We start from the raw sequence: 218,388 nt of genomic DNA on the forward strand, positions 1-218,388 counted from the left end.
CTTAGCTAGGTTAGCTATCTCAAATTCCCGGTGCCCCTCCGAAACTACCTCGACTGTTACATCAACTAATGGCCGACGTTCCTATTTCCACGATAGTCAGCAGATTGGCATAACTAAAGTTACAAAAAAAAATGAAATGTGTTACACAATTTCATCAAAATTAGATAAGATAATAATGTATATCATATAATTAGAACTACATTTACTCAAGTGCTGTAGGCTACTTATTATTATTAGGCCAGTAACCTTTGAAAGCTTTAACTTCGTCAACTGGACTGCTTTATGTTTTTGAAGACGTTTCTTATCTCAGGCAAGAGGCTTCTTCACTTCTACCAGACTAGTCCTTCTAGTCCTTCTACTTCACCACTTCTAGTCCTGGACCCACCCAGCCCTAAAGTGACCGGTACAGTTTTAGAATACTTTACTTTAGGGCCTACTATTTTCTGCTTCTTTAAAGGTTAGGGCAAAGTAAGATTTACAAGATACTCCGCAGTATAGCATGGCCTTTACCAGCTGCAACAACTAATAATGAATAATTAGCCTATAATCTTATTATATAATATACATTATTCTAAATTAGGCCATTCTGCATAATGAGGAACGACCTTAAGCAAACTATATGTTGATGGTACTTTTACTTCAGTGACATTTTAAATGCATGACTAGTTGTAACTGAGCTACACCGTGCTATTTCTAGTCATTCCTAAGCAACTATGAACATACCATTTCCATCGCTGGATAACAGCCATATTCATGATTTAACTATGAGAAAACATCTCAGATGGATCTTTTGTGGGTGCTATTTTATTCAAGGGTATTTGAATTTTTTTTCTGAGTTTACTCATAATTTAAACCAGACAGAACCAATCGCATTTAAAAGCAAAAAGGTAGGAGTATGTCGCCTTCAGATACTCATTCGCAAGGACATCATGCACATTCATTATGAGTCTACATATTTCTTTTCAGAGAGTAAAGCCAAAAGCTCTCTTAGGCTGTAGAGTGCCTATTTATGAACTGTTATTGGTTCTTATTAAATGGATAAGTTATCCAGGCTGGCCCAGAGCCTCGTGGTAGGGAGCTGGTTTCCTTAAAGCGACCCAAGCTATTTATTTAACGTTGTTTATCACATAAATAATTGTAAGCGTGTGGTGGGGTAGTAGAGCTTTCCAGGGGGAGTACTGTGCTGAGATTGTAGCTTGCTTCACAACCAGGAAACAGCGTAGACCATTCCTAAAGAATCTGAATGAGTCATAACAAGCCTGTTTATTCTGAGAGCTGCTGGTGAGCTATTTGAACCGGCTGATCTTTTCAACAATGATTCCTATTGGACTGTCACTTACACTTTTTGTCAGACATCCATGATCCTTTGACCCCAACCCCCACCCACCCCAAAAAAGGAAATCGACCTCTGCCAGGGCTCTTGAATTTATTTTTTTTCCCTTTTGCATTTATGTATTAACTTCCTTTTCCTTTTTCTTTCCTTGTCCCCCAATTATGTTTTCACTGCAGGAATCAAGTCAACTGACCAGGCAAGTAGTTCACAACCTGAGGCAGAGACCCACTTAACTTTTATGCTTCACAAAAGTCAATTATTTTTTTCAGATTTCCTAAAATCATGAATGATATCAAATCATGAAAATGTTTCCTTTTTTCTCATCATTTACTGGATACTTTTACATATTTCGGCTCCTGAAAATAGAGCAAGAAATCAAAACCTTTGGTCGATGCAACTAAAGACGAAGGGTTACAAGTACATTCCTTTGTTTTCAGAGGTCAAAAGTTCAAAAGGGTTGGTTGGTAGTGTGTGTTGGCAGATATAATTGTGGCCTTGTGCTGAAGTCTCAAACATTCAGATGCAAACAAATGTTTAATTGTGTGAAGGCATATCAAACACATTCAACAAACATTTTTTGTTGAACTAACAGTAAAAAGTTGTATATATACAAATGAAAGGCTGCAAACAGAGCGATAGACGACAAGGCATATAAAATATACATAGTTGGTTATTGTGCAGTCCCTCCTTCTTCGTAGTTATAAACACAAAATGCTAATGATTTAAAACATATACAAAACAACCCCTACTAAAACCTGAGTTTCACATTAAAGCAAGACGGGTTCAAGTGTCAACTTGTTACTACTACAGGAGAGCAACAGTGTAAAATGCAGCTACAACACACATGATTTGGTTTTGTAAATTGTTCTGAAATGTTCAGAAAATGAGTATTTCTGCAATTGAAAAAAACACAGACACAGCATTGTCCTCTAAGTAGTTATTTGATGGTGCACACAAAAACTATTTCAGGCAGAAACAAATGTGAGTACACTTGATGCTTGATACAGGTTGATACACTCTGTTACAGTACAAAATGATGTAAAAAACAAAACAAACCAACAACCTTTTGGCTGGACTTTATACAAAACAGTTTCCCATCATGTACACTCTAGCACTTTAACATTCTGTTCAGCACTCAAACTAGACAGTTAATGGCCTTATCTTTATTGTCAACACTTAGAGTATTCCAGTCCTTTTATATGTGTGTGTGTGTGAGATTTTGATTGATAGTGTGACTGTCAAAGCATAATACAATTATGTAACCATATCAAGGCTCAAATTGAAACTGTTCAGCTTGAATGTCTTCCAGCACAGGAAACAGACAAGTAAATAGAACAATATCCATCATTTAAGTGTGGCCCAATCTATTAATTGAATTCCTGATCTTTGTCATATAAAGTTAAGTGTTTGCGGACAGGAATCGTTCATGTAATGTTTGACTTAAGGGAACGAGATCATTTCTCCAACATCTTGGAATGAAACACTTCTCATTCATGTTACTGGGGCGCTCCTGTTTAATACCTGTTAGTAATAATGCTCATGACTTCAAACATCCACTTATTTGCATAAACTAAAATCGACAGCCTGTAACAGACAGCCATTCAGAAACTTTATTGCATTGTTGGAAATGATGCAGCAAGACGTTCACTGCCAGTACCTGAACTAACCTTCCCAATCTTGAGTGGAGAGCATCCTTTCTGAAATTCTGACCAGGGAAAAAACACGGCTGGATATGTGAAGACACAAAGCGTCAAAGCCTAAAGCCAATGTTAAGTAAAAGTTGGATACATTACGACCTCCAGTTGTCCATAATAAGGCATAAGATGCAAACATAAACAAATATTGAAATATCTGAACATGTCATATTTTATTACTGGTCTAAATGCTGTTTCAAAACCCACAGAAATCTGCTCAGAATAAAATACAATTGATCGATTTATTTGTTGGCCAAAAAGCTGTTCATAAAATGACCATGTGTCAGTTTGTATTTGTAAAACCCTGCAGGGTGCTAATTCACAAACAAATAAATAAATACAGAGCACTTGACCTCAGTGTCCTCAATGGTAGCCACGACCCTGACTTACACGGCAACATCCCTGTAGAATAATTATTCTAGACAAATACGAACAAATACTTTGTTCAACTGATAAAGTATTTGTTAGTTTGTGTGTGTTCGGTTGCCAGTGATAGAAGAGAGCGCCGTCGTCCTCTATTGTTTGGTCTGTTTCAGCCTCTCGATGTGATGACAGAGCTTGAGCGCCGGGCCCAGCTTCAGTCCCATGTACTTCATAATGACGTCACTGCGCAGCAGCATGAGAGCTTTGCCATCAATCTCCTGCAGAGAGAAGAGCATAATGTCATGACAAGCACTGCCGTCAAAACTGACGATGGCGTGATTAAGGCGCTGAATGGTGGAAATTCCAGTCTGATTTGCCTCGAGCGTGGAGACTATTAGCTCAGGGAGAGTTTGTTTCACCAACTGACTGCATGACTGTGAACGAAAACCAGTGTAGTGTGTGGACCTTTTAACAAGACAAAGAATACAGTTCATATAGATATAGAAATACTCACGTGTTTTCTGAACAGCTCGACGTGCGGGCCAAGAGTTTGTGGGTCGGCCTCTTGGACAAACCGCATGACCTCATCAACTGACCAGGACGAGGCGTTGATGCCTGAACCCTCCTTGTCCTGTTTTACATGGTCTGGGCCGGTTGTTGAGCTGGGTGCTGTAGAGTAGGAGTGCATGCAACACAAAATCAAAGTCACCTCTATTAAATATTACACCTTCTGCTTTTGATTTGATTTATCAGTATTGCGGTCAGATATTAATGAGGCTTTAGGTCAAAAATATCTTGTAAAAGAACAAAAAAGTGTTTTATAGTTAGTAAATACAATTTCAACAACAATTTAATATGCGTGTGGGTCTATCCATACCCTCCACTCGTCTAGGCGGACACATCTGGCCAAGTTCAGTCGGGTTGGAGGTGACGCGTCGTAGCGGTGGCGGTGTTTGTGTGTGTCCGGGATAATATTGCCGCTCCTTCTTTGTTGCTCTGTAGTCCGATGCGGGGTGAGGGGGGCGGGCGCCTGGAGTGGGATCCTTTGTGGCATCGTCATTGGTCAGGCCGTTCTCAGGGTGGGACAGCGGTTCTGTTTCAAGAAAGGGTGAGAGAGATGCTGTTAGTGCCATGTTAACACAAATAGGAAGCAGAAAGATGCTGAACTGACCTGAAGTATGCACACAGCCATTTAAGCAAGCAGACTCAGGAGTAAATGTTCTGAGAAGAAAGTAACTAACTTCTTATCTTAAAATATAATCTTACATCTTATCATCTTCTACAAAAAGTTGACTTTTTTTGTAAAAGAAAGCATCAGTATATCTCAATCTGCATCAAAATAAACCAGTACAAGAGAAAGAAAAAATCCCATCAAGCAATGTTAACCATTATTTTTAAATTCATGAATCCACAAATCAATCTAGATCCACACAAAAATGTGTCAACATAGAACTTTATTTGTTAGATGCTAAAAATACAGTTTTATTGTTTTTGCTTTTCAGATAGACTGATGAAAGAATATCACTGTGCAAATGTACTGTAGATATTTTGTTGCTTTAGATATAATTTAATGTATTTCATGATGTTATTACTCATCGTAAGTGAGCCCACAACTAACCTTAATTTTTTTTTTAGGTTTTTGCTCCCCATTTTCTTTTTACTCCAGTCACACATTTGCCCACCTGACTTGGTCCTCTTGTAGAAGCGTGTGTTGTTGCTGAAGGAGCTGAACGGCTGTGAGCTGAACAAGCTGTCACTCTCCAGATGTTGGCACATGTTCTCCAGGAACCGCAGCACAGACGACGTACTGGAGGCGGAGGGCAGCTTCACGTAGCGGATACCATGCTCTGACCGCACTGATGGTTAGAAAACAAACAGCTATTAGTCTGCGATGTGTTCTCATTCTCACACACGCAGACACTATGCATTCACAGTTAAAGAAAAACAGCAGATGGTTTAGGGTTACCACCCTCCCTTTATAAGCACAAACCAAGCTTTTTTACCCCATCCCGCACTGAACAACACCCCCCACCCAAGCCAAGCCTGCACAAAACCACAAATTAAAATCCCCCCCCTCACCCAGCCTCACCCACAGCCTTCTCAATCCGGCCCCCCAAGGGAGACCCAATCCCAGCATCCCAAACCAGGTTAGACGCACATGTCATTTATGATTACAGACACAGTGCTCACATCAGCGGCAGCCACAGGCACTGTCTTTTATTCCTCCTCTTTTTCTCCTATCACACACACACACACACACACACACACACACACACACACACACACACACACACACACACACACACACACACACACACACACACACACACACACACACACACACACACACACACACACACACACACACACACATATGCAACATGCATGACCCATGAGGTTGTGCTTGAATCAATTTCACCTGGCTGATTCCTATCCAGGCTTTATTGCACTACAAATCCAGTAGAATTTATCTAGAAGTGACTTTTAAGGGAATAGTTCATTATTGCCTTTCTTGACAGAAAATAGGATGAGAAGATCAACTCTTTTGTCTGTACGGCAAATATGGAGCTACAAGCAGCTGGTTAGCTTACCATTGCATTAAGACTGTAAACAGGTGCAAATAGCTAGCATGTTTAGCTCTGTCCAAAGGAAACACAATGCCTACCAGCACCTCTAATATATATTTAATTGGTTTAATCTGCACAAACCTGAAGTGTAATAGAAAAATCTTGACTATTTTTTGACCGGGACCAGTTGCCGGGCAACCAGCAGGCTTCAGGAAGGACTGCTCATGCCCACAAAGCCCACTGTAATATGGCAAATTGTAATTTCTTTAATTTGTGTACAGATTAAAGAGACGAGATATAGGGTGACTATATAGCCGAGTGGTAAAGGATGACGGTTGACATTTTTGACCGGATATGCATGTTCGTTTGCAGTTTAATTTACAGTCTACAGGTACATTTAACGTGGGATCCAAAAGGAAGCTTCAGTGCCCATGTTAACCAATTGAGATGTTCAAACAGGACAGGATCAAAATGTGGCAATAAACTTCAGCAAAGCCAAAATAAAATAAAATAATTTCAATTTTGTGAACATTCCTCCTTGTCTGCCAAGTTTCTTTAGTTCTTTAGAGTTTCACTGCGTTTACCTCTGATCACCTCTCCTCCTGTGTGGGACTGGCTCTGTAGGAACGACAGCATCACAGAGGGCTGGTATGTACAGTCCACGCAGGCCTGTACAGCCTGCTGAAGCACGGCGTTGACTGGAGCTGGACCGAAGTGGTCTGGAAGCTGCTGAACTAGTTTTCTGTCAAGATGTGGGCCATAGTCACCGTGCTTGTTTACATAGACACACACTGGAATTACACAAAGAGAGGGAAAAACATTGGTGACCCGAAACATCGCTGCATTATTTTTGTTGACTCTTAAATCAGGCTAAAAATCACTGAAAAAGTTATCATGAGTACACATTCAAGCAGCAGACTCAGTGGTATCTGTCATCCAGTTTACCTGTGCAAACTACATTTGAGCTGTTACTATGGTTGTTGTCTGCTGAGACGTGTCCGGAGCTCAGTCTGGTCTCTGGAGAAGGAACTGTAACTGCTGGTACCGCCAGGGATTGCACCACCCGAGGCTTCCTCTGGAGCAAAAAGCAAACAACCCCTTTCCCATTAACTCCTTGTAACCTACAAAGACTGTTAATGATTTATTAAAGGTGTATTTTAACTATTTCACTGCTACACCTGAATTGCACTCACGCAAGGTTGTTCTCCTCATTTATTGTGAATAAACATCCCCAGACTCCTCCCTCCCTTAAAAGGTCCACCTCTGACCTAGCTTCCTCTTCATCAAAATCATTTCTGCCATAATACATATAAACATGAAATGACAGGGTCACTGGACCACAGCATAACAGATTACAACTCTTGTGACATCTCACCTTGTTCCTCGGCTTGGGCCCTCTCTTCTTGTGTGGTCTGGGGGCCAGTTGGGCCTCGGAGCTTGTTCTGGCAGGGCTCTGTGATGCTCCATTTACTGCCGCTGCCGCCGCAGCCTCAGCCGCTGCCTTTAACAAAGCAATAGTCTGGGATTTGGGACGACGACCTCGGACACCCTTGCGCACAGGGAGGGGTGGCAAGGGGTTAGGCAGTCGGTATGAGGTCTGCATGGAGGAGGAGGAGTTGGAAGAGGAGCGACGTGCGGTGAGGGAGGCTGAGGTGGAAGAAACAGGAGCGAGGAGCGCACTAGGGAGGGTAACTGCAAAAATGAGATATGGGAGGGAGAGAGAGAGAGACAGAGAGAAAGTGAAAGATAAAAATATATTTGTATTCTTCTTGTATTCCACAGGTTAGATTGCATTGCACTAAAATGATCAGAGAGGCTCATATATGACAGTAATTTGGATGTACATACATTCTAAATCCCCAGGACAAATAATATCATCTTGCAAGCACACACAGGATTCAAACAAAGACGTTTGCAGAGGATCGACTTGGCTGTATGTCCTCGAGGCGAGGTATGGTCTGCAGTATTAGAAATGCCACATTTACACCCTAAATACCAGGGTCAGTTTTCCCAGTTTTTTGCAAAAAAAGAAGAAGTCATTTGGGCAGAAATACAAGACAAGAGGCAACATTGAATAACTGAGTGGTCCTGCAGAGACGATTTGTTTTGATTTTTCATAGTCCTCCGAGATTGGCAGGTCTTTTGTATTTAGCCCCTCCCTATGCTGAAATCAGAGTCAAAAGTCACGAACCCCCAGAGACCCGCCTGCTAGACGATTCCTGAAAGCTTCTGCTTCCAGCAACAAAAATAGTGATTATGGTGATAAGATTTTACCTCTTTTCCATATATAGCACTAGATATCGGATTGCGGCTGATATCAATTTGGATTTTACAAAACAATGTGATAACAATATAAGTATATATATATATATATATATATATATATATATATATATATATATATATATATATATATATATATATATATATACTTATATTGTATTGATCCTTTGCATTTGGTTATTGAAGAGTTATGAGTTAGATTATTTAAAATAACAATAGCAAGTATAACTGTAAACTATAAGAATATTTAATAATATTTAAGTTGAGAAACATAAGACTAAAATATATAAATATGCAGTCTATAAAGTCATAACTATGATTCACTGTATTGGGACATTAAATCAACTGCTAAGAGACTCTTTAAAGTACTATATTTATTAAATTCCTGGGGTTTTCTTGTGCAGATCAAGTAATCTTAATGCCCGAGGTTCAAGTCTAGCTTTGCACTGTCCAGATAAAAGAAAATAATGCCCCCAAAAATGCTGGTGACCTGCTTGAAGGCACTCTATGGATCACAGACCTACACCCAAAGAAATAGATATTATAACATGCCAATCAGCTTAGGTGTTGAAATAGACGGAAAGTGACAATAAAGAGAGAAAAACGGAAAATAGCTATTGTTAGAAAGAAGCAAAAAAGCAGCAGTAGCCCCACCCCCTTCGGTCTTCATTAGTTCTGAGCCCGACTCTGTGATGTGATCACATACTCATCACAGTGGAAGTGTGAAAGATAGAGATCACGAGAGAGCATGAGAGAGATAGAGAGATATATACATGTACATATATATAGAGAGAGAGAGATTGAGAGAGAGAGAGGAAGAAAGAGAGACCATCTTCTATTTCAATACAAACATATTTCTTGGTAAGACCCGGACCTGAGAGTGCATGTGGAGGCTCTCATGGGGCCGAGGCTTTCATTAGAGCCTCCTTGACTGACGCGATACGGAGAGACTATGGAAGGTTTACAGTATTCTCTGAGGGGCCAGCCGGGGCACCCTGAGAGCTGCTTAATTGGGAAATGAGTGAAAGTGGGCGTAGAATAGTGCAGTGTTTTGTTTCTGGGGGTGAGGTCTCACTCGCTCACCAGGAGTGGTCACACAAAGCGTGCCCACAGACGAACAGAAAAACGAACCTGCAGTGAACGCAGTGGCACACTTATTCACACCGAGCTAGACGCCATAAGCCCTACAAAGGCAGATCAAAATGCGTTTTTGCGGGGAACCACTCAGTATCAGCCGGTTTTAATTCACCACGGGAAATCTGAGTTGGGGGGCTTCTCTGATCTTTCCCCGTTGTAAAAGAAATCTAATCCATTCACATTATGTGACAGACACAGAAGCAACATGTGCTATTTCCACACCGGTGATTAATGTCACATCGTATATTAGTTTAACATCAAATTTATGTAAGAAAAAAAGTCTCCTCACCTCTGCATTTTTTTACGACATCTTTCAAAGAAAATCGGCTTATAAATGGATTTCATTCCACACTGGCTGACACTATCATCGAAGCAATGTGATACTCCAAAACCTGAGCTGCACCATTTCATCAAATGGATAATATTCTAAATGTCTTCTGCATCATTTTATACACTACCCACCCAAAAACAGCCAGACATATTTTGCAAATCGATGGAAAATGTCTCTACTTGAATTAAATAAAAATCCTGTAGGTTTGAGCAAAGTTTGGCTGCACAGGTTAAATGACTGGAAGGCTGCTTGTTTGAGCGTTAAAGCGTTAAATTATACATAACATAACCATTGGTTTCCATTCATTTATGTACTGTACGGAAATCAATAATAACCCATACCCAAAATATGCATTTAAATTCCTAAAACGCTGCAATATGGTTTGCACAATGGTCAAACTTTATGTAAAATGTGATTTGTAATAAACTGACTAAAATTTGCAAAACCATTTAAGGTAAACGTGTATGACATTGTACAAATCTAAGTCGGTAACATTCAGCTAAACTACAAAAAAGGAACAACAAAAGCATTAGTTCTCACAGAAAGTGAACTCTTTTTGAGCATGACATCCTTAGCATGGATGTGCTGCAACCAAACAGACATATGGTACTGATCATGACTATATAATTCCAACTCGACCCATTGACCCGTGTGGAAACGTGCAAGAGAGTGTGTGTGTGTGTGCGTGCACGCGTGAGAACAGGGTAGCTGAGAAGTGTGTCTGCTGTCTGGGGGGTGGGGGAAGGGGCTCCACAGAGTTGCCTCTCATCTAATTACAACCCCCCCCCCCCCCCAGCAAACAGTCCAGCCAGCCACATGCATGCAAAACACACACAGGCTGTTCTTTCAAGTGAATCTGAAACAGTGTGAAACTCATCAACCGCAGATTCAGGTGTGTGTGTGTGTGTGTGTGTGTGTGTGTGTGTGTGTGTGTGTGTGCGTGTGTGTGTGTGACTGCATGCTGACAGCAGAGAGAAGGAAATAACTTAAAAGGCTTGAGGGCACAAAGTATAAACACAACAATGTTTTCCTACACAAACTCTGAAGCATCGTACACCACTGAACTGATCGTAGAAGTTCACGTCATAAAAAGCCGAGTGCAGAAAATGAGTGTACTGAAAATATTTGCAATCCACTAATCCCTGCATGAGCCTTTTGCAAACTAATTCCTGATGCTTTACAGACACACACACAAAACATGATCAGAAACATATGGGAGCTCTGAACGTAATTACAGCCAGCCATACAGTTACATCTGCAGACTTTTGAATCTTTCTGACGAGCAAAAGTCACTAGTCTCAATTTGAGTGAGCATGCTAAACAAAGAAAACTGTGTCAAACTGCAGCTTTAATCATTAACACCAGGGTAGGACACTGTTACACATAATAACATGTGAAAAGCAGATTATGCTTTCACTTCCCCTTTATAGGTTTTACCAAGGCAATAACATAAAGGCAAGTTAATTCTCGTAATTACTCTTTTAGCTATTCTGGGATATAACTATCAAATCTAAACAAGCAATAATTTCCAAGACACAACTAGATACTTCTAACTGAATAGAGCAGATTATTCACTGAATTACTTTCCATGTGTGCAGTAATCGTTGATGCTGATTGGTTACATTTCGGTGAAGTTTCAGTGGAAATCTCTCATATTAAGAAACCCAAAGGAACATAGATAATTCCACAAAAAATATAGTCTCATAAAACATGTTATTGCTCCATTAATGTTCCTGCATTTCACTTTAACACACTGCATCTGGTAAACCAAGTCATAACACATCTTTTAAAACACAATCCAGCGGGAAATAAATAACTGTGACCCTTACAAGAAGTTTTGTTCTTTCATTCAGGAAAAAAAGAGCAAAAAGAAACGACTTGGTAAACATATCAAACTCACCAGGAAATCCCCAACAATGCAGACTTCACTACTACAGTTGCGGCTTCTGTAGCAGCAGGAGCAGCAGCAGTAGTAATGATAGTAGCGGTAGTGATAGTAGTAGTAATGTCCGTAACAATACTAGTCACTCACTACATTTGCTTCCTGGTTCTCTCTTAGAAGCAACTCTTTTTCTCTTTTTGCTGCTGTTCATGCGTTTCCTCTCTCTGACAAATGTTTTCCTCGACCTAACTTCCTCTAAAATACTCATCTACAATCCTCATCTGCACTTCATTTTCTATGTTCTGTCTCTCTATCAGCTGCTTTCTTAGTTATCTCCGCGTCTCTCCCCTCTCTTTTCTCCCGGCAGTAGTCCACAACAAAGCCCACGCTGCTGCTGTGGCTTCTGCTGCTGGTTGAAGCTGCTGCAAAGCTTCCCTACCAATGAATGAGCAGGAGGAAGAGGGGGGAGGGGGGGTGTTAGATTTGCATAGGGGCTGGGGAGGGGTAGAGTGAGGGTAGAAGAGTGGGTGGGTGTGGTGGGTGGCATGGGGGGGGCGGGGGGTTTGGGTTGAGCCCTTTATTCATGTTATCTGTACGCCATATCGACAGTCACCTGCTTCTCAGCAAGCCCCTGGGGGGAGGGGGAGAGGGAGGGGGAGAGGGGTTAACTGTGGGGCTCCAAGAGAAGATGGGGGATGGGGGGAGGTAAAAGGTTAAACTGGATCAGAAGAGTCCTGATTGAAATGGGGGCAAACTCCTGGAGTTGGTGCACACATAAGCAAGCTTTCCCTCAACATGCGTGCACACACACTCTCCCGGCCCAGAAGGAGGTGCCCCCCTCAGTGTAACCCTAGCCTATTCAGACATTCCCTGGTGAAAGATGGCCAGGTCCAGCGTCAGGAAACAGTTGCCCGGTCGGAAAACACCCGGACTCTGGAACAATGTGGAGCAGGGCAGTCAGAGGAAGCCTGAATGGGAAAAGTCCCTCCAGTCAAAGATATCTTAATCAGCTCCTGAACGGACAAACGGCAGTGCAGATTTAAACAGAAACTAATTTGAGTATCTTACAGCATGGTATTTCTTAATAAAATATGGCTTTTAGAGATACAATTATTGGTATCTCTTGCGTTCACAATGTAGGTGTACTCTTGTCAGGCCCCCCCATTGAGAATGTGTTTTCTTTAGTCTATGAAGGCCAAATCATACTGATAGTTGATGGTTTCAAAGTCAAAGAAAAGCTAGAAAGCTACACCAAAAGGACGTGTATCAAATACGCAAGATTTTCTTTTAAATAATGCACTGGTATAATATTTCGAATAACAATATCTGTGGAAAATTGTCGAAAAATGCCTTACAAACAACCTTATTTTTCTCTACATTAATCAAGTATTTAGAAAATGAAATGCACATCTACACGGTCATTTTTTTACCTAAATATAGAATACAAAAGGTGACAAAATGTAACTTACTTTGCCTTAAATAGAGAAAACACTATCATGTGTGTATATCTGCTAAAAAAAAAAAAAAAAAAAAGACAGACAGACATACTCTATTATTCTATGCATTATTGAAAAAGTACAATTCTGCATTCTGACCCAGTTTAATACCATCAAGCAATGGAAAAGTTGCACCACACATATTTTTAAAATGTGCATGTTGATGTAATGGACAAACAAGGGGAAATAAAGATAGACCCAATCTTGGCATCCTCTGTAATTTTTTACAAAATTTTGTAATTTAAATGTGCCAATAATTACAGTTTTCTCTCACATGTACGGCTAATAATCAGCTCAAAAACACCTCAACCAACCACCCCCACTTATTTACTCACTCCCATCCAAACATAGCTGTCTGGTGATTAACATTATCCTGTAATCAAACACAAAAAAGTGAAGCACAGAGCTTGGTGAGAGACTAAAAAACTCAAACTAAAAAAACATGACAGACTGATAAACCGCTCAGCTCCACTACTCCAGCAGAGAAATGTCATCTTCTGGAAGAACTTAACAGTTACAAGGAGGTGGGAACATTTAGGACGCAGCACTTCTGTTACTCATCAGTCAAACGTATGGGCATGTTTTCCTCTTTTTTTGTCATTAGTACCACTGGTCAGCAGGTGTCACTGATCATTACCATGAAATAATAGGTTTTGACTTGGAATAGGGTCGCTATTTTTTTTAATAAATTGTTCTTTTTATTTTTATAAAACTAATCTGAGAGCAAAATCAAAACACTGCAGACCGGTCTAAATAATCTATGTGAAACCCCTCGTGAGCTCTAGGTGGATATAAGGATGTCACATCATTACAGCTCCCTTTACACACAAGGATTAGTATTTTGCAGCCAGCCAGGCAGTCTTGTATGGAACTCCATCTGAAGTGGCCATTAACATCTCTCTGGTGTATCGATAAGTAAACAATGCATGGAGGCTGCTTACTTTACTGCCTTACTGCCCGAGGACTGAGAACATGTAACTGCTGCCATCCATCAACATAGCCGAGGAAACACAAACAATCACACACACACACATGAACACACACTTGCCATTAATCAGGAAGTTGGTCTGTGTTATTCAAAGCCACATGTTTCCTGACCAGAGGACACCAACCACAAGGTAAAGTGGAGGAGGAAGTTCCTGGATGGGAACTAATGTAACCTAACAACAAACATGAGGATGACTGATACACTGGCGATTAACATCATTTATGGATGACAAACGTCTAAGTAGCAGCTAAACAATGAACATTAAGCTTCAGCATTAGTGCAAATCACACGGCGATATACTCCTGTAACCACTGAGCATAATTACCATACAATTATCCTCATCCTCATTGATAACATCAATGAGGATCTAATTATATGGTAAAAGTTGATTTATTATCCACCAAAGCTCTAATTTTAACAAGACACAATTGCACATTTGATAAATCTCGAAATGGTTAGAGAAGCACTTTTAAACACTGGTTCATTTATTAAAGGCATATTTCACCGTTGAAAACAAGAATCTGTATTGAAAGTGGGTCATATATGTAGTCGAAATGTAAAATAAGTTTAGAATTTTGTGCCTTCTTGACCGAGAAAAGGCAGACGGTGACTTTTTCGCGCATTTGGATTGAAGACAACAACTCCCACAATGCACAGCTCCGCAGGCCACTCTCACCTCACCAGTCCACGCCGGTTTGTGCTCACACAGCACCGTCATCGGAGGCTCATTTTCAGAACAGAAATACGGAGATCTGCTGTCTCTGGGGGAAATGAGGGAATGATGCACGACCATTCAAAAATACTACCGGGTTTCTAACGATACAAAGCTTGAATGGGTGGGAAGTATTCCTTCAACTGTTTAACATTTAAACAGCTGATTTTATATGTCTCGCTAAATGTCAAGAATGAACTGTATGACAAATGCGGAAAACAACTACTTTCTATACAATTTCTATAAATTCTATACATTTCTAACAATACTTTCTCGTATCACAGACCAAACAAATACATTAAAATAAACAAGTCAAAATGCTAGAAATAGGTGTGGCATGCACACCTTTGGTCTGTGTCAGTGTGTTTTACAGTGTTTTAATGACCTTGTTTGGATATTTTACTCTAAGCTTTTGTATGTATCAGTGTTGTTATCCATTTTTAGTTTTGTTGTTATTGTTTAGTCTGCAACATTTTATCCTGCCGTCTTGGCTGGGTTTCCCTTGCAAAAGAGGTTTTCGGAACTAAATGTGATTTACCTGGTTAAACAAAGATAAATGAAAATAAAAAAAAGTATCCTGTTTCCGAAATGTCCTTTTCTCAAAATCATTATCAAAAAATAAATAACTGTTCTTATTTTTTGTAATGTTTCTTTGAAGTAGGCTTACATGGGTTATATAGACTCCTTAATGAGGACAATAACAAATAATGTTTTATTAACAATCACGGCAATTTTTCTAGAAGCCTTTAAGGTAAACAAATTATTTTAGTATTTAAAATGGTAATTAAATTAAAAATTTAGAAATTACTTAATTTTGGTATTTTTGTTGATATTTTTCCCTGTCCTTATCTAGACGGACTTCTTTCTCATCTACGATAAGCTACCCTTAAGGAGATATAAAATGCATGTTTCAATGAAATGAAAATCCCTTTATCTTTCTCAAAAACAACTACCTATCTAAACCACTTACGTCCCATACCTTAGTTCATCCAAAAAACACAATAACAGGACAGACATCTCTAAAAAAAGTTTCAGTTAAACTGGATGACGTTCAACCACAACACTGTAGTTTATGGGTAAACGTGACATAATCTGATTGTTGTTGTTGTTTTGCTCAAACTGTAAAGCCACTTTGCAACATATATCAAACAAGCGAAATGTAACCAAAACAGCCCAAACAATCACACGTTAAAAAGCAGCCCATGGTTAAGTAAAGGAGTAGATTTATAGTTAATATATATATAACTTGAATCTATTCATGCTGACTCGCTGAATCTTTAGGGAACTCCGTAGACTCATCAATGTGGAGGACAGAGATGCAGGTCACAACCCCAAAAAAAAAATCTGATTCAAACCACAGCACACAAAAGACAAACTGATTTTACGCCATGGTATTGTTTCTTTTACTTCAGCAAAAGACCGGAGCATTTCATCCACGACTGGTCACAGTTAAGCCACGTATTTAGTCAAAGCTAGCAGTGAAGCAAATTCACATTGATGTAAAGTATAAACCTCAACCCATGTTAGCGACAGACGCAAGAAGCTCTGAACAAGGCCTCTCTGTCTTGATAATGGCTGAGAAATACGACACCCAGGGTCAGGGATGATTAAGGGAGAGCACCAACTATCAATGGGTGGAGTACGTATGGGTACACCGGAGTACTGCAGAGGGGATGCAAGATTTTTTGCTGCAGATGTTAATTTAAAAAATGTTAATTTAAAATTCCTAAAACAATGATAAGTTCAATACAAAACGTACCGTGTATGTAAGTTTGATTAACCACATTTTATAATCAATATTCCCATTTTCTTTTTTTTTTGTGTTTTTAAGTGGTTTTTCTTGTTTTTGTCGTTATGGAGGAGAGAATACATCTGATAATAACATAAATGTACATGACTTTCCATTTTCATTTTAACATGTAGAACTCCGTTCTCAGCTCATAATGATGAAGCAGATGGGTTTGTGCTCTGCTGCCCTCTAGTGGTGAAAACTGCATAACGCAATTTAAAGATCTGAAATAAAACACCTGTCCATTAAAACAAGAAGAAGCAACTAAGTCAGTTCAATAAACTGGCTCACAATTATCCAAAATATAATCATATGATCTACTTTATAGTGGATACCTGTGGTATCAGTGCAAATGTCATCTTTTGCAAGTGAGGCACAAAATTGCACAACACATGAAATTCACATTTTTCAAATAGCACATTCTACACACTAGACAACAAGACTTAACAATTGAAACAGCACTCACAGAAATTCCCAGGCGGCTGTAAGCTGTGTTTTGTCAGGGCACACCAGCCGACGGGGAAGATGTCTCTGGAGTCGAAGGCACACCAGTAGTCGAAGGCGCCTCGCCAGCCGTCAAACATGACAAAAATCTCCTGACCTCTGACCTCTCCTACTGTGGCCGGACAAATCAGGTAGGGGTTCTTCCTGTCCACCGCCTCCAGCTTCATACCAGGCTGGAAATAGTTTTTAGCTGGGATGGGTGGTTCCTAAACACACACACACACACACACACACACACTTAAACATGCATATTAACGCTGTACAATCACAGAATCTGTTTGTATCTTGAAGTATTTAAAAATGAATTAATAAACACAATTTTAATCATGTTTTATTCAAACAAAATACTGCTTTCTCCACTTTGTGGCGTAATAAAAACTATGTATACTGGCATGCTGATAATGTCTGATCCAGTGTAAATGACATGAGTGGCTCCCCCTTGTGTCTGTGCTGATTACTGCAATAGAAACAGGAACATCTGAAACTAACATTACATATTTTAAAATCAAGATGTACAGTATAGTTCCCAAGCATAGAGGCAATAAACTTGTATTAATTTATTTGAATGTTGTATAATGTTCCTTTTTATGTTTTATTCATTTAATAGCTGGAGTGCTTAATGATGATGATGAAAAATAGTCCCAATTTAAGGTCAACAATGAACTGAAATTGAATTTTTTTTTTTTATTTGAATGCGGTACCAATCATTTTCGTAAAACTAAGACAAAACCGACATCAGATCAGTCAATTCATATTGGCAACTTCAAAGTCTGATCAGCTTCAGTACAGTAATACCAGCATTGGCCTTCAGTGGCTTCTTCCAGTAGTCATTACCTTTTTAAAAGCAGAGGCAGGGGCCATCTCCGCTCCACTCAGCGTCCGCAGGAGGAACATGGGCCATGAAGAAGCATTCATCCTGAAACCTAAATACAAGGTTCGATTTTTTTTTTAATGCAGATGACCAAATTTAGAGATGAGCAAAACATCTGAATGCTCACAAACTTCACGTCAGAATATGAAAATCACGGATGTTACTAATATCATTAACGATGGCTCTGTTCTAGTCAAATGTCCCAGTCAGCCATGACAGTGTGAGAGTGAGCCAGGATGCCAGGACTCTGAAACAGAGCATGTTTTTTAGCGCTGTTAAGGCGAAAATTATATCTTTAATTAGATGTATGCAAACTTTTAGTATGTGTTGTTCCGAGAGGAAATGTGTTTTAACATAGAATACATGTGTAATCTTCTGTGTCTTCAAATAAGGCTTTAATATATACACTAAATTGCCAAAAGTATTCACACATCCATCCAAATAATTGAAATCAGGTGTTCCAATCACTAAGCATGCAGACTGTTTCTACAAACGTTTGTGAAAGAATGGGTCGCTCTCAGGAGCTCAGCGTGGTACTGTGATAGGAAGGGTGCAAACTCAAGTCATGTAAAATAAATTAAAAAAAACACTTACCCAGCGGTGGCTGCAGCATGTCTCCGTTCCTCTCACAGGTTCCTATTGGTTGGATGTCTAACGAGTCGACCAGTCTCCAGAAGTCGTTGGTGTTGTCACTTCCGTCCAGACGCAGGCGTAGACGAGTACCCATCATGCCCATTACCGTCGCAATGCACACGGAGTTAGAGTTGCGAGGGTCCCGTGCTTCAAGTTTCATGCCTGCTTTAAAGTCATTGGCGGGGGGGACTCTGGACTGTAGAGGGAAACACAGTCGGTCACTGTCATGTACACTGAGGACACTTATGACAGGTGATGTATCAAAATGCAATCCAATATGATCAAATATGGAAGGAGATATTTAATTGAGATTTAATTTCAGGGGCTCAGCTTAAAACGCAGTAAGCACATTTCAATGGACTGGACTTGAAAGGTTAGATCCAACTAGATTAGCCACATTATTATTGCACACTGGGACTTTAAATACATTTACAGTGAATAAATAATAAAGCTGGAAATAGTCTTTCTATTTTGCTCCTACTGAAGAGGTAATGTGATCTTTAAAAATGGGTCATAAATATAAAGCTATATTTAAAAAAAACACACAAAATGATTTTCTTTAATAGCTGGGTGTTAGCAGGAATAAATAGAATATTTATATGGGACTATTTTCAGGTTTTACAGCATCAGTTAATTTTACTGTATATAAAAATAAACTTTCATGTTCATCACAATGAAGAAACATGTCATTCACTACAACAGCGTGGCTCATTGACTGTCCTCGACAAAAACTGCACAATGATATACATACATGTATGTGTGTGTATTTATATGTATTTTGTCTTTTTTTTATGACATGGGGACATTTAAAAGCACATTAATAAGGAGCTAGTTGATGTTACCTGTTTGAAAGAAGTGGGCGATGCCGCAGTAGAGGACGTTTCTCTCAGATACTCTTCCCAACTGAACGGTTCTACCAAAGACAACAGAAACAAACCAGTAATTAATGAACGATTAATCTCGGAAGGTTTAAGACAAAATATAATAACAATTTGAGATTTTTTACCAACTTAAACCTACAATAACTGTTGTGGCCACTTGAGGGCGGCGGAAACAAGCTGTAAACACAACGGCGACATGTCGTTGAGCTAGCGTCAGATTTGAAGTCGAATTTTCTAGCAAGCAGGTGCAGCGGTTAGCTAAGAGGCTAGTGACGGAGCAACGTTAGCATTTGTTCGGAGCGATGTTCTTGGCAGCCTGGTGAACGTAACGTACGTCACCCGCGCGTTTAACTCTGTTTTTGTGTTTCCGCTGTGGTCCTACTGGTGTAAATGTGTAGCTATGTAGCTGCTGGGCCTTCTTCCTCAGCTTGGCCAGTTGGTTGGACGACGGTTAGGCATCTCCCCTCTTCCCCTCCCCTCGCGCGCTCCACCTCCCCGCCCCTCGCGCTCTCCTCCCCCCCTCCCCTCGCGCTCTCGCTGGGGTTTCACTTAGGGATCATCAATAAATTACTCTTTTAATCACATTTACAACTACTCAGAAAATGTTTTGTTTTGTTTGTACTTGAGTAAAAATACTTAATTACATTTAACAACCGTTGGACACATAATACCCACCTCTTTATATCCCATTTTCACTGTCTTCTATTTTATAACAATATATCCATTATGTTTATTTCTGTAGCTTGTATGTAATGTGACACAGAAAGGAAAAAAATCTACCCTGACAAATACAAATACCTTAATTAACCCATAAATAATAATCTTTCTTTTTCTCAAAATCTCACTATTTCACTACACGTAGACATATTAAAGTAAATCATAAATATAGCAGACATACGTTATTTGTTGATTAATTAAATGTACAATGGATACAGCAGGCTACAGCAGCACGTTAACACATTTGCTTAATCTGCACAGTCCAGGAAGTATTAATGTTAAAAACTTCTGAAGTCACAGCTTAACATGGCATTTCTGAGTGCTTTTGTAAACCCACCCTATATGACTGACTAGATTTACTGCTTCACTGTTGTTTACCTCCCCCGTCAAGTTGAAGTTTACATCCATACGTATGCAAAACCCAGAAACAAAAATGCCTCCGGACACATTTCACAGGCTACTGTAAATGAAAGGATCAACAATGAAGAGAAAAAAACCAGAGATCAGAGTTGCCAACCATTAGATTTGTCGAGGGGAGATCCTGCTGTGATGCTGCTTCGTCCCTCTTTCTCCTCTTTTTGATCTGAAATCAAAAGATGATTGAACTGTTCATCAGAATGTGGGAGCTATGATATTCAGACTGTAATTACTGCGAGACTGAAGGCATAAAACGAATAGTTCAGAGAAAAAATAAACACCAAAAATTAAAATGACGTGTTACGAAGCATCAATGAGCATTTTGATCTTGTTTGTTTCAAGATGAAAGCAGCGTTGAAGCCAATTGGTGCATTTAAGAATCAGTACAACCGTGAGAACAGCACAGTGAGGGCCTACCTCTGTGTGGAGTTCGGCCCATGATGACCAACGGTTCACAAGCGGCTGCAGAGGAGCTGGAATCAGACAGGCTGTTACCTACACAGACACTGGAGAGGAGACAGACAAGCAAGTTATTTAAGGGGATTTCATGTCATATTTCACTGCATTACAACTATGGTACTCTCAGAATACTGCCGATCTGTATCGTGCAAATCCAACTCACGATTGGCAAACCCCCTGAAGATCTGCGAGGTGTGGTAAAACACACTTCATTCAAACTCAAAAGCAAGCTGTGATCCATGCAAGCAATCGCCTCTCAATTGTCGTATAAGAAACATCATACAATCTTGCCAAATCCGAATTAAACTCAACAAGTTGTCTGTATGCTGGGCAGCGGCTGAGTCGCGGCGATGTACTCAGCAGTTAGATCCATCGGCTGTTGGCCAAACACACCGTACGAAACAATAAAAGTGATTTGAAGATCTGCAAACTGTTATCGTCCCACTGAGGGCGAAGGGTATCGGCTGGTGGGTCAGCGATGCACTCGGCTGTGTTATAGCGGCTCAGAGGTAAAACGAGTTGTTCTCCGATTGGAAGGATCGGTGGTTCCAATCCTGGCTCCTCAAGTCCGTATGAAGCCGATACTGAACCCCAAATCCCCCCCACAGGCTGGGCCCTTAGATTAGATCCTGATGTGCAGGTGGAGCCTCTGCCATCAGTGTGAATGTGTGTAAATGGGTAAATGTGGACTGAATGTTGTGTAAAGTGCTTTGAGTAGTCAGACAAAAAAGACCAGAAAAGCACTATATAAACGCAGGTTCATTGGCAGTCAGTGGCAGTTAGCAGGCAATAGACGGTTCTTTGAAAAAGTGTGAGTCACCGCAACCACAAGAGATCCTTGAGCAAGCCATAACTGGCCACCCCAAATATTGTGCAGTTTTGCAGTTTTTGGACAGACACAGCGGTGCACATTACTCATGCACTCACGCACGCCAAGCACACGCGATAGATGGAGGAGGTTACGACCACAGGACCCTTAGGTTCAGTGCTTGAATACACATCCCCATTGAAATAAAGAGTTTGCGAATTTACATGCAAAATGGATTCCGTCATATACATTATTTTGAAATTACTACTATTGGTTTATAAAGCATGGTTTAGGGCTAAAATACAATCTTGATCTGCTGCTCTGCTATGAATCATCCAGACTCCTCGGATGGTCTGTCCCCACAGACTAAACTAGGGCTGCATTATTAATCTGAATTTTAACAAAATTGCAATATGAACTTGTTGTGTCACAATTAAAATTTGAGGTTTAAACAAACGGAATAATGACGTTAAAATGATTCCCTACAATATTGTTAATCATATCACGATTGCAATATTAGTCAAAAATAATGACAATTAGACATGTTTTCTAAAGCTCCTCAACTGTACACTTTTTTATTAATATAATAAAACTTTAGATCTACTCAAACTGAGTATAAATCAAGGCTTAAGACTTTACTGTAACTGCATTTTATTAAATATTTGGTATCATTTATTCCCAACTTGCATTGCACTGTAACTATCTGTGTTATTCTTCAGCTTATTTGTGTCATTTTTTTACTATTTGAACTCTTGCTAACAAACACACATGTAGTTTATTTCGGTTAAATTCCACATGACCCCTAAATAGGTATTCGTGTAGGTAACAGTGCCCAGCTATGAAAATTATTTACTTACTTTTATTTAAAAATGTACTTTTTATGCAAAGTGCAGCAAAGTCAGAAAGTATTGAGGGGAGGACGAACATGGGAATGGTTGAGAGGAAAAACAGTATAATCTCACAATCAAAGCCGATCTTCAACCTATAGCCTGTTGTGCTGCAGGTTTCATTCTGTAGTTGTTGCAGGTAATAGTTATTCATATTTTTCTGATGATATTACCATAAGATGATATATAATGTGTTACTCTTGGATATAAAAAATATATATTATAGAATAAGCTGAGACTGAGACAGTCACGGAGTATTCGTTGAATCCCAATAAAACCTTCTATAATTGTGCTTTATAAATATTACATTGCATAAAGACATCTAACATGCCTGTTGTGGGATTTGAGATGTTCTATAAAGTAGTAAGAAGTCCATGTTTTGAGCAGCTAGCTCACAACACATGCACTCCTGACACACTGTATAAATGTTTGATCAAATAAAATTGTTACCATACTGTTAGCGCTGAAAATCTGGCGCAAACATCCAGGTTTACAAGCTCTCCGAACATAGTTCCACTCCCTGCAAAGTCCATTCATTGTGATAACTCAAAAATGCACAAAAATAGTTCAAGGTGCCAGAGTATCAACAAAAAGCGATACACTCCAAATTAAATCCAGAAATTCAAAGGTTAAAATCCCTCCAGAAGCCAGTCAATGTCTGCTTTTCCCTGGTTTGAAAATCCAGCATCTGCAATGTATTGTGGGCCGACCCTCCCTCTGAAGACCCCTCTGTCTCTGCAACGAATCCCATTGAGTGAGAAGAAGCCATAAAGATTCCAAGCTGCCATAAAAAGCCATTAAGTCGTGTGGCCGCTGGATGTCTGCTGGCCGACATGAAAGGATTCCAGCTCTGCTCACCGCTCAGCTGCAGACTCAGTGTTTGCTCTGGTCTGCATGTCCCACTCAAGAGGGTCAGACAAAAAAAAAAAAAAGAAGAAAAACGCCCAGCAGACCAGGAAGCACTTAATTTTTTACAACCCCCATTGCCACTGTGGCAGCCATTATCTGGGATTAATGTAATGTTCACAAACCTGAAGAGTGAGAAGATCTGAAAACTGAGAGCAGGTTTCAGAGCAGAGGTTGTAACTTTCTCTTGTCAAAGTCTTACTGGAAGTAGTTTTTCTCATGTGTGGAAAAGAAAACCGTGCACTTTACTCGAATAAAAACAATAATGTAATTCATACTGTATATATTTATGAAGACATTTGACTTTTTGGATGCTAACACAAACAATGTTAGTGTAATTTTGTTACTTCACAAAGTCTAATTATAAATGTCACCTGGAGATTACATTTTGCAATCAACAAATAAGTTAATTAATCAAAAATGTCACGTTCCCACAGCCCAAAGTGAGCGCTTCAAATTCCATGTGTTTTACCAGCAACTGAGCAAAAATGGAAAAAGTTAAAAAAAAAAAGTATTTATATATACTGTATATATATATATATATATATATATATATATATATATATATATATATATATATATATATATATATATATATACACACACCAATCACAAATATTATGTATCAACAAGTTCAAAACCCACAAGACAAAGAAAATAAGCAAATCTGAAACAATCAGTTGATTAACCAAATAATGATCTAGAGAAAATTAATTTTGCTAATCGATTAATAAAAATCATCATCAAAATACCACACATCTGCTGGTTCTCTCCTCTCCTATTGTTAGTGTTGCATTTCTTCGTTTTGTGTTGCAGTAAACTGGACGTTTTGGGGTTTTGGGTAAATGTCAAGACATTTTATAGACAAAATATTGATTAATGAGAGAAAACAATGGCAGGTCGATTACAAGAGCCTGGAACTGACATTCGTGCTTTTAATTAGAGTTGCTTGATAGTTAACGTTGCTGATTGATTATAAATAAATCGTTTCAGCTGTACTTGATACAATTAATTTCAAGCATAAAGACGTAGTGGTTGACAACGTGAGTCGATGGGTTCACAGCCATAGAATATAAATAACCCTTTTTTCTTTTTTTTAATCTGACAACACCGAGCCCAAGCTCCAGATCCAGACTGAAAACCATCCTCATTACTGTCTTATTACCGAGGATAGGCTGCTCACTTACAACAATACAGTACAATAAACAAAAAAACTTTCATTATGGTATATTTTTCATCAAGACTATGTCTGACGTCGACATTTAGATTACATCACACCTCTGTGGCATCGGGTGGCACGTGCGTTTGACTGAGAATAATTAATTTCTTTCTTTCATTCGCAGGATTTGGGTCAAAGGGGGGGGGAGTTCAACACTGAATCAGCAAGGAGATGAAATTAAATGTGAAGGAAAAGTCTGTGACGCATTTTCATTTGCGTTATGGTCCCAGTTTGTGGGCGGGACGGCGGTTATTATCCGGGCGAAACAAACAGCGCTAACCGACGGGCGCGAGACGAGGGGGACCGTCAACGACTTGTTACAGCCGCGGTGTAAACCGTCTGCGGGAATCCGGTAAACAGAAAGCGAAGGGAGATCCGCAGAGTTGACCGTACAGCACCGAGCTGCACACACACACACACACGCACACACACGACCCCGCACAAACACGCTCCGCTGTCTGTCGCTGCGGGGACAAACAGCGGCGGCACGCGAGCGCTTTTCACCGCAAACGAGAGAGGAGACCCGCACGCGGCAGTAATAAGGAGACAGGAGACGTACCAAGCGTCGGGAGCGGGTGTTTTGATGGGAGATCCCTCCTCACTTTCCATCAGATGCAAGCCGCCATATTCGCTGCAGCACCGCGCATGTCCACCACGCAGTGCTGTAATTCATGTTTCTCCGCCGGAGGTTCACAGTCACACAGACCCGACGACGCAGGACGCGGACCGAGTTAATTAGCCGTCTTATTGACGGATATCGTTTCCTGTTGGGTTGCGATAATAAACTGCGTGTCGCGCGGAAACGAAAACATCAACACTGACTGCGTGGCTTCCTGTTTGTCGCGAGATGTAGCTGCAGACAGTGGAAGGTCAGCTTTATGATAATGGAGAGAGAAAAAAACACCCAATACCATTTATAAAACACATTAGTGGAGCAACTCTTTGTAAGGATGGACTTATTAATTTAAATGTTAATTTAATTAAAGTCCTTTTAAAAGTACTTACACTAGTGTACAATCACAAAAGTTCTGCATTACCTGTTCTACTTTAGTAAAAGTACACAAGTATCAAAAGTATTCATTATGCAGAATGATTATAGTAATGATTAGAGTATTAATCCTGAGATATTGATGACTAAGCAGCTGGTCGAGTTACTATATGTGTGCATATCATAGTAAAAATTACAGTAGGCTGTTTTTTTTTTTTTTTTACATCTTTCAACATCAGATGTCTTTGTCTCATTTGCATTTTTTCTCAGTTAATCAGTGAGCTTTCAAGTATCAATACTATCAAATAAAGCTAACTGGATCAGTAAAGGTGATCTTGTTTTATGTCTGATAATCTGTGGTAAACCGTAGTATTATAGGAGTAAAGAATGTTTCCCTCTAGTGTGAAGTAGCATAATAGAAATAATCAAGTATACCTCAAACATATCTTATTTAGGTAAATGTCTCAATTACTCCACTATTAGAAATGTAGCCATAGAACAGCCTAGAAACATTTCCACAGTTAAATCTATTCGTGCTCCAAACCGTGGAGGTTGAAGATGAACCACCTCTTCCAAACCTGCCTCACTGGTGAAACCGTCGCTGACAAAGTGGGAAATACTCTCTTTCGAATATCCAAAATCGTCAAATAACAAAATGTTGCACAAATGTATGTGAGAAAGTCTTTCTTTGGCGACGACTCTTACAAAATGTTCCACATTTTATGAGCTCTGGACTGTGGAGTTAATCGTCTCTGTGTATCAATGATGAGTCACTGTCCCATAGGCGAAAACTTGAGCACTATAATGAATGACTTAACTAAACTTATGGCTATGTTTTAGCTTACAAAATGATCTCTCAACTGGCCTTCAGCTATACGATTTTAGAACACAATAAATTACATTCATATAATAAACATAAAGTGGAATTTTTAGCTTAATCTCAGCCAGCATAAAGAAGATACATAATGCTGTCATGCATAATGAGAAGACTATTTTTCTATTTCTAATATTATGTTGACTTTATATTGATACAGAACCTGTAATCAAGTTAGAAATGGTCATCAGGGACAACAAAAAACAATAAGTAGGTCAGAGAATAAAACTGATCACATGATCAAATTGTTGCAGTGATAAAAAAAATGAGCCAAAAACAAAAAGGTTGGGGTGAAGGTCAAGCAGAGAAATGGTCTTTAATAAGAAAGGGGTGTTTTTGCAGCATTTAATGGTATATAACTGTAAGGGACAGACAGTGTCTGTGAATCCACTGAATTCACACTGATTTGGCCAATTAGTGCAGCAGGGGATGTGTAGGTGGGGGAGCGCGGACGAGCTGCGGGACGGTTTTTAATCAGTGGGCAGCAGCTGACAGGGTGGAATGTGTGTATTATCACAGGCGCATATTTAAGACTTGAACAAATCATGAAGTGGAAGTTTTTTTATTTGACCACAGCTCATGGATGTAGGACGACTGCTGGGACGCGCAGACGCCCGCGTTTCTATTGGCTGTCCGCCGCGTCGCTCACAGGGATGACGACGTTGCTGCTATAAGCAGCTGATGCCGAGGCTGCGAGCACGGAGCCCGTGAAGGACTGTTGACGGTACACGGATACCCCGTCATCGGCGCTATGCCTGCGGATTCGGTCTCGCCTCCATCCAGAGATTGAGTGAGTAGGATATTTTGACCGTGTCACGACGCACAGGCCCGGGCTCTCCCCCCCACCTCCTCCCCCCCCCTCCCTGTCTGTCGCTCCACATGTTGTTTCTTCGTCTTCCCACATCATCACCATCATCATCATCATCATCATCATTTTCACGGGCATGATGCTGTGTGCTTCACAGACCTGAGCCTCCTCACTTCACACAGCGCATCACATCTGCAGGTAAAAAAACAAACCGGGGGTTTAATGTTGGACGGACTGCGATTGATGATGGGGGTTTTTATTGGGGGGGTGTGCTTAAAATGATGTGTTATCGTGGTGTTTCTGGGTGAACGCTATTTGCGGGTCTTGTTGTGCAACACTCTTCGTGGACACGGTCCGTGGACTCCGCGGCGATGGACGCACTGGTTGCTGTGTAGGCTGAGAAACGCGTGGACAGCGACGGAATGGTGGTGCGCTCCGCAACGCAGCGACGGGAGAGACGCAGTTTCGATGCAGAGAGAGAGAGAGAGAGAGAGAGAGAGAGAGAGAGAGAGAGAGAGAGAGAGAGAGAGAGAGAGAGAGCAGCATTACTATTCCCTCTCTCTCTCACCTCATACACACGCGCATACATTCTCGTGCACGCGGACGCACGCACCAACCTAATAAAATCACGCTCCCAAAACTCGAGTAATTTGCGTCTTTGCATGCAACACACCAACAGGCGGGTTTGTTGCGAGGTTTCTGTCAGGCTGGACTTTCCCGACGTCCCTGCCCGCTGTTTGCCCGATGGCTGCAAGAAGGAGCAGCAGCTTATCAATAAACCCGATTCTCTGATTTTTTTTATTTTTTTATTTTGAGGAACATTTTTCCTCGAGTACAGGAAACCATGCATCCTATTGGCTGCTCCAGTTTCACGGTGCGTTCAGTCGAGATACAGTATGGATCCCTAATCACTCCCCTGTGACGGCACCATATCCTTAAATGACTAGCCACCGATGGCCTCGGCCACCTTATCGGTTCCCCTGGAAAGACTTCGCTGTGTAGAGTGTGCACTGCATAGGAAAACGCCCACACAGGCACATGAAGCCAAATCAACATTAAAGTGTCTTTGTGCTGCTGAATAGATCAAGTGTTAAAGAAATGAAGCTGGAGAAGCTTTGATGGTTTCAGTCCAACAGCATTCACATCACAAAAGAGGCATTTAATCACCGTGGTGAGCCTCTGGATGTGTTACAGGAGGAGATCTACACCTTTAGGTATCGTTATTCTGCTCTACTTTATCATTGAATGCGAACAGGCTCTTGGAATTGAGAGGGAAAGCAGAGTAGCCTAAAGAGGAAGAATAAGCGGCGAGGATGTTTGAATCATTGCAAACCCCATTCACATCAGCATCAGGGAGCTGTAGGTAATTACACACAAAGTGCAGCTGAGGCTGGATGGGGATGTCCTCAGGTCCGTAGGTATTTGGTCATAAATCAAAGTGCTGGGAGTGATTTTCACCTGCTGATGACATTAGAGTCAAAGTCAGGGGATCACCAAAGTTATTACAATTCCTCCTGAAGGGAACATGAATGTGTGTATGCATGGCAGTCCATCCAATAGTTGCCATGCTAGCAGGTCTGTGTGCACACACTGAACATGTGTATGTTAACATTGAATCTGAAGATGGCAGGTGCACTATTATGTAACATTTTTTTCAGTATATATTCCTCTTTTTTAAAAAAAAAGGCAGTTGTGTTTCTAAATAAGACTATAAACCATCAGCACACTAACTAGTTCACCTTCACAGCTGCTCCTTTATAGCCTAACATCAGCTTTTTACTTCTGGCGATTGCATGTTTGCTTTAAAAAAAATAATTTAGTGGGAATTTGGGAAAGATTATCTGAACAAAACATGTAAGTGTCATAAACTTGTGGTTGCCACAGAGCAAATCCCATTGAAAAATCCCATTGAAAAATCCCATTGGCTTTTTTGTCAAGGGAACCAGTGCGACGCTAACTTCCAGGTTGGCTTCCAAAAACACATCATCAGCTCTCTATTAGCACAAAAAAAACAAAGTACAGCTGAGCATGCTGGGAGTTGCATTCATTTCTGTACCAAATGTTATGGCAGTCCAACAAACCTCCAACAAAGTGAACAAGTCAGCGGATAATCAGTAGGATTCATCCTCTAGGAACCATGAATGTATGTAACGAACCCATGTTAGAGATATTGAGATGTTTTACTGAATTTGTGCTAACTTTGTTTGGCTGGTAGCACTAGAGGAAAAAAGTCCTTCTAGGATTCATCCTCCTATCACCATGGATACCTGTACCAAACTGTATGGCAGTCCAGCCAGAGTGGTGGTCTAACCGACCGGCAGTGGTAGACCTGTGAAAAACAAATGGCTTAATGGTGCTGCATTATACATCCACTCCAGACTGTCATGCTTGCAGCATCCTCCAGATTGAATGTGGGGCTGATGGGATATGGGAGTGTGTGGAAGTCATGCTTAAGTCATCCATGATTTAAATGTGTCCTCGAGGAAGGCTGCCTTTCTCTACATGCACATGCCCTAGTTAGCCACCATCTGTGCCAGGAATACCACCAGCATGCTACGGCCTGCGCAAGGCATGATGGGAAGTTGGACCTTGGAGTGACCCTTCCGACAGCATGGTTTAACACCTCGCTTCTCTCTTTTTTTTTTTGTGTCTCTGATCCTGCAGGTACGGCCGTGTGGACGTTTGGATATAAGCACGAGACGGACCGCCTCAAGACATGGAATAAAGGGAGGTCGGAGACGACTGTAACTACTCGAGTCAGATCCATAAATAAAAGAAAAACTGACTTGATAAAAAAAAACGCAGGAAGAGAGCGATAGAGTGAGGGGAGAGAAGGAGAAGAGGAAGATGGGGTGTGGTCACACAACGTTTCTCCTGGACTCTACAGTTCACTCCGTCAGTCGCCGGTCAAAGCAGGAGTCGCCTTGCTAAGACCCCCCCCCCCCCCCCCGAGCAGTTCATTTCACCTGCTGGAGGAGCCCCCACCCTCGGTGATGTGATGAATAAGTTTGAAGTCCTTGGCATTGTGGGAGAAGGTGGGTGTTTTTTTTTTTTAATTGCATATTTGTATAAAAATGAAACTCTGATCGTGGTGATCAGATGAGGTCACATCCACTGTGTGTCATAGTGCACTTTCATTGTACAGCTGAAGCCTGCACATCACAGTTGTCAGACCTTGTATTCTTTACACAATGCAGAGGGGTTTGAAAGGGATTTGTGAGGCTGAGAGCTTGCAGACATTTCTCATGTAGAGTATGTAATCCATCGAGACTCTCCTCGCAAGGAAAACAACAATATTAGTTTGTTTACCATATATTTTGGAATAATTTCAAGGGCCCTTATTTACCTCGACTGCAGGCCTTTATCTGAAACAGGCTTATATCAAACAGGTCTTTGGTCCTATATTTCCAAAACATTTTGCATGTTAAACTGTACGATTCCACAACACTGATTCCAGAAGTGCATTGTCATGTCGTACTCTTTCTATTCTCTGATTTCATTCGCTAATTAATTCCAGTAGTTTGCATTTAGATGTTTTTTTCCTCCCCAAGCATGGTTAAGTTGCCATCAGTGTAGTCATAGCCGAACCATTATCATGCTGCCATGGTGCTGCAGGAATGAGTCCATAAACCCAGGAATTAGTCAGCATCTCTTGCGGAGTCAATGGGTTTTTGAATGGATTTTTTTCGGTAGCCGTGATTTCTTTGAGTTCGTACTGTTTGGGTTTAAAGTGTAGCTTGACGCCCTGCAACCTATTGTAGGCGGTCTTCAAAGGTAGTGGAACATGATGTAATCGTTTAGTTTAGCTTGGAGGAATTGTTGGATGTGAAAAAATAAGAGATTTTCTTTTTTATTAGAAAACTTTTTTACGTTTTCAGAAAAACTATCTAAAATGCTGAGGTCGGTCATGGATGTAAGCCTTGACTGTATGCATCACTGTGCTTCTGTGTGTGACAACATTGATAGCTGGTCAGAAAATGCAATAAATGAGGCTACAATTTGAACACAGTTCCTTTTTACACATCAAACCAAGCAGGAGTGATTTCTTTCGGCCTGCATTTGTAGCTCATTTCAGTGAGTTGAACTGACACGTATCCCTGACTTCACTCTAATGTGAGAAGACAGAGTAACCCAGTGTTTATTGTTCTGTTGATAATTCTCACTAACTGTCTTCTACGTCGGTGCTTGTCAGGATGCATTAATCAAAGCGTTAGACACATGACAACTGCAATTAATGATGAGAGATCTAAAGCCACAGCAGTCTTTTTTCACCTTTAGTCACATTTGAATTGAGATTATCAACGTTCCTCAACTCACCTGATACAACACAGTCTCCTGGACCATTTAACCGTACCTCAAATGTTTGTTATCGCTGTTAGTTTTACTCATGTGGGATGATTTCTATTAAACATTTAAACCGGAATGGAAGATATCATGTTGCATGTGTGATTTAAACGGCAACCAAAGCAGTTTGTAAGGAGAATAATTAAATGAGTCCATAGCCTGAATGTAGATGTGTGTGTGTGTGTGTGTTTAGTTGAGACTGTAAACCTGCACCTATAGTGTTTCTCTGGTGTTTTACAATACTGTACTTATTCTTATGAACATATTTGTTTGATTTTTTTTCTTTTAAGACAAAACAGTTATTGTTATGTTGAAACATTATTAATGTTTTGTGTCTCTCTCTCTATTTCTCTGTCCAGGGGCGTATGGAGTGGTGCTTAAATGCAGGCACAAGGTAAGACAGCATTTATCCTTTCCGTTGATCTGATTTGTAAGAAAGTGTTCGTGGTTTACATCAGTGTGATTTGAAGTCTGCGTGTTTCAGTGCGTTATGAGATGTTGAAAATCAGATGAAGAAGAATAAAATGTCGACAATAAATCTCGAGCTGCAACCAAAAGTTGATAATTAAGTCAATGTTTATCAATATGTGTCAGCTCCAGCTTCTCATTCATGAGGATGTGCTGCTAACGTTAGCCACAATAAGTCGTACGGGTCATTAAAAAAAAAGTTTATAGCAATCTAACAAAAACTATTTTTAATGCAACATGTAGCCTAATCCGACAGAAGATTATATAATTCATTTGTTGTGGTACCTGCATGTTAACGCTCCTGTAAGGCAATGCAAACATCCTCTGGTGCTGAGAAATGAAACTTACACGGAAGTGCCAATAACTGCAGATCCTCAAATGGCCTCTTGAGGCTGGCATGCATTGATGACAACTCTATGTTTTTTTTCATAAATAGCTCACCTGATATTAAAATGATATTAAGGCATATAGGCATATTTAGGCATATTGGGGGCTGCTTGGAGTGTCAGGTGGGTGGTGTACCAGGCTGCTAGTCTTTCACCCGGGCTCATCTCAGCCCTGCTGACGATCCACCTCTTTGGCTGTCCACAGACAGACACACAAACACCTGGCAAAGTACTCAAACCTGCCTCTGTGGTGGTTCCCACTACAGTCAGTTTCTGCAGGAGCAACACACACACACACACACACACACACACACACACACACACACACACACACACACACACACACACACACACACACACTCAAGGGGTCAGCCAGACGATGTCGTGGCTGGAAGTCAAACCAGTACATCTGCTGGAACTTGTAGAATGTGTGAACACAACAGTGGGATTTGTTTGAGTGTCTACGCCGGTTATCCGTTCCTTGTTTCATTCAGGTTTTTGTATACAATAATAAAGAAAAAAGAGCCATTTTTACATCGTCTTAAGCATGCTGTCCATCTGGCGTGATGTTTTAAAGAGAGCAGCTGCAGGAACGTTATGTTTAGAATGCCACACAGTGTAAAATATTCAAGTATGTGAATAAATACACGGAGAGAACCTCCGAGGCTCAAAACATCTTTGAATCATTCATCATTATGAATTAAACACCAAAACGATAACCTGCTACTATTATTAACAGCTGCTTTCCAAGGCCTCATTAAAATAGTCACGTTGAGTTTAATGGGAAAAAAAGCAGTTACTGTAAAGGTCAACATCACCGTGACATTATCACATTACCACATGACACATTTTACAAGTTCATTGATCCACATTGTGGTTGATAAAGTAATGCTTTCTATTTTTAATGAAACATATTACATATACTACAGCACATAATTATTTCTGATAGAGATCATACAAAAAGGGTAAGTAATTAGGGGGCTTGTTGCCTCATACTCCCAGATAAATTTTGCAATTAAAGGTAATTTAAGTTACCTTCAGGAGCAGGAGCTATCAAAAGAAATTAACTCTTGTCTCATCAAGCCAGCAGAACTATTTTCTTAAAACAGACATCCTCGTTAGACATTTTGTTATGTTAACATTGTTGACCTTGACCTGCATTCATTTGGTAATTGTTACAAGCATTTATTTTGTTATAAGAAAGCAAACAAGAAAACATTTGAGAAGAGTTGGTGTTTGGGGAACCCTGCCTCTTAGAAATCATTTGTTTCACCAATTATGTGTTGAGGTGGAACGTAATTGCTTCCTGCATTCAGTTTTCACAGTGTGAACATTGTGAGGTGGTCTAGACTTCCTGTTTCATTTTTTAAATGCTTTGGACTTTATACACATATTACCAAGAACATCATTCCCTAACCTCGACCAAGTGTTTTGAATTGCATATTACATTTATTCTTTTAGAATTAAATGTAGTTTTGCTTAGTATAAGTGCATGATTTAGTATTTTTTAGTTGCTATCAAGGACTTAGGTTTAGGTTTCAGAAGTGAGGTTAACGAAATGACACTGAAGTTGTTTTCCAGAATAAAAATAGAAAGGCTTTAAACTCCTGAAACGTACTTGAATCAAGAGTATTCTTGATAGAGAAGTGTTTGCAACTTTACAAAATATCTATATAACTATACTACTGTTTTAGTGTCGTTTTATCGCTAAATTTAAATATAGATTCAATGCAATTAGCAGAATCTTTGCACCCTGAGTATTGTCTGCAGGTATGCCTCTCAGGCTACATACAGCTGACTTCCGAGCATAAAATGACCCATATCGCCTGGTGATCTTCTGCACCCGTGGGCCCAACAGTGGCATCAGCCGACCGACCCGGACGTGTGTTGTAATTCCACCGTTTGCATGCTGAGAGTATTAGCATCAAAGTCTGGCCTTGGAGACTCAAAAGCTAAACTCCTGCAATAAAGTTGGCCAGCTTGCCTGTTGCGTGAGAGGCAGAAAACATCCACGAAGCACCAGCTCGCACCAGTCACTGCTGCTCCTTTAGCTTACTGCTTTGAGCTCACAGTGATAATTGAAGGCAGCTCAGATCGTGCATCAACTCAGATGTTCGCTCACGTGGTTTTGTGGAGGCTGAACATCCAGAGAACGTATGTTCAGAGTACTCCTCATGACATGTTGTGTCCTCCAGATGCACCCGCACTTTATCTAAATAACAGACTTCATATACCTAAAATAGATTTTTCACTAGTGGAAATACTCTCACTCTTCTAAACAGAATCAAACTGAGCTGCATTAATCCAAACAATTCTGTAGTGAAAAGCTTTGACTGCACAGAAGTGAATTTTTTTTTAGTATCATTCCTTCTGTGAGCACATTTAAGAACATAACAGGTTTGTGAGAAACATACAAATCACAGCAGACTCAACCAGGAGAGGAGAAAAGCCCATTATTTTTAATGGTTAATGCTGCTATCCTAATGTGTTTCTCAACATTCAACATTAAGATAGAGTTCATGTTTGGTTATCCTCATTGTTTCCACTCAATTCCAAGTGAAAATGAAGTATATGAAGAATTAAGGTCAAAGACGTGCTCGATAGCGATGTAGGTTGTTGCTGCATTGTGTGATAGATGAAGGGGAATGAAAAGAAACGGGGGCTGATTCATTATGGAGTACTGGGAGTGCTTGGCGTTTGCCCTCTGGTCCCTTATGCCATTTGTGCATGTTTCTTTCATTTTAGGCCCGAAGAAAGAATCACGCAAGTGTTCTCGACGCTAGCCCTCATGAAAATTTTAAACGAGCCATAAATTATATACGTTGTGTGAACCGCTAAATATGCAAACGCTTGCATTCTGTCGACATGAACAAAATGACACAGTAAGGAGAACATGACTGGAAGCTGCAACCCTCGGCAGAGGCAAGTAAAAGATCAAATCCACATCATAAATTGACTAAATGTTGACTTGGGAGATGTGTCATTTTGTTCCATACTGCCTGGAAAAATGAAAGCAAGAGAGTCTGGGAGAAAGAACCAATGAGTAGGACTACTCATTAAAGAAATTACAATCTGTGTGTGTAAGTGTGTGTGTGTGTGTGTGTGTGTGTGTATTGGGGGGGCGAACCACGCCATGTTTCCATGAGATAAACCAAATCCAATAACAGGAATTCAGAATTTTGCCCTCTCAATCTCCTTGACTTTATTGGAATCCGTGAATTTGGTTCCCAGCGAATCTCCCCTTCATAAACCCTCAGACGGCAGCTGTCAAAGTGCGGGGACAGTTTTCCCACTTGTAAAAACAGTAGTAGGGGGATTCATTTCCACATGTAGGGACTCAGACCATGGCAATAAAAGCTTTTTATCTTTGCTGCAAGAGAGTGGTTATTTTTACTTTTCTCAGCTGGAAGCAGGGCAGAAGAGAAAAGGGTGTCAGGGGGGGGGAGAGACAGTGTGTGATGGTAAATGGGTCACCCTGTTAGGAGTCGACAGCAGACCTGTATATGGTTGAGGGAATCTTGGCACCGGACTGAAACCAGGTGACTCAGAAGAGACCGACTGTACTACCAGGCAATGAAATTCATTATGAATGTGTACAAATGATGCATCCTTTGCAGTACAGTATGCGTTTGATGGGACATTTAATTAGCCGAGCTAATGCGTGGTGGCGTTTGTGCAATGTTCTGCCACTTTGTGGAAGTGTTGTATTATGTGGGTGTGTGTGCGTATGTGGAGGCTCATGTGTTATCTTGAATATGTGCGTTGGGAGGACAATAGCTCAACCTACACGCCAGCCAGCGTTTCCTGGAGCCTATACATTACACCTTTGCTGTATTGTAGTGCGACGTTAATTAATTACTGAACAGGAAATAACCAACTCTCTGGTAATTCATTGTTTCAGCAGTTTTTATAAGTTAAAACGTGGGTTTTTTTTTTGTTTTAAATCCTTTTAAGCAGCATACTTTTGTGATTTTTGACAGTATTAAATATAACTTGAGCTCGATAAGTCATTTAATAAAAACACATTAAAGAGAAGGGGGTTTGAGGGGGAGACTGAGATGAATAAAATACGGGACCATGAGTATGTGAAGAGCAGGTTGTAAAGCGTTAATGTAGAGAAGCGCTATATAAGTGCAGTCCAATTACCAATCACAAAAAGAGTCATTCCTATTGTCTCCCTAATGGAGTCTTATTAAGTCCCACTTCCCCCATGCTGCATAATAATGACCTGGAACATGTATTCATATGAAAAAAGAAACAACAACATCACTTCTGTGGCATAGTCTAGCTGGGTTTGGATGTGTGTAAACAGTGAAAAAAAAATTCATCATCTCTTTTGTGCAAATCAGGAGCTGCTGACATCATCATCAGCAGAAAATGATCACGCCTGAGGCTATTTTTAGGTGTGCTGACTTAACATTGGCTCAAAGGTAAATCAATGGCGGTCACAAACGCCACGCGAGTAAAAGCATCATCGGCACATTGCGAGGGGGCCGTCCCAAAAGCTTGAAATGTCTATTTTTAATTTTGCCTGGTAAACACAAGCTATTCAGATGTCCTTCCCTCCACTGGAAAACCAATTTTAATATCTGATTTAAGTGCAAGTCAGAGCTGCAAATCCGTGTTTTATTTCATTGGCTTTGGGGAAATCTCAAACATTGAATCAGAGCGTGTTCAGTTAAACAATCGGCTTGTGTGAGCAGGAGTGCTGGCGGCGGCGTGCAGCTCCTCACCGCGCGGCCGACTCCCTGCCTGACCCTCGGTAAACAAAAGGACAATAGGGCAACATACATAGTAGCCGGGGACGGACACAGAGGGTGTTATTCTCTCTGCACCGCTGTCACCCACGTCCAGCCTCAGGGGTCAACCTGAAGACGGGTTTCCCATTTAATCGAGGAGGTGGGGAAATATATTCCCAGAGCTTTGAAATAAACACATAGTGCTGGAAAATAAAATATGCAAATGAACATGACTTCTGACAGCTTTAGCCCAAACTTGACGCCAGCTTGAAAAGGTCGCTATTATCATGTTGACGTTTGATGTACAGATGAGGAGAGAGCACGACTTAGTTAGTTAGTTGAAGCATTTTAGAGGTACGGTGTCCAGAAGGCAGGCAGGAAACAGGGAAACTTCGCAAAAACTCCCAAGAAACGATGCGGCATGAGAAGGAAACGGACCTGTGTATGTAGTGAGAGGTGAGCAGAGGTCTGGTGAGTTCACGGCTAACAAGGGACAGGTGAAAAAAAACAGGGAAGCGGTAACAGGAATGATACATTGCAGTAACTTTGGCACAGACTAAAGCAATGATCCAAACACAGTCCACGGTAATATTTTAGGCCTTTTTTTAAATCTTATTGTCAGTAATGAGGAGCTCATGGTAAAGCTTTTCCTCTGAAAGAAGAAAAACATGATAAAGAGCGTATGAAGACAAGTGCGATTGTATCCTTTTTGCAAAAAATAACATATCTGATATTTTTTTGGAAGCCCAAAGTCATCTTGACCTGTGAACAGCTACAACCTGCCGTTTTATTGTGTTCCAGTAAGACTGTACAATATATACTTGATGTCAAAAGCTGCAGCTACAGCCTTTGGAACCAAGCAATGGTAAATCTGTGAAACGGCAACCACACCGGCAAGGTCAATCATGCAACCTGCAAGAAGCTGAAGGAGACCAATGATGCATATTAACTACTCCAAGGATGTGCTGTTTGTGGCGTGTGTGTGTGTGTGTGTGTGTGTGTGTGTGTGTGTGTGTGTGTGTGTGTGTGTGTGTGTGTGTGTGTGTGTGTGTGTGTCAATGCCCTGCGGTAAAATAACTGAAATGAGAACACACAGCACAGCTCTTGTGTTGGCACTGCCAGCAACTTTGGGCACACATTTTTTTTCCCATGCATGTCAAGAGTGGGCAGGAAATGAATTTAACCATCACCATTTCTCTTATTTGTCTTTTCCCACTTTTTTTTTCTCTATTTCTTCCGTCAGATTTGAATGCTAATTGAATTGTTGATTCATCTATCTTGGAAAGTCGCTGAGGCCTGTGTTTAACTCCGTACGTTGTGTTCTTTCATCTTAACACAACTCACGCCCTCCTGTCTTTACAGGAAACCAATGAGCTGGTAGCCATTAAGAAGTTCAAAGACAGCGAAGGTGAGTGAGGGAGGGAGGGAGGGAAGGAGGGAGGGAACGGTTCAACAGCGGTAACATTTCTGTCTTCTTTCATTTCTGCACAGAAAATGAGGAAGTCAAGGAGACGACGCTTCGGGAGCTGAAGATGCTCCGGACACTGAAGCAGGACAACATCGTGGAGCTGAAGGAGGCTTTTCGCAGGCGGGGGAAACTCTACCTCGTCTTTGAATACGTGGAGAGGGTCAGCTCATCATTATTATTTCATGCTTTGCACACATGAAGTCTTACATTGCACATCTCCACTTTGCTGTATCCAGGCTCCACGTTTCAGGATGGAGAGACGGCTCTGTTGAGCACAGAAAAAAAAAAAAGAGAAAAAAAGCATCACCATGGCAACATATGAACTATGCTGTTGGTGAATCATGGTATTCCCCACTGTGTTGCCAGGGTATCCAGCCAAGTGTTTATTTCATGACAGGTTTTATTTTCATGCTGCTCTCCAGTCATTAGAGCACGGCGTCCCCTCTCCTCTGGTCGGGTTTGAAAAGGAAAAGCAAGACCAGGGGGGGGGGGATTATCTAAGACAACAAGGTTGATATTTTTAAAGCACACCGTTAACCCTGCAGCCACACGTCCCAGCTCTGTCTTGTGGTTTGCAGAACATGCTGGAGCTATTAGAGGAACTACCCAACGGCGCACCGCCCGATAAAGTCCGCAGCTACATCTACCAGCTCATCAAAGCCATCAACTGGTGTCACACCAATGAGATAGTGCACAGAGGTGAAGAGTTTATCTTTACTCGCTTATCTGCTGCGAGAGAAATCCACGTCTGTCTGGTAGAGTCTCAACATCGGCCTCCTTGTCTGTGTCTCTCTTCCAGACATCAAGCCGGAGAACCTGCTCATCAGCTCGGAGGACGTTCTCAAACTCTGTGACTTCGGTGAGTCGTCGGCCTTCTACCTCCTCTTCTTTACAGCAGCCAAACTGTCACGTTGACTCATGTGCACACAGTGTTGCTTTGTCAAATAAAGGCAATCGCTTGTAAAATTGAGGTATTTCGTTTCACGGACCGAATCCGTCTTTAACCGGCGAGTTATTGGATGTGTGCGTTCATCTGTACGCCGTCAAGTTAGAGCTATATCTGTGATTTTGTTTGGGCTCCGTCCGGTGTGAGAAATCCCACCTTTAATGTGTCACATTGTAAGTTGTTAGGATCAATTCTGCCACTGGGAAGCAGCCAACACGCGCTATAAAACCTCCTCCGGTGGTTGTAGTTAGCACAATAAATCTGCCAAAGTTATATTTCAAGAAAGTCAGGTTGACTACTCTAAAAACATACTGATATGTTGTATTAATACAGCATATAATTCTACATGTGCTTGGTGAAATCAGAAAGTCAGTTGGCTTTGCATGATTTTCTAATGCGTTCCTACTGAGTCAGCTGGGGTGAGATTTGCTTGTTATTCACTGTTGGAGCTGGCATTGTGTTTATTGTGAGTCTTCGTGCTTAAAATGGATCCTCTGTACACCAGTTATCTAAAGCAGCGTCTCGACTGCAGTGACATAACTAATTAGAGTCTGGTCACATGGGATGATGGCCATGTTGTTACTGTAGCTGTCCAAACCATTTGAGTGTCGATGGCACTTTATTCCCATGTTTATCACAAGAGAACTGGATGTCTAAAAACATGTGTTCACTTCTATCTTCTGGCTCAGGCTTCGCTCGTAACCTGTCGGAAGGAACAGATGCCAATTACACTGAGTATGTGGCTACAAGGTGGTACCGCTCGCCTGAGCTGCTGCTGGGGTGAGTCTGTGTGTGTGTTTGTGTGTTTTAGGACACTAAATCTTCCTTTTTTTTTACCAGTTTCTGTATAAAATTGGGAACCACTGATCCATCACTTTCTCATTTCAATACCCGAGTTCAAGATATCAATTGAGAACTGATCCGACGCCAGCTCTCTCATTCCCCCACTTCAAATCCGTCAAACTCACTGACGGCAAGGTATGCACGGTAATATGAGCGCCACAGAAAACCCTGAAAGTCAGTGACGGAGAAAGTGAGTTTTATAATGATACCAAAGAACGGAAACAGCTTGTTAAACACGGAAGTAGCGTCGACGCAGCGTTAGCGTTAGCAGCCGAGGATAGAAGCTATCAGGCAAGTGTTCTTTTAAATAAACTCCTGGTGTACTTTTCAAATGCGTTGTTTTGTGAGTACAGACCCTATGTGTACTACTGCAGAAGTTTGGTAAAAAGAACACGGAAGTAGCGTCGACGCAGCGCTAGCATTAGCAGCTGAGGATAGAAGCTATCAGGCAGGTGTTCTTTTAAATAAACTCCTGGTGTGCTTACAAACTTTAAAATGCCTTGTTTTGTGAGTACAGACCCTATGTGTACTACTGCAGAAGTTTGGTAACATTCCATGCATTATTAGTGGGGTAATTTACGAGATATACACACTGTACCATAGCGCCAGTCCTAAGCCATTCGGCTGATAGCCCTATCTTGACAAATGTTGACCATCGCTAAAAATGCCTCTGAGGGGGTATTTGGCTCTTTAATACTATATGTTTGTTATATGTATTATATTATATGTATTTATTTATCACTATTCAAGAGCTTATTCAATATTATTGTTTCTGTTTACTGGCACAAAAGTTCAGACCCATAAACTATTTTGTGTAATTTCCATGTTCACCTTTTCCATCATAAACTGGTGTTCCCTCAAACCGAGGCGATGATGATACCTGCTCACCCTGACGCCAAATTTCACTTTCTCGTGTTGTTTTTGCTGCTTTCTGCTGCATTAGCGTCCATTCTAGCTTGGAGACAGCTGAACGCCATGTAGCCTCTCTGCTGTAGCCGGATTTAGTAAATGCCCTGGAACATTTATTGAGACAGCGTTTGAATGCCGCCCACTCAAATACTCTCTCCCTCCAACACCACTGCTCCTCTGCTTCTCTGCTGCCAGATCTCTCGCCATTTCTCACCAGACTCCTCAGCTCCGTTCCCTCAGAAATGATCACCTTCTCTATGAGCCGTCTCCATCAGATTGTTTTCCATTGTTTTACTGCGCCACAACTAATTGCATCATCTATAAAATATGCTCTCTCTCCATCTCAGGGCTCCTTATGGAAAGGCAGTGGACATGTGGTCGGTGGGGTGTATCCTCGGGGAGCTGAGCGACGGACAGCCCTTGTTTCCAGGGGAAAGCGAGATAGATCAGGTAGGGTATATTAGACAAAAATCACATCAGACAAAATTAATGGTTCCTCTGTAGAGCCCGTTTAAAGTAGACCTTTTAAAGTGAGCTTCGACGGTGTTGTGAATCCGTTTGTGGACCCAACACCTGGTCCGGAAACTGATCTTTTTCACCATGTGAGCATCGGACAAAATAAGCATTTGGAAGAAGTATCATCAGTTTAGTTGTTTTCGGACAGGCAATGTTAGCCACTAGCTAAACCCAGCAGAGCATTCACTTTCTTTGGGAGTTGGTGGAGAGCAAAGCGGAGCTAAAAGGAGTGTGCATATTGGACTAGCATTAATCGAGTCGCCAACGGTTCAAATGAAAGCTAATGTTGCTCTGTAACCCCTGGACATAACAACAGCAAAAAATTATCAAAATATCTACGTCAAGCACCTAAATGTCCATGTTGGGGCTGAAAACTCTTGACCCTGAAAACACCTCTAAACCTCTTTGATGCTCAATACTCACACATTCACAAAACTGCCGGAGTCGTATTGGTCAACAAACGGAGTCTACTGTTTATTCACTGTGATGCTGTGATCCTTTTATTTTCCTCCAGCTCTTCACCATTCAGAAGGTTCTGGGTCCGCTTCCTGCAGAGCAGATGAAACTCTTCTACAACAACCCTCGCTTTCATGGAATCAGGGTACGAAACCTTTCTCCTCTTTCTATAGTCTTCTTTGCTTCTTCTTCTTCCTCCTCCTCCTCTTCCCTGTTACCTACTTCCTTTCTCTCTCCAGCCCTGTCTCCTCTCTCTCTCTCTCTCTCTCTCTCTCTCTCTCTCTCTCTCTCGGCAGTGTTCCCAGCACCATGACTGAGTGGATTGCTATGACTCATGAAATAGGTGGTTGGTGTTCAGTTTAGCAGCAAGAGAAAATGTCCCAGAAGGCCGAAAAGACTTCATGTGTGAGGGTGTGTGTGATTTGATAGTTGGTTTAGTGTGATCCGGTGATAGATTTCTGTGTGATTTCACCAGAGAATTTGTTTTTTAATATGCTACGTTAGAAATCCTAATAGCACACACACCATCCTCAAAGCACAAAAAAAGTTTAGTTTCGATGCAAATTTGATCCTGAGTGTTTGTGTGTGTGTGTGTGTGTGTGTGTGTGTGTGTGTGTGTGTGTGTGTGTGTGTGTGTGTGTGTGTGTGTGTGTGCCAGTTCCCTTCAGTTACTCATCCTCAGACTTTGGAGAGAAGGTACCAAGGCATCTTGAGTGGTTTGATGTTGGATCTGATGAAGGTACTCAAACGCATTATTATTCATATAATTATATTGGACATTGGATATTATGTGTCATCCGTGTTTAACCTATCTGCTAATATTCCTGCTAACCTGTGTCAATAATTTAGATTTGTACCGCTGAACATTTCCTCCTCAGAGCCTGTTGCTGCTGAACCCGACCGAGCGTTTTCTGACGGAGCAGAGTTTGAACCATCCAGCCTTCCAGCCTCTGAGGCAGGCGGAGAGAGAGAGGCCTCCTCCTGCCTCCCCCAACCCGACACACTCCTCCAAGAGGAAAACACACCATCATGGAGAGAACACCGTTCCGACAAGGTCTGACTCCTTTATTCTTCACTGCAGCTCTGAGAGTAGAAACGTGCATGAATACATGACATATTTTCTGTTTCACGCACTATAATACTATAGTGTCAACTTTTAAAAATATCATTTTGTACTGTATATTCAAAAAAGCACATTCTTTCAATATCCTGGCTCCTCAATCATCATCATCATCTTGATACCGGCTCAGAAGAAGCCGTTCACAGTTTTTTGTCCTGACTTTTTTCGTTGAGGATTCTTCTTTTTATTACACAGAAATGTTCTATTATGGCTGCAACCATTGCTTCCTGACACAAGCATTGTTTCCTGAGAGAAAAAGTCCCGTCCAAAAATAGCTTTTATTCCAATTTAAGAAAGTGTTGTGTGTTTTTTTCAAGCAATATGAGGATCAGTGCACTAAGAACAGAGGGAGACATCTTCAGTGCAGGTTTGTCACAAAGATTAGGATTTGAAGATGAAGCTATCTGTCCTCTCTGCCCCTCCAGGAGTCACACTAAGAGCACGAGCCGTCGCTCCAATAGCAAAGAATGTTCCAGCCTCCCTCGCCATGGAGACCTCCATCACCTCGGCAACAAGAGTTTCCTTAATGGCAACAAACCGGCTCCGTCCAGCTTAAGTCCGACGCTCCACCCTAAGGCCCAGTACATGTCCCAGACCCTCAATCGTTCTGCCTCATCCAACAAAGACCTGGCCAACAACAACCTGCCACACCTCCTCAGTCCCAAAGAAGTCAAAGGCAAGACAGAGTTTGATTTCAGTTTGGGACCCTCCCCGAAGCTGCCGGACCAGGGACACGGGGCGAAGTACGGCCATAGCAAACCCACCTCCTCTCGCTCTCAGCAGCAGCAGCAGCAGCAGCAACAACAGCAGCAGCAGCAGCAGCAGCAGCAGCAACAACAGGCAGGCCGCCACACCTTCCTGGAGGGCAAGACCAACACACTGCAGTGTGGAGCGGAGAAGCAACATGGACGACACTCCCACAGCATGGCCGACTCTGCCCACGGATCCATGTCCTCCTCTTCGAAGAGTTCGGCCTCTTATCTCAGCCTGTCCAAGAGCCACAGCGCGCTGAGTGACGCCAAATCTGTCGGGAACCTCAGCGACGGTCGACTCCACCTGGACGACCCGAACTCCAACACGACAACAGGGGTGGGAACCGGGGCCCGCTTCTTCCCGGCCAGCTGTTTAGACCTCAACGCCCCCTCTGGTCCCCAGGGGCCGCCGGGCAGCCCCTCCGCTCGACACAGCGATCGATCCGGGCACAGCCCCGCCTCTCGTAGCAGCGGCAATGTCCGCATGGAGAGCAGCACACTGGACTCCTCGTCCAGACACAAGTCCAGACATAAACCTCTAGCTCCAGGTAGGTTTGTCAAATCTGTATTCAGGAGTCGACTTCATTGTCCTGAATTAAGAATGGCTTCAGGCTTCAACCAGCCTTTAAAAGTATTTATATTTAGTGCATCAAACACGCCTCACCTCACAAAAACAGAAAATGACTCAAAAATAAAAGCCAGACAGCTTATGAACGTATCACATTTGACATTCATAATCCCCACAGAAGAAAGCGAGAGGCTGTAAGTCATTGTTCTGTCACGCTGATTTTAGATCCCATGACTTTATATAGACCTCTTAAAATGGTGACCACGTCTTATTGAACATTTCGTCAGACACGTTTCTATTTTCTCCAGCTAGAGCTGGTTTAAAAGCAGTGGTTTGTCTGGGAACCTCCACAACATCTCGTCACCGATCATTTATCTGTGATTGGTAAACTATTGGCTGACATGGAGCAAATGACAACTTTGGCATGTCGTGCTGAAATCGTTAGCCGGTTAATCAATGAGTCAATATGCAGAGAAATATTTGCCAAACTTTGATCGTTGAGTAATCATTTGCTGTTTCCAGCTTCTTAAACGTTTCTGTTTTATGTTTCTGCAAATTTGATTGAACAAAGGAAGATTTTTAATCAAACAAACAGAAACATCACCAATAAAAAAGTAATAGTGACTCTAATGATCCGTTCGCTCTTCCCCAGAGGAGGCTGGAGCTCCAGAGCTGTTAGACCCAGGAGGAGCAGGGATGCCCTCCACTCACACTCTGCCTTCCCCACATGAGTCTTATCATTACGGCCTGGGCTACACCTCCCCCTTCTCCTCTCAGCAACGGCCCCAACGCCACTCCATGTACGTGAGGAGGGAGCGCCACCGGCCACACGGCGTCGAGGGTGGGATGGCGGGCTTGCCTCCGCCGGGGCAGGCGATACCGACCCGTGCCAGTAGCCTGCAGCTCCTCTCCCCCCAGCTGCAGCACCGGACCACCCTCACCGGACACTCAGTGAGCTCTTCAAGAGAGGACTGCACTGATGACATGACGAGGGTTAGTGGCAGTCCGTCCCGTGGGTGTGGTGGTAGCTAAAGGAAACATTCACCCTAAAATAGCAACACTCTAAAAATACTCTCTCTACAAAAAGCCAAATGCATGAGTATCTAAGGGTGAATCTTTCAGCACATCTATTGAAAAAGTGTATGTGTGTGTGTGTGTGTGTCACATTGTCACTGCTTCATGCTGCGTTTCCAGTCTGCTTTGACCTGCGCCTGTCCGTCTTCTCAACAGAGCGAGCAGTCCCCTAAAGACATGAGCCACCCTTGTGCCCCCATCAAAGACTCCACGAGGGACAACACTGCTGCTTTTCATACACAGCGCTCTAAAAACGAGGTCCGACCCCCTTGACTTCCTCCAACCAGTAACCCGAACGCAGACAGTAGCTGGTTCCCATAGCTTTCTTTGTTTCTACTCGACAGCTTCACTGCACGTTGTCGCTGGTATAAATGTAATCTCACTCTAAGATTGTCCCAGTTGTCTTGTGATGTGAGCCCGCAGACACCGTGACCGCTAGATGATAAGATTTGCAGCGAGATTAAATGGCATTTAAAATCACTGAGGAACTTTGTATGGTCCATGTGTGTCCACGTGTGTACTCGTGTGTACTTGTGCGTTCCTTAGATTGGCATGTATCATGACCCCCATGTGGAGGATGGAGGTTCCTCCAAGGAGAACCGGATGATCTTCACTGAGTCCATGCCTCGGAGAGTAGGCAGCTTCTACCGAGGTAAGGAACGGGAAGTGCCTTAAAATTGCATTCTCCCTACTGACCATCAGGGGGCGTCTCCTGGTTGCAAAAAGGAGTCTGATTGCATGGAAGTCTATGAGAAAATGACCCTATTCTCACTTGATTTATTATCTCACAAAAGCACAAAGCGATTCAAAATGCTTTACATAATTTGACAAGATGTTTATTAAATACAAAGCAACATAATAAAATATTGCTTGCATTTCTGGGCTTATTTTTAATTTAGTTGTGTCATTTTCTATCTGGCCAACTTGCTACACTTGCCGTTTTGCATTGTGTGAAACAAGGAAGGAGATTTTGGGAAGAGTGAGTGCAGCAAAATAAAACGGATTGACACATGAAACATCACAGATTAATAACATCCCAGTCAGGTTGTCTTTTTGAAAGCAGAGATACATATATCCAGTAATGGTTTGTCCTCCTCGTGTCTCCTTAGTTCCCTCCCCAAGACCAGACAACTCGTCGTCTTTCCACGACGCCGTCGGCCAGGGTCGAGGGCCGGTAGTCAACGTACCCGGAGACCCCGTTGCCATGGTCAACCACTCCAAACGCCAGACGGCTTTTGACTGGTGATCATTTATTTTTTTAAATGGGTCTGGTGTTTTTCTTAACTTACTTCAAAGTTGTGTTGAAGAAACAGTTTGAAGCGTCCACATTATAGTGAAAATTGAAAATGAAAAGTGAAATTAATTAAATCATGTGTTCTGTTATCTTTAATTTCCTTTTTTTTTGAGTCAATAATGGATTGTTTTATTTTAAGACTAGTGTCTTTTCATACATTTCAAACTACTAGAAACATACAGTGTGAACAATATCTCCACATTTGTAGGACGGCTGCAGAAGCAATGGTCATGAATCCTCCGGAGCCGGCCAAAGAGAAGGAAAAACAAGGCTTCTTCAGAGCCATTAAAAAGAAAAAGAAGAAGACACAAATAGTAAGATCATTTAAGATATATTTCTATTGTGTTGTTTCCCTTGTCGATAAAGTTTATTTTAGTGTGTAGTAAATGTTTAAAACAAAGTTACTGTTAAAGGGTAATTATGATTTATTACAACATGGGTTTTCTGTTGGTAATAATAACATGTGATTCATTAAGTTAACTGATCTGGGATCTGGGAAAGAGGAAAATATGACAGAAGGAACAATACAATCTAATGTTTTCATTGCACTTTGTTGCATTTTCTTTTTATTGAAGCACCAACTTTCCAGTGTTTCGGCTCATAATTCTTTTATTTGTTTTATGCGCAAACTGAAAATGTGCAGAAAACTCTTTGATTATGTGTTGGAAACCCTTTTGGTTTGACCTCCAAACAAAGTAGTTTCGATAATCTGGCAAAATGTTGGCATTGACAGGGCAACATAGTAATGTTGGATGACAAAGTGATCTTATAACAAACATAAATGCATGACCAAATTACAAAAAGAGCAATAAAAAAGATATCCTGTCTAAACTTCCATCCTCTGTCTCTTCCCTGTTTATCTTAAGAATCAAATATTCCTGCTGTTATTGATGAGAATTGTTCTGTATTTCTTGTTAAGTGATATTTCTTTAGTTCAGGATTCGGTTTCTGTTCGATCTGTGTTGAGAGTTGTGGCTGTGCGTCTTCTCCTCTACAGACGGACATGGAGGACGGGAGGAACCCCAGCATCAAGAAAAGCCTTTTCCCCCTCTTTAGCTCTAAGAATAGCTTAAAGCACAACTCAGCTGTCAAAGTCCTCCCCGTAGTCGCCTCGCCTATGGTACAACACCAGCCTACCGCGCCCTACCCGGCCTCACCAGTAAACTAACCTCGACACTACGGCTGCATGTCAACTCACACTGCACTCACCACAAAGACCCGGTTTGAAATCCTCTCAAGCGCTCCATGATTTGATTGACTGAGAAACATTCCAAATCGAAGGGGATTTCAAATGCACTTTGAGTCTCAATGCTGCACGGTGCCTGTGCATCCATCATGTCTTTGCTATAATGTGTGTCACATGCAGTCACTCTGTCTGTACCCACATTGCATCGTGAGACACTTCTGCACGTCACATCCGTTTCAAATGAGACATTGTTGCATCATATGAGGTCCATGAACATGTTCAATGTATTTAGAAGCACATGACCCACACAGTAGACTCTGTACTGGTTACTGAGTTAGATGAGAAGGTCGACTCTCAGATCTGACCGTTAAACAAAGAGCTACAAACAGGCGGCACCTTCGATTCTGAAAAGTGAAGCCAAGTGCCTTTAACTTGCGTTTTCTCTGATGGCCATCAGGGGGCGACTCCTCTGGTTTCAAAAAGAAGTCTGATTGCATGGAAGTCTATGAGAAAATGACCCTATTTCACTTGATTTATTACCACAGTAAACATTGTAAACATGAGTTTATGGTCTCAATCTAGTTTCAAGTCGTTTTCAATACAGTATGATTTAGTAAAGGATGGTCCATTTAGAGTCAAATAGACATAAACAGGGTGTGCTTTAGGGCGTGGCTACCTTGTAGTTGACAGATCGTTACCACGGTCTTGCTACCGTCACTAGCATCAAGACCGCTAACGACAGCTACAAATGCAATTAGCTTACTTAAACACTTAGCTGTGAAGTTGACCTTGAATTATGAAGCTTACTTCGTTAACAGCATCACACCAGAAGCCAGATGGATCCAGATCCAGTAACGTTGCTGCTCTTGTGTTCGTTAGATCCACCTGATGTTCCTCCGCAGTCAAATATGGTCACTTCTGGCTCCAAACATTGCAAGATGGCGACGTCCAAAATGCTGAGGTTTCAAAAACGTAGTCCACAAACCAATGAGTGATGTCATGATGTCACTCCATCCATATTTTATATTCAGTGCATGGCTACAAACAAGCCGGTTAGCTTAGCTTAGCTTAGCACAAATACCGTGAACAGGTGGAACAGCTATAGCCAAAGTCAGCAAAAGCTCTTCTTGTCATCTAATTAATTGATATTTGAATAATTGTTAAGTCAATTATTACATATATAGGCCTAATAAATGATAATTTGTAGTTTTTATATTACTGTAAAATTAATCTCTTTTTGCTTTTGAACTGTTGATCTGACAAAACAGAACAAGAGATTTGAAGACTTTTTGTCACATTTTCTAATGTTTAATCAATTTAACAACAAATCTTTTGATATAAAAAATGTATAATGAAAATAACCATCAGAAAAGCGTGTGCATTTGAAAACGTGTGCATTTTTTCCCGTACAAGTACTCACTAATCACCATCACCACCTCCTTCTGTTTTGTCTGCCGCTGCCAGATGTGCATGAAGAACCTCAGCTGGATTTGAGTGAGGCGTGTGGTGTGATGGAGATGAGCGCGGTGACCTTCATCTGTGTTTCTGTTTCTGCAACGTCAAGGTTCCTGGTAACGGACAAGAACACCTGTCCCTGCAGCGGAGCTCCAAGTCATCCTCTCACCACGGCAGCCGGCGGAAAAACCGAGAGCGGTCCCGAGACAGAGAGCGGGAACGGGAGCAGAGCCGGGACCGGGACCGAGACCGAGACCGCGAGAGGGAACGGGAGAGAGAAAGAGAGAGAGAAAGGGAGAGAGAGAGAGAAAGAGGGAGGGAGAGAGAGAGAGTGAACGACTGGCCGCCAGACAAACCAGTGGACTCCCACTCTCAGGTATGTAATGGTACAAACTGGAGACTAGTTCTCTTGTTTGTAAGACTTTGTTCAGAGAGGGTTTTCAGAAATACCACTGGGAAGTGTTGCACAGAAAAAAACAGCTTCTATATGTACACATATGTGCACATCTTATATTTATTGCAAAGTAACAGATTTAAAAAATGTCAAAGAAATTGTTTTTAACCATCCAGGTCTTCATCAGTCCGATTCAACAGAGTAAAATGAAAGGGAACCAAATAAATAATAAAGAAGGGCAGACATAAAGGCTTGTCCATTACAGCTCCTTATAGTTCCCAACTGGAATTCAAAAGAGAGAATTGGCCTTGTAGAAACATCCAAGACAACATGTCAAATCAACAGTCTCGGCTTTAAAGCAGGCAGCAACGAGGTCAGCAACGCGAGGGTGACAAGGAACCCAGGGCCAAAGGTCACACAGAGGAGGGCTACGTGAGGAAAGACAGCTCCACATAAAGAACAGGGAAGTGGTGCGTGTAGATAAACTGGCTCACTGACTGGTGATGAGGTGCAGGTGTGGGAAACTGAACAATTGGAGGAAGTGAAGCTGGAGTCCTTGAACTGATTGAGTGAAAAACAAAATACGACAGGAAGTGAGGGCTTCAGTTCGAACAGGTCGTCACAAAAAAAGCATGTTTTTTTAAATTTTCGTCTTCAGGAGGAAAGAACTCAGAGTAGGAAGGTCGGAGCATTGAGAGATGGATCTGTGGAAGATATAGACGCCTTCCTGTGAGGTCATCAACTGTGTCTCTTCTCTCCCAACAGAGTCAACCACTCAAGTCACTCCGCAGGCTCCTTCACCTCTCTCCCTCTTCCTCAAATCAAGGGCAGCCTCCTCCTCCTCCTCCTCCAGACCTGCGCTTCCAAGCCCCCCTCCCCAACCCCCCTCAGCCCTCCTCCAAAGCGGGCTACTCCGAGGGCCGAGGGCACGCCGAGAGCCGGGGCCACGCCGGGGTGAGCAGCTCCGCCCAGGCTAAAAGCCGCAAGGCCAGCTACCCCCTCCCCGGACAGATTGAGTCCAGCTGGCACGTGTCGGCTCTGCAGCGGGCGGAGGGCGTTCAGTTCAATCCCGAACAGCTGGGCATCAAACCGGGGCAGAACGGACCCACCTTTACCCGAGCCTCCCGCACCAGGATGCCAAACCTCAACGATCTGAAGGAGACCGCGCTGTAAAACCCTCTCCCTCCTCCTCCTCCTCCTCCTCCTCCCCCAACCCCACCAAACCACACCACCTCCAATATGTCTCCATCCTGGAAGCATCAGCCGGACACCGACATCGTGGTACTGTAGTAAACGTTTACATGAAAGACGTGAACCAGAACACCAGTAACAGTGTTGTTTATGGAGTCAGAGACAGCAGAGGGCCGACTCGCTCGCAGGATGGCGGTACAGTACGTACGGTTTTATATGATACTCTCTCAAACATCAGAATAAGATGATGTTTCCTGTCAAGGAGATGCTGCCCACAAGGCCTATTTGCTGCCACCTCCTGGGTGTCACAGGACACTACAGCAAGGCAACACATCAGACAGCCAAAGTCACACCGGTGGCCGACAAACTCAAATGTTTTTCAAGCTCCGCTATTTGATAAGAACATCAACAACGACGACAACAAGAAAAAGATTTATATCAACATTATTTATGAAATATTTATTTGTTTTAAATTCAAGGATATAAGCTATAAATGACACAGTATGTAGGCTATATGGGAATATTATAAGGTAATATAGAATTAAATGTGTAATTGCAAGAGCTTTAGTTTCGACACAAAGAAATGCATAGATATTTATGTGTTGATAATACAATATGTCAAAAGGAATATTTAATAATGGTGAATGTCCTTTTTTTTTTGTTCAGTTTAATATGTTATTAACAGATTATCACGTTTCACTTCACTTCACGAAATGTAAAAAAAAAAAAAAAAAAGGAATACTAAATGATGATGAATGATGAAAACTTAACACCCGAAATGGAAGGAGAGAAAAAAAAGAATATCTTGGACATTACTTACAAATCTGCACATCGCCCTCATGACATCGGTTTTGTAGTTTCGTGTCATATCGGGCTATTTGTCACCAGGGTTCAGTAGCAGAACAGCCAGAGTGAGACTGTTAGGCTCTGTGTTTTACATTTAAATGTCCCACTCAGTGTCAACATTTTCAAACAAGCTCTCAGTTCAGTTTTCCAGCTTCCTGCTGCCATGTTGGTTTTGTCTACAGCCTTAACAGCAAGTAACGGACATTGGTGGTGAGAAGTTAAAAACAGCCTCTTGAAAACATCTGAGTGTGTGAGACAGTATTCAGCATTCAAAAAGGCATACATCACCCACAACCTTTAAGACCTGAAATGTTAAGTCTGGTGGAAGTTTCTTTCTCAGGTCTCATGAAAAGAACAAAAACCAACACTGAATGGTACTTATATTAAATAAATGTAACGTCAACACTGGATTTGTTCTATTTGTCTCACAACTGTAGATAGACAATAGATGATAAAAAAAAAGCATACTGTCTTCCGTAGCCCAGACGTCCTAGATCCTATTTCAAGTCTCAGCGGTAAACAATATAGCAGCAGCTTGTGTTGTTTTAAAGCAGGGCAGTTTGACCTTAAATACAGAGTTGGTTTAGTTTTTTTCATGGGATTTGTAAGAAATGAGAAATATAAGGAAAAACACCGGACTTATCCTTTAAAGTGTCTGTTTACATTTGTCTGTGTGCATTTTAAAAAGCTTGTGTTGTGTCAAAGTTTTTTTTGTAAATGCCTTTTGTAAATCTGAATTTGGTTTTCCTACTGTAATCTTTTAGTTTTTAATATTAATAATCATGATCAGGGATGATTTTACTTCACTGGGTTTTTCATCAAAGAATTTACTTATATAGACAATATATAGACACTATTAGTGGCCTAGGCAAAAAAATAAAATAAAATGACAGCATTTCTCCCCGTGTTTCCTTTATCCTTTGTTCCTTCCTCTTCTTCTGTGGTTTTAAAGTGAAGGAGAAACACTTTTGCATCACAGAAGGAGGGAACAAACGAAGGAAGGACAGATGGGCTCGTGCAAAATTCAAGAAATCTGTGGACTAAAGAGAGAATTATGGAGAGTTTCATGTTTTGTTTCTCGTCTGTGGAAAGGATTAAAAGACACAAAGCAAAACAAACAGCAAAGCAGAAGAAAAAACAATAACAGATGAACCAAATGAATCGAGTACACGGCTGATTGAAAGCAATAACATTCAGAAAGAGACGCAGATTGTTAAACTGGAGCCAAATATAGCACAGAGAAGGATTCCCATTGAGAAACTGTGATTAAAGCAAGAGAAGTGTCCACATATGATATCAAGACATCACTCTGCAATACATTTCTTTTTTTATTTCCAATTTGTCCTTGAACACAACCCTGGGGCGGGTCCAAACTGCCCCGTGTATCATTGAAAACCCTGATTGCTAATGATTGTAAATGACGTGGGTTCATCTGCACCACCAATGGGACAAAGTAACGACAAAGCTCGCCTTGCCAGTGACCCGAAGCCTTATATTAGCTTACCGACTCAACACTTCAGATGGAAATGGAGGCATCCACCCCCAGCAAGTCAAACACACTAATCACTGAGACGAGAAGATTTTCTGTTCACAAATATGAATGTGTTTCCTAAAACATCATTTCTTTTCTTTTTTCCATTAAGCTGTTTCCCACTTCTTACAGGGTGTAAATAGAAATAATAGAGTGTATCTATACTGACCATTCTACTTTAAAACGATAGGGTCTCATAATAAAAGCCAACTGTACATTTTTGAACGGCTCACGTTTGCTTTGTTAGCACAGACGGAACGTAACGCACAAGAACAGACACGAGTGTTCGTTTAATCAAGGAAATCAATTAAAGATACATTAAAGAACACGTCTTTGGGGGTTATTTCCCAAAGCACCATGGGAAACGGACATGAAACGGTACAGAAAGAAATCAGGAATCAACCACAATACAAAACCACATCAGAACATTTGTGACTTTACCGTCCCTTGACCTTTATGCAGCAGTGATATCTGTAATAATGTGAGGTAAAATTAAAATGAAAAAAAAAGATGTTTTTACAAACAAAAATGAGAAAACAGAAGGTGAAATCACAGGTGTATTTAAAGAAATAGTCTGGCATTATTCTGCATTTTTCTTTTTACCAACAAATCCCTTTGAAAGAGCAACATGAGCATCATCGTATGTCCTTTTCTCAGTAAGTTCTAGCTTTTTCTATCCTGTCTGTGGCCCTCAGACATTAAATGGTGAAAAAAGGGTCACAATTATATGTTTTTATATTTTTTAAAAGCAAAGTGATTTCCTGAATCAGCTGTAAATAGTGAATTTGTTGGGGACTACTTTCTGCTGCGGATTAATACACATTTGATACACATCGAGTATTAAGAGCAGCACTGTGCATTTAAGGGAAATGTTACATATATGCAACTATGTGGCTCATTGGTGTGTTTCTAAGTTTTGGGGGATATTAAAAATAAATAATTAATATTTTTATAAAAATATAAATAGAATAGAACAAACAATACTTGTTGGCAGGATGAATTCACTGTTGGTTTTGATCTTTTGATGGGATATGATGACAGTAAGAAATATGTAGAAAATCACCGGCCTTATCCTTTCAGGAAACTATTATTTTGACGTGCTTGTTGTGAAACAGGAGGACACAAAAGTTTTGGAAGAGCTTGTCTCAGACCATTGGATACAAACTCCATGGCAACGCAGCCTCTCCCTCTCCATGCCTAATTGATGCTTTGAATTTATACGTAATTATAACACAATAGAGAGCGGAATGACTGAAAGGAGCTCACTGAGCATATCGAGCAAACATTCAAATGAAATCTCATGAATCAAAGCGTCCTGTTTGCATTTTACAAACGGAATCTTTAACCGGTGGTTTTTATACACGTAGCTGGATGGGGGCCGAATCTGTGGAGACAATAAGAGACCACGCACTCTGACGACGGGGTGAATTAGGTAGAGGTGACGTTCTGGGAGGAGAGCCTTGGCGAGGGGGAATGTTTCAGGGGCATTTGTTCATGCAGAGCAGCAGCTCCAGACGCAGGGCGATGCGTGTGTGCCACCCGAGGGGGATGATGCGGATGTAGCGGGCCACGATGGGCGGCCGCAGGAGGTTCTGCACCGATGAGGAGCGGTCAGAGTTCCCGTAAAACACCTGAGAGAGAGAGAGAGAGGTGAAAGGTCAGGGCTTATTAGTGATTTGTCTGTTAAAGCTAGAACACATAAGGAGATGATAAACTAAATGAGAGCAGTGTTTCGTCACACGACCTCTATGGCGTTTGGACGAGCTTCAAACTGACCCTGTTGTTTCCTGTCTGGTCTTTGTAGTAGATCCAGTTGAGCTTCTCGTCCGTGCGATACTGAACGCTGTACTTGGTGATCCACTCCTCGGCGTCACAGCGGCCCTGAGTGAGGATCCCCGACACCACCATCACCTCCCTCAGGTCGATCTGCACCCACTGGTTGTTGTCCTGGAACTTGGACAGCCAGGCACACCTGCAGGAGAAGCACGACCTCTGGTTGTGATACAGCAGGTGGGTTGTGGCTCCCATTCAGACGCCCGGTAGAAAACACCCATAACCCTTTATGTTGACCATTTATAAATACATGGTGTTTGTGTTTTCTTTTGTTTTTCTCACCCAGAAGGTTTAAGTATTTCATAAGGCATGAAATTGAAGGAAATTTGACATAAACTTTATGTGCAGGCTTTAATTCTTACCATTATCTTTTCTTTTTTTGTACAGAAATATAAAGAGTTTCTTTTTCTGATGCACATCTTCATCATACGTTGTCTGAGGGAACTTCATTTTGGAAGATAGCTAATATGTGCTAACATCATAGCTATCATCATATGTCTTGAGGAGAAGCCATTCTTTTATTGGTTCTCCTCTCTAAAAGCTTGTGGATGTGTTATTTCTTTTTAAACAGTTCGTCGATGTAAAACCTCCAATGTTGCATAACAGCTCCTCACAGTCGTTCATTAAATGAAAGTGCGTGTTATTATTTATATCTTCATGATTTTAAGTAAGAGCATATTGGCATGTGAACCTTACGTCTTACATAATGGTGAGTTACATTACGGCGATTCTCCTAATCTGTTCCTCACAGATGGGAAGTGCCCAGGCTTTTATCAGGGTTAGGACAGTCAAACATCTCTGGCAAAAACATTTAGCAGTTAAAATTCAAACTAATAGAGCTTTTAGCAATCTCAGCATTCACTGAGAGAAGTTTAAAAATACATGCAGCGATATAATTGCAATTATTAGTACTGAACTTACCCGAAGCCCTGACTGTTGAGCCGGGCCTTGCCCGGGAGCCACGAGGAGAACCAGCCCGTGTACTGGTCCTGGTTGGAGCAGGTGATCTGGTCTGGATTCACTGATCCGGCCTCGAAGCCCAGAGGCTTGTGGTAGGGACACTCTGCAGAAAAATGTATAAAACAGACACCTGAGTTAATATAAGATCCCACGTTTACACAGATAGACAGAGAACAGCTAAGCAGCAAAACAACGATGTGATCATCGATTTAATCCCTTCTTGGTGCTTAATTCTCCATCTCTCCATACTTTCCCCTTTCCCCATCCTCACACCCTCCCTCCCCCACACCCAGGCCCAGTGTGACCCACATCCCATCCTAAAAGCCTGCAGTTTAATTCTCCACAGTGAGAGATCAGCGATGTCCATTAGGGCGGCAGGCGGACAGATGGCCATGTTCTCCCCTCCACAGCTTTAGCTCTGTGTCGCTCCCATGTTTTGATCTGTCTACGTGCCCGACCACTTCCACTAAAACCCACAAGTGTGAGCCCTCGACTAAGAAAACACACGTTAACTCGATGAGCGGGAGAGATGAGAGCGGCACGCGAGTGAGGTTTTTCCCCCTCTAAAGTTTCAGAAATAACATCAGCTGTGGATACGTGGAGCAGAAACCTGCTGCGCTTTTGTTTACTACTGGTTTAAGCCTATCTGGCACAGGGTCACATCCTGTCTAATCCCCAGTATTACAACACATACAGCAGCAGCAGCAGCAGCCCTATGTGAGTCAGGAGATAAGTGTTTACACAACAGTAATGCCAGTGACTCTAGAGTCTACCCTCATGTATTTCAGCAGTGCAATAAAACATATTCAGCAGCCTGCATTCACAGGGAAACTGAGAGATAAGAGGCAGGAAAGCCCGTCTCACTCATCATCCATCATCCCCAGGTCCATGTCGTCATAACGACTGGTTTTTGTTATTGTGCCCGGTCTATTATGAGCCCTGTGATCTGAGCATCATGATCTGAGATAATGAATATCTGCTGAACTTCTTCCTCCTCATCACCGGTTGCCAAGTGATTTGTGGCTCCGTTGACACACATTGATTAACTGAGGGAAACCTGTTCTCTGTACATCAGCTGCTCTTTTCTCCTCTCATCAAAGCCCGTCATGATTCAAGAGGGATTCTTTATATCTGGGGCCCGGTGAGGAGGCCATCAGTGCTGTGTGTGTGTGTGTGTGTGTGTGTGTGTGTGTGTGTGTGTGTGTGTGTGTGTGTGTGTGTGTGTGTGTGTGTGTGTGTGTGTTGCTTTGCGGGAGATCTCAAAAGCAGGTTGGCAGAAATTTAAAGCCCTGCAGGAAGAATGGAGATCTTTTCATCCGATGATGAATCTAATGTGAGCAAAACGTCCATTGAGAATTATTTTGTCTAATATTGTTTCTGACCCGAAGAATGAATGAAAAAAAACACAAAAAAAAACGATGTGCTCAATTTCTATTCTGGAAATACTAAATGACAGGCTGGTGCAGCCTTGGCGGAGGTATTTCTCCTGCCCTTCATGGCTCCATCTGCATCATCTTCTCGGAGGATGTCCAGTGGAGCATGTCGGCCCTGTGGCGTCAAATCTGGACTCTAATGCACTCATGCATGTACACATGTACATATAGAGATTCTCCTTCCGTCTCACACACACACATTAAAACTCTCCATCCATATCTGCATTGGAGAGCTGAAAAGATTTGACGTTTAATCAATTAGTCAATCGTCAGGAATTTTACCGGCATAATGTTGTGATGATAATTATTCATTTAAATCATTTTTCAAGCATTGTTTTTAGATGTATATTATAATTGACTTTCAGAAACAAAAACAGAAACATAATAAAAGACAATAAAAAAAAATAAGCGTCAGTTGCAGATTGTGTTGTACACCAGATTTCGAGCAGTTTAAACAGTCGGACACACAGCAAATGAATGCACTATCCATGTTCATCATCCCTCTAGCAAACCAAACCTTAGATAACACTAATCTAACACTGCCATCACATCCTTACAAGTGCTAATATTACTATAATTATTCAATTCTATCATCTTATCAACAAAAGACACTTAATTAGTCAAAGAGGGGCCTCATTAGAAATAAGAAAGTCTGTGCTTAGTGTGCTGTAAAGTTCACACGTTCATCATGAACGGACAAAACAAACAGATACTCAATTGACGTTCACAGTTACTGTGTCTTTCCTTCAGAGAGAGGACGCTGTCTGATGGTTCCTACCTGGCATGCAGTCCACTCCTCGCACCATGGAAGAGTCCGCCGCAACGGAGGAAAACTCGGTCGGGGACTCACAGTCACATTTGCAAGACTTGCTGGTCCACGCCTCAGACACTGCCGTCTTAAATACACAAACCACGTTCAGATAGTTTCATCCAAAACACCAAAAATAAATAAATACAGCTGGTTTAAAATAATGTAAAAAATATAAAATGTCATGGATAACTGGAAAGACAAAGATACAGCAAAGAGACTGAACCTTCTCAGCAGATTTCCAGTGATTTTTTTTTTTTCAATAAAATGTGTTGATATTGGTCAATGTTAACTGGACTGAGATTGCAAACTTGAAGCTGAAATGTCTCCAGTGTGACTTATCTAAAAAGTGTTTTTAATAACTGCATTTTATGCTGATTTGAATGCTCTCTAAAGGTTAAATCATGACATGTCTGAGGTTTTCTTCGTACCTCTTGAGCGTGAATGCTGATGAACACTGTTCAGGCAGATGGACAGAGAGAGAAGGAAAAAAAGATTGTTAGGACACAGTAGCCACCCACGCTAGCAAACAAAATATGTGCATTAATCTGTCAATTTAACCACATCGGGAATAGGTTAATAAACAGAGACGCAGACAATCAGGGATAATGTCACTAAGGGAAAAACCTGCGTGATAATCTAAAGCACGACTGAGGAAATGTGATATTCTTGTCAAAGTCTCAAAAAGGAATGAGTTTGACCTTTGACATCAATGTTTCTGCAGCATATTTTCCAGTTTGAGCAAACTCAAGTCCTTCAAAGGTTTCTGGTGTGACAATTCTAAACAACACAGATTATAAATTCACAACTCAACAGCGGCACAAAGTGAAAAGAGAGTAAAGAGTGAAATCCTACCGTTAGCTCCCAGAAGAAGCAGGGCCGGCAGGAAACCGTGCATGTAGAGAGCCATCGTCCAACCCGCTCCAAACCAGAGACGCCGAGCGTAGACTGAGCAACCGAGGCAGTAGTGATAGAGAGGCTGGCTTACAATAATCCACAGGACACTAATGGCTTTACCTAATGCCATCCTTATCTGACAAAGCCCCTCCTACAGCTGTTCACCCACCACCATAAACGACCACCACGCATTCTGGAAATCACTACGCAGCCACAGAGGCCAAGTCCAAAATCCTACTGAAAAAAACACAACAAAAGCCAGAGTGGTCAATGCTACAGATTTGTGTGTGTGTGTGTGTGTGTGTGTGTGTGTGTGTGTGTGTGCAGGGTGGTGATGCTGGGCTCTGTGATCCATATGATTTTTAGGTTGACTTTTGTGTGGCTGAATGTATCATCTGTTAGTTGCATTTTCCATTTGCATTATCGTGTTGATTTTAATATGGAAGGGAGAAAGAAAGAAAGAAAGAAAGAAAGAAAGAAAGAAAGAAAGAAAGAAAGAAAGAAAGAAAGAAAGAAAGAAGAAATACAAGATGGAAAGATAATATGCTTTTATTTGTATTATTATATTTTTATATTTTGAATTTTCTCATAATAATAATCAAAATTAAGGAGAAAAATGTTCAAAGTAGAGCCCAACTAGATATAAGCTTCCACATTATGTTGTATGTCGGTCAATACTGAAGACATTTCTGTCAAAGATACAGATTTACTGAGCAAATTTAGAAACATAGAAAACAATATTCTTCACCTGGAAAGTCTCACTCATTACATCTCTCCAAATCTCTCATAACCGAATGTAAAGGATTAAATGTAACGGTCACGTGGAAATTAGACACAAGTGCACCCTCAAGTAAATATACAAAAAAATGTAATATACTGTATTGTGAACAGTATGTTTTACTGACACAGAAGGAACCCAAACTGGGAATCAAACCCGAGACCCTCTCGCTGTGAGGTGACGGTGCTACAGACTACATTTACAATTTTGAGTTTATTTTCCTTGTCATAAAAATTGGGAAAATCCTAAATATGGTAATTTTTCACTTCAGACTAACAAACTAAATGTATTAACAAAGATGAAATCATGATTGTTCTATTAATAAAGGTGGTGAAGATAAAGATCATACACAGCATTAAAAGTTTAAAAAAAAAAAGCAGCAAACAATCTGAGGTTAAAAGGTTAAGAATGATGAGGACGTTTCTACTGTAGATCCTCAGGCCAAAGATGTCTGAACTCACGCTGAGGGATTCAAAGCCTGCTGGCTGTGTGTAATTAGGCCTAATTAAGCAAAGCTGTCTTCAATTTGTGTTCATTAAAACACCCTTTTCAGTCCTCACGCACTCTTTTCCCTCTCGATCCAGACGGCCTTTTGACAAAGCTGCTGAAAACCTCGTCAGTTTGAGGGTTTTTGACAAAACCGATCCAAACAAAATGAAGGCCGCGGTCCGATCAACACGCAGGATTCCTCAACCAACAAAGAAGAGGAGTCGAGCTCACGCAGCGCTCATCTACAGAGCTCGCAAAGAGGTCAGAACTGCAGAAAAAAGCATGAATGTGTGTTTAAAACTTGACCAAACGTTCTTGTTTTTCAATATTACAGAAGGTCAAACATAATTTCTTTAATGGTTAACGTGCTTTTGGGATTAAACCCATGAAAAGAATTCTCGACTTCACGTGTCCTGCAGGTCAGTCCGGCTGGGAGGACGAGTCCCGACTTCCTGGCCAGTCGGCTGAGTTTTCCCAAACCAGTCCTGCTCAGACTGGTGAGCTCGGAGGCGTCGCGGCTGTCGAAAAGCAACCGACTCAAAGTGATCACGCTGCAGGACATCGGTGCTGCTGTCACACTCGTACAACGGAGGATTCGTACAAGAGCTGCTGCATGAAGCCTGGGAAATGTCATTATTTTAGAAGTTTTATTATTAAAGAGTTTTAATTGATCTTTTGCCTCCTTTTTATGCAAGATAAGCCTGTTTTTTAGTTGTGTTTTTTTAATCACCCATATCTGGCTAACATGATTCCTTCAGTGGCAGAACTTTTAATATGGTGGTTTTCAATATTTTCAAGATTTCTGGCAGAAAGCCCCAAGGCAAACTTTTCTGCAACTAATGTAGGAGTGTCTTTTAATGACCAGCAGGGGGAGACTTTCTGGTTTGCAAAAAGTTGGCTAGTTGATTAGAAGTCTGAGGAAATGACACCATTTGATTTATCAACGTAAACGTGAGTTTATGGTCTCAATCAGCTTCCATGTCTTCTTCAATACAGCATGATGATCATTTAGTAAATTATGGAATCAAAGAGACCAATCCAAATTAATTTAAAGATATTAACTTGATGATATATATATATTATACTTAAATTCTGGCTATTCCAGTTTCAGATATTTGCAATGTCCCTCTGACTAGTGAAACCTTAACTCAAGACATCGAAAGGACAATTTACCTTCAATTATGGGGAATTAAAGATACCTTGAAGTGGAATTATGGTGAAGTTGTACATATCTGCAATTCACATTGTGGATATCTGCCACTGAATTAGAGGTATGTAATGAGAAACCCCAATACTCAAAAGTAATTTGAATCTTTCTAGTCAAAATATAATTAAAAATATAGATTTTTAACTGTAAAATCCTGCAAATATGAACCTGTAAATCTATATGGTGTGTGTCTGCATAACTCATTCGGTTGATATTACCTGGGGGATATTCCAGAGGAAGCTATTTTAAAGGAGGAGGAGGAGGAGGAGGAAGGGAGGAGGAGGAGGTGTCTGTATAATAAAGCCACCTGATGCCTCCGCCTCCTCTGTGCGCTCTCGTCTCCCGCAGCAGCAGCAGCAGCTTCCAGGAAACGTTTCCACCGGAACATCAGCCGACCTTTTTTCCAACCCAGACCTCTGAACCTGCATGTGGCGGACATGCTGCGCAACATTCTGTCTTCTTGCGCGTCACGTGTTTTGCGTGTCCCATTCATGGTTTCCGGATTGCGCAGATACAGTCTGTAAACTGCAGGTAGGAACACAAACAAACACCGCATCGGATGCGTAAACATCAGAAGCACGTGACGTATTTTGTTCTTCCGCGCAATAAGCAACGTTTGCCTTTCAGTTTGATGAGTTGTTACGTTCACGTGCTTCGTTATTGTGGGATATTTGTGTGTTGTTGTTTTTTAATTGGAGCCTCAACACATTCAGTTCTGACCCCTCAGCACAAACAGGGAGCCTGCTGCTGCGATGGGAGACTTAATGAAGGGTTTGTTTCCATCCAGGTGCCAACAACAAGCCAGATGTGACCCCACTTTGGAAAACCTGACGGATGTGACCCCTGGGACCTCGCTGCTGGTCATCATGGGATGTGGCACCTCCGTCGCCACGGTGACACAAGAGAAACAAGTGGAGACGGGTAAAGACGTGTGGCCCTTGTTGACTGACGTGTTCCTTCCCGTCAGCTGGAAAACGGTGATGTTTGGATGCGTTGCCCTCGGCATCAAATTGGAGCTGACACGTTAGTGCACCTGGTCTGAGAGCAGCTGCACTAATATTAGACCTGTCAGATGCTAATTGGCTTCCAAATGACTCAGGATGAATGGGAAAGTGTCCTCACAGACCTCCAGGCGAAGGTTTCACAAATCTGACGCCGTATAAAGCCTCAACTATTTCAGTGATTTGTCATTTCAGTCATTTTCTTGAAGCAAAATTCTCTGTTTTCAGCTTCTCTAATGAAAATAATCATTAGTTGCAGTACTTGGCTCGTTGATCTCGTCTGTGAAGCATTACAGAATTTCATTTGTGCTCTTTAAATAGCGTGTTATCGTCGGTCGTCAGGCAGGAGTGTCACGGTTCTGTATTTTAGGCGTCCCCGTGTGACATTTTGTGTAATTAATTACATGTTGCCGTAGTAAATTCTCCTCAGACACAAGATGTTTGACAGATGATGCTTTTCTTTCTTCAAGGTTTGACTTCCCTCTTTTTTAATGAGTGCCGTTTCTGCTGCTCTTTTAATTTGCTTCGTTTTGCCGGTCCCACTGACCTCCCCTGTGTCTTGTTATCTCTCTCTCTCTCTCTGTGTGTGTGTGTGTGTGTGTGTGTGTGTGTGTGTGTGTGTGTGTGTGTGTGTGTGTGTGTGTGTGTGTGTGTGTGTGTGTGTGTGTCTCATTCACTTACTTACTATTTGTTTTTCTTCTCACAGAAGACACAGTCAAGAGTCCCAGTCCTGCTCTGAGTAAGACCCTTATCATCTCTGTGTGTGTGTGTGTGTGTGTGTGTGTGTGTGTGTGTGTGTGTGTGTGTGTGTGTGTGTGTGTGTGTGTGTGTGTGTGTGTGTGTGTGTGTGTGTGTGCTAATTTACAAAAGATGTAGTAGAATTCAGTTTTTTGATCAGAATCAGTTCTTCGATTAGAGATGCAGATGTGACTTTGTACTGTAATTAAAATGCTTCGTTAGAAGACTGTAACTAAGAGTATTACCTGTCATATTCATGTACAGTGTGTGTCTGACTCTGGACTTGGTGTTTTGGTCGCAGCTATGAAGGCGGCTGTTCTGATCCAGCGATGGTTCCGGCGCTACATGGCCCGTCTGGAGATGAGGCGCAGGTACACCTGGAACATCTTCCAGTCCATTGAATATGCTGGGGAACAGGACCAGCTGCAGGTGACTCTCCCTCCTTATACTTAAAAACATGGCTGCTCATTTCAGAAGCATCAGAAAGCTCAGTGCTTGGTTTTGTTTTCTCTCTCTTTAGCTCTCCAGTTTCTTCAGTTTCATGCTGGACAACTACACTCAGCTGAATGCAGATGGACCAGGTTAGGAGCCAAAAGTCTCGTTTATCTTCAGAATATTTTATTGAAATCTCTGACTTCATCTTTTGTGAAATGTTGGAGGTAAAGCTGATTTTATTTTGGACATTCTTACAGCGCTGATATGGATTTGAATGCAGGACTACAAACATAATCTACTTGGGGGATTACCTGTGTTTCTGACATATGAAATTACATATGTGACGTTGTTTTGAGCCATCTTGGCTTTTATTCTTTTTTCTTTTTTTCCCCTTTAAAATATGTTTTAGCTTCATTTGATGCTGGTGTGAAACTGGATGATTTAAAGAAGGATGTTTTCAGCTCATGTTTTCGGTAAATACAAATAGACACTTGGAATTTAAATATTGTGTTAGTGTATTTTCTAACATCAAATTATCACTATTGCTAGGCATGCCTCTGTAAATTGGTCTCCATTGGAAAAAAACAGTGCGTATCTGTTGCTTAGCAACTACTGTGAATGTGTTGGTGTGTTGCACTGACACGGCGGTGGCTTAAGTATGCACTGACCCGCTCATCCTGCTAAAAAACATAACGCTGTGTGTGTGTGTGTGTGTGTGTGTGTGTGTGTGTGTGTGTGTGTGTGTGTGTGTGTGTGTGTGTGTGTGTGTGTGTGTGTGTGTGTGTGTGTGTGTGTGTGTGTGTGTGTGTGTGTGTGTGTGTGTGTGTGTGTGTGTGTGTGTGTGTGTGTGTGTGTGAGAGAGACAATACCGACTAAAGGGGACACGGACAAAAGGCTTACAAAAGAGAAACAGACCTGGAGGTAGACGTCTGTTCATGCATTGTTCGTTGGCATAAATTAGAGGTTTATTAGCATATTGAAGTGGTCTTTTAATTGAGCGGTGATGTCACACAGAGCTGGATGTGGTGTTGTGTCCAGCTGTTTGTTACAGGGAACGTCAAAATAAAAGCTATAACGGTATAAAAAGATTTTACTTCATCCTGGTTGTACCTGAATTATCAGGAATAGCTTTTTTTGTGCCTACTTTCTATAAATACGCTACCTTTAGAGCAGAAGGGATACACTCATCTTGCATTGTGTGTTTGTGGACCTCCAGCTTTAATCGGTGAGAATGAGCTCAGTGCTGTGTGTTCACAGCTGCCGTCCTCACACTGTGTCCTTCTTCCAGACTTGATCTCCCAGCTGCTGGACCCGGTGGTGGACCCCTGGTTGGACAGAGAGACCTGCTACAACCTGATCCACGTCCCAGAGTCGTACACCGGGCCCCGACTCTCCTTCCCTCTCTCCGTCTCTGATACCAATGCTCTCCTCGGTGCATTTAAGGAGCAACAGGTACAGTATGAGGATCTCTCTTTTGCTTTTGATCGTCTTTTTTCCCGGTGCTTTAACCGGACTTCACTCTTTTCCTTCCACGCAGACTCTACATGCCAGATATGTCCTGCAGCTGCTGTACGAGACCAAAAAGCTCCTCAAACAGTTGCCCAACATCAGCCACTTGTCGACCTCCTACACCAATGAGATCACCGTATGCGGTGGGGGACCATGAGCTCAGCTTCTTGTTAATTCAGGATTCTTTAAGTACATGACAAATGCTTTTTGCTTCTGCCACTGCTTGTGCGCCTGCTTCACTGCACAGCGAAGTGGGCCGCTGAACCCATGAATAACCTGCTTACCGGATAAATGGTCGCTGATGTCTGTAAATGTGCTCTAAATACAGTTGACTGTTATCTTAATGGCAGCGTTCCAAGAATGGAGGTCTTGTTTATTTGCACACTGATCAGGCACTTGACTCCTCTTCCACAGACGCCTCCTCCTGCAGATTCGCATCTCATTAAACTCAAGAATACTTGTGACTAAAAACAGAAAACACACACCGTTCAGTGGATGTTTTCATACTAATGAGGACTATTTTAGACATCCTCTGGCAATCGGGGATCAATTAGGCATGAATAAATAAGTACAATTCTGAATTGCTGGGATTTTCCTCTACAGGTGATCTGCACGGGCGCCTTGACGACTTACTTCTCATATTTTATAAGGTGCAGTGAAGCTTAATTTATTTATTTTTTTAATTATTTTTATTTTATTTTTATTTTTTACATGTCTTTAGAATAATCCATGAACATTTTTTAATGCAGATCTGACTTCATATAGAGATTTAAGCAAATGTAGGTGACTGTTGTTTCTCTGATATTACCTTTGTTGATTCTACATGTTTCTGTTCAGAACGGCCTTCCCTCTGCGGAGACGCCATACGTGTTCAACGGGGACTTTGTGGACCGGGGCAAAAAGTCAATCGAAGTGGTCGTCCTCCTCTTCGCCTTCCTGCTGCTCCACCCCGACTACATGCACCTGAACCGGGGAAACCACGAGGACCACATAATGAACCTCAGGTCGGCTGGAGGAAGAGCAGAAATTCAAGAGAAGGTTACCTTTTCATGTTGATGATTTGTTTTTACATTGTTGTTTCAGATATGGGTTCACAAAGGAAGTCATGCAGAAGTACAAGGTACAGTCTTTTATTATGCACATCTGCAGGTTGTAGCATGTAACGACTGGCGGATTAATAATCTGTGTGTGACTTTGTGCAGACTCATGGACGTGAGATCCTCCAGCTGTTTCAGGACGTCTTCAGCCTTCTGCCTGTCGCCACAGTCATCGATGGAAAGATCCTGATCGTTCACGGAGGGATATCGGACCAGACCGACCTGGATTTCCTCAACTCCATAGAGAGGCACAAGGTCAGAGGAAACCAGCAGCCACACTTCATCCTCCATATGTACTCCCTGAATGGCAAAACCTCCATGTTGGCCACTAGAGGTCAGAGCATTCTGGGGAATGAAGCTTATTACTAATAATATTATTAGTAGTAGTACTGTATTGAGAATGTGTATGAACTCATTTGTTAAGGCTTTACGATCTGAACAACATACTGTACATTCCCCACCTATTCTCAGAAAAAAAGAAATACCTTTGTCCTCACTTTTTCCCTGTTCTTGCAGGTGAAATCTGCCCTGAGGTTTCCCAGACGCAGTCTGGAGCAGCTGGACATCGGCGGGTGCTGCAGACACATGAAAAGAACCAGATCGACAGCCGGCTCTCGTCCCAGCAGCAGCTGCAGTCACAGCAAGAGTCCGAGGATAACCAAGCAGAGGTCCGACAGCAGCGCACACTAACGGGGGTTTCTTAAGTGGTCAGTAAGACTTTAAATTCTTCTTCCTCTTGTTTTTCTGTAGAAAGGGGCGATGCAGCCGACAAGATGACGCCGCTTCCATTTCTTCCTCCTCCTCATCGTCCTCATCGTCCTCTTCACTCTGCTCCCCTCAAACTCCGTCGTGCCTCTCGCCTCGTCCGTGCCCGTCTTCTCCCAGCATGCCTTACAATATCAATGTCCTCCAAGTGCCTTTCCTGGACTCTCTGTCCTCTGTTCCCCCTCCTTCGCCTCAACAACGTGAGCTGGAGTGGAAACAGGTCAGAAGGCTGGATTCCCCTTCCCAAAGGTGTTCTGTGTCACCCTCAGCACGTTGACCTGCTGCCCCTCTCTCCTGCAGATAGTGGATATATTGTGGAGCGACCCTAAAGCTCAAGAAGGCTGCAGTCCCAACACCTTCAGGGGCGGAGGCTGCTACTTCGGCCCCGACGTCACCCGGAGGCTGCTGCTCCAGCACGGACTCCAGCTGCTCATCAGATCCCACGAGTGCAAACAGGAGGGATACGAGCTGTGTCACGGTGGACAGGTAGGGCTGCAGGAAATGTCAAACGGGGGTTCGCCTCCGGAGAAGTAAACGCATGCACGTTCCTTTTCTACAGGTGATCACCATTTTCTCAGCGTCAAACTACTATGAGGAGGGAAGCAACCGCGGCGCCTACATCAAAGTGGGCAGAGAACTGGTTCCCCGCTTCTACCAGTACCAAGTCAGCCGCACGACACGCAAACTCACCCTCACACAGAGGTCAGCAGATCTCCAGTCTGTTTCTGTTTCTGTAAAATAGCTGGCCGTGTCATCAGCCATTCATCGCCACAAACAAAAACAAAGTTTGTGTCTGCAGAGTACGAGCGGCTGAAGGCTCGGCTCTCAAGGCCCTGAAGGAGAAGCTGTTTTCCCATCGCTCTGAGCTGCTGTCGGGCCTCCAGCAGCACGACCAGAACAACACCGGTACGCCCTGCATCACTTATATGTCACCAGGTTGAAGTGCATGGTTGTTTCGGTGCAAGCATATATCTTCTTTTTGTTCAGGTAATGTGTCAGTCAGTGAGTGGGCTCAGGTGTTGGAGTCTGTGCTGAGGCTGGATCTGCCCTGGAGGACACTTCGTCCACACTTAGCCCGCCTGGCACCGGACGGCAGTGTGGATTATCAGTCTTGCTTTGAGGATATGGAACCGGGGATTCCTCTGGCTCAGGTAAGAGCGGTGAGGGGCCCGATGCCAATGTCCCCTCTGAACCCTGTCCCGTTAATTTGATGACACAGAAACATTTTATCTACAATTGGTGGTTTTTGCCTGATTTGAATGTCTTCCAAGCCCTTGCCTTATCAGAGGTGAAGTAGTTGTCATAATGTATTTGATGAATAATAAGTGTGTAATGTAGCTCATTCATATGGTTTCATGTGTTTTATGTTGCTATTCAACACAGTTAATGGATGATTAGTTGTACACACTTCTTTTTTCCTCTTTTCTCATTTTAGGTGACTCCAAACTTGGCTGAAACTCTGTTCAGGTACAGGACAGACATCGAGATAATATTCAACATTATAGACAAAGACCATTCAGGTAAAAACAAACAAAAAAAGAAGTAAATGATTCAGAATGTTCTTCCATTTCCTTACATGTGTGTATGTGTGTTGTCACGTTCAGGTCTGATCTCCATCGAGGAGTTTCGTCACACCTGGCGACTCTTCAGCGCCCACCTGGGGGTCGACATCGACGACGGAGCCATCGACGACCTGGCCCGGAGTATCGACTTCAACAAGGACGGCAGCATAGACTTCACCGAGTTCCTAGAGGCCTTCAGGGTGGTACACAAGCTGGACAACAAGGACCAGCAGCTCAACGGAAAGACGGATGGAGACAAGTGTTCATGAAGGGAAGCAGGACCAGCAGGACCAGCAAGGGAAGGGGAAAGAAGCATTTTTAGCCACGCTAGCGGCCGATCGAGCTGTGTTTCGAGATGCAGGTTATTGGATGGATCCACCTGGAACAGCACAAAACCTGTATGCAGAAGGTGGGCATACAAAACTTAAAGCAATCGTTTGTTTGGAAAATACACAGTGTCAGTATATTTCCCCATATGTCAAACTTTTCCTTTATATTTGTGTCTTAGCATCACATTGTGTTGATTCCAAACAGCAGGACAGGAGTCTCCTACACTGTAACTATGTTTGTGACTCTTTACTTACTGATCTTTTCTCCTTGTTAAGAGTCCGACATGATGAGCTTGATTTCAGGAGTCAATGTGCAAAAGCCCAACGTACACCAGGACCTCCAGGCTCTCCCGGTGGTCTGAAGACCCAGCAACAATCCCACTGCAACGCCCTCGCTGACACCGCCTCCAAAGAAGCTAACCTCAAATTTGGCTTGTGAACACGTCTGGCTGAGATGGAAGACACCTCAGGCCAAGCGAGACAGTCTGTTCTGTTTCTTGTCCCACTTTACGTCTTCTCCGTGTGTGAAGAGACAAGAAATAACACTTAAATCAAGTATCACTACTGTTTTATCCTCAGACTGTGGTCTCCACAACCAGAGAACCTTTGGACCCATGAAACTGGAACAGATGTATGTAATAAGAACTTGAATAGTTATGGAATAAACACACCAGATTTCAGTCATTTCTTCTTTAAAACGGTTCTTTCCAATTTATTCAGTTTTTGATTAAAAAAAAATAGATTTTTTATACTTTTGTGAATTAATAAATATATATTAGTGTATTACTGCTGTAAGTCATTGACATACACATTGGCGAGTACTAAAAAAATTAATTTAATTTCTACCACATTTTTCAACACAATCCATCAAAGTGTCAGCAGGAGTCTGGCCAATCAGAGCTCCTAAATAGATACATGAGTTTACCATTTAGTCAAATGTTATTACATGAACATGAAGAATGTCCATTATTTTAGGTTAGCATTAATTTTACTGTTTTCTGCCGTTTCATTTTCAAAATCAAAGCACTGAGATGGAAGTTATTAAAATATTTTTCTCCTTTCTGCTTTTCTCAGACTTACAAAAACCCAACTCAACATACTCTGGACCTCTCATTACATATACATGATGCTCTCTCTCTCTCTCTCTCTCTCTCTCTCTCTCTCTCTCTCTCTCTCTCTCTCTCTCTCTCTCTTTATATAAATACTAAGTACCAGTATTTAAGCAGATTTCTAGCCCAAGATACCAGAGATAAATATATCTTCACTGACAGTTGATGTTGGAGTGACATTCATATGCAGACAGATGGATTAATTTGAATTCATTGTAAAAAACACACAACACAGACACAGAAACATCTTGGCATTCAAGGTAAGCTGTGATTCTTGTTCCCATCCAGGTTAATATTAGTGATAAAAGATTACATCTAATACACACTGAATAATAAAGAGCCCGGATGCTATCAGAAGTACAATAGGACATTAATATGCACACATTATTCATTTGTGGGGGAAGAATTTAAGTAATTTGTTTTTATGACTGATAATATAATAATAATAAATAAAGATAATAATTTTATTATTTCCCCCTGCATGTTTAAGGTCATCCATTACAATAGAAAAAAAAATATTATATAACTAAATACAAATAAAACAAAAAAGTAACAGGCTGAAAATAAAAGTAAACATTATTGAGAGGGAATAATTTGTGTGCACAAATGGTCAGAATTATTTACTCTGATAACAGCTGAGCTCTGTAGAATTACAATCTATGACACATTTAATTACAAGACACTTTACTGTTTAAACATTATTCTCACACACGACACCAAGAGCACAGACACGTGCTTATATCTTTGCATATTTTAATTTATATATAATGCATGTTAGTAAGTCCTGCATGTTTAAATAATAAATAAATTCACAGTTCAGACGTGACAAAGAATAAAATAAACTGTTATATAGTGATGTGATATCAGCTGCCAATGCTACATCAGCGTATTGAAGAGTAAATACTCACAAGCACCACATGATTTATATGAGCTGATAACCAGAAGCCTCGGTGATCCTTTACCTATAAAACCTGTCCCTTCAGGTCTGCTCTTTCACTGCATCAGGCAGCTGGAGCTCGGCAGGAAGTCCTGGACATAAGTGACCGATGCCTTGGATAAGTAGGTCATAGTCCCATAGCTGCCACTGGGGGCGCTGTCATAGAAAAAGTTGCAGATTCCGGTCGCCGGGTCCTTCTCGAGGAAGTAATCACTGGCACTGTGGGATTTCTGGGGGGAGCAGAGGTAGAAGCTCTGTCAACATACACGAAACGCCCTTTCGAACTTAAACGCATCATTGCCATCGGCCAACTCCGTACCTGGTCATTGAGGAAGAGGTCGTTGGCCAGATGCAGGATGCGGTCCACGTGTATGACGCCACCGATGCTGTCCACGTCCACCTCGGCCACCAGGCCCAGAACCATCACCGTTTCCACTAGCAGCTGCCGGTACTCTGGCTGGGGAACGTGGTTGAGGACGGACTCCACCTGCACTGCAAACTTGATCTCTCCCTCTGTCATCTACGCAGAAACGGCAGTTAAACACACACACACACACACACACACACACACACACAGGAACCCCTAAATCCAGCTCTAGTCTCACCTCTCTGGTGGTAGACGAGGGCAACACGTATCCATCGATGGACAGGCCGTGGCACTTCTGCAGGATCTTCCAGACCTTCTGGTAGAAGCCCACCGGTACTCTGTTGATGGCTCCGTCCAGCCTGCGTCTCCTCAGCCACTGGCCTTGCCTGTCCTCCCAGTGCAGCTGTCCGTCTGCTGGACCCGGGCCCACTGGGGACAGGATCCCACTGGGGGTGGAGGGGCTGCTGCAGCGCTGTGGTGACGGATCAGGAAGATACTGTTATACATAATTAATGGACTGATTTTAAACCTTATCTTCATGTACTTGAAACTAAATCCTTATAGACACTATTACACGTGTCAGTAGTCTCTGCACCACACAGACTTTTAACCACAGGATGAGCAAGATCAATAACAACTGCAGTTTTTCCTCAAACGCCATTCTAGTACTTATCATTATATCATTTTTAAGAATCACTGAAAACACACTTAGTTGTTTGTTTAGGAGGGTTTCACTTCCAGTTGTTCCTATATAGTTGAATATACTATGTTAAGCCAATTTGGACAAATCTATTCCATGTAAAATATAATGCAGCTATCCCGGTTTTAGAGCTTTAAAGAGTATTCCACAGATTTAGCTGTCCGTTCCTGTAACAGGGGTCAAGTTAACGGGGTCAAGATCGATGCAGCAGATCATAATAAATTCTCTTTTAGTCCACACATTCATCTTCTTCGTCAAATCCAGGACATTTATCAGATTTCAAACAGCTCCCTCTGGAGGATTTCCACTTAACTTAATCCACATTATTTACCGTGTGGACTCTGATGTGTGGAATCAGTTGAGTTCCCCTTTAAGGTTTAGTAAAGTAGTCATTACTCATCATGTGGTACATGTGGTGGAGAACCTCTTTAACTACTGTACTGAGGTTAACAGCATATGCAGGTCTGTCATCCCATAGCAAATACATGGAAATAAGGTTGATTTTACAGTCTTACACACATTAAAGTTACACTCGGAGCACTACAGTCATTCATGCAGAGTGATATCATGCTCTACTACATATGAACAGACAAAGGCCAGTGTTACAGTACGTTTTAGTGATAATTACTCTAATAAACAAAAAACAATGTTAGCCTTATCTATAAATGAAGCGCGACACGTGAGATCTTTTAGCATCTACGGAAAATATGAAATTTTGAATGAACAATGGCCGACACATTCAAACTACGGCAACCCCCAGGAGGACAAACCAAGGAAGCAGATGAGGTGGAATGGTTTACCGTGGAGCGAGGAGAAGTGACATTGCTACTCAAGGAAAGACCGCCGCTGAAGATCTACACATGTGTATGGATGAAAGAGGACAGTTTGAGATGGTTCACATACTGCAGTCATGATGATACTGAAGCCACATGGAGATGTTTCATCTGCAAACACCGAGTATTGATTAAGATTAAGCAAAATTACTCTACTGCTGATCACAAGGATGACCATATGACAAACAACATTTAGTCGGATTTAGTCGGCGGGTTGGTTGTTGAGGCTGATGTTAGAAACATGCTAAATATTATCAAACCCAACCCACACTGAGAGGCCGAGAGTCATCCAGCTGCAAGCAAAGCAAGAACACTGTTATTCTGTTCAGATAGATAGATAGATAGATAGATAGATAGATAGATAGATAGATAGATAGATAGATAGATAGATAGATAGATAGATAGATAGATAGATAGATAGATAGGTAGGTAGGTAGGTAGGTAGGTAGGTAGGTAGGTAGGTAGGTAGGTAGATAGATAGATAGATAGATAGATAGATAGATAGATAGGTAGGTAGGTAGGTAGGTAGGTAGGTAGGTAGGTAGGTAGGTAGATAGATAGATAGATAGATAGATAGATAGATAGATAGATAGATAGATAGATAGATAGATAGATAGATAGAAGCCAATTCAGCTCGTCACAGCATTTTTTTTAATCATATTTATTGATTATTATCACATGTTTTTGTTTTTAATTGGTGCTTCCCACCTGTTTAATCTCACTCTTCAGCTTGTGTATCCCCGTGCGTTCCGTCTTGGTGGCTCCAGTGTGGCCGAGCTCGTGGATGGAGATGGCAGGACTCGTGGCTGTTGACTGGATTGGTCGCACTGATGGACAAAAAAAGATCATTGGACACTTATTCGACAGCGTGGTTCCACACCTCTGATTTGCTGCCAATAAATGTCTCCGTGAGGCGCTTTGAGCTCAACGCTCACATGTTCACAAAGACAATGCTAGCACTAGCAGGTATATAGTTTACCGTGTTCACTATCTATTAATTTAAATACTAGATACAGCAGAAGCTGAAGGGAATGCCGTTGGTTTTGCAGGTATTTGGTCATAAAACCAAGCATTGGGCAAAGGGAAATGTTGAATCCATCATGTGAGATATTTCACTGAATAAATCAAAACACTGACCTGCTGGTGGCGGCAGAGTAAAAGTTAAAGGATCACCAGAGTCAGCGGGATTGATCCTCTGGGGACCATGAAGGTCATGGCAATCAATCGAATAGTTGTCAAGACATTGTGGATCAGTGGTGGCTCAAAACCGACCAGCATGCTGCATGGCTAAAAACATGAAGTTAACTTCACAAGAGCTAAAATTCATCAATTCCTACTTCATAAAAGTAAGTAAAACAATATAAGTTTTCCTCCTCTTACTTGGATTTGGACTCATTGTGACACGAGAGGTGCAACACAGAAGAGAAAAAGGGAACTCACTGCTCCTCTCCACCCCGAACTCTTTGCCACTGAGGATGTGATGCAGCAGGTTTTTCATGCCAAAAGGACTCAGGCTCATCAAACTCTCAGACGCCTCTTCTCCTGCAAAGATGATACACAGTTGATTTGTTTTTGCAGTTTCATGTCTGTAGAGTGTTTGGTGCTTGGTTTCCCTACCAGAGCAGTGCAGACTGCGAGCCAGCTCCGTGGCCATCACTTGCATGATGAGTCCGATCCTGAGCCGGAGCATGTCCCCGAACAGAGCAGGCTGGGAGCGCACATACATGGCGAGATACACCATGATTTCCTAGAAGACAAACGCAGTGTGAGGTTAACGCCGGAAAAAAAAAAGACCCTCGGGACTCAGACAGGTTAAAGATTTACCTGCGTGAGTACAGCTACGCTGATGTCCTGACCACTGGCTTCATAGATGAGAGTGTTCAACTCCTCGGGAGGAAGTGGACTAAAAGGGAAACCGCGAGGAGGAAAGAGTTGTTGTATAATGTGGTGATTAATTCAACAAAGCCTCAACATGAGCACAAACTTCGGCCACAGCAGCTTACACAGTGATGACTCTTTCCCTGGGTTCAGGAGGTAGACCGACAGTCAGCTGCTTGTGGTGAGAAATCAGGTCTGTGCACGCCTGAGGAAGAGACAATACAGATTCCAATGTCATGAAAATCTTCAAATTATCTTTTTGCACAAGTTATCCAGAAGGTATTTAACCCTCCTGTTATCCTTGAGGTCAATTTGACCCCATTCAATGTTTCTGAATAAGAATAAGAGGGTCAAAATTACTTTTTTCTGCTTGATATTTAGTGACTTTTCCCTATAAATGGGGGGTTAACTAGGTAAATATAAAATTAACATGTTTTTAATTGTCGTGTACACACTTTGGACACATTTACATTTATTTTTTCGATAGTCAACAAAGAAACACAAAGTATCTGAAGCATAAACCTCAGTAAAAAATTTTATTGTAAGAATTTACTGAAGGTTTTAAATAACAGATGTTAAATATGGGGGTAACAGGAGGGTTAAAGTGTTGCCTAGAGACACTTCATCATGGCGAGTATTGAAATCAATCTTCGCAAAACACTCTCCAGCTCTTTACACTTTAACATATTATTTCCAATATTTTGCCTACGTGGCAATAAACCTGAGTCTTGTTCAAGATATTATGATGTGATTTAAAAAAAAAAAATACAGAGAAGGGGAAGCAAGTTTCTTGTGGAATATCTCTTTATGTTTTAAAACCTTTGCACTGACCTCAGCGAGGACCTCCACTCTCTTGCGTAATATCCCAGAGATGTATCTGATGAGTCCCCACTCTTTGCAGGCTCCGGCTTGTACATACAGCTCCTCCAGCAGGTAACGCACGCTGACCCCGCCCTGCCCGGGACCTGACAACTCCACCAGCCAATCAGCTCCTCTGGTCAGCAGAAGAAACAAAAACACACAGGAGGGAGTCATTACAAAGAAGAAGTTCACTTATCAGCTGAGAACAAGCTCTGTGTGGGTCCGTACTTCATCACGTAAAGAATGTAGAGGATGTCGGCCTGGTCCTGCAGAGTCGGACACTCTTTCAGCTGCCTCACCAGCGTTGCAAAGTCTGTGTTGCCCTGGGAGTCTCGAGGCAGGTGCAAGTCAGCCGCACTGTCGGACTAGCGGGGGACATCAATGAAAGGAAACTGAATCTGGGAGCAATACTGACATCACAAGAGAAACTGCTGCACCTACCTTGTGTTGCTTTACATGGGGGCCGTGCTGAGGATGAGGAGGAACTTCAAGGAGGTTGAGAGTTTTGCGGCGCTTGTTCTTCACAGGATTCACAGGAAGATACATCGAAGACTCTGAAATACACACATTAAAACGATGCATCACTAAGTGAAACAGTCGAGGGTTTTCTTATTTTGTATTTCCGGTGTATTCAGATCAACTTGATTATTACTTACTTAGTATTTTACATTTCTTACCCCACGAAGAGATTTTCCTATATTGCCAAGCAGTTATTTTTAGAGTCCGATTAGATTAGATTGGAAGGAGTGAAAGAACCAGTTGTTTCACACTTCCAATCCAATTAAGCCATTATGTCTCGTAGCTCCACTGAATTATCGGCTCTCTAGGCTACAGTCAACATTATAATGTAGATTTTTGCCATGTTAACAAGCTTCTAGAAAACAGTAGTAGTAGTCTAGTATAGTATGTGTTTGTGGTTGCCCTCCACAGTTGCCAGGGAATACAATTTGCACCATAAAAACGTTTTTATAGCTTAACGTTCAACCCAAATGAACCCCCGACTGGACAGCAGCATTACTGGGGGACCTGTGATGCTCTCATGCATCACCAAGTGACACATTTGCATAATATCTGCCCAGCCAAGTGGACCAGCTGACCAATCGGGAGCAGACTGGGCTTTTTGGGAGGGAGGAGTATTAAACGGAGCGTTTCAGAGATAAGATGAGAAGAGCTGCTGCAGCACAGCCAGGATGGGACAAAATAAAGGATGTAAACATGTTCTGGTTGTAACCTGAAATACAGCTATGCACCAGAAAAGGAGAATAAAAGGTCCTCTTTAATCATTTGATGGCTAATAACTCACTGGGCATGTTTAGGCCCTGGACCTGGGCCATAAAAGACAGGATGTCTCTGGTGGTGTGTTCAGCACTGAAGACGTGGTGCTGCCCCCTCTGGATGGGAGGAAGATGGCACTTGGTGGAGGTGCTGTGGAGAAGCCCGGTGAGGTACTGGTCAAACATGTCTTTTGAGGCCTCTGGAGTTTAAAAAACAAACATACAATTCATTACTTACAGTTCACCAAATGTGACTGAAGAGAACATCAGTAACTACCTGAGGGCACACAGTTGTTATATCCCTCTTCATATTCATCCTCCTCATCCTCATCCTCCAGTAAGCTGTCGTCGTTCTCTTCGTCCAGGAAGCTGAGGTGAGTGTGGAACGACGTGGTCTTGAAACTGGAGAGGTCTGACATCTGCACTCTGTAATAACAGAGAAGTGACATATACTGTTACGTTACGGATACACACTAATAGTATGACGGCCCCGTGTTACAGAAGGAAACAGACCTCGCTCCGGCAAAATAGCCATCCTGTAGTTTCCTGAGGGTTGCTAGGATACACGGATCAATCCCATCTCCATCTTCAACTGGACATACAATTAAAGGAAAAAACAAAATACTAATATGGTAATATACAATTTGCACATTTTTGTGGCCAAAATGTCAACCTTTTCATGTCTAATTTATCCCCACGAATCATGTTTTTAATTTAAAGTTAAATGCTAGAAGTTTTCACACATCAAAACATCCATGAACACTAAAAAAAAGGAAATCTGGGTTTATTACCCAGCATGCTGCGGGTGATGGGGAAAGTGAGCGTGGGCCGTCCTGTCATCCTCCAGCAAGAGGAGAGATAGGCCAGCTCCGTTCGTAACATCTCCACAATCATCTGGTTGTCGAGAGCCAAGTAGAAATGGTGCTGATCTAGAAACTGGAGCACAGAAAAGAGAAAGTATTCATCCGTAGTATTCATTACTACCACCTCACTATTGTGATTATGAAGATCATCTCAAGCGAGTTTTACCTGCGGGGTGAATATATATGAGCGATCTCTGATCTCGTAGAATTTGGACGTTCCCAGAACGCCGATGTGTCTGTAGGGCCTCCCGCTCAAATTCAGTTTCTTGCAGTTCCCTGTGGGCAACGACACGAAAACGCTGCTCTTATCATTCCACAAACACACACGCCAAAGAAACGGGAGCTCGCTTACCCAGTCTGACATAGACGTGGCTGAGGATGCGAGCAGGCAAGACCCTGATGGGCACAACTTCTGACACCGTCTGGACTGTGATGCCATGATCGCTTAACAGCTCCTGGATCTCCTCCGACTCTGCTACGACGCAAACTGACACACGAATACGAAGAAATGCATTTTAGTCACATTTTTCCTTCCTCCTCGACCCACAAGTGGTAAGGATCCATACAATGCAACTACTGGGTTGATAATTCCATTGAGTTATCGATCAATCCCTAACCTTGTACCACAACATCTGGCTTGAAGTCGGTAGAGAACCTCCTGTTGAGAGGATCGATCTCTCCTGGTGCTAAAAAACCCTTAAAACAGTAAGAAAAAGAGCTTATTACAACAACTACAGCAGTGGTTTTATTGTATATTTATGTTTTCCTAACGAGATGTCATTTGTATGACTGCATTGTCTGCCCTGGACCTCTTGAAGAGTTCCTTTTTTTCCTCATTTAAATGTGCATTATTCCAGAAAGCTGCCAACATGAGAGGTGGTTCGAGGGCCCTGTGAATACCTCGGCCAGAAGACAGCCCAAGATGTAGAGTGACTGTCCCCACATGTGCGGCAGCTGTCCCATGGCCACTCTGTCAACTGAGTGAGGATTTCTGTACTCCTCCTCCACCTGTTAGAGACAAAACATGCTCTTATTCTCATGTGGTTTCCTGATACGCAGGTATATACAGTATTTAACCCCGCCAATACCACATTATCTTTACTGGCAAGATGTGTAAAAGAATCCTTGGACATACTTCAATTAATAGATTAAATAGACCAAAAATAATATTTATTAGCTTTATTATAGGCAACTGTAAATGTTCAAAGACTAAAAGCCTGAAAAAAGAATTACTAACAATCAAGAATACATAAAAACTTAATAAAAATGTCAATCATGAATAGAAGAAATTCATATAGAAGACAGAAGATTCATAGCAGATATCAACACTACGGGTAAGTTATATAAGCATACAATTAACTTACAATTATTTTGTTTTTCGTTAACCTGGTCTTCTCATATTATTGCCAATATTGGTTCTAAGCTTCAAAAGCCTCAAAAATTTGATTTGTAATACAACTGAATGTCTTATATCTATTTTATATCCATGAAAAATAGAGACAGGTCCTGTCATCTTCATGAAACAGGTTTGTTTCCGACCATTCAACTAGAATGTGACCAGAATAAATCTGCCCCGTGTCCCATGGATGTGGAATACCTTTTCAGGAGGTACAGCGTAAAGTTCAGGCAGCAGCTTGATGCCGTTCTTCCCTCTGATCAAGATGCCCTCCAGGGCCTCGCGGTACTCCTGCACCTGTACGGAGAACACAGTCATTAGTTCATGATTACATGTGGAGCATAGGCCTTTCTTAAATGACTCTGCAGGCAACCAGTGTGTTTGGTTGTATTACCTGCACTTGATCTCCAGCAAAGATACCGTCCAGGATGAGATAAGTCCAGAACACGGGCCACTCGCACTCTATGTTCTCGAACAGCTTGAGTTCTGCAGGATCGTAGTGCAGTCGAGATGGGTCCTGGTGAAGAAAACAGCCAGTAAGACCTTCAAGCTCAAATGATATATAAACATTAGTACACAATTATCTTTCAGCTGGAAAGAAATCATACTAAACCACTTATGACATCCACTCAAAGGGTGCACTTCTTCTCTCATTTCAAGTGTTGAGTTTTATCTCTAAGAGCGACATTTATTCTGTCCCGGCTGCGTGACTCCTACAGCAATTAAATACAACTTATAGATTTTCGGTCTGCAGAATATCTCACCTCTTTAGGACAATGATATCCATCCCTGATGAAGCGGCAGCAGCCATAGCGACCCTGAAATCACACCAACGATGTTGACATGCTAACTGACTTACACGAGCACGTTAAAAAAGCTTCAGAGGATAAAATGCTGCTCCTGTTCCTGAGTGTGTTTCGTCCTGCACCTGCAGTTTGCTTATGATTTCCGACTTAGTGATGGCCACCAGGTCAGCATCCTCCACAGCAAAAGCAGGGAAGGAAATGACCGCCAGAAGACCGGCGTCTATCTCCTTTGAGGTTGAAGCTCTCGGCAGCATGGAGCACAGGATGGCCTGAAGGAAAACACACAGACGCGTTCACGGCAAGCAGGATGAGCGGAGAGGATGCTGAGGTGCCGGCAGGCCGGTGGTACCTGACAATGTTCCACTTCATCAGGCAAAACATGGATGACTGACTTTGGCCCTCCATGGACACCGAAAAGATCCAGCTCATCAATGGCCTCCAGAGCCGCCTACAACACACACATCCATGCTTCAATACACATTATATAAAACACCTTCCTCTTTAGGTATATATTTATTATAAATACCAACAATAATAACCTGTACCTTAGCAATTCCTACAGAGCTGCCATTGAGCTCGGGGATGCCCTGATTCGTCTTGTCACCTCGTTCCCACATCCCATAATCCTACAGTGGGGGATTAAAGGTTGTGACATCATGTCTTTCCAAATTCTCCAGGCTCGAAACTCTCCCCATTCCTCTGCTCTGTAGCTTCGCATTGCATTGGATGTACGACGCTGAGGCAATTAATCAGCCACAGAAGGCTTAATTCTCCAAACATGCAGAAAAAATGAAACATGTTACTCACTGCCACTTTGTAAGCAGCCTCTATGTAGAAGACCAGGTTTTGGATGAAGGCCACTTCATCCAGATTTGAGATAATGCGAAGACCTGCATGATACCGTGACACACAAGTCCTGTTCAGGCGCATTCATTGAGGACCTGCAGTGCTTTGCCAGAAGGGAAATTATAGGTAATTCATAGGTAATGAGTAAATGGTACCTGAGGCTGTCATCTGTGCCAGCATCAGCAGGTAAATGGAAGTGGCGTCCACCTGGAGATGGCCCCACTGGTCGTCCCCGACCACGGTGGCACAAGTGGGAGTGTCGTATTTGGCATGCAGGCAATCCGTTGTACTCTGGGTGAGTTTAAACTTCTCCACTTTATCCACCTGAATTAATTAATGGTTAGATAAATCCCAAGGACTGTGTTACATGCTCACCAACATCAGTACACAATGTTGCCCCATACACTGGAGCAAGGCTTTCACTTCAACTAGTAGATTACCAATATATTGTTAATAATCAGTCTTTCTGACTTCCCTGTGCAGATAGTAGCAGACTATGGTCAGAAAACTGGAGAAGCTATTTACATAAAACTCTCTGTTTAAATATCACAGTGGCCCAGATAGTGTGGTTTCTCAGAACCATATATCGGCTTATCGGCTTTTTTTCTACCACAATGTTTGAACAGTTGGATCTTACCTGTCTCATCATGCACTGCAGCAGTCCCTGCATCAGTTTCACCACACTCTGCCAACAAACAGCAACATCAGTAAACTACAAAAATCAGACAAAAGTGCTATTTATCATTTTTATGACTATAGTAGGAATCAAACATTCTATAAAATGGTTTGATTGGTAATCATAAAATCTATAAAACAACTCAAAATCATGAGCTAAGAGTAATTTAATTAGCTTAAATACTCTGACTTAATAAAATAAACATTTGTAATGATACAATGTTTATGAATAAAATGTAATTTTTGCTGTTTTTTATTATTCTTTTTTACTCAATCACTTTTAATTTCTTAAACAACAAATTGGTTCATGGCTGATAAATAGACTAATTTTAGCACTGGCTCAATTATCTTATGAAGTTGGATCTGTAACAGTTTACAAACAACAAACAACAGTTCAGAGTTTATATAAATGTGATATATATCCTTCTTTTTTGTAGAATCAGAATGTGATACGGCACACACCGAAAGCGTGCTGCTGTGAAATATTTAACCAACTACAGCAGGTCGAACAAACAGGCACTGGTGTGAACATTAACCCTCTCCCCGTCACAAACGCACCTGCTCCAGCTCGTAGGCTTTGGCCTTGTCTTCATCGCGGTCTGCATTCTTGCGGTAGGCCATGCCCAGCCCCCACACAGCCAGGACACTGTACACATTATCCCTCACCCAAGCATCCTTCTTCTGGGCACTGGCGGGCAGAAGTCCCGTTACTGGGTTCTGAAACAAGTAGTGATGTCAACTCTAAATCATTGAACCTGTGCTATGATTAACTGACAGTGTGTTACTATTATATTCTCCTAGAAATAGAATTAAACTTTAATTAAATACAAGGCAGGGGAGGGGAGGATGATCAAAGTAACAGGTCTCTATCAATTAAAGTTAATGTGGAGTTGAGTTGGGTTAGTGTTTTATATATATTCTCAGTTTCAGATTTTGGTTGAAGACGCTGACTGAAAGCCGAAACCACCGTCTGCCTCTCAGCTGTGAACCGTCTGGCTCACACGTTTGAACGTGGAGAGCTATTGGGAGTTGGAGTGCTGACTGACCGATAAAGGTGCATAGTTTCACGGCCCTCTGAACTTTGCACACGCCTTGTTTATTTTTATGCAGCTCAATCTGGTTGAACCTCAAGCCTATAAGGGCTTAAAAAAAAAACATCCGCATGCCTTTGCATATTTCAGCAGGAGTTTGTTTTTTAACTAGCACTGGACAGTTTATTAAAATGCAGTTGTGGGAAGTAAGTTAGGTGCAATAACTCATGTTCAATTTCCAGGTTTCATGTATGTATGGATACATAAACTGTTTTATATTGTTATTGTAATGCCATTGCTTATTATGCATTATTATAGATTTACCTCAAAGTAGTTACAATCAGTCATACCTTTGACAGCTGCAACATTAGAAGCATGCATCAATAATTATAATATGATTAGTTTATTTTGATGCGCATGCATGTACATTTTGGGACTACTTGACATCATATTCCTACGCTGTGGTGTTGCCACTACCCCGTGTATCCCGCCGCGTGTGTCCGGACTCACCTGGTGGCTCAGGATGGTCTCATGGATCAGCCTGGCGTAGCCGTCCAGCCTCACCCCCGAGTTACTGCGGCTCCTCATCCTCACTGCGCAACACAAACACACCAAGTTACTGTCTGGGCACGTACACAGCCCCGGAGGCTTGTTATCTGTAAACGTGGCTTCACGTTAAACACTGCGTGTAGCTTAATAACTTACCAGGCAGGGTTAGTGACCCATCTGCTCCGACCGCTTCACCGCTCCGCAGAGGCTACCGCTCGGCTACGGTTTGCTAGCCGAGTAGCATCCAGCTGTTTTTTTGACGACACACACATGTAACGTTAAACTCGCGAGATGGTACTCAGACACACACACGCACGCACGCACGCGCACGCAAACTGCCGTGTAGATTCAGGCCTCACGTGTGACAACAGGTGCCGTTTCGCAGGAAGACAGAGTTCCTATGTGAGCGACTGTACATCAATTCCAGGAAGGAAAATACATTATGTTCCTGTTGTTCGCTGGTTTGACGACAGGGGGCGGCAAATCACCCTGCTTTTCACCTAGTTGTTCAGGGCACAACCCTGATGCAAACACGCAGAAGCTTTGCCCCCCCCCCCCCCCCCCCAAAAAAAATGTAAAGTATATTTTTACTTCACACAAATAAAGATCTACAATAAAATAATAATGAAAACGGCATACATACAGTAATTTAATTTATTTAAACGTAATAAATAATAAACGTGTTATTTGTGTCTGTATGTGTATGAATTAGAGTAACGCATCATATCTAATTTTATTTTTTAAATATATATATATATATATATTTTTAATATTTGCATGCAAATATCTAGCTGTTAAATACATGCAGTTGAGTGTGTCTAAAACTTTCAGCCACAGGAAGCCATGGCAATGTGAAAGGAATAACGTAACGAATAACGGAATCTTTAATCCAATCACATCACACAGCTGTGGACTCGTCGGCCAATCACGGCGTCGCTGACTTAATCGTTGTCTCATCAGCAACCACCATCCGCTACCGCTAGCTAGTTTAGCATCCGCCTCTGGGTGAGAAGCTAACCCACAGAGACGGTCAAACGTCTGCCCGCTGCTCTCTCTCTTCGGTTATGTGTTTCGCCTGAATTTACCGACGTTGACCAGTCGTCCAGCTGATTAAAAAGCAAGGTAAAGAGTCGTGTTTCTCGTGTCTGTTGTAGCTAGCTGGGCGTCACGGGAGGGGGCGCAAATGACACTTAACGGTGTTGTTGATGTTAATATATGGCCATTTAACGTAGCAACGTTATGTTAGCTAACTCGAGCTAATAGAAGTTTGTGTAAAAGCCTCCCGAACGTAAAATAGAGCAAATGTAAACTGCTTTTGACCAGACGACTATGTCGTATTATCCCCTAACAATGCATGTCGGGCGTTAGCTATTCTATTACATGTGCTGAATTAACTTTCTTATAATGGAAAAATAAACCTAGCCCTCCGTCCCTTTTACGTCTACAGCTTCTCCTCCCTTCTCTCTAAAGTTCATCTCATCTCCACCATGGAAAACTTTTAACTGAACTTCCTCCCTCAGATGCAGTTCATGCTGTTGTTCAGCCGGCAGGGAAAGCTGCGGTTACAGAAGTGGTATGTGCCTCTGTCTGACAAGGAGAGGAAGAAGATCTCCAGAGACCTGGTCCAGACCATACTAGCCAGGAAGCCCAAGATGTGTAGCTTCTTGGAGTGGAGGGACCTCAAGATTGTGTACAAGAGGTAAGTGATGAAGATAAGTTTTTATTTGTATTTTCTGTGAGGCACTTTGTGCTACTGCAAGGTATGAAAAGTGCCATATAAATAAAGTTGATTGATTGATTGATATATGGTTGTTTACAAGGATGTTCTCCTCCCATCTGTGACTATCTATCCATCTAATCCATGGTGACTTGTTGGGGTTGTTTATGAAAACCAACGTTTCAGTGATTATGTTGTGAAGCACTGAGATTTCTGGCATTTAAATGTCACCTTCTGGTGTGTGATGAAAGCCAGAAACACCCCCTCTATGATAGCAACTGCCAAACAATTGAGGACTGATGCAAATATAGAAGGAGTGTATGATTTGTTCCTGGACATGTGACTGCTGAGTCATAAAAATCCATAACATGCATGTCATTGGTTAGAAAATCCTTTCTGTGTGAAGGTGACAATTTTCCATTTTTGTTAAGAGATTTTAATTTTCTTATTTAGTTTTGATGAAAGGGTTCAAATGGAAAACATGTTTAAGATTAGAATAGAATGGGATTTTGATTTTTAAAGCTTTATGTGTAGATTTTTTGCATTTGCATGTGTCTTGTACAGAACATTTACAACATGGAAATGCATGTTTTAATGGGACTTTCAGTGAGACAGAAGAGCACTGAATACTTAATGCGTGAAGTAACATTATTCCTTGAAGACCAGCTGTTGTCTGGTTGCAGCCGAGTGTCGGTGCTATATTTCATTATACATTGGCAGACCTGCTTGGACAGTGATCACAGCTAAATTACCACTTACTAAATTGATCTGCGGAGAGAGCAAAGGCACTAATATTTGTACACATCACTGCCTTGTTAATCTTTTATCACCTTACTTCATGTTGTAGATACGCAAGCCTGTATTTCTGCTGTGCAGTCGAGGACCAGGATAATGAGCTGATCACCCTGGAGATCATCCATAGATACGTGGAGCTGCTGGACAAATACTTTGGCAGCGTGAGTTAAACATCACATGTAACACGCTGATTGTTTGCATGGGGGAGAACCAATACAACATTTACTGCAATCCAAGGTGTTCATCTTTTAATCTGATCTGCTGCTGTTTGTGGCGTCGTCGCCTCACAGGTGTGCGAGTTGGATATTATCTTCAACTTTGAGAAGGCCTACTTCATCCTGGATGAGTTCCTGCTGGGCGGAGAGGCCCAGGAGACCTCCAAGAAGAACGTGCTGAAGGCCATCGAGCAGGCTGACCTGCTGCAGGAGGTACGCACAGTTCTTTATCAGCACATAGCTGAACCCATCAGACAGACCTACTACAGTGTCCTGCTGACCATTTTCAAAATCAATTAAGCATTTTATCCCGTCACATGTTTCCAGAGCCCAAGGTGACGTCTCAAAAAAACGTTCCAAACCCATTCCGATTCCGTTTACTGTCTTTAAGTTGAAGAAAATGAGCAAATCCTGACATTGGAGAAGCTGGAACTAGTCACTAATCAATGTAGCTCCAACTTGATGTAAATTAAGAATTAATTTCAAAATGTTATCGACAGAAATCATCCAAGATGTTTTGCTTTTTTCACCTTACCCTCTACACCTGAAGTCACCTGTTTTTTTGCTCTCACACATTTAAAACTTGCAATTATAACGCACGTTCTATGAATTATAATTTGGAGTACAAAATGTGCAAAATGTAGCAATGTTTCTGCTTTGTTTTTGTTTTTTTTTCGTCTGCAGGAGGCCGAGGCACCACGCAGCGTTTTAGAAGAAATTGGGCTGACATAAATCATCATGCTGCGCCTTCTCCCAGACGCAGATGTGGCAACCTCCACATCTCTATCCTGTCTTCTCCTGTTGTCTCCTGTGTCAAGTGTTGTATGTATAAGATCACCACCGATGTACTGTATTACTCTGTACTGAACTATCCAGTAATGTCCTTTTCAATGTGGTGCCAACTGTGGTTTGAAAGTGTCCCCTATGTACAAGCTCCCTCACTGTATATTGCAGTACTATAAGCAGACTCCACCCCCCTACCTTCTTAAACTCCACGCAGTACAATGTAGCGACGACATGAAAACTCTAGCATCACATCAAGATCATCTATCATCTGCAGAGTTGTGCTATGTGGCTTAGAGGACTTTTAAAGGTACTTTTGTAGCCACGGTTGGTGCTTCTCATGTGTTGCCTTAACATTCAAGTCACAGAGCTGGGAAAAATTAAAATAAATATTCTGAAAAAATTCAAATAATTCTCAACTAATATCCCATCCACGGCAAAGTAAAAAAAAAAAAAGGTTTTCAACTTATTTCTCAATAGCAAAATGTTAATGTGTTATTTGGTTTCATTTAAAATACACAAATATAACAGTATTATTAATTAATTAATTATAAATGTTTGGTTTGTGTACAAGCTGAGCAAGGAGTCTTTTTGGACTCATCATTTTTGTATTCGGAAAGAGGCATAACTTGGGATACAAGTTCAAATAATTGTTACGTTGCAGTGGACTGAGTTTTTATCCAGATATTAAGTAGTCTTTGAGGATTCTAGAAATACCTTTTAGAACAGCAGAAAAAGAACTGCTGCTGAGCCGTGACTCGGGTGTTACGGTAATGGGAGGCACCGACGGGGGCTTGTGCTGTTGTGGGAATCACGGACACGTTTACAATCACGGGTCAATTCAACCCACCATTAAAATTAAACAATTACCCATGATCAGTATCTGTGTACATGTTATGTAGCTTTATACAATTTCTGTTTGGTGATTCCCCTCCAGAAATGAACCATTTCATATTTCCTTTTCAAGACTTTATTGTTTGCCTTTTGGTTACCGTGAACTTTTTGGTGTCTGTGAAGGTCTCAGTCACCCAGGTCATGGTAATCCTCGAAGGTTTTATCGTAGGCAACTGGACTTGTTTTGGTTTTTGAGGATGTTTTGCTTCTCAGTTCGAAAGGCCTTCTTAAACCAAAGCAAGTCCACTTTCCTACGATGGAGCTTTCAAGGATGAGCTGGTTGTGTGATTAGTGTCATGCGTGTTGAAATTGTCATCTTCTTGTCTTTTTTTTTTTCTTTTTCTGACAATTTACTTATTTTCTTGACAAAAACGTGTATTAACATTTAAGATCATAATGCAGAATAATTTTAGGTCGGTCTCTCCATTAGTCTTAAGTCAGGCAGTGACCCAAACAAAGAAACAATATTTTATGTATTATCATACTTTGGCTGAAAGATTAACATATGACCAATGAACACTGTGTTTTACCTTCTCAAAGGTGTCTATGGAAAGCTAACGCAACATAAAAGGGATTTAGTTGTGACGGAACATGTATATGAGGATTATTCGGCCACAATGTACCAGTATTATCCAATTTTTCCGATCGATATAGGGACAGGTCTGTCTCGGGTTTCTTTAGGGGGTCTGAATAGAATGGAAGAAGATGGACGGCACATATCAGGGTACGTCATTAATATTCATCATTGTCAGCTTGTTCACTTGTCAGTAGGATGCAGGAAAACAAGCTAACGAGTAATGAATAGATGCTCATCCAAATTTTTTTTATCCGCATTCTTTACACCACAAAGTGTTTTTGTTCAACATTCATGATTAATTATTCAACAAGTAAATCTCTGCATGTGTGCAAAAGAAATCACTTTTTGTATTAAGCACTGCCGACACATTTGCCAACATTTTTTTTCTTTATATTCGAAAGTTATTAACAATAAATGTATTAAAAAAAAAGAAACCCCATTCGTTGATCTTTGTTATAGTTTTTACTCGGCAACCATAACTGTGAAGGAGCTGCAGCTCCGGTGATCAGAGTGTTGAATTATTGAAGCAACATGATCCATTTTCTGAAAGCAAAATATTCACATATGTACATACTGTTGATGGGTGCTGCATCACTACTCAAAACATGTCATTTATTCCTCCCAAAACATTCACATAATCAGAAGGAGACACGGCAGAAGAAATGCAGATCTTGTAGGAGCCACTAGGAGGTACTCATGTCACACTTCCCAGCAGGCTCACTTGGGATTTCTATTTCAGATTGTTCACTCTTCGCCTCAGGACTAAACTTCTTATCGTCAGCACAAGGGCTCCCACCCAAGTCATTGTTTTTCTGAGTTAGCTCTGATTCCTTAATCTCCTGACCGGGACTCGTTGCAGTGAGATTCTCCACCGTATCTTCCTCTGACTCTTTCTCCTTTACTGACTCTTCAGATGAGGTCAGTTCTTCAGGAACATGACTTTTCTTCTTATGCTTCTTCTTGCTCTTCTTCTTGCTCTTTTTAGATTGTTTGTGGCGGCGGCGTGTGCTGGCATCATTAAGGGGATCATTAAGGGGTTTCTCCTTTTTATCTGGTCTTTTAGGGCTACTTTCTCTACTTCTTTTCCTTCTTTCTCTACTTATGCTTCTTGACCGTTCTCTTGCTTTTACGTGAGCGTCTGTATCTTTGTCTCTACCGTCTTCACTTCTATTCCTATGCTTGTGCTCCCTGTCTTTATCTCTACTCCTTTTTCTCGACCTGTCTTGCTCTCTGTCTCGGCTTTTACTCCTGGACCTGTCTCCACTCCTCCTCAGAGACCAATCTCTCCTCCCGTCACTGTGTCTAGATGACCGTTTGTCCTCCCTGTGCTGGTGGGAGGCCCTTCGCTCACGACTCCTCTCTCTGCTCCTGCTCCTCCGCCTGTCGCCCTCTCGTCTGCTGTGGGATCTCTCAGATCTCAACGGGCTTCGGCTGTGCTGCCGCTGCCTCCACGAACGCTCTCCGTATCGCTCTGAATGCCACGCGTCTCTGCGACTTCCCCTGACGCTGCGGTCTGGTGACATGTGCAGGTCCCTGTCGGCCTCCCAGAATTCGTTGCCAGGGTTTCGAAATACATGCAGGAAGTTACAGTGCTTCCCTTTTGGGCACTTCTGTCTGTCAAACAATCCTGAGAGAGGAAATACAAGCGTAAACAAGATAATAAATACATTAAATTGAATCTGCAGTAAAGTCTCTAGGTGAAACTGCCAAAATGCCAGTCTCAATATGAATAACTCACCACATATAGCATTCTTCCACCGTGTAACAGGACACATCTCACAATGAAGCTGCCGGCCTGCGTACCACCTCCCGTTGAACTTGATGATGGCCTCTTTACATTGCTCCTCTCTGGAAACGCAACAAATAAACAAGAGCACAAAAAAATGTTATCCAAAAAATCCCCAAAATTACAGTTTATTTATTTAGAAAAAAGGTTATGACTTACGTGTCAAACTGAATGTAAACATTTCCTCTGAGATGTGGTTCGTAATTGCAGCTGACCTAAAAAAAGGAAATGTATCAGTTCAGCAGCCAAATATGTATTTTTAGTGGTAACAATTTGACAATCATACTCTCCTGAACAGTTTCAGGTTGGTTTTTAAATGGCAATTGTGTTGAAAATTAGATTAGAGATTACAGATCACATTTTTAGATTACATCTTTAATTCTTTCAGACATCCATAAGATATGGAAACATTATGTAGATTTTTCAGAATTAAATATGCTTAACCACCCATTTAAGATTCTTTATCAGTTCAATTAAGTCAATATAAAGTAAGATTTGTTTTGCTTTTTACATAGAAGTGAAGGAAAAAGATCACCATTATTAAGGTGTGCTACAAAATCAAAATTGCATTGAGACATATACAGTGAATCCAGTTCCCTTTGACTTGGTACTTTATGACACATTTGACGTTGAGTGTACCCACATTAGTTTATTTGGCAAAATGTGATTCCTTAAGACAAAGCATTTACATGAGCTGTAATCAAGTGGTTACTGTAGATTACTGTCACTCAAACAAATGCAACAGGTCAGCAATCAGATTCCTCCCATTCCCTGACCATATGACACCTCTAATTCTTATTATTTTAAGTATACTGATTACTTCAGAAAGGTGACTGTAATTTGAGTACTTCCACACGTGTAAGGACACTGACTGTCCTGATCTCATCTTACCTTAAACTGCACCACTTTGCCGACACTCTTTAACTCTGGCAAGACATCGTGGTAGAACTCCAGGAAAGAGTCCTGCAGTTCCTCCTCGCTGTGTTCCAAACAAGCATCAATGTCGTAATCATCGCGCCGTGACTGCTCCATGCCAAACGTTGTGAACATACCACGGATCATCAGAGTCGGGCTGGCTGTAGGATAAACGTGTTTCCGAGAACATCTGAACTCACAAAGACAGAATCAAAATTTGGTTAGCACTCAAAAATAGTAGTTTATGAATTTAACGTATGGAGTCACATCAAAAGAGAAACAAATAGTACCTGTCGCCAAATCGACACGCTCCGGTCTTCAGGAAGAACGGACAGTTGGCGATGTCACGTTCTGTTCCAAAGTTCTCTGAGCTCTTCGTCACAGGAGCCTCAGGATTCATCCACGGATCTCCATTTTCAAGCTGGAAGTAAGAACATGAACTAAAATCTATATCCTGTATGATCTGACGTTAAACTACAATGAGGTGTTTTGCAACCTTGTCCGAAATATCGTCCTGACCTAAAAAGGTTATTTCTAAAACCACACTGCTGTTCTCTGTGTGTCTGGTTTAACTTAACTTTAAAATAAATCATATATTCATTCAACTAAGTTTCATGTCATTAAAATACCCAGACACTTGGGAAACTCAGAGTGGTTTCCTGTCGATTTCCATTCATAACAGATTTTGAACTGTTTTTTGTTGTTGTTTTTTAAAAATAAGTAACACAAATAATATTTCTGTGTTTTGACCCTTGACATTGATGTGTGTTTATACCTGATTTTCAGCTTCATCCAACATTTTCTGAACGGCCTCCTACAAATGGTGTAAAGACATGGCTGGTGAAAATGTGTAGCGGTCAACATACTGCAGCAGATCTGTCACTGAGTGTTAAGACCACACTCACGAGGACTGGCATTTCATTTCATTTCTGGACTTCTCGGAAAGCAATTTCACACATGTTTTTCAGACAATGTAAAAGATACATCCTTGTGAGAGCTGAAGTTGCTGCTAGGGGTTTTTTCTCTTTGTGTGTATCTTAGTTGAGGAGTTTGAGGAGGACGGTTGCTTGTGCCACTCGGTCAAGGAAATGTTTTAAAAAACATGTACAGAGCAAAAACACATTTTACAAAAGAAACATGATAACTATGAGTATCTCAATCTTCCCTTTTGGGTGGATAATATAAACACTCATGATTAAGTAAAAGAGGATATATTTCACTCAGTTTCTATCCTGCTGGGGCCCGTTTCACCTCTCTGTCTCGCTTGTCCTGCTTCTTCTGCTCTTTTTCTTCTTGTTCTTTCTTCTGTTGGGCCTCCCATTCATCCTTTATCATACGCTGGGAACAGAAAAAGACAAAGCCAATGAATATTAACATTTTATTTAAAATAACAGGCTCGGGGGGTTCTCATTAATTTGCACAACAACCAGGCCCAACTCATGGCGGTCATCTATTTGTCAGGCTCCAATTATTCATAAAATTTGGAATTTAACTGTTGGGTTTGTTGATCGGAAAATATACAAGAGAATAAATGCATCATGATGAAGTCTTCAGTAAAGCGTTATAAAAACCAAGTCATGTCTGTGTCCTGACCAGATGCCAAATTGTTAATAAACACCTGAATCAGCCAATGCCCGAAACACATAAACATCAGTACGCCTGCTATATTCACAAAGTTTAAAGACGTTTTCAAAAATTATAAAATTGCACATGCTCCCTACTGATGCATACAAATACTAGATTACCTCCTCCTCTTCTTTTCGTCTCCTTGCAGCCTCCTCCCTCTCAGCCCTCAGACTGAACTCCTCCTGGGCAAGCTTCTCTCTTGCCAACCACTCTTCATGCAGCCGCAGTCTAGGAAAAAAACAGACACAAATCCAATTAAATGGAGGATAAAAAACAACAACAACTGTAAATCAAGGCTTCCGTGCTGCCTGTCAGTGAATGTGTAGCACAGAAGAGTATGGTGACATTAGATTTTACCTACCTTTCCTCCTCTGCAACATCATCCTCATCATTTATTTCTTCTTCGGATGTACGGCTTGCTCCATTTTCCAAACCTATAGTAGAGTTAATGTGGTTAATCTGGCAAATGGTGCAGCTACAACGGTAGAAATGCTAAAAAACACCAACATGACAGCTATTTTCTCACCACATTCTCTGGCTTGGGCGAGAGCTTGACGTTTCCTTTTTCTTCTCTCTTTCCTCAGAGCAGCTTTGCGTTGCTTTTGACTTTAGACAAGATGACATTTGAAACCATGATCAGATCAGAGAGCTAGAAAATCTTAACCATGTGTTCCTTTCCAAAACGTGCATGTTGTTACTAGTGGAAATGAAATCTAAAGCCTGCGACAGAACCTATTGGTTTTACTACATTGTAATGATGATTATACTATGTTATAGTACAGTACACCACACAGACATTATTAGATTATCAAGTTATGATAACATGATTTAAAGGGAGACACGGACCTTAACACAGGAGCAGAACTCGGCGGAGTTGTTGTTGCCATTATAGCCAACAATAGCTATAGTAGCTAGTTAGTTAGCATGTTCAGCTAACGTTAGCCTTAGTTATTACGTCTCATCCGCGTTTAGTAGGAAAACAAATAGTCTAAATGGTCTCTGGTTGAACGAGTTATTTACTACGTTGATTTGGTTCGTCAGATAAGAGAAATAACTGGATATGTTCTGTTTTTTTGGTAAACTTTAGCTAGTTAGCCACATGCGGAGCTGTTTTGCTAATGAGTCGCAAAGGAAGAGGCGGTATGAACTGATACAAAGTACTTCCGGTGGACAAATCTTTTTCAAAATAAAGGTTTTTCTACGTGAGAATTTTAGAGAAGAAATATATTTTTCTTTTACTTTAGGAAGACAACAATAAAGAGGGGATAAAAGTCCCTTATACGATTTGTCGTTCAAAATAAACCACATTTCAAAAAAATTCTATTTTTACATTTTTTAATGAATAAATTCATACAAAGAACATACATTTGCACTTAAATTAGATTAAATAACTGAGATTAGATTACTGGGAAACTGCAGTGTGAAAAAATAAATGAAAAGTGTTACCTCTTCAGTATTAAAAAAGAAATACAAGCAAATATCCCATATAATTCCTAAATCTTTCCGAGCCTTGTTTTTTAGGATAAACATATTGCATATTTTCTCAGTTTGACTTGTACCTTTACACAAGCAATTCTGACACATTAAATGGTTGATTATGCATGTAAATAATTCAGTATATTATAAAAAGCATAGAGACATCAATTATTTATATATTTACCAAACTTAAGCAAAAAGGCACTGCACAGAAACCACAGCGTCAACAAGAAATCAAGTTTTGTAAGCAACATTTTTTTTTTTTTTACCAAAAAAGTAAGAACAATTAGTATTGTCAAGTAGTCTGACACCACTATTATCTCTGCTGTGACACTTTGGGTTTTGTACACATAAAAGATAATAAATGCTAGATGACACAAACTCTTTTTGACACTGAAGTATTTTGTCATGTTTCCAAACCTCCAGCTAGCCCTCATTAAGGTCAAAGGTGGAAGCTCCATCTCTAAAAATAGCAACGGCTAATAACTGCAATCACAGAGCGGTACTTTCAACCTTTAATATAGGCATCCTCGACATCCCTGGCACTCTCTCTCTCTGTCTGTGACACACACTGTCATTCAGTCTTCTTATCTGGCGTTGGCCTGAGGAAGAAGGCGGGCCTGGTGCAGCAGCGGTAGCACAGAGCTTGAGGCACCAGAGCGTACAGGATATTGAGCAGCAAGAAGACAGACTGGCCGTCAGAAGGCACTCTGTAGGAGAACGGCGTCCGCGTGTGAAGTGACGCACCAATGTGAGTGAACTGGGCCTGTGAGGTGAAGCAGAGAGGGAGAAAATGGGCAAATGACCGTGTTGACTTAAAAAAAAGCTTCACAGTTAGTAGATTCACACTATCAGGAACATTCTTTACTAATATCACTTGCATGTTCTTGGATTATTGTGGTAAACACAAAGAAAAACCTCTAATATATTATCCTGGATGCATGTTGGGGGGAAGATTATGTTATCAAATCCATTTGTAGCAATGTTTGATATACCTTGACGTCACATTGTCCACATTTTACAGTTCATATAGAGGAATAAGGAAAAGAAAATACAAGTACATGATCTTAATTTAATGAAATGATGATACAACCTGGACACATTCTGGTACACTCATCCTCAAATCATTTTCAATCTACTACAATCCTCGCAGTAATCTTTTCACAGAAAGACACACGTCTCATAGCAACCACGGCTATCGGAGCATCAGCTTTCCTATTTAAAGCCAAGTCAAACAGCTGACATTTAAGTGAATGCCACCAATACCGCCAATACTTTGGTCTGAAGTCAGCGTCTACCCTGATCCCTCCGATGATTGACGCGCCAGCCTGCAGCTCACACATAATAGCTGCTTTGTATTGTTGAGATGTGATTGGAACACAGGCTGCACCCACCACCCGACAGTTTCCATTTTTAGATTGAAACAGAGAGTGTATATGCTGCCGATTCAGACCATATCTGCATGCAGACGCACTTGTGTTTTACTGCACCGAACAAAAACCTAAGCAGAAGCCAATCTGCAACCACGATGGAGAAGTAAGTTAAAGAACGGCATACCTTGGCTTGATTGGTTGCCAACTGTCGATCTAGCATTACCTAATCAACCTGGAATGCTGATGTCATGTGGGGAACGTTTTTGTGCTTTCATATGGATGACCTTTGTGTGACTGTAAATGATAAAGAAACACTACGAGTTCTGGATAAATGGCCCTGGAAATGATAACAAGAATTATTAATTGTAACTGACATTATTTGAACAATCCTCATTAAATGTAACTACGATAAATAAGAGGTGTCCATGTTTGCTTGATTTTCACATATTTCTTTGTTTTGTATATCAGAGCTTTCCAAAAAAAGTCAGACTTTCCTATTCATAACTACGACTTGGATGTTGATGTGAACACTATTTATGAGTTGGAAATTAGACCTCTGGATTTGATGGACCCTTTTCAGCCATTTTGACCCATCATTGCAGGGTCAATACAGGTGTAATTAATAACATGCACTATGGCCCTGCTTAATTTAGGTTGGCATCGGTTTGCATGCTTGCACACAAGAATCTCTGTGACACACCAAACAGAATGGGACCATAATGAATTTGATACACATGTGTTTACCCTGCTATGACATGTCAAAATGGCTGCTGTGAAATTGGCCTTTTAACATTTCTTTGACCCCTGTATAATTGTTGCTTTTGGTGCAGTCTAAACAGCCGCATTAGGTGAAAGCATGTGTGTACTATCTGCAAAGGCGTCCTTGGTCACCAGCCAAGAGAGAGAAATAACCAGCAGGACATACCTGTGCCAGCGCTCCCGAGTGTACAAGGGTCAAATCCGTCATCCACTCACATCCTGGGACCGTCAGCCCATAGAGAGCAAAGATGTAGTATGGTCCAGAGTACAGCATACTCACCAGCATCTGGCAAATATGGATTTGTTTACTTCTTCAGATATTTATGCAGTGACTGTGTCACCATGAATGTGCGCCGTTCACTGAGCTACCTGGACTTTTGGATAGGCCGAAGGGTCTTTGAGGTAAGGCTCATACTGTTGTGTGTAGCCTTGACACCATTTACTGGAGCAATCCAGAACAATCTAACAGACACAGCAATGAACATACATGAAGACATTAGTATTCCACTACTGTGTGTGTGTGTGCACTGATGTTTGTGAGCTTAAGGTGTCTTACCAGGCCTCGGAAGACACAGAAAGCAAAAGCAGGTACGAGGTATATGATGAAAAGTAAGTCCAGAGGTCTGCGGAGTAAACTTTTTCTTTCACCCTCCTGGATGCTCTAAGAGAGAGAGAGCATCAATGTGATGTTGAAAGTGTGCTCTCTATCCCATACCCTCTGTCACACATACAAGATATGTATAAGAATCAATAATATTCTTCATTATATCCTGACTCACTGTCGACTGAACGTCCCGTGTAGAGGGCTGGCTGCAGATGCGGAAGCAGGCCCAGGTAGACACTGTGATGTAAAGCATGTGGAGGAGGAAGAGAGGACTAACTTGGGTCCCGTATTTACCTGAGGAAGGACAGAACTGTCTCACTGTGGGCAAGACACGGACCAAAACACTGGATGTTGCAGTATTTACAGTAAAACGTGCATTTTTTCCAAATATATTGTAGTATTTAAGGGGAGATAATCTGCAGGGGGGGGGGGGGGTACCCTACACAAGCCATTTAAGGCATGCCATTATTTTTAGTGCACTTACCCACAGCATTCCCAAGAATGTAGACTATGGCACGCATGAGAAAAGATCCCACCCAGTAGAGTCCAATGGCTCGGTAACTGTCCCTGTGCAAACCATGAAACACTGTTGTTGTCAAAGCCATTACTTTATACTTCTTAAGACTCAGACAGACAGACAGACAGACAGACAGCTCTTACCCCCAAGTAATCGCAGCAATCATGACCAGATACATGAGATAATGCACACAGCCATCCCAATAGGAGATCATGTGCCCGTGCGCTGTATTAATATGCGGGTCTGCCTGAAACACAGGGGAGATTTATCAGTAAGAACATACAGACGACTCACAAACAGGACTCACAACAACACAACACTTGCCTCTCTTAGGTAAAACGTCACAAATCCATCAATGATGTTCTCCTGCTCCAGCCCGATGATTAGATTCACCACACTGAGGAACGCATACACTGCATACACTGGACAGACAGACGCATACTTTTTCATTCATTTCAGTTTAGTGACGAAAACTAATGTTATTCCAGTATCATGATAGGAAACTAGAAATCATCTTAGATTTTGTATACATCGTAATACGGCACGTGTGTCTTTTGCTGCAGTAAAGTTTTCCATATTTACCAGACTTATCCAGCTGTTCTATTATTTGCAGTTAACCACTTAGTCATTATTACATTACTGATGATTCATTATGATAAATCTCATTGTGTAAATATCTGTTGGTCAACTTTACTATATTGTTGCAATGTCGATAAAGAGGTATTTGGACGAAAATATCGCTGCATTCGATCTTCTCCATATCGCCCAGACCTAGTCAAGAAGAAACATGCATCTGTAAATTCATACCATAGAACAGAGGATCCACTGGAGCCTTCTCCTTGAGCATAAACCGGGCTGAAGCAGACAGGATGAGGATTGTAGAGCAGCAAGCGAAGAAGAAAGCTCCAGCACTAAATGCAATGTAGAGAAAATATATCCCAGTCCCAGTTCCTCAACAACACATACAATAGACGAACACAGATTAAAAGGCTTATTGGCACTCACCTGTTGCTGTAAATTAGAGAATTAAATACAAAACAGATGGGTATGGACATCAATGAGAGCACAAACACTCCCGTCCCTGCCGAGGCGCTCATTGCAGACCAGGTTTGAGCGATTTATCCTGTGGGAGAATTAAGAATTAAAAAAAAAATCAAGCAGGAAAGACTCTCCTGTTAAGTCAGTGAGTCATTTCTCAATGAATTGGAGAAAGAAAAAAGTCTCGACGTGTCCAACAACAACAAAAATGCACAGAAATCCAATCCAACTCCAACAGGCATGTTCTGTCTAGTTCTTCTGGTCTTTCTTGCTTTCGTTACCTCTCAAACTCCCTCTCTGCCTCACGCACACGCACGCACATACGCACGCACACGCACACGCACACCGCAGAACTGTTGTCGTATTACAATGTTATTATCATCTATAAATAGGCTATGAAGGTGTGTTTACGTACTTTGAGTAAAGGTGCAGACCTCGAATGATATAGAAGTGGAAGCAGGCAGCATGATAGTTTTTTTAATTCAATAACAAGCAAACAATGTGGATTACATACGATAATAGAGGGAACACAAGAACACAAACAGAACACAACTGAAAATATGTGACATTAAAAATATATAAATAAATTATGTTTATGCAAAAATAACGAAATTATATATATATAATTTCGTTATTTTTTATAAATAAATACACACACACACATATTATATATATATATATATATATTCTTTTATATATAAATAAATATATAAATATATTTTATATATTTTTTTTAGTTATTTTTGCGTAAACATAATTTATTTATAATTTTGTTTTCAGTTGTGTTATTAATATATGTTATTTTTCTTGTCATTTAATGTTTGTTTCTGTTGAACTCAGCAATAAAGTTGAATGAAAAAAAGTGTTTTGAAGGAAGTAGGCGTCTACGTCACTTCTGGCTAGCAGGTAACGTTAGCTAGCTAAACATCAAAGAATGATGGCGTCCGCAGCGATGGATACTACTTAAATGAATAACCACAGATACGGTACGGTCGGTGCACTTCCCTGTGTCCTTAACGGTACTTAGTAAAAGTGGAATAAAAAAGCCAAGCGTCGTTATGGCGACCGGGAGCGGCGGCGGCGGCGGCTTAGCGTCAAATCATGACGGTCAGGAGGCAGTATCCAACTCGGTTCAGTCGCTTCAGTCCGGTGCCGCAGCGGTGGTCTGCAACGTGCCAGCCTCCGGTCCTGTCCGGTCCGCCTCCCCGCCTGTCCTCGGCCTGCACCGGGAGCCCATGTACAACTGGCAGGCGACGAAGAGCTCCCTGAAGGAGCGCTTCGCCTTCCTCTTCAACAACGAGCTGCTCAGCGACGTCAGATTCATAGTGGGCAAGGGCAGACAGGCCCAGAGGATACCGGCCCATAAATTCGTCCTGGCCGCTGGCAGTGCGGTTTTTGATGCTATGTTCAACGGCGGGATGGCCACAACCTCGGCTGAAATAGAGCTGCCTGATGTGGAACCAGCAGCCTTCCTCGCCCTGCTCAGGTAGGACAGGTGGTCATCTTTCACCCGGTCCAATCCAAGTAGTTTACCTGGTCGTCCAGCAACATTCAGCTTCTGCTCCATTTAAAGGAGGACGAAGGCCTCATTTAGTTAAATTGGATCGCACACTGGGAAGAGCTCAATGGGGACACAGTGGCAGTAAGGGTGGGACAACTTGATCGTAAGCCTCAGATCATTAACCCAGATCCAAAAGCATTGCTAAGTGTACTGTAGAGCTGAATCAATTAGTTGATTAATGGATTACTTATCTAGTCTGATAATTGAGACATTGATATTGTAGTTTTTTCAAGCTAAAATGAATCATATTCGCTGGATCTGCCCTCTAAATTGTGAGGATTTGCTACTTTTCTTGTAACTGTGATATGGTGTATTTGATTTGTCTAAATATGTGTGAATAGTGTCTCACTAGAAATCTCTTTAATTGGGACCGATTTAATAATTATAATAATAATAATAATTTCAACACAGAATACAGTTTAATGCTCATGTACAAGGAAAGATGGTGTTACATTTCCAACATATTAGGTTAGGTTCAGGTACACCGCCATTCGATTACTGGCTTCCCTTAAGAGAAAATACTTTGTTTGGTATTTGCTTAAGGTGATACTGAAGACGAAGGTCAATTTCATGTTTTATTGCGGAATGTGCTTAATTTGTGATGAGTTTTTCTGTGTGAATTATTATAGTAAACTAAGGGAACCATTTTCATTACTGGATTTGAGACGGGAGACGAAGCTCTTTGTTTGCAATGTAGTGTTGATCATGTCTGACAAATGTATCACCGCTGCTGTATTTTTTTATTTTTTTTATTGTTGCCAAATAACTTCATGTGGGCTGGGTATTTGTTGGTGCATGACCAAGTTGTTTTAGTACATTGTTGCAGCCTGAGTACACTGTATTTTCCAGAATAGTATTCACACTTTGCTCTCTTTTTTCTTGCTTTATATGTTTGTTGCCTGTTTGTTTTTTTATTCAATAAAAGAAGTAAAACATCTTAAATGTAAACATTTCTGAAGACGAGCAGCTTTACAAAAGTATTTCCCAAAGAAATACAAACTAAAATTGGCAAACGATGTTGTAAATCAAGCCCTGTCTGATTAGAGGATAAGGAAACATTAAGACAGACATTCGACACTTTTAGATTCCTGGATGACTTTTTGTTCAAACAAAGAAATTCTGAGATTTGATACGTTTTTAAGGAACAGTAACTATTTTTTGACACCATCTACATACTGCAAATTCATTTCTATTCAAGATTTGTCGGGCTAAAATGTGATGATACCTTTTCTGAATTACACTGTTGATAACAAACCATTACCTAACTACACGTTTTTTTGTTGCCTTCTTCCTCTGGGCAGGTTCTTGTATTCTGATGAGGTCCACATCGGTCCAGAGACTGTGATGACGACTCTGTACACGGCTAAGAAGTACGCGGTTCCTGCTCTGGAGAGTCACTGTGTGGAGTTCCTCACGAAGCACCTCAGAGCGGACAACGCATTCATGCTCCTCACTCAGGTGATTCACATCTACTCTAATCTACATGCTTTTGGTTTGACACCTTTCAATCCACCAAATTATAATATTCATATTCATCTTGTTAGCCCCAGAGATATCAGATATTAAACACAGACACATTCACATTATTGAATTTTTTTCAATACAGTTCATGTGCTGAGGTTTTGGGGAAAAAAGTAAAATCAAAATGTCTGTGACATTCTTTTTAATTTAATTTAATTTGTGGTTCTCAAAGCTTTGAAAAGTGACATTTGGCAGCAATATGTCTCTCCAGAAATGGTGGTCTGCTTCTACCAAAAATAAATAGTCCCTTTAGCATGAAAATATGCTCAAGGTTAAACCAAAAATAAAATAATTTTTCAGAAGTTTTCAATAACAGCTTGTTCTGATTTTTTTTTATATATATATATTTCTTTTTACGTGTTTTTCTTGGGGCAATATTTGAAATAATGTAATAATAATTTTGCCCTCTTTGTCATCTATACTGGTATATGTCTGACTTTAGCCCTTGCATGGGAGGATGAAGCCCTTTTTCTTATTGTGTCGCCGCACCAGACCATCTTCCAGCCATCGATGGCTGAGTTTATACGACATTAGCTGTCCTATATTTGGTTTATGCGGCAGTTTGTCTGGGTTCAGCCTTCTGTTGTGATGATGGCTGCTACGCCTTCAGGCTGCATGCTCAACTGCTGTCTGATAAAAAAAAAAGATCCAACACGGCAAAAGGAAGAATAGTCGTCTATAAACCACCCAAAGCAACCCAGAGAAAACAAAAGAGATGCATTCATATGAAGTATGGATGATGCATTTATTAGACTTAAATATTAGATTTCCCAAATCAGGTGATTGTAGAATACAATGTTTTAACATGTTATTTCCCCCTCAACATATTTTGGGTAATCTTACACAATATTAAGTACATAAAGAAGACATTTGCTTGTTTCGTAGCGTCCTTTCCTACATGTAAATGATCAGTTTAAATTAATAGATTGCTCTTTTTCTGCTTTCATTGCAGGCAAGGTTATTTGATGAGCCTCAACTCGCCAGCCTCTGCTTGGACACCATAGACAAAAGCACTGCAGACGCAATAAACGCAGAGGGCTTTACAGATATTGACCTCGGTATGCGAGTCTTCTTGACCAGATATTTCCTTTTCTACAGCTTGATTACATGTGAAATGGTAAATAATTCTGTGTATTTGTATGTGTAGACACCTTATGTGCGGTGCTACAAAGAGACACACTCAGCATCAGGGAGAACCGCTTGTTTGGGGCGGTGGTACGCTGGTCAGAGGCCGAGTGTTACAGACAACAACTTCCCCTGACCTCGGAGAACAAACAGAAGGTTCTGGGGAAAGCCCTCCCGCTCATCCGCTTCCCGCTCATGACCGTCGAGGAGTTCGCTGCAGGTAAGCGCAACACAAACATACAACTTGTTTCTCTTCCTGTAATGGTGTTTCTTTTTTTTTTTCCAACACTACACTAACTTTTTCAGCCAAACATAAACGTTGTTCCTGATGTGTCCATACAACTCAAACCGCAGAAACCAGCTTGATATTCTTTCTTGTGCAACAGGGCCTGCCCAGTCTGGAATATTGTTCGATCGGGAGGTGGTAAATCTGTTTTTACACTTTACAGTAAACCCCAAACCACGGGTCGACTACATCGACAGGCCCCGCTGCTGCCTCAGGGGGGAGGAGTGCAGCATTAATAGATTCCAGCAGGTTGAGAGTCGATGGGGGTACAGTGGTACCAGCGACAGAATCAGGTGAGATGACTGGCAGCCTTAATCAAAGTGGTGGCAGTCGGTTGTTAATCAGAACAAAGTTACATTTCTTTGTCTAATTTTCTGTCTGTCTGTCTTTCTTTCTCTGCAGATTCAATGTTAACAAAAGAATATCCATAGTGGGTTTTGGCTTGTATGGTTCAATACATGGACCCACTGACTATCAGGTCAACATACAGGTACATTTAAACACTTTTTCAAACTTTTTTTCCCCCTCAAAAAGCCAATCTTCTCCAAAGTACAATGTTGTCTTCACACAAACAGCAATGCAATAACTTTAAAAAGTATATATTTATTTAGGTCTGAAAGTAGCAAGATCATATTTTAAAAACAAACAAAATTACTCATGAAAACATAGAGGTAAAACTGAGTGTACAGTTTTGACAGAAACCCTTCAAGGCTTGATAGACAGCCCTGCTTTGTGGTGAACCCACTTCCCCTCATCCGGTTTGTGTGTAATTCCTCTTCAGTTAGAGTTTTCCTGCATTCCCACAACTAATTTTGTCCGACCTCAGAGATGTGTGTGGAGTTGGGACAAGACAAGACACCGTATATCGCATTATAATCTGCAGAGACGTCTACAGATATCATTTTCTCTGCCTTTTTCCCCGTGTGATTGTTGAAACTCATTGTAAACTTCCAGAAATAACCGTTGAATCGAAAAGCCTCAGATGTCACGTTACTTGATGGATACGAAAATGACATCCTGGTGATCCTGGGCTCTAAGACACTGATTCCGTCCTCCACTCATATCTCCCCTCGTATCCTGTTACTGCTTTATGATTAGGTAAACATGTCCAGGAAAATACTTGAATGAGTGAACGAGGGAATCATTTCAGACGTAGCACATCTGATATTTGTAACTTCTACTAGTCTATTATTGTATTTTGCATCTCCTTTTGATGCTTTTGTTATTTGTAACTCCCCCACTGTGGGACTAATAAAGGATTATCTTATCTTATCTTTACATTGCAGTTTGCTACAATTCAAGCCCACTAAATCAGGTAAATTAGTCAACACTGAAAAGGGCCCCCGCCAGAGCTGTGTTTTAACCGTTTAAAGTTGTTGATGTTGTTTTTTTTTTGTTGATGTTCTTTCACTGAATACATCACGCTGTCCTGCAGATCTTAGAGAGCGACAAACGCATCACACTGGGACAGAACGACACAGGCTTCAACTGTGACGGCACGGCAAACACGTTCAGAGTGATGTTCAAAGAGCCTGTGGAAATCCTTCCCAATGTCAGTTACACTGCATGTGCCACCTTAAAGGTCAGTCTGAACTTGCTGTTTTTAATATATATATAATAGCACAAGGCAACACGATCTGTTGTAACTCAGATTAGGATTAACACTTTACCTGATTTTTAATTTCACCCTCCCAGGGCCCAGACTCCCATTATGGCACAAAAGGGTTGAAGAAAGTGACCCAGGAAACTGCAACTGGGACCAAGACGACATTTTTGTTTTTTAGCTCACCGGGAAATAACAACGGCACATCAGTGGAGGACGGGCAGATACCAGAGATCATCTACTACTCCTAGACTTACCATGGTGTCATGCAGGTACACTGAACCAGGGAGACCTCAGACTGCTGGGAAGACTGGACTGCTGGAGATAAATGTAGTGCCTCATGAGCCCTTGGAATAAAGAATGTGTGTGTTTGAGAGAGAGAGTGTGTATGCTGAATGTGCGTGTCTGTCTATACCATAGTGGTGTACAGACACGATGAAGAATGTGGATAAAAGCACAGTTTTGTGGAGAAAAAAGAACGTTTTTTTGGGGCATAAACTCTATCATCAGCTGTAAATGATCTGAATACCGATGTCCTGTCTGTGTGTTGTTGTCAGTAAGTTGTCAGTTGCAGGAATTAATCCTGCACCAGTGAAACTAGACAGACAGCTACCACTTTTTTGGTCAGCGCTCTTTCATTTTGTTATCTTCAGTTTTTGCTGATGTATTTACTGAAAGTATAATATTTGCATATTTTTTATTGTGCACTGTTATCATTTATTCAGCAGGTGTCTTCAAGTACTTTGTTTTTTGCATTGTATTAAGGATCCATGTGTGTTATGTAACTTCGCCAGTGGTACATGCTGTAATTTATGACTTCATGTTTGCTTAGCACTTCATTAAATGTAAAAAAAACACAACAAATAAAGGACGCACCTGGTCTTTATTTCCTTTTATAAACTCTTGATAAATGTGGTCTTGGTTAAATCATTTATGTTTCATTCCTCTTTCTGTCACTAGGTGATGCCAAACGCTCCATATAGGCAGCTGTCAAACTAAACTCTTAATTGAAGGATAGATCAGTGGTTTCCTAGATGGCAGTTAAATCATGTGGGCTTTCAAATGAATAATGAAAAAATGAATGCCACGCAAACATTTAATTTGCCTCTTTAGGCCTTTAATTTAAAAACAATAACAAGTAAAAGTCCTTCATTTAAGTCAGTACTTGAGTAAAGTATGGAAGTATCAGCAAAATGTACTTTAATATCAAAAGTAGATGCACTGGTTTCTCAACAGAAAAGCACGTTAACTGGCATGTTGTGATACATAATAGTGTTAATATGGATTGTGGATGTATGAAGTATCGTAGCTGACTGAGGGGTTCGTTTTAAATACTTTGTATGCAGGAGGACAAAACTTCCTCTACAGAACTATGATTTTAGGATTATTGATTATTGAAATAAAATCCTCTGGGAAACTGATGTAATCCTATGTGTTGTACACTATAAGCTTATCGAACATGATTATGTAAAATGTGAATCTGAAAGGTAACTAGCTGGAGAATGCATGTAGTAAAATATATAATATTTCTCACTGAAATACACTACATTTCAGAGAGAAATATTTCACCTTTTAACATTAAATAGCATGGAAGTATAAGTACCACATTGTACTTAAAGACATTACTTACTTAGACACTTTCCAACACTGGAAATGCGACTTCTGATGAGCGGCCGCCAGTGAAAATGAAATAAGGCAGTTCTGTCGGCTTAAAAGCTGCATCTAAAGCCCAGATATGAAGTGCTTTAGAATTGCATAATGTGGACATTCATATGAGAAAGGCGGTGCAAACACTTTAGACGGCTGTGAGTGGGCTTTGATGAGGAGCGTGATCCACGGAGGCTGTCAGGTGAGTCACCGGGACCTGAGAGCTTTTCCCATCTGACTGCCCACTTTACCGCCTTTGTAACAGAAAAACAACAAGAAAATCAGTTTGAGACGGGTTGTCACCACCCACCAGACACACAATGCTGGACAAAAAACAGGACAAATAGACTCCATCTGCTCACACCTGTGTTGTTTCCACTGATACTGAGGCAAATATGAAGCTTATGGGGAATATTACGTCAGCCATTAGATGACAAATCCACGATGGGGAGGTTTTCTGTGTGTTTCTGTGCATTCACAGCAGTCAGAAGTAAACTAATGATGTACTGCATTTAATACACTTCTGATGTACTTATACTTTACTTGCGTGTTTTCATGATGCTCAACCATCTTCCCTAAAAACATTTGTAAATATGATATCAATAATAATATTATGACTTTTGACCTCTTACAAAAACAGTGTGTTGTTTTTCTTCTTCTTTCCTGGTTCATAATAATAATAATCTCTGTGAGAACAAATGTATCTGCTTACTATCTCACATGATTTAATTTAAAATAAGGCCCAACGAGATACAGTCGAAATATACAAATGTTTTTTTTACGAAGGCAAATGTGTTCCAAAATGTGTGTTCTTCTTATTAATCATCAAAAGACCCCTCAGAGATCTTGTGGCCCCTGGAAGGAGGCCTGACCCCCGTTTGAGAAATGGACTAAACTTAAAACTATCTCAACCTCAATAAAAACAGTACAATTTTATAAATGTAGTACATTTATTTCAAAATGATTCCAATAATACTCTTCCTTAAGTATGATTTTGTATTGCAATAGTGCATTTTTTATGTTACTTGTAAGGATTCTTCCTAAAGCCTGCCTGCGTCTGAGACACAATCACACTAACAAGCTTCCCTCGGCAGCAGAGTCTGCTGTCTTTACATGGATGACCTGAGCGGCTGCATGATGAGCTTATAGAGCAGGCAGATGGATGATCAAGGGGACAAGTTGTCATCAAACCTAATCTGCAGGAGCAGTTATTAGGGTCTATTCTAAATGCAAGTATGAGTGCTCGCTTTCTATCTGCACGTGTGTGTGTTCATGTGATGGGGCGCGATTGTGCACAGATGTATATGCACCATAGAAAAAAGGCTTGAGGCTTTTCACTTTAGCAGAAAGAAGCCTCGGCCATTCACACACATCACAGGCTGCCTGAACCCACCGCTGCTGCCTGCGTGGGGCTGGCTGGCCTGGGCCAACCTTAGCCTCTGCACTCTCCAACACCAGATGTAGGTCGCTGAGTGCTGCAGGGGCTGGGGGATGTGATGTCTCTCTCTGTGTGTGTGTGTGTGTGTGTGTGTGTGTGTGTGTGTGTGTGTGTGTGTGTGTGTGTCGGTGGGGAGGTTGTGGTATTTTGTGCTCACACGTGTGTGTCTGTATATGCACTCACAAAGGGGGGAGTGATGATTGTAGTGGATGAGTTCATCATCAAGGACATGGCCCCCAGCACTCTGTGCTGTCACATTGCATCGTCACAAACAGGCCACATGAAGCCTGACAGCCCGGCAGACCAGACCATAGACTCTCCCTGGCCCCCCACCGTGACTCGCTCTCTATGGTTTTCCTTCTAACGCCACACTTTACAGCTTATTGCCGTAATTAAAACAGATTTCATTATACGGGGGCACAGAAACCAAGTTGTTGGATGAATCCTTTGTCGAAAAACATTATTGTAGTGCTTTTTTTTTATCTTAATGTTGCAATTATGAATGTACTCACTTAATCCAATTGCTCTATAAAGAACATGACTGCTAATTGATTAAGGGATATTTAATGCTATGTGGAACCCCAAAAACCCAGATTAACATGTAGACCCCTGGATTAGTCTTGGTGAACTTTACACAGGATCCAGCTGCAGAGGACTGCCAATTAGCTCTTAACACAACATTAAAGAAATAGTTTATTACTATTACAGACAGATTTTCCACTATTTATTTCCTTTATTTGTTTCCCAGACATTAATCTCCTGGTTAGTGCAACAGTAACATTTTTGATATTTCTTTCAAATAAATCCATTTTACTTTTACTGTCTCCGTCAAATACCTGCTCTGTGAGTGTGGGGTGAACTTTCTCTAATCTAACTGATTACCGTGGCGATGGCAGCCCTCCTCGCTGTGTGCCAGTTTTAGCACATCCCCCACAAGCACTTTCTCCCTAACCCCCTCCCTCCCTTATCATCACAGCTGATTGCACTGCTGAAGTCCAAATGAACTGTTAGCCCCGTCTTCTCCGGGGCCATAAATAGAAACCTCAGAATGGCATTCAGGCAGCGACAAAACAATGTAGAGTGTGTCTCCTCGCGTCGTGGACCGATGTGTCCAAAGTCACCATTTGCTACTTAATTTAAGATCGGCTGTGAAAAGGACTGAGACACACGAGCGCAGACATCTTTAGGCAATGAGCTACATATGCCATAGCCAATGATGCATGTGGCAATAATGTATTAATGATGCACATAAATATTGCAGTTGCTTTTCACAGTGTGAACTATCGGTCTGGGGCTTCTGCTGAGCCGTTTACTGCGAATGCTGCTTTCCCTCCACACACAGTACAGTTGTTCAGGACATCTGGTTTAATGTTCTTCCATTAGACGGACATTAAAAAGCTGAAACTGGTGAAATGTGGCTTCAGTAAATGTTTAATTTCATAGCTTGTAGTGAAGGATTTTAAACAAGCATAATTACATCTTCCTGGAAATCATTCTACGATCTACATTTTTGATTTATTCAATTGAGAGTCCAAGATTTGGTAGCGGATGCAGGGAGGCCATGTCAGCTTTTATCAGTTTCATACTTGTCACAGCAGATGGTGTAAATGTGCTTGATAAATAAAATGTCTTGATTTAAATCGCAACGCTGGTATGTGGTTCCCAGCAGTCCCAAATTCAAACTCTTCAGCTTATCTGTTTGATGGAAGCAAGTTGGACATCTGGAACAAGATAATCACTTTGAATTAAAATATGATTTGAAGCCCACCAGATCAGGCCCTAGGGTGGGTAATTTGAGAATCCTACTCTAAATAAATATGTCCACCTATAAACCAGTGGATCCTAACCTTTTTGGCTTCTAACCCTTTAAAACAAATAAATGTCCGCTTGTCTCAAGTTATGTCTTTCTGTGGACGTTAGTTGTGAGGAATTCAACCGTAGAGTTTTTATTTTTTTTTAAACCTGAGACGGCAGCCTAGCATGACTGAATGAATCCACCTGAGAGATCCGGCCAGTGAGCTGTTTTATATCAGTGCATCCCTACAATACAGTGCTGACACCGTTCAGTTTTGTTACATGTTGAGTGCCCCTTACAAAAAAGAAACCAGTTATTAACAAAATACATGTTTATTGAAGACATTTCAGTTCATCAGTATCCTTTACATGACACAGAAAAATTCTCCAAAAAATCTGATTTGGTGTATGCAACAATACTGTAAGATATTAATTTGTTACATCAAAGCATGTGAAGATGTAGCTGCAAAACTAGCTGAACACAAACAACTCCGACTTAATAATCAAATATTGCTAACAGCCCACATATCGGAAATTTTAAAAAGGAAATAAGCGGCTTTTTCAACGCGAGTTCCAGCATTGAAAAACTGCAATGTCCTTTTTTAACATTCCTACAAATGAAGTAACAAACAGGGTTTACTGGGCTGAACAACATTAAGAAATATAGGGGGGAAATGGCTGTGTTGAGGTGTCAAACACAGAATCTGCAACTTTTTGCCATATTTACTTAGTATTTTTTCATAAATGTGGCAATGAGAGTCAAACAAACACACGCACGTTGTAAGACAGTGAATACTACAAATACTGACAACATCTGAGAGATGAGGGTAGAGATCAGTAGCGGTCATAATGTGGTCTCTGATAATTGGAGTTGTATCCTTGGTTGTAACGTGACTGACTTCCATGCCCCGAGTGCCCATCTCTGTCTCTGTCTCTGTCTCTGTCCCCGTCTCTATCCCTGCTCCTGTCTCTGTCCCTGTCCCTGTCATGCCAGTGTTGCTGCCCACGCTGATCCCCTCTCCATCCCCGATCTTCACCCCAACCTCGGCCTCCGCCCCACCCACGTCCTCGGCGGTCCTGGTATCTAGATGGAGACCAATAGAAAGCTTTTAACAACATGTACTACTGCTTGAATAACATGGAGCATTTAAAAAGACAGCAGGAAACTCAGTTACACAAGAAAATCTGCATCACTGCTTAGTACACAGTTTCTCCATTCTCTTATCTAGATTTAAGGTACTAGATTTCCCATGATGATTAACAAATCAGGTTAGTGGACAAAGTCAATAACTAAAGACCTAAGAATTGTAAAATTGAAGAGAAAAGATAAAGAAATGGCTCTTGTGGCTACATTTATAATAGTACTACTACTACTAATAATAAAACGTCTTAAAAGTGAAGGTGATGTCACATTAGATAACCCTGTGCTTTCAGCCTGTGATAATTCTATATTTATGAGTTGGCTCCTGTCATGTTGGTGGAGCTTTTGTTAAAACTATAATAATGACATCCTTGAAAGCACAAACAGCCAGACAACCATACAGGTTGTTAAACGAACCCCGAAGGATTGTCAGATTTACAGAAAACAAACAATTATATTAAGATCTAAACATTACTAAGCAGTAAACATAACCTCCCAACCTAATGGTACAATACTAAATCACTATCCTATATCTTAAACACATTACAGAGTTGCTGTTATCAAATCACATGCGCATTTAGATCACCTGGTTATTGGTATTATTTATCACACAAATGAGCTGTCCCGGCCACTTTGAGAGCTGAAGCTACGTTACCTGCCCCTGCCTCTGTGGTTTCCACCTCCACGGCCCCTCCAGCCCTCCACGGCGGGCGGGGGGTCCGCTGGACGGTCCAGATACTGCTGGTATTCTTTGTCATCCGATGAAAATCTGTTGGCAAACATCTCCTCGTAGCTCTGCTGGGTTTCCGTGGTCTCCGCCATACTGCAACGACAACAACAGCTAGCAGCACCGGTATAAAAACTGGACTAACGTTAGCTAAAGATACACGCGGTAAACAATCACAATGAACGTATTTAACGCTAGAATTGAAAACACACCTTTATACGCAGCGAAGGCCGCTTACTTTCGCTCCCAGCAACAGTTCAGGAAACGAGTTTTTTTTAATCCCAGTGCCAGCACGTCCCTGAAATAATTCCCCCCCGGAACACATGTACAAGTTACAATGGTTCCGGGCGCGCGCGCACCTGCTCCTACTGATTGATTGATGGCTGTGTGTCCTGTCAGCTCGAAACAGTCGATATCAAACCGTTTAAAGTGTGTTATGTTACTTCCCAACGGTCGGCTCGACTTTATACCCAAGCTATTAACATATTTTGAGCTGAAGATGCTAATGAGTGGCGTAGCTAATTTAAATTAGCTTCAACGTTAACGTTACTTCGCATAATTCGGAGAGAAGCGCTGAAATCCAACGCAGTCACTTAAAAACATGTAAGTGCACCTTAATTCATCGTTTTTTTGTCTATTTTTTTTTACAGCATTTTTCATGAATTTATTTTCGGGGTTTAACTATTTAATTGTTTCGGACCACAGTTTGGACACCCACCGCATACCACAGGTTAAAAAAAAAAAAAAAAAAAAAAAAAGTGTGGGTGGCTCCGGCAGAAGCGCGAGCAGGTGGAAGCCGCTCCGTGTCGCTGCTGCTGCCCTGCGCGTGAAACACAATCCCGCTGGGGAGGAAGAAACTCTGCGCAGCGAGCAGCGAGCGGGCAAACGCGAACATTTTTAACTTAATTAATCAGAGCCGATTAGTCGAAGACGGCGAGCAAGGAACCATTCCGAAGCGGGATTTATTTCGTCGCATTTCCGAAGAAGAAAAACAAACGAACAGAGAGAAAAAACTTCCTGAAATGACCGGGGTTCTGTGCGTGTGAGAGAGACAGCTCCATAAGCCGGTGAATCGAGTTTCAAAAGAAGTGCGCTCATATTTCAGTTGTCTCTCAGCGAGCAAGCGGACTTGTTCGAAGCTGGCGGACTCTTCGGACCGCTGATCATCTGTGGACTTTAAAAACACATTTTCCTCTCAACCCGCAGCCAATAGAGCCAATATATATATATAAAAAGGAGTTGGTCCCTAAATCCACGGCAATGGGGTGAGTAATCCAGAGAGCGCTGCGCTTCGGAGCGCCTCTCATGACACCTGCACTGACTCTAATGAAATGTATGTGTGTGTGTTTGCGGTGAAAATACGACAGAATATGTCTGCAATCGTCCACGCACGGCTCTGAAAAAAAAAATGTGACCATCATTGTAACCCAAAGCTTGTCTGTTATCGTTGGGGAGCAGATAATTTACAGCCAATAGCCAGATTATTTGGCAATGCTGGTATAATCTAAAAGGCGACTTCATCTCGCCTTCGCTGCCAGTGAGGTATTCAGCAGATTTCATGTGTGGGGGGGAAAAGGCTTGGTGCCATATTTATAATTATGGAGTTATTTATATTTAATTTATAGCCGAACATTTGGTTCTTCTTTTGAATACTTCAGGTCTTCCTTATCTGTCTGTAGGAATATGGTTTGGAGAGGTTTATGATACGGAGGTGGAAAAGTCAGCACTGCCCACTAATAAGGAGAGATGGTACTTCTGGAAGTGTGTGTGTGTGTGTGTGTGTGTGTGTGTGTGTGTGTGTGTGTGTGTGTGTGTGTGTGTGTGTGTGTGTTTTCAGAGAGCTGGAGGTATTGGTGCATTCCCACAGTTGTTTACAGGGTACAGAACATTATTTTGCCTTCATTGTCGACCGGTGTGTGTGAATGTTGACTCTGGCTGGATGCCTTATGCAATCACCAGCTTCACATCTCCACATTTCACAGATTCTTTCTGCCGGAGTACCGTACGTCTCCCATTTGCATGGCCTTTTATTTGACGTAAAAAAATCACAAATAATTAGATTTATTTCAGAATCAAGCCTTTGCCCCAATAACATAATTTTGACGCTTCTATTTACATGTAAAGTTGTAAAAAAGTGGCCACAGAGCTTGTTTTCTCCTGAGCTGAGCAGGCATGTGTGTTGTTGTTGTTTTTTTTTTAAATGTAAGAAACCAGTTCATCAGTCTTGACTCCCTCTCAGGACTCTGGCATACTCACCCAGCGGGTTTGAAAGTGAGAGAAGTCAGCGGTATTGTGTCATGAATGTGGCCCCGTGGACGAGCGAGGCAGCCAGTCCGGGACAGGAGGTCACACCTGAAAGCCAACAAGTTTCTTTTTGTCTGGTCATTGCTAACCAGAAGTGTGACTTGACAGCTGATTTTTTTTTTTAGGTAATCGGACACAAATGGATCCCAGGAAATAGAATCTGGACAGTCATTCTGTAAAATTCACTGCAGGGTCACAAACCTGTAGGACCTGAAGCTTGAGCCAGCAGATATTTGACACTTTTGGTTAAGAAGTTACTAACTTTTATGTCAGTTCCCTACAATTAATCATCCCCCACGGCAGCTACATTTTACTTATTGGTTAATTTGCAGTTTATAAGTCTCTTAAATCTTTAAAAAATCAAATAAATACTTGTGGTAGTGTCCTTAAGCACAAGACCATGACATTGAATAGCTCGTTTTCCCTACACATTCAATTTAACATATTCAATATTTCCTAATGACCTCCAAATGTAGAAGCCAAAGCATTTTTTTTTGTTGAAAAACAACCTAAAATAGTTTCCTGTTATTTGTATTCATTGTTTCATCTCATCATTTAAACTTTAAAGAAAACAGTTTATCTCAAACGGACGTGAAAATCAAGATTCAGTGCACATGCGTGCTTGATTGTTCAATATATAAATTACATTCCCGTATTGATAGATTGTGTCCCGCCCCGTAAGTAACAAGTCAATAGATAGAAGTGAGTTTGTGTATGTTTGCTGGAACAAAACGTCGCCCGTTTCTCGTAGGATTTGTGTCCTTTTGTCTCTGCTCTTTGCTCCTAAATGGAGTTATAGATTAACTATGAGTCACACACATATTACCACCCTCAGTATCTCCCTAGCAGGTCTTTGGTCATCCACCATGTTGACCGTGACACATTTGTTATTGATTACATCACTTATCACGTGACGTGTAAAGCACGATACTGTAGTCTCCATTATAATATTATGTGTGCAGCATGCCAAGCAAATGTAATTCAAGCCTGCTGAAGAATTCTAATAACAAATAGTGGGGAAGAAAGTGATGGTTATTGTCTCGCAGGCTAAGCGCTGCGTCTCCCGAAAGCCTGTTTTCCTGAATAAGCAGTTACACAGACAGCAATGCAATCAGCATATTGCTATTTAAAATAAGCCACGCTGGGAGCAGCCTCAACACAAGGCTAGATGATAATCTCCTCGCTGGCCTGAGAGGGACAGTTAAAGGCTTAACTCTCCTCGATTAGTCCGTGTGACATGTGATGCGGTCGCGGGTCTCTTGGCTGCCGGGACATGAGAGTGGACTGTAAACCTAATCAGACTGTGTGTTCTGGGTCTGTGTTTTGAAGGCCAGAGGGGGGAGGTTTCCGAGGTGCAGCAGGGGAATAGAATGGGGTTGAAGAATCATGGGTAAATGAAAGGGGACATAATGACGGAGGATTGGACGTCTCCTCACCAGATGGTTGAAGCCTAGGAGGCCATCTGCTGCCATGCTGTGCTTATGAGAAGACTTCCTCACTCTCCAGGCTCTCGGATTGTGTTGGGCTCTGCATCCTATACTCAGTGTGGCAGAGGGGGACCTGCTGTGGTTGCTGGTTTGAATCTGGCCTGCTGCCTCTGATGCATGGGATTCTGTCTGTTGCCTGTCAGTTGCCAACTCACCGGTACTGTACAGTCCACTATACTGTGTCAAGCCAAAGCATTGGTAGTAATAATGGTCAACTTTATTAATTAAAAACGGTGACAAAATAAAATAATTTGAAACAAACATTAAGATTAAACGTAACATACAGATGCTCAGTGTATAACACATTTAGGTTGACAATGAATTTAGCCTAATTAGACTGCTTATAATTTAATCAATTATTGATTGAATAGCAGGAATACAATACGGACTGTAATACTTTACCTCTTCAGGCTTCTGAAAATCCTTCAAATAACGATCTGAGAAGAAAGACGAGCATTTTGTGCTGAACTCGTCAAAAGGGTCAGGAAGGTAAAAGCATGGCTTTAGTCTGTAAAATATCCCATCGCCAGTTCTGAGATCCCAAAGCAACACTTTTTTAAAATTGGCTGTTTTTTGTCAGCTTGTCAGTTTTTTGGGGTCTTGTTCACGAGTGAGGGAAGGATGGAGCGTGAGATTGACAGGCGGATCGGTGCAGCGGCTGCAGTAATGCGGTCGCTGTATCGGTCCGTCGTGGTAAAGAGAGAGCTGAGCCGAAAGGCGAAGCTCTCGGTTTACCGGTCAATCTACGTTCCTACCCTCACCTATGGTCATGAACTTTGGGTCATGACCGAAAGAATAAGATCCCGGATACAAGCGGCCGAAATGAGCTTCCTCCGCAGGGTGGCGGGGCGCTCACTTAGAGATAGGGTGAGGAGCTCCGTCACACGGGGGGAGCTCGGAGTAGAGCCGCTGCTCCTCCACATCGAGAGGAGCCAGTTGAGGTGGCTCGGGCATCTGCATCGGATGCCCCCTGGACGCCTCCCTCGGGAGGTGTTCCAGGCATGCCCCACCGGGAGGAGACCCCGAGGAAGACCCAGGACACGCTGGAGTGACTATGTCACCCGGCTGGCCTGGGAACGCCTTGGGGTCCTCCCGGAGGAGCTGGGGGAAGTGTCTGGGGAGAGGGAAGTCTGGGCGTCCCTGCTCAGGCAGCTGCCCCCGCGACCCGGTCCCGGATAAGCGGAAGATAATGGATGGATGGATGGATGTTTTTTGTCAAACCAACAAACAATTCAACACCCAAAGATACGTAAATGTTTATGTTTGCTCAATGAATTGCTTCCGTGACTCATCAGTGATCAATACGGTTGTGAATGTTTCTCTGATGTACTCTAAAATAACAATATCAATACCATTTTTTGTTTTGTTTTCCATCCAATACACACCTGTTAATAAGTCATAAAATAGGATTTAATATACCATAATAATACGTTATATCATTATTAGCACACTTGGATTATATGTCCCCTTAAAAAAAATGCAGTTTATTGCATTTTACCGAAGCTTCTTAGAAATCCCTATCATTTTAATGAAAGAGTTAAGATGCTTTCTTATTTTATCCCTCCCTTCCACCATTTGTTGCTCTCCGTACTGCGCCCGGAACTAATCTTTTAATAGATAACTTATGCTTACGAAACATTCCCATTTAATTGCTGTTAGCAGCACCGGTACGCTCCTTTCAGTAAATATCAGGAGAATATGATAAAAGCATTAAAATGCATTCATGTCTGCTATTTCAGTATTGAATGTTTCTCACTCAGTTATGAATAAAGTGGGCGAACCTCTTCTTCTTTGACCTTCCTGACATCATTTGCAGCAGCCTGTGTTTGTTGTGATAAAAGCCCAGGTGGTGTTGTAGTGATGATGCCACGGAGGCTTCCTCTGCTGCGTGCTTTGTTCATTCACTCAGACGATATCTCTCACTAATCAGGGTCTGCTCTCCAGCAGGCCTCGCAGGTATACATGATGAAGAACCCTCCTATCTGGGACTTCACCAGCTAATGAGAATCCAAGTCATTACATTTGTGTTTTTCTAATTTGCCACCATATCCGTGCACCTTGAGAGGATTTCTCATGTGCTCCCTCTGACAGATTTGGGAGATGATGTCCTTTTTATTTCTTGGTGCCACTGAAAAGCCAGTTGTAACTTAGTTTATTGTCATCAGCACCAGCAGAGACGACGAGGAAGAATAAGTGCTCCTACTGTACAGAAATACCAGCCATTAGTCGGGTCACTTAGCTTCAAGGACAGGATTTTATACATATTCTGTGTTTTGTAATATAATGATGATGTAGGCTGATGATTTCCCTGCATGAATTCGAACACTTCAGCACCTGAAGTGGTGTAATGTAATGTGTTAACTGCCCCATGCATGATGTACGTCAGCATGCTAATAAGGACTTGTAGTGTTCCCAAAGTTGTGTCCTTTTAGTGTGTGTTCACCTCCGGTCACTGATTTCATTTCACTGGAAATGTCCGTCCTGCTTTGTGTTTTGCATCTGGAGGATTCAAAGAGAGAAGACGTACTTATAAACAGACCAATGACCTCATGAAGTCCCACTGGCACAGAGATGTTGTCTCGCTAATGAACAGATCCTATTAAAGCGCTGTGCAGCTGACTATAGTTTATTCCTCCTCAATCCATTTCACACTCCAAATATGGTGTAAAACCCAGACATTGTGCGATGATGGGATCGCTCTGCTGACCCATTCAGAGGGAGACAACAATAAGTTCACAAAAAACACTTATTTTACTTTTGTTTTGTTTGCCTTTCTATATTTAATTTCCAAGCAGTTCTGCACAGATTCAACCTTTTCCACGCATTTATCTCTATCTGTCATGATTTGTCCTGCCTGTTGTGTGATTTCCAGAGCTGGTTAAGTAACAGTATGTTCACCCTCTGAGGAACGTGAAGAATGTTGCGGTGCACGTACGTACCTGAGTGCTGATTTCTGTCAAACCGGCTACCAAGCTTGTTCAGTGTTTGACCTCAGATTCACAAATCACGTATCAACGATCCAAACACTGACATCGGCCTGTGAGGTAGATGCTGGGGAATGAGCCTGGAGTGAATTCATGAACTCAGGAATCTGGACGAGGCTGCTTTTTTTCACTCGCTGGAAAAAAAGCTCTACCAGAATTAGCAGACCGTGAATGCAGCGTGACTGCACCCCAAACCCGCAAGACTGCAAACTCACCATTCAAACTCTACGTCAAAGATAGAAGCTGCCCGCTGTTATTCACACTTCATCTCAGGACACGGTGTCGTCCTGCATCATCTTAGAATGTCGTCTTTAAGCAGCAGGATTATCCCTCACCCAGCGAGCGTCGCTTAAACGCTGGATATAGTGTTACAGGGGGGTACAGGTAGTGATCACCCTCACGTTTCCATCCAAGTTGTTGGGTGTCGTCATGACTTTTTGTGATTTATAAATACATTTAAAGGTACAGTTTGATGTAATCCTCGGGTATCTGGCTGTAAGCGCATTCCTTTGTTTTTATTGCATTCTTTAGCCGGTACACAACACGACTGCTGCCTCATCAGTGTGGATGGGCCTGGCGTGGGCGTGTAGGTGTATAGGCATTGAGAGTGCAGCACACACACACACACACACACACACACACACACACACACACACACACCTGTAAATTATTCAAAGCACCAGATGGGGACAGAGCTCCCGACCGTCAGCGGGAGAAAAAACATCCAGCGGTCAGAAAGTCCCAAATGTCGTCTTCTTTTTTTTTTTTTTTTTAATCCAGCAAAATCAATCAATCAGCCTAATGCTGTTTATCTGGGAAAAGCAGATCACTGGATTCCACCAACAGTTGTTTGAGTGCATCCATGTGTTCAGCAGTGGCCTTTCACTTCTCTTCCCCTGCCAGTGTGATCTGGCTCCAGACACTGCTGCTGCAAAGGTCAGCGTGTGTGTGTCTGTCTGTGTGTCTGTGTGTGTGTGTGTGTGTCTCTATGTAAAGCGACAACACTGTTCTGTATAATGGGTTTTGTTGTCCCCAAAGCAGATGAAAACTGAGATTAGGCTTAAAAAAAGGACAGTGAAGTTATTAGGCCTTCATTTCGGTGAGAACCATAATCCCAATGGAAGTAAAAGCTTTATTAGCTCATGAATTGCCGCCGCCCGGCTGTCTGTTTGACATCATTTTCACCGGGACCTCATAGTAGTGCATTAAAGTTACCGAATGTCCTCTTGACAACTTGCTTTTTTCCAGTTGCTCTAAGGCATTACAACGACGATGACACCATCTGTACCCTGTTAATGTCACATCTAGTCTTGTTTCTGCTCGCTTTTGCAGCTCTGTTAGATTTTAATAATCATAAGAACATGCTCTCAGATGATTTCGGGTTAAGATTATCTTTCAAATCACACCCCTGTGCTCTAAAAAATGCAATATTTGTAATGGTTTGTGTGTGTGTTTTTTTTTTAACAGCACCAAGCAAAGTGTGTCCAGTTCACCCTTGTGCCAACTTCCCACATTTAGTTGAAATCCCATACGTCATTATAGTAAATGGAAGGCCAAGAATGGAAAGCAAATGATGATTGAGGATAGAGGATCAGGATTTCAACAGCCAAAAAAATCTGATCTGTGATCCGTTTAGTGATTTGTGATCTGTTATTATGTACAGTTTGTTTCAGTTTCCCCAGATCTGAAGCATATGGGGACTTTACGGAGAATGAGGCGGCCAAAATCGAAATAATCATCAATTAGAAGTGAAAAATGATGCATTCACATACAATTATTAAACAATAAACAGCTTGTTGAGAAGACCAAGAGGCCTATCTAACATAAACCACCAGCCTTAAGGGCTGTTAATAAACATTTCAGACCGAAATCAAAGCAAATGAAACCCTCATTTGTTCAACTTTAGTGTAGTTTGACACACACACGTTGTCTGTCAACCATTTGCACATGAGTTTTTGGTGTGTACTTTGACCCATGGAGAAGAAAAAGAAGATATCGGGGTGACGGTCAAACCAATAAAATAGAAGATAAGAAGACAAAGAGTGACACTAGCAATGCACCAACACTGATATTGTTCCATTACTCAAATAACTGCAGTTAAAGTCTATTGGTGCGTCCCTAACAGAGAAGGAAACAGAGTGCTATACCAACTTTTACAAGTAGGCTATAAAGATAAGTGTGTAGCAGTGACCACTTCACCATGGCTGAAAGACATTCACTTCACATTTTGACTTCCAGCAGGATGATAAGTGCGTCCCATCTGCCTCCCCCGTATTCTTCATCTGCATCCATTATTGAGTTTTTGAAGTGTCCTCCGATCCCTCTCATCCTGTCACTCCACCTAATTATTCCTCACTCTTGGAGTTTCATAGGGGGAGCGTCACACATCGACCTTCACTCACCTTTTGTTAATATGAGAGCTTCCAGTGGATAATTTAACCTTGCAGGGTCCGGCCCCTGTAAAGCACTGCACTTTAAAACGGGCAGCTGGTTTTTCACCTTCAGCAGTGGGGTTCTTGTCTAGTGTCGAGTGCCCAGAGAGTTTGTATTGATCTGAGAATGTACTGCGTGTGCAGGTGTGGTGAGTTCCAACAAATAGTTCTGGTTGGAGTTGATGTTGAAACTGGTAAAACAAGAAAAGTCTATTCTTGTCTTTATAATGTCTTTAGTATATTATAGCACATTTTGCTCTTCTTACCTGTAGCACTGTTGTTCTTAAGGTATGTTTTTTCACTCTTACTTTATCAGCAATGATATGTTGTGGTTTCTTTCTTTTGACAAATGTACTTATTGGAAGTCGCTTTGGACAAAAACTGCTAAATGCCTGGAAATAGCTGGAACAAAGAGAGCGGACTACATTTTTCCCAGTTAGGCGGAGTGTGGAAGCATTTCCACTGTATTTGTCAGTCTGCAGTCATTCAGGTTTAACAGGCGTCTGCTCTTTCATCGCCATGTTAATGTTCTTTTGGAGCAAACTGGCCACGAGCTGCTCATTTCTTCACCCTCTGAAAGAAGGATGACATGATATTGAACCGTTCTTACAACAAAGGATCAGATAAAATAAGCAGAAAAATGGCCGTAGCACAAGCAAAGACAAAAACCTGCATACTGGTTACGACTGGTCGCCGACTCAGGAGTTGGGCTGAGTTTTAATTGATCTTTCTCATGCTGGGCGGAAGTCTTCTTCATATTGTTTCCCAATCCACTGCGGTGACTCACCATTGCTTCAGTTCTATTGAAAATATAATTGAACCATTGGTGTTAATAGCTTTGTCCATCCTCATATCACTCATTACATCGTTAGTGTTGGAAGAACTTCATGACTGCAGGCTGTAATTGGCATCGTTTAATTTTGTTCTGGAGCGCTCCTCCTATAAAGTCACCACAGGCACTCGGCCCTGATTGGTAGACAAACATTGTCAACTAAAGGGGAAACAAATTGCTAAAACTCTTAAGAGCTTTTTTTTATTTTTAGAAATTGAACAAACTTTTTTACAGACTTCTAAAAGCACAGACTCGATATTAAAGTATTCCTTCTAATAGGTCAGCTCGGCTTTACTTTACTACAGACTTGAAGAGGATTGTGTCATGTATTTAGTGCTCAGGGGAAATCTTCCATCTAACAGTCGATATGAGTTCATACACAGACATACAAGTGCACACTCTCACACACACACAAACACCTAGATATGTGTCATCTGTGGCTTAGGAGAGGGGAGGGCGTGTTGATGTGCAGCTGGCTAGATTTAGTGTTTGTTACATTATCGCCTGCCTGTCTGGGCTGATACTCTCATGACTCGGCATCTCTGGAGACCAAAGCTTAGACATTGTGCTTCTTCTGTCCATCCCTCATATCGTCTCCTCTGTCCCCTGCTCTCCAGGGAGCAGCCGATCTACACCACCAGGGCCCACGTCTTCCAAATCGACCCAACCACCAAGAAGAACTGGGTCCCTGCCAGCAAGCAGGCCGTCACCGTCTCCTATTTTTATGACAGCACACGCAACAGCTACCGCATCATCAGCGTGGATGGATCCAAGGTATGTGTGTGTGTGTGTGTGTGCGTGCATGTGTGTGCATAATGTGTGTGTGTGTTTGTGTGCCTATGTGAGAAAGAGATGATTGGAAACGTTTAACTGCTCTCAGGAGAGACAGTGGAGGCTGAGGAAGAGCACTCAAAGCCAGCATCGAATTGAAACTGTAATAATGTTACACCTGCCGCTCCCATTGATCAGCAACAACTTAACCGTGGGCCGTTTCATATTTCTGTGCTCTCCTGCTGCTGATCTGTGGTCATCTATGGCTGAATGGTTTCCATCCAAACATCCGACTTGGAACGTAGGAGAATAAATTCTATCGATAGAACGAACAAAGTTCTGCTTCTCTCCGTGTTCCCGCCGTTCAAAGCTCCGCCGTGTGACGTTAAATGCTGTTAAATGAGCAGGAAGCTCTGATAGGAGGGAGGCCCAACATGGTTAATCTACACTGAACACACATGTTTTCATTGCAAAGTTTCCCTTTAACACACATTTTGTTCCTTTGTGACTTTGCTCTGAAACATGATGAACATGAAGTGGTGCAGCAGTTAAATATTGATATCATGATACATTTTTTTTTTTAATTAATCATTATTTTGTTTATAGAAAGTGGGGACACATTTTCCATCTCCAATCAAATCAATTTACAAATATATACGGCATAAAACTGAGAAACGCAGCACTTTCACGGGTTGAAGAACTGAAAATATGAGTATTATACCCTAATAAATGACTAATCCCTGATCAAAACTGTATTAGATTAATTTTTGGTTAACTATTTGACCAATCGACATATCTGTTCAGCACTAATTTGGAGAGATTTCTTGACCAATAACTACATAGAATGATAATAATGACTAATTATTGTAATGTTTACCACATAAATGAATGTTGTTCCTGTTCCGAAAATGAGTGACAGAGCAGTCGAACCGGAAAAACAAGAAAACTTTACATTATGAGCATCTGGTAAATGCATTTCAGAGTAAATAATTACAATAATAATAGGCATTTAAATATCAATACATAAAATGAAACTGATATTGTCAGAATTTTTACAGAAATTACATACTCATGTCTGCTCCCCCCCAGTCCCCTCTGGTCTGATTTTTCACCACATTCACACCATCTTCCTCCGCTTACTGAAAGAGTAGATTATGTGTTTCCATGGCGATTAGAGTCTTCTCTCCGTGTGAAAACTGGAGGAGATTTATGACGGCAGTATCCCCCTGCAGACACTGTTGGGAAATCACCTTACGCACAATCTTTAATCACACAGATTACCCGTAGAGCCACTTCACAGACCCAACAGGTTGGCGGTTGTTTCCACCCGTTTCTCTTCACGTCGCCGGCCTTTTTCCCATGCACCACTCTGTCGGGGTGATGTGGCGTTCAATTTTTTTTTATACCAACCCAACAGCTGAAGGGTAGGTCTCACAGGAACTCAACATAGACACATGTGAATGTAGAGTATTTGCATCGCAAGCAGTTTCTGCTGTTGCAGACGGACTTCCTTCTCAGCAGTGACAAATACATGCAAACATATGCCATTTGAGTTCTGCATATTTCGATATTTAGATCTTTTAAAATAAATGAAAATGCATTATTTGTCTTATCCTGCAAAGCATTGTTGAGTCAAAATGGGTTAGCTTCAAAATAGCTCTCTTCCCATGACAAGAAACCAGAGGGAAAAGTAATCTGTTATGTCATCAAGCAGGACTTGCAGCCACAGCACTGATAATACTACTCGTTTATCCGTTTGCTTTGCAAGAAAGATATCTGAAATCAAGTAATAATGAGATTAGTTTTGTTTGTGTGTGTGTGTGTGTGTGTGGATGACACACTACTGTAACCTTGAGTAGCAGATCAGCATGTGTGATATAATGTGTCCAAGGCTCCTGCTGATTTCGGAGTCATCTCTCCGTTTAATTCCTTAGTTCATTTGAGTAAGCTCGGTACGAGCAAAGGAACCGCTAGCGAGGGAATGTCGAGTCATATCGAATAAATGTTAAATACAGTCTGCACTGTGTTCGCTGGCTGCGAGGGAGACGGGTCTGTCCAGAGGAATAGTCTGTGCTGCTGTACACACTAACTATGACGGACCGTCAGCTTATATCCGTCCATCCATGATGGCCGGGCGACTCGCTGATGATGATACGGCAAGTAGGAGAGCACATCAGCACTTCTGGCTCTCGCTCATCCTGAATTGCACTTTTCATACGAACAACTCCAAATGTGATTTACTTTAAGAAACGAAAACTTTTCAGCTCTTTTAAATATTTTCTTTGCTTTTTGCCTATTTTTTTCTCTCTTTAGCTATCCAATATGTCTTTATGTCTTACTTTACATTTAAATTGAGCTTGTTAAATGTGTGTCTGGTAGCTTTACCAGATGACAGTGTTTAACTAGTCTCATGAACCGGTGCCTATTCAGACGTAGCTATACCGTTCTGGTCCTGGGAACAACACCGAGACTCACACCAAACAGATATGGATTTATTATGATGTTTTAATATTAAAGATTGAATTATGTTACGATAAAAGTTTGGTTGCAATGTTATCCATCATCCAGCTTCAGCAGGTTATATCCTATACCCCCACTACATAGAGGGCTGTGTACTTATACATCCAAAGTTGATTAATATTGTACAAATTGCACCAAATTGGATAAAAGCACTACAAGTGGTCTCCAGCAATACACCCACCAAGTGAGAAGTAGACGAGCGGTTCTCGAGACGTGTGAAGAACACAGGCAGACAGACATTCCTTGATTAACAGAGTAGATGTGCCAATACTACAAACATACAGCCAACTTCCTGTGTTATCATCGCCTTGCTGTGCTATAAAATTGTGGCTGCATTCCAAGAACACCATATAGTTTCTCTCCCTGTGTGTCATCACGTTTAGTCTCACTGGGGGATAAAAATAACATGCCGACCTTCCACTTCAGACTCCGGAAATCAAGTGAGATCGGGTACTTTTACTGTATTTCTAACCATCGTGATGAGAGAAGGCACTGGGTTGAGTCCCAAAACACTCATCCACATACACTCACACTAAGCTGAACTAATGTGACTCTCCAACAAAGAAATTCAGTCTTGAAACACAAAGTGTTTATCACTATTTTGCCAGGAAAACAAACTGGAACAACAATTAGAAAATGTGAATCATAAGCGTATTTATTTATTTATTTATTCCAATGAAAAGGCTGCTGTGCATCAGTCGGCTGTCAAGGCTGAAACTCATAAATCCTGTATTTTGTAGTGCTGTGTTTATTCTAAGTGAAGTTGCCCACGCTCTGTCGAGTCTCGGGCTTGAATGGTTGTGTGGAGATCGGCGTGAAGGTCTCTGGATCTATAGAGGGAAAGGTGTTAGGGGTGAGCATAGATTGCAGACATTATGCGGCCGCTGCTGCTCAGGGCTGAAAGTGGGTCGAACTTTAATCACAAGGTTGGCAGCCCTTTTGTTCCCAAATGTTTAGGATGGGTTAAATAAAATGAAATGTAATGTATGTCTATGTGAGTGACGGCTGAAATAATGTTGAGCTCGCGTTAAAAAATGATTTATTCGCTTATGCACAGCCAGTTTTATTATATAAGATCAGATTTAATAATACAAAAATGAAAATGTCTTACTTTTAAATTAGGTTTCCACTATTATGGAAAGCATAAGGGGCCAGCTCGGTTATAGTATAGAAAATAGCCGTCACGTTGAGGTTTGAATGAGGTGGTGCAACCGTTACTCCACCTCCAGTTAACCCCTCCTCCCTTCACAAACCTGCGTCACTGCCTCCACGGCACGCATCCTCCACATGGTGAGATGGGATGCGTCGGGTCATTGGAGCGGCTGGCGGACGTACAAAGAAAATACTTAACATTTCACTTCAACCACGTCACACCTCCTGCTCGATGAGCGATCGCAATTTTCCATTTTGCCTCGATGAGAGAACGCGGCGACCGTCATCTCGTCTTTCTTTTGGCTGCGCTTCGGCTGCCAGTCACACCTGCTCATCATCATCATCATCATCATCATCATCATCATTCCAGCTGACCATTGTCACCGTTATTTCTGATATATATCCTTCATAAACCGAACATTCAGCTGAAACCCGCTGAAGTCGAACATCGTTGACCATTTATTTCGTAAAATAATGAGGCACTCAATTATGAGCAAGAACAGTAATATTTAACTTGTTTTTAAATATCAAAGAATGTTAGCTCTTTAGACATTTGACTTTTTGTCATCTTATAAAAGCGACCGCTCGGTGTGAAGGGTGTCCATGACTGAGTCATTGGGTGTCTGACTAGTGATCACAGCTCTCTCCCCTCCCAGAGACTCCTCTTCCACGTTCTACATCTCCTCTCTGTTTTACTGACTTTGCAGATTTCTGTGCACTCTGCAGACACATAATCAGCAGAGACCGATGTCTCCCATAACCCCCCTGGCTGTCCCCGAGCTTCCAGCTGACCCTCAGGCCATTGGCCAGCTCCGCTCCGCGCCTCCTATGCCACTTGATCCGCAGCCCGGCTCACCACTAACACAGCTGCCAGCGTCACTCTGCTCCCCCTCCCTCCCACTCAGTCCACTCGAGGCCCAGGAAGACGGGGCCAACCAGGTCGTCCTGAACGTACGCTTGCATATCATTAGTTGGGATTCCACATCGTTTCTTTCTCGATGCATATCTGTTGATACTGATTTGTTGTCCGTTAGGCTTGTGTGATACGGTTGAAGTCGTCGCAATATGTTTTTAAATATCGCTTATGAATCATAATATGAACAATATTTGAGGGGAAAAAATGCCAGAAAATAATGAGATCGATTGACTATTAATGGTTTGGTCTATAAAATGTCAAAATAAAATGTAAATATGCATTTCCTCAAGACAAATTGTGAAATTGGTGTCTTAAAATGGCTCGTTTTATCCATCCAACACTCTAAACCTCAAAGATGATCAATCCCAAAAGACAAATAAAGTGTTAAGAAGCTGGAACTTGTGTGGATTTGTGTGTTCTCAGGCTCAGGCAGCTCCTGTTGAACTGAGGTTCCTACCTCCGTTCAGTGTTGAGGAGAATTTGACAAGTTGGCTGTTGATTTGAAGTGGTACAACTTCAAGCAGGCGTTCCGAACACGACATGTAGAGGAGACGCTTTCTAGCAAACAAAGGAGATGAAACTGCAGAGAAATGTAGACTCTAATTGGCTGATTTATAACATGATGCCTTTGAGGGTTATATATATATATATATATATATATATATATATATATTTCTTTTCTCTTGTTCTGTTTAAAAGGTTGGTACTGTGTTTTCCATATGCTTACCTCATTAGTGTTTAGCTTCATTCTGCAGCAACGGCCCAGTTCCTTCACAATGATCATTAAAGTTTCATCTCATCTTAACACTTCTTCCAGCCAACGCAGTGATCGCCGTTAAATATTCACACCGTTCAGGCTTTGCTCAGGTTTCCTCTTCAGAGGAAATCAGGTAACCTTATTATTGATAAAGCCTCTGAAAGAGTGACGATCATTGAAAATCAGATAACGGATAACAATGTGCCACTCGCCTTATAAACCCTTGATGCAGTCGGAATCACTCTGTCTCTCCCCCTCCCCCTCACTCCCTCCCCCTCCCTCCCTCCACCCAGGCTGCATTAGCATTGTTTCGAATGGGTCAGATATGTCTATACGAGTGTGTCGACTGTGTGCCCGTGTCCTCATTCTGTTAGCTCACTGTCTGCTTTTTTCGGGTCTCCATGTCCAGTAATAATGCGGTGTAAAGCCTTTTAACACCTCAGCATCTGAAAAGACGGAGAGGGAGACGGTGGGGGCGTAGAAAAGGACACGAGTCTGTCAGCAATTTGTGTTCTGGAATCCTGTGATCAGAGCCATGTTGCTATGAAACAAGGGCTGCAGTGTGATTAAACTGTCTGCCATTGTTCCTTAATTGTTTGGGTAATTTGCATGTGCCGTTAAGTTTTCTTGTGTCTTGATAGTGAGAATGGGTTCGTGTGCACGTGCTGGAGTAATTTAAAGCTGCTTGTGTTTACATCTAGCCGGTCATATATTGATTAGACGTGTTTATAACGTCAACACACATCAGTGCAGTCCGGTCAGACAGAAATAGTGTTTTCGGCATCTATTGGTTTCCACTGTCGCTGGCCGAGTGCACTGGTTACAGTTTTAGCAGCAGAGGTTTACGAGCAGCTGGTTTCTGCAACAACAGGTGAACATGCAGCAAACATGGAGGCTGTAATTTGACTCCTTGGAGGTTAGTGGGTCACTGCATAGTGTGTGTGTCAATATTTATTTCTGTCAGCAAATCTTTAATTGCGATTGTGGAACGAAATGACGGACAAATATTTGACATGTTTTGCGTACACAGAGTATATACCTGGCCCCACCCACATCCACCCACAATCCTACACGCTGGATCATTTAATAGTAATAATAATCCCATTTTAAGTAGGTTGGCACATTTCTGATTCATACTATTTTGCTGGTGTCGTCTGAAACCTGGTGGATAAATTCTGTGATGGATCACAGAATGAATGAAGTGATGGTTTTTGCACATCAGGATCTAATATTATCCAACTCATTCATACATTCATACACATTCACACACCGATTTGCTTTTAGTGAAGATAAGTTATGTTATTATAAAGTGGATCATCCTAAGAGAAAAGAAGTCAAACTTGTCATGTGGGCATGGTGAAAGACCTTTGCAGGGTTTGAGATTTATTTGTATGAATGGAGTAACAATAGGGGATTGTCCTTTGCTAAATCAGTAGGACTATATGAAGCAGTTACTTCTTTTTCAATACGTCTTGAACAAGACGCACACTTTCAAAACCCAGCGGCGTGCATCTTTCTGAGGAAGCGTGTCCATCGGCTGAACCTGAGAACCAAGCTTCTATACATTATCAATGACTTCCACCTGAGCTGGGAAAATAACGTTGCATTGTCCTTACAGGTGATCATCAACAGTACCATCACGCCCAACATGACGTTCACCAAGACGTCGCAGAAGTTTGGCCAGTGGGCGGACAGCAGGGCCAACACCGTGTTCGGCCTGGGCTTCGCTTCGGAGCAGCAACTGGCGAAGGTGAGGGGATTTCTGCAGCATCACACGGGAATCACCAAATCATCCATTAAGAGGCAGTTCATGTATGTATCTGTCCTCAAACTGGAGCCGACTGCACAATTATCTTATTATTTTTCACACCAGATGGGGGAAGTTAAGCAATTAGATAATTGGCTCTTTGATCTCCAAAATGTTTTATAATGAGCCAAACTGCATTAGACATTTCAGCTTGTGTCGTCCTCACGGCTCTTTCATTGGTTTTCTCTCGTCTTTTCCAGTTTTCTGAGAAGTTCCAGGAGGTAAAAGAAGCAGCCACGCTAGCGAGGGACAAATCTCAAGACAAGGTGGACACATTGAGTAATCACTCCCAGGTAAACGATATCCCTCTGCTTTCTTGACATTCTGATTCTGCTGCTACAGAGGGAAAACCAGCAACACTGCAGAGAAAATAAGCCATTAAAACATTTCAGTTCAGCCCATTTTCCATTCACAAACTTCTGTGTTGGAAAAAAAGCTACTGGCTTTATTCAAATCAGCTGCTGAAGCTTGTGTTGAATATATTACATGTCACTACGTCAACTCATTCATGTAACGGTGTGGTCAAAGGTCATTCTAAGTTACTGCCTGGCACCACAATTAAGAGCACAAGGAAGCCAACAGGTGTACTCAACAAATACAGTTTTCTCAGTTTGACGCCGGTTAAATTGATATTCTGTCTGTAAGTAAAGAGGAGGATCCATCAGCCTGGCCTCCAGATGGCAGGAATCAGACTCATCTGTGAGACACACAAAGCTGCTGGGCCATATGACATGATAAATACTGGCATCAGTTTTCCCCCCACCCCTCCGCTGTCATAGCTGACGTGTCCGGAGTGTTTACAGTGTTTCGCAGGGAGAAAGTCCAGGGGCCCATTTTCACAGTCACAGCGTGATTCATGACACACATTTATGGATTTTCACCCATCAGACCCTTTTAGAAAGCTACATGTACACTGAATCAAAACACGTCCCTCTGTCCCCTACCAGGAGTCTGGACCTGAGACGCCCTCGTCCAACCAGGCGTCCAGCATTAATGGGACAGACGATGAGAAAATCTGTCATGTCGGTCCGGAGGCTGCTGTGCTGAAGACCGAGAACGAGCGTCTCAAGAGTGCAGTGGAGCAGAGGTGAGGCTTCCTTTTAATGGACATTTCAGGAGGACCTCTTTAAGGTGACATCCACATGTGTTTCTCCCCTTCATGATACAATCACGTGACACATAATGTCACATGATGGCGAACCTCGCTTCAAGAGGCATCACAGCGTTTTAATGCTAGCCTTCACACTATTTTTATTTCTTGTCTTTTAATCGTCTCCGCACCAAACGGTGCTCAAATGTTCTCCCTATTCATTTTACTGCTGCCGGGACGATGTCATGGCCCCTGAGGGCTCAGAAATCATCTGATCCAATCAAAAGAGTGATGCTGCTCCGCTCCACCGTTTGGTTATATGGCCTTTTTTTAATCCAGATGCTGAGTGTATAAATCGCTAATTGCATGAAACACCAGATGGGATTAAAATGACCCAAGGGCATCTGAGTCGACTAGAACTACAGTAAGTACATTTCACCAAAATGAGATATGACATTGGGTAGCAAAAAAAAAAAAATAAATCCTGACATATTGGATCCAGATGGGATAAAAGGCCCTGAGATAAAATAAATAAAGCAAAACTGAATATAAACAGACCAATTAGCAGACCTTCCATGACAACACTTCAGACTTTACACGCACAAGAAAATAAGAATTTCATTTCCGAATATTTCTCAATAATTTCCCTGGAATCCTGGATCCTGGAAAGGACGATTGCTAGTTTAACCTTCTTTTAGTCAGCATTTAAAATGGGCTATTTGTTCCTTCAGAGAAATTCAGCAAAAAGGAGACTGACGTTTTCATTGCTTGATGACTAATTTAATTGTTTCTTGTTTATCTTTATGATTATTTTGTATTTTGAAAATAGGGAACTTTGCTTTCATTACTTTTCTCAGGACATAACTTCCATTTTATTCCGTATCTAAAGGTGCATTGAGACAGAATATATCTTCTTGCCTGTGACACTCTCTTTAAAATGTTGATGTACATCTTCTCATTGTGAAGGTGATATTCATCCGAATAAAAATGTGACCTTTCTTACTTTATTGCTTGAAGTTTAACGTATAAAAATGATGCCTGCTAACTATATTTAATGAATTATTTTAACGGTCAACGCTCCCAACTGTCTCTTATAATATAATTGGTATCTTTCTAAGAAACTCAGAAATCATGATGAAATCAGGGCTCTAAGACAGTGACTCTCAACCAAACATTGTTAAAGTGGATGAAGCTCTGATTTGTGGAAGTGTGTCGTAGTAGTGAACCCGCTGAGGACCGTAGAATGCTGCGGTGCAGGTCTGCCCATATTTGACGGAGAGCAGCACACTTTAAACCAGCCATGCATAAGGAAGGGAACAGCGATGCATACTAAATATACATCACAACCTCTCCGACCTCATTGATAAGACAGAAACACACACACTGTGTGGTATGAAAAGATACCAGAGTGTGTATTTCTGCATCTCAGTAGCTCATTAGACTGTTGAGACTTTCCCCACTTACTTCTATTTTTACATCTTGACAGTGTGATGTACATCAAATCTGATGAAATAGTCATGGATTTGTAGCATGATGTGTCACGTTAGTGGACACAAGCCCTGGGCGTTTCACAACAAACCTGTCTACATTTTTCCTCCATTAATAACTGTCTTCCTGGATCACATTCTCTCTCTCTCTCTCTGTGTGTGTGTCTCTCTCTCTCCTGTCTGACAGCAACACCAACGCCAAGAAGTGGGAAACAGAGCTGCAGACTTTAAGAGAAAATAACGCCAGGCTGGTGGACGCACTGCAGGAGTCCTCCGCTAACGTAGAGAGCTGGAAAAAACAACTTAGTGTCTGCAAGGAAGAGAGTGACACGCTCCGGGAAAAGGTAATACAGTCAGGGAAGTTAAATAATGAGCACAGACCCACTGATCCTGCTGGCAGAAAAAGGGAGGGATCAGAAACACTGTTGCTGCTTTTGTAAAAAAGGAACAAGTCTGCACTGTAAACTCACAAAATGAGCAGGTTATCTGTTCTAGTTAGACGAATCTATCACTTAAAACCAAGAGCCAACGAAGTGCCGTAGCTTGTATTAGTCTCTGTGTTCCCTGCACCAGAATCTACTATAAATAGAATCATTTCAGCTCCACAATCAATGTGGGCTGTTACTGCAGCTGGGCTGGTTTTACGATCGTTTAACAACATGCTGCAAGTTTTTTCTTTTTTAACCGATTACTCGTGTCAGCTTTCAAGATGACATCACTCACACATGTTGTCCACATTAAGTACTTTTCACAATCACAACTTGACATGTTTCATGGACAACGTGTCCCTCGTTCTGTTTGCAGATTGCAGAGCTAGAAGCTCAGTGCGAAGAAGCCAATCAGGAGAAGGAGAAAAACGCCCAACTGTCTGCACGAGTGCAGGAGCTGGAGACCGAGCTGCACGACAAAGAGCAGGTGAGGCGTCTGCAGCACATTTGTCCTCAAACAGCTGGGGCCACTGTTCAATGTAAGCGCTTGTAAGGCATTTTTTTTGTAACAGATGTGGTATTTTTCCTCCGATGTTTATGAATCACTTGATCCCCTTTAATCCATTCTTTATTACACAAACAATAATTCATGTAAACATCATCTCCTGAAGGACCCGTTCATGTTTCTCTTCCTCCGTCCAACATTTCAGAGTGTCTCTCCACTGTTCTTACTCAGTACCACTCCTCTCCCTCAGGAGCTGCTTATACCTCCTGTAATCGGGTTTGGTTGAGGGATCTTGGGTTTTATATGGATCGCTGTTGTTATTTTCGCCTACCCAGCTAAACCCAGACTTTTCTCCCGCCCAATGATTTTTCTCTTAATATCTTACGTTCTGTGCTGCTGTTCAGCAGCATACTCGATATCTGTCCTGTTTTGGTCCGTTTGCAATCCGCTGTGACGCTGACTTTGTAGTGGGAGCAGCGGGGAATAAATCTATTATTATCATCATTCATAATGCAAAGTAACTGACTGTCAGCTCGGCGGAGCCTAATGGTACTGTTATGTCTAATGAGAATGAGCCCTGCGCGGCCACCAAGTCTTTTGACCTTTGTTCGCTGCTGGTTTCACGCTGTTTGGGTCTGCATACAGATGATTACGACCAAATTATGACAATCTCTGGGAGTCTCGCTGCCTTTTTTCAATCATGACTGTGTCTCCCCACCAAAAAGGTAAACACAATCAGCCACGTGTGCAGCAGAGGGAAACGGATAAAACAAATTAATCCTAAAGTTACCATAAGAGGACCATAGTTTGTAAGTGAGGATATATTTTAATTTCAACAAAAGACAGTATTATTTTCTCTGTTCACAGTGGCTTTTAGATACATGACCACATCCTGAAAATTAGCACATTCACAATTGAGAACCATGAAGGTGTGACATTTCTGCTTGAATAAAAATAACCTAAGGGGTTAATTAATTAATTGATAATAGTTGCAGATTTATTTTGCATTGATCAACTAATCGTTGAATCTCTAGTCTTCATATTTAACCTGATCAGCAAATTGGATATTTAGAGTCACATTGAAACATTAGCAATAAATACACACATTTCAGATGCAGGCACCAACAAATGATAATTTGCTTAATTAATGACTTATCAATCCTCAAACAGGTTGTTGATTTATTTTTCTGCCGATTGTCTAATCCAGTCATTCCCAAAGACCTGCAGGTGGATCACAGGAGATTTTATTAGAGTCGTCATACAAATCAGCAGAATTCCTTCCATAGTCTTTTCTTTAACATTTATATCTGCAGTACACTTTTGAGCCACATGAGGGAGTCTGAATGTTTGTATTGTTCTGAATTGGGTTGCATGGTTTGTAATTTAAAAAAAAAGTGGGTTCCCAGAAATAAACAATCCATTATTTATTTAGTTTGAATGTAATAGTGCTTTAGAATAATGATGTTTCGGCTTGTGCTGCATAAAGACCCTTTAACATTCCCGGAGGTAAACGGCGTGTCTGGGATATTCTGGTTTTGCACCTGGCAGCGGGTATTAATAGAAGATATACATCTTTCCTTGGAGGGCTGTATATCTTACACAACAACAGGAAGGAAGTAGTTCAAAGAGCTGGGGCTGATTTTGAGACATTATGAGAAAAGAATCATGTCCTGCGGGGGCGTTTCCACGGTCCTGTGTGTCAGCCATATCGGTCCGCTCGGTGACCGAAGGGCCTGCAGAAGGAAGTCTCATTGTTTGCAGAGTAGTGACGCAGACGGCGGCCCACCGAGGCTCATCTGCCGAGTGACTCATCGCTGTCTAGAAATGCTACATGCTCAGCGGCCTCCAAATAAAAACGTGCCCATGAATTATTAAGCATTCACCGTTGTGTTGACCCCAGCGCTGGCCAGACATGAACTAACAGAACAAAGCTGCAGCAGACTGTGTGTGTGTGTGTGTGTGTGTGTGTGTGTGTGTGTGAAAACGATATTCATTATTACCACATTAATATAATAAAATACTCAGAACCTTTACGCTGTGATTTTTTCACATAAACTGCTTATTTATTGAATTACCAGAAAACATGCTATATCATGATATATATCGTTATCGAGGTATGAAATTACCTATATTGGGATTGGAGATTATTCCATATTGTCCAGCTGTTGATTTGATTTGACGTTGTGTCGATGTCCTTTTATTTTATTTTTTAAAGTTGGCATTACTCTTTGATCAGATCAATGTGGTTTCTGATGTAAATAGTAACATCCATTTTGTTTTTATATCGTTAAAGTTGAGCTGCTTCACAACATTCAAGGGAATAGAACGACACTTTGGGAAATACGCTTCTTTTCATTACCGTATGATAAATGTGGGGCTGGAACGAAGAGACAGCTAAGTTTAGCTTAGCATAACGACTAGAAACACCACATCGAACTCTTGGCAAGAAAGCAAATAAGCCCAAAATGTTGAACTACTTCTTTAACATTTGAAAAGTTTGGCTTGTATTTTTTTTGCTGTCTTTTGATGAACCGGCTTCTGTATGTATTTTTTCTCCCAGGAGCTGGAGAACCTGAGGAAGCAGGCGGAGATAATCCCCCAGCTTATGGCGGAGTGCGAGAGCATCACCGCAAAACTGCAGGTAACGTTCAAAAGCACCCAGGACTCCCACAAACCCCGACACATTCCTCTCCGGTGTGACTCACGGCACAGAAGCTCGGGCTGCGGCGTGTGTCACAGCGAGGAAGCTCACACAGGCGGAAGCGACGCTTTCAGACAGAGGTAGATAATCAGAGTTGCCATTCATCACTCTGCCCGAGGGCTGGCGAAACAACCTTTCCATCACGTGTCTCACGGACGCACATTGTGGTTACTGTATCTATTAATAAAGGACCCTCCTCAATGCGGAGCAGATTAGTGCGTCTTTGAAAAGGTTTCCTCCTCCTCCTCGTCTGTGAAACGGAGACGTCACGGCTTATTAGCGGCGCAGATTTCATCTGTTTTGCAAAAACAGCGGTTGTGAAGTTCGACGTTGTTTCCGAGCTTTAATGACCGTCACATCTCTGGAAGTGTGTGGGTTGTTGGGTGTGAGAATCTGCGGTTGCCAAAAACAATCCGGATTCCCATGAACTCGCCTCTTCCTTGTGACAAAGGGCACCTGTTGGTCCAGTGTGATAACATCAGACTTTCTGTCAAACCAGAAGCACCAGGCGTGGTGAACGTCTCCACGCCCCATTGGCACCAGGTCAGACGCGCACCGCGTCGATGGTGACGTCGGATTGCATCGTCCGCGCTGTCATACGTGTGCTGCCTTTCAAGCCGGGGGCCGGGTGGAGGATAAAACCAACAGCGTGCATGCCTGGAGTTCTTGTGCTTCACAAAGCTCGGTCGCCCGGTTGGTTTCTGCAACAGCCAGCTGGATGAATGACAGCGACAACAAAACCGGCTGAAGCAGAGTTTATCTAACCCACTACCCAAACTGAGGAGAAGCTTAGACAATGGGATTTCTGGAATACCTCCGTTTATCCACAACCCAAACTCAAAACGCAGCCGCGGCGCATTCAGATAAAAGTTAATGGGTCAAGTTAAAACTGTTGGAAATGTTTTTTCTCTGTGGTTTAGTTCTTTTTCTTTTTTTAAATGAATGCACTTCCTCTGTGTGCGGCCGTGGCTCCTCTATTTTAAGGCGACACCCCACATGGAGATCAGGTTTCAGGAGTCGGCTAGAGATACAGGCAGCCGGCGCAACACCCATTTAGCACTCCTATTTTAAACCCCACCCTTCAGCGGTATCCACGGCATTAATGTGTCAATCGAGTCGCCGGCTAGTCTGTAAAACGTGCGTCACCCTCCCATCATCATGCAAAGATATTAGTATTATTATTTCTTTTAGTTTTCAGTCCTTTTAATTGGGTTTTGTCTCACAGAATTGTGATTTTTGATAACATCTGTAAGAAGATCTCAATAAAAAAACATTGTATTGCTATTAAATGCATCGCTATTCAGAAATTAACTCTCGCCCTACTATCCGTCCACAGACTGCCGAGATGAAGAACAAGGAGCTGGAGGGGAGGATAGAGGTTCTGCAGCTGGACGTGGAAGACAGTCAACAGAAGCAGGGCAACATGAAGGGCGAGCTGAAGAAGTTCATGGATCTGCTGGACGGAAAGATAGACGAGCTGCACGAGTTCAGGCAGGGGCTCTCCAAGCTGGGTGTTGATAACTGAGGAAAGTTGCACTGAGCTGAGGAGGGTCAGAGGTCAGGTACGAAGGATTCACTACAGTATGTCTTCAGGGCAGAAACTATGTGGCACCTACTCCCCCAAGGTGATGTCCACTCAGACACTATCAGCTTTGGCTTCTAATAAACACTACCATGTGAGAAAGAGATGGTTTTGGCGAGGGAGGGAGGGAGAGTGAGAGTGTGAGAGAGTGTGAGACTGGCAGGAGGAAGGCCAGTGTGCTGCACCAAATGGCTGGTGGTGGGTTCTTAGATTCTGTCCATCTATCTATTTTTTTTTTTTTTTTTCCTTTGGCAGTCTGAGCTTAGAGTAGAAGAGGGGACTCAAAAGGGCTAAAATGAATAACACACAAAGACAATGCTGTTCAGCATCACTCAAGTAATAATGGTGTTCATCCTTGTGGCCCCTCCCCCCCCCCCCTCCCTCCGGGAATTACAGACGACAATATTTCTACAGACTGCCCCTCGCCGTCGCCTCTCATCTATCTCAGGTGTGTCAGAAAGACAGTTTGTACTCGTTAGACGATATGCACATACATGACGAACGGCCGCGACACAAAGTGCCTCCAGGTGAGTCTTAAATCTCCCTGGCGAGGAGAACTGGCCAAGCGATGACCATCACCACGATAATAACATCCTCACTATTAAAATGGAGAGGAGGAGAAAAAAGCAGGCAGGAGATGTTTTTAATGTGGTGACGAACTCAACAGACAAATCGAGTGTTTGCACAAAAACTAGTCTGAGAAAGGGACGGCAGCAGGAAGTGATCAACCCTGGCATGGGCGTTTGCAGTAAACACTCCTTTTGATTATATTTGCATAGAGAAAGGAACGCTCTCTTGTCTTCACAGCATTTCTTCAGGAACATCCAAAAAAGTCATAGTGTTCAGAGGGCTTTGTGTGTGCGATAGTATGGTTGTCCAGATGTAGAAGGAAGACGTCTCCCAGGCTGCTGATGTGCTTCCTACTCCCTGGTTTTTGTTCTGGTGGTGGTTGTGTTTGGGTGAGGGGACTCGGTGGTGCCCGATGGAGTGAATAATGTGAAAGTCTACTTCACTGATGACATTAAGATGGCATGACAAACCCTGTCAGATTCTTGGTTTATGTTTTACGTATTTATTTATTTTTGGTGCCTCTCTGCAACTAGTGTTTTTTCCAGAACATACCAAGTAAATCACCCATGAATTAATGTCTCTATAGATTAACCATAATATATGAAATATACCAAACGGTCAGGATTCAGAGGTTTTATAATTATTGAGGATTTGTTTGCAGGGTGGTGTTTGCAGCTGCTTTTTTGGGGGGGGGGAGTCCATCTTGAGAACGTGGTACATTTTGAAATCAAAGGCATATGTTGTAGTGGCATATTTACTGGGTAATTCTATGATGTCTATATTTTTTCATCACTGTTCTGAACTGTGAAGGGACATGTTTTGCTTCTCTCTCTGTTTAACTCTACTGTTCATAATTCACCTGAACCTGGAACACAAAGTATGATCCTTCCTTTTGAACCAATGCCTCTTGTGCACTTTTGTGACTCCTGTTCAATATTGTATAGAACTGACAATTGTTAAAATTTAGTTTAATTACAACGCTGAGTTTGGTGTCTTCTTTTACGTTCAATTAGTGCCGCCCGGCGAGGAGGTGGTCCACTAATCCCCATTTAGTCGTAATTCAGTATTGTGGGTTCTGTGTTGTTAAAGCCTACAAATACGCTTACGTGTATCGAGTCTGGAGGCATTTCTTTCCCTGGATGAGGAGCTCAGAGAAGGAGCTGGAATGAATCTACAGAGCAAGAGCTGCATCCCGTCGAGGTTCGAGTAAGAAGCCCCGCCGCCGCACGTCTTTTTCTCTGATTTACACAGCACTAAATATAGCTGTAATCTGAATAGAGACGCACATAACCAAAGCAAAAACGAGTGGGATTCAATCGCATCAATCAGTGACTCGTATACATTTGTTCCTGAGATTAGAGCAAATAAAGCAGATATGAGCTTCTTGAGGGATGGAAAAACCCTTAAACTCCAACGCAATCGCAGCACCGAGGAAATAACTACAGCGATGGATCCGAGGACATGTTGCCATGGCAACTTAATCCCACTCACTCCTGTGTTTTATTTTTCTTTTCTTTTTTTTGGTGAATAATGAAAACGGTGATATTGATGCAGGGCAACCAATTAATCTTTTAATTACACTAGAGAGTGGGTCATCTTTCTCAGTCAACGAGACTTTTGGATGATGATCTCTCTGAGAGTCTAATTGGTTTTTTTTCACCTTCAGGTGCATCTGGGAGGAAGAGTAATCAATATGCAGAATAAACACCAATTTAGGGCTGAAATTATCACTTAATTGACCAGTGGTGTCAGTTGGTGGACAATCGACTTTTGTTGGACTGCAGCTAAGTATTATTTCCCCCGTTCATTCATCTTGTAGTCGCTTAAAAATAATGTTCTTTAAATGAACAATGTATATCGAGAGTAATACATCTCGGAGTATTGAAAAGGCTTCTTCAGCAGTGCAGAATCCAAATATTAAATTACTGATATTAAAACAGAAAAGGAGCCGATGTCTACAACTGAAAAGCTGGAGCCACAGAACGGGGAGGCATTTTTGCTTTATGATTTAAACAACTGGTTGATTGTCAGAATTGTTGATTCATTTTGAGGACATTTTCTGGGTCGAGCTCTGAATGCTTTCTGAGAACGAATGCTGGAGCTGAAACACTTTGTGTCGGATTCATTATTAGTCAATCAACTTTGGTGAATTTTGATGTTTGAAATTATCATATTGAGTTACTTTTCAAGCAAAAAAGCCAAAGATTTGTTGTCAATTTGGGAGATTGTGACCAGCATTTTTCTCTATGTTGTGGAATTTTATGGACAAAACTATCTGTGAATATCCCTTTTTTTTCTTTTTTTGGGCTTAACACAAAATAATGTTACTGCAGGTTCTGGATCTTGGATGGCAAAGTCTCTTGCTCCACCACTTTCATGGTCACAGATCTGTTGGTGTTGCTGTGTTGTTATCTATCAGATGTTGTGTCTTACTGTGGTCAGTCACACTCAAGTCGATCCAGAAAGCAGCGGTGCAGCATCATCATCATCATCATCATCATCATCATCATCCAGCAGCATCTCGGCTGCTCATCACTGGGCTCGTTGTGTGACTGGTGATGAGTGGGTGAGTTGGTGAAACATCATTAAGAAACTGTGCTGCTCTGTGCATGCGACGGAGAGAGATGGCACTGCAGGCCACTACCGCCGAGACTTCCTGTTGCCATGGTAACAGGCTGAGGAATGTCATGTTGACGCTCAATCGGTGGATTTCCTCTAAATACCTGTGCCGTGTGTGTGTGTCTTCCCCAAGGTGCATCATCTGGATCATATATAATGAATATCGTTTTCACACACACACACACACACACACACACACACACACACACACACACACACACACACACACACACACACACACACACACACACACGAAAAACAAGATGATAATCTAGAAGAGCAGCCATAACTAACTCTACTAGCAGCTGCTCTCTAAGTACACAGAGCTGAATAAACCCGATGCCAACTGGCTGTTCCGTCGCTGGACGGGAGATGTATGAGAGGCTGCTGGGATGGCTATCACAATATATGATTCATCATCATCATCATCATCATCATCATCAGGTGGGCGACAAATCTGACAAACCACACACCGGCGGTTCACCAGCACGGGTCTTCAGATGATGGGACTCATTTCAAGAACGGGGCGTTTCATCTGGAACCCGCGGAGATCAGGGAACACTGTGAGCAATCCACACGAACAGACCTCAGGCCGACAGAAAAACACCAACACTCCGTGTTTACGATCCAACCGTCTTCATTTATTATTAAAACACGGCAGTACAAGTGTGTTTCAGCTGTCGTCCGCTCGTCTGCCAACACGCCAGAACAGGTTTCACATCTCTAAAGAATCATTTCGTCTGCAAAACCCGTTCACTGCGGTTTGCCACACAGCCTCGTCTTCTCAGGTAAGTGCTCTCTGTCACAGGTTTAAAGGTCGGCAGTACAAAGTTTGCCCCGAACCATCAACAACAATCTGCTAACTTTAATGACTAGAGACAGAGCTGTGTACATTAAGGATTAATTCCATAATTAAAAAGGGAATTTGTTATGGCATCATAGAAGAAGAAACAGATCATTTATAAATACAAGCTAAATCCATATCTGACAGACAGAAAAACAGTGCATCAAACATGTAATACAAACCATGATATAGACTTCAGACATGTAGGCTGTAAATCATTAACACTGCTGCACCTCAGGGCATAACTCTTCCTTTGTTAAATTACATTCAAAATGACACAAGTCAGCCGAGTTTACACGATGTGGCTAAAAATGTTGTGTTTTGTGACGGTGGAGTTGTGTAGTGTGGTCGTCTGCCTGCAGCACAGGCTTCCCCTGCTGTGTGACTGTCTCTCTAAAGGCCTTCAAAAGGCGAGCTGGGAGAAATGTAATCATTTACACGCTGCACGACAGCACTACTGCTTGGCTTTTCTTCTTAATGAGTGTTGAAGCGCAATTTCCCGTCTGTTTTTTAGGATTTCTGCAAAAACCTCTCAAGGAGACTAAATAACTTCCACCTGCTTGGTTGGACTCGGATGTATTACGACATCTCAGGGCCATTTTCAAAACTGCAAAGTTGAACTGAGAAGTAGCGTAATGGTAGCAACTTAAACTGCGTCTCAGAGCCGTGAAGAAAGCAGAGCGGGGATAATGTGAGAGAGCAGTGTGTGTGTGTGTGTGTGTGTGTGTGTGCTCAGCTGTCCCACTCTGTGCTGTGTGTCTCTTCGTCTCCTCTGTCGTCCTCGTCGGAATCAGCTGCCACCTTCTTCATCCTCATCATGGCGGCTTTGATGCTCCGCTCCAGATCGTTGTCGCCGCCGCTCGCCACGTCTGAACACGCAGGAACCATCTGCAGCACGACAAGAGTCCATTTAATAACTATTTTCATCACTTAATGTACATTTTTTTTCCCCCACATCAGATGTTGTGACACAGGTGCATAACATTTAACGAGGGCTCTGCTCCATGTTGGCGTTCCAGGGAGCCACGACACTGAGACGGCACAATACAAGGACCCTGAAACTGAAGTAGCTAAATGGAATACAGCCATTATTAATGTTATTACTTCTATGTGAGTCTTCACAGTTGAAGCACCAACTTGCCCGTGCTCTCAGACTGTGTCTAAATTACACCATTTCTGCACTGAAATACACTATAAACAGATATAATAACATCTGCAATGTGCTGATATCCGTCAATATATTGGCCCCATTAATAAGTCTAGCTATTGTAGGCTGTGGCGTGTTGTGTACAACATCTCACCTTTTTCAGGGTGACTCCCTGTCGGATGGCAGACATCAGGGTGCCCCTCTGGTCTCCACCAGGGGACGCTGTCCTGAGTGCAGGGACCTTCCGAAGCTGAATCTGTCCACGTTGCAATGAGGCCAACACCTCATCCATTGTTCCTGCGGTAATACGGCGAAAAGAGAAATCAGACAATGATGGGAGAAGCGCTAGAAAACACTGAATGCATCGTCGGTGCTTTTACAGATGGAAGCATCGAAACGCGTTGACTGTATGAAAGCGGAATGCACCGACTTTCCACGAGACATTTTTACAAACGGATTCCTCTTTCGCAAGAGCTCAGAAAATATGAAGCAGTGTTGGACATTACAGTCTCCCTGGAGCGACGGCATCAGCAGGACCACAACTGAGGTAAAATGCCTCGTCTGGCCTCGTGGGGGAAGTTGGGGAATTTAGGACAGAACACTGTGTACAGACACACACGCACACACACGCACACACACGCACACTTCTCCCCTGCAGTCTGACAAACACACATACATCTGTAATTTTACAATAAATGGACATCAAAATGTTTTTAGCAAATCCTCCAGGAGGATTTGCTAAAAACATTTTGATGTCCATTTATTTCCGACACATAAAAAGCAGAATTCTACTGTATGATGTATTTCACCTATATTTTGTTTAAGCATGTTCTTTGCTGGAAAAGGAGGGTCCTCTTTTTCACTGAGAGGCATCGGTGTGTCTTCAGAGGGAGGCGACGCTTGGACATGTCGAGGAGGTATGGCAGGGGGCAGCGGTGGGGGAGGGGGAGGTGGTGGGGGAGGAGGAGGAGGTGGAGGCGGAGGTGCAGTAGGACAGGTTGCTGTTGGAGGTGGCGGTGCAGAGTAGATCTGGACGGGGATGTCTTTCGGCTGCCGTTTCTTGGGCGTTTTAGTGCGTCTGGGTGCGGGACGGACGGGCGGCGGTCCTTCAGAGGGGCCGAGGCTGATGATGGACAGCGGCTGGGAGGGACACTGCACTTCTGAAGGAGACATCCTGGACTGAGGAGTCTTCAGGATGAACTGGCCCTGTCGCATCTTGAAACGGATGGCAGAAGAGTGGGGAAAATGCTTTCAGAAATAACAATGTTCCACACCGACACAGTCTAATGTTCATTTGACTTAAATAGGTCTAAAATGTACACCCAGCTGGGACTGAGGCGGGGAACGTTGCAGTTATGTGGCATGTGCCATAACAACCCGTCTACTAGGGCAGTCTGGGATCCAGGAGTTAATAACTGAATTTTAATTTTGAGGTGAATTATGGGATCAAGCGTGTATGAAGCGGGAGCCTCTGAACAATGAGAGAGTCTGACCTCTCTGAAGGATCGTAATCTGCTCAGAGTCTTCTCTCGCTCCTGGTCCACCCATTGTTTCCTCCTCTGCTCCTCCTCTTTCCTCTGCTCCCGTTTCTGCAGACAACAGAGTGGAACAGCGAGAGGTGTTAAAGACTTAGAGAACTAACCGCATCCGGCTTCATCTGCAGCTTCTGCCCGGTGTTGGGAGCCTTTCTGTGTGTTGACTCGTTGCTGTGGTGACGTACCAGGTTGACCTGATGATGCTGGTTGAAGAGTACGGAGCTCTGCTTGGCAATCAGGTGCTTCTGCTCGTTGGCCTCCATGCACTGATCCTGAGCACAAACATTAATACTTCACAGCTATTCAGGAGTATCCGGTTGATTTAGGTATCGTGCATCCATAATAAAAATACATAAAAATACTAGTGTTTGAGCAAATATGTCATTCAAAGTTCAGAAAATGCGAGAGGCAAATTAATGTTAATTAGGAGAGATTTCACAATGTTTCCTCTTTTTTACTGCACTGTTAAATAACAATGCCTGTGGATTACAGTAAGTACTTTGTGAAAGCCTCTAAACAGGGGATTGTTCCACTTTGTTGTGAGCAATACATTTTTTTCCAATCAGACAAATGAACGTGCAGCCAGAAACAGGAGAAAATGCCAAAACACCCCAACTGTGCCTTAATTACTCTGTCAGCTAAAAGTAAAGCAGTAGCATTAAAAAAAAGAAAGAAGGAAAAGGACAAAAATGGTATTCTAACGGGGCAGAGAACGCCGATGGACCTGTCCCACACCTTCTTGTTGCGAAGATAAGCTCGTCGGGCACAGATGCTGCCTCTCTTGGTCTCCAAGGTCTGTAGGCGTCTTCGGAGCTGACTGACAGCTGGAGGGTCGCGTTGTTGAATACCGGGGTGGACCAGGCTCTGCAGCTCCTCTGGATCCTCACACACATCATAGTACACCACCTCCTCCCTCAGCTCTACAACACAAATCCAATCAGTCAACACGCAGGCGTTACCCGTTGTTAAAAGGTGCTACATCAATTCAAACACGTGCACTGGCTACGCCCTCACTCTCCATTCTGTATTCAAAAGAGATGACATGAGGCTTCACGTACTGGTTTACTTCAACCATGCATGTAAACTACCAGCATATAGTTGTGGTGGCTCCATCTAAATTGGAATTATTCATGTAATTTGACTAGTTCAGCTGTTTTTAGTGAATATACTTGCATAATCAGAAAGATCTGTATATTATGCTGCGTCGGTTATGTGAGTAGGACGTTTGAATCAAATCATTTCAATATTCCAACAAGCGCATTAGAAAATCCTTGCCCTCCCATGAGTTTTGTTTACAGTATAAACGCTGAACTCTTTTGTAAATGTATCTTTTGTCCTCCCGCTTTCTTTACTGAGCGGCGATGGCTAGATGACAGCTTCCTGCTTTGGAGTTGGGACAACAAACCTGGAACCAGCCAAGGCAACAAACACAGACGCACAGCATGTACATTCACACCCCTTTTGAAGCAAACATCACACGTCCCACGAGGAGCAATTAGGGAAATATTCATATGCAAAAAAATCCCAAAGTAAAGCCTTGTGTATCATAATGTAATGTTGTGTAACCTGTCATTTATAACTAGAACTGTGTCAGAAGGGTGTCGACTCAACTCGGAGGTAACTGTCGCGTTCTATCTGAAAGGCAACGTGAGAGATGCCGTTCAGAAATGACACATGAAACCATGTTTAAAGGGCTAGTTCGCCAATTTGAAGCTGAAAAAGGAAAACAGGGTTCTTTAGTATTAGAGTGAAAAAGGGAACTGCCCCTTTAAAGGAAGCTAGAATAAATGACAGGGTATTTAAACTTGGTCAAAAGTTAATATTTTGGCACTCACTCACCATATCAGTGCATTCATTTAAATAAATATGGTTTTAAGGCGACAGCCATTTGTGTGAGGACCTTTAGATTCCGATGACACTTTGACAGCGCGAGGCGAACCCTTGAGCCTTTTCTCTTTGGATTGCTACATCGTTTTGTACTTAAAGCTTCTGGTATTATGCTTTCTGAAAAGGGAGAGTGTTATTGAACACAGAGGGCTTCATGCATCTTTGAATCAATGTTGCGCGATTGCTTCAAAGTGAACTGCAGAAGGACGTCGCCGTCTTTCGCAGCGATTCGATTTTTTTCTCAAAAGGAAGTGGCACACGGACTTCCTGCTCACACACACACACACACACACACACACACACACACACACACACACACACACACACACACACACACACACACACACACACACACACACACACACACACACACACACACACACACACACACACACACACACACACACACTGCTACGTGTCATGCGTGTGTGTCCACCTTTAATCTGCCGTCGCAGCGTGTCTATCTGAGCCACCAGCAGCTGCTCCTCATTCTTCAGGATCTCAAACTTGGTGTCGTACAGTTCCAGTTGGGTCTCGTAGAATATCATCTCCAGCTGGTCCACTGTGTCCTGCTGCTGGCCGTCCTCAGACCTGGAATCAGTTCTGTGGCTCTTGACTTTGCCAGACAGGCTGCTCAACTGCATCACAACGACAGAAACACGTCAAAAAGTCATATTTGTTCGCATGTTACAGCCTATTAAGTGCGTTCTAATGGCTGACCATCTTCTAAAGAATAGCGCGCAGGTGGCGGAGTGGTTAGAACGCACGCCATGTACACACGTACGCATACGCAGCCGACCCCGGTTCGAATCCCGGCTGGAGCTCTTTGCTGCATGTCACACCCCCCTCTCTCTCCTGTCTTTCCTGTCTATCCACTGCGAATAAAAAATCTTAAAAAAAGAAAGAATACCACACATTTTGATTGAGAGAGCTGCTGGTTTCCATTCATTACAGTATGCCATTAACTTCAACTTGCAGAGACTTGAAACACTGAACTCCCACAGAGATACTGAGGCAATTACAAGCAGGAACTATTTTTTTTTTAAAACCGATTCTTGTCAGCGGTCAAACTTAAACCTGCATAATGAAAAGAATGTATCTAATATATATTATAATACATTCAAAGCATGTTAATGCCCTTCAGTGCTTTATTATGTCAAATTTAAACACACAAACTGTCAGGATATGACAATCGCACTGTATTGATTTTATCACACACACGCACGCACGCACACGCTGCTGCGTCATGCTGTGACATCTGCAGGCACACCAACACACTCAAAAGAGTCACAGAGGTACGTTGCCACCGGCGCAAGAATCTGCGTAGGTGTAGCTTTCTGCTCTCATTTCTGACGCTGACGCCCAGCTGTCTCTGTATGGGCTCACGTTGATTTCACAGCGGCAGACGGATACCGCCAGCATCCTGATTTTTAAAGACTTTAATGGGATGAATAATGCAGCCACGTGAAGGTGAGTGTGCTTAAGGTGTTCTCTGTTCTTTTCCAAAAAAGCTCAAATGCACAGCACGACAGCCTGCAGCTGCACTTTACACAAAATACTGTGATCCCCCCCCCCCCATAGTATAGTAACTGGCACGTTTAGACTATGTATACAGAAACAGGCCCACTCACTTATTCATGCATGCAGGTTTTAGGGGTGCATCGAGGGGATTCTCTGTGTTTTCACAGAGGCTTTATAAATAGATCAAACGGCTATAGCGGTCCGATTTTCACATCAGACTGGAATACCAAGTGAAAGATTTACCGTGTCACATTTCTACAGACTCACAACCACTACAAAAGCAGTGTCAGTCTTGGAACTGCACATAAAAATGCACGGAAAGAAACCAAAGCCGTACAACTGTGTTGAGAGTCCAATACACCGTTATGGAATGTGCCAACTAATTATACAACCGCTAGAAAGGTCGTGGTTCATGTTAATAACTTGATGATTTCTAAAGAGAGAAAAAAGAAGACACACCCTTTCTCTGATGCTGGTTTTCTTGCAGTTAAGGCACATCTCTGTAGCTCTCATGTGCTGCAGGGTCTCTTTGGCCAAAAGGAAGCGCAGCTTCTCCAGTCTGGGAGCAGCGGACGCCCAGGCAGCGGCTCCAAAACGACACTTATCCTCCTCCATCTGCTTCGACATACCTGAGAGGGCAGCATCACACAAAAGCACATACATATTAAAACATACATATTGAAAAATAGCCACGGATACTTTTACAGAGTTAGATGGAATCAAGTTGAGGTGAATGTCAGGGGTCATGAAATACTGGTATGTGAGTTTTATAATCTGCATTCCCTAACATAGGGAATTCCCTAATCCCTAATTGTTTTTCCCACAACAACAAACCTCCAGCAGAGAGGCATACATGTGTAACTTTAATTAAACAACAATTAGCAGCAGTATAGATTGTGTAACTAGTGTATCGGTAGAAAAGGTTTGCTTCATGAATCATGATCCGTCTTCCCTCAGATCAAGGTGGAAAATCCACAAACTGCCCACATGAAAGATGGCTGCCAAACAGATTCAATTCTTATCCAACTTAGATCAAGTAAAGGCTGCAGTATCCTTTTTAATCCACTTCTATTCCCTTCCAACAAAACTTTGAAATGCTTGATTGGAATTTTGTTATTATTTTCCTTTATGTCATTATTTGAGTAAAATTATTATATTGTGTGGATTTGAATATTGTATGAGATGTATGATAAATATGTTGTTTGTCTGCAGCTGCAATGAAACTTAATCTCATATGTGCTGAGAGATTATCATTCATTCATCCATACGCAAATAAGTGAAATAAACACAGCATCTTATACCTGCCAGAGCCTTCGAAGTCTGTGCAAAGTAGGTGACAGTAATGTCCTGAATTGAGGCGACAGCGTCTTCTGCTTTCGTTCTCCACTCCTCCGCCTCCTTCTCCAGAGCTGCAATTCTCTTAGGACCCAAGTCCTCAAACTCCAAAGTCTTCTGCAGTGGACACAAAACAAAACAGTGGACATCTTGACCCGCTGTGATCTAATGCAGACTTCTTCCAGATACGTAACCCACATGCATTAAAGATTCAGCTTTTAGTCAAAGTTTGAAAATCCATTTTGACCTCCCATTTTGCTCGGATGAGACATAAAAATATCGGATTGTTTCAATCACTCCACCAGCGACTGTGTCTAGACCACTATGGAGGGTTGGAGAGATGACGCAGGCCGATCCTGCCATTAGTGCTGTATGACGCTCTGCAGCTAAAATTAAACAGACTGAAAGGGAACCTCTAGTGATCACTGAATGAAACACAGTACATAGAAATATTGTATTTTTACTCACAAAGAAGGCTGCAAGTTAGTGGACACTAACAGTGGGAGAACAGCATATAATCCTGCTAGCACTGGCTTCCTGTTAAATGTTTGAATTCCAGGTGCATGCATTCTGCATCCTGTATATATAATAATTCACCACATCCTAAAGTGCATAGTGCATGTCTTACCAGGATCTCCATCTTGTAGAGGCAGGCCAGCTCTCTCATGTCCCTGAAAGGCTGCAGCAGGTACTGGAAGAAGGTGGTGGCCACGGTTACCAGGTCCTGGTAGACCTCGTCCTCCTCCTCGTAGATGTCCAGCAGCGCGACCATTCGGTCTGCACTTCCGTGACTCTGCAGCAGCTGAAGACACAAACACCGTCACCCGGGTGCATTCGGAGCTGCACGACTTTCCGTACGCACCGATGACACGAGTCCTTTAAGAATACACGTTCATAACCTGGTGGGCTAAAAGGTTGTCCAGTGAAGCCGCAGGTTGAGTGTTTGGTTCGACACTCAACGTGGATGTCAAACAGATTTGTGGCCTTGAATATGCTGAAGTGATGACACATTTAGACCCCAGACCTTGTGAGTGCACTGAGGTCAGCTTGCTCAATAACAGGGGGGGGGGGGGATGTGAGGCAAGTTGATGTAGGTCTGAACGGACAGGGAGGAAGTGGCATGGCGTTTGGGCTCGGAAAAAACGTGACTTTTTCTATGTCACGTAATTTCCATCATATCAAAGATGCAGAACTGATTCCCTGTCGTCATGATGTATTTGAAGGTAACAATATAAGCAGAGGAAATATAATAACACCACAAAATGATGACCTCAAATATGTCCAGTAACATTGTGACTAAGTATCACATCACCACCACATTGTAGAGGTGTAGCGATGACATTTACACTCTATGTCCCTCCGGTGGGATCTCATATTTAAAGGTGGGGGCTTTTACACTGTAAAACAAGCAAATGGGGGGGTCAAGATCCGTTTCTTTGTACAAATCTGTGTCAAAGGTGGAAACAATCACAGACAAAAACAAACATCAGTTCTGCTGACTTCAAGCAACAAGCAAACAACAGGTTTGTGGTGTAATAGCGGACTTGTGACACCACTGTGTGTGGTGCTACTCCTGCTACAGAGGTTTTTTTCAAGCTTTTTGCTAAATCTATCATTCTTTATCTTTCACTCAAAGTGAAGTTGCTTCTGAAAATACTGGCTGGTACCACATGTATTTTTTTAAGTGCATCAAAAGACTGATTCTGAGACTTCTTCTGTTTGTCCCTCAGGGTTTAGGCCGGGATGCACACAGGAGGTGCGGATGATAACATAATCCAGACATAATTCTACAGTACAATGTGTGGTAAATGCACCTACAAAACCATTACAGTCTAATACAACAGCCCTGCAATAAATTTTCTCTTGTCTTGATCTTTATCTTAAGTCAATATTGTATTGTGTTGCACTAAGAGGTGTCTGATATTTAGCCTAACCTCACTGATACATGTGATATAAGTGTGGTCACCACAGTTGTTACCCCAAAAATGACAATAAAGTTGAATCAACAGCTCTAAAAACTGAACTGTATTATCTTTATACTGTTATTACTGCTAGGTGTCCCTTAGAAACTGGAGTGTTTACACACAGTGTGAATGCTGTGACCCGGATGTGAACACCTGCGTCCATCTGATGGTCTCTCTCACACACCCACACACTCTCTCACCTGACGCACGCGCCCCTTCGCCCTGGCCATCTCCTCCTGCATGGTCTTCCTCTTGAACTCCTGGAGGTTCTCAAAGTACTCCTCGACGCCGCGCTCATCCTGCGCGAACAGCGTGTCGAGCACGATTTTCCGTCCGCAGATGTCGATGGCCGCGCTGAAGTACTTCTCCAGTTGGCGACACGGCGTGTCAAAGTCCCTCTCCTCCTCCCCGTCGTCGTCGTCTCCGGGACCCGACCTCCGATTCAGGAAGAGCAAGTCCCAGATGTTGCCGTCTTCGAACCGCGACAAGTCCGGGAAGCAGGTCACCAAGATGTCCGCCACGCACGCGAACTGCTGGTGGACGTGTTTCAGGTCGCTGACGGAGAAGAGTCCAGCCCAGCTCACCTGCGGGTCGCCGACAACTTCGGCTTTGCGCTTCTGTCGCTGTAGCGTCCGGTTGTGGCAAGTGACGGCGAACTTACTCTCGATGACGTTCCACTGGACGATGAAGCCGAGCTTGAACGTGTCGGCCTCTTCGAAGATGTTGCTTTTCACGGCCACCCAGCCCTCCAGGCTGTCCAGCCGCTCTATCTCTATGTTGCTCATCTTTAACCGAAATGTTTCACTTTGGCCCCAGAGAAGCTGCTGTCTCTGTTTACAACGTCGGCCATTTGCGTGACGTAGGGCCCCATTCAAGGACCTCAGACATATCCGGAAATATCAGAGAAGCCCAACGTCAACGGTTAAACTAGTGTTGTTGTTACATTTACTGATGATAAGTGTTTAGAATGTCGAATAAAATGTAAGCCGTATAGTTTTACGATACTTTAGTTGAAAATGAATTAGAACAACAACTTCTATCATTGAGCTCACGCAATTTCACCCCAGTTATCTTCCGTTTCGCGAAAAAAAAAGGTTGATTTCTATCTTCAAAACAACAGTTACGGAAAACATGGCAGCCGGTGGTCGATCACCGATGAACTGAAAGAGAAGGAGATCTTAATTTTCGATATTTCTGATGATTACAAGCGTTTGAATGACATCATTGGGGAGTTTACGAGGATCCGTGAAGGCACCATAATGTCCCCAGGATTGCGTTGAACGTTGACCTTTTAAATCACATGTAAGGGGAATTCCACCTCCTAATAGCAATACACAGACTCTGGAACTGATTTCAAGTTTTACAGTTTTAACAAACTGAGGCGTATAATTAATGTAAGTTATACATTTTATCCAATAAATAACTGTATTTGTGTATGGGTGTTTGCCATTCCTGTGACATCTGAGAAATCCGAGCCCCATCTATTTCCGTCCCAGCTGCCGGGTGAGGGCTTGACTGCTTACAGCAGTCGGACACCACTTTTGGCATGGAATGGCTGTTTAGAACAGACAGCTTTGCTGAAATATCCAGGTAAATATGCGATCAGCTGCTCATTTACGTTTGATATTTAGGTACAGATTGTTCTGCACAGTCAGGTTGCTTGGATCAAGTATGAAGAGGGTTATGGGATCTCATTCTCTTCATTCTGTTTGTATATATTTATTAATACATCTATAATATTGCTGGATTTTTAGAATGCTAAAATGTTGTTGATCTGTGGTTTGATTAAGTTAAGAGCATGAAAAGCTGAAGTAAATTGCACTTTTATCAGAAACCTGAATTCTAAATGGATTGTAAACCTCCAGCAGTCCCTCTCCTCATGGACTTGTATGAGATAAGAGGAGGCAGACTGGATGTGATTGCAGAGGAAGCTGAGCACCAGCAGTTAAGCAGGGACTCGACCACCATGGCAGAAGGAGGAGGGAGGCCGACCCGTGGAGTTTCCACCTTCCAGAGATTTTCCGTCGGCACCAACGAGTCCCTTCGTTTTGAACCCTGCGAGGACAGCCTTCCGTCCCCCACCGGGGCACAAGATGGATTTGATGAGGAGGATGTGTTTACAGAGAGGGAAACTGAGGTGGGGGACTCTAACTCAGCCCATGATGCATGAATGAAACATTTTGTGCTTTTGTTGGACCTCTTCAACCACTATGGTGTCTTGGGATTTAGATGGTCTTGATATTGGCATAAATACAGAACCAGCCCTCATAGAAAATAGTGAAGGAAACAGACCATTAAACCATTTAGATACAACACAGAGAGGATGGAGCTGTCCAAATGATAGCTGTTTTATTTGATTTGATTTTTTATACTAAGCCACAGACATGAGCAGAAAGTCCTGACATCTGGCTGAAACATGGTTGATGTTACTGGTTTGAATTAAAAGAAGATGTTTGACTTTCATTTGTTTTCAGAGTGAGACCGTCACAATCAGGACTCGCTTGCAAGGGAAGGTCGCTGAGATGGAAAACTTTGCAAGTCATCTGGAGGAAATCTTTCTCACTGTCGAGGTAAATGACATCGATTTATAATTGTATGTCTCTGGAGCCGTTTTGGGAATACTTCTTTTTTTATTCTAAACAGAAAAAAAAGTTGAAGATGTCAAATTTCAGTTGTGTAAATCCATGTGTGTCCTGAACGGCCTGCACTCAAGAGTCAAACATATCCATTTGATTCATCCGCCATCCTCTTCTCATTTTTGTTTTCTTTCCTTATTTTGTTAAATGCATCCCACGTGTGTAAACCTCTAACTATGAGCATATTAATGTCAACGCAGGAGAATTTTGGCCGTCAGGAGCAGCACCTGGAGCAGCACTACAACGACGTGCTGCAGACGTTGTCCCAGCGATATGACGAGAGGGCGGCCGGCCTGGAGGAGGAGAAGAAAGGCAAGCTGGAGGCCCTGTACAAGCAGCTGCTGACTTTCGGTCAGGCCATGGACGCCTCCAAGGAGCTCATCGAGACGGCCCAGGAGGTCCACCGCAGCCAAGACAAGAGGCTTTTCCTCAAGGTGTCCCAGCTGCTTGTGATCACAGCCTTAAACATGACAAGAAAGTAGCTCCCAGTTACAAAATACATGGCTAATGTGATCATGGATATGAAATAATACTACATGTATTTACTTTTTGCCTCCTGTGACCTTTATTAACAGACAGTTATGCCCACCATTAAAAGGTAATTATGAAGCTGCCCAGTGAGTATGCATCACGGTGTGTCACCTGCTGTGGGATTTCAACAGACTAACCATGAGGGGCTAATTTTGTGTCTAAGGTGTGTTTTTTTTAACCTTTTTGTTTCCAAAAATGTAGATACATTTTTGGAAACATGTAGATACATTTTGAGCATGAAAGTAGATTCTTATCTTTGGAAAAAGTAGTTTGTCATAATAGTTTTTACTCAAGGTCCACTGACTAGCTCTGTGCAGAACTATCCTCTGCAGAAGACCACAAAATATTCCAGAAATAAATTAGGAAGTGGATTCTTCACGTCAAACTACATTTTGAGTGATCCAAATGAATGGCATGTAACAAGCCGCTTAGCTCTAAATGTTTAATCTTCTTATTCAGAGCTTGTGTTTTTTTGTTGTACTTCACCAGAATCGAGGAGTTTGCCGAGGAGGAGGTTGACCTCACGTTGTCTACGCGTCTTGAGTTTAACACTCCACTTGCTGACCTGTCAGATGTCAGAACCATGATGGACTCCATCAACGTGGTTCCAGGTCTGATTTACAAACCGTTCCCCTTGATCAACTGCTATCCTTCCATCAATGACTGTCCGATCAGCACACAGGTGGTTTCTTCTCTTCACATTGTGCTCTTGGACACCTTAGGTTTGATGATTAAACATAGAGGAGTGAGCAGTGAGGTGGTTGTGAGAGAACGGTGCACACATTTAGTGTTTTAAAGACCATTCAAAGATCCTTTTTAATATTTACTGAGAGACTGTGGTGATTTGAAGCATTTTCCTCAAGCGTAGGCCCACATGGAGTCTAGTCTGAAACCCAGCAGGTATATGATGGGAAGTTGAGTGGTGGGGTGCATAACAATCCCAAGAATACAATAATAAGAACAAAAACCGAAGGGCTGATTTGACCTGAGGAACACTAGCAGAAAGATTATTGGTGAGAAATGAGAGCAGAATTGTGAATGTCGGGACATTGACCTTGAGAAGTGATTCAGAAGATGAGAGCAAGAATAGCGACCGTAGAGTAAAGCTATTGAGCTTATATCAGTTTATTTTACACTTTCATGTTTGAATCTACAGTCAGCTGGAAGTAGGAGTAATATTTTGAATGCTCAACAAAATGATTACTGTTTTACAGGTAGGAATTATAATAAATACAAGCCCAAGGGTGTCAGTGTTGAGCTTAAACTGGAACTATCACAACATACCACCTTTTTTGTTGCAAACCTGCTCCTATACTGTTATCTTAACCAGGACTCCATAATAAAACTGTCCTAATTATGTTTGTCCAATATTAAAAACAGCTCCGTCTGCCCCGGTGATCAACCCCCAGATGCCCAACTCGGCCACCCAGACGTCCCTGCGCGTGTGCTGGAGCTTGTTCTCCGACGACACGGTGGAGTCCTATGAGCTGTACTACAGGCCGGTGCTGGAGGACACGCCGGCAGACAGCACCTGTGCACCGCATGGTACAACACCGGGGGACACTGCAGATTCACACTGCATGATAACACCATCTACTGTTGGAACGGCGGTTTCTCTGAGGGAGATGCTTCGATGGAATCTGTGCCGTCTTTTCTTTCAGTGAGCAAGGTAAAAGTGAAGGAGACCCACTGCACCGTGACAGATCTCCTGCCCAATGCTCAGTATGAACTCTGGGTGACCGCTACCAACACCACAGGCATCAGCCCAGCCAGCGAGAAGGCCTTATACATGACAGGTAATAAATGTCGCTCTCCTACAACAACATGAGGAGTCACACGACAGATGAAATTGTCCTGTTGTCTCTGGATGGTACCCTGAAATCACTTTGGTTCAGTATTTTTCATCACTCCAGCCTCACATGATTGATGTGGGGAAGAATAATGTCTAAATGGTTACTCCCTTCTCTCTCTCTCTCCCTCACTTAAGTGCCGTCGCCTCCAGTGATCAAGCGGAGGGAGTGTACGAGCTGTCCCGAGGCCGCTCTGATCCGCTGGGAGTCGGGAAACGCCAACCCTGTCGACTCTTACACCGTGGAGCTCAGCGAGATGCGTACTGATGGCACAGAGAGCCCTATTACAGAGTAAGAGCCGTGTTATTAACGCACACCTACAGCTGACAGATTCAACACAGCTCACCGTTAAATTGTGCTTTCCTTGGAAAAGCACAAACTGAAAATAGCTCAGTTAAAACTTAAATGCTCTGCTGGATTTTGCAGAGCTTCGAGGATGCAGCAACCCCCCCGTGATATGCATCTTCACTGGCCTGTCCTTTTAATAAAGCTTTTGCTTCAATACATCCATAAACAGGCCTGTGTTAGTGCTTGCCTGGGATTTTTTGAGGTCCCGTGGTTATAGCGCTGCTGAATCAAGACGCACTCTGTCCTAGAAAAATCTATTCTTAGCTTCAGCTCTTGCAGCACTGTTATCCCGTCCCCACATTTGGGGTCATTTTTATTTTTCATCTGGTCACTTCAGGCAACAGAAACTTTTTATTTGAATAGTTTTTGTTTTTGCATAGAGGAGGCAAAACTGTATTACATGGAACGGGTCTGTGGTTCAAAATATCACAGTTCTTAGTTAAACACCCCATTTATCCACCTAGTATTTCAGAAATCATGAGACAACATGTTATTTCAAGGCTTTACACTCTGGTATGGAAATAAAGCCAATCCAAAAAAAATGTCACCGTTGTGCGTTTAGCAGATTTAAAAAAGGAAATGATATCAGCCTGCCGTCCCATTGGTTAATCCTCCAGGTCTGTAATAGCCGTGCCCACCTGTCAGAGTCTGATCCAGCTGCAGACGGGACGCCGTTACCTCATCGCTGTGAGAGCAGTCAACATCGGCGGGCCCAGCGACAGGAGTGAAGTCATTACCGTCTCCACAACAGGTGAGAGGCATCGATGATCAGCCTGGAACAAGTGTTTGATAACTCTAAATAACTCTTTACAAGTAGAAGTACTGCATTCATAATAAATATAGCTGGTAAATAATTGCACTGGAGTAGAAATATAAATCATAAAAGCCTCAAAATTGTATTTAAGTGTGGTATTTCAGTAAATGCACCTAGTTTCCATCCAGGCCTGAAAACCTATTTATGATATGATGCAATGTTTTTATGCCTATGCTTTTATACTTAATTTTTCTTCTTGTACTGGAAGCACTCTGAGATTCACTGAATGAAAGGTGCACTACAAATTCAATCTATTATTATTATTATTATTATTATTCTTATTATTATCCATGCATATGATGACTAATGCTTGTTTACCCGTGCAGGTACCTTCTTCTACCTCTTGGAGGACACCGCCCATCCCTGCATGTCCATCTCTGAAGACGGCTTCACCGTGTTTTATGGAGACGAGGAGCTGCCAATTAGCGCAATGGCCTTAGATGACAACACTTTCACCAGGTGGAGTATACAAGGGGAAGATGGGAACATCTCAGATTAGTGTAGATGTTTACAATGTGTGTGTGTGTGCACAGATGTGTAGCTGTCCTGGGGGATCTGATCCCGGTGCGAGGCCGCCATTACTGGGAAGTTGAAGTGGACGATGAGACGGAATTTAGGATCGGAGTCGCATCCGAGGACACGGAGAGGAGCTCGTACCTCGGAGCCAACAACACTTCCTGGTGTATGAGACACATTCTCACTCCATCCAGGTAAACCACCTGTTAAAATAGCGTCACTGTGGCTACAGGTAACTTTAATGTTGCTGAAAATATTTCTTTGGCGCAGGAATAGTGCTTTCGTGTTCATTCTGTATTTTGTCATCTTCATCAATGTCAGTTTGTGGCAGAGGGAAGCATTAATACTTCAATACTTTTCTACATACATCACTCATAGATCTTTGCAAAAGATTAATGTCAGACAACCTGCAATGCATTTTAAACATTGTTTCAGCAAAAACACAAAGGTTAAATTAGCCTTGGTTTTCCGCTCAGTCACGTGATGAAATATACTTGTCGTTCCCATTTGTTGTGATAAGTGGGGAGGATTTTCACAGGACTACACTGACCAAGTATCTACAGACTTGATACCACAATTAGCATGCCGATCCTCAGAGGGATTACTATTGCAGTGCATGGAAAACTGGGCCAAGACTTTATTTTTAGCCACCAGAAATGTTCCTTTCCTCAGCAAAAAGTATTGTGCATCCGCTCCATGCGACGCTAAGCCCATTGAAGGTAGAGAAGCCTGCAGTCTAACATCTGTTATGTTGTACTTGTTGCCATGGCAACTTTTATTTGGAACAAGATGGGATAGTTGAAATGTGATATATTTACCAAATCATTCAGTGTGCCATAATCACACAAGGCCTCAATGTGGTTCCCGTTGCTGGCATCTTCTTGGCGATTCGGTCTACAATAACGTTTCTCATTTTCTTTAATCCGCAGCCATTTGATGTCCTGCTGTTGGCACAACCCACAGTCATAATGTTTCCCCTTCTTTTCCCTTCAGGCATAAATATGAGTTTCTGCACAATGGCTTGAGTCCTGATCTGAGGATTACAGTGAACCCAGTGAGAATAGGAGTGGCGCTGGACTACGAGAGGGGGACTCTGTCCTTTTTTAACGTGGATCTGGAACAACACCTTCACACCTTCTACTGTCACTTCCGAAATTATGTCCACGCCTGCTTTGGCCTGGACAACCCAGGAGCTCTTACGGTACACAATGGCATAGAAGCCCCTCAGTACACATTCGAGTGACACCTTACCAAATAAACGTAAGGCTGGGAGTATAATTACCCGTTTTTATTACTTACCAAAGTTCTGAAGGAAAAAATCCCCTTTGTGAATACCCACATTCATACAAATATAACCACATCTGCTGACCTACCTCAGCAGTGTTAAAAATGTTTGGGATCCACAGACAATAAAGAGGTTTTTGGGCGTTTTTATTATCGTATTCCATGGGAACAGGCATACACCATTTTCCAAGATAAGAAAAAAGTTTCACTGAATTTTACAATATGTATTTATAGCATCAGTAACTGCAGCAGACCAAGTATTTAAACCAAGTATTTAAACTCAAAGGGAAATAAGGGGCTTTTTGTTAAATTAACAAGATGCTTTGAAAAATGAAAAAAACTTTAAAGAAATAAAAATAAATTTGTAGTTATACAACTGTATTCACATCTTAAAAAGGAAGAATCCACCCTGAATACTTCCATGCTGTTAAAAGTGAATATTGTTATATAGTCTGTCTCTGTATTTAACAAATTGGTAAGTGCATGTTTAAGAGTCAGACCCCATGACATTCCAACATAACGGCAAAAACAAGGGAGAAAAAACACTGAAGAAAAAATGTGTACTTTCTAAAAACATAAACCTCAAAATTCCCTAATGAGCATGAAGCCACAAGATGCGTTGCATTTTAAGTCATGTGGCTCCATACGTATATGCAGAATGAACAAGTTGGCAGGCCATCTATATTTACAGTTGCTATATAAGTGGGCATACATTTAAAACTTCCCACTTCTGATGAAAACCAACAAGTTCACACCCATTGTGTTATGGATGTTACAGAAAGGCATTATGGGAGGGAAAAAAAAACAACTGAAACAAAAGTACATAAAAGCAAAACCTACACCAGAACAAGAAAATAAAAACCTCTCTTTCTCAGAGTCCAGGAAAGCACCTAACATCAGAAACTGGTGACAATTCAAAGACAATACCAGGTTGTTGTTTTGTTTTTTTCCCCCAATTATCAGCCGTTAACTACTAAACGACTGTACTTTACATCAATGCGATATAAAGATTGTAAACCTGACAATGTATGGAGCTTGGTCATCTGTCTTTTTGAGTCTTAAAAGGGATGTCAGTACATATGTGGTACCAGAAATCTTAAATATGCAGAAATGGAAGAAAAAAAAAAGTCTTCTTGCAAGGAAAGAAAAAATGTCAAACTTAACTTGGAAAGTGGTCGGCAATAACCAATTAGATCTAGAATAAAACACGGCAAAACACTGGTAGAGTCTTAAAGCAGTGAACGGAAATGCAAGGGTGGATTTTTCCTTTTTAATGGGGTTTGAGAACTGTGTTGTACTGAATGTAGACTTTGGGTTTGGTATCCTGGACAGTGGGGATGGGGCGGGGGTTATAATTGATCTGTCTTACTGCTGCGTGTTCTCTCCTCCTCTTCATCAGAGGAGTCTCCTCCGTAGGGCACAAGCCCCGATGCATCTTCAGACACTTTAGATTTCTTCTCGCACGCCTCCTCTTGAGCACCTGTAATGGCAGAGTAAATGGAAAGAGAGAAAAAGAGAAGGGGTGGGAGATGGGGAGAGAAAGCAGAGAAAAAACAAAAAAAAAGGAAACCCATTGAGGAGCCCCCAGTTAGCGGTGGTTTTGAGTTCGTTTGATCCACAGCCGGGGGGAGGGAAGATATCAAATGAAACGGCAGCAGAGCACACATCCATAACAGGCAGGTCCAGGGACACATGTTGAGAGAGAAAAACAAGGGAAAGACAAAAAACATATACAAGAAGAGCATGTTAGTGGGTTCCACCAGTGGAGAGATTCACACAGGTCTCCACTCCTCCCCATTCCTCCATGGAGGAGATGCCATTTTCATGCAACTGACTCAGACTCTCACAATATTTGGAGATAAAGAAATGCATACCCATTGACGCGGCAAAGCCAGGCGGAGTAACTGGATCTTCTGTCACCGGGTCTCTTGGCCTTTTGCGTGCAACGGGGGCAGGAGCCGCAAAGAAAGGTGGCGGTGGAGGCATCAGAATCCTGAAGAGAGAAAAACGTCAACATCTACACCACACAAGGGTCATGAAGAATAATAAACACGGGTAAATTAGATCTCTTAACACACCTTTGTACTACTTTCTCATCTCCACCACTGGCAGCAGGAAGTGCAGACTCTTGATGAGCAGGACCCTCTGGAGATCTGCTGGGAGGCTAAATAGAAAAGTACAAAACAGTCAAGACGATTCAAAACGTCCACATATAAAGTGAAGGTTAACTTCACGTTAAAACTTTCTAAATGCTTATGGCTTTGTGTCAAAATAAAAATGTTTAAATTATTTGAAAGGGCAAAATGAAAACTATTTCCTCAATGAGCCACAATGTAGAGCATTTGGGGTTGACAGTAAATGTCAGGTATCTTTGTTTGGCTTTGTATAATATTAATTTGCATATGGGATGGCAATGTGATGATGTTTAAACTCACTACTCAATTAGACAAAAAGAAAAAGAGAAAAAAGACAGCATTTAATGGTCCAGTCTTCCCAATAATTAAAAGACAAAATTAGCTTTTAGTGATATGTACAGGTGTTAAAGCGAACCTGTTCTTCCTTAACCCCCTCCTGGAAATGACGCCTGGGACTTCCTGAGTCAGGGGGGGTGTTTAATGATCCCTCAGGCTCCACTGTTTCACTGCTGCCAGGATCCTTAAGTAGAGCAAAACATACAGTCTGATGCAGCAGCAGGATTTTAAAAGAGCCAAAACTCCCCGACAAGTGTCATGTGTCCTTACAACATAACCATTATAAAGACGTAACTAGTGACGTTACAAGGATTAAACTGGATGATGAGCTACCACCTAACATTTAATACAATGTTTTATGAGTGTGTATGTAATGCAGATTTAAAATTCTGCTGAAATTAGTAACTGCTATTAGATGATTGATTAAATAATAAATGTAATAACATGTACCTGCTTTTCTTACTTCATATAAAATACAAATATTGTATAAATGTACAGGTTGAAATCAAATCAACATAACTTATGCATGAATGCAATAATTAGTGGCAGCATTCATCTTTGGCGATTACCTGGACAAGATAGGGATGCGGTTTCCTCGGACACACCGGATACTGAACCATTGCCTGAGAAGATGGAGGGTTTGTCGACATGTTAGAATGACTTGAGGGACCATTTGCATTACTCCAATAACCACTGGCTCCTGAGTACGCTGAATAGCCGCCAGCATACCCATTTGCTGGGTAGTCATACCAGGACCCCTGGCTAGAGTAATTGCTATTAGGTGGAAATCCATGTGCTGCGTATGCTGAAATGAAAGTATAGAACGCTGAGTTAATAGCATATATACATAAATCAATAACGGTGTTTTGACAACTGTGACGTACTATTTCAACCTATTGTTGAGCCACTAAAGATGTCAGGGAATTAATGACAATAAGAAGAATGCAGTCAGCTAGTACCTGATATTTTGGTCACCCTGTTGGAATTTGTTACAAGGCATAAAAGAATACTTACGTTGTGTCGAGCCGGTGGCTGTGTACATTGATACCGTACGGGCACTTTCATCTCTCACCTGAAGAGCAAGAGAAAACAAAAACTATGTGAGGGGGCTTCATAGCAAACAACAACGATTGTGTCTATTTTCAGAGTTGCATTGTGGGTAGGTGCAGAGCACTCAAAACCTATCTCTGGAGATCAGGTGGTTCACGCTACCACATTCACTTTAGGAGGTGGGTATCAGTGATAACTATATGCTTTGATAGTTTCACCTTCTTTAACCTCCCATTAGGCTTTCATGTCATTCAATTAAAGCTCACAACTTTATTTGGTGTGACGATATTGTAAACTTACAGTTTCCAACAGAGACTCTGTGAGTTTCTTCGCCGACTCCAGTCCAGCTGAATTTGGGTGGCTGTAACAAACAAATGGCCGTATGTTAAATAAACAGTCTCAGAACTAACGGAGCAAAAAGAAAGAGGTTTTTAGCAGTGATATGCAAGCAGGGCTCTAAAATGGCCCTTACGGTTACATATGATCCAAAACTAAAATCTTACAACGTGGATATCTATTTGGGTTGATTAATTCAGACAAATAACATATTTACACCAAGCATGTCAAGTGATGTTCTGTTAGGATTTCAGGAAAAGGTTTTAGTAACTAAAATCAAATTTGCTTTCAAATCGTCTTCTTGTCGTATAGTGACATTGTGTTTGCGTGTGTGTCTGTGAATCTCCCTATCTGAAGACTTATCCCTTCAGGGAACTTGGAAAAACTTTCTAAAAAAGGTGAGCATTTGGAATGAACATACCTGATGTAGACATAAAGAGGCTCAAAAGACTCTCGTTTTGATGCTTGTTCGATGTAGCCAGAGCCTTTTCCCCTGAGAAAGACTCGAGCCCCCGTCTCCGTCTGGATGTGACTCAAGTACGAACCTCCTGGACCCTCAATCTTTTCGTTCACGTTGAAAAAAGGGAACGTCTGGTCCAGGCCCACAAAAATCTTTGTGTGCACGAAACTCTGAGGATAAGGCAAAAATGTGATCTATTATTATTATGCCGTGCATATTTAAGTAGGTATCTATAATACGTTTTACTCATGGTAAAATGGCTTTGTAAGCAGATGCAGAAATCCAAGGCTTTTCCCTTTAGACCAGGGATGTTCTTTCTGCTGCTTTATATGGGAGGTGAGTATCAGTGAAAGCAACATGGTCTTCATTTGCCTCACTTTCTAAACCTCCGTTTGTAAAAATCCTAACTCTGACACAATATCACAGACAAAATTACTATTCAACACTAAATACCCGAGCTGTCTAATGAATTGTATACAATATAAACAGTTTTACTTTGCACATTAAGTAATAATTTATGCCAATGTGGCACATCCATTCAAAGACCTTATGATAGTAGAGGTAAATCCCACCATACAAGACGTAGAGCAGAAATGGTTCTTCTTTTCTATGGTAAGAGTTTAGTAATGAATCCCCCGGCAACTGAACTGGTGTCATCACCCCCTTGTAGAGGGGTGAACTTCAACAAAGACATCATCAGAATCAGAAGCCTACCCCTAAATGAGGAGCTGCAGGCCGGTGTCCTGGCACTGAGTTGGTGTTGGGATTCCGTGGTGCGGTTGGTGTAACGACTGAGCGAGGAGGCTGAGGGTAGAGTGTGAGCGGAGGCATGACAGGCACGTGTTGTCCTCCTGATGCTGCAGAGGCTCTCAACAGGTCCTCAGAGATGATCTCCTTTATCCTCAGCACAGCCTCTGATGTTGTAGAAAAGTCAATGATGAACAGGCTTCATAACACTTACAACACATATTAGATGAAGACAATGCTCGATTCTACACAACGGAACAGATTTTTTCAAAGCCACTTACTATTCACCTGGTCTTGATTCTTTCCCTGGACATGTAAATACAGAGGTCTTTGTCTAAAAAAAAGAAGGGAAAAGGCCAATTAGAAATCTCATGGACAATGCATTGCGTTCCTGGATAAATGTTCTTGATGAAAAAGAAGTAAGGAACTAGAATTTGTAGGACTGTGACACGTGCGTATGTTGTGACAGTCAAAATGATGATAAGAAAGAATCATTAAAAAAAAATAAACACCATATTGTCTAGTGTCTTATAAGAGTGATGTACAATTTTAATATATGGAATATTACTTTGAATTAGATACATACAGAGTGTACCAAATAGTAGGCTGCAGCATGTGTCAGATACATACTCAATTCAACATTAAGGTAAATAACAGCATAGGATCATGCATAGGATCATACACTGAATTCAGAGATTGCAAGTATTGGGATCAGGACATCCCTAGTCTTAGTACATACCCCACTATTCCCTTTTCTGCTCCAGCCATGTAATGACCTTTCGTTGAGACGACTGATCCACTAAACTGTCGGATCTGAAAAAGTATGAGGACATTTGATTAAGACACAAGACGTATAGAGAGTACAGTTGTTTAAAGAACTTTCTTAAGCTTTTCCCTCACATTTCCCATTTTCTTTCACCCAATATCGTGTGTCAAATGCAACACTACCATGGCCAGTTTCCACTCACCTCCTCCTGTGTTTTGCCTTTAGTAAGAAGATCCCTGCAAGTTAGCGGTACATCGTTTATGTCGACCTCTGTGATCACCATTTCTTCTGTAGTGGTTGGCACATGGACATTTGGAGCGGTCTAAAATGACAAGGAAACGGTAAGCCATCTAATGCAATGAGCAAGACACGATGCAATTATTTGTTACAGCCGTTTAAATCACGTGCACCTTAGCAAGTAACGGTGGAGGAGTCAACAGCTTTCCTTTGGCCATTAACATGGCGTTTATTTTAGCAGCCATGGCTGCAGCCATTTCAACTCCTCCCTGAGGGGCTGGCTTGTCTCCTGGTTGTGGCGGTTGGGAAACTCTGCTGTTTGAACCAGCAGTGCTGACGACTCCTGCATTTTCACTACTCCTTGGCTGCCTCACATCTACACTCTGGGCAGTCTTATCCCATCGGCTGGTTAGGCACCTGAAAAAAAAAACAACAAAACAAACGTATAGATAAAATCAATAGATAAAATCGCATTTACAACACCATTTAACCAGAAAGTCGGTAGATATGGACTCGACATTCCGATATTGGAGATCTGTTGAATCTTAGATGAAGAAGTTTTAAAAGGCTTTAAACTTTTAAAGCCTACAACTTTTGTAGTGGTAAAAATTCTAGCTACGTGACTGAGATTACTCTACTATCACTATAGCTTTTTATTAAGCCAAATACACAGTCCATATCAGGCCTTATGATCCCATAACTGTTTAATTCGAGCTAAGCTAACAACAGCCAAAGTTAGCTCGCGTTAACGGATGCTAAAGCTAAGGCTCAAACTAGCTAAAGTGTCTAGTTACGTCCTGTTCTAGTCCGTCGTATTACCAATAAGCCCTAAAGACTTGTTGGGATAAAGTTTATTTCGATAACATACTTTGATAGCTCAGCCTGTTCGCGGTGCACAGGCGATACACTTTAAGCTAACAACTATAGCAGGCCACAACAGTGTATGCTAGCTGGTGGATTAGACTGCCGCTCAATAGGCTAGCCAGTTAGCATGGCTGGCTAGCTTAGCGCTCGCTACACATATGCAGTGCGTTAGTAACTTGTATTACCCGGATATAAAACATATTGATAACTAAATGGAAACTTACGGTGTTTGTCCAGTCATTCCCGAAGACATAGCAAGCTAAATTAGACCAGTTTCTAATATATTTGACGCTGGGCGACGGGAGCCATCGGGTTGCTGTGTCTGGCGCCGGCGAGTTCTTTTGACGACTTGTCGCAAAGTCTGACTTGGCGGAAGTTGAGCTGTTTTCGCGTTACGCAACGCCGCCTGTTAAAGTCACGTAGTACGTCGAGATCATTGGAAAATAAAGTTGAAGATTGACTCAGGATTGGCGATTTCAAATATATGATTAAGCATAGAAAAATAGTTAGTCTTTAAAAATATATATATTTGCTTTTGTTCATGGCTGGATTAAGCAACTAGAGGGCCCCAGTTCAATAAAGAGCAGCTAGGCCCCCATTAAAGGTACTAATACTTCTACCTACATTCTCTCCTATTCACTTTAATTGTCAGAGTCACAGTTCACCGTTTTTCAACTATTTGGTTTGATTTGGTTTATTGACAACAATATAAAAGTCATCATATCAAACTTTGTCATAGATAGTATGACAACATCTGGGAATTGTTTCTATTGTTCAATCACGGTTTTTTTTTTTTAAATCCATTCCATCAAGCTATATGAAGACAGGCATTCAATATCTGACAATACGTTATATTAGAAAATAGGAGTCTTGTCCATGCAGGCAACAGTACCAATGTACTGTTTCAACAAAGGAAAATATGTAGTATTATTCGCAAAACTTTACACTGCCAGACTAAAAACCTGTAGTGTCACTCTCAGATTGTGTACAGGTTGCTCAGCTCAATATTTAGGCTTAATTATGAGTCTTTTTTCTGAGCTGAATGTGTGGCATTTTTGTTGAATGGAAAGCCAGTCTGGCTGAGTTCAAACACTTACAGCATTACATGAATACAATTCTGCTCATTAATCTCTTGATTTTCTGCTTTTGCAAATACTGTTAAATGGAGCGAAAACATAAATATGCACAGCAATCATCAGTTTGTTCACACAGATAGTATGGCATTGTGTGCACAATGAATCAAACCTTGTAGCCTATTCTACACAAATAAGCTCTTTTTTCAATTAAACACACACTTGATCAATTCAGTAAGCTAAAGTAAGCAATTTATTGTGTTTTACTGCTACAAAAAAAAAAGAGGAGTCATCCCAGAGAGATGAATAAGGCTGTTCACACTACTTGCTCCTCCTACCAGCTGAGATCTGGTAATGTTAAAATAAGTGTGGAAGAAGAAAAGCGGATTTGTTCAAGGTGGCATGATCTCAGTGAAAGGAAATTAGTTTCATGTTGTTCTCGATTGTCCATTTTTTCAGTAGATGTATTACTTGCCTTCATTCAAAAGCTAAGAAGAAACTTGTTGCTTTCTTAATGCTCTAAAAATAGTAAAACAAGTAACCGAAATAGGTATTTATAAGGCATATTGTTGGCTAATAAAGAACGAGAGGAAAAAAACAGAAAGGAGGACAGATGTTGAATCATTGCAGGAAATAGACTGCAAACACATAATTGACATTATTTTATTTTTCATTGAATAGTTTCTAATTTTTTTTTCTCCGTGCCTTCAGACCAAGACGTGAATCAGAAGGAACAAACAAATCCCCTGATTGAGTGTACAATTCTGTCATAAGAGAGAAACAAAGAGAATCGTGGTCAATACACATTATTAACCATCATTTGCTTAGCTGTTATGGCATTTATATACTGTTTAAAGAGGAAATATTCTTAATAAGCAACAAACTTTAACATATATTAGTATCCTAATCTGAGCCTCGAACAAAAAGCTGTTCCCTGGGTCTGTGCATAAGGATGTTGGACAAGTGGCCAAAATAGAATGATGTTTGATCAAAATTCAATGCAAGCGGGCCTCTAGGAGACTGCTTCAAGACAGTGATAGACAACTCTGCGATCCACATCCTTCTTAACCATTTAGTTCTCTGTATACATGCCAAGTGTGACCGTCCAATTCACAGGTATTCAGATAGCTATCATGGTTGATCTCATTTGCTGCAAATCCAGTGTAAAATTCATTGTCTATAAAAATATTGAGATTTACTTGAACATAACCTTCTGACTATGTCATAATAAAAACTCCAAATGTCCGTTGCAGTTGCACAGTGGGATGTACTGTATAAATATTGTATAAAATAAGGCAGTCTTTTCAGTAGGATAAACCAGATACAAAAATTTCTGGGAGAAAAAATTTTCAAGTCCAAAATGTTTTCACATATTTCTGCTGTTGTCAAATGTCGAGCGGTTTACAGCATTAAACCAAGAGTAAGGGATTGTTGCAACAATGAATACACACACACACACACACACCTACAACCCAAACACACCCACGTGTACACACATGTGCATGCATGCATGCACACACACACACACACACACACACACACACACACACACAGACACACACACACACACACACACACACACACACACACACACACACACACACAGACACACACACACACACACACACACACGCGCACAAACTCCTGATGATCAACAATAACAGCTTATTCTACTATGCAACATCCCATCCCTGGACAAATCACTGAGACGTAGACATTTCTAATATTGTTTACAGTGCAATACAAAAGTGTTCATTCAAACTGGTACTGTACTTTTGATAAGAAAATAAAAATGTTTAATATGGTAATGCTTCATATGAATAATAATTGTGATTTTATTGAGAGTTCTAGTAGTATTTGTCTTCATCAGCTTTGGCTTTTCTCTCTCATTTTGAAATTCATTTTATTCTTATTTATCAACTAATTGATATTTAATTCATTTGTGAATTTGAATATAGAAAATATGGAACATCTAAGAAAAATGAACATACCAAATCATCTGTAATTAGTTACCTATGATCATGATGTTGAGGTTTTTTTTTTTTTCTTTTTTACTCTCAGCAGTGGCCTAAAGTAAAAATCCACTCCCTGACCCAAAAAGAAAGCATCCCCTCCCACGTGTCTGTTATGACAGCTACGTGCCAACTTGGATGTGTTTCTGAAGGACACATGAAATATTGCCAAAACAAACAAAAAAAAAAAAGCAGTGGAGTGTTCTTTCACGGTGTGGTTTCCAGAAGGGGCAGAAGGAGCAGTCCTGCCTTGTTGCGAGCACAGGGATGGAGGTCAAAGGTGACTGTATGTCCTGACGTGGATTGGACACCGTTATATCAAGGCCACACTTCCACCTTCTCCTCCACTGTTGCTCACTCCTTCAGTAAACGAGCAGTTCTTACTCAAACAGCAACTTCACAGGCAGACAGGAGTGCCCATGTGGTAATTAGGGGACGGATGCTCTGTAAGGACCCTCTCTCAGTCATGTCACTTGACCAGCTACACTGCGAATGCCTGAGAGGCACGAGAAGTTCATAAGGATGCTGTGTGTCCGTGTCTGTTTTTTTTTTCTTCACAGTTCTCGTCAGACAGGGTTGTAACGCCAGCTGTGTTACTGCTGCGACTGCCTGTCAGGAAGTTCTTCTGTGGTTTCTGCGTGGACGGACGTGTGGACGCTCGGCGTGCTACGGAAGCAGGAGAGTGAAGGCGAGGAGGCCCTTTTGGCTGGCTGGGCTGGCAGGGAGAGACACCCCGGCAGGAGAGAGGAGGGCTGCCCCGGACTGCAGCGTCCCAGGGCTGAACACAGCAGCGCCTACTCCGGAGGCGGTCGCAGGCTGTGCAGCTTCCTCTCGTCCAGGCCTTTCCAGTACTTGAAGTTGTTGTCCAAGTGCTGCATAAGATTGGGGAGGTCTGCAAAAGCTGGGTCGACAAAAAAATAATCAAAATGAATCTATGTTTTCCCCCCAAATCAACACCACCACACCTCAAAAAGCAACTTTTTAATCCTTATACTTCAACAGAGGATATCTGCCACTACCAAATATCAATCTAATAGAATCTGTATATTAAACATCTGTCTTATCACTGCATGTTGGGTTCCTTTTTTTTACGACTGCAGCCGAGTTGGTGACCCACCGTGACTTTGAGGAATGTGATTTAGAGTTTGAATTTCGTAATGACATTGACAAAGAAACTGTATCTAATGTGGCCCAATAAGCCTGATGAGGTCATTATCTGCATTGGTGCAGTACAAAATCAGTGTATCCCTAAGACTTAGCACACATGTAGGTATAAAAGTACTTTTAAAAAAAAGACAATGACACTACTCAGCTGCTAATTTCTGCTAAAGAGGAAGTTTCACATCCTTTTTGAACATTTCTAAACATGCCACTCATGCCATCTCTGACACTCTAAAAAAAAAAATCATGCAGATTCATAACGGTGTATGTATCTCTGGTGTTTGCTTCATGCTGTGCAGTCTTACCATCCCATGCATCAAACATGTCCGTAATGAAGTAGTCTATGAAGGAAATCTGGGACTTTGGGATGCTACAAGTGTTTCTGTCAAACACAGGCATAACCACTGGTAGACCTTGTCTCTTCTCCTCGTCCGTCTGCACCAGAGACGACAGCACAAGTGAACATCACGCACAATAATTACATTGATTACAAAAAAACAGTACTGGTTCCATCTCACTGCCCTATCGACAACATGTTATTTCGATCTTTTTTCTAATTACCTGTGCAAAATACTCCTCTGAGATGCGTCCGGCCCATTCTATACAGAGCTCCTGAGGCCTGCATGGATTGGAGATGTCTGCACACTTAATCAGCATCCGCTTGACGAGGATGCGATTCTCAGGGGATGTAAGAATGCTTTTGGCAGATTCCTCGTCATTGTTTCCCTAAAAAAAAAAAAACGAACAAACAAACAAATAAAAACAGAAGTAGACCGTTAGCACAAAGACAACTGAGGCTGCACTTATTAGCGGCAGTAGACAGCCCCTTATAGCTCACACAGCAGCTGAACTACTAAAAATAACCCACTGTGTCTGTACAAAAAAAAGGGGGGAAGATGAAATGTGGCGCTGACAGCTGATAAAGGTTTTCTTTATGGAAGGAGAGTCAGTAGTCAGCGCATGTTCAGTACAGCATGGTTCATGCAGTCACATGGTTCGCGGTCTACTGTATGTTTCAAGATTGAATTCACTGACAATTGCATTAAGCAAAAGTACAGAAGGCCTATTTAAGCCAAGATGAGTGAGGTCTCTGTTCTATTTAAGTCTTGAAATATTTGTGACACAAAGGCCAAAAGAGCTTTTTTTTTATTATCAACTAAATTTAAACTTCCACTACTTTATATCTAACACATAAGTCTCTATATTCACTTTAATAATGCAGGGGAAAATTGGCATCAAATTATTTATTCGTGTCATCCCTGCTTTTAAAAAGGGCAAGAAAACTTTTAAATGTCTGTGTTGAGCATTCCACATGCAGACGAGAAAGATGGTACCAGGTTGCAAAATTCTCTCCACACAAAGATATCTGTGCCCGCGCAACAACAGGCCCAAGAAGTCCCCTGAACCAGTATCGCCGTCTCTCAAGTGCTTAAACTATTGTTGCTTACATTCTGTTGGACCATCCCACAGAATGAGATTACAATAATTGTGTTTATCTAGTGTCTGAATGCTCCTGTGTGTCCTTCCTGCTCTGACGCACACAACACTGATCTATTACCAAGAGAAAAAAAAACAAAAAAACAAAGGCGCTAAAATTAGAACGACTATATCTGCACAGCCATGAAATATAAAAAAAGCATTTTTAATCTCACCCCATTCTCCTCCAGAGCAGCCAGAGGCTTGTTGATGCTGTTGACAAATTTGTTGACGTGTTCAAAGTGTTTGGTCATCTCGGTTGCGAGCACCATATCAATGATGGCCTGACGTAGTGTTCGATATTCATTCCTAGAGAGAGAGGAGAGAGAGAGAGAGAGAGAGAGAGAGAGAGAGATTGACAGATGACAGAGAGGGAGGCGGGGGGGGGGGGGGAGGAGAAAAAAAAGAGAAAACAGAGCGAGAGTGAGATGACAGTGTGGTAAATAGCATGGAAACCCGTGTGAACAGTTTCCCCCCTCCTGACTCCAGTGACAGTGGGGATGAATGGATGCTTTGTTCACCTTCCCCCTCTGAGGGGACCAGCACATGTGAGCTATTCTGCTTTGGGACTCAAATCACATTACTAACCCGCTGTTGTCAACACACACACACACACACACACACACACACACACACACACACACACACACACACACACACACACACACACACACACACACACACACACACACACACACACACACACACACACACACACACACACACACACACACACACTTAGCTCCTCCCCTTATGATATTTTAGGTCATGTCTGTATCACAAACATGAATTTCAATATATTAATTTTTTCAATCTTATATATCGATATTTGTTTATCTTATAAATCAGAGTTTGTAAAGAACGTTCATAGGACTGGGATGCAATCCATTAGAAGAAACACTCATAAGCCAAAAACGTCAGCACATTCGGGGCTCAGTGGTGGAGTCGGCTCCGTGTACCGAAGCTAAGTCCTCACTGCAGTGGCTCCGGGTTCGAATCTGACCGGCAGCCCTTTCTGCCCCTTTCACTCTGACACAGTCCTATCTGAATAAAGGCAAAAAGGCCCCAAAAATAACACAAAAAAGTCAGCAAATTCATCTCATTTTGAATAACTTAAAGGAATAAATAAAACTATAGTAATGATCTTCTCAACCCTGTGTAAATAAAAAGTAGATTTCTTTTGAGCACATATACTAATTTGATTGACTACTGCAGGTTGTTCGAGACTACATACCTCTACATCGACTTCAATAGTTACAAAGAATGAACTGCGTTTAGTTTGGTGGTGATCCTGTGAACAGCCGAAGCATGAACAGATAATGACTACTCTCCTTTGGACTATTACGATGTCTTGTGTATTGAATTTCCTACCTTTCAATGTTCTTGAAGATGTTGCACTTATCGTCTCTCGTAGTGATCTGGAAGGCCAGTGCTGCGTGGTGGCTCTCTAGCACAGCGGTGTCATTGTAGAGGATGGCCAGCTCGCTTCCTGCGTTGCACAGGAAGCTGTTGGTGCGGCCTGGGTGGTCCACATCGTGAACGGTAGCAGCGATCAGGGCGGCCACTTCGTCGATGGGATCCAAACTTTGCTGTCGGGGCAGATTGGACGGATTGTTGGCGTTACAAGGGAAAGGTCTGGTATATTACCACTTTGGTTTATAGTTCTGAATGATAAACGAGGCCCAGAGCGGGCACAGAATTACTTGCTACCACATTCATTTGACACATCCCACTGTCAACACATCCAGTTTCACCTGCAGGTTGAACCAAGAAGTATCTCTACACTGTGATTGGTATTTACTATTAGGTCTAATGGCCCAAAAAAAAAAAAAAGTAAGCTATCATCTTCAAATAATGACTTAAATATTAACATAAAGTACATTATTGACATAAGTACAGAAAAACACAACAAATCCCTCATGTTCTGCAACATATGAGGGGCGCTAACCTGTCTGTAGATCTCTAGGGATTCATTAACCTTGGGTGATGTAACTTCACAGTTCACCGGCTAAGCCAATGAAAGATCACTCCATTGAGATCAGAAATAGACAGTTTGGTAATCAGCTTAGCCAGTGCACGGCCTCAACTAGTTACTGAGCCACTGACACACTTGGGCCTAAACCAAGTCTCTCTCGGATAACGGCGGCTCAGACGGGACACCTGACCCTCAAAAAACTCTGCCGAGAGCTGCGCTCGATAGTAGAAAAGAAAATCCCCAACATCAGGACACTGTGGGTGTAATAATATGATGGCGGCCTCTGATTCTACAATCATTATGTCTTCAGGAACAGCTATGTAGTTTCACATCTATTCATAAACTACCAGTTCTGTCACCTTGCTTTCCCCCTGAGTTCAAACAGAACATTCAAAATGTATGAAGTGAGCACTTTATCATAGCAGCCTATTATCATACCAAATACAGAGGGGAAAAGGAACAATCTAATGTTGCTTATTGGGGCTTTGTATCACACCGATCGCATTAAAATCTGAATCAAACTGTTTGTACAAGACCAGTTTATTCATATATGTCATTAAATAACCGCTAAGTGGCCTGAACCCTATTTTAAAAGCTTATAAATTAGAATAAATGTATCAATTATGGAAATAGTTGCCAATTCATTTTCTAATCGACAAACCCTAACCTAAGCTGTGGACCAGCAGCAACATTCTGAAAGCCAAACTCTATTTGTTAATTTACCTTGACCCGTTCCTTGCAAAGAAAATACGCCGTTGCGTGCAGGACATCAGCTGCATGAGAAGAGTTGTGGTAGGAGTTACTGGAGTGGTAGTTGGCTTCAATCACTTGTAGCCAGGAGCGCAACGTGGCCTCAGGGCAGTTTAGGAACTCGCAGACCCCAAATCTGGAGAAGATCTTCATGCCTAAGTAGGTCAAAGGCCTGCGGGAGGATTCAGCAAGGTAGTTTAACATCAACTCTTATCCAAAGTGCTCAAAAACAACAGCTTCTCTTGTAGTTGCCTCACCGTTTCACAGTTGCGGCCTCCAATTTGATGATGTCAAAGTCCCAAGAGTCCTCATTCTCCATGGTCTGGGCAATACGAGGGGGGATGTCATTTACAGAGAGAGGAGTTGTCAGGTGACCGGCGATATGGTGAGGCTCTGTGAGCAAAGGATGACACGAGAACGGAGGCATTCGGATAAAGAGAGCTGGAAAAACATAGCATAGCACTCCATGTCACCCCTCCTGTATACTTTATGAAAACTTACGTTTTGTGGCCAAGATGTATTCATTCCCTGACAATCTGCGTAAACCATCCTGTGAACAAGAAAGCAAGAACGTGTCAGCCAGACGTAAAAAAAATAAAAATCATTCATCCGTTTTGAGTTCAGCTCGAGTGTTAAGAGCACCAGCGTCACGGATGTCAAAAAGCTGCAAACACCTTTGAAATAAATGTGGGCGTTGAAATTGTTTGGATGCTATGAGACATTTACTCTGACATCAGATCGGGTATAAAAGTCAAGCGCTAAATTAAGCTGCTGGGAGCACCAACGCAGACGCAAACATCAGCTTGGACTGGGAGAGCAAAGACAGCTGGGTGGGCTCCGTCATGCTACTGGGACTTGTACATCATGTGTGTGTCAACCATCACTGATGTTACAACGACCCACGAATGAAACCAAGACGAAGCCACAAGTCAGGGAGAACTCCTATCAGAAAGGTAGATAGAAAAACATTATTACTTTTTTAACACCTCAAAGCAGCAAGAGTGCCTGAACAGAATCAGGGGAGATGCACTGAATCGGGTAAAAAAACATCTAAAAGATACGACAATTTTCTGAGATTGAATTGTGATTTTAACATGAATATTTAAATATGCAAATTAAGTTGTGTCTTAACAAATATGTGCTAAATTTCATACATTTCCAAAAGAAATCTGAACAATGGAGAAAGCCAGTCTTTTTTAATTTTGGTTTCTCGAGAGGAAATTTTGGATATCCCCTTGTATCTGTCAACAACAATTTTCACCATGTTGTTATGTAAAATTAAGAAAACAGGCTATAAATGATAAATGGACAAACCTTAAAAACATACAATTCCATAAATTTTTTTCCAGACAGTACAGGTGAATAGCATTTTTTTAAACTAATTTTTAACTAAGGTTTTCTAAAATATTTGAATATGTAAAATAGACATTTTCTATTTCTGACTTTCAGAGAAATTGGTAAAATAAAAAGGCAAAGTGGTAAAATAAACACCTAAACGCGCATTTGTGTTGTTTTCTTCCAACAAGCCTGGAAGAAGACAAGCTATGGAAGCAAAATAGCCCAATTTTATCAATAGTGCATGAAAAATTATGTTTTTACCTGTAGTTTCTCATCTGACCAACTAACTTGTAACTTAACACGTCTAAGTCTGAAATCTTTGACCTATTCCTAGAATCTCAATAGTTTATTTTCCAATAATTTTGCAGCAAAAACAAAACTTCTATCTGTGTTTATCATACGTCAAAGCTTTCTGACAGAAGTAACAGCGTAACAGATGACAACAGTATGATTAAAAAGAGGAAACAAAGACACAGATTTTCCATTTTAACACTTTTGAATGTTCTTTCATCTGTGCTATGACACAATATTTTGAAAGCTATGTTATGTTGACACCTCATATCGTCCCCCCCACCAGCACAGAGGGAGTGGAGGGATGAGGCAGCCACGCTGAGCTTATTAATGAAACCAATATGCACTTTAGAAAATCATTACCATATTGATGAACTGTAATAGTTCTGTCAGAAATGACGCCATGATAATTTACATACTACATGTGTCAGCGCTGCATGCTGTGATAGCAAATGGGGCTTCATCACTTCATCACCCAAATAACCGAACACTGGTCCTCAGTGGTTAGAAGTGTAATGATCCGGCTCCTTCTTAGACTGCCATTTGTGTCAGATGTGGATAATTGACTACGTGTTACGGAAATTAAAGACTAATCAAACAGCATAGTCGCACTAGCGGTGTGGCTAAAAACAGCACTGTCTAACTAACTAACAGAGCTAACCATTGCAGCGTATCCAGAACGCTGCAGCACGCCTCGTCTTCAATCTACCCAAATTCTCCCATGTGACCCCCCTCCTCCGTGACCTCCACTGGCTCCCTGTTGCAGCAGGCATCCAATTCAAGACGATGGCACTGGCCTTCAAGGCCATCAATGGAACGGCACCCATCCACCTTCAAACACTGGTCAAACCACACGCCCCGACGTGTTATTAGCAATGTTTTTCTGAAGGTATGTTTGCTGAACAGCTACCACTTTACTCAGACGAGGACCTAACACTTTCCATTTTTTCACTCTTACTTTATTGGCAATGATAAGTTGTGGTTTCTTTCTTTTGACAAATGTACTTATTGTACGTCGCTTTGGACAAAAGTGTCTGCTAAATGCCCTAAATGTAAATGTAATGTAAATGTAACTATCAGATGGATTTCCACATTTCTACAGATATTCCTGCTCCCCAGAGGCTGAATCCTATGACAACAGTGATCACCTGACTTTTCCTCCAGCGCTACCAAGAGGTTGACGTTTGTGCTTTTAAGTGAAATGTCTCAACGTGGCATGAAATCTGTTACAGACATTCATGTTTCTCACAGGGGGAACTGAAATAACTGTGTTGACCCCTCAGCAGCGTCCTCTCGCTCCCTTCGAATATAAAATACGTTCTGCAACACTTTGGTTCTTGACCAAATTCCTGCAAAACCAACATTATCATCAGCCTCGACTCTTTTATTGACATGCTAAGCTAAGATGGTGAACAGGGGGTAAACCCCAGCATGTTAGCAAGCTCACTGTTAGCATGTTGACAGTAGCATTTAGCTCACAGATCTGCTAGCGTTACTGTCCACTCATGTTTCATGCAAGCAACAACCACTGCAGTAGTTCTGCAGTTTACAGTTTATAAACCATATAAATATTGTTTAAATGTGTTTCTCAAGGAGAAACTGTGACAAGAAGCTACAATAGTGTCATTCTGAGCCAAAATACTGATTGTTATGTGGTATAAAACTATGCCCTCAGGCTAATGTCATGACAAATCAAAGAGATTACAACAAAGATTGCGAACATGTAGCTCTCCCAATTACATTTAGTCATGTATATGTCAGTCGTATTGCGAGTGCATGGGTGTGTGTGTCGCAGAGTGAAATGTTTACTTCACGAGTGAAGAAGGAAGAGGAGACTGGGCTCATCTTTGACCCGGGCATTGTCTCATGGTGGCGCTGCCTCTGTACACACGGGTTATTTTAAGACTTTCTCCCCAGAAAGATGACAGCTTCTTCTCTTAGCGCTCACCGTTCAGCTCAGAGCGACAAATACATACGAGCACGTATGCAACCAGGCGAGACGGCCGCACGCAAACAACCATCCCAACCTGAACTCATCCCTCATGGTTTTCTGCTTTCATCAGGCTTGTATCACTTATGCAGAACAAATCTTTCTAGGGAAGGCCTTTGTGTCATACCTCCCTGCCTCTGTGTACATGTGTGAGTACATAAGTAAAGCTATGCTTATTCATCTGATCCAAAGAACAGGATGTTTCCAGGCCTGTGGAGTCAAGAGGAAGAGGTTCATGTGAGTGTGTGCAGAGAGAGAGAGAGACAGAGAGAGGGGGGGAGGCGGAGGGGGGGAGAAAGCGAGGGCGGGGTGGGCTTTCCTCTCCAGCCTACAGGAGCACAAAGGACAATCTAACACTTCCTCTGGGGTTGTTGCCAAGACTGCCAACTTGGCACTCTTTCTACTTCTGTACTTCACCATTGCTGTCTGTTAATCTCTCTCTGTCTCTCTCTCCCTCCCCCAAATATAAACAGAAATCCTCACCAAAAAAAAGAAAAAAAAAGGTTCCACGGACAGTGCTGGTTCCCTTTCATTAAACACACTGTTATTGCTGGCTTTTGAATGGACACTCATGTAGACATGCGTGTTATCACTGTGGAATGCTCTTGACGTGTGTTATCATATGGGAGTCGATTCATTCATAGCGGAAGGAAGCTGTTTGGGTGTTTCAGACTTCTCGAAGGACCCTCGCGCTCTACAGGACTTGCTGCTTACCGTCATCAGCCCCCCCACAAGGTCATTCGTATGGGGGTCTTCATCCTTGGTGCCCAACTGTGGGGAGTAGAGCTCAGTTGTCCTCAGGATCTCCAGTACCCGATCCAAGGCCTCTGCCACCGGCATAGGGCTGCTTTCTTGCGCTGCATTGATGATGTTGATTACCTGGATGAAGAAATAAGAAACGGGTAGATTATTTTGAAAATCTATCAAATGTAATACAAGACATAAATTGAAGCAGAATAAAAAGAGGCAAAGCAATTTCTGATAACATCACATTAAACAAACTATTCAGCCAAAATCAGGTTTCTAACAGATTCAGCCACATTATCCAGGTCATCCCATAAGCACGGGGCCCTGATTATAAAAAGGCTGTGTCCCCTGTGGGCCTACACATTTATGAGGGACTAAAAGGTCACAAATATAGCAAGGGCCCTTAAATGAACCAGTAATATGTTAAAATCAATCCTGAAACGTACTTGGAGCCAGCGTAAAGAGGTCAAAATATGCGTAATGTGCTCAGACCTCTTTATCCTGCTCAGTCACTTTCTTGCCAACAGTTAGATGAGAAGATCAAAACCAGTGGTGTAAGGTAGTTACAACGGGCCCTGTGCACGCTATTATGACGAGCCCTTGTGCATGCTAGTTACTATTTATGTAAAACACACACACTGCCCCTTTTATATTCGGGAACACAGCTAGCCTGGCTCTATCTGAAAAGTATCTGAAAGTGAAAAAGAAAACACCTGCCAGAACCTCTAAAGCTCACTACTTTAGAGGTTTGTCTCATCTCACAAAAATGGAAATGCATAAATGACAATCTCAGGTTTGTTACTGTGAGGTTACCAGGCAACCACCAGAGATAGACATAGTCTGGCACATCACCCTCATGTAAAGCCACAAAATGTTTTTTTTTTTAACCATACTTTTGTTTCTAACAGATTAAATCAGATGAGGTTCTCCTCTGTTTTTGGAATTTAGGTTTAGGAAAACAGTGTGGTTGACGTCAACATGACCGATGCATCTCTACCTAGTGACATGATGTGACTTGTGCAAAATATCAATGAATACTTTTTGTTTGGCAAGGAACATCGACAGCAGCCTCTTGGATGAAAGTAAAGTGTTTTTCTGACACATATACCTCCACTTCAGTCGCTCTGACAGTTGAATAATGATGCTTGTGGTTTAACATTGGAGTTATTTGAAAGCCTAATCCCAGTAGAATGATGCTCAGAAACTGTACAGAGGGATTTTACACTTTTACTCCAAAAATCTGGACTTGGAGGTCACCGTGGCGAGGTCAGCAAGCATGTGCATGAATAAAAGTTCTAGCTCACTCACATGCACACAGTACCAGCAGTTCTATCAGTCCTTTATTCTGGCGAGGATGACTACAGGGATAGACTACACAGTCAAATGATACAGCAGTAGTACTGCAGGATGTCATATGACCTATCCCTGGGGACTTTCTCTGTTTCTGACTATCCATAATGCAGACTAACATGCTTCCCTGTCTTATGCATGAAATGTGGCATTTTATCAGCCAATCTCCTCTTGACATGGTATAAGGGGCCCCTTGCCGCGATGGTAGAAGTGGTACAAGAATGGCTCATGGCGGTAGTGGCAGTTTTATAACCCAAGAGTTCAGTCATGAGATACAAAACAACAGTACAAAGTGCTATTCATGTGTTGGAGGCTCGGAGGGATGACTGGAACCCACCTTGGTGATGGGAGCTTCTATAGTCATGGAGTGGATTCGGGCCATTGAGGAGTGCCTTCGTTGTGAGCTCCCTGGGAGGTTGGAAGAAAAAAAAAATCCCTGCGTTGTAATTCAAAGCTGCAGTTTTCCATCTAATGGATGTGTTTGTGTGTGTCCAATTGACACTTGATGCAAACAGACAACTGGGCAGGTTTCATAAGCCGATGCCCAGAGTTTCCATCACGTGTCTGCCTTCACCCTCACCATCGCTCCCCCGAGACGTTGTGGATCTTACATCCAGAGAGCCTTTCCTCCGGTCTTTGTGCTTACTGGATTGGATGTCTGGGGGGGGGGGGGGGAGAAAACATTTACATGCACACACAAACACAGTTCAGATTTAGTGGCACTCACATCACAACATCTGCAATCAAAAGACCTAGGGGACAGTTAGAGTTACTGTGAAATATAATGTATTGAAAGTAAGGGTGTGAATCTTTGGCTTCACAGCGATTCGATTAACGATACAGTAGTTGGCGATTCGATTCAAGGACGATTTTTTTTTGTAACGATTCGATTCGATTCTGTAAACCACGATTCGATTCAGTAACTTGTAACCAAAATTCTATATCCATGAAATAAACATGCAATAATGCAAGTGAGACTATCCGTATTCTTCTGAAAGGTGAAAAATAACATTTATTCTATAAAAAAGTAGTCCTGCATAATATTTTATGCTGAATACAAAAATTATTAATTAAACATTGCTCAGTTATTTTGAACATTATTCAGTAGACTACATGCTGGCAGGGGAGAGTGTGCCTTAAACGTATTAAAACATTAATCATAAGTAAGAATCACGATTAATCCGATTAAATGCATTTATATCGATTATTGGTGAAGTCAAAACAATTCATTCTATTTATTTATTTTAGCAGATCGATTTAGTAGAATCTATAGGACTGACTATCGATTCATCGATTAATCCAATGAATCGTTACACCTCTAATTGTAAGACACGAAAGCTTCATGAACAACGATTTTCAAGTCACTTATTTTCAGCGAGCTGGTGAAACAACGCCAACACAGGAGACATACGATCCCTGTTTTGTTGGCCTGTCAGGTTCATAGTTGTTGCATTTTGAAATCAGTTGCAGCCGTGGATCGGCTGTACGGTTGATATCACGATACAACAAGGAACAAAAAAAAAAGAGAAAAGCAATTTCTAAATTTGGGTCATGATAAAAGAGAACAAGAGGATAACTGACAAAAAAATCTATTGCACCGTGACAGAAAACCAAAGGTTCCTAAATAATAAACATCTCACAGATATTTGGTGTTTGCAAACAATCAGTTAAGATGAGTGTGTCATCTGTGTAAAACTGGAACTAATGTTGTGCTTCCTAATGACAAACACACTGCTGGCCCTCATATTCTCGACCCTTGTGACAGATCACACGGTCACAGAAAAGAGTTCATCGCTAATGCAGATAACTGCCCAGCAGAGAGAACCTGAACTGAAGTCTTTAGCAGAATAAATCACCTGGAATGTTTTTCTAATAGAAAGCAGAGGTTTTTTTTTTAAGGGGGGATCGTACCTGTTTGTGACTCTGCCTGCACACGTTCAGTGGATTTATCACTCTGCATGGACAGAATAGAAAAGCACATTAAAGCATGCCGGCCAGAAAGCTCCCTTTCATTCATTATTAATCAGCCAAACTGGAAAACCCGTCTCACCTTATTATTATCATTTAAAGGCCAGTTGATAGACACATAGTGTCTGATTTTTCTGTGAATGACAAAAGCTAATTAGTGCACCAAAAAAAACAAAAAAAAAAGGGATACAATCATATTCATCCAGTATAATTATTCAGTGACTGGAAAGGTAATTTACATTTAGCAACACTGAATGAGCCAGGCCTCAACATCCTGTCACTCACCCTCCCTGTCCAATTACAGGTGTGATCTTCACATTTTGCTGAATGCTGTCTCCATTCTTCTTTTTGGCATAATAGATCCCCTGCCACTCCTGGAACATAAGGCAGAACCGTGAGAGACACGCTGACACAACATTAAAAGAAAACATTCAGCGTTACAGATGTAGTCATTTAAGGTTTGGACTGGGTTTAGCACGGCGGTGTGTGTGATGTAGGTTAGGTGGCGAAGTGGGGGGGGGGTGGGTCAGAGTATTTCAGAGAGCAGCAAGTCGCTTTAATGGGTAGGGTGAGCGCTCCTGGAGTCCGGCGCGCTTCTTTCATGTCCCCCCACCTACAGACCGCTGTGGCAGATTTAAAAGGCTCTTCCCCGCTGTTAGCCCGTCTGAGACTGACCTTCGCTCCCTGTGTATTAAGATTAGAGCGCCGCCATCCACCGCTGATCTCATGCACATGAAACAGAGCGGCCGGACGGTCGGTGGGGCCGACTTACGGCACACATGGATGCATGCGCACGCATGCATGCACAGACACAAAGGCCGGAGCGGATATCTGCAGAGTGATCTGATTGCGAAGCCACAGTCTTCGTGTCGAAAACCATGTATGTGCGAGTATCAACAATCAGAAGAAGGCGATCATTTATCTCCCGATCAGTCGCTGTGTAAATCGTGCTGTAAAGTGTAGACGGTTTAATGAATGCATATTACCTTTCCTTTCCGTATGCAGGAATTTATTGTTTCAAGGAGATCAGGCTTATTCTTCTCACTTTTAGGCACTTCAATTATTTCCTTCCCTATTAGCTCCCCTTGTTGGTAGCCCATAATGGACTCATAGGCAGGGTTCACGTACTGCAAAGGAGAGGAGACAAAAGGTTTGATCTGGGCATGGCCGTTTGTAAAAATCATCACATTTAGGGTTCAAACACGGTTAAGATGACGGCGTTCTATGAACCTGAACAACCAAAAGGATTCAGAGAAGCCGACGTAGTCGTTGCTTATTTCAGAGAAGACATATATTTTATGTGACAACATTATGGCATGACAGGCTACAGTGCTTTGATGTTAACAAAAGTAGCCATTCAGAAGGCTCGACGCCGCAACTATCGCTACTGAGATCTGGGATCACAAGACATGAACGGCCTCTGAAACAGTAGAGAAGGAAGGGCGAAAGAAAGAGGACGGACAGAAAGAGAGATGAAGAACAGTCTGTTACAATAAAGCAACGAAAAGTATTGAAGTTTATTAGAGATTCACCTGAATTATTTGATCTTCAGAAGTGATCTCTATGGCCTCTTGACTTTGTTCTAGGGCTGTGAATATAGCATTTCCAGCCCTTGTGCAGGTAAAGAGACAACAGATAAAGAATTGCTGTTAACATATGCAACAAGCAGACTGGCCAGCTTCTATTTATACACATTTTTAGAGAAAGAAAATAAAAAGAAATAAAGAAAGCAATTGTGAAACTCACATTATTTCTGATATGCTGTCAGCGCAACATAAATATAAAAAGGTGATACTGTGTGCTGCAACGCTGACACGACTCACCTCAGTTTGAACTGCGCCCGCACCTCTCCATGCTCCAACTGTAGCAGCTCATTATAGCAGGCCATCATATTGGCATTCTCCACATATCTCTGAGGGTCAGAGGGCACCACGGATCAATCAGAGACAACTACGATGAAAACCATTTTCATGTCAATGTACCCATTACAAGATGTGTTATCGTGCGGCTGATGCCATGAGTAACAATGATTCAGATGCAGGAAACTCAATACACATCTCTCCTGAGCAAACACAGAGGATTTACAATCCGTATCCCGGCCTTACAGTGAGTGTTGACAGAAGGGATATAAAAAAATAAAAGCATATCGAAAAGAAAAATACAAATAAAAGGGCAGCAGAAGACACACAAACACACAGTCGCTCACCCTATTAAAGCCGGCATTGATCAGGGGCATCACAGAGGCTTCCTCTCTGTCTGGCCTTAAAAAGAGAACACATACACTGCTGTGACAAATGCTTGTTTAGAGATCACAGACATTCAGTCAGACATTTTAATTCTGACAATATAAGAAAGAGAGGGGAGGGGAGGGGAGGGGGGGTCAGAGAGTTGTACGTACCTTTTCACAACGGCGACTGTCACAGTGTTTTCTGAAGAGTTGACCGCTCTAATTGACCTGGATGTAAACAGAAGAAGCCTTTTAGCCAGTGAGCAGGCCGGTGGAAAAGCCCATGGCATCAAATCAATGTATTTTTCAGTATTTCATGCTCCGATTCTCCCAGGCAGGCAGAGCCCAGTGGTGGAGCTCTGTGAGCAGGCCGAGGCCTCTGAAAGAATGCAGTGTACAGGGCCACTCATCCGCCTGTGGTTTCCCCCAGCCAGCGGTCATAAAGGCCCTTTAGTTCGCCACCGGAGCCCGTGCGTGTACACTGAACATATGGATTGGCCAAAATGAATGGGGTTAACATACAGGCTGGGCAGGGCAAATGAATGTTTGTAAATGTGTTTTTGGTTTGGGCAGAGGCTAAAGATAGAGGGTGGTATGGGCAGGCACCGCTCATTTCTCATCGCTGGGACTCCATGAGGCAGCATGCGATGGAAGCTAATGAGCCCAAAGCCAGCAAACGTTCTGCAACACATGAGTGCTATAATTGGTACTATCAAGATCATCTGATCTGGATTATGTCATTGGCCCCGGGTGACAGTCGCTAACAGAATTTCATTTCAATTCAACTGTATCCCCTGTGATTCCCAACGAGGGGGCACAAAGAAAGACTGTGGAGTAGCTCAACTATTTCAAACATTTTTTTTCTTGTAATCCACATATTGAGTCGGCTGTAACGTGTGAACACAAGATGAGGTGATTGGCATTGTGAAACAAAAGGTCAGAAAACAAGGTTAAAATAGTTTGTTGAAAGTTGGATAAATGGTTGGAATAGCTAAAAGTAATGGATAATTGATAAAAAAAAAAAAATAATTTTGTAAAAGTAAAGGATAATGCTTCTACCTCTCCTGTGATAGTATGAATGCAAATTTGACCATTCCTACCTATACACACACACAATTTAACTGTATTGAAAAATATTTTAACAATATCCACTTGTATATAATAAAACGTCTTAAGTAGCAACTATGTATAAATGTACACATGAACATGGTTGGTAAAGGGTAACCTGGGGTTCATCTGACAGGCCTCAATTACAAGGACAAAACAGTCCCGAATTCATTGGAGCAGAGATGTGACGTACCGGCATAGTGCTTCCGCATCAAAGTGTCTGGAATGTCTGTGGTCAATGATGACGAGGTCGTGATGCTTCTCCAAGAAGCATTCAAGAGCTGACTCGGGTGTTCGTGCCATGCTGCACCTGAAGTTGGCCTTCTCACATGCCCAGCAGAAGCCATTACTCTGACTGTCCTCTTTGGCAAAAACTAAAAGTACCTGCAAAAACCAGATAGAGATGTCAAAGTGAGGATTTCACTTGCAATGTCATGCCAGTCCTACCAGCAACGGATAGCTTACTGTATATAAAGGAACAGTTAAAGAGGGTGAAAGTATTCAAAGTGATTCATGAAAGCACAGGGTTCACAGGAGGAGAGGCTAAGATTAAAAACAAACATCAAAAAAATATTTCTGGATGAAGTGAAACACGGCAGGACAGAGGGTCTCGGGTTGGCTTGACCACTTAAAGTTCCAGTCGACAAGTCCGGCGGATGGAGGGCACTCTGTCAGATTTTGAATGTTTCCAACTCTCACGCACCTCCCCCATGACCACCGAGCTCCTCCCCCTCGACCACCGAGCTCCTCCCCCTCGACTTCATGCCCTTTGAAACCTTTGAAACACGGGTCCGATGTTGACTCTGGTTTTATCACCGTCGCCATCTTTCTTTTTTTCCTTCTTTTCCACCGGTGTTTTCTTCTCCTTGGTTGTTTTGGACCTCCTCGTTTCGGTTTTTAACGAGGAATTGGAAGTTTGTTGCTACTTCCCTCCGCCTCCCCCCTGTGATAGTGGAACGACCCGAGGGGGGAGGGGCTCTGTGTGTGCACGAACACAGCCCTGCGTACTGATTGGACAGGATGATCCGGGCTGTGTCGATGTTTTGCAAAACAAACAACAGGCTGTACGTGCACGTAGAGGCAAGCTTTTTTTCTAAAACCGGATGGTTTATGTTGTTCTATCGGAGCGTAGTGTCGGCTTCAGTGAATATGATCAAAAGAATGTTGCCGACTGGGACTTTAATTGTATACGTGATTCAGAACAATCATTGAGGAAGTAAAATTTCAGAAAATCACCATTTCCTAGGGCACAAAGTGACATCATCTTATTGCATGTTTTGTCTGACCAACAGTCCAATTTCCTGAATATTAGCAAGAGTCTGGTGGTACGATACGCATCATGATGCATGGATTATGATTCAATATATTGTGTTTTTTTAATCTTGTCAAAGTATAAGTAAGACACCGTCATATGCATTTATCACAGTCCCTGAAACATCCAACATCATAAGCCATCAAAACCGAGCCACCGTCTGCCATGAATCTTTGCATATAAACTATTAACTAAAAATCAATAGTGCTTTTTATACTTGATACAGTATCAAAAAACAATACTGTGATACTGTGTATCGATATTTTCTTACACCTGTATTTTCAGAGATAGTCACTTTACACCGATACAAAACAGAGAAAAAAACACAAATCTCCACATTTGAGAAAATAGAACCAACTTTTTAGAAACAAGTTAAACAATAAGCTCATTCTAATATAAATGGTCAACTGTGAAGTGTTGTGTACCTCTAATTTGTACCTGATGTAGAAATGGTGAAGTCATGCTTGTACAGTCTCTTTATTTGGTTTGTCACAATTTTACGGAAGCCACAGTATTATGTAAAAATGAGAAAGAAATACTTTTTTATTATCATAAAACATTAGAGAGCTACAGGGCTAATTAATGTGCAGCTTATATTTGATTAGAAAAACGAACATAACCAAACGCAGAAGTTAGTTGAGGAAGAACCAAGAGAAGCGAGAGCTCCAGTAAAATGTGGTTTCGATGCGTCGGTGTGTCAACGGCTCAGACTTGTCAAGTCATCATTGGTGCATTCATGCTCATTTGCGCCCGTCGTCCTAATCGGCCTACAGTGTGGGCTTGACTGTGACCTCAGGCCTCCAGCGGACGGGCCCTGATTGATCAGGCTCAGCTCGTACTCGGGTGCGTCACAGATTTTTATTGTACGCCGCCGTGATCTATGACACAATTAGTCGAGGTGGCCTTGACTGGCTGCGGCCCCTCCCACTGATCTGCAAAGGCTGTGGCAGAAAGTGCTGCTGCTGCCGTCAAACCAGCCATTGAGAGCACGCTCTCTCGCTCTCTCTCTCTCTCCCTGCCAACATACTTTCATATAACCCCTTACTTGCGTAAATACTGGACCAGAGATCTAGGCCCGCCTCCAAGAGCAGTGCTGCACTAAGAGTAGATTCATGAGTCACTCTCTCAAACAGACGTCATCTCCAACTGTTGGCACGGAGCAGGATGGACGTAAAGAAGGGAAAGTTTGTTCTGCAGTTCTAGGTTTGCATCACACCTGTATAATCGAGTTAGGGCACAAAGCCTCGACTTTTTTTGGGGGGGAAAACTAGAGCTACTGTCCTCCACACAATGAGAGGATAGAGGCCCGGTTGTTTCGACGGTCGTCCTTTTTCTGATGATCCCTGTGGCTTCATTTAAGTACGCAGCTTCGGGCCTGAAGCACAGAGCGCTTACGCCTGTGAGGGGTGTTGCTAATGTGAACCATATTCCACATCTGAACATTTTCCCTACAAGCAGCAATAAGTGTCCAGGTCATAAATACATCACTACTGAGTCCTGCAGCTATGTTCGGTACGCACAGGGAATTAGATCAGAATTCCACATTGGGATGTTGGTAGAAAAGTCAACATTCCCGCAGAGGTGGAGGAGCAGGGTAATAAAGGCCGAGATAAGGTCTCTTCAGATGCCTGGACTCAGACTACATACATAGGCCTCGTTCAAAAAAGAAAATCTCAAAGTACATTCAAGCACAAATGGTTTTTTTTTAAAGTGAGGTTACACTGTTTATGCTGCAAAGAAACAGATGGAAAAGGCAGAGAAAGTAGCAGAGACAAAGACAGGGGGGGGGGGAGAAAAAAAATCTAGTTTGAAGGGGGTTGCGAGCATTTTGGCAGGCTCTAGAAAACATCATTGTTGAAAAGAGAGAGGGCCCGGCCAGATCCTGAGAGCCGCGAGAAAAGAGGAGGAGTAGAGAGGAGGAGGGCATGACAGGATCAGCTGTGAGTGACAAAAACAGGAAGGGGATATCTCTCTACCTCGCTTTCCTACCACGCTCACACTGGAGCGCATCGGACAATTAAGTGGCATTAAATTACAGGACGTCTAATCTACGGTTTTGACTCTCACTGATGCATCATCATTGTTATACACATTTTAGCATTCTATTTAAATAAATATTTGTATTTGACTTGAAGTAGCTGTGCACTAAGACTTCAATGATTAATTGTTTTGTCGACGGAAATGAAAATAACATTTTTAAAAAGAAACAGCCATCGGAATATCTCAGAGCCAATAGTTCAAATCTCAAAGTGTTCAATTAACTACACTGTGTGACAAAGAAAAGCAGCAAATCCTCAAATTTCTTGCATTTTTGCACTCTCGAAGTACATTTAAAATTCCTCAAAAGCAGACTTTTTGAAGACTCCCGGTTTTCACACAGCAAGCAGCAGCAGCATGCCAAAGGAACTAAGCGGAGTGTATAATGAACCATTGAACGTCAGAGAATGTCTTATTTGCAGTGAGAAACGGGTCCATGGATCCTCTGTGCAGTTCTTCCATAACGTGCATTGTTCATTATGGTATGTTCTTGGTCATAAATGTTTGGCCTTGTTGCCAGGCAACCCAAGGCTGCGTCGCACACAATACGTCCATTAACAGTTTTTTTTCTTCCTTTTCTTTGAATGTTTGCATGTGTTCTTTTTTTCCCCCCCTTTAATCTCTGAGGCGAGGTGTGGTATCTTTGAGAAATCCAAGATTAGTTTGAACGGCAAACACAAGTAGGTGACGTTTTCAAATCTAATCCTAGAAAAATGCTACCAAATATTGACAGTCACACCACGTTTAGCTCCACGGCTCAGCTAAAAGCCCCTAAATGATATGAACATAAACATCTCGCCAGAGTACTACTGTTGTTCCGTGGAAAGCCTTAATGCATTCAAGCACATAAGCATCAATCATGCAGGTGTTTGGCATTGTTTTACGATACCTGAAGTGGGTCTTTAAATAACTTCATTGGTCCAAATTGCACCTCTGTTAATGTGGTCTGAAAGATAACAAGAAGAATACAAGGATTAGAAAAGAAACATTACAGAAATGTGAGAATTTCTCAGTTATTTCTTATCTGTTTTGTTGACATTGGTCTTATTTCATCATTCGTTAGGGTCAGACCCCACTGTTTGTGCAATAGTAATACCTGTAGCAAAATCAACCTCTGACCTTAATAAAACAATATGTACAAAAAAAAAAAAAAAAAAAAAAAAACACAAAGCAGTGTGAAATCACAAAATAAGGAAATATCTCTTCATATGGAATATTCATACACACATATCTATTAATGTGCAGAAAAAAAAATGTATGTTATATATAGTGCTTACTTATGTGTTACTCATGATCAGGGTCAGTTTTTCTGTCAAATCTACTCCACTACAGCTTCAGTTACTAGTAACTTTACAGATTTTACATACAAAACGTGATCATTTTATAGAATATTGTTGTAGATTAAACTAGTTGAAATTACCTAAACATCAACCAACTGCAACAGCAAAATGCTTTAAAATGCTCTACAGTAATAATTCTTATTTCCAGGTGATTATACACAAAAGGAAATATACTTCTCATTATCACATTCCATTTCTACTGATCGACCCCCCTAAATGCTACGCACTGTTCCTTTAATTGGCTAAATTAGTGTATTTCCCCCAAGAGCACGATGACTCATCAATATTTCTTTTTTTTTCGTTTTCCAGCAAATGACAGATACCGGCATGTAGGTGACGACCAGCGCAATACAAATATGATTAAACAACTAAAGTAAAATGACTTCTTCCACCACCGACTGAATCAGCAAAAACAAAAAAATGTCATCTCCTGAAGTCTATGAAAAACTAAATATATATACTTAAATAAAAAGACAGGCTTTCAACTTACACTTTCCCTTACATGAGCTCACTCTTTACTGTCTGCAAATAATTTAGCTTCCTTCCTGCTAAATGGAACCCAGCTCAGGGGTTAGTAACCATAGCAACCAAGCCCCTTGCGGACCGCCATCCCTCTAGAATTCCTCTTCTCCGTAAACAATCTACACATGTGAGGAGGAATACAGAGAGGAATTTTAAAGCGTGCCGGGCTGCAGTAAATCACTTCTTGCTAAATTGTAAGCCTTGAAAGCTCCATTGAAACAACAAGGGGGGGGGGGCTGATTAGCCCTCAGTTGTAGCCAAATTGACGTCATCATGACACTGGGCCGTTTGTTGTAGCTGTCCGCAAACAAGGAGTATGGCATCAGGATGGCTGCAAGCTGATGCTCTGTGATCATGAGACAGTATGCATGTGTTAGAGAGCGAGAGAGTGTGTGTGTGTGTGTGTGTGTGTGTGTGTGTGTGTGTGTGTGTCTCTATAACAGGGACAAACATATGGAAATGCCACACGCTTTTCCAAGACCCAGTCTTCCTGTTGTCAGATGTGATTTCAATGACTCTGACCACGTGTGTCAGAACAAATAAGTCAGTCCTCAGCTTTATTAATTTTGCTTAGAGATTCAAACCGCCCATTCATTTCCCCCACGGAGGTGAAACAAAAACCCTTCTATGGAGTACTGCTGGGCTAAATGTCACAGATAGTGGCTGCAACAACAACAGAGGAAAGTATACCACACATAAGATGTTTCCACTGCGACGCCGTTTGTTGGTGAACGAGTTGAGGTCGGGGGTGGGGGGGGGGGGGGGGTTGACGTACAGAGTTAAGCCACACAGCCTCCAGCTAGCGGAGGCCTAGCTATAGCAGCACGTAGCCCCCATTCAAGGAGACCTCGCCTTCTAACTGACACCGACACGACCAATGCAACTGCAGCCAAGGTTGTGTAACTAGAATAGCCTCTCACACACACACACACACACACACACACACACAGCTGAAACCGGCCTGCAGGCCTCTTCGGGCAACATACACTCCTCTTGTACAGTACACACACACTCACACACACACACACTCACACACACTGCAATGAATCACTCAGCCAAGCATTTGCATCCCGCAAACATCATGCTGGCACCCGACCAGAGGCAAACAAAGCAGGGGAAGTGAGTGAGCATGTAGGCCAGGCAGGCGAGGAGTAATGGTGTGTATGCCTACGTAATGCTGGTCCCGCCCTCCTGCTATATGCTGCTGTGTTGTACCAGTCACACTGGGCTCGCTCTCCCCCCCCTCTCTCTCTCTCTCTCCCTCTGTGCACAGAGACACTTGTTAATCAGACGAGTTGTTGAGCAGCAGGGCATAGCATAGTGCAGATGCAGTTGTGCGTGTCTGAGTTGAATGCAATGCATTCTGGTTCTTGCAGTTTGTCTCGGCTCACAGTTAAGCCGTCAACGACTTTCAGTGGAATTGTACAGTTTTCTGATTATTTCGGTTAATTTTGGTTATTATTCTTCAAATGTCTGTTATCTAATTAATGATTCAGAGAAAGTGTAATTAAAAAACAAAACATTGAGTGGAGCACTGGCAATAGATTTGAACATACGTGATTTTGTATAATGTATAATACATAAAATATAAAATATCACTCACATTATTTTCTATTATTTCAACCATATTACCCAAAGCTACAGCATCTGTAAAATTCCTAGTTTCCAAGGTCAAATCCCCCCCCCCCCCCACACACACACACACATAAATGAGCTACAGGTCCTTGTTGACCTCCCAATTTCTGTCACCCTCTGAGCATTGTGTGTGTGTGTGTGTGTGTGTGTGTGTGTGTGTGTGTGTGTGTGTGTGTGTGTGTGTGTGTGTGTGTGTGTGTGTGTGTGTGTGTGTGTGTACAGTCAGTTGGCAGTCTAATCCGGCAGCCCTGCAGTAAATTGTACCTTCATAAAGGTTATTATAGAGGCTGTAGTTTGTTGCTGTGCTGTTAAATTATGTTGCATCATACTCAAACACATTATATCCAGCTTATTCATATCAAAAGCGTAAATAACAAGAACACGTAATATACTTCGGCAGCACCACAAACTAGCCTCCAAAATGAAAACTGACAGTGAACAGCAAAAAGGACTGTTTTGTTAGACTCTTAGTTCTTACCCAGATGTACTGGAGTGAGTATGTGTCGTTTGTACTTTGTGATAAGTACTCTGTGGTAATTTGACAAAGCCAAGCCATAAGGAAAACTCAACTAGAGTTTACTTTAGACAATAATGCAGGCGTCATCTTAAATTATAGCTTCATGTGCAACAATCAAACCGTTTCTCTCCTAGAGAGTCCGATGTTTCAACAATACAGAGTACCGAGCCAGGCCCAGTACTCTCATTTTCCCAAACTTGAACTGTGTTTGTGAGTAACTTATTGGAACCATTTGTATATCAGCGATGCTTTGGTGCTAAATGCAGAGTCTATGACCCAACGTGATGTAATAAATGAAGGCGATAGCAGGAACCTTTAATTTCCTAACGATATCGACCAAGACACTGTACGTATAAGCTGGATCGGTCACATCATCATTGCCATAACCTGATTCGTTTAATAAGGTCAGGATTTGTGCCGATACCAACGCGGCGAACTTCTCAATCCTTAAACCTAATTATAACGAGGCAATTTCCACACAGTGAACCTGGAGACTTTGAGCCGTCTGAGGTTCTGGGGTGCTCCGGGACAAGTGCCCACTTTTCCTGTTTGGTAAACCAGCCTTGCATTGTAAACGCTGGAATTCAAAAGTCAAAAGCTTGCGCGTGATTTCATAAAAACATTGTTTTTTTAAAAGGCTGTGAGGTGATGGTTTCCAGGCTGACAGCTTCAAACTGTCTGATGTCATGTGATATTACAGCATTCCTCCTTGTTCAGGCCAATGTGACCACATCAGAGCTGCTGGGTGTCTACAGTCATCTCCAGCAGCACTCAGGACAGTCTGCAGCCTCCTGCTACTCTCATTCAATACACCTAATGTATTTACATAGCACCGCTGCCTCTGACCCTATATCCTGCTCCCAGTGTGTCCGGCCCTATAGATCTCCTCCTCGTCCTCCTCCTCCTCCAGCCCAGCTTTTCTGTCTCTCACACACACACACACACACACACACACACACACACACACACACACACACACACACACACACACACACACACACACACACACACACACACACACACACACACACACACACACTAAACCATACAAACTGGGAGAGTGGCTTTCCACTAAAGTGAAAAACAGGAAATTGGATGACATTGTTCGGTGCGCCGACGTCAGCAGTGAGAGATAGAGAGAGTAAACAGCTTCCTCCACCCAAGAGCTGGGACCAGGATGCAGGGAATCTTGGGATGCCTGCCCCTTGCTCATGCTTCTTAGGAAAACCCCCTGCTTTGAATCAGCTCTCTGACATGTTCTCTTCCCACCTCCCGCTCTTTGATGCCACTTCTTCCTCAGGTTGTCCCTCCTTAAAACTTCTCCACACATGGTTAAAGTCCCAGTCGGCAAGTCCGGCGGATGGAGGGCACTCAGATTTTGAATGTTTACAACTCTCAGGCTCCTCCCCCATGACCACCGAGCTCCTCCCCCAAGACCACCGAGCTCCTCCCCCTCGACTTCATGCCCTTTGAAATCCCTTAGATCACGCCACCTTTGAAACGCAGGTCCGATGTTGACTCTGGTTTTATCACGGGCACCGTCGCCATCTTTCTTTTTTTCCTTCTTTTCCACCGGTGTTTTCTTTTCCTTGGTTGTTTTGGACCTCCTCGTTTCGGTTTTTAACGAGGAATTGGAAGCTTGTTGCTACTTCCCTCTGCCTCCCCCCTGTGATAATGGAACGAACCGAAGGGGGGAGGGGCTCTGTGTGTGCACGAACACAGCCCTGCGTGCTGATTGGACAGGATGATCCGGGCGCTGTCGGATCTTTGCAAAACAAGTAATAGGCTCTACGTGCACGTAGAGGCGCGCTTTTTTTCTTTTTTTCTGTCAGCTTCAGTGAATATGATCAAAAAAATGTTGCCGACTGGGACTTTAAGTAGAATATTATATGCAGAGCGAGGTGACACTACAGCAACGTCAGATGAGGTCAGCATTTTTCCCTCAGAAGAAGTCATCAAAGTGTCGGCGCGTGTTTGTGTAAATGTGTTCCTGTCTAAAAGTGTGAATTAAATGGAGACAAATCAATGTTCTTCATTAGGTCTGATTAGAGGGGAGCAGCCACAGGTGTGGACACACTGCGTACCAGACAGACAGACAGACAGACAGACAGACAGACAGACAGACAGACAGACAGACAGGTCAGTGTGTGTGAGAGAGTCTGTCTGTCTAAGTGATGGTCTAAATGGCACTGAGTGACACATCAGCCTCACCGCACACTGAGCCACTCAGATGAGTGCTGGCTGTGCATGCTGTGTGCGTTATATCAAAGCGAATAATTCACTTTCATGTGTGGCCACTTACATTTGATGCCCATAGATGTGTGCTGAAACCATCAATGACAATGCGGTTTTAAACCTGCAACCAATCAATAACCAGCCGCCGCACCAAATCCAGTAAGATCAATTTGTAGCAACTTTAAATTATGAACACATGCGTTGTGCTTTTTGAAAGCCAAATGAAATAATCACATGTAGTAAACTTCGGAATGATCACATTGCAGATTTTTTGATACCACTAAAAATGAAATCCAAACTTTTGCAATTTCATCCTATTAGACATTTGTGTGATATTGTCATAATTAGCGAATGAATATATGAGGTCACAGCGACATTTGACCACCTAAATGTAAACAGTTCATCAATGAGTCCAGATGGATGTTTGTGACAAATTCTAAGAAATTTCCTCCAGATATTGCATTCACAAAAATGCCCTGCCAGCCGATTAAGCAAAGTGAGGAGTCAGCAGTCAATGAATGTATAAAACAATCAATAAATAAAAATAAATAAATAAAAAAACATATACACACACACACACACACACACACACGTACACACACACACACACACACACACACACACACACACACACACACACATTTAAGGGTTTTGTTAGGTTTTCAGGCTGAACAAATCCGATGCAGCATTAATTCATCATCCAACCCCCTTTGGTTCTCAGCAAAATGATGATAAAGTGGTGATTATGTGCTAGAAGTCAGAGCTGAATGTGTTGGGATTGTTTAGTAATCTCTCAGAAGGAATTTCATCGTATGACTTGCATTTCAAAATAACATTTAGAGCCAGCGACAGAATTGACCCTCCTGTATAAATAATTACAGAAAACCATTACGTCACTACAAATCATGGACATCGTCAGTGATGAAGCCCAGACTGCAGAAGTTGAAGTTTCCTTCAACGTCTCCCCTTTATTTTCCTGCTCTCCGTTGCTCTCAGAACCACGCGTTCATCTACAAGCAGCAGCTCGCACACAAAAACACTCTGTTCCCGTTACACCTGAAGTTTGACTCGTTCTCGTCATATTATTTCATCTGCATCCGCGGCTTTCAGTAACGACTTACCAGCAGAGAGAATGCACAGATGACATTGGTGTCATTGTTCTGCATCGCTTTAATAGTGTAGTAAAAAAAAACAACAACAAAAAAACACCCTCCCCCACCAAAATTAGAATTCATGTAACGTGATAATGTAATTGCTGTTCATCTGTGTAGAAAGATAACTGCGACCGTGTGTATTCTGGCTCTGTCCACATGTCTTATCCATTCTGACCGAGCCCACAGTCAGCCAGGCAGAAGACTTTAGTTGAGTCACTGGCATGGCCGAGGGAAACTAGGCCACCGTGGATTGGTTTGTCCCAGAACATCCTCTCTCTCTCTCTCTGTCTCTCTCACACTCACTCTCACTCTAAATTAAATATTTTATATTTCTTAATGCGAAAACAAGATTCAACTAAATGTTATTTTATGTCTGTGTCGACTGTGTGACCATGACATGACAGAATAACTGGCTGCAGTAAATTAGCATACATTTTAAATGATATTCTTTTACTCTCCTTGAATGTCTGTACTTAAATATGAGAAAACAAATATGTCTTATTAGCCTACTTACTTTAACTATTGTTTAGATTATCAATTCATCTGTTAGAAAATGGTGTGGGAAATGATTGTCACTTATTTAATCGTAAAATAATATATATGTGATTATATATTATAATCACAGAATTATAGTTTATAATATTAAATAAAGTGCTTCATTAAAGATTATGTCATATCACATACACCACTGCTGATGTGGCAAATTAACTAATAAAGAAAATTCTACTGGGCACCATGACAAAAAGCAATAATAATAATAATAATAATAATAATAATAAAACACCATATCATCTCGCTATGAGTCTAAATCCTAAATGGTATCTGAACACTGAGGTACATGAACCCCATGAGGTCCCGGTATGTGGGCCTCCGGTTACATGACTGCAACTTCATATCATATCACAACATCGACACCCTGTCAGGCCATGTAAACACAAAGCACATCACATCTCCAAAGCAACTATCAGGTGACACTTTGGGCTGCTGTAAAAAGTGAGAGAATAATGATTTGTAGGATTATTTTCATCTTTAAGTATCTTAAGTCAAGGTCAGTTCATGATTTGAGCAATATCAGCTGCCATGACTATACACGCCAATAATACACAATAAATGTGACACACAGCAAGCTGAAGTACTCTTAGTGGAGGATTCCAAGCTACCGATGCTCCCTCAATGTGTCCCAAAGGCAGAAATCGCTAATCAGTCCTGCATAAAAGTGCACACACATGCACATTGTTTTTCGTGCGGTGCTTCCAGAGTACGCCCTGACCTTTATTCTGTCTGCAGTGACATCTCTCCTACCTCACCAGATAGTGCGGAAATTCAAGCATGAGGGAACACACACACACACACACACACGGAGGGAAGATACCGAGGAACTCCCAGGAGACTGAACTTGTCCTGGAATTCAGTCCCTAACGCCCTTAAATGACATCCGTGGTTTAAAAATACAGAGTTTGCAGAAAATGGATAGCTTACTCCATCCTTGGTGACCTGCCCCTGTTTCTCGCTGGAGTTCCACACTCTGCAAGCATCGCCTCAGATACTGCTTCCCTACTGTTAATAGTTAGACCAGTAGCAAGTACAGTACGTCATCATGCAACGCTTTTATCCTGCTCCTACAGGGATATCTATCCATCCATCCAGTCTATGTATACGCCTGTGACATCAGAGTACATGCTGCATTCCCTCAGCTGGTGACGTTGCCTAGGCCTGCGTGCAGCATACCCTGTGTCCATAGCGGCGCGAGTGTGTATGCGATCCGTGCGTCACTGTGCCAAGGAGAGTAACTGAGGCCTGGCAGTGGAGCAGCTCCTGCCGACAGGCCAAGTGACGAGGATAAGAGACTGCGCTCGGAGCCCTCACACGCTGGCCTTCAGGGATATGTGAAGACGAGCAGGAGCAGAGGAGAGACGCACTCATTAAACACGGAGAGAAGTGCACTAGCCGCTACGTCGCTGCATGTAAGCTAACTGCCAAGCTGGGATTGCTGTGGCTTCATTTCAATAGACGGATGATATTTTAATGATGTCCTCGACTTTTATGCATCTGTCATGGCTGTATTTATCTAAATTTGCCTTATTTTCCCAGCTCCCCTTTTCAAATGACTTGCATGAACGTTGTAGTGTGTCCAATCTATGACCCTGACCACTTTTATTATCTGATTTTGGGGATCCAAAAGCAATATGAGCAAAATCCAACTCTGGAGTCTTAGTACGACATCCCCTGAGCCTTTATGGTGATGAAAGGCAAGCCTCTGGAAATTATACAGCAGCAAGCATGCGTGGTTAAAGGGGTAATGCAGCCATTTATTATTGCACTTCAAGCTCCAAAAACACTGCGTCCTACATTTCCCATGATCTCTTTCATTTTTCATTAGACCTTCCTGCCTCCTAAATGCAACTTCTTTTAACTCACACACCTCCAATTTGTATCGCTTTCCGATATTTAACTAGTATTAAATCCAATACGCCGTCTCCTGCCCAGGTTGAAAACAATGTACTGCCGTTTTAAAGGTGCACTGTGTTATCCCCTAGCCACATGCAAAAAGACATAGAGGGGGCATCATTTCACTTCTAGAAAAAAAAAGAACTACTAACTGGGAGCAGGACAAGAGTCCTCAACCAAACTAATATACTCTGAGATCCAGCCATAATAACATTAGCATATAAAATTATCACATATTATGTTGGCCATCTTTGCTTTTATGCTTTTATGCCGTTTATCTTTTTGGGTCCCAGTTTGCAGATACAAGGGAACAACTCTTCTTGTTGTTTTTTGTCGTCCCTGCCATCGTGGGACCGATTCGCCGGGAGCAGGGCATACGGCGGTGGCTCCGGGTGATGGATTTTCAGTGTGAATCGGCATCAACAGAAAATAAGGTTCTCTACCCCCCCACCACCCGATCAGACGCCCGCCGCTGTGGTTCGTTCTTGCTGAACGCGAGGTAACTGCCAACTGAAGGACCGTCTCCATCTCCTGGAGGCAAAGTAGTCTCCTGGCAGCAGGGAAGAGTTGTTTTCTCATTTCTGCCACGATGGATTTCATCCAATAAACAAACTAACAAATTATAGATATATTATTGACAAGCCAGTGGTGCTTTGGGTGCCTCTCGAGGAACAGATGGTATTACAAGACAGGACGGGGCTAGCTGGTTAGCATCGCTTACTTCAGTAGGTATCTCTGCAACACAACACAGATGTCTTTGACATGATTACATTATGTTCATGGTGAAAAAATGTTTTAAAATGTAATAATTATATATATTTACATGGAGTGCTCTGTATCTGTGTGTAAATTAATTAAAGGCAGATCTGTGAGAAGCTGAGCACTTTCTCCAGTGTTCACCTTCAAAGTATTTCTGTCCTTATCCAGATTACCCTGAAATCCCCATAAGACCTGGTCAATCCTAAGCCATCCTCTCTCTTCGCTCTGGAGCAGCCCCTTACTAAAACCTCCTCCTCTGCCCCCAGCAGCCTCCTTCAACACCACTCTTACTGGAGGCCTACGTACTGGTTTCCCTGATTTTACTGTACATAAAATACACTTACGGATACTTCTGATCACATCGTTACACTTTTCTTTCACCTTGCCCCCCCCCTACTGCTCTGTGAACCACCGGCAGCTGCCGATCAGGCGGCGCGTAGTCGGATTCTCCTTCCTCATAGGCTCATTCCAGGTAAGGTCAATAAAGCAAAAGGACAAGCTAAAGGAGCTTGGGTCTAAGTGGGACACTGCCTGGTCCAGTGACACTACAGTGTAATCTTACCGGGAACCGTTCCATTGCAGTCAGCCACTCATCCATCTCAGTCCAGCTAAATACACAACAACAAGACAACCAACAAACTAAACTAAGAAGACCACCAGGCCTCACTAAGAGATCATTAACCTACAATCACTTTAATGTCAGAGTCAAAAAAACTGTACAATCATAATCACCTCGCCAACCCTGTGACCTAAAGAGAAGATTAGAATTAGCGATACGCCCACGGCGGCCACGCCACCCCTCCTCTATCGGCATCTTTGCGTGACTCTACCTCTACACAACAACTTAGAGGTTTTTTTTTTAAATACCAGAGGCGGTTCTCCAGAGCTCCTCAGATTGCTGCGAGAGCATTAGTTAATCACCGGACTCCCCCTCCTCTTCACCTGCTAAAACAGGAGCACTGATGTCACCGTTGCATGAGGGATCAGTGAGTGACACGAGCTGGAGCGCCGGGCTTGGCACACAAACTACACTTGATTTAAACGCACACATACAGACACACACACACACACACACACAAACGCTGAGTGAGGAATGAGGATTTGATGACTGCATGCCAACACACACATTCATGAAAGTTTGTAAGCACACATACACTACAGCCCAGGTTTTTTTTAAAGCAAAATATCCTGCTGCATTATTAAAATAAACGGATTAGGGGTAGAAAATAAAAGCTTACAGTAGTAAGCAAAAAACCCTAGTAGTGAAATAACCCCAGAAGGTTAAACCAGGCTGACAGCAACTTCCTGTCATGATAAATCTAATATTTTCCATTAAATGATATTAAATTATGTATCTGTTTGCCACTGCATCCAATATACTACTATCACAATAAGAATATTATGAAAGAGAATCTTAGATAACTTCAAACTAGCACGAAATATGCAAGCAAAGAGAGTTTGAATTTTATAAACACATGCAATCCCAATTGTAAAACGGTGGTTTATAATTATCGAAATTAGTGAATTCTAAAACCTTCTGGAAATTCCAAATGGGAATCCAAGCCACCTCTTTGTGCTTCTTTCTTTACTAGCCCTCACATTTAAATTAAGAGTGTTCTTATTCAGGTTATTAGGACATAGTTTAAATATAAAATACAGTACAATCACATTCAATCAATTTGAATGCAAAGTGAGTTTCCATCTTTAACTTATTTGATGTTTATGGACATAAGTGTCTTGCTTGCAATGCATTCTGTGATGCTACACCTTTCTTTCTCACCTTACCCAGTACATTGCTGTAAATTGAAAAAAAAAAAGAAAACTCTATGAACTTTGAATTAAATACTGAAACACATGAATGCAAAAAGGCAGGACATGTTTTCAAGGAATTCTTTTCTGGCAACGGCTTCCAATTTTCCTGTGATTGACACTAAGTAGAGAGTGATGTGATGTAGCACTGATATGAAAACACCCAACAAGGAAACAATAAAAACTAAATTCATGGCTTCTCATTTATAGATTCTCGGAAAAGGGGACCTGATCATTTTTACTATTGTGACTGTAGCAGGAATAATGTGGAGGAAATCAGCAAACCATATAGATAAATGCACCATTTGTATTATCAAACTACGGAATAGCATTCCATATAGGTACGGCTACTGTGGTTACACTGCACAATGTTAACGGACGACTGTTAGGAATGTAATCAGGCAGGTGCAGGCACAATAAATGACGCAGGAACTTTTGACAGACGTGCAGGAATGTTTAACTATTGTATCACTACCATGAACTCAAGTATGTTCAATTGTCTGTCTTTATTTCTCTGGCGCATATCAATTATTTTGAAAGGTCGTATAATCATTTCCATTGAAACATTTCTTGGTGTCCTATGGCTTTAATCTAATGGAATTTAGCTTTATTTTAAATCTGCAATTTCACATATGTCACACCATGAAATGACCAAACAGGTTTGGTAACAACTGCAACTGACTTCTGACATAAGACTATGTCAGAAATTACTTTTACCAACTGTTTACTTACTTACACGCACATGCACACGCACACACACACACACACATTGCAGGACATCCTCCAGAGCATTTTGCGTCATAGCTGCGTCCATTAGAACAAACAAGTAGACCAGCATTGCTGTCTTAATGCGGTGGTCAGCAGGTGAAGGAGTGTCTCGCATGTTTACTACAGCCAATAAGCTGCAGGCGTCTTCACTTCAATCCAGTGAGGCTCTTGTCTGCTCAGCACTTCTTTGCTGAAAATGAAGTCAAAGCTCCCCGAAGCTTTTGGATTCTAAACTTGTGACAGATCAACTGCCAAATTTTGCAGTGAAATATCCATCAGGTTTATAATTTAATACTAAATCTAACAATTCGTGGTGCTTGGTAAATCTTGCCCCAGGAAGACTTAAACACACTGTACCGTACACAACCTTTCTTCAGTTTATTCTGGCTGCAAGGACAGTGGTGTGCCGGAGCATGAAAAAAATGCTCCAGTACTCCAGTAACCAGATGCTGCTTACATGACCGTTAGCATTGTTAACACAGTGCGATTTGCACGGTTGCAGCAGTCCACAATTGCCACATAGGGCTCTCAATCAGGGGAGACTAAAACTATGACACTATGCATGAGAGATGACTTTCAAATGAACTCTTCTTTTGAAAGAACAACGATGCTGTGTTCGGCATATGGTGTACTTTTCAAAACTCCCCTTTAGTGTGGGATGAAGACCTCGGGAGGTCTTATATAGGGTATGCACATGACATCTCAGTGGTATCTCAAAGGTCCATTCACAAAAACAGTGGCTAACACAGTGTAGGTGTTACCAAGCAGAAGGTCTTGCAGACTATTAAATATTGAAGAGAAGAGAAATTTAACAGTCTGAAAGTCTGAAGTCTGGAAACAATCATGCATTAATTTCTTCTGGACTACTGACTTAATTTTTAAGGAATAGTTTGACATTTTGGGAATTGCTCTTAATGTCATTCTTGCGTCTATACTGTATATGAAGCTTTAGCCAGCAGCCGGTTAGCTTATCTTAGCATAAAGGTAACAAAATGAGCCTAAAAGCACCACTAATACTTATAAACATGATACACTTTTTTTTCAAACATTCACAAAAACAAATGTAAAAACAATAAGCTGTGGTTTTATCAAGACATCCTTACGACATGCGTAAGTCACTGCATTCGGCAGAGAAATACATATGCCAACCACAGCTTGGTGCTTTTACACTTCAGTTTTTGGACAGACTCAACAAGCAAACCTTAATTAATGAGCTTAAGCGGTGCTGTTAGGTATTCCCAAACTGTCAAACTACACATTTAATTGTCTTTGACTGTTCTCTGTATGACTATTTAGCAGAAGACTCAAGTCGATAACTTGGATTCGAGTCAGCATTAAATCACAAACCTGATGTCATTAAACTAAGCTTGACAAAACCCAAAAAGTGTCCCAACTACATCTTGACTTAAACACCACTTACTTATTTCTTCACTTAGACTTTGGCGTTTAACTTGGAAATACTTTTCACCTTTCCCCAAGCCCAAATATTAAAGAGTACGTTACTGACCAACTGTGCCACGAACACACTCTTCATTCCCAACAAGTCGTCACTTAATTCCCCAGATCTCGTTGTGCGAACCAATCAGACAGTATCCAAGTTACTGAGCGGCAGTTTGGGGGGGGAAAATTAGAGATCCGTTGGTGTAAGAAAACTACGCAGTGGTCAAGAAAAAACTGGAGGCACAAATGGCATTACATTTGTTGAAGAGTGCATTATAACTACAAACTCAAAGTTTAGGACTCTTGAAATGACTCTTGAGATGTAACTTAGCAAAATAATGACTTTGTCCCGGCTCTACTGTCAATTGAAGATTTGGCAGATTTCAAATTTTAACATCCACATCAAAAATTCTGTAAATTGTGTCCTGCATCAAATGAAAATGTTACTTCCAAAGAAACAAGTTACATGAAGATGTTATAAAAAATTCTTTAATCCCCTGCCAACCGTAATCTGACACATTTGAAATACACATGGGTAGCATAACACCGCACCCCTGCAGATGCTTACAGCTTACAAACCCAGAAATTGGGGAGACACAGTCCAGGAGGAGCCAGAAAGGCCACCAGAGGACCTGGTCCCACTCACATCTACATTCCTGTGAGCTTCTGAAAGAGAACAGAGAGCGCTGCTACAAAGTAAGCACTTGTAGTGCCTTGTTTTGGAAGAACACCATTTCCATAATCTCATGAAAATATCACATGCTGACCTTATGATACTAAATTCTTAACCTGCAGGGGGAGCAGAACAAGCTTTGAATGTGGCCTTATTTGTTAAGACTATTTAAAAAACAATGGGAGGTTCTGTACTTCATAAGTACATGCACCAAGTGACAACTCATAAGACAGAATGCTCTCAGAGATGAAGAGATGCGCTATAAGGTGACAAAGGGATTTATTATATTATCCTAATTTGATGTTCTACAGAGGATCAACGTTCACGCTGTCGGCAGTGGGAAACTTTGGTGTCATTACATCTAGTGCCGGAGCTGCTTAATCCTCAACAATAGATTTCTAGGACATACAATATGTACAAATAGTGTACTAATGTTGTGTTTCACCCCACTCTTGGACATCTCCTTCTATAGCCAAACATGTTGTGGGGTGATAAGCTCTAGAGCTGCTGCCAATATATTAATCAGACTGTGTGTGCTCCATGGGCCCCATCTCGCTTCCTTTCAACTCCTTCTGCTCATGGCCCAGAGGAGATAAATGACATGGCAACAAAAAATCCCCCTGTGCTGCCCTATACAGACACTCCAGACAGGAAGGAAAACACGGGGTCACACTGCAGATGACCATGTGTTTAAATGAGGGCTGTCAATAGATCACACATTTTAATCAGATTAATCACAGGTTAGCTGTGGATTAATCGCCATTTGTAAATACGAAAAATTCAGATTTTCTCTGTAAATTGTTGTGGAAACGGAAAGATAAATGACAGAAGGCGTATGTACTGGAGTTTGAAGCCTCTACAAATAGACATGCACCGATACCTTTTTTTATCAAACAGTACTTAAATATGAGTACTTGCAGATACTGAGTACTCAATAACATAGTTATAACAGTAACTTTGAAAACATTGAATTTTGTGTTTTCCTGATACAAACAGAGCAGAGTTGGCAGGACAGATATTAATAATGAACTGTTTAACCATGCTATCAGTTACAGTTAAATTAAATAGTACTCAGAGTACTTAAAGGAGAATAGTGCTGGTCCACCTTAAAGGTCAGTCCACCTTAAGTGTTTCTGAGCCAGAGTTGTTTATAACTTCGGGGCTAACTGCTACATTCACAGCTGTAACACCATCACACACTCCTGGAGCAGCTAGAGTTGTTGCTAACGTCGGGCTAACCCCCTTGACTTCTATCAGCTGTCCGACAACAAGACACAGGAACTTAGCGCGTGTCTAGTAGCATTTATTCACGGACAAATAAGCGGAACAAAGACTGACCTGCTGCATTTACGCTGTAACGCTAGACTCTCTTTGTTTTTTTTTTTATATCCTAACAGCGTAATGCATTAATTAACGTGTTAATTCCACAAATTATCCTGTGTTAACGCGTTAATTTTGACAGCCCATGTTTAAATAAAACATAATGAACAGCTACGTTCAGATTTAAAGGCTGTATGTGTGTATTTGGCCACTTTTCTTTTGATTTCAGTGAATTTGAAGATGGGACAATTATTGAAGAAAAATACAAATATTCAGTCTTAATAGAATAGTTCTGGTACATTTGGGGAAGTATTCACTTGCCAAGAGTCCGATTGGTAGATCAACAGCACTTTCATGTCTGTCCATTAAATCTGAGGCTACAACCAGCAGCCGGTTAGCTTAGCTTAGCATAAAGACAGGAAACAGAGGGGAATAGCTAGCCTGGCTCCATCCAAAGGTGACCAGTAACACTAAACAGTTTCTTCAGTTTCTGTACAAATAAACAATAAAGGTTTGAAAGAGACAGGCTAGCTGTTTCCCTCCCGTTTACAGCAAGAAAGATGAGCTTACAAACATAAATGTCACATTTCTTTAACATGCATGTGCTGTTTGGGTGAATGTTCCTGTCCATAGTGGATTACAGCACAAACAACGTTGCCCCAGTGGGAATCGAACCGCTGACTATGGCAGTGCCAACGTGCCATACTTTAAGTTATATAAAAGACCATTGTACATTTACACATGACATCCTTGATATACATAAGCATAGTCCATCACTTGATCCAATCAGCAGCTGTACAGATGAAAACAAGCAGGGTCATTGAAGTCTATTGAATGCTAGCATTTCTATGAGTGCATAGAGAGACTGCTCCTATTGTGTATTAAATCGATAGTGATGATAAAAAAAAAAAACAGCGGTCAGTTAGATGAAGATAAATGTATTAAGTTTGGACATTAAGAGAGTAATATGTAAGAGCACATGTCTTTCATAACAGACAGGGGGAAGAGGTCCGAAACTTTGATAGCCAAATGAAAGAAAAGTGAAATAGAGAGAGGAAGAAAAAGAGCCAATATCAGTCTCCTTCCTCTCAGCCAGCAGAAAAAAAGCACAGTGGATTAATTCATCACCATGCGGAGCCTTTGCCCTCCTCTGGAATAAATTACCCAATGACTCTCAACTTAGACTAAACACACACGCACACACACATGCACACACACACACACACGCAACTGACCAGAGCGCACACAAAAACAGTGGGAGAGAAAACTAACAAAAGGAGAGAGGCCGCAGGTCAGCGGTGTATCATATCTTTACTACACAAGATGTATCATAAGAGTTGTTTGCTTTAAAAAAAAAAACACGCTCTTTTTTTATTTTTTTAAAGTTCTGTTCTGCGACTTACAGCGACAGTTAAGTGTTTCCCCAACTGAGGCTTCAGTTCAGAAAGGCAACCTTGTGTGCCTTGTCACTTCTGGGGATGGGAGGGTTTAATGGGGAAGTCTGAGGTACGGCTGAGTGATTCCACCACTTATGTTAATGCATGGCAGAGGCTGGAATCAGGCAGCAACCAAGATGGTTTTACTCTGCAGACACTTATAAGCTTAGCACCTTTTATTGTCCTGTTCCATTTATAGTAAGATGTAATGGTAAAACTGATTCTACATAAGCTGTTCGGAGAGGGTTGGGGGGTACTTGATTTCCTTGAGTGGGGGCAATCAGACGGGAAAAGTCAAGGCCAGATAAATGGTGTTGTGTTTAGCTGAGGTCTCTCTCTGTCTGTCACACATACAAAAAAATGCCCACTATCACAGGACCTTGTACTTGAGTCTTATCATCGCCAGAGCAGCCCAGATGGTAACATACCCTTGACAAAGACTCACATCACACTCCCAAACTTCTCTTGAATCTGTCTCACACTGCAGACGCCCTCTCACTCTCTCTCATGTAAAACTATAAGCAACGATACACCACAGTTTTACCTTTTTTAAGTTGTGTAATACGCAAAACTTTACCGAGTGTATACGCACTCCCTTCAGAAACACACGCTAGGCCGCAAACATGCACACAGACACGAAAAACAACACAAACGCTTAATAATTACGCTCACAACTATTTGAGAGGATGTGGATCGATCTGATAACACTTTCTACTAAGACTGCAACTCATGGTTATTTTCATCATTGATTAGTCCGCACTTCATTTCCTCTTTGTTTGTTCTAAAAATAGTGAAAAATAACAATTTCCTGAAGCCCACGGTGAGGTCATCAAACTACGCGTTTCGTCCGACCAGCGACCCAACACCCAAAGATATTAATTTTACAGTCACATATGAAAAATAAGACCAGCAAATCTGCTCATCTGAGATGCTTGAACTCGAGAACGGTTGACATTATCGCTTGATAGTTTCTGTGGATTTCTCGCCACTGTCGCTGTAACGCTTGCCCCTGGGTGATGTTGGGAATTTGAAATTGTGTTGACTCTTGAAATTTTGAGCGTATTCTAGTCCTGCTCAATGTGTTAAGTGTCCTGAGATGACTTCTGTTGTGATTTGACACTATAAATAAAATTGAATTGAATTGGATTAACAAATATATCAACTGTTTCAGTTTGGGATGTGATGCTCTAATATTTAAAATAAAACAGTGGCATCTCTCAAAGTCACTTATATTCCAAATTAAAGTGATAGCTCACCCCAGAATCAAAAACACATATGCATGCACACATTTGAACAACTGAACAGTAATGTGTCTGACCCGCTCACTCATGTAGGAACAGCGGGTCATGATTTCTGGAAAGAGACATCACTGCTGAGTTTTTCCAAATGTATGAATTTGTGCTTTATGGTCCAATTAAATTGAAGTCTAGGGAGAAAGAAATTAAAATTGAATTGGAGACGAGGCAGACGTCTCTACTGATACCTCCAAAACTAGCTTACTGATACACAAACTAGATTAATAAACACTACACTAGCACTACAGGTCAGAGTAAAAACTTATTTTGGGGTGCACTGTCCCTTTAAATGCAACAAATTAGTGATTTTTATGAAAATGTCTTGCAAAAGCCTTTACTAAATATATGTGGTGCATGCACACAATCCCAGGGCGACCGATTATTGATCTCTTATATGGGAGGAAGAAGTCACAGGAGCTACAACAAGCAGCGGAGGCAACCATAACACACGTTTCTATACATTATGGTAGAAATAATCCGGGCCGCTCACTGGGTGCGACCGCTGTGGATGTTAAAGATGACACTTTTGCAGAACAGGGATTAACCATTTCCAGCCGAAGGACATTTGTATACCATTAGTCTAACTCAATCAGGGGACTAATTCAATCAAAGGCACAGTGGGCGTCTTGACATGGGGGCATCTGTCACACTGACTTCTCACTGCATCCTGCAGTGACATTTGGCTACAAAATTCAGCTTGACAGAGGCTCTCAAATAGCCGGCGGTCTGTCAGACAACGCACACATGAAAACAGCCAACACACAGACGCACTAACACACTCCTAAATTCACAACATCACACTTTTTTTTGTGTTTGCAGCCACCTGCAGATGGACATGCAAACATTACAGCACAAGCGTCCTTCTACTTCATCATCAACGTGCCCCTGCTTGGGCCTTCTTCCTTTGGAGATAACCGTTCTCAAATCAATATTGCTTAATTGCTCAGTTTTCTACATGTAGCAAAGCCGGGATGTTCACATCTTAGTTTGCTGCAGCAAATTGCAGCTTGTTCACCTCCAAACACACATCCGCCTGTTAATCTTAATCATACTGATAGGTAGTTCTTATGTGACCTCTTACACAACGCATGAATGCCAAATAACCACAAAAATCATCATCATCTTGATTAAAACACCTTTTTTAGTCCCCGCATACAAGCAGGCGCAGCACATTAGCTTATCCTTCCGTTAGTGTAATTATTTGTGGTCCAACACACAAACGCCACTGTTTTGTTTTTTTGTGATGATGTAACTGTTGCACTGATGGCAAACTTTTTGCTGTTATGTCACTCAATCCTTTTCAATAACTGCTCCTACTTTTCCATTTGGATATCACTTTTCAAACACTGTCAACTTAATGTTTCTGTACTTGAAAGTGAAACACAACGTTTAGGCCTCCACCAGAGAGCACATCCTACTGAAAAGCATAAGTGGCAGAAAGGTGAAGCAGAGGTCAACGCAGTGTCAACTGAACCATGTTTGACTACAGATGTCGGGGCTTTGTGCTGAGATTTTCGTTCTATAAAATGTATTATTTTTCTCCAACCGTAAGAACATGCAGGTCGTGTAGATCTGACGCAACTGAAAACCGCTACAAATGTCTGCTTCCTGGTGACTATTACATAAAAACTACAGAGAACAACACCTCAGGTTAGTGTGAAGGCCTGTGACCCCACGACCTTTAACTGAGCGTGGACCACGGCCTAGTTCCTCTACATTAAAAAAAAAAAGAAATGTCAAGCATGGAAATGAGAAAAAAAATTCAAGTAACGCACATGTTCCGGTTATAGTGAACATTTAGTTTATGGAAATATAAACAGAATCAGTATTATATGGATCATACAGTATATATGTATGTTCTATTATGAAAAATAGGACACACACACACACACACACACACACATTGTTGCTGTGTCTGTAAATGTCATGAGTGTACTGTAGGTTCCCTCACCTTGCAGCTCGGGGGTTTTAGGGGTAGTCCCGAGGCAGGATTTCCTTGATGCTGAGTGGTATTAGTCTGCTGGGGTGAGTGGGAATCCTCGGACTCTTTTCCACTGTGGTAGACCACCCTATCAGAGATATGAATACTTGAAGCACAGCCCATGCTTCAACTCACTTCAGCCTTTTTTTTTTTTTTTTTTTTTTTTTTTGCGCAAGTGCTTTACTTTGAGGCTATCCGAGTGTCATTCGCACTTTCTTTCTTCTTCTTTTTTAAGGTCCACTGTCCCTCCTAAGGATTAATATCTGAAAATGTGTATAAATACATATGTGTGTATCATCTAGGCCACAGCAACGCCGGTTCTCCTACTGCTCTAACACAAAGCATGAATAATATATCTCTCTATCCCCCACCCCCTGACCAGGAAGCTGATTTCCTCCCTCTCTCTTTCTCACATGAAGTTAATTGGAGGTCTTTAATCAAAGCAGCTGTCTTATCCTCGAAAACTTGGATTCCGTTATTCTTGAGCTGGGCTGCTCAGATCCCCGTGGACGATTTTTTTTTTTTTTTATACCTCACTCCGGCTCCTATTCTCGCCCTCTTCGTACCACATCACCATTTTCTCATTTTCCCTTCAACTTCACTGTTATCAACTAGCCTCGGCCTTAGAAAAACGCACACACCATGCAGTCCCCAAGCCGGCTTCATGCAATAGTTTTATCCATTTTGTGTGTCCAAGGTTTCATGTGTAGTCGTCCTCCCCCACCCCGGAGCCATCAAAAAAATGATGCTTTTTTAATCGCTCTCTCTCCCTCTCTTAAACAATCTGGTTGCCCACTTCAGCTCAAGACATGGGCCATAAACCGGTTCTCACGACACTTTGCTCCAGTCCTGAGCGGTTCATCATCAACAGGCTGAAATATTCACACCGCGGGGTGTTATTCTGGCCGGTCGCTCCGATATCAAACACCCTCCGTGAAACATAATGCCATTGTGCAGTCCGACACAACACTCCATTTATCAGCCCCAATTCGCCAATTTAGGAAGCGGAGAAATCTCGGCGGACGGCTCGCAAATCTCCATTCAGACATCCGCCGCCCGGTTGAGGATCATCCGCCTGATATAAGAGGTCCAAAACCCGGGTGCAGTTGGCTACAGTGTCACCAGGCTCCGCGGTTTTCTCTCATTCTGGAGGAAAAAAGGGATGTAGAGTCTGTCATGCTGTAGCCTCATATGTGGAGGTTCTGCCTCTGGAGAATGCAATCGCTTAAGAGACACCCAGAGAAAAATCTTTAAAAAAAAAAAAAAAAAAAAAAAAAAACACAACAAAACAAAAAAACAAAAAAAAAAACCCAAGACCGCTCCGTGTCCACAAGTTTCGGATGTGAAATCGCGGACGGCAGGATTATTCACGGTTGAAAGAGCGGAGGCGAGGCAGGACCGAGCTACATAATGCTGATTTTATGTTTGTCTTTTCTCTGCCTTTTTTCTGGCGTTTGCCCTTCCAATTCTTCAGCACTGCTTGACAGCGGCACATCCAATAAAAGCACCCGCAAGGATTGACCTACAGCCTTTACTGACGTTAATGCAAATGAGCTCCGCGCAGCTAATCGGCGTCGCGCTCGGCGCCGCTGGGTGGTCCTCCGCTTTCCGTGGGAACTTTGAACGCAGCAAAAACGCCCACACAGACAAACGCTGGGCTGAAGGCAGGTAAAAAGCTGGCTGAACGTTTCCCTGCACGTCGCACATGTGCGGACCGGCTGAACGCTGCTTTTAGTGGGGTTTCACGGTGAAATGTAGCTGCGCAATTATTACAATTTACAGCCGTAGTTAAACGTTTTTGAACACCCAGTAAAACATTTTTCTCGTCGACTCTCAAAGTATGGAATACCAAGAGGGCCAAAATGAATTACATTTAATGGAATGTTATTTAAAAAAAAAAGAACAAAACAAAATTATAAATGAATCAATAGACTGTGTAATGCGAGATTATTTAAATTCTATTATGTTACTTCATCGGTGACCAAATTATTGGAGTTGAGTCAGAATCAAGTTTATTGCCATAAGGTTTACTTTTCACACACAAGGAGTTTGCCTTGATGTTGGTGCATAACAATAAACATAGTAATAGAAAAGAAAAAAAGAAAAGCTAATAATCAAATAAATAAATACAAATATGACAATTATATAAACAACTTTTAATGTTTAAAAAGATCTGTACAGTCATCAACACAAAGGTCGGAATGTGCAAAAGTGCATATAGTATAAAGATTATATACAATGTACAGAGAAAATACCAAAATGATAATGTAGCTGAGACCAGCTGCAGTCCAGAAGAAACCGTTATTGTGGCTCCTAATTGCTATCAGGGTTGAAATTGATGGTTATTTCCATCATTGAGTCATTTAACAACTTGATCAATTCATTCATCACTAATTCCTGTTAACAAATATTGAAAAATGCGCATCACATTTTCCTAGAATCCAATGTGTTTCTTTCAAATTGCAAGTCTTGTCCAACCAACTATCCAAAAATCCCAAACTCGATTAAGAAAACCAACCAAATCCTCACCTTGTAGAAGTTGATAACAATAAAAAGGTTTTGTGTTTTTGCTTTTAAAAATACTCAAATGATTTATTGAATATTACAAACGTTTCTGAGTAATTGTCTGACCAATCAGTAAATGGACCTCTTTGTTTCATCTCTATTTTTTCATAGCATTTATATTTTAAAATGGACCTTATGATGTTGATTTTTTTGTTCACAACAATAATGAAACAAGATGATTGAACAAAGAATATGAATACCTTAATTGAGCACAGTATAGCCTAATATCCCCACGCGTAGTCCCTTTAATAAACTAAATGCTTTTACCACATATGAGTATGGTACAGTATAATCCAGTACAATAAAACACAGCATTGGATTTCAAGCATGGAGCTCACTTTGTCCTAACGTTAAGAAAGGACAGTTTGTTCAGCTTTTCATCACAAGACGGAAGTAAAACGTGACTGCTTTGTCAACCAGTAGGTGGTGTTTGGCTCCTCTGGTGTTACTACCAGTCCTTTCTGGTCCCTGATCATGTATTGATCCATGTGCCTTCTCATCTTTGTTGCAGTGATGCCTGACAGGAGCTTCCATGTTGTGCAGAGGCCGTTATAGGCCGGGAGATGGGAGGAGTTTCTCCGTTCTGGGGGTCCGTCATGAGCAGGACTGTCCAGCCTTGGGTTAACCACTCTGGGTGCTCCCTGGTTCATGTGTGCTGCCAGGCCTTCATGGAGTGCAGTTTGTTCCTTTAGCCAGTAGGTGTGGATCATAGCTGGTGCTGTGACACTCTTTTGGATGTCTGCCATTGATGGTTACTGGGTCTTGTTCAGGGAGGTGTTTCTCTATGGGGGATACTGCTGTCCATCTTGTAGCCAAGCATCTCTAGGACCACTGTACTGTTTATCAGCTTAATGATCTCAGTTATGGTAGCAGTAGGGACATTATTTATATATATATATATATATATATATATATATATATATATATATATATATATATATAGATAGATAGATAGATAGATAGATAGATAGATAGATAGATAGATAGATAGCATTATATACTTGTCATTGCACTCTGGTGGACAAACTATGTAGTAACATTTTTTTTTTTAACATACCACAAACATAACATAATAGGGGTATGAATCTTTGGCTTCACTTCGATTCGATTAACGATACAATAGTTGGCGATTCGATTTAAGGACGATTTTTTTTTTTTGTAACGATTCGATTCGATTCGATTCTGTAAACCACGATTCGATTCAGTAACTTGTAACCAAAATTCTATATCCATGAAATAAACATGCAATAATGCGAGTGAGACTATCTGTATTCTTCTGAAAGGTGAAAAATAACATATTTATTCTAGAAAAAAGTAGTCCTGCATAATATTTTATGCTGAATGTAATCAAACATTGCTCAGTTATTTTGAACATTATTCAATAGACTACATAATGCCGGGGGGGAGAGTGTGTATTAAACGTATTAAAACATTAATCATAAGTAAGAATCACGATTCATCCGATTAAATGCATTTATATCGATTATTGGTGAAGCCAAAACGATTCATTCTATTTATTTATTGTAGCAGATCGATTTAGTAGAATCTATAGGACTGACTATCGATTCATCGATTAAACGAATGAATCGTTACACCTCTATAACATAATAATAATAACATTTATTTGAAGTTGATATCAGCACATAACATGAGGCTGGCTGACTAACTTTACAGTTAACATGCAGCGGAAGTGCAACACACACTGGCCATATCACTTGTGGTGTGTGCAACACAGGAAATGGTTGTGCAATACAGTTGTCAAGGTAAAATAAAAGCCGTTGATGCATTTGAAGACAAGTAGACTTGTCAGAGACAGAGAAAGAGAGCAACGATTAGCATCAAAGAAGCAGAGAGATCCTGACTGACGTCCCTATGAGCTCCAAGAGCGCTGGATACTACATTTCCCATAATGCAGGGGTCAGCAACCTCTTTGATATGAAGTGCCATTTTTTAAACACTAAGGTTAGCATTACATTTAATTATGACACCACTTTAGACTGCCATCCTTCTGAAAACATCAAATAAACATCAAACCAAACTTCCAAATTCTGTGGCTATTGATTCTCATTGGGTCGTGCAATACAACCCCATCCAATATCAGTATCAATAATATTAGTTTTTTTTTTGTAGCTTTAAGCAACAAATAACAAGTTGCTTTAGACAGGACATGAACAAATAAACTAAAATCTCTCAAAATATGTATTGCTTCTCTAAAAACAAAAACACACCAGTTTAAAGAGTGTAAGTGTTAAATAAATCCACGTTGGAGATATGACAGATGACAGCACATAAATAAATCCACAGACAGATCGTGTTCAATTCTTCATAAGCTTTCACTGGCTGCATTATTCATGAGGGGATTTATATTCATTGCTGTCTTATCATCTGTCACGTTTGAGTGTTTATCAGTTATCATCATTGTACTTTGTGCTGCTTCTCATACTTTGTGTTAGTCATGCTTTTTCCAACCGTCCTGAGAAAATCATTTTTGCACTTATTATAATTGCAGCTAAAGTGAATGTATCAAGTGTGAGTGTTCATCCTCTGTAGTTTTTTAAACACACAAACGTCCCTGCATGAAGATCACAGCGTTTGAATTGTTATGTGAAAATTATCTCAATATTGACTGAAGCTTGTAAAATTTATTTTGGATGTCTTGCGTTGTAAAAATAGCTTTTCAGAGCAGAACAAACGTCTGACAAACACAATATTAATATTAATATATCAGCCTCCAATAACACAAAGTGTTCTCTAACTATTACATCAAATCAGAAGCTGCGCTACGCATAAGCTGTTATTATTTATATTACAGAATTGGCTGATTTGTTGGTTAAAATGAATGTGATTTCTGACCGTAAAAAGGATGTTATACCTGTTATTTGCAGGTGGTATTTGGAGGATTTTTGAGACTCCTCTCACTCTCACTCTTTATTTAATAGATGTGAATGGATTTGTTAGTGGTTGAAAAATTAAAATTAAGAAAAGGAAATTGATGTATTCTGGGCATTTCTATATATGTTTGAGGCAGATGAAGAATCCTGTGGTCATAGTGTATAAAGCTTAAGTGCTCCATTATACCGTTCACTGAAAGGAGTTGAGCCCTAGATAATCTCCCTGTCCTAGTTCACCTTCCTTGCTCTGTCTCTGACTGTTACAGGAAATCAAGAAACCCTGGAAGGGAATCTTGAAAGGAGCTTCACCAGGAAACGTTTTGTGTTTCTTCCTAGTTCAAGGTCATCCTTCTTTTAGTTAGAGAACACCAGGTGGGCTTACAGTAGACATGGTCACAATAACCTGCTGTACAGATGTTTCTCAGGTCAAGGATTCACCATTATAGTCCGAGAAAAGGTATTTATTAATTAAATGTTTAAAAATAAAATTTGAAAACACAAACTCATACGTACATTAAAAACACAAAACTCTGAACTCTACACAGAAACACACACACACACACACACACACACACACACACACACACACACACACACACACACACACACACACACACATACACACACACACACACACACCAAAAAAGCATCATAAAACAAGAACCACCTGATCATTTCTGACTGATCCCTCTTCAAAATTCCACTTTGAGTTTTGCAGGTAATAGCTTCCACATTTGATCCATCGAACAGAAAAGGCTGTTTGCCCAATTGAGAATGAACAATTCCTGTTGGATTCTCCACCTTCTACTGCTATTTTTTAAGCATGATTGTAATCGAGTCACTGGCCGGGATCTAACCGTTTGATTGGGCCATACTTGGCACGGTTTTGCTGTGCGTGCCGATACCCATCAAACTTTTTAGTATGCCAGAAAAATATTTTTTATGTCCCAATACACAGTTTGTCAAATGCAATATGCCAAAAAATACCAGGATGTCCTGCATCCAGTTGCATTTTCTGACTATTCGGACTCACTGACTATTCTGACTCTGCACAGCAGATGTATGGGCAAGGTTCAAAGTTCAAGGTGCAGTGTTTTCCAGGGGTACACCTGGACAGGTCTCCAGTCTATACAGAGACAGACAACCATTCACACTCACACCTACGGGCAATTTTGAGTCATCGATGAACCTATCCCCATCCTGCATGTCTTTGGACTGTGGGAGGAAGCCGGAGAAACCGGGGAGAACCCACGCTGACACGGGGAGAACATGCAAACTCCACACAGAAGGAACCCCGACCCGGGAATCAAAGCTGGGACCCTCTCGCTGTGAGGCGACAGTGCTACCCACTACACCACCGTGCAGGTTTTAACTAATCAAAGATCTTTCTGATCAGAGCCTTCACATATATTAAATCTACTAGAGTTAAACATGTTCCACTTTGGCCATATTCCCTAGAGCAAATTGTGTTCTTCATCCCTTGAAAGTGCAACTGTCCCAGTCGAGTGCATTGGAGTGTACCTCAGAGTCTTTTCTGATACTTCCACTAGGGGGCGTCAAATGAGTGCCTTTCCATAATCTACAAATGGTGACTTTATCATATTTTAGAGGCTGAATTAAAAAAAAAAAAGTTTACTCTCTCCACACAAGTCATTCTTTAACTTTAGGGTTTAAGTATAAATAAGATATTTCTGATGGCCTTCTTATCATCTAAATGTTTTTCTGTTGCTCTCTAATGCAAATGTTACATACATATAAGTCGCTATAAATCGGGCCATGTACCATTCAGCAGTGACTCCATTTCATGTCACTGGTGTCTACTGAACAATTTAGATTTGTAAACAGTTTAGTCTCACACTCCGTCCAGACACAACACAGAAAACAGTTTTTCTTTCTACACTGCGGCTGTGCTGCTGTGCTTTGTATCGTCTGCACACATTGTGCTCACAATATCTTTGTTCAACACGCGGCTGTGTGTGCGTGTCTGTGTGTGTGTGTGTGTGTGTGTGTGTGTGTGTGTGTGTCTGTGTGTGTGTGTGTGTGTGTGTGTGTGGATGAACTCAGGATCGTCTTTCCTTTCTGCTCGGGGCCAATGACACATGGCTGAATCAACGTTGTGTTTTATAGTCCTGAATCATAAATCATTTTAATGAACTCCAGTATACCAATATCAATCCAACTTCCTGCAATCCAAATGAAAAGAAGATGGTTGTTTCAAAGACAGACGGACACACGGAGAATCCACAGAGGAACGACACAAAAGTGTGACAAGCAAAGTTTCCCTTTATATACAGAGAGTTAGCTACTGCATGCTGGTGAGAGTGCATTACCACTGCTGTGACTCCTTTGACCTTGAGCCTATATTTAGACTGGGAACCAAGGACACTTATGTCACAAAAATAATTACTTTTTTCTTATTTTTTTTCTCTTTTGAAAATGTTCAAATTTGTCATTAAACAAAAAGGTACTCCAGTGACTTTTGCACATAAAGGTCACAGTTGTTAAACATCTTCGTTGCCTTTTTGTCAAATCCTGGAGGGAAGTCTGTAAATTCATAACTGAAGTCCTGCATTACAACTGAGGGCATGAGGTGTGAAAGATGTGATCAATTACACATGAGACGTCTCTGTCAGTGAGGCGAGTTTCTCTAATCTCCCATTTCTCATGACTTATATATATATCGCATTATACCATTGTTTGTCCCAATATGGGCAAAAAAACCCAACATTTCTCCGGGACACCTTTACTGTGATACTGTATGAATAGTCCACAGACTTGAACA

General features: G+C 41.9%; 15 protein-coding genes and 1 long non-coding RNA gene across 20 annotated transcripts; 6 read left to right on the plus strand and 10 right to left on the minus strand.

Moving 5' to 3' along the window:
- Window positions 1-1,840: 1,840 nt before the first annotated feature.
- On the minus strand, window positions 1,841-25,524 carry scml2 (Scm polycomb group protein like 2; the record flags this gene model as incomplete). The annotated part of the gene is given in 15 exon segments (XM_084013389.1): window positions 1,841-3,668; window positions 3,905-4,059; window positions 4,268-4,483; window positions 5,073-5,246; window positions 6,542-6,748; window positions 6,903-7,032; window positions 7,333-7,649; window positions 17,042-17,285; window positions 17,914-18,002; window positions 18,545-18,779; window positions 19,426-19,496; window positions 20,699-20,764; window positions 21,016-21,104; window positions 25,437-25,509; window positions 25,512-25,524. Coding segments are annotated over 15 exon segments (2,205 nt in total). The 3' UTR covers window positions 1,841-3,542.
- Window positions 25,525-27,389: 1,865 nt separating this feature from the next.
- On the plus strand, window positions 27,390-54,781 carry cdkl5 (cyclin dependent kinase like 5). 3 transcript variants are annotated; one of them, XM_084013365.1, is made up of 21 exons: window positions 27,390-27,529; window positions 30,212-30,582; window positions 32,251-32,285; window positions 38,847-38,892; window positions 38,976-39,112; window positions 39,531-39,651; window positions 39,752-39,811; window positions 40,588-40,678; window positions 41,998-42,100; window positions 42,681-42,767; window positions 43,281-43,361; window positions 43,501-43,676; window positions 44,168-45,042; window positions 45,715-46,055; window positions 46,293-46,394; window positions 46,683-46,788; window positions 47,246-47,378; window positions 47,639-47,744; window positions 48,428-48,589; window positions 50,181-50,447; window positions 51,231-54,781. In XM_084013365.1, exons 2-21 carry the CDS (start codon window positions 30,546-30,548, stop codon window positions 51,636-51,638), a joined length of 3,474 nt encoding a protein of 1,157 aa, XP_083869491.1. In that variant the 5' UTR covers window positions 27,390-27,529; window positions 30,212-30,545; the 3' UTR covers window positions 51,639-54,781. The 3 variants fall into 3 exon arrangements, with proteins under 3 accessions (XP_083869491.1, XP_083869492.1, XP_083869493.1); XM_084013366.1 differs by having other exon boundaries at window positions 48,428-48,550; XM_084013367.1 differs by lacking the exon at window positions 48,428-48,589.
- rs1a (retinoschisin 1a) lies at window positions 51,439-60,109 on the minus strand. Its single transcript, XM_084013424.1, has 7 exons — window positions 59,923-60,109; window positions 59,499-59,524; window positions 59,038-59,155; window positions 56,788-56,929; window positions 55,810-56,005; window positions 51,685-55,664; window positions 51,439-51,642 (listed from the first exon to the last, which is right to left on the minus strand). Exons 1-6 carry the CDS (start codon window positions 60,092-60,094, stop codon window positions 55,512-55,514), a joined length of 807 nt encoding a protein of 268 aa, XP_083869550.1. The 5' UTR covers window positions 60,095-60,109; the 3' UTR covers window positions 51,439-51,642; window positions 51,685-55,511.
- A 4,371-nt stretch (window positions 60,110-64,480) lies between these two features.
- On the plus strand, window positions 64,481-70,253 carry ppef1 (protein phosphatase, EF-hand calcium binding domain 1; the record flags this gene model as incomplete). The annotated part of the gene is made up of 17 exons (XM_084012054.1): window positions 64,481-64,606; window positions 64,698-64,758; window positions 65,901-66,064; window positions 66,150-66,264; window positions 66,725-66,771; window positions 66,959-67,125; window positions 67,205-67,241; window positions 67,324-67,473; window positions 67,735-67,886; window positions 67,969-68,203; window positions 68,284-68,469; window positions 68,543-68,685; window positions 68,783-68,889; window positions 68,971-69,134; window positions 69,419-69,503; window positions 69,588-69,954; window positions 70,151-70,253. 16 exons carry the CDS (start codon window positions 64,481-64,483, stop codon window positions 69,812-69,814), a joined length of 2,166 nt encoding a protein of 721 aa, XP_083868180.1. The 3' UTR covers window positions 69,815-69,954; window positions 70,151-70,253.
- On the minus strand, window positions 67,396-68,080 carry LOC311015040. The gene is made up of 3 exons (XR_014597319.1): window positions 67,910-68,080; window positions 67,716-67,793; window positions 67,396-67,518 (listed from the first exon to the last, which is right to left on the minus strand). It is a non-coding gene; the product is annotated as an uncharacterized lncRNA (long non-coding RNA).
- A 440-nt stretch (window positions 70,254-70,693) lies between the features above and the next one.
- On the minus strand, window positions 70,694-84,436 carry phka2 (phosphorylase kinase, alpha 2 (liver)). Its single transcript, XM_084008401.1, is given in 33 exon segments — window positions 70,694-72,150; window positions 72,240-72,440; window positions 72,526-72,759; window positions 73,788-73,841; window positions 74,529-74,647; window positions 75,261-75,362; window positions 75,438-75,567; window positions 75,645-75,723; window positions 75,824-75,903; window positions 76,530-76,692; window positions 76,788-76,924; window positions 77,001-77,113; window positions 77,863-78,033; window positions 78,111-78,259; window positions 78,347-78,425; window positions 78,625-78,769; window positions 78,863-79,019; window positions 79,021-79,183; window positions 79,314-79,392; window positions 79,597-79,704; window positions 80,294-80,389; window positions 80,487-80,609; window positions 80,857-80,910; window positions 81,021-81,167; window positions 81,248-81,346; window positions 81,444-81,524; window positions 81,706-81,788; window positions 81,900-82,068; window positions 82,382-82,429; window positions 82,978-83,136; window positions 83,961-84,043; window positions 84,156-84,247; window positions 84,359-84,436. Coding segments are annotated over 31 exon segments (3,774 nt in total). The 5' UTR covers window positions 84,039-84,043; window positions 84,156-84,247; window positions 84,359-84,436; the 3' UTR covers window positions 70,694-71,976.
- A 511-nt stretch (window positions 84,437-84,947) lies between these two features.
- On the plus strand, window positions 84,948-87,918 carry LOC311012882 (AP-1 complex subunit sigma-2). The gene is made up of 5 exons (XM_084008674.1): window positions 84,948-85,121; window positions 85,520-85,698; window positions 86,564-86,672; window positions 86,802-86,939; window positions 87,411-87,918. The coding sequence occupies exons 2-5, from the start codon at window positions 85,520-85,522 to the stop codon at window positions 87,456-87,458; spliced, it is 474 nt and encodes a 157-aa protein (XP_083864800.1). The 5' UTR covers window positions 84,948-85,121; the 3' UTR covers window positions 87,459-87,918.
- A 263-nt stretch (window positions 87,919-88,181) lies between these two features.
- zrsr2 (zinc finger (CCCH type), RNA-binding motif and serine/arginine rich 2) lies at window positions 88,182-94,440 on the minus strand. Its single transcript, XM_084008552.1, has 11 exons — window positions 94,154-94,440; window positions 93,834-93,913; window positions 93,669-93,741; window positions 93,427-93,535; window positions 92,933-93,019; window positions 92,457-92,495; window positions 91,972-92,102; window positions 91,658-91,871; window positions 90,926-90,981; window positions 90,719-90,828; window positions 88,182-90,607 (listed from the first exon to the last, which is right to left on the minus strand). Exons 1-11 carry the CDS (start codon window positions 94,192-94,194, stop codon window positions 89,664-89,666), a joined length of 1,884 nt encoding a protein of 627 aa, XP_083864678.1. The 5' UTR covers window positions 94,195-94,440; the 3' UTR covers window positions 88,182-89,663.
- A 185-nt stretch (window positions 94,441-94,625) lies between these two features.
- Window positions 94,626-99,474, minus strand: LOC311013891 (transmembrane 6 superfamily member 1-like). The gene is made up of 10 exons (XM_084010175.1): window positions 99,042-99,474; window positions 98,844-98,947; window positions 98,357-98,458; window positions 98,180-98,279; window positions 98,004-98,086; window positions 97,695-97,813; window positions 97,472-97,576; window positions 97,285-97,377; window positions 97,082-97,201; window positions 94,626-95,549 (listed from the first exon to the last, which is right to left on the minus strand). The coding sequence occupies exons 1-10, from the start codon at window positions 99,131-99,133 to the stop codon at window positions 95,358-95,360; spliced, it is 1,110 nt and encodes a 369-aa protein (XP_083866301.1). The 5' UTR covers window positions 99,134-99,474; the 3' UTR covers window positions 94,626-95,357.
- Window positions 99,475-99,970: 496 nt separating this feature from the next.
- LOC311017581 (BTB/POZ domain-containing protein 1-like) lies at window positions 99,971-106,045 on the plus strand. 2 transcript variants are annotated; one of them, XM_084016021.1, is made up of 8 exons: window positions 99,971-100,560; window positions 101,937-102,093; window positions 103,109-103,214; window positions 103,304-103,501; window positions 103,668-103,860; window positions 103,970-104,057; window positions 105,003-105,149; window positions 105,263-106,045. In XM_084016021.1, the coding sequence occupies exons 1-8, from the start codon at window positions 100,133-100,135 to the stop codon at window positions 105,419-105,421; spliced, it is 1,476 nt and encodes a 491-aa protein (XP_083872147.1). In that variant the 5' UTR covers window positions 99,971-100,132; the 3' UTR covers window positions 105,422-106,045. The 2 variants fall into 2 exon arrangements, with proteins under 2 accessions (XP_083872147.1, XP_083872148.1); XM_084016022.1 differs by having other exon boundaries at window positions 99,972-100,560; window positions 103,731-103,860.
- A 4,318-nt stretch (window positions 106,046-110,363) lies between these two features.
- Window positions 110,364-112,543, minus strand: LOC311012384 (uncharacterized protein). Its single transcript, XM_084007842.1, has 3 exons — window positions 112,130-112,543; window positions 111,846-112,013; window positions 110,364-111,133 (listed from the first exon to the last, which is right to left on the minus strand). The coding sequence occupies exons 2-3, from the start codon at window positions 112,010-112,012 to the stop codon at window positions 110,884-110,886; spliced, it is 417 nt and encodes a 138-aa protein (XP_083863968.1). The 5' UTR covers window position 112,013; window positions 112,130-112,543; the 3' UTR covers window positions 110,364-110,883.
- Window positions 112,544-112,710: 167 nt separating this feature from the next.
- Window positions 112,711-138,262, plus strand: homer2 (homer scaffold protein 2). Of its 2 annotated transcripts, XR_014597039.1 has the most exons (10): window positions 112,711-113,182; window positions 122,574-122,730; window positions 129,691-129,822; window positions 130,080-130,172; window positions 130,827-130,966; window positions 132,644-132,800; window positions 133,261-133,371; window positions 135,950-136,030; window positions 137,427-137,810; window positions 137,843-138,262. XR_014597039.1 is itself a non-coding variant. In XM_084007827.1 (9 exons), the coding sequence occupies exons 1-9, from the start codon at window positions 113,178-113,180 to the stop codon at window positions 137,613-137,615; spliced, it is 1,065 nt and encodes a 354-aa protein (XP_083863953.1). In that variant the 5' UTR covers window positions 112,711-113,177; the 3' UTR covers window positions 137,616-138,262. The 2 variants fall into 2 exon arrangements, 1 of the variants encoding a protein (XP_083863953.1); XM_084007827.1 differs by having other exon boundaries at window positions 137,427-138,262.
- Window positions 138,263-141,125: 2,863 nt separating this feature from the next.
- On the minus strand, window positions 141,126-152,024 carry whamm (WASP homolog associated with actin, golgi membranes and microtubules). The gene is made up of 11 exons (XM_084016782.1): window positions 151,295-152,024; window positions 149,759-149,932; window positions 149,097-149,247; window positions 148,255-148,424; window positions 146,711-146,912; window positions 145,123-145,307; window positions 144,573-144,659; window positions 144,346-144,441; window positions 143,662-144,067; window positions 143,007-143,149; window positions 141,126-142,593 (listed from the first exon to the last, which is right to left on the minus strand). Exons 1-11 carry the CDS (start codon window positions 151,877-151,879, stop codon window positions 142,438-142,440), a joined length of 2,355 nt encoding a protein of 784 aa, XP_083872908.1. The 5' UTR covers window positions 151,880-152,024; the 3' UTR covers window positions 141,126-142,437.
- Window positions 152,025-152,554: 530 nt separating this feature from the next.
- Window positions 152,555-159,105, plus strand: fsd2 (fibronectin type III and SPRY domain containing 2). Its single transcript, XM_084016794.1, has 13 exons — window positions 152,555-152,684; window positions 152,963-153,231; window positions 153,569-153,664; window positions 153,931-154,164; window positions 154,306-154,328; window positions 154,751-154,872; window positions 155,642-155,806; window positions 155,923-156,057; window positions 156,249-156,402; window positions 157,077-157,210; window positions 157,600-157,732; window positions 157,807-157,983; window positions 158,783-159,105. Exons 2-13 carry the CDS (start codon window positions 152,974-152,976, stop codon window positions 159,030-159,032), a joined length of 1,881 nt encoding a protein of 626 aa, XP_083872920.1. The 5' UTR covers window positions 152,555-152,684; window positions 152,963-152,973; the 3' UTR covers window positions 159,033-159,105.
- A 96-nt stretch (window positions 159,106-159,201) lies between these two features.
- LOC311018058 (KH homology domain-containing protein 4-like) lies at window positions 159,202-166,347 on the minus strand. The gene is made up of 14 exons (XM_084016806.1): window positions 166,229-166,347; window positions 165,314-165,557; window positions 165,106-165,225; window positions 164,877-164,950; window positions 164,419-164,471; window positions 164,105-164,304; window positions 163,352-163,560; window positions 162,895-162,955; window positions 162,559-162,616; window positions 162,114-162,349; window positions 161,624-161,728; window positions 161,152-161,237; window positions 160,948-161,066; window positions 159,202-160,553 (listed from the first exon to the last, which is right to left on the minus strand). The coding sequence occupies exons 1-14, from the start codon at window positions 166,255-166,257 to the stop codon at window positions 160,423-160,425; spliced, it is 1,725 nt and encodes a 574-aa protein (XP_083872932.1). The 5' UTR covers window positions 166,258-166,347; the 3' UTR covers window positions 159,202-160,422.
- Window positions 166,348-167,725: 1,378 nt separating this feature from the next.
- pde8a (phosphodiesterase 8A) lies at window positions 167,726-211,748 on the minus strand. The gene is made up of 22 exons (XM_084016773.1): window positions 210,121-211,748; window positions 189,708-189,764; window positions 185,663-185,853; window positions 184,534-184,590; window positions 184,342-184,396; window positions 183,959-184,047; window positions 183,668-183,746; window positions 183,122-183,262; window positions 182,421-182,509; window positions 182,218-182,269; window positions 182,079-182,121; window positions 180,748-180,825; window positions 180,505-180,575; window positions 178,785-178,949; window positions 174,953-175,001; window positions 174,709-174,844; window positions 174,425-174,623; window positions 173,098-173,315; window positions 171,903-172,035; window positions 170,812-170,976; window positions 170,556-170,685; window positions 167,726-169,990 (listed from the first exon to the last, which is right to left on the minus strand). Exons 1-22 carry the CDS (start codon window positions 210,271-210,273, stop codon window positions 169,884-169,886), a joined length of 2,457 nt encoding a protein of 818 aa, XP_083872899.1. The 5' UTR covers window positions 210,274-211,748; the 3' UTR covers window positions 167,726-169,883.
- Between the last annotated feature and the right edge of the window lie 6,640 nt (window positions 211,749-218,388).

The sequence above is a fragment of the Eutrigla gurnardus genome (assembly GCF_963514095.1).
Source record: "Eutrigla gurnardus genome assembly, chromosome: 1".
Taxonomy (NCBI): Eukaryota; Metazoa; Chordata; class Actinopteri; order Perciformes; family Triglidae; genus Eutrigla; species Eutrigla gurnardus.

What these genes read in the sequence shown, in the direction of transcription:
- cdkl5 (XM_084013365.1), top strand. Translation starts at nt 30,546, where the DNA reads ATGAATAAGTTTGAAGTCCTTGGCATTGTGGGAGAAG. An exon ending in CAATGAGATAGTGCACAGAG is followed by an intron (nt 39,652 to 39,751) that starts GTGAAGAGTTTA and finishes TCTCTCTTCCAG; the next exon opens with ACATCAAGCCGGAGAACCTG. An exon ending in GAGAACACCGTTCCGACAAG is followed by an intron (nt 43,677 to 44,167) that starts GTCTGACTCCTT and finishes CTGCCCCTCCAG; the next exon opens with GAGTCACACTAAGAGCACGA.
- rs1a (XM_084013424.1), bottom strand. Translation starts at nt 60,094, where the DNA reads ATGGCATTAGGTAAAGCCATTAGTGTCCTGTGGATTATTGTAAGCCAG. An exon ending in CTCAACAGTCAGGGCTTCGG is followed by an intron (nt 56,006 to 56,787) that starts GTAAGTTCAGTA and finishes CTTCTCCTGCAG; the next exon opens with GTGTGCCTGGCTGTCCAAGT. An exon ending in ACCAGACAGGAAACAACAGG is followed by an intron (nt 55,665 to 55,809) that starts GTCAGTTTGAAG and finishes TCTCTCTCTCAG; the next exon opens with GTGTTTTACGGGAACTCTGA.
- LOC311012882 (XM_084008674.1), top strand. Translation starts at nt 85,520, where the DNA reads ATGCAGTTCATGCTGTTGTTCAGCCGGCAGGGAAAGCTGCGGTTACAG. An exon ending in TGGACAAATACTTTGGCAGC is followed by an intron (nt 86,673 to 86,801) that starts GTGAGTTAAACA and finishes GTCGCCTCACAG; the next exon opens with GTGTGCGAGTTGGATATTAT. An exon ending in AGGCTGACCTGCTGCAGGAG is followed by an intron (nt 86,940 to 87,410) that starts GTACGCACAGTT and finishes TTTCGTCTGCAG; the next exon opens with GAGGCCGAGGCACCACGCAG.
- zrsr2 (XM_084008552.1), bottom strand. Translation starts at nt 94,194, where the DNA reads ATGGCAACAACAACTCCGCCGAGTTCTGCTCCTGTGTTAAG. An exon ending in GACGAAAAGAAGAGGAGGAG is followed by an intron (nt 93,020 to 93,426) that starts GTAATCTAGTAT and finishes TTCTGTTCCCAG; the next exon opens with CGTATGATAAAGGATGAATG. An exon ending in AGGACAAGCGAGACAGAGAG is followed by an intron (nt 92,496 to 92,932) that starts GTGAAACGGGCC and finishes CACCATTTGTAG; the next exon opens with GAGGCCGTTCAGAAAATGTT.
- LOC311013891 (XM_084010175.1), bottom strand. Translation starts at nt 99,133, where the DNA reads ATGAGCGCCTCGGCAGGGACGGGAGTGTTTGTGCTCTCATTGATGTCC. An exon ending in TCTCTAATTTACAGCAACAG is followed by an intron (nt 98,948 to 99,041) that starts GTGAGTGCCAAT and finishes CATTGCATTTAG; the next exon opens with TGCTGGAGCTTTCTTCTTCG. An exon ending in CACGGGACGTTCAGTCGACA is followed by an intron (nt 97,577 to 97,694) that starts GTGAGTCAGGAT and finishes TCTCTCTCTTAG; the next exon opens with AGCATCCAGGAGGGTGAAAG.
- LOC311017581 (XM_084016021.1), top strand. Translation starts at nt 100,133, where the DNA reads ATGGCGACCGGGAGCGGCGGCGGCGGCGGCTTAGCGTCAAATCATGAC. An exon ending in CTTTACAGATATTGACCTCG is followed by an intron (nt 103,215 to 103,303) that starts GTATGCGAGTCT and finishes TTGTATGTGTAG; the next exon opens with ACACCTTATGTGCGGTGCTA. An exon ending in CGTCGAGGAGTTCGCTGCAG is followed by an intron (nt 103,502 to 103,667) that starts GTAAGCGCAACA and finishes CTTGTGCAACAG; the next exon opens with GGCCTGCCCAGTCTGGAATA.
- LOC311012384 (XM_084007842.1), bottom strand. Translation starts at nt 112,012, where the DNA reads ATGGCGGAGACCACGGAAACCCAGCAGAGCTACGAGGAGATGTTTGCC. An exon ending in AACCACAGAGGCAGGGGCAG is followed by an intron (nt 111,134 to 111,845) that starts GTAACGTAGCTT and finishes GTCTCCATCTAG; the next exon opens with ATACCAGGACCGCCGAGGAC.
- homer2 (XM_084007827.1), top strand. An exon ending in CATTGAGTAATCACTCCCAG is followed by an intron (nt 130,173 to 130,826) that starts GTAAACGATATC and finishes GTCCCCTACCAG; the next exon opens with GAGTCTGGACCTGAGACGCC. An exon ending in AGCTGCACGACAAAGAGCAG is followed by an intron (nt 133,372 to 135,949) that starts GTGAGGCGTCTG and finishes TTTTTCTCCCAG; the next exon opens with GAGCTGGAGAACCTGAGGAA.
- whamm (XM_084016782.1), bottom strand. Translation starts at nt 151,879, where the DNA reads ATGAGCAACATAGAGATAGAGCGGCTGGACAGCCTGGAGGGCTGGGTG. An exon ending in AAACCAGCATCAGAGAAAGG is followed by an intron (nt 146,913 to 148,254) that starts GTGTGTCTTCTT and finishes GTTGTGATGCAG; the next exon opens with TTGAGCAGCCTGTCTGGCAA. An exon ending in AGGGAGTCACCCTGAAAAAG is followed by an intron (nt 142,594 to 143,006) that starts GTGAGATGTTGT and finishes GTCGTGCTGCAG; the next exon opens with ATGGTTCCTGCGTGTTCAGA.
- fsd2 (XM_084016794.1), top strand. Translation starts at nt 152,974, where the DNA reads ATGGACTTGTATGAGATAAGAGGAGGCAGACTGGATGTGATTGCAGAG. An exon ending in ACAAGAGGCTTTTCCTCAAG is followed by an intron (nt 154,165 to 154,305) that starts GTGTCCCAGCTG and finishes CTTTATTAACAG; the next exon opens with ACAGTTATGCCCACCATTAA. An exon ending in CTCCATCAACGTGGTTCCAG is followed by an intron (nt 154,873 to 155,641) that starts GTCTGATTTACA and finishes TATTAAAAACAG; the next exon opens with CTCCGTCTGCCCCGGTGATC.
- LOC311018058 (XM_084016806.1), bottom strand. Translation starts at nt 166,257, where the DNA reads ATGTCTTCGGGAATGACTGGACAAACACC. An exon ending in CTCCACCGTTACTTGCTAAG is followed by an intron (nt 165,226 to 165,313) that starts GTGCACGTGATT and finishes TTGTCATTTTAG; the next exon opens with ACCGCTCCAAATGTCCATGT. An exon ending in CGCATCCCTATCTTGTCCAG is followed by an intron (nt 161,729 to 162,113) that starts GTAATCGCCAAA and finishes GCTCTACTTAAG; the next exon opens with GATCCTGGCAGCAGTGAAAC.
- pde8a (XM_084016773.1), bottom strand. Translation starts at nt 210,273, where the DNA reads ATGGGCTGTGCTTCAAGTATTCATATCTCTGATAGGGTGGTCTACCAC. An exon ending in ACAGTCGCCGTTGTGAAAAG is followed by an intron (nt 184,397 to 184,533) that starts GTACGTACAACT and finishes TCTCTTTTTAAG; the next exon opens with GCCAGACAGAGAGGAAGCCT. An exon ending in TTTGCAAGGAACGGGTCAAG is followed by an intron (nt 173,316 to 174,424) that starts GTAAATTAACAA and finishes CTGCCCCGACAG; the next exon opens with CAAAGTTTGGATCCCATCGA.